The sequence below is a fragment of the Ochotona curzoniae genome, unplaced genomic scaffold (genome assembly GCF_017591425.1).
Source record: "Ochotona curzoniae isolate NIBS_2020 unplaced genomic scaffold, NIBS_Ocur_1.0 contig_2754, whole genome shotgun sequence".
Classification (NCBI taxonomy): domain Eukaryota; kingdom Metazoa; phylum Chordata; class Mammalia; order Lagomorpha; family Ochotonidae; genus Ochotona; species Ochotona curzoniae.
In genome coordinates, this window is record NW_024465582.1 from 32,313,834 (window position 1) to 32,536,502 (window position 222,669).

General features: G+C 43.1%; 2 protein-coding genes and 1 pseudogene across 3 annotated transcripts; 2 read left to right on the forward strand and 1 right to left on the reverse strand.

The window, feature by feature from the left end:
* The first annotated feature begins 18,028 nt into the window (after positions 1-18,028).
* Positions 18,029-122,548, forward strand: LOC121154675 (regulator of G protein signaling 7 binding protein). 2 transcript variants are annotated; one of them, XM_040977703.1, is made up of 6 exons: positions 18,029-18,919; positions 19,831-19,997; positions 92,211-92,341; positions 111,406-111,553; positions 113,175-113,245; positions 122,211-122,548. In XM_040977703.1, exons 1-6 carry the CDS (start codon positions 18,755-18,757, stop codon positions 122,300-122,302), a joined length of 774 nt encoding a protein of 257 aa, XP_040833637.1. In that variant the 5' UTR covers positions 18,029-18,754; the 3' UTR covers positions 122,303-122,548. The 2 variants fall into 2 exon arrangements, with proteins under 2 accessions (XP_040833637.1, XP_040833638.1); XM_040977704.1 differs by lacking the exons at positions 18,029-18,919; positions 19,831-19,997; positions 122,211-122,548 and having other exon boundaries at positions 92,278-92,341; positions 113,177-113,249.
* Positions 122,549-185,800: 63,252 nt separating this feature from the next.
* On the reverse strand, positions 185,801-186,174 carry LOC121154676 (annotated as a pseudogene).
* A 17,267-nt stretch (positions 186,175-203,441) lies between these two features.
* Positions 203,442-222,225, forward strand: SHISAL2B (shisa like 2B). The gene is made up of 3 exons (XM_040977705.1): positions 203,442-203,632; positions 211,930-212,087; positions 221,503-222,225. The coding sequence occupies exons 1-3, from the start codon at positions 203,442-203,444 to the stop codon at positions 221,634-221,636; spliced, it is 483 nt and encodes a 160-aa protein (XP_040833639.1). The 3' UTR covers positions 221,637-222,225.
* Positions 222,226-222,669: the final 444 nt, after the last annotated feature.

Consider the following 222,669-nt stretch of genomic DNA (forward strand, 5'->3'; position numbering starts at 1 on the left):
TTCCTGCTCCTGGCTTTGGCCTGTCCCAATCCCTGCTATTGTTGGCATTTGGTGTAAGTGAACCAGGGATAGGAGATGCATCTATCACTACCGTGTGTGTGTGTGCCTAAATGAGTGAATGGGCTCAGTAACTTAAAATGATGTAAAGAATTTTTTTAAAAAAGAATAAAACCAACTGCAGTGGACGTTGTGACATAGTCTGTTAAGGCATCACTTGGGATACACTTATATTGGAGTGCCATCTCCCGTCTTAGCTACTCTGCTTCCAATCCAGTTTCCTGTCAGCACACTGGAAAGGCAGCAAATGATGGTCTAGGTACTTGGCCCCTTACCATCCACATGGAAGCTCCTGTGTAGTTTCAGGCTCCTGACTTCAGCATGGCCCAACCTCAGCTGTTGCAAACATCTGGCAAGTGAGCCAGCAGGTGGAAATGAATCGATCAATCAATTCCCTAGCTCGCTCTCTCTGTTTCTGCCTCCCACTCTTCCTCCCTTCCTATCTTATCACTCCCTAACTCATTTCTCCCTATCACTCTGCCTTTCAGATAAATGAATCAAGAAAAAAGGAAAAGAAAAGAAAACCAACGAGACACAATTAACCTGCTGTTTATTATTACCATACACTAATAATTCTAAACAATATCAGTGGTGAAATAGCACTCCTCGCTCTTGCTTTGACACAGCTGTAGTTCATTTGAAGCCCACATCCTGCTCCCAAGTAATCCTCAGTTCTTCATAAAAGTGACTGAGATTCAAAATACAGACTATCTTTGTGTTACTGTGTTTATACCATATTACTGTCTTCAAGATAAGTTAATAACCAGGTGCACCACAACTGGTTTGGGCTGGCTTCAGTACCCACCTCCATTCCTTTTACATCTGTGATTCTCAGCTTTGGTGTTCAACGAGACCTACAGCCACTCACTTAGTGAATATTCACATTTCAATTATTAGAATAAAGAAAAAAATCCCTTAAGCATATACATAAGAATAGTTTATTTACAAAATCAAAACCCAGGTTGACCGCAGATTTCTGTTTTGAAGTATTAACTACAAGAGTATATTCACTTTGAGATCTGAGTTATTTCTCCCTTTTTTTTTTTTTTTGGTTTGGACTCAGTTAAGCACTCATTTGAAAGGCAGAGAGAAACATGTAGCCCCTCTATCCATAATTCACTCTGTAAATAGCTGCAAAACTGAAACTGGACCAGGTAGAAGCCACGAACCTGGAACTCCTTCAGCGTCCCCCACCTGGGAGGAGGGTCTAAGTACTTTGGCCATCTTTCACTGCCTTCCCATGCATATTAGCAGTAACTAGATAAGAAGTGGAGTAGCCAGGGCTCAGTTAACAGCTCCTAGAGAATGCTTGCATCACAGCAAGCACAGGGGAGCTTCACCTGCCTTGCCCCAGTGCCTGACCCAAGGTCTGGGTTTTTTCTGTTGTGTTACAGCATCTATAGCGTCTTTCTCAACTAATCATATGACCCATTTCCCCCCCACACCCCTGCTTTCATCCAGTCCTTCTTCTACCATCCCCTCTGCTCATCAGTGTTTGTTGAGACATACTTGTAAGCTACTTAATATTTATAAGCATAATTTGCCATAGTTCATAACTTTCAGCAAGTAAAGAGTAGAAAAACCAAAGTTCCATGTAAATAGAGACAAGGACTAAATCTAAAAACCATATCTCAGAACGATGACTTTATTCTTGTTCATTTTGGCTTTTTGTTTTCTATCTTAACTGCTAAATAAGACAAGACATAAGTGTATTTCTGAGATGGACTTATTTCACCTAACAATAATTTTTTTTCCAGTTGTGTCCATGTTGCTACAGATTTCATTCTTTTTATGGCTGAGCAGTATTCTATGGTGCATAAATAACCACATTTTCTTTATCTGCGGGTGATGGATGTCTAGTTGGGTTCCATGTCTTTGCTACTGTGAATTGAGCTGTAATAAGCATGGGAGCACAAAACAAAAACAAAAACAAAACAAAAAAACACACAAAACAAAAACAAAAAACTCTTTCATGGTGATTTCACTTTATTTGGGTAAATTCCAAGGAATGGTTGGCTGGGTCACATGATTGGTCTACTTTCAGATCTCTGAGAAATCTCCATACTGTCTTCCATAATGGTGTTACTGCATTACCTTCCCATCAATAATGTAACAGGCTTCTCTTGTCCCTACATCCAGCATATGTTTTTTGAATTTTGGATGACATTGTAACTGGGATGAGGTAAAATATCATTGTGATTTTATTTGCATCTCTCTGAAAGCTAATACTCCTGAGCATTTTTTTCATGTGTCTGTTGGTGACTTAAGTTTCAGTGCTTGAACATTCCCTGTTCATATGCTTTGCCCATTTCTTTTCTGGATTGTTTTGTTGCTGTTGAGTTTCTTGAGCTCTTCATACATCCTGGATGTTAATCCTTTGTGAATTGGATAGTTCACAAATATTTTCTCCCATTCTGTCAGTTTCCTCTTTGTTGAGTGATTTCTTTCTTTGCAGTATAGAAGCTTCTTAGTTAAATGTAATCCTATTTTTATATTTTTATCTTCTGGAGTTTTTCCAAGAAATCTTTGCATATTTCTTGCAGTTTCCCCAATGTTTTCCTTTAATAACTTAATGGTATCACTTCATAGATTTAGATCCTTGATTCATTTAGTCTTGATTTTTGTAAGGTATAATATGAAGGAAGGGGTCTTGTTTGTATTTATGTTTGCATAGATTTGATTTTTCCTAGCATTCTTTGTTGAAGAGATAATCTTGTAAGTTGTTGCTGGTAGTATATTTTTTATATTAATTCTTTCAACCCATGAACATGGAATATTCATCCATTTTTGTTTGTTTTGCTTGTTTTCTACTTCTTTCCTTATTTCTTTACAGAGATATTTGACATCCTTATTTAAATATATCCCAAAGTAGTTAAATTTTTTATAGCTATTATAAATGTGATTTACCTTATAGGTTCTTTTTCAATCATTGCATTGTTTGTAAATACAAAGGCTATTGTTTTTTTTTGGTGTATTTATTTTATAAAGTGCAATTTTATCAAACTTTCATATGAGTTCCAACAGTCTCTAGGGAGAGTCTTTTGGTTCTCTTATATAGTGAACCATGTCATCTGCAAACAGGGCTAACTTGACCTTCTTTCCAAATTGTATCCCTTTGATTTTTTTCCCCCTATTACATCTAGCTAAAAGTTTCAGGACCATATGGAATAGAAGTAGTGAGAAGTGGGCATCCATGTTTGGTTCCAGATCTTGAACTGTTCATTTCCAATTTCATTCCATTGTGGGATGAAAGCAATCCAAATTTCTTAAGTTTTGAGTCCTAGATTCATTCCGTTGAGGTCAGAAAAGACCTACAGTGGGATTTTAATTTTTTTTTTAATTTGCTGATACTTACTTTATGGTCTAATACATGATCTATCCTGTAGTAAGTTTCACGTACTGATGAACAGAATGTGTATTCTGCAATAGTGGGATGAAACATTCTGTAGGTATCTATTAGATCCATTTGATTCAGAGTGTAGATATCCTTTGTTGACTCTTTGTTAATTTTCTGCCTAATTGACTGATCCATTGATCAAAGTGGGTGCTGAAGTCCCCCATTATTATTATTCTTATGGAGTCTACATCTTTCTTTACATCAATTAACATCTGTTTTAAACAGGCACCCTTGCATTGGGTTCATATGCATCTCATATAGTTACATCTTCCTGTTGAATTGACCCCTTAATCAATGTGTAATGTGTTTCTTCATCTCTTCTAATCATTTCTGTGCTAAAATCTATTTTGTCTGTTCTTTTTTGTTTGTTTGTTTGTTTGTTGCTATTAGCATGGAATATCTTTTCCCATCCTTTCCCTTCCAGTCTGTATTTTTGTTGTTGGAGTCTGTTTCTTGCGGGCAGCAAATAAATGAGTATTGTCTTTTTTTTTTTTTTAATCATTCAGCCAATTTTTACCTTTTAATTGGAAACTCTGGGCCAATCACATTCAAGGTTACTATTGATAAATACAGCTTGACATTATCATTTTTTAAATTAAATATTCCTATTGTTTGCTTTGGCTTTCCTTTCTATTTTACTAGAAGATTTCTGCCCTCATATTCTTTCATTACAATGATTATGATTCTCGGGCCCAGCGCGGTGGCACAGTGGTTAAGGTCCTCGCCTTGCACGCCCGGGATCCCATATGGGCGCCGGTTCTAATCCCGGCGGCCCCTCTTCCCATCCAGCTCCCTGCTTGTGGCCTGGGAAAGCAGTCGAGGACGGCCCAAAGCTTTGGGACCCTGCACCCGCGCGGGAGACCCGGAAGAGGCTCCTGGCTTCGGATCGGCATAGCATCGGACCGTTGCGCTCACTTGGGGAGTGACTCATCGGACGGAAGATCTTCCTCTCTGTCTCTCCTCTCTGTATATCCACCTTTCCAATAAAAATAAAATAAAATCTTTAAAAAAAATAAAAATAAAAATAAAAACAATGATTATGATTCTCTGTTTAAACGTGTAGTACAATACTCCTAAGACTGCCAAGCAGTGGAGCCTGGCACAGTAGCCCAGCAGCTAAAATCTTCTCCTTGCACATGTTGGGATACCATATTGTGTGCCAGTTCTAATCCCAGCGTTCCCACTTCCCATCCAGCTCCCTGTTTTTGGCCCGGTAAAGCTGTTGAGCATGGCCCAAAGCCTTGGGACCCTACACCCATGTGGGAGACCCGGAAGAGCTCTTGACTCCTGGCTTCAGATCAGCTCAGCTCCGACTGTTGTGGCCACTTGGGGGAATGAACCAGCAGATGGAAGATCGAAGCCTCTGTTTCTCCTTTTTCTCTTTATATCTGCCTTTTTGATAAAAATAAATAAAATCATAAAAAAAACCCAGATTGCCACATAGTGAAAAATATTTTCCATTTCTGTTCTGAAAGGTGTTTTGTTCCCATTCATTTATAAGTGGCAGGTTTTCAGGATACAAAATTCTAGGTTGGCATTTTCTCTTGTGACTTCAACTATGTTCCTCCCCTAGCCTGTAAGGTTTCTAATGAGAAATCAGCTGATTGTCTAATTGAGAGGAGGGATCCTTAAGGGCAATCTGGAGTTTCTCTTACGCACATTTTAATTTTTTTTGTTCTTTTTTATCCTCCCTCTCTTGCTCTCTCTTTTTTACTCTTATTTTCCATCTTCCTTTTAAGTTTTGCTGTGGACCTATAACTGCTCTAAAAATAATAATCTATTGAAAAAAATTGTGTGTGTATGGTGGGAGTGAAGGGCAAGACTCAATCTCCTTTTTGGGGCTCTGAGAATTAAAATGACATAAGACTGATAGGAGAAATGGATACATATTTATTCAATATAGCTACACATAGGAAATTGCCTAATATACTGAATTACACAAGAATAAGTTCTAGAATGTGATAGAGCTATGGAGCCTGTGCTAAGGTGAGGTTAGTTAAACAGAGTTGGTTTGTTCAGATTCCCCTCCACTTCAACTTTCTGTCCTTGATGATAAGGTATTATGTCCAGGAACCAGTGGTGTGGTGCACTGAGTTAAGCCAGGGCTTATGATGCCAGCATCCCATCTTGGCATCATTTTGTGTTCTGGCTGCTGCACTTCCAGTCCAGCTCCCTGCTAAAGCTCCTGGGAGAGCAGCAGAGGATGGCTCTACTGAGGGTGCCTCTGCAGCCATGGGAGAGACCCGGATGGAGCCGTTGGCTCCTGGGTCTGGCCTAGCCTAACTCCAGATGCTGTGTCCATTAGGGAGTGAATCAGTACATGGAATATTTCTCTTTGTCCGCTCCACTGCCCTTCTATAACTTTGATTTTTAAATAAAGAAAATAAATCTTTTAGAAATTTATTTTCTTTATTGGCTTAGGGAGAGTGTTTTTCACATGTAAATATCATCTGTTTTGAGAAACAGAATGAAGTACAGAGAGATCTTTTTGTACCTGCTGTTTTTTAAAGTGACTTTAATTCAAAATTGTCAATGTGTCAGAGCAGCATATTTTGAGATAACATGTTCTCCAGTAGCAAATATGAATTTAAGTGATCATATTGAGTAATTGTTAGGATTGGTGAGCTGAAACTTGATAAACCTAATGGTAGCAGGTTATTTAGCCTGACAGAGAAATGAGACTTTGATAATTGTTAACGGTTTTAGGACTGCATGTGATCTTAAAGGTGGAATTCATTTTAAGACTTTATCATAAAGATGTAGTGTGGGATGAAAATAAAAATCTTTACAGATGCTTTGTTGGAAGCACTTAGAAATTTCTTAAGCATTTAGAAAATGCAAGGCAAAGAAAATGCATGGCAATAAAACAGGATACGCATAACGTAATGTTAAGCCTGTTGGTTTTTTAAGGTGCATCTGTCATATTCATTTGAAAGCTAGGGGCTGGGGATGGAGAAAGAAAGAAAAAGAGAAAGAGAAAGAGAAAGAGAAAGAGAAAAAGAAAGAGAAAGAGAAAGAGAATCTTTTGTGTCTGCTGGTTCAACCCCCACACTTTCACAATAGCCAGGGCAAGCCAGGCCAAAGTCAGGAGCCATAAATTACATCCAGGTCTCCCCTTTGGGTGACAGGAACTCAAATAACCAAATGCTCATCCGCTGCTCACAGGTGCCCTAGGAGAGAACTAAATCAGAAGCCATGTAGCCAGAACTGGACATCTTGAATATTATTTTTCTGAGATTCTGATCCTATACTTCAATTCCATGGAGAAATTTACTAGCTTTGTTTTAGCAGGGAGGCAATCTGGTTGGCTTCAGGTTCAATTCACTTGGTTCAATTCTCCTCTGTAGCTGGTTGTTGCAATTCCAGCTCCATTTCCAGACTGGACTGCTCCAAATCGCTCCGGCACATATGCCACCCAGATCTCTGTCTTAGGCCTGGGCTGTGGGCAATCTGTTCCATTTTCAAAAACATCGTTAGGCTCATTTGTGCAGCTCAGGGTGGAACTTAAGCATTTGATCTCTGGTTTTATGGGTTTACCTTCCTGATCATTCACCTTGGTACAGTATTCTTCAAGATAACCAGTTTGTTGGGATAGAGAGATTCCTTTTCTTTAGTCATCTAGCTAGAAAGCTGGAACTGTTGTGACCACACCTTGGAATGCACTTCCTCAAACATCTTGCATGGAGGGTTAAGGTGGCAGTGGGCAAGGGGACTGAGATAAAAAAAAAATGCAATGGGGATCTTCCCCATTCTTTGAACCCGAATTCCTCTTTTTCCAAATTTCCCTTTTTATGTCCTCCTGTTGTCACCACCATCATGCTGCTTAAGGGAGGGCGTGGGACAAAGCACCATCTGCAGCTTTAGGAGTTACTTTTCCTTTCAGGAAGTAGAATAGGAGGGCTTCCCTTGAGCATTCTGTCTGCAGGAAATGACCCATTTCTGGTATGAATCTAGGCTAGGAGTTATTGGAGGTATAGATATAGATATATAAAATTCACTGTTCAGTGGTATTTCTATTCTAATATGTATTTGTTTTCATCTACTTGAAATTTAGGCAGAGATTCCATGCAAGCAGCCTAGGCTAGACTGACACCAGGAGCCCAGAACTCCAGTTAGGTGTCCCACACGAATGGCAGGCACCCAAGCAGCTGGAGCATCCTCTGCAAGAATTCCTTCATAGCCTGTGGAGTGAGATTCCCATCATTGTACACCCCACCCACCAGAATCAAATGGACAAGGAGAGACCCAGCACCCAAGAGAGAAAGAAGTGCTCTGTTCCCCGAGAGGGAAGGCAGAAGAAGCAAGAAGCAAGTTGAGTTGGGTGCACGTGTTTTGAGATCTATGCACAGCTTTCTGTAATATACATTTCCATGAACTTCTTGAAAACCTGTCATATACCTTGAGGTTTCATCTCTTTACTGACCTGCAAATGCGGTCTATGTGATTGATGACCTGTAGGACTCCTTGTCTAAGAAGGTTCATATCACATTACCACCTAGATCTCCAAGCCAACTCCACTTCCGCCACCAAATCAGCATCCCCTCTGGATGTTGGTATTTCAGGCAAGGATTCTACCATCACCGGGTCTCTGAAGACATCTTTCATCATCGCTTCTCCCATCATTCTGATTCTTATGAGGTCTTCCTTTCCCCGACAATTCCTCCTAGCCTCTACACAGCTATTTGTTTTTAATTCCAGGCTCCATGATCGTAAGAGGAATAATCTTTCTCACTCTAATCTCTACCTTTATCCATTCTAAACACTGATACCAATTTGATCTTCTCAAAGTCTTGCTAGATTTTTACATCTAAAATAAATATAGTCCATTTCCTCTATTGTTTATGGGATGAAATCCAAAACACTTAGTCTGGCGTTTTAAGATCTGTAACAATCTGGCTCCAACCCACGCTTCCAATCTTCTTGATTATTATTTGTTTATATGGATCTGATCCAGCCAAACAGATGCACTTATCATTCCAAACATAGACAATAGGTGTTTGTACCTCCTCACGCTGGTGTCCGTGTCTTGAGTGCATTCTTCTCTCTTTCTCAAAGTTCCACACTTATTCCCTCACCTCCATCTAAAATATCATCTCTCTCAGGGGCCTTTGTAAACTGAGCAGTGTGCTGGCTCCCTCCTCCAAACCTTTGCAACACTTTGGCCCAGTCCTCATTTAAAAAAAAAAAAGATTTATTTATTATGTTATTGGAAAATCAGATTTACAGAGAGAAGAAGAGACAGAGAGGAAGATCTTCCATCTGCTGATTCACACCCCAAGTGGCTGAAAAGGCAGGTGCTGAGCCGATCTGAAGCCAGGAGCCAAGAGCTTCTTCTGGGTCTCCCACATGGGTACAGGGTCCCAAGGCTTTGGGCTGTCCTCGACTGCTTTCCCAGGCCACAAACAAGGAGCTGGAAGGGAAGTGGAACAGCTGGGATTTGAACAGGCACCCATATGGGATGTCAGCACATGCAAGGTGAGGACTTTAGCCACTTGGCTACTGTGCCGGGACCTTAGTCATCATTTGATAACAACTGAGAGCCCTTCCCTTTTACATCCATAATCAAGTAAGCCAATATATGTGCCACTGACTCACTAAGCTCCACCCCCAGATCCCCAGATACTGCTTTGAAATCAATGAGTGATGCACAGGAATTCTCTGGGTCGAAATGATTTCGGCTGATGTCTTGCTGCCAAAGGCTAAAAGCCTGGTGTGCGTACATTTGTTCACCAATAAGATCACTGAATTGCAGCCTTCTGTGTTTCCAACTGTGTCGCCATAATCCACATCACTGAATCACAGCTTCCAGGTTTTCTGTAGCTCCCCAGTTCCTTTTGGATGACCAAACCTACTAACCTACCTCTCCGTGGGCTCAGAATCCTGTTGAGTACCTGTGAGCCTGTTTCCCTGTATTCCTGTCTGCTGGGAGACTCACTTCCCACAGACTTATCTCACTGATGATTCTGCCACCCTACATACGTGGCTTACATTTCTACTTCTGTCATCGCAAATCCCTCATCTGCAGGGCTTTGTCTCTGCATTTTCAAAAATTGGTGCATAGTTAGTATGCCTTTTCATGAAACACTTACTTTGGAATAATTTCAGACTTCTGGAATATTATAAAAACTACAGAGCATTTCCATAAACATCTTGCCCCACTTCCCTTCGTATTAGTTCCTTATATGTCCATGGGCTTGTTAAAACTAAGAAATTAAATTTAGATAGTTCATCATGAACGTCTTTTGCTGAGCTAGGATCCAGTCGAGACACCACCCTGAAACTATCATCATTTCTCTTTATTCTTTGACAGCGTCTACGTCTTTCCCTGTTTTTTAAGATAACAATGTTTTCTGCAGAGCATTGGTAACATTTTTTGCAGAATGGTCTTCAATGTCATTTTCTCTGATGTTTCCTTTCCCGTTGTTTATTCATTTTACTGGAAGACAAAAATTGTACATGTTTATCATGTACAGAGTAATATATTAACAAGTATATACATTGAGGAATGGCTAAATCATGCTAAGTAGCGTGCATACATGCTTTTTGTGAGTGGAGTCCTTGAAGGTCTCTCCTGGCAATTTCAAAAATATGTATGTTATTAATAACAGTAGTCACAGTGTTATACAATAGACCTGTTAAAGGTACCCTTGTATCTAACTGAAATTTTGGATCCTTTTGTCAGTATTTTCCCAACATCCAGTTCCTGGTGATCTCAGAGTCATGCTTTCTGTACAAACCAACAAAAAACAACCCCCAAAACACTGCTAATCAAACCAGAGCTCTTTGGAAATCAGTAATAACATAAATCATGGCATTTTCTACTCTGTCTCCTTGGACAAGGTGTAGATGGCGCTTCCCTAGCAAAAGGCCTATTTTGCTGTTACCTACCTTCTCTGCTTCCCCTTCTTTTCCATGCCTCACAGTCAGGCATAGATTATGACAAATATTAGCGTATGTGCTAGCTTACGTTGATATCTATATGCTTTTAAAGACCTAGCTGTAGCAGCGCACTCTCTCTCTCTTTCTCTCTCTCTCTCATTCTCCCTCCTTCTCTATTGAAGTTCAAATAAAGCAACTAATCTTAACAAAATAAAAGTAACTAGACCTCCATGAATTACTTATATGTGATACGAAGGTAGAATAAAGCTACTTTGGTTTTAATAAGCTTAATGCTTCAGACCTTATAATAGCACTTAGTTTTAAGTATTTTGAAATACCAGAATTGGTAGTGCATATCTGTAAGAAAGGATGGAAGAACTAAATTACTGTTGCCTGAAAGAAAAAAAAAATCCTGAATTGTGATTTGACTAAGGACACTAGAGTCCCTGCAAGAGGATATCAGCCTCCCTTTACCTGTGGTTGGGTGGCAGACCCCTCTAGGTGCTGGTGGAGTCTGTATGGTCACTTTTGAAACAAGCCAGGGGAGCTGCACTTGCCAAACTGGAAATCAGACACTCTGACCTTCTGCCATCCTATCGGGACAGAGGCATCAGGTAGGTCCTTCCAACCTCTGCAGAAATGGAGAGAGGAGCAGACCTAGAGTCCATCCTATTCTTACGCTAAACCCTCTGTGACTTTGTCCCCCAAAGAGACCCTCTAACTCTCTGGTTCTTTTACGAAGGAGAACCCTACATCCTCCATGCCTTGGAGTAAGGTGACACTCTCCCTCCCAACCTAGTTCTCCCCTCTCACTTCTGTCTGGATGTGAAAGACACCATTTTGACAACCAAGTTTTAATTTTAAATCATCTGTCTTACTTTGAGTCTGGCAACAGATGCTATTTATTTTCTACACCAAGGAAGTGGGATTAAATTGCTCCAGAGAAAAATTCCAAATGCATATAAAGAAGACTTTAAGGCTTGCTAGATCCTACAAGTAGCTGTTGAGCAGACTTGAAGCATCTTTTTTCTGAACCAAACTCATATGAAAACACCACCCATATTCTGAACTGTCCTCTCTGAACTGCTGTCCTACAGTCAGGTCTTCATGTTAAAGCCATGTTGTCTTTGTTTATCCACTGATGTTTTTCCTTCTTTTTAAACCTGTCCTTTAAAATTATGCACATCCTTATCAGAACCAACCATTCTGTGACATTGTCCTGTATTCATACCAGCCCTAATGTCTCCCATGTCTTGTCCTAGTGGCTCACTTACAATTTGGAGCTTGCTCCTCCAACTCAGTATAACTACACAACTCTCCACAATTGCTTCCTCCTGCCCAAACGCATTTTTCTAAGCCCTTCTCCTCCTAGATGCCTGCAGGGAAGCCTGCAACACACCCCTTGAAAATGGCTCTGCTCTCTGCTCCTGTGACACTGTAGTCAATGGGTTGTCTTTCCATGGTTTAGCTGTTCGTTTTCCATGTACCTGCTGACTCTCTCTCAGCCTGACACATCTTTACCGTCTGGCTTTTCCACTCTCTACACTTCTTCTTTCTTGGAAACACATTCTCAAAGCTTCATGGTCACTTTTTGCTTCTGACTTTTAAAGGTGAATCTCCAGCCCTAAGTTTTTACTGAAGCTAGGATTTCCTTGATTGATTGATTGATTAATGTGTCTGAAAGACAAAGAGATCTTCTATCTGCTGGTTTACCCCCCACCTGGTCATGTCAGCAAGGCTGAAACCAGGAGCCATGAACTCCATCCAGCTTTCCCACATGATGGCAGGCGCCTAAGAATTAGGGCCATCACCTGCTTCCTTGCCAGGCATGTTAGCTGCAAGCTGCATGAAAAGTAAAGAAGCTGAGAGATTCCAACCAGCACTCCAATATGAGGTACAAACATCACACGTGGCAGCTTCACTCATTGTGCCATAGTATCAGTTCCCAGTCTGATGTTTCACTTGCCATAGGGAAAGTTTTATTTGCACTGCTTTGCAGGCTCAGAACATTCAACTCACCTTTTTCTTTTCCTTCTTTCCTCCCTCCCTCCCTCCCTCCCTCCCTTCCTTCCTTCCTTCCTTCCTTCCTTCCTTCCTTCTTCACTGCCCTGCCTATATTCCCTAGTGGCATGCCATTTGAAGCTACTCTTGAGGTCTGGGCTGCTCCAACTCACATGAGCACGGGTTTTAGAGCCATCATGAGCGAGTGGGTAGAGTGAGTGTGAGCAATACCAAGTATCAGTCCAGAGATATTCCCTCTAACAGCATCTAAATCACTGAGAGCCTTGAAGAAAAACTGCAAGAGTAAAAGGTAAAAATATAGCACTAAAATGGAAAATTCAAGCTGGAACAAATTTGAACATTTAATAATATCACACTGGCCAGTATGTGGGAAACAAGAAGTTTCACAACTAGCCAGCATGACAGTGATTTGATACAACTAATTTAAAACAACTTTTCAGACTGTCTCTGAAAAATGTAAATGCACACATTCTATGACCCAGCAATTTCACTTCTTAATTTATACCTATCAAACCTATTCACTTGTGTGCAGGAGATTTGCTTAAGAATTTCATTGCAGGCTTACTAAAATTGAAACAATGGAAATAGTATAAATGTCCCAACTGGGAAGAGGCTTAGTAAACTATGACATATCTTATACTCTAGAACATGGTACAGAAACAGAATATTAAAGTAGAAGTGCTTTGCTTGAGCCTCTTTAGAAACACAGTGTTGAGTATAAAGAAAAAATGCAAGTCGCAAAATAGCCTACAAAACTAACATATCATTTCTATTATATATATGTGTGTGTGTGTGCATTTAACAAGATCAGAATACTGGTGCAGTGGCATAGAGTGTTGCTCCCCTGTGCCAGCATCCCATACAGGTGCTGGTTCACATCTCGGTTGCTTCACTTCTGATCCAGCTCCCTGCTTATGACCTGAGAAAGCAGTGGAGGATGGCCCAGGTCTTTGGGTCCCTCCACTTAAGTGGGAGACCAGGAAGAAGCACCCGGGGCTACTGGCTTCCAATTGGCTCAGCCGTGGCCCTTTGGGGAGTGAACCCACCAATGGAAGAAGTTTCTCTGTATCCTTAATCTGTCTTCCCAATTAAAATGAGTAAATCTTTTTTTAAAAGCAGCAAAATACTCAGTGTATTTTAGGAGGTTATACATGTAAAATTATGTAGCAGAAGATCTACACATCAAAAGCGTTTCAACAGTGGAGGCAGGAAATAATTAAGGCTGGGCTGGTGGTCCAAAAAGACTGTGTCTCTATCTGCAAGGTAATTTTTATTAAGAAAAATACATATGTAATAATTGTACTGATTATTAGAGAAGGGAAGAGAGTCCATGCAAGGGAGATTAACTACTAAGAGGAACCAAAGAATAAGGCAGGGAGAAGGATAGAAATGGAACAGCTGGAAAGGAGTCAGGGCACAGATGGGTCAAAGGACAGCTCGGGAGTTGCGTCTGCAGATACAGTCTGTTCACTGCAGTGTTTCTACAATATGAGTTTCAGCATACTTGGCAGGCCCAGATGTGTCCTTAAAAGAACCAAGTTTGGTTGGAAGAGTGGCCACTGCAGATAGGGTTTGTGAGGTCAGAACAAAGCAGTGGCTGACTAGTGATGGAGTGTGGTGTGCTGCAGCTCAGGTTTAGGCCAGAGCTGTTGGGTGGCCAGCCAAAGGTCTAACCCAGTGGGCACAGGCTCTCAGTGGAATGCATAGACAAGGCAGGTCGGAGAGTTTGACTAGTGAGCACCTGCCCTGGATGGTAGGTATCAGGCAGGAAAGGCTCTCAAGAGATGGACCACATGCAAATTTGGGGGATGATTGTCTTGTTATCTTAGTGGGAGACTGCATTGTGCCTTGAATAACTCATATATTTTTTTCCTAGTCAGATCTTTATTTGATTTTAATTTGGGGAAAGGCAAAGAGAAACAGAAGCAGAAATAGACAGATTTTCCATCTGTTGTTTCACTCCCCACAGTCAAGGCTGGGCCACACTGAAGCCAGAGAGCCAATCTGGGTCTTTCATGGAGCAAGCGTGGGAACCTTATAAGACCATACATGGAATCTTGCAGGTACAGTGAAAGACTATTTGTCTTCAATAAAACACTAGTGAAAAAATAAAGTTCCCCACCTGTTATATTCCTGCTGGCTTTTTAGTACGAATAAAACATGTAGTAGGTAACTTATTCACTCAATTCTTCATGATAATTCAATCTCTTACATTTTGGTGCTAATAAGACATAAGCTGTTGATTCACTTTGGATCACCCAGCTTCTAGAATCCAACATTTTAATGTATTTCCCTTGGCCTCTGTCAAAGGCCCACCTAAATATGTTCTTTTCATTTTTTGACCTCCTCTACTTCATCCCCCAACTCTGCCTCCCAGCTTCTCCTTTCAATGAGAGGTCAGCCATGATTGAGATGTTTATCTCCGAATCCCATTGCCGTTCCACCTAGCACCAATTTGAAGAAACTTAGCAGTTTCGTATTTACTTGAAACTGATATTCTCTGTAATTCTTTTTATACAATCCCAAGTCAAAATAAATTCTGTAGAACTAGCCAAGAGAACACAAGACATGAAAACACTTGTACTGGGGGTGAAGCCAGAATGACTTGTCAAATCTATATACTTATAGGGCAACTTCCGATCAATAGAACTGTGCCAAAATCAGTTCTAGGTAACCAGAAAATCTGCCCTCGTTATTGAGATTTCCAGCTGCACTTCACCCTTGCGCTTGGCAGTCAGACAGCCCCAGGAATGTAAATTCATGCCATTTTGAATGTGGGGGAAGGTGAGGGAACTCAGCCTGCCTCCTGCTATTCTGATTACAGCATTTGTGGCTTGCAGAGATAGCTCTGGAATGGATGCTGGGTTTTCCCTCTCTCAAGAAAATGGCTTGGGTGGTGTATCAGGAAGGCCAAGGGGTACCTACAAATGGTAATTTCCACTTAACCCCTCAGCAGGTGTTCCAAACTCTCTTCTCTCCGATATGGCACTGCATTTACCCCTATGAATTTCCCTCTCCCTGCCCACATCCTGCAAGAAATACAGCATCGAAGCGAGGCAGTGCATTCCTGCAGCCTTCCCTATCTCACCCCATCCCCCTTTTAATTTGTTGAAACTCTCTCTAGGCGAAAGAAGGGAGGTAGAAGCCAGATGGTTGTAGCTGGAGTAAACCTACAACTGAGGAGCTTACAGATGATCAAATCTGGTCGGAATCATTATTTTCTTACTCGGTATGAAGATAGCAGTATTGATTAAAGATTTTCAGCGGATTAATCTTTGAAGTGCTGGTCTCCCCGTCCTATGTCCACACACAGAAAAGGCAGCCCCCTTTTCTTTGAATTCTCCAAAGCGCCACCCACAAAGGGCTAACACGGGCTTTTCTGGAAGGTTGGGCAGGGTTATGGGAGTAAGTTGGCGAACACAAAGAGCTTGCATCACAGGTATTCAACACTTCACAAATGTTATCCATCTGCTTTTAAAGTTCTTTAACCTTCTGTTGCCTTCCTCTTTAGCAGCTCGTGTTTTCACCTGCCTGGGCACCTTACTGAACATGAACAAACTTCATTCTTGTTGCTATTATTTCCTAAGTAATATGGTTTAATAAGTATTTACATTGTATTCAGTAATCTAAAGATGACTTAAAATATACAGGAGGATGTATATGTGTTATACAAAGGTACTTCAAAAGGTTTGTGGAAAAAATAGAAGTTAGAAGGTGAGTTTGGGGGCAGACACTTGAGTCAGCAATGAAGATACAGCTGATCAGGGGATTTGAGTTCAAGTCCCAGCTCTGCTTGTGATTCCAGCCTCCTGTCAGTGTGGACCCCAGGAGGTAACAGGTGATGGCTCAGATGCTTCAGTCCTTGCCACCCATATGGGAGACCCAGACTGAGTTTCTAGTTTTTGGCATTAGCTTGGCCCAGCATCAGCTATTATTAACACTTAAGGAGGCGAACCAATGAATATAAAGTCTCTCTGCCTCTCTTCCATACGGAAAATAAATTAAAATTTTAATAGTAATTAACTTTTTTAAAAAACAATGAATCTATTTGGGTTCAACATGTTGGGCACAACATTCTTTAAGCACCATTTTAAAGAAGGGACTTGAACATTCTCAGACTTTAGTATCTGAGCAGAGCCTGGAACTCATCCCTGTATCCTGAGGGAGGACTGTGCCGTGCAAAGGCAACTGAATGTCCATCTAGGTACATTCACCCATTAGGCCCACTCCCAGACAAATTCATTACTGTCTTTCCCAACACTGTTTCTCCGGCTCTCACACTGTTGGGATTTCCTGCTGTTCATCTCTGGCAGTAACTACACAGGATGAACTCCCCAAAGTGGAGCTTCGGAGACCAATCGCAAGTGTTGAATCCCCAGATCAACCAGTCCATCCATCTAATCTGACCACACATTCACAGGTCCCCATAATTGCCCTCTTGGGGTCCATGAAAGTCACCAGAATTGCTTGTATTGCTTGTAGAACTGAAGAAAATGCCTTAGCTTCTATGACCAGTTTGTGCTACGAGACACAACTCAGGAAGAGACAAATGCAAGAGAAAGGATGGGGCAGGGAACTCCCGTATCCTTTCATAGTATGCCACTCTTTAGGCACCTTGAAGTCTTTGCTAAGCCAGAATCCCCCACACTATTATCATTTGGGATTTTCTTTTAATGGAGGTTTCTTTTTGCGGGCATTATCAATGAAAGAATTGGCCATTGGCAATGAACTCAATCATTAGCTCCTCTCCCTTCGCCCCCAAGGTTCAAATTTCCAGGGGCAGGATTCTTTCATCATTCTTGCTGCATAGACTTTGTGCAAGGAACTGGAGCCAATGACCACATCTCTCTTTTAGTATACCGTAGCACCTCCATATGTTTGCCCATCTTGTGAAAGATACTAATCATTCTAGAGCTACTTTCCCCACCCCTCTTAGGGTGTCGGCCTTCCTGCAGCTCTTTCTTCCTCTAAACCTCTTCTCCAGTCTCCATGTGGTATGCCCTTTCTCCTCCCGGAACAAATCATGCAGAGGAACAAGAATTTCATTAGCACTAGAGCTGGTGGCCCCTACCTCTTCCTCCCAAAAGGCCCTTGGCAAAGGTGCTGAAGGCGGACCTCAATGGGTATTCCTCACCCCATCTCTTTTCACACAGGAACGCTCTCAGCTTCCCTGGGCCACCTTCATGGACTCGCCAAGGGGTCGCCGTCTCTGGGACAAATGAGAACAGAGTCCTCCTGACTGTCCATGGAGTTCTGTTGGCTCCTGATGGGCCACTCTCAGAGCTGGATCCCCTAGACCCTGCAATGCAACCGGTGAACTTGTTTGCCTCTGTACCTCTGACTTCACTGCCTCACTCCCAAGAAAAAAGACCCAAACAAAAACACACAAAACACACAACGCTAGAAACTCAAGCATGCCTGTGTTGTTCCCAGATGCCTTCCACTTGAAGCAAAAAAAAAAAAAAAAAAAAAAAAATCTCACTCCCTCCTGTGGCCCCCAGTCTCCGCTTTGGAGAGTGGGGTCCTGGAGCCCACACTGGTTTATGTGGAACCCATGTGGCAATGTGCTCCACTCGGATGACACTTTTGGTTTCTAATAATAGAGCAGATGAAGTAATATTGCAATTGATGTTCCTGGGGATTTGATTGGATAAGTGCATAAACTGTGGAGGGGGAAGGGGGTTGCATGGATGGATCACATTAGTATTCCCATCCTATCAATGTGCGGGGCCGCAAGCCACGTCAGCCAGACCCAGTCCCTGCGTCTGCCAGTCCCGCCACGGATTCATTCGGGATCCTCAAACCGACGAGCCGGTAGAGGCGAGGGATCGATGTAGCCGATTCGAGCCAATTGCCTGCTTCGGGAACGGCCAGCCCTCCCAGGCCTGATGACAGTGGAGGGAGGGGAAAGAGACGAAACCAGTGCCTCTGGGGGAAGACACTGAGGCAAGAGCGACACCCCTTCCCACCCGCCCCCCGCCTTGCAGCGCAGGCTTTGAACGCTTCCCCCCACCCCCCACCCCCATCTGAATGGAAACTCGGAGCCGCCGGGCGGCGCGTTCCTTCTCGCCCAGCTTCGCGATCCATGCCCAGAGGAAGGCGATGCGCGCCCGCGCCAGCGCCCAGCTCCCGGGACAGGGCCGGCGATGCTGCTGAACAGAACTTGATCGCGCCCCTTTCTTGTTGCTAGTGGAAGCGATGCTGCAAGGCACAGCCAGCGCTTCCCCGGCTCTCCTTCAGGCTGAAGGTTACCCGCCCGCACAGCCAGCCTCTACCCTGTGAACGCCGCGCCTCCGGTCCCGGCTCCGGTTTGCTTGGCGGCAGCGCGCAAGGCAACAACCGGGCCGCCCGCGCCGGGGCGCACTGCACCAGCGGCTTCGGCTTGGTGGATGTGTATGCATGAATTCTGCACTGAATGGGCGCAAAAAGCGCCCCAGCCGGTCCACCCGCTCCTCAATCTTCCAGATCAGCAAGCCCCCGCTGCAGAGCGGGGATTGGGAGCGCCGGGGCAGCGGCTCCGAGAGCGCCCAAAAAACCCAACGAACCCTGGAGGACTGCAAGATGGTGGGTGAAAATTACGCCTCTGGGTTATTATTATTTTTTAAGAGGGGGTGGGAGAGTCGTGCATGTGAATCGTTTGCTTAAGTGCCAGCCACTCCCCCGCCCCCAGCGCCTCCATGCCGATCACGTGTCCAGACACTATTTTTAAATCTGCAGTCCCTCACATTCAGGGTGACACCCGGGTGGTCAATGACCTCGAGCAGAGACGTGTCACTGCGAGGGTCTTGGGGGTCAGCGGGAGTAGGTGGTATTTCTATCCCCTCCAAGAATGGTGAATGTCAAAGACGGGGTGAACGGTCTGGCTTATCCAGGGTGGGGGAGGGCTTGGAGTGTGGGGGTGCTGCTTTGTGGGGAGACGGCGGGCTAACAAACCCAAACAGAGCGCACGAGGAGCTGCAGAGGGGATGAAGGTTCAGTGGGTCGGCCCCGTTAGGCTCCTAGATGGAGAGGGTCAGTGGCCAGACAGGAAGGAATGGGCTTCTTCCCACACTCTGCCTTTGGTCTACTCACCGTGCAACTTCAAATTCATTTGCTAGCAGGAGCAGAAGGGGGAGGGTCGTTGGCCCGCTCCCCCAGCATCACTTTCCAATGACCTGGGACTGACAGGGTTGCTCTCCAGAGAAGCTCTAGCTTTTCAGAAACGGGCAGGGGCAAGTAGAACTAGAAATAGAACTCAGCACCGAGCCAAGCTTGCCTGTGAAAAATCAACACTTGACTTGGACAATGAGACTTTTGTCTTCGCGGTCTTAAGCTTTAGCCCATCTCCGAACTTCCTTGCTGGAGAGCCTGGGAGTGCACAGGTTCAGGGGTGAATGAAGGCTGCTGGATGCTCCCCCCACCCTCCCCCCGTAAGATTCGCCAAAATAGGAAACTTGCCATGATGTGTCTGATGAGAAACTCGGCTTCTTTTGCAGCTTGTCCAAGAGTTCAACACGCAGGTGGCCCTATTTCGAGAGTTGGTCATTTCCATTGGGGATGTCTCGGTCAGCTGCCCCTCCCTGCGGGCGGAAATGTACAAGACAAGAACCAAAGGCTGCGAAATGGCCCGTCAGGCACATCAAAAACTGGCTGCCATCTCAGGGTAGGAGAGTGTTGGCATTGTTTGATAATCCTTATGTGGGATGTGCGATGCAGATTGAACTGTGCAGTGGCCGAGGCGGCAGAAAGGGGCTCTGTCAATTTGAGATTTGTAACCAATCACCCTACCATCAGGTTCCTTCTGGAGCTATTTACAAACTGGAGGACAAATAAGAATTCGAAGACTGTGGCTTTGGTTTGTAAATATGGACAATTTGGGTCCTTAAGTGATATTTCAAAAATTTAACCTTCAATATATTGGCCTACTAAAATATTGGAGCGTCAGATTTTTGATAGGGTATGTTTGGGCATAAAGGACAGTTAGTTCATGAGGCCTCAAGACGCCTTTTGCATTTGTGGCTGCACAAAAGGTTCTATGCTTTAGAGAGAAAAATCTTTGCTAAATCTCAGATTTACTGAGCTATTTATACCATAGGACAAATTCCTATGATGCCGCTTAAAATAAAATCCCTAAAATAAAATCTTGTATATAAATTACTCTCTGCACTGTGGTGATATGAAAAGGAAGTATTAACACAGATGTTTATATATTGGGGGAATATGCAAATTGAAATAAACCTTGATTGGTTTTGTTCCCAAATCTTTACTGATTTAAAGACATGTGTAGACCAAGTGCATGTTAGGTGATAATGTAATGAGTAAAATTTTTCCATCCACTGCTTGGATTCTCAAAAGTGGCAAAAACAATCAAGCAAAACAGTTAGCAATGGATTTTATTAACAGTTCCTATTTTCAAGCTAAGTACTTAGGGCGAGCAAACACGGGAATCCTTCTACAAATCCCTTAATTTTAGTACTTGGCTCAGTCTAGATTTTGCTTTTCTCAGTATAGCTGTGTGTGAGTGTAACTTTATCCAAACAAGAGTTCAAGTCAGTCAGAAGAAAGCGATGGGAACTGCCGGGTCCCTTAGGGGAAGTGTGTCTTGTCACCTGTGTGAAAGGCTCACCCTTGGCTGTCTTTAATGCCAGCAGTGCAGTGCAAATGGTGACTAGCATGATATCGAAAGGTTGGAAAGTTACACATCACTTTTCTTAATAACCAGCTTATATTTGACAACAGACGTTTTATACCATTTTGTTTTAAAATCATGTCTACTTGAGAGAGAAACAAAATTGGGAGTTTTTTTTAGCTAGTGGAAATTTTGATAGGCCTTACATTTTGTGTTTTGTTTACTCTCAGTGAATTATGGAAACTGGATATAAAAAGGTGTGGGGTTACTAACTGCTTTAGAAACTTACTGGAGTTGGGGCTGGGGGATTATGGGGGCAGAATGCAGCTGCAGCTGTAACAAATGGCAGATAAGGGGTGAAAGGCGAGGGGCAGTAGTGGTGAATGAAAGGGCAAGGAAAGAGGTCAGGCAAATAATGCACAACTGGCACCGGGAAGCTCAGAGCTAAGGAGTAGCATTTTTGTAAACCGGAGCCCTGTGTTCAAGCATATACAAAGTGACATTCAGGCTCCCTTCAGGCTTAAATTCAAGACCAGCATCTATTCAACACAGGAGGCGCTTGTGTGCAGCCTCCTTTGCCACACACATACTTCTAAAGAGATGGGAAAGAACAGATCTGAAACGCTTGGCCTGAAGTTGGGTTTGGAAGATTTCTCGTGGGTTTTCTTTACTGGGCTTTGTGGGCCTCTACTGCTTGCTTACAGGTTACCTGAAGGTTGATGTTAGTGGAAGCAGTTTGATGAGAATAAGTGGGGACATGTGGTACCCTCAGAGCCTTGCAAATATAAGGGCCACATGTAAAATGCTCTAGGATACAGTTTGACACATTTTTACCTCTTACAAAGAATGAAAAACAATACAGTGTTCTTTATGATAGCAATCTCATTGGAAGAAATTTCTTTAGTTTTTCACCATCGGGGCAGCATTAATGAGAGTGGAACCCCCCTTTGGTGGAATTCTGTTTTGGATATTGCTTGTTATGTGGGTCCTTTTTTCAGCCATGCTGTTGTGTGCTAGAAGATTCACTTTCAAGTCCAAAGCAAGGGGGAAGAAAGCAAGATTCTTGAGAAATGTAGACAGAAGGACTGCAATTTTGAGTGCCTGCTATTTGCTGTAATGATACCACTAATTCATAGGACAGTCCTCAGAGACAGGGAATAGCATCCTTGCTCTACAAATGGGAATCAGGGAGACTGAGGAGCCAGCCCAAAGACTTGCAGCTAAGCATCAGCACAGCATGGCTTTTGTCCCATATTTGCATGTTTCTGAAATCCATGCTCTTTCTTGTCGTTGTAAAAGATGTTATGTAAAAAGGAGCTGAGTACTGATACGTGCTAAAGTGTGGATAAACCTTCAAACGAGGATGCTAACTGAAAGAAGTCAGTCCCAAAACACCACTTGTCCCCAGATCCTGCTTTTATGCAATGGCCTAAAAAGATAATTGATAAAGATGGAATGATTAATAATCATCCAAGACTGGTGGTAGGAAGAGGGGCTGGCCACATAAACTTAAAGAATCTTTCTGGGTTAATATAAATATTCCAAAACTGGACTTTGGCTCTGAATGGATGTAAATACACCTTTATAAATGTTTTGTCAAAAGGTACTATCATCATCCCCAACACTTAGTCTGATATTGGCTTTATTCGTTTCTGTATATGTGTCCCTTAGTAAGGTGTATAAGCATTGGGGTTATGGGAAAACAGAACTTGGTTCTCCATGCGCTCATCAAAACACCTGCCTGACAGCTATCATCAAGTGCCAGTGCTTTGCTCTGTATAAGAATGTGAATAGGGAAAGGCCAGGGAATGATGAAGCCAGGAAATTCACTCATTTCTGAGTGGTACAGATCACCTTTTCTTGTCTACAGCAAGCGTAGGGGCCTGAAGGAGTGAGAGACACAGAGACAGAGAGAGAGAGGAGAGAAGTTAGACAAGGTAAGAAAGGAAGAGAATGGACATTGAGAAGCAATTCAGCCAGAATCTATACAACCCTTTCATCCTTGACCCTCAAGAAATATGGTGAACACATGAAAACCCAGATGTGACTCTCACTAACTATCCATCTTCAGTGATATAACCAAGACCTTTTCCCAAGTTGTGTCTAGATTCCCAGAAGTGCGAGCACTGCTTTTGCTTTCAAAAGCATCGAATATTTTCTAGACAGACCCAGCCGAGGGAATCTAAGGCCTCTGAAGGCTGGATTTGCCAGTTATTCTGCCTTCACAATTCGAATCCCTTCTGGATATTAAATCCAAATAGGACTTTAAAAGGTCACTTGGGAGAGTGGTCTGCAAATCTCTACTTTTTAGCAGCAAGTTTTTCCTTCTGTGCAAATGGGAAAAGCTGAAATTTTATGAGGCGGGTCAAAGTGGCATTGCCATGCACCACTTATGTGTCTCCGTACACACCTGTATCACTTCATGGACAGGTGACATCCTTAGCACTGTCTCCCTGAACTTCCTTCCCAAAGCAACTTCTGACATACCTCCAGAGGATCCCTAGGGCTCTGTGACACTGTGGATTCCAAGAATCTGAGATGATCTGAGGGATATCAGAGGCAACTTGGCAGAATGTAGCTAAAGTTTCTGCAGTCAGAGTTACCACCATAGATGACCTGGGTGGAGTTTAATTAATTCTGAATCTCCTTCATCCGTGAACTAGATCACTAGTTCATCTGTGAACTAGCTCTTGGGTAGTTGAGAAGAGTAAGTGAAGTAGGTATGGGAAGAAGGAAATATCCTCCTTTACAAGCATGAAGATACTTTAAGGCTGGAACCCTAGTGTCTTGCTTCCTGATCTAGCACCTGTCCCATCACACACACCACATCCCGAGAGAGGAGAGCCCAGTACACAGACAGGGACAACTCAAGCAGCTGGCACCCTGGAAGAAGCCCCAGAGCCTACTACGATGACTGCCGAACAAGGGTTAGAATTCGTTCCCTCTCTTATGAGGTGTCTGTGATGCTTGCTTTGGACTGAATCTGCCTTCTGTACAAGACTGCTACAGAGGGCCAGAGTGCAGAAAGAATGACTCCAATCTCAGATTTAGGGTGAGTGTTTGGCACAGGAGGTAGGCTGTCACTTGGAATGCCTGCAACCTAAATTGGGACGCCTGGGTTCTAGTCCCCACTCCTTTCTCAGACACAGCTTCCTGTTCATGCACACTCTGAGAAGCAACAGCTTCTACATGGGTCCCTGACACCCACGTAAGACACTTGGATCGAGTTCTGGGCTCCCAAGCTTCAACCTGGTTCAGCCTTGGCTATTGCGGGTGTGCACTAGAGAATGGAAAGTATCTTTGTTTCTTTCTCTGTAGCTTTCAAATTAAAAAATAATAATAATAATAAATTAAGTGAGGTTTAAGCATGGCAATGTGAAAAGGTAGTTTATTGTGATGGGAAAAGATATTAATTCTATCAGATTAAGCCTGGGTAAAAATCTTGACCACTTACCAAAGACTTGTGTGTGAACTCATTCTGCAGAATGCTTCATAGTGATGTGTGAATGTCTGCTAAGTGGTTAAGCACATCGGCCAGGGCCAGACTGGCAATGCTGCTATTCACAAGTAGTGTGACCTTGGAAAAAAATATTGCCTCCTGCTGTCACAGTTTCCTAATTCATCAAATAGGATTTATAAATACTAAAAAGCAAATGTTATCGTATTTTTGAGGCTCAAATGCTGAAAATACCAGCATATAGTTAAGTCTTATTTAGTGCAGGGTAACAGTATAATTACTAAGACATTTAAAATTCAGATTGTCGAAACAAAGTTTTGGTTGGGATAAGTCTTTGTTTACCTTAGTCTGTTATATTACGTTTGAGGAATTTTCTAGATGACAATTTCCCAGATGGTTATATTGACATACTTCAGCCTAGATTCTTCATAAATCATATATTTTTAAGATCTTTGGTTCTGTTTCTAATACAGACTGTGCAGCATGGAGGAAGTTTGTGAAATTCCCCAATGTCTAAGTGACAAGGTTAAATTTTGAGTCCCCTGGCTTCATCATTTTGGTTTTCTATGCAAACTCATGTGGAATCTCATAGACTGTTTATGAAACTGAGCTGTGAAAAAAAAATAAGCATCCTGTAGGGCGTTTGATGATTGCATTTTAGAAATAATTTGTTGGGGCTTACCCATACATTACACACACAAAGAAGCGTTTTTTCCTTCCTACTGGTTCTCTGTGTGGAACAAGGTCATGAGGATGCTAGAGACGTGCGTAGCACCACTGTCAGGATTGTCCTCCAGCCAGGCCTGTATCGCCCCCTTTTCTCCTTCTGCCTCACCTCTGCTCGTGTGCTTCTTCTTTCTTGGTCAGGACTGGTTTTGATTCCCATTTCCTTTTTGTGCTGCAGCTACCCCCACCCCCGCTGCCCCATCTCAGTCTTAGCTGGTTTCTTCTCCAGTCTCTTCTTTCAGTTTGCTGGATAGTGGAAGAATAGAGACTTGCAGCTCATGTAGTAATGTCCAGTCCGCACGATGGTCAAGACAAGAGCAATTCTATGGGGTAGCGTAGTATGGAAGAAGACCTCTGTGACCTGGGAGCAGCTTGCACAGCTTTCTTTGCTTCACGCAGTTAGAGAAGGCCTTGTGTGGGCAGTGACAGGTTCTGCTGTTAGTAAAAGTAACCTATGGTGGGTAGCTATGCCAAGCCACCCACTCCTTGTGCTTTATTTTCCTTTCCTATGACATGTATTTTGATTTAAAATGTTTAATTTTCACTGGTCACATAGTAGAATGCAACTAATGCTTATGAATAAAACAATACATTATCACAAATATAGGAGGGAAGAACAAATGTGACTTGGCTAGGGCTGCAAAAATAAAGTGCACATAATCTGGGGGAGGGGAGGGAGGGCATAAAAAACAAAATTTTATTGTCTCTGTTTTGGAGGTACACGTCCAAGACCAAGGTGTTGAATACTTCTAGGCTTTCTCCTCTGCCTTCTATTCACATTCACTATTTTTTATATCATTTGCATAGTTGAGAAAGATGTGTAACCATGCAGGTCTCAGACCAGGGTGGGAAGTGTTGGGGCATGGAGGAAGGTGTATGGGACACACAATTCAATTCTCCCTTCTCTTTGTTCTGTATGTGCACCGAGGCAAGAGTTGAAGAGGAGAGAGGGTTGCTCCTTGCTGTAAACTACATTGGCACCCAGAAATGGGAGATGGTCATCTGATGATGCCTTAAAGACCCCAATGTGGGGAAGCATGTTCCAAGGATGTTACTTGAGTGAATCTGATAGCTCGGAGACACTGTTGGTTTCATTGCTCCAAGGTTAAGAAAATCTTTTCAAGGTATTTTGGTTGGCAAAGTCCACCTTAGCGTCTCCACAGACCTACACACCTGCTGCAGAGTTGGCCAGGAGAGCCATCTGTCCTGCTCCACTTTCCAATCTCTGATGAGACACTCAATGCTCACTGCTGATTCAGATGCGCTGGCTACCATGTCCTGTATGTGCATCTGTATATGCTTTTCCGCTGTAGGGGAACCAGGAACTGAGGAGGCCCAGACCTGATATGTGCACTCCAAGGTTGGACCATATATCATGTAGATTTCCCTGCAGCCAGGGTTTGAGTCCAGAGGTCTAGCTGGTGTGTCCCCCAAGAATCCTCACCTGGGATGACCGCAGACTTGACTCTTGTATGCATCAGCCAGAGCAGGGTCAGGTAGGTCCATCATCTGGACTAGCCAATGCACATACAGGTGGAAGCAGCTGCCTCATCAGATCTGCCCTTCAGCCCCATCTCCAAGATAAACTGACAAATTCTGTAGCCTAATCAGGGCAACCTCCAACAACCCCCACCAGGCCCTTGCCCAGCTCTGTTTTTGCATGTGCCAGCATATGATACAGCCTAACATGGGAGAGTGACCCCATTTCCCCTACCAGGATCAGTCCCAGCCGCAGTCTTACACCTGCCAGAGGGAACTGTGGTCTAGCCAGACATGACTTGCATCCCATCCTGGCTCATGCCAGTGAATGCTGCAGTATTAAGCCTGGCTGACCCACACATATTCTGGCTCTTATGGATGCTAGCTGGTACAGTGGCCCTGCCAAGCCCAGTGCTCCCCCACGTGCAGCACACATGCCAGCTGACAAGTGTTGCAACCCTGCCAGGCCTGGTCCACTCCAAGTTCAATGCTCACACTCACCAGTGGAAGTAGGGGAGCAGGGGAGTCCCTGAAGTTCCCCATACCAGGCCCACTTCCAGCTCCAGGTCTTGTGCATGCTATTAAGTGCTGTGGCCCAGTCTGGCACGACCCATCCCATCTCAGCATTTTCCAGCTGGTGTTGTAGCCTAGCCCAGCCTGGCCAGCCCCCAGCCTCAAGTCTCATGTGAACTAACGGGTGTTACAGCCAACCTAGCTCAGCCTGCACCCTGTCTTGACTTGCAAGGGGGTGGGGGGAAAAGAGTGGTCATGGTAGGGAGAGCCTTGTGAATGGTCCATCCCGACCTGCCCCCCAGAGCTATCCCTCACATATGCCAACAGGTACAATAGCTGGCCTGGCCTGGGATGTCCCAACCCCAACTTTCACATTCACCAACAGGAGCTTCAGCCCAGTGTGGGGTATCCCAAGTTCCCTTATCAGGTTCACTCCCAGTCAAGGATCTCACATGGATTGGTGGTTATTTGGTTCAGCCTGACATGACATGCCCTAGTCATATTTCTCATTGGTGAGGTACCATAGCCCTGCCTGACAGACCTGCACCTCTTTGAGCTAATGCCAGTGGGTGCAACAGCCCAGCCCTAATTGACACACCCCCAGATGTGGTTCTCATGTTGACTGATAGGTACCATGGCCTAGTCTAGCTCATCTTACATGCACTCTGGCTCTTGTGAGATGCTGGGGCACCGCCCAGTTTGGCTCATTCACCCTGGCCAAGGGGTGCTGTAGCCGTATTCATCCAGTCTACACTCTACCACCAATTGTTGCACTCATAAGTGGAAGTTGTAGCCTAGCAGGCGAGTCCCCAAAGTTCCCTCTCCAACCTGGATCTTGCCTGCACCTGCAGGTACTTCAACCCAGCCTGGCATGTCCGTCCTCTAGTCTTGGCACTTGCCAGTGGATGCTGTAGCCTGGCCTGGCCTAGTCTGCCTAAAGTCCCAAATCTCGTTAGTGGGTGCTATAGCCCATCCAAGCCCAGTCCTGGCTCTCATCTGCCTAGCCTGGCATGGCCCACACCATGCCTTGGCTCCTTTGTGAGCCAGCCCAGTTCACCCCCAACCCTGGCTCACTTGCTCACCAGTAGGAACTTCAACCTAGTAAGGGAGTTTCCCAAATTCCCCTTCCAGGTCCACTCCCAGCCTCTGATCTCATGTGTGTAGACAGGTGCTAGGCCTCACCCAACATAACCTTGTCCCAGACTCAGCCTCTGCGTGTGCTGGTAGATGCTATAGCCTGGCTCAGCTTGCCCCTGAACCCAGTTCTCAAGTGCACCATCAGGTGCTGCAGCTCAGCTCCCCTGAGTGTCAGTTCCATGATTGTGCCTTGCTCAGTCTGTCACCACCCCCAGCTCTCCTGCAGACTAGCAAGTGCTGCAGTGGCACAGGAGTGAACCTACAAATCCCCTACAGAATCTGTCCCCAGAACCACTTCTTTTGTAAACTGCTTGGTGTCACAGCCCAGCCTCACTTGGCTCTCCCCAACCCCAACACTCACTGTCAGGTTCTGCAACCTAGACCTGACAACTCAGCAAGTGTTAGCTTTCCCATGTGCTGGCAGATGGGTGTCAAACACTTCCTTTAGTGGCCCCTTTCTCACACATCTCAAAATCCCTTTTTTCAGGTAATCTACAGAGCCCCCGTGCGAGCTCTGGACGCCATGTGATGCCTACATTCAGGGCCAGGCCCACCATAGGGCCTTCATATGTATTTTCCCAGTGTGTATGTCTGTGTGGTTTTACAAGGAGTTGAATCTTGTTGCATGATTAGTGATCCATTTTACCTTGTCTCAACTGTATTTGTGGTGACCCTGTTTCTAAAGCTGGCTTTATTCTAAGGTACTGGTGATTAGGACTTCAACATGTGATCTTGGCAGGGGTGTGTGGGATGAGAAGTCAGCTATCATGCAAATTGTAACAAATGTTCTTGGCCCAGCGCAGTAGAATGCACAGTTGGAGTTGTTCTGTTTCTAATGGAGGCGTAATTTTATCCAGGACTGTCTCTATTCTCTCTGCACGCTCACACACAGACATCCCAGGGCCCAGTGTTTCATCACCTGCAGGACTGTAGTTCATGTCAGGCACAAGGGTTTGTGAGCATGAAATCGAATGTCTTTGTGTATGAGATGTGAATGTTCACAAAGGTAGCGAATCTGCAATATAGTTAGCACTTTGCTTTAACCAATTTAGTTGCTGGTGCCTGAGCCAAAATCAGTGTGGGAACACTGGGAGATGTTGGCAAGGTGCCAGATGCTCTACACCTGGGACATTCACTGACCCTGACATGCCTGGCAGAATCGAGCAGGTGCTGATTCTGAAGCAGTGCCAATACTGTGGCTCATGTTCCAAAGGCACACTCCAGCGCCTGTGACAGATTAAAGAAGAATGATATTATTACCCACTAAATTAAATGAGATATAGAATCTGGATTAGAGTGCTCCTGTTGCCTATTGGAGTTTAGCCTTTTTCAGACGTTGGACGAATCTAATGACTTTCACCTTGTAAGAATCTTTTTAATAAGTGTTCCAATTAGAGAGAGAGAATTCAATCTAAAATGAACCTTAGGAAAATCCAATTGTCACTTTATTATTTAGACTGTGAAGAGAGCAGGGCTGGGTTTCATTCATCTTCGCACCCAAAGTGGCAAGCCTGGTGCTGACAAGTGTGTCTTATTTATCCATTTAAGTTTATTTTTAAAAAAATCTGTCTTCATGCAGAGTAAAACTGAAGAGTTAACGTAGCACGTACTTTATGACATTTCGATTGCATTTCATCAGTAGTTTTTCTATTCTATAGCTCTCGAGTCAATTTGTTGTTTTGAAATCACAGAGGGCTTGAAGACTATACCAAAGATGAATGAATCAGTTCCTGAGGCATCCAGTGCTCATTATTACAACCAATCAGGCTCCAGTGTGCATTTTAGCAGAATGAGGTAACTATGTTGAATTTAGATGGGATCAGTTATCACCACAGCATCTACTCAATGGCCTCATATTGAAGTAGTGAAACAATCCTTGGTCATTGAGCTTGTCATTCAGAACTGTTCTTTCAAATTTTACTTTTTGAGAGTTTGTTTACTTGTGGCTCATTTCAGAAAGATATCTGTATAAAACAATGACTAACTATATCTCCCATCCCTTTGTTTCCTTTGCTTTTCAAGACATGGTTAAGAACAAAAATGCAAGATTTTATGAAAAATATTTCTTGCCCATAAACAGACACACGTACACACACATACACACATACACACTACACACTCCAAAATTATTGGTAAAATAGGTTCTTGTTAGGATGAGGTATCAGAGCCTTGCAAAAGAACTGATTTGGCAAATAAAAGTTTATGACTCCATGGGAAATCATCAGGCTGATAAAAATCACCTTAACACCCACAGCTGGAGATACACAGGAAGTACCAATGGACACCAAGTTGACCGAGTTAGCCAAAGTGATGCTCCTTCTGCATTCCTTACAAAGAGTGGCTAGAAATGCCTTCCCCCTGTGTGCTACTCATTACTGACTCCTGTATGTTTGATCTTTTCCAGCATGCACTGTGCTGCTTTTTTCCCCCTTGTTTCAACAACCATCCTCTTAGCTCATGAATGTGTCCCCTCAGGCCATCAACTAGTACAGTGTTCCCTGAATGATCTCCTTGCCTTAAACCTCTCACCCTTTATTCACCAGATCCAGGCTAATCCCCGTAAAACACTTCTCTGATCTTGTCACTCTTTTTTTGCCCAAAGATTCCCTATTGCCTACAGCAATTTTCCTTCTAAGGTAAATCCCTAGATTGTTTGTAACAGAACCGCTGGGATGCCCTCAGTCGTCAAGAACCCAAACCTCTGAGCCGGAGGCCTGGAAATCTCAAGTTTTAACAAGCAGCGTCACGTCCCATTGGAGATTCTTGAACATGCTACCTGAGAGGCCTGTCTGCCCAAAGCAGTGACTCATAACATGTGCTGTGCTCAGGAATCTTCTGGGCAGCTTGAAAAATCTGCTGATGCTTGAGTTGCATCCTTAGGCTTTCTGATTTAATTGGCTCAGGATGCAGCCTGGGCATTGGGATATTTTTAAAAGCCTCCCGTGTGAGTTTCTGTATCAAAAAGGATTATTCCTGAATGCATTTAACCAAAAAGATAAAGTCCTCAAAGTGGCAATTGCTTAAAGTCACTGGGGTTTCATCTCACAGAAAAGCTCTAAAAAAGGGCTGCCCAGGACTGGTGGGGGTTCCATGAGACCACCATTCCGTTACCCGGGTTTACAGCCCCCAACCTTAATCATGCTTTATGATGCAGGCTTCCTGCAGGAGACCCTGACCATCACTGTAGATTCCAAGCAAGAAAGGGGAAAAAGGAGCCCATTGTTTGGCCATGGATTCCTATGAGGTCTGATCTCCTTAAGCAGTTCCAAAATGGTATCGCATAGCAATGCCTAACTGCACACATTTACCAAGCTGAGAAATGAATTATTTTCCCATTGTCTCTATAAATAAAATGATGACTTTATTATCAAGCAAAACAAAGGATATTAGGAAGTTACTAGTGACTGATCCCTGACGCAGTACCCAGTCTATATTTTTGGGCTTATCTTTTACCATTTGATTTTTAAACTTGCTACTTCTGCAGTTGTTGGCATGTCTAACAGGAAGACCCTGTCCCATCAGGGTAAATATCTGTATATGTAGAGACATACTTTTTAGCAATGGAAAGAAACAATTCATTCTCCTAAATGGAAGGGTCTTGCTTGTAGTCTCATTACAGTGTTCCTGATTCTGACATTGAAAGCCAGCACAAAGGGGAGGGTGCCAGGAGGTGTAAGAAGATGTCACAGCTTTTAAAGAGAACCAAAGTTGCGTTTGAAAAGCCAGGTAGAACAGCTGGAAGCAAGACACCATGCCTTTGACAGACCTTGAGAATAATTTCTGAAAGACAGGATATGACATAGGATATTGCCATAGGATAGGCAGTGGTACCCTAAAATCTGTTTCTTTAAAAATGTACCTGAGATTGAGTAAGAAGAAATTCTTAAGATTGTTTTAAATCACCTTTCGTGAATCAAACAGAATTCATCCAGGAGTTAAAAAATCTGATGAGCTTTCATGAATAAAAGGTGGAAAGGCAGCTGGACAACCCAGGGAGGCAAAGGGTTTTCTGGATATGAGGATAATGTGCAAGCTGATCTATGGTCATGATTATAATGAGCTCATTAAGGAAAATTGAACTTGAAACTCATTACCCCATATAAACAATGTTATATTTAGTAGTTAGGTCATAAATGGTATTTAACCCATATTTCCCTAAATTACAAACCTAATCAACATATAGAACAGTATTTCTTATATATTCATGAGAGAATATATTCATGTCTAAATAAAGAAGTCCTCTCTTTCTGGGAACTTTCCCTAGAGCACCTGCCCTATGATCTGATTTTCGTGGTGTGATACAACGGCCCTGACCCAAATAAAGAATGTCCTGTACTCATGGTGTGGGTTTGAATTTATGTGTGTGTATAGGGGTGGGGTGTGCACATGGCTATGTGTGTGACTGTATAAAGACCAGGAGCACAGACTGTTTATTCATAAGAAAGAAGCCAAAAAAAGAAAAAAATAAAAGAGGATGATGTTATTAAAGAATGATGGATGTGAAAAGCAGAAAGGGAATGAGGGATGTGATGTGGGTAAATATTTTCATGTGACATTCTAACTTGATATCTGATTTTGAGAAAGGACTCAGTTATGTGAAGATCTGAGAGAAAGACATTGGAGGCAGGGAGGACAGCAAATGGGAAGGTCCTGTGTGTGAACTGACCTTGGCACGTCTGAGAAGAGTCCAAAGGCAAGAGGATCAGTTTGCAGCTGTCTTGAGCTCTTCAGCTGCAGGCAACACAGGCCATGTAGCAGTGAGTTAAATCCGTAAAGGGTAGGGGCTTGCAAGTGTTAGTTTTTGATTTATGGAATTGGTGGACTCCTGTTTCCCTTAAAGTTCTAAGATTGCTATTGTAGCTCCAAAAAAAAAAAAAAAAAGGTGGGGGGAGAGCAAAGACTTGAGCCAATGAAACTTGTCCTTTTAAAATTTTTTATTTATTTATTTATTATTTGAAAGGCAACTTCATAGATGGAGAAGGAGCACCAGAGAGGGAGGGAGAGAGAGAGAGAGATCCTCCACCAGCTGGTTCATTCCCCACAAACAGCTGAAATGGTGTCAGCTGGGCCAGTCAGAAACCAAGAACCTGAAGCTTCTTCCAGGTTTCCCATGTGGGTGTAGGGGCCCAAGGTCTTGGGACATTTGCTGCTTTCCCAGGTACATTAGCAGGTATTTAGATCGGAAGTGGAGCAGGTAGGACATGGTCTGGCACCCATATGGGATACCAGTACTGAAGGCAGATACTTCACGTGTTACACCACCATGCCAGCCCCTAAACATGTCCCTTTTTATGTATTTATTTTTATTGCTAAGTCAGATATACAGAGAGGAGGAGAGACAGAGGGGAAGATCTTCCATCGGATTATTCATTCCCCAAGTGACTGCAACGGCCGGTGCTGTGCCGATCCAGATCCAGGAACCAGGAACTTCTTCCAGGTCTCCCGCCTGTCTGCAACTGCTTTCCCAGGCCACAGGCAGGGAGCTGGATGGGAAGTGGAACTGCCGGGATTAGAACCAGCACCCATATGCAATCCTGGGGCATTCAAGGCAAGGTCTTTAGCCACTAGGTCACCACTCTGGGCCCAACATGTCCCTTTTTAAGGCCTTTCTCAGGAGCCTCTCACAGTAACTTCTGTGAACATCTCATCAATCAGGGCCTTGTCCTCTGACTTTACTGGCTGTAGATTTCATCATCTGATTTAGATGCATCTCTCACCACACTAGCTGTGTAATGAGAACAAAGATTTCCTAATCTACACACTGAAGGGTTCCCAGGGCTCACAACACAATGTGTAGCAAGACTGGAAGACACAGGAAGTAGGGAGTTTGCACATCAGAAAGGCTCACTTCCTTCCTTAGTCTGTTCTTTAAATTCATGCATTAAACATTGAGCATTCATTACAGGCCAGAAAGTAATGAAAGCAACATAGGCCCCACCCTAGAGGAGGAGTTTATTGCATAAACACTTGAATAACAAGTGGCAAGCAATTCGATGCATGTTGCAGCAGGGGCATGGAGAGGACAGTGTCAGCTCTGCTGGAGCGGGTGCCGGGGGGAACCTTCATACAGAGAGCGATGCCACTTGGGCTGACCTTTGAAGAGCAAACAGCGTTGTCCTTTCACATTTGTGTGTGTAGCCCTGGACCTCCTGCTATGAGCAAACTTCAGGAGAAGTCTGTCTTGAATCAAGGGGAAACGTGAGAGTTTAGATCATGGTAGTAACGTGCCACAGCCTTGGCACTTATTCGCGAGAAAATGAGTCCATGTGGAATACCATATACTTACAATCCAGGATAGCAGTGTTTTGAAAGGCTGGCAGAATGACTGTGAAATGCATTTACCTGTCAGTATCACAGCCCAGCCTGCTCACGGAGTAGCTTATCACAGAGCTAGCTGTGTAGGTAGATGGGAGCTAGGGTGACTCTACGTATTCACCTGCTCAAGGAGAACCTCGACAATCCTCTTTCCCTTATGATTCCAAGATGGACAGCCCCCTTCCCAGAACCTGAGGCTCCCAAGCCATCTCTGGCATCTAGGTAGGGTATAATTGGAAGATTTGTAGAGCAGCCAATGTGTTTTAAATATAAAAGTCCAAGAACTGGAGGTATTTGTTTGAGATATTTGGTGAGGCAGGGGTTTAAAATATGATTTAGTCTATGGTATCGCAGTCTAGTCTCACCATGGCACCGGGCTGTTTCCCCATATAAACTCTTTTCCTGCTTGAATTGTCCCAGGATTGCTTTTCTCTCTTTCCACTGCCACAAACTATTATTTCCACATAGAGTCTCTCTCCTCTCCCTGGACACTCTACAGAATGAGAATCTCTTCAGTTAGCACACAGACGGTTTGAGGGTTTTGAAGGTTTTCTCAGCTACTAGGACAACAGATAGAAAGGAATGGGGACAAAATTATGGCCTCACGGAAGCTACCACTGGAATGAAAATCGATCTGGTGTTGCATTCTTGAGGCCTCGGCTTATTTTTCTGAACCCTGAAATTTTGGACTTTCTTCCCCTGGATTTTGTCTACTCAGACTGTTCCATCCTCCAGCACCCTCTTTCTTTCTTTCTTTTTTTTTTTAAAGATTTATTTGTTTGTTTGTTTGTTTGTTTGTTTGAGAAGGAGAGAGAGAGATCTTCCATCTACTGGGCCACTCCCCAGATAGGCACAACAGCCAGGGCTGGGCCAGGACGAAGACAGGAGTTTCCTCTGGTCTCCTATGTAGATTGAGGGTCCCGGATACTTATCTTTTACTGCTTTCTCAGGCCATTAGCTGAGAGTTAGTCAGAAGTAGAGGAGCTGGGACACAAGTTAGCACCCACGGGGGATGCTGGCATTGAAGCTAGCGACTTCATCTGCTATACCACACAACACTGGCTCCAGCACCATCTCTCTTGTTGGTTGGCATGTGTTCTAAAAAGGAACCAAACTTTGACCCAAGACTGGTCCAGTTGAATTCTAGATGTTTCAAGAACTGACATTGCCCATCCCAGGCGAAGACATTGTAGCCAAATTGGGAGAACCACACCACCACCAGATTGGCCAACCTATCTCCCTCTGGGTCTCCCGTGAACACAGATTTTAAAAGGAGAGGAGAGCGAAGCATGATCTGGCTTCCCAGAGGGATTCACTTGCCACTAGCAAGTGAGGAGCACTCAGGAGAGTAGCGGTGAAGTTCATGGAAAACCTGGGAAGAACTCACAGGAGGCCACACTGAGAGGCATTGTTTTTTAAGATGGTGAAAATTCTTGTCAATACACCCGCCCACGAGAGCTCCTGCTCTCCCAGCAAAGGGAATTTAAAACCCTAATGCTAATTGTCTCAATTGCCTCCCTCAAAGTGTTGTCCAGTTTCCAGCCACACTGACGCATGGCTAGAGCACCAGGCTCTGAGCTTTAGACTCTGTTAGGTCTTTGAAGGGTCTGCCCTGGAAGTGTCCCCTTCTGATTTAGAATTTTTATTTCATGCTTGCCATTCAGTCTGTGAGTTTAGGATCTATGTGAAGATGTGGTTTTGTTTTTCCTCTTTCTCTCTTGTATCCATTAGCAGTCAATAGATCATTCCTGCATACGCAGCTTCAGGATTGTATTTCCATTGTTGCATTACTATAATCATCGCTATGTATCATAGCATTAAAAATAAATTATACCTCATTATTGCCATGAAAATATTTCTGATGTTTGAAACTTGGGGTAGAAATAGTACTTAGTTTCTAAAATGATCCCTGATATATAGCAAACATTTAATACTTCATGAATTGCACATCTCAAACATTGTAGGGTTTTTTTTTTTTGTCATTATCTCTTTTAAAGAAAAATAAGAAAACGGGGAAGAGAAAGAAAAGAAATCCTACTCTATTTTTCCCAACCTACTGCAATAAAACTCAAGTGTGCTTTGGGTGGGGGTAGAGGGTGTGTAGTTGTGGGTGTTTTTCTTCAGAGCAAGGAATGAGGAGCTAGAAGGCGAATCAGAGTTCAGTCACCTGCAGAGTGTCATGCTGATTCTTGCTTCCAATTTGTGAACCCTTCTATAACTCTACTTGCTTTGGTATCACAAGCCTAACCTGGGTCCTGGTCAAAAGCAGGGGTCAGTGTAGAAAGATCTTCCCTCTGAGGACCACAAGAAGTCCTTCCTCCCCATGCCAGTCAAGTGAAGGGAACATGACTGGCCTCAGGGCCTTTCTGCCAATCTGATTTGGAGCTGTCCAGTTGGGTGGGTCCAACTGTGAAATACTCAGTCTGCTGAAGAGCGAGTGGATGACGTGTCTGCCACGGGTTAGTTCCTTGGAGCACTGTAGATGGCCGAGAGCACCACAACTCAAAAGCAGCCAAGAACACCAGAGTGAGGAAGTCAATTGTGGACGTTCGAGATCCTTCTCTCCGCACACAGGCAGAAGAGATAGCTGAGGCAGTCCCTGCAGGCAGCACATGGAAGTCAGGACGGAATTGGATGCTCAGCTAAGAGTAACCCCATGGGGAAGTACGGGAACTGAAGGAGACTGTGTCTTACAAACTGCATGACTCCATGAACATGTTCCCACCTCAAGTTGCATTTTCTTACGATCTGAAGCTTGAGTTCAAATGGCTGCATCTGTCTGAGCATCATGCCGTTGTCAAATAATGAGAGCTGCTCAGATTATTTTAGGCCGCGGCGTGCAGCATATAAATGCAAAATCATTCTGCAAATGTTCCTTCCATGAAATCAGACACCTCAACTGGGTTTTTTTTTTTTACATTCCTAGATTCAATCTTTGATTTTCTGAAGATGAAATATGCTGTATGCCACCAAGTCTGCCAGACTCAGACTAGCTTTCAAGTATTCCTGAAGTTGCAGACTGAGGCGACTGTTGAGGAGTTGTGATGTGGCAACGTGAAGTGCATTCGGGAAGCTATTGAGATGTAACCTTTCCAAAAACAGTGTGCTCACAGTTCACCCTGGGAAAGTCTCGCTCCGTGCTTTGCCTTATAAAGGCATTCTCCAAGTTCTGAGAGGGAAATTCTGTGGGATGTGAGGGGGAACGAGTCAGGAGAGGAGGAGAATGATTCAGCTGGAAGAGAGGAGAGAAAACAGGGGCAAGTTCTCTGGGAACTCTGTTGACTCTGGGTTTAGGCTTGCCAAGAGATCCAAGATTGGGCCCAGTGTGGTAGCCTACTGACTGATGTCCTCACCTTGCACACTCCAAGATTCCTTACAGGTGCTAGTTCGTGTCCCAGCAGCCCTGCGTCCCATCCAGCTCCCTGCTTGTGGCCTGAAAAAGCAGTCAAGGATGGCCCAAAGCCTTGGGACCCTGCACCCACGTGGGAGACCCAGAAAAAGCACCTGGCTCCTGGCTTAAGATCAGCTCGATTCCGGCCATTGCGACCACTTGGGGACAGAAAATCTTCCTCTCTGTCTCTCCTCCTCCTTGTATATCTGATTTTGCAACAAAAAATAAATAAATATTTAAAGAGAGAGATCTAAGATTGGAGTTGAAGAAATGTAGGGAGGACTAGTAAGTCACAGGGTGAGGAACTGGAGCCAGGGTGCCATTCAGGATCTCCAGCAGGGGTCCAGGTGGGTACAGGCTAAACGAATAGCAAAGAGCAGGTTGTGGTGGGTTAGCTAGCACCGCCCCTGTGCCTGAGGAAAGCCGTGGCCACCTTGCCTTCATGAATTGCTGACACCCATGTAGAACTGGCAGCCCAGTGTGCCATTTTAATGTCAGCCTTTTCCTAAGAAATTCAAGAACTTTGTATTTTTTGTGTGAAATATCGTTCATTCTGTATGGTGGCCAAGAGGAAAAAACTGCTACTAGTAGCCTTCAACCATCAGTGTCCAGCACTGTGAGTTACCACCTGCTGCTTTGCTCATGGTATGTGCAGACTATTGTATGTGAACAATTAGAGAAAGGCTTGTGTATCTTAACGTGTTGTGTTTGTGAAACTCTGATCTTTATCACGTTTTCAACCTCTGCATTGCTTTCAGCATAGCATATCGGACAGTGTAAAACATGAACATGGTAGGTGAGGGTTCCAGTAGTTGAGTTCCTTGCCAGTCAGTCATGTAGACAACCTCGATTGAGTTCTCAGCTCCTGGCCTGACTCTGCCCTGCCTTGGGCCAGAGGATGGGAGCTCACCGTGTCTCTGTCTCTCAAATAAATAATTTTAAATACAAAAATACTTATCACCTTGTGTAATAAAAAAAAAAAAAAGGAACTTATCAGGTACAGCAACCAAAGCAAACATATTCTGACTTGAATTTTTAGTTAACAAAAGCCAAACTTATTTAATTAGCAATGGAACTTGTTAAGATATTTCTGGAATTGAACCTAAAGCAGTCAATGATAGCTTTTGTAGAAGAGATCATAATTACTGAAAAAAATAATCTCTTTTGTCAAGATGACAATGATTTAAGTGATCATAATCTGACCTATTATGCTCATCCATCAGGAGACATTAATCGGATTATGAGCCATTCATCTGACAACTAGCCTGTCAGATGTGTAGCAGTCTGAGGTCCGTGTGAATGCTAAATGTTGAGCACATCTTATTTTACCTAAAAGGGGAGGGCTTCTTAACCTGATCTCTTGTTATTTATAAGATTTAGCAGGTGGCACAATTTAACTAAAAGAGAATTCTGCATGTGAGCTGCTGAAGCATCAACGCACAAACAGTTATGGCCATTTCTAGATAGCTTATTTCCAAACTCCCAGCATATTGCTCATTCTACAGTTTCTTTGTGTTTGTTTACAAAAAACAAATCGGGGACCAATGTTGTGGTACAATGGGTTTGGCCACCACCTGTGACACTGGCACCTTATGTCAGAGTACTAGTTCCTGTCCTGGCTGTGCCGTGTCTGGTGTGGGTTCCTGCTAATGCACTCGGGAAGGCACTAGGGAATAGTCCAAGTACCTGGGCTCCTGCCACCCACGTGGGAAACCCAGTTAGGGTTCCAGACCCTCGGCTTCTGCTTGGCCCAGCCCTTGGCCGTGTAAACCAGGGGATAGAAGATACCTATCTCTCATGCTCTCTCTTTTCCTTTCTCCCCCCTCTCTCTGATACTGCGTTTTTTCAAATAAGCAATTAAAAACTAAACATCAAACCTTGCCTTCCTCATACACAATTTGCTCTTGTTCTAAGACTCAGGACTTAATGCAACCCAGTGGAACATCTGGTTTTCTTTTGCCTTTTGCTTTTTCTTCCCTTCCCTTCCAGTAATCAGGCTATGAGAGACTGTGGTGGGGAAGGGGTAGGCAGTTAGTGCTAGACAGGTGTTGCCTCTCAAGGGAAAAGTGTTGGGACAAAATTTGGTTCAGTTAGGGGGATGTCAGATCAGATGACTGATGTATATATTCATGAAAATGCCAACATCTGGGAATGCTATGACAACTGAACTTTTTCTTGATGGCTCCTTCTACTTCTGTATCTATGTTTGATTCGGCATCAATATTTCAAACTTCAGTATTATATTGCTGATGCAGTTGAGATCTTCTGGGGTCTCTGAGATCAATACGGCCCTAGCTCCTAAGATGTCAGGATTCTTTAACTATTTGCATCACTGTTATTTGCTTAGTCCCTGGTAAGATGGTGCACCTGAGCCCACTACAGAGCACCTTCCAGCCCTTCTTTCCCTACCTTGCCTTGTTTTCACTTGTACCAGCTTCAGGGCTTTCTTCTTGAGGGATCTGAGGGAAAGCCGCCCTGTGGTGCTCTGAAAGCCCTCAGAATGGCAGGTGGAGCTGCAGTCCATACCCAAGTGAGAGAACAGTCTCCTCCCCAGCCTCTTCAATTCCATGCCATTCTTGGTCAACAGGAACAAACTTTTATCTGACTCTTGAAGCATTTCTGGAAGCTTCTACCTCTACTCAATATCACTTTCAGCCCACTACAAGGCTCTTCCTTCTTCCTCAGTCTATTTCCCACCCATATCTACTTCTCCCTCCATCCAGAAGGAAAAAAGATTCCCCACCCTACGCACATATATCAATGCATATCAACGCTTGCAGATACTCGGGAGGGAGGTATAGATGGGGATAGTAAAAGAGACAAAGATAAGGCAGAGTGTTTTGTCTTCATTTTGTTTTGATTTGTTTTGTTTTTTTTCCCCACTGACTTGACAAGCAGAGAGAGAGCGAGAAGGAATGAATAAATGAGTTCTTCCATCCACTGGTTCAGTACTCTGTCTCAACAGCTTGGGACCTGATCAAAGCCAGAAATCTGAAACTCCATCCAGGCCTCCCACATGGGTACAAGGGCCCAAGCCCTAGAGCTGTCTCCCAGGAAGCTTGAGAAGAAGCAAAGTCAGATAGCACCTTGGATATAGAATGCAGGCATTGCAAGTACAACCTAACCCTGCAGAGTCACAGCACCTGCCCCAGGGAGGGTGTCCCTGATTGGAAGCGTCTCTTACCCTAGCCCTGCAGTGAGTCGAGCAAACAGTTACAGCAAGTGCAGCTCCCAGTACTTTCCCCGGTGGCTCGTGAAGTCCATTCATTCTCCCCAATGCAGGGTTTGATTAGACTGACAACTTTAGAATGCGGTGGATGCTGTGTTCTTGACCTTGATTTCCTGGAGGTTAAGAGATCCTGAGCAGAAGACTTCGTCTTTTACTGAATAAACAGAACCCATGGTCTCTATCGATTGGTTAGGACATTGCAGCATGCCACATGCTTCCACAGATATGAGGTCATTTCATCCTTTCTACATTTCTGTGAGCCAGCGGGTGAGTACCTGACAATTTGAGAGTCCAGGTGACTCGCAGTCACACAGAATTAGAAGGAAAAGCCAGAGCCCTTGACTTCCAAGCCACAGCTTCACCCAACACCCCACAGGTGCTCTCTCCAGCCACCCTGCTCTTTGTCTCTAAGGAATCTGTGGCCTCACACCAAGCAGATTCTCTCTCTTGTAAATAGAACTGCATTTCTCCTCATTTTGATTCCCTCATTTAACCTTGGTTGGTGTTCTGAAGGATCCACACCATGCAGGGACAAGTGCAGCCCAGGAGCAAATCAACTGCAAGGGAGAAGGAGACTTCTGAGTTCACTGAGAGTGGTGCTTTGGGTGGACCCCTGAACTTTTTTCAGCTGGGGCTCTTGCTTGAAACCCATGGGTAGGAATTGAACGCTGAATTGCTAAATTCTGGGGCTTTGCAGCCCAATTAATTTTGCTTCCAGACACTTCTTCAAATCAGTGAAAACACAGCATGCAATCTTTTCTAACTTGCACAGAGTCTGGCCTAGAAAAGTGAGCTCCACTTTGTCTTGCCTCAGGGCACAATCTATTTCCAACTCCACTGCAACCAGCAAGGGGCACTGGTGGTTTTGGCTAAGTTCCAGCTGAGCTGACCCGTCTGAGGGACAGTTGGCACCTGAGGCTAGAGGTGCTTGGGTCAGTTTACTATGGCAGTGAGCAGCTAACGAAACCGTTTATACACCTGTTAGTACTTGACAGGCAACTCTGGGGGTGCCCAGAGAGGCTGAGGGAGCCAGGCAAGTGGGGGGCTCGGAACCCCAGAGTCCTGCCTTGCTCACCCTGAAGGGCTTTATAACTGGGAGTGCAAATGAGAAAAAAACCAAGACTCTGTTTTCCCTTAAGCTGCTTCGCCTCATTTGCCCTCCAGCCCTGTCCTGGTAGCAACTCTAAAACACATGTTCAATGCACTCTAAAACCTGAGCAGTTACAAGCATATGCTGCTTTTTTTTTTTTAACCGTCAAGCCCAAATATGGCATGAAAATCAACTAAGAAGTCACTAGAGTAATATACTCAGGTGCTGTGAGCTCAAGGAAGAGTAATGGCAGGGAGTTTGGGGAGGCGCAGTTACACAATCCCCCCCTTATCTTGCAGGAGCTGATGCTTCCAGGGTCCCAGGACACCTCTTGGTGTGATCTTGATTCCAGCAACAATGGCAGGCACAGCGGTGACTCTTAACCATGCTGCACATTACAGCGCCTGGGGAGAAGTTTTTATTATTGTTTTATTACATATTTTATGAAGAACTTAGAAGGGAGGAGTTCAAAGGCTCTTAAAACAAGATGATAAATGTTTGAGGAGGAATGGTGGCTTGCCCTGATTTGAATCTCAACACAGTGTATACATGTATCGTGGTATCACTCTAGATCCTATCAATATGGATGACTTAGAAAAAAATTATAAATAAATATCTGTGTTCCATCCTAGATGAGTTATGGCAGAGTGCTCAGGGGTGAGGCGAGGACAAGAACTTTTAAAAATAGCTGCAGGTGATTTGACAGGCTGCAGTAGGATTGAGATGCTCAAAGGTAGAGGAAAGAGACCAAGATTGAAAGTCAAACAACCCCAGCTTCTGCCAAGATTTTCAGTGGAATAGTTTTAAACAATTCCCTGACTCTGCTGAGCTGTAATCTTCATATCATTTCTAAACTTCCTTCAGATTACAGAAATTCTTGTGTAGAGTACAGCATTGCTTCTTATGGTGGAAAAAATGAGGAATGATCTGATATTGGATTCATAAATGATAACATACCCAGATGGTAGACCATGATGCAAACTTCTTAAATGATATCAAGTGAAATTGCAGATGACAAAACAGGTTGATTCTGGCCTCATTTTCTTAAACAAAATGAAAGAAGAAGCCTTAAATACAAAACTGCAATTTACATATATTTGTTTTTTCCTTTCTAGATAAGGGACTTTTCTTTCTTTTCATCACCTGGGTGTCTTGAGAGGGAAAAGTCTACCCATGCATATTAATCCTTGAATATCAGGTTTGAATATAGTTGTAAAATAAAATCTCAAAACTACCCATAGACTTTGAGCGGTTATGTGTGTGTCGGGGAGCTGCCGGCAAAGGCAAGCCATTTCACTTGTCTTCTAGGTTACCTACAAAAACGCACCAGCTTTAGACTCACTTGTCTTCCTGATTTGGAAACAGGAGATCTAGGGAGAGGATGCAGAAGGCATTTTCCCTGCAGACTTTTCTGGGCCCTGGCAGAGCTGCCCTCATTTCATTGGAGAGTATAATGAGAAAAAGCAGGAATGAGAAAGTCAGGAGACAAGGGAGAGCAGAGAACCTCTGACCTCTTGTTCTTCCTGGAGCAGCCCGGTATGTTTTGGCTGGGTGTGTTGGAAGTGACAAAGATAAAATGGAACATCAGAGAAAGAGAGATGAGGACACACTGAGATGCTTGGTTGTGCAATAGATTTCTGCTCTCTCACAAGTGATTCCATGGAGTGAAAGACCTAACAGCTGACTGACCAATGGAGGATCTCGGCAAATGGTCCCCTAACAGCCTTGGTATCCACCTCTGACAATGTGAGGACAACAAACACACCAACGACCCTAGGCTATTGTAAGAATGTTACAATGGGATGCACATAAAACACTAAGCAAACTGGGACATACATAGGAACTGTGCAATAGATGCCAGCTAGGAATATTATTACAACCTACTTCGATATTCTTTAGCTAAAAATACTGTGGCCCCGATAACACTTCCATCGTAATCCAGAAAGAGTGAATAGCATAAAAGTGTAGCCTATCGCTTTAACGATTTAGCAATGATAAAAATAGTCCTGGAGATTATATTTTGATTAGACAAATGTATTTCTTTGGCCATTTTTGTATGAGAAAAAGGATTATTTCAAGTGTTCAAAAATAATCCCTTTGAGATCTGACACTAATATTAGAAGATTTCATTTCAGAAGGAATGCCTTAGAGAAATGATCACCCCCCACCCAAAAATGGCAATTACGCTAGAAATGACTTTGAGTTTCAGGCAAGTATTTGTTTGTTCTAAAAGCCATTAGGCCTTTAGGGGAAAAATGTTTTTTTTTTTTTTAATATAACAGAGTGTATGCATATAATGTAATTAACACATCTTGTCTTCATTTTCACATTCAAGGTTTAAGAGAAACAGGACTGAATAGGAGTATGGAAAAAAGAAATGCTGAGATTCCAACAGCTTCCATGCACGATTTTACTGAAGCCAACAGGTTAACGAAGGGCATGGGAACAACACAGACCAGCAGCTGCCAACCTTGTGATTCTCAGTGAAGTCACCTGGGCAGCTTCAAAAACAAGTCTAGGGCCTGTATTTCGAAATGCTGAATTACTTGATCGTGAGGTCGAGACTCCAGAAACTTTAACTGTTCTTAAATGATTCTGGTGTGAAAAACATAAACAAAAATGAAAACAAACAAAAAAACATGTTGCCATTGACGAAACGAGGATGTTTTTAAGCAAGCATAGCCCCCCAAGAGAAGACCCCTGGATGTTCCCAGAGTATGGCCCGGGCCTTAAATACAGCTTTCTGTCTTCCCAGCTCCCCTTTTGTCCCTGCCTTCTGCCGGAAGCATTGCCATCAGTTGTCCATAAGCAATTCCATCATCCAAGACAGATAGCGGATGTCAGAGTGAATCCTTGATGTGCCAGCACCATGCTGCCTCCCAGTCTCGGCGCCTCTGCCTCAGTTTCCATAGTTGGCTTTTAAGACTACATTTTGCAAATGATTTTTATAGGAAAGGCAAATTTAGTGGCTGCAACAGCTGGGGCTGAGCCAGTCTGAAGGCAGGAGCTTCTTCCGGGTCTCCCACGTGGGTGCAGGGTCCCAAGGCCTTGAGTCATACTCTACTGCTTTCGCAGGCCACAAGCAGGGAGCTGGATGGGGAGTGGAGCAGCCAGGACACAAACAGGCACTCATTTGGAATCCCAGGCATGCAAGGTGAGGATTTAACCAATGAGCCATCATATCCCGGGCCCCACAATTGTTTTTTAATAAATTTGTTCAAGATTCGTTTATTTTTATAAGAAAGTCAGATATACAGGGACAGTGTTAGTTATTTAAAAACAGTTAAAGTTGTAGTTCTTACGTTATTATTCTATTACATTATTACGTGCAGCCTGGTTCTTTCACCAAGAGCTGAAAATACCAGACGCAGTGAGGTACTTTAGGTTTATTCTAGTGGGGAAGGGACAGGGCAGAGGTGGTGGGAGAAAGAGAGAGAGAAGAGAGTTGGAGGGAAGGCAAGAAGAATAAGAGAAAGCAGAGCCACACCAGGGGGGTCTTTTATGCCATTCAAGTGAGCCTGCAAGGCGTAGGGGCAGGGATTGGGAGGGATTGAGGGCAGGCCCCAGGGGATTGGTGCCTGAGACTGTCACAGGTGATTGCCTAGGAATGATTGGGAAGCAGGCAGGATTGGGAAAGGGGCTGGGAGACTGGAGGTGGGATTCTCAGGTGAAATGCAGGTTACATCTGATTGGTGCAAGGCTCGACTGGCACAAATTTCGTGAGCTGTGAGGAAGAGGAAACTGCACTGAGTCCAGGGTGGGATATTCAAGTAACTCCTTACAGAGAGACAGCGAGAAATATCTTCCATCTACTGGTTCACTCCCCAAGAAGTCACAATGGCTGGAACTGAGCCAATCTGAAGCCAGGAGTCAGGAGTTTCTTCCAGGTCTCCCACGCGGGTGCAGGGACCTAAGGCTTTGGACCAACCTTTACTGCTTTCCCAGGCCACAAACAAGGAACTAGAAGGGAAGTGGAGCAGCCAGCCAGGATTAGAACAGTCACCTATATGGGATTCTGGCACATGCAAAGCAAGAACATCAGCCACTAGGCTACTGCGTTAGTCCCCCCACAGTTGGCTTTTAGATGGTCCTGTGTTACATGACTTGAAAACTTCCACAAGAGCCTCTGTGGGCAGGATGTTAGTTCCGAATTAAGTGACACCCGATGTGTGTCAAGCACAGGAATTGTAGGTGGAAGCTGGAGCTCGGATAGCAACTTTGCACAATCGTCTGACAAAGGAGTTGGGGTTTGAACGCAGTATTCTTATCAGTAGGAGGGCAAGTTCAGTTTGGTCCAACAGAAGCTTAGCCTTTCAATTAATGCTGATGCCATCTCCTCTACTTAATGTTGTTTAATTTTTATTTGTTTGTTATCTGAGAGACAGAAACCTACGGGCAGATTGAGCTTTTCCTCAATCTTACTGAAACCTACTCTCTTAAATCACACAATAGCCAAGACTTGGCCAGGATGCAGCCAGAAGCTAGGAACTCAATCCTGTCCTTCCAGGGACCTGTGTACCTCAGCCAACTGATGGTCTGGGTGTGTGCACTAACGGGAAGCTGGGATTGAGAGAAGAGCCTGGACTCACACCCAGGGACTCTGATGTGGAATGCAGGTATCCTAAGTGGTATCTTTAATATATATATGTGCTGTCCTGCAGCAATGGACTTGGTGCATGGAGCCTATAATAATACGCGTGGACTCCGACTAATGGTCAATAGGCGAAGTTTATTAGTGGCATCAGACTTTATACACTGAGGGTCATTTCGGATAAAGGAGGAAGTATTGAGCTTATCTACGGAACCCATCAATTGTTTCTATACTCTTGTTTGAACTCTTCTGTGTTGTATATCCCACCGAGTGTTCTCATTCACATGCTGTCCACTCAACTGTTCTCATACAAATGATAGCCATTTAGTTATACGAATGGTACACACTCAGTTGTTCTCATACAAATGATAACCAATCAGTCACACAAATGGCATCCAAATGTTATCCTATCAATTGTAATCCTGTGCTTGCTGACATTCTAGGGTCACAATGTCCTTCTACATATATGTACAAAATGTTACTATATAAAAGACCTTTTTGGGGACCTAAAATGATAGAAATTCCTTCAAGATTTAAAAATGCATTCATCACTAAATTAATCCTATGTTGTCCTTAAACATACTAGTATGATATTCTATTCTTATGTTACAGAAGAGGAAATGGTGGTTGTAAAATAGTTATGCTCTTGTCACATAGCCAACACATGCCAGAGCTAGTGTTTGACCTCATTTCTTCCTGATTCAAAGCAAGCTAGACGTTTTAGTGTGCCATGGCCAGAAGGACACAAGCATGTGGTTCAAATTCTCTAAGTAGTTTTTAAGAAATTGCTTTGCTCTTCTTTTTTTTTATAACTGCCAGGATTGGGTGGATTCTGTTACTGATCAACAACTGAGATGTGTCCATTAGGATTTTTTTTTTTTTTTTTTTTTGCAAATAAGAGCAGTTAACTCTAGTTTCCTTGAGCAAATAGGAGGATTTGTTCGAAGGCTATGGTGAGGCCTGAAGATCACAGGTGCAAATGAACAGTGGGAGGAAAGAGCTTGGAACAGGGTCAGCTGACCAAGGGAACTTCACAGACCGCACCAGTTTATCCAAACCAATACATCTGGTGGATGCTGCTCCCCAAAGTGAATCCTAACTACCCACCTTCCCAAGTCACACATCCAGTGCCAAAGCTCTTTCAGATTATGTCCTGTTAGTGATGTGTATCGATCTGACTATCAGGGGAAGGGAGAGAGAGGCTCCCACTATTTCCACTTCCATAATGGACACTAGAAACCTTAAGGGCCACCACGAACAGACGGTATCTCAAAAGGAAGAAAGGTTCAAGGTGGACAACCCAAGACATGTCCCCTACAAAAGACAGACTTAAAAAGCTGCATCTATATTTGTGTTGTTTGTAGTATTACAAAATCACATAAGGAAGACTTCAAAGAAAAACTGTAGGTTATGGGAAAAAAAGCATATTTTATACATACTTTTAATTATACAGACTTTTAATTTAAAAAAAACTATAGCTATAAAGTTAAATCTTTGGTGATATCGGTCAATTTACACATTGGGAAGGAAAAAAACTATGCACGTAGGGATTTTGTTATTTGTTATTTTCCATCGCTCTCATTAGCTTCCTAATCCAGCTCCAGCACAGGAAGAAATCATCCAGACCTTGGTCATGTCCACCGTAGGTCAGGGCCTGGAAGTAAACTCTCGTTCATTCATTCATTCATTCACTTGTTCAGTCTACAGTTAGGATACACTCTTTTGTGTTTAAGTCAGCAAAGTTTTCGGCCCAGTGACGAGAAGACAGAATACATGGTTCCTAAAGAAAAGCATCTGTTTAGCATCTTTGTCTGTTCATGTGGTGGTGGGTTTATCTTCCCATGATTTTCAATATGTGTATTTTGCTACGCAATAGTTAAAGATAATCTAATTTTCAAAGCGCATTGGGCATTTAGGTAATTTAGAGAACACTTGATTAATAAGACTGAACTAGCAGAGATACTAATATATTTAGACAGCGTTAAGGTTTTCATCATCTGGAAATACCTCTTGCTCTAGTCTCTAGTTTCCTGTCTGCCAGATTTTTTCTCTTTTTTAAAAGATTTATTTATTTTTATTGCAAAGTCAGATATACAGAGAGAAGGAGAGGCAGAGAGGAAGATCTTCCATCTGATGATTCACTCCCCAAGTGGCCTCAATGGCTGGTGCTGTGCCAGTCTAAAGCCAGGAGCCACGAGCTTCCTCCAGGTCTCCCACATGGGTGCAGGATCCCAAGGCTTTGGGCTGTCCTCGACTGCTTTCCCAAGCCACGTAGGGAGCTGGATGGAAAGTGGAGCTGCTTTGATTATAAACAACGTCCATATGGGATCCTGGTGTGTTCAAGGCGATGACTTTAACCCCTAGGTCAGCACACCAGGCCCTAGATTTTTCCCTTTTGCTGTATGCGTACATGCAGAGCTAAACAATGAATATTGCTCACTGCTTATCAGTATGTACCATTTGCATAAAGAATCCTAGATCTTGAAAGATTTTCTTCCATAAATCTTCATGGCATGCTGTCTATTAAGAAAATCAGAATGACAGGTGCTCAGCCAAGACAGATTTCTCCTTTCCAGTGGGCTAAGTGTGGTAGTGAGAGCTGAGCTGGAGACTTGTATGGGAAGAACTGAACAGGGATTTCATGTTCTCATTGTTTAAATCTTTTTCTAAACAGTGTAAGCACCACCATAATGTTTTGTGATATCCTTTTGTCCAAGGGCTATACCTGGGTTCTCTCAGCTCAGGGTCTGAGCTTCCTGGATCCAGGAGGCTTCGTCTGCAATGCTCAGAGAGGCAGAAATGGCTTTAAAAGAGCATTTTGTCTGAGGAGGAATGTTGTAAATACATTTTCAAGTGCCAACTGTAATAGCTTTTTGTTTCTGGAAACTGAAAGGGGGGTGGGGGAATCCCTGTTTGCATTGTTAAGTATTTAGAAGGTCACTGCCATTTAAAAACAATAAGGAGAAAGGATGGTCTGGTCTACTTCGCAGAGGCAGTGAAAGCTTTGGCAATACAAGCACCTGCATACAGAATGAGGCAGTTTCTCTGAATTCCTCTCAGTCCAGAGAAACAGCGAAATCCCCCAAGTCCCACTCTGGGGGAGTTTGGTGTACCACACACAGCTTGCATGGTACGTCTGCTCTGCTACATCTGCCTAGCAAGGGGTTTGTTTCGCAGCCACTGCCAAAGCTGCCCATCCCACAGCTGAATCCCTTGTGCTGCCAGGTTGCCCCGTGGCATGTGGTTTCTGGCTCCTGTATCCTGGCTCTCTTCTCTCATGGCTTCATCTGGACACATACCCTGATGTCGGGGCTGCCACCCTTTTGCCTTCGCTTGGTTGGGCACCACTGATAACAGTGTTCTTAGCTTCCCTCCAACCTGTGCATCTTTGGCTGCCATCCCTGAAAACTACCCCTTCTAGAGATGTGCCTCCAGTGATAACCATACCAGTGGCTCGCTTGGACTGCATATTTGATCCCTTCACTTCCGTTACCCCATCACCTGCCCGCTCTTTTCCTCTTGCGGCTTCTGAAACATTCCCATGCATTTTCTTGCCTGGCTCCAGCAAGGCTTCTCAGTTTTCAAGAGATGAATCCACATTCATGGTGACTCTGAAACTCAGCCAGAATGAGTTAGACCTTTTAAACCCTTGGTGTGAAAACCACTAATACTAAGTTTTCAGATGAATGGCTCTTTGTTCCAGGTTCTATGGCCTTTGGAAAGCATAGTTCATGGACTCCAAAAACATCCTCTCAAGCAGGTTCCTAACATTGGCCAAGTCTTAGAATCACCTGGAAAGCTTTGATGGGACCTAGTGTTCAGGCTATAATGTCAACCATCACATCAGTATCTCTGAGGTGGAGACCCAAGCGCTCCAGGTGAGTCCAACAGACTACCAAAATTAAGCACCATTGGCCTAGAAAGTGGAAAGATGAGAGATTACAAGTTGTCATCCAATCCTTTTTCCAGTTTAAATGAATTTATGCACTTAGAAGAAACATGATTTGAAGAGTAATTTCACACACATTCAAAGTTTATTTCTCCTTGTGTTTAGAAGCATTCTGGTAAAACTGCTCAAAGTTTCAAGATTAACCCTGTGTTTTCCTCCCCATGTGTCTACCTGGGCTTCAAGGACTCACCCAACAAAGACTTCTTGAGCACCTGCTATGTAGCAGGCACTGGAGACACCCCAGGACATAAGTGACAGGCTTGGTCCTTATGGAACTCAGGTCTTCCAGAGAAGACATGCAGTGAATGAGAACTCATATCAATAGACAAGATCATTGCAAAGGGAGGATGTGTACAAAAGTAATAGTATGAAGGAGACCCAATATGCCACGTTGGAGGAGAGAAAATCTGCTGCAACTGATTTAGGAGTCCAGACATGAAAGGCCAAAGGAGCTAGCCTTTGCAAAGATCTGGGGCAGGGCAGGCCAGGCGGAGAAGAGCAGGTGTGAAGTTGGCAAGTTCAGACTTGACAGTCTGGAAGATGCCAAGAAGGTAAGGGAGCAAGATAAGACAAGGTCAGGAAAGACTCTGCGACCAGCCGTGTGGGTCCTGTGAGGTTACAGGGAAGAGTGGATTTGATTTAAAATGCAGGGAAATGTCACTGGAAGAGGAGATTTACGGTTTTTAAATGTGTGGGTAAAGATTGTACGGGGCAAGAGAGGAATCAGTTGCTCGGGTGACAGTGCTTATTATAGAAGTGTTGTTTTGGAGGCAAGGCCAGCAGGACTTCCAGATGGATTGAGGGTTGGAAGGGGGGGAGTGGGGGAAAGAGAAGAATCAGAAATGAGTCTTTTGTTTTTGGCCTGTTCAGCTGACTCCATCAGGGTGCCGTGTCAGGAAAGAGAGGTCTGGATGAGGCACACGTGGGAAGAGGAGAAATCCAAGAAGCAGACACGGAGCATGACATCATGACTTGGACATTCCTTTAAGGCATCCATCATTAGCCATGAAAGACAATGCCCGCCCCCCCCGAGCTCAGAGTCATACATTTAAATTTTGGAGACATTAGTCTGGAAGTGGCACTACATGCAGTTAGATGCACTCTGATAAGTTAGAACCTGGAAGATAGCCGAGGGAGGAGCACGTTAAGGCACTCTTAAATGTAGGAACAAGCGAGAGATCGTGTAAAGGATTCTGAGAAAGGGAGAGAAATAGAGAGGCACAGGGACCTGGAAATGAAGAGCAATTGTATGCCACATGCTGCTGAAATGGCTGACAAGGCAATGGCTTGTGTAAGAGACAACTTCTTGGTGACCTTGACATAAGCAGCCAGTGGGAAGTCCACACTGGGAAGATAAGGCGACTGCAGGACATGAGACAGTGGAGGCAGTCTACCAAAACACTGAGCTGCTCTCAAATGTGTCAACTTATTTCCTATCTTCCTTAGATCTTTGAAGAGACAGTTCTGTCACCATGTACACATGCTTCCCATCCAAGCACAGAGGGGGACATTGGATGCCTGCTCGCAGATAAAATGTTGTATAGTCAGTGCATCCTCTGTTTGGCTAAATTTCTACAAGATATTTTAATTAAGACATGGAGTAGGATTGGCTTTGCTTTCTCCCTTTGAGTGGAAAAATGAACCATGCCAGTCCCTCCTTCTCAGCTAACCATCACAATCAAATAGCAAAATAATGTCATCAGTGTAAAACGGCTATGTATTTTTAAAATTGGTCATTAAATGATGGGAACGGCTGTCCAGATAGCTGGAGTCTTAAACAGTCTCAAGCAAAATTGCCTCACATCGCTGTTCATTTCCATGTAAAGCCGGAATGATGGAATGATTTCATATGGCTTTTTTTTTTTTAGTTATTTTTTATTTTGACAATCCTTACATTTTTAATTGGGGTAAAAAAGGTTCAAGGCCTAAAGGGGGATATAGAGGAAGAAGCCCCACCCAGTTTCCCACCGACCCTAAGTCCCGGATGTGGGGCCTGCTCTGAGATACTCGATCAAGTGGTTCCAATAGTTCACCATTCATGGGTTGCTGCCAGTCTTGCCACTCCAAGCACGATGTGGTCGTTGAAGAGTCCATTGATTGACACAGTCCCTTCTAGAGTCTCCATTTGCCCAGTGTTTTGCTGCCGACAGATAGCTGAGGTTGTTGCTTGACTTGTTCTGTCTTTCCTTGGTTAGGACTCTGAGTCCGGTGTCTCGACTGGGGAGATCCTCAAAGAAATTTTGAGGTATTCCCGGTCCAGATTCCTGTGTGTTCTAGTAAGCATAGGGCCTGGCACAGTCCATTGCCCCGATCAGCTGGTGGTTGCAGTTGCTGGGTGGGTTCTGTCTCCACCTGTGTCCTCTTGCAGTCCGGCCTGGTTCCGCCCTGGACACACTTGGCCCTAGCACGTACCAGTAGGAGTTGCAGCCCAGTCAGGGTGGCCCACAGTAACCCCAACCAGGCCCACCCCCTACCCTGTCTTGCCAGTATGTATGGCATACTAGTCCAGTCTGTCCCAAATACCCTTCTGTTCATATACTTGCCAACAGGTGTTGCAACCTACTTCCATCCAACCATCTCATCCAACCGGCCCTAACGGATGTTGTTGGGTGTCTGTCTAGCCACCCCAGCCCCTGTCCTAGTTCCCATGCCCTCCTGTGGAAGGTGATGACCCAAGAGGGAGGAGCCCACTATTTCCCTCCCAGGTCGCTCCCATTCCAGTTGTGCCCTCTCCAGTTGGCCCTGTGGTTCAACTCGACATGTCTAACCCTTTGTACCAGCTTCCGCCAGCTGGTGCTACAACTAAGCCCCAACAACCCTCACCTACTCTGATTGTAGCTTGCACCAGTGGGAATAGTCAGCCCAGCCTGGTTTTCACCCCATCTGGTCCACATGAGGTGCGCAGGTGCTGTGTCCCTGCCTGGTCTGGTCTACCCCCTACCCAGCTCACGCGCCTCAGTGTAAGTTGCTGTTCAGCTACGGAACCACCCCTTGTTCCCCTGTCAGCTCTGCCTCCTCCTTTCCTGGTTCTCACGTGTGCTGTTTGGGTGCTGCGGCTGCATCGGGCTCAGGCTACCTCACCTTGGCATTCCATATTGTGTGTTGCTTTTGTCACGACCAGACCTGGTTCGACCCACACTCTGTTCTGGCGTTTGGATTTACCAGTGAGTGACATGAACAGATTCAGCCTGGTCTGCCCCCGACCCATGCCAAATGCATGCCAGTGGGACACTTTCTGTGACCTCTTGGCTGTTACCTTCCATGTTTCTTGCGCTGACCTGCAGGGTCTGTGTCCTGCCAGAGGAGTTGCCTGAGCTCCTCCATCAGAACCCCTCCATGTGCCAGGTTTCGCGCATATCAGTGGGCCCATGTGCCAGTTCGCCTCCTGTCCTAGCAGGAACAGTGGCCTTTGCTAACTGGCCATCATCCCGTTCTGGTTCTTGCTGTAGAGTGTTTCAGCCCAGCCATGGTCGTCCATGCCCCCATATAGCTCGTATATGGCTCAGTTGGGGTTGGGACCTAGCCTAGTCCATCCCACATCCACCCTGGTACTCCAAAGCACCAGAAGGTGTTACGGTCTGGCCTGGCCCGGTACGTCTTTTTCCAACCCACATTTGTGCCAGGGGAGACGACAACTGTATCCAGACCTGACCGCAGCCCCATCCACCTGTCACGACCTCTGCTTTAGAGACCGTGGCTCAACTCTGTGCTTAATGTGGACCAGTTGGAGCCAAAACCAAGCTGGGCATGTCCTGCGCTGCACCCTGTGTTCCAATCATGTTTGTGGACTAAGGTTTGCTTAGTCCGAACATTCAGGTCTCAGTCCCACACTTGCATTAAGGTTTCATGTCCCGGTTTCTGGGAATCACCAGAAATTAGTGTCTCACCTACGCTAACGCTGGTCTTACTTATGGGTGTCCCAAAGCAGCTATTTCATATCATCAAAACCCTAGAGCTCGCCGCTGGGCGGCCAGCAGGCAGAGCCTGGCACCACTTGGTGCACTGGCCGCCCAAGGCCGGGGTCTCTGCCCCCGTCTTGCGACGGGGGTTGTGGCTGAGACCCCAGCAGGGTTCCGTCCGGCAGAGGCGCCCCCGTCATATGGCTTTTTAAAAATCTGTTTTATGTGTTTTGGAGGTTGAAACTGAGAGGTAGAAATGCACAGAGCCCCCACCTGGCAGTCACTCCCTAAATGCCTGGGAGAATTCAGTCCAGATCTCCCAAGTGACTGGCAGGAACTGAACAACTTGATACAGCACCTGCTTCCGCCCAGAGAATGCATTAGCAATGAGCTGGCTTTGGGAGCAGACCCTCTGAAATGGGAGTGCGGGGATCCCAAGTGGCATCTGAACTACTTGTGCCACCATTATGTAGCTTTTAACTGAACTACATTTTCACTCTCCTCCCTAGCAGATAGAAAAGACACACGTCCTCCTTTACGGAGCTTAAATAGGCCTGCCATGAGGTTTTAGGTGATGGCCCCAAGAAGCAAATGAGCGTGTTTGCACATTCCTGTCAGAGGAACAACTTAGAGGTAGCTTAGATAAGGGGGAAAAATATCTGCTCTTTCGGGGAGCAGATATTTTCTGTGTTATCTATTTTGAATAGAAGCCTAAAAAACAAGAAAGAAAGAAAGAAAGAAAGAAAGAAAGAAAGAAAGAAAGAAAGAAAGAAAGAAAGAAAGAAAGAGAAAGAAAGAACGAAAAAGAAAAAAGACAAGAAAGAAGAGAAGAAATAGAAAAAGACTTCTTTTTCTAGGGTGTCCCTGTAGACAAACTTTTTGGGGTTCAGTTGTAATTTAAATAAATCACACTAGAGATATCAGTTTAAGTCTCTGTGATTAATAATTTAGCTGTCCTTATGTGTATTAGCACTTTCTGTTTCTACATTTGGCAATCATTTATCTTCTTTGCTCTTTTCTTATCATAGCATTTTTTTTAAAGATTTATTTTTATTATTTTTTCATTGGAAAGGCGGATATACAGAGAGGAGAGACAGAGAGGAAGATCTTCCGTCCGATGATTCACTCCCCAAGTGAGCGCAACGGCGGATGCTATGCCGATCCCAAGCCAGGAGCCTCTTGCGGGTCTCCCATGCGGGTGCAGGGTCCCAAAGCTTTGGGCCGTCCTCGACTGCCTTCCCGGGCCACAGGCAGGGAGCTGGAAGGGAAGTGGAGCTGCCGGGATTAGAACCGGCGCCCATATGGGATCCTGGGCGTGCAAGGTGAGGACCTTTAACCACTTGCGCCACCATGCCGGGCCCCATAGCATTTTTTTCAGTGATTCTTTTTCACTCTTAATCTACTAAATATTCCTCTGTCAAGTGTGTTCAAAGGCATCTTTCCAGTTTGTTCACAACTCCTTTCTCTGTTGGGTCATTCATGTTTTCTTTTTTATTTTACTTTTTTGCTTCAAGAAAGATTTCCTAAATAGAAACCAGGATTAATTTCATTCCTTTTTCCATTCTAGGTTTGTTTTATAGTATCCCCTTTAAATTTTTTAATTCTAATCTGATTAAAGAATCCATTTATTGATAAGTGTTACTCATTTTTTTCACTGCATTATTTTTTTAAATTATTCCATCTGTCTCTCCATCCAGACATGCCAGCATCATGGGTTTGTTATTCCTTTTGCTAATATGGATATCTCAGGGCCCTGGGGGTGATGCAGAGGTTGCCCCTGGAGATGCCCACATTCTACTTGGGAGTGCCTGGGTTTGAGTCCTGCCTCCACTTCTGACTACCCACATATTGGGGTCCCTCCCCTCCCAGGTGGAGATCCAGATGGGGTTCCTGGCTACTGGTCCCAGCCTGGCTCAGCCCTAATCATCGTAAAGCATTTGGGGAGTGAACCAGCAGACAGAAGACATCTCTCCGTTCTCTCTCTCTCTCTCTCTCTCTCACCTTGCCTTTCAAAGTAACAGTTGAGCTCTGAACAATTTTTAATGAGCGTATTGTTCTAAAAAAATCCATTTTGGTTTTAGGGCTCCCATCTTTATATCCCTCTCATTAGACAGAAAATGTTTCCATAACTGTCTCCCAATCTCTAGCCAGCCTTGCCTCATAAATTCATAAATTGTAAGTACGATAAATTTATGTACAATACGTAGTCTAGACAGAGCAGGTCTATGCTGCCAAAAAGTGTTACTTTAGACAGAAACCTCTGTTATCTCTCCAGTGGTAAACACCGTTAGCATGTTTCCAAGGCATTCGGGTTGAAGTAAATCATTTTCTCCTTGGGGTGACAGCGTCCTCATTGGTACTGTTAACTCTCCTTCCCTTACGCAAATCACTCAGTTTGTCAGTACAAAGAAATATCATGGGTTTCTTTTGTATCCGTCATATCTCCTAGGCCACCACAAATTGAATAATCTGCTATCTGTTATCCAGAATTCATCAGCACTTTGTAGAACTGCATTTTCATCACAAGAAGAAATGAATATGTAGATACGATGTTAGTAACCCCCCTGGTTCTTTTCTCTTGGACATGTACCATCTCCTGTTGGCCTCTCTGGACCCTGTGAAGTCGACATTGGGGGGCGGGGGGAGGAAGGACCTCTTTACTCTAGACCAGATATTTTCTTCCATGATAAAGTAGCCTCAATAATATACATAGGGAAGGCATATGCCAATCTAATAACTGGAACAATATTGATATTCCATGTTTACATTCAAATGCTTAGAAAATAGGACACTGTGCAGGAAAATATATGACTCAATGTAACATGTCTTAAACTCATTCAACTGCTAAAAACATTCAAAAATGTTGGAACTCAAACGTTGCCATTTTGTTCACTTTGCATATGAAGCACCCACATAACAGTGCTGAACTGTGGAAGAAAATGAACATATACCAGAGTAACACATAAAAAATAATCATCATTTTAGAGCTATAATTGGGATAATGGGAAGGAGCATTAGACAAAGCTCAGCCCTTTAAACAAGAGGAATGGTGAAGGAACCAATCTGTGGACAAATACACATGCTTGTACAGGAAAAGACTTCTGTTGGAGAAACATGACCAAGATCATCTTTGATTTGCATGTTGGTCACTGAGCCAGATGGTTCACTGTTGGAATGTTTCTGTTGGTAGTGGTATCAAAGGCAAAATCAGCTCTAGAACGATTCACTTTACATTTATCATGGTTCCTTTTGTCGCAAGTAACAGAAACTAATGTTAAGCTGGCTCAGGCGAGAAAGAGAACTACTTATAAGAATTTCATGAACGTACTGAAGCCAAACGTGTGAAGGACATGAGTCTGGGTGACTTTCAAGAATAAGTGAAGAAAGAACTTGAACTGCATAAGAACTCTTTGACAGTTGAGCTTCATCCTTCTCACTCAAGACAGTTCTGTCACCTGGAGAGAAAAGGTGATTTTAACAAGATCCCACAAAAGGAACAGACTCACTCCTATCTCTGGACTCACCAGCTGGAGCTAGGGAAGGTTTCTATGATTGACACAACTGAGGGCCTGTGTCCATCTATAAACGCTGTCCTGAGGCTAGGGGAACAGGGTTATGAAAGAAAAGGATCTATGTGCAAGAGGGAATCAGGGAGAGGACTTGCTCCTAGGGGATGCTGAGCCCAGATAAATGGGAGAGGTGGGCAGCAAAGAAGCAAACTGCCTAATTTATCCTCCATGTAAGGAACAAAAAGGACAAGGGAAGGGCAGAAGCCAAGAAGCCCTGGTCTTTCATTTGTAACTTCAAATCCTGAATCGCAGATTCTGGACCAAAATAAAATCCCTGATATCTCTATAAGCAGATTTGGAGTGTTTATAAAAACTTTTCAATAACATTCCTTTTTAAGAAATGCCAAATAGAAGATGTCTGATCTGATGATTCGCTGATCTTCTCAAAGTTAGTTTTGTACATCAGCATACTAACAATAGTTGATAGAGAGTACTGTAGAAACAGGTAGCTAATTCTTCATTTAACCAATACTAAGCCATTGTGTCAGGTTTGTGTTAGGCCCTGGGACACAAAAATGGACCAGATGCAGTCCCTACCTTTGTCAAGCTTGCCCTGCAATATGGAGAAAGACAAGCAGGTGATGATAATTCGGTATGATGCATGTCATCCTTGAGACAAATGTAAGGCGAACTGCAGTCTCACAGCAACGGTGCTAAATGCAAGTTAGAGAGTGAAGAGAGGGCAAGGAGAGCGATGCGCATATCTGAGCTGAGACCCTGAGGATGTAAGTTGACAAGGAGATAGGAATTGGGAAGAGTATGATGACAAGAGGGGAACATGTTAAGGACCCTGAGGGATGCAAGAAATAGAATGGGGTAGGGCTTAAAGTAGACAGAGGGTGAGGCTGCTTTGGAATATTCCTTGAGCAGGAGAGGTGAGCCACTGCCATGCTGCAAGCCGTACTAAGGAAGTGACTTCTGTCTGGAGAGCAATGGGGAACCAGCACAGTTTTAAGCAAAAAAAAAAAAAAAAAAAAAAAAGGTGATCAGATTCCTATTCTCAAAGCAGTCATTTCACCAAGTGTTAAGATGTCCTCATTTCCCATCAGATGACCTTGGTCCAGGACCCAACACTGGTTCCAAATGCCAGCTCTCTGCTAATGCGTGCTGTGTGAGACAGCAGAGCTGATTCAAGGAATTCAGTTCCTGCCACTTCCAAGGGAGACCAGGATTGAGTTCCTGGCTCCCAGCTCCTGACTTTGGCCCAGCCTGATTCTCAACTTCGTGGGCATTTGGGGAAGGAACAAGCAGGTGGGAACCCTTCTCTCTCTGCCCTCTTCTGAAATAAGGGGAAAGAAAAGATTTTTTCTAAATTCCCGTCTTGAGAAGGGAACAGACTTAGAAGGATCTTGGTGTGGTTTGTGTTGGCAGTGGTGTTAACCTGAAGTCCATTAGTGTGGTGAGAACAGAGAGAAGGAGAAGCAAAGGAAATTCAGATTAATTCAGAAGGTAGGAGAAAGTAAGGAGTTACATCTGAGGAGATAAAGAAGAGGATAAATCAAACTCAAAGAATCCTAGCTTGGTCATGAGAGTGAATGGGAAGGCTCTTCATTAAAACTGGAGTAGGGAGCTAATACTGGGTTAGATTGGTGGGGAGGCAGGGGATAATCCTTGCAGGAAATCAAAGGGCAGCTGCCTAATGGGCTGCCGGGTGAGTGGATCTTGATAGTAGTCAAGGGACTTGAGCTGGAAGGAAGTGCTACAATTACTAATGGAAGGAACAGGGATGGAGGGGATGAGCCAAGGAGAGTACTAGGGCAGAGCCACTGGGCAGATGATGGGGTCCAGCCTAGCAAAGGAAGCAGCAGCAGCAGCAGCTCAAGAAGCAGGAATAAAACCTAGAGAGGCTTCGCCCCACAAACCAGTTTGGGAGACTTTCCAGGAGAAAGAGCAGGTTCAGACTGTAAGATGCTCCAGACAAGGTGATTTAAAAAACAAACACACTGAAAACCACTGACTAAATTTAGTAGCAATGGTATGAAGGATCTTGGGAGAGACTGTCTCAGGGAAAGGAAGAGAGCTGGGAGACGAGAAATCGGGAGAAGAAACATAACCATCTCTGAAGAACCTTGTAGAAGGAAAGGTGGAAGTTAGGCTGATACCTGAGGGCACCGGATTAATGGATTTCTGGTTTTGTTTCGTTGTTTTTGTTTTTGAAGTGAGAACAAACTTGGATATACTTGTGTTAAATTTCATAGAATTCCAACCATCAGCAGCAGAATTCCTCTTAGGAGGCAAAGTAGACATACAGTAAAGTGAGTCAAAGCATTCATCAAAATACACAGTTCCTACCTGTGTGTGTAACTAGGAAGCCACCACCCAAATGTAGGACATTTCTAGGAATCCAGAAGCTTCCCTCATGCCTCTTCTCAGTCCACCCCATCCCCAAACAGTAAATGAGCCCGAATGTACTCTGATTTCCATCACATAGACCATTTCTCCTGTCTTGAACTCCTTGGGAATAAAATAATTGATCTGTCTGTTAGCATCTTCCATGTTCTATGAGTAGCACTAGCGTCTATTCTTACTAGCTATGATTTCATTGTAGGAATGTTCTATGTTTTATTTTCTTAGTAAATGATGTTTGAGTTGTTTTCATTTTCGGGCTCTTAGCCTCTTACGGTTTAACTTGCTATGAGTAGGATTGGGTTTATCTTCTGCTGGACGTAGGTTTTTAACTCCTTTGGATAAGTGCATAGGAATGCAATTCTGAATCATATGATGGATACACACGTAGCTTGACTAGATGCAAACAGGTGTTTTAAAGGGGTAGTAATATCCGTTTAGTCCCACTTGGGACATAGGGGAAATTTCTCAGCAAAGCTTGGTATTGTCTGTCTTTTTAGTTTTAGTTTTCTGCTGAACAGATACTAGGAAAATCAGGTTTTCCAAGATTGTACAGCAGTTTCTCAGTTGACACATAAAAATGTTAAACATTTCTACCTTATGTAAGCCAGATTTAATATTAAAAACAATTCAGGATGTCTTATGAGAAATAAATAATTGAATTATTCTTGATACTTCACTAAGTTATAACATAAAGATCAAGAAAATCCTGTCAGAAAGAATCTCACCACTCACTACCACCATCCAGCAGATTAGAGAGAAGCAAGCGGCTTTGACGATGACGGAAATGCCTCATTGATGTACTTAGTCCAGTTAACATTCTGTATAAGCACTGCCTTTAGTGTAACGGCATCCCTCCCTCCTCCTCATTTTCCTTATAATAATTTATGTATGAAATTATTCATCATGATCAAACTTATTTACTCCACTTTTTGGAAGGATGCTAATCAGTCTTTGGTGAAAAATAATGAAATTAATTGTTGACAAAAAGTGTATGTGGGGCCGGGTGTGGTGGCCTAGCAGCTAAAGTCCTCACCTCGAATGTGCTGGGATCCCATATGGGCGCTGGTTCTAATCTCAGCAGCTCCACTTCCCATCCAGCTCCCTGCTTATGGCCTGGGAAGGTAGTCGAGCACGGCCCAAGACCTTGGGACCCTTCACCCGCATGGGAGACCTGGAGGAGGTTCGTGGCTCCTGGCTTCGGATTGGCGCAGCACCAGCTGTTATGCTCACTTGGGGAGTGAATCATCGGACAGGAGATCATCCTCTCTGTCTCTCCTCCTCTCTGGATATCTGACTTTCCAATAAAAATAAATAAATCTTTGAGAATAAAAAAAAAGTTTGTGAATCATTTTATATTTTAACTCACATTCTGTTTGGTGCAGTTTGTTGGAATCCCTGAAATCTGACAAAGAAAGTTAGTTTGTGATGCACTCTGACAATGTTACCCCTCTGACAATGTATTTCATTCTTGCACTAAATACTTTGTTAGTAGTATATACACATTGCTTGCCAGCTTCCTCACCTAGCAATTTACTGAATTCTTACAAACATCATTGTAAATACATTTAGAAATCTGTTCAAATATTTCACCAAAGTAAGATTGATTGCAGATATAAACATATAGCTTCAAGTAAAACAAACATTATTTTCTGAATTGTACGGAGGTAAGCTGCACACATCACGTGCTCTAACTTCTAAATATTTTCAGAAAGAGGGACATTCTGCTTTGTAAAACAACAGCAGAGATACCAACTTCAAAAATGTGTGCTGAAATAATAAACATCAGATGTCCTATCCACACGTCTGATGTAATACTGTCAGGATACTATTCTAATGCCTTCCTTTCTGCTCCTTTCTTGTCTAGCTTGTCTAACTCAGGCATCGCATCTAATTGTCATGCCTCTTTAGCTTCCATTCATCTAGAATGTCTTTATCCTTGTTTATTCTTTTATAGCATTGACATTTCTTTAAGGCATAACCCTCCCTTTTTAAATGCAGTGTTGTTTTGCTGTTGTTTTAGAGGAGTATCCTTGGCTGCCATTGCAAAACACTGCAGTCTGGGTATTTCAGCAACGCGAACTTATGTGTTCATATGTCTGAAATTTTGGCAGCCGAAAACCAGAATGCCACAATAATCGAGTTCTAGCGAGGGTTATCTTCTGGCTTGCCCAAAGCCACTCTCTCCAGAGTTCCTCACCTGATAGGGAGAAATAACGAGAGGACATGGTCTCCTTGGTGATTCTTTTTATAGACGTGGCAATCCTCTCAGATGAAGGCCCCCATGATCATGTTTCCTTTTTTTTTTTTACTTGGTTTTTTTTATTATTATTATTATTAATTACATTGCATTATGTGACACAGTTTTATAGGTACTGCGATTCCCCCCAGCCCTTCCCAAACCCTTTCCCCCCCATGGTGGATTCCTCCACCTTGTTGCATCACCACAGTTCAAGTTCACATGAGATTCTTTCATTGCAAGCATATACCAAGCATAGAGTCCAGCATCTTATTGTCCAGATAAGTTCAACGACTTGTTGGGGAGACCATCTCTGGTCTGAAGGTAGAGCCGGCAGAGTACATGATAATGTTTTCTAACCACAGGTATTGCACAGTCTTCATCTTCAAACACAGCGACTTGGGGGGTTGGAGGGTGGTGAGAGGACATAGCTCACCACAAGCATTGTACCCCTGGCCTCCAAAACGTTCATGTGCTTCCCTCAAGCAGAATATGTTTATTCCATCCCTACATCCTCCAGACTCTTAGCTCACGCCAACATCAACTCATCTAGATACCATCAATCAGACATGGGTAAGTGTCAGAGCACAACAGATTACGAAGTAAATTCCTCTCTGTACACAGACTTGTGGTAAGTTCCATGCATCTGAACTGTAAGGATGGGACAGCTGCAGGGTAGACACACCCATTTCAAAAGGGAAATGAAGCAGAAGGGAACAGTGGCAGGTCTGAATCAAAGCCAAAGCATACCATGACAAATTGCTTTAGGTCTTACGGCTTGAGATCACTCCTCCTGGGTTTGGTGCTTGGCCTGCCAGGTTTACCAAGGTGACAGAGTCATGCCTGTGACTTTAGGGTGAGATCTCACCCCCGTGGCTCCATCCCGCAGCTCTGCTCCTGCGGCTTTAGATGGGGGTCATCTGGCCTGCTGAAACCAAAGCAATGACTATGATGTTTGTTCTCTGAATAACCTTCAGAATGAGTTTTCGTTCTCTAAGAATTGCACAGACAACCAAGTAGCTCTATCATCCCTCCAGTTAAGCCTGAGAAATGTGACAGCCAACCTCCCTTTCTTCATCCCTTCTTCTGTCCAAACTGGCAGTGTCTCAACTCACATATCCCACATGCTCTTATTAAGGTAAAATCCAGCCATGCCCTTGGAATTCTCCCCAGAATAAGTTTTACCTTTTATTACAACATCGGTAGGCTGAGAATTTTCTAGACCTGTAAATTGTGATGTATCTTTTCTTAAGGATTTCTTCTTCAGAGCCCTCTCTCCTTTTACATTTTAGCATAAGATAAAATATTGTGCTAATTTAGCATAAAATCAAGTAACTCCTTCAGCATGTGCTTAGAAATCTCCTTGGCTTAAGCATCTAATTCAATTGCTTGCAATTTTTTGTCTCCAAAAAATTAAAACAAGGATAGTTCAGACAAATTTTTTTCCCCACTTTTTGTAAGAATCATCTTTCCTTTGGCTTTTAAAACACACTCCCCTTTTCTATCTAAAACCTCACCAGAATCACCTGACCATCCTCATTTCTGTCATGTACCTCGAAGCTCTTCTGGCTGCCTTTTGCATTACCCAGCACCAAAACGACTTCCACGTGCTGGTAGCAGCAGTCCGCTTAGACCACAGATGAAGTGGAATTTCCTTACAGCCCTGAAAGCTAGACATGCAACCTCAGCATGCCAGCAGGACTTGGTTGTGGTGAGTACTCTCTCGAGTCTTGGCAGATGGCCACCTCTCAGCTGGTGAGACAGACAAGCCCTCCAGCATCTTCCAGTGTAAGAGCACTAATGCCATCATCCCTACCTCATGACCTCAGTTGACTCTCATGTAACCCTAAAGGCTCATCTCTAAGTAATATTACGTAGCAGCTTTAATCATGTACAGGCTTAACATACAAATTTGGTTACACTTACTTTACAATGTAGATCATTCCTTGCTTTCTAAAACAAGTGTCTTTTAAACGTATGAAACAATCGGAGAGCAGGGACCAGTGTTGAGTTATAGTAGGTAAAGCGACAGCCTGGGACACCAGCATCCCTTAGGCACACCAGTTAGTGTCTTGGGGTCCCTGCACCCACATGGGGTACCTGGAAGATGCTCCTGACCCAACTACAGTGTTAGAAGCATCTAGTGAATGAGGCAACAGGTGAATGATCTCACTCTTGTCTCTTCCTCTTCTCTCTAACTTTCAAATAAATTACTTTTTAAAAATAGGAGTGTAATGAAGTAATGCCTTCTCAAGTACTAATTATATTGCATTCTTTTTTATTTTACTTTAAGAAAGACAGAGAGACAGATATATAGAGAGATTATTTCTTGAATCACCTGGCTGCGACAGCCAGGACTGGACTAGGCTGAAGCAAAAAGTCAGGGACCCCACCGATCCAGTCTCCCAGATGGGTGGCGGGCTCACGGACTTGGGTCATTCTCTGCCACTTTCCTAATTGCGTCATCAACAAGGACAGGTGTCAGAGCGCCTGGGAGTGCAAGCAGCACTGCATCTGATACAGGAGGCTGGCTTTGTCATGCTGGCGCCTGCTTGGCTTCTTATTCAGCTTGCTGATAATGCATGATGGCTGGATTCCTGCCACCACACAGGGTGCTTGGTGGAGTTCCTAGTGACTAGCCTTGGTCTGAACCTTCCCCGGATGTGCTGATACTTGGGGGAATGAAGCAGCTGACAAAATACCAATGTTTCTCTCTTCCTGTTACTCTATTGTCTAGAGAAAGAAATCCTGCTGACTCAGTTCCCTGATGATGTGACCAGCAGAAGATGGTCCTAATTTGGGGACTCCTGTTATCCACATAGGAAACGCTGAAGGAGTCAGGGCTCCTGGCATTGGCCTGGCCCAGTCTGGCCATGAGAGTCATTTACGAAGTGAACCAGTTGGTAGAAGGGACCGTTGGCTCCCTGATAGTATTATTTTGCCTTTCACATAAGTAAATAAATCTTTTAAAAGTAAATTGAAAATAAAAATAGTGTATCTTTTCAAAAAGCTTTTAGGCTAACGACAAAGAATACAATGCTAGCATATAATGGACTATTTCATTAATTATTCATAGCTGTCTAACACATAATGTAAGGAAAGGTACAATATTTCAGTAAAATGCCAAAAATATATTGTGTTTTTGCTGACCTAGAAAAGATCAGAAGCAGTACGGAAAAATCCTTTTGGTCTTATTACCCAAGTGCTGATCTGAAATATTCTTTCCGAGTACTTGAGGTCTAAAAATGAGTTGTAGCACATGCTAGAGTCCTAATCTAGGCTGACTCCCATAAAGACGCTTATTCTACAAAATGCTTCTATAAAGAGTTATCTTTGTCGGTTTCTACACTGTAATGACAGAAGGGGGTACATTCTTGTACAAAGGCGATATGCATCAACAGAAAACCCAATACAGAGACTAGGTAGTAATGACTGGAGATTTAATAAAATACATTTCAATTAGCAGTTGAGTTGAGGAATTGCTGTTATGATTTCATTCTATTTTAAAGGCTTTAGAAAGCTGCCGTGTTTCGAATTTCAACCACTGTATTTTTGATGCATTTCATCTCTTTAAAAATAGATTTTCTCTTTATTTCAAAGGTAGAGAGACAAAGACAAAAAACAGAGATCTTCCATCTACTAGTTGACTCCTCCGATGCCACAAAAGTTAAGGCTGAGCTGGACTAATGCCATAAGCCCAGAGCTTCATTCAGGTCTCCCATGTGACCACAGGGACCTGATGTCTTGAACCAACACCCGCTGTCTCCCAGGGTGCGTAGGAACTCCACCCAGGTCTCTCAAGTTGGGTGTCAGGGATCCCAGAGCTTGGAACGTGAGCCACTGCCTCCAAGACACGTGAGCAGACAGCTGGATGAGAAGCACAGTAGAGTAGCCGGGACTCGGGCAGGAGCTTGGATGTGGACTGTGAACATCTCAGGCAGCAAGCTTCTGCAGTGCCTACGCATCATTTACATTTTAGATCTTAAGACGATTAAAACGCCATCTAGTTCCTGTGTAGTTTCCAGTAGAGACATTAAATTCACTGGTTGAGTGAAACAGCTTAGCTACTGACCAACTCTGACACCTGATCAACATGCTGAGGCTTTACATATGTGCCTTTATCAAACATTTTCAATTAAACGGTCTCTTCATTTATAATATATAAAATGCATTTTCCTTCTTTTTAAGGTACATCATAAGGCAAATTTCCCTGGTAGTCAATACAATATGCATTTTGAGGATCACAAAATGTTAAAAATGTGGTCTAATGTAGTCAGTCCACTAAAATTTTCACAATATAGCATTTCCCCAAATTATATTTTTAAACACACATCACTCTGAAAATTTCTTTTTACTTATTTTAAGAAGTGGTTACACTTTTCAATTCTATCACTGTTGCTTTCCATTTCGGTGATGTTTTCTAGATCGCTGTCCAAAATGTAGATAGTGTTCAGACTATACTGGTTACTTCTGGGTTCCACCTCCCCCCCTAGATTTGTTTAGGCTTCCGAACAACATGAAGCATTTTACAATCTAGGATTTTTTTTTTCCTTCTGCTTGCCTACTTTCTCAACTGATTTCTCAACAAAACGGAACTTTTCTTCACTTTGACAAAGTGTTTTAAAAGCATTAAAATGTAATGGACCCAATATACATAAAACATTTCTAATTGCTTCTGCATCTGAAGTAATTGTTTAGCCTGATTCAGCATAATCTGGAATAAGATTTTCTTCTCTCGATCCACAATTCCCAACACCCAGGTCTTCACCTAGACTGTAATTTGCTGCAATTTTAAACAGTGCTATTTTCTACTATGAATGTGGACCCTTTTATCAACACACAGGTTTTTGATTCTGTTTTAACATAAAATGGTATAGTTGTCAGTGCCCAGACTATCTGAAAATAGCCCTCTGTTATCCAAGAGAAAGTGAATGACCTAGATCTATCTTGTTTTCTTCCTTAATGATCACTTCCACGGATGAATCAATGTCAGATTGATATCCTACATTTTTTAACGTTAGTCTGTTATGATTGGAACAGGACATGGTTCTCTAAACTCATGGAGACATTTAAACCTCAAAGTCTTAAGTCATTGGTTTTTGCACAAAGGGGAAACACTTGTTCGGCAATGGTACCATCTGAGAAGTGTGAGGTCTTTCTAGATAACAGGGAGCTTACCTTCCATGGGGAGTTCTCCAAAGAAGATGGGCTATGAAAGTCAAGTGGGCTCCCTTTGCATGTCTCTGTTCCCGGCTCACCATGTAATTATTCTTCCAACCTGTTCTGCCGTCTCTAGCCTGCATCAGACCACCCAGTCTTGAACTGTGAGTCTCCAACCACAGAACTAGAATAAACCTTCTCCCATACAAGAAGCCCCTCTCGGGTATTTTAGGAATGAAAAGCTGACTGACAAACATTCTTTATTAGTGAATCCGTAGTATACTTTTTTAGATTTTTCTTTTGTTTTGTAGCTTTATACTTCATCTTTTTTTCCTCTCTCAGCTTTGTTTTAAATTTTATTTTTGGCGTTTACATAATTGATTAGGGTAAGAAGGGTTGAGAGTTAGGGGAAAGTGGGTGAGAACATTATTTCCAAATTTTCTTCTTCCTGTATCTGGGGAAAAGGAGGAGAGAAGGGGAGAATCCGCAGCCAGACTCCCAACAGCCTGAGTACCTGGGGGTGGGGGACGGCCACTCGATGTCATCCCAGGGTTCCATATGTGGAGCATATTCCCAGGGTTCTGTTCAAGTGCTTTCAATAGTTCTGAAATGCTGTTGATCTCACCAATCCAAGGATGAGGAAATCCTTCCAAGGTCCATTGGATGATATAACCCACCCTAGAGTCTCCATTCACCCAGATACTTGCTGTCAATGCTTGGCTGGGGTACTTGACCTCTTTGTTCTGCCTTCCATCCTTTGCTATGGAACCAGATGTTCTCTGCAGGCCCAAGTAGTCTGCCAGATCCTCCATGTGCATGTGGGCATGCCATCCACTGCTCCATCTAAGCCTAGTCTTCCAGTGGAGTAGTTGGCTGGCAATCTTGATTTCCTCATCTTAAAAATATTACTTTTGGGCCCAGCGCGGTGGCGCAAGTGGTTAAGGTCCTCGCCTTGCACGCCCGGGATCCCATATGGGCGCCGGTTCTATCCCGGCAGCTCCGCTTCCCTTCCAGCTCCCTGCTTGTGGCCTGGGAAAGCAGTTGAGGACAGCCCAAAGCCTTGGGACCCTGCACCCATGTGGGAGACCCAGAAGAGGCTCCTGGCTTCGGATTGGCATAGCATCGGCCGTTGCGCTCACTTGGGGAGTGAATCATCGGATGGAAGATCTTCCTCTCTGTCTCTCCTCTCTGTATATCCGCCTTTCTAATAAAAAAATAATAAAAATAAATCTTAAAAAAAATATTAGTTTCTACACCATAATGTTTGTATAAGATTGGACAACCTGTGTCTTTTGTTTCTGGAAATAGGAGTAATACTCCAAAAACATACAGGACTCATAAAGCTGTGTAAAATATACAAATCCCTCCCCCGCTTAAATGTATAAATAAGACCACTGGAAAGTAAGAGAAATCTCCAGGTAGGAAGGAAGAATATACTGATGGGTGGAACATGACGATGCAATGGCTTCCCATAGGGAGTTTTTCCGACTTCATTGCTAAGCAGTTCACAGTGGAAAACTCACATGGGAAGAGGAATTAGAACAGAGACTATGCTATAAACTCATGTGTTGTATGTCTGTACTTTGCCACTCCAGAGCCACTGTTTGCCCTCTTCATCTTCTTCTGTATCACTGGGATTTCCTGTCTTCTGGCTTTTAAGTGATCTTATTTGATGGGAAGCCTTGGAAAAGTTTTGGAAGGAAAGGGGTGAGGTCAGGATATTAGTTCTCCCATTTATTGCCCATGAGATTCCTTCGAACTGGCTGCATTCCATAACTGTAGGTCACTGTGATACCTGGGAGGCGGGGGCTGCACTCTCCAATTGCTTCTCCTCACAGATTTGTGGAACCTCCCCACCCCCTTTAGGTTCATCAACAGTGAAAGTACCAGTCAGCCTCAAGCTCTTTGGTGATGCCCTTTGCCACCCTCAGCGGTATGATCAACTTTGGTGTAAATACACATTCCTCACTTCATCCTTGTTTCCTACTTGGATTCTAACTCAAGCCAGGGCTGTTAAAGAGCTGTGCGTTTGTTAAAAGGTAATACAGGGAAAATACACCAGCAGTCCAAGGAATTAACTAAGATGTTTGATTGAATTCACCTCCGAAAAAGTCATAACTGCCCTTATAGTTTAGAGGCAAACAATTCGAGAGCTTACAGACAAGTTCCCACTGAATCTGAGACTACAAACTAAAATGGTAAACACACACAGGGGGAGACAAGTTAGCAAAGAGGAGTGCAGCCACGCAAAGCAAGCGGCAGGGTTTAACCTCCTCAAGTGTGACTGACTGCTATTGCCTGACAATGACTTAGGGTGTTTGGGGAAACTTCCAAATGCCGTGAAGAAAAGAATCCAAAGATAAGTGATTTTGGTGCAAATATATTTTGAAGTCCATGCAGCTTTTCCCATTGTACCTATTTGCCATGAGCTTTTGGGATCCTGCATATCCCTAAAGGTGAAAGAATGTGTATAAAGTGACTGCACATACTTGGAAAAGAACTCAAACTCCAGAAATTTAAAAAAAGAGAGAGAGAGAGAGAAAAGGAGGCAGCATGGTGGCAATAATAACCAAATCCTTCCCCTGCTGGCATCCCATATGCTGTTTGTCCCAGTTGTTCCACTTCCCAATCTAGCGCCATGTTTATGGCCTGGGAAAGAATCAGAGCCTTGGGACCTTTCACCCAAATGGAAGACCTAGAAGAAGTTCCTGGCTCCTGGCTTCAGACCAGCCCAGCTCCAGCCATTGTAGCCATCTGAGTGAACCAGCAGATGGACGATCTTATTCTCTTTGTCTCTCGTCTTTCTCTCCATAACTCTGCCTTTAAAATAAAAATAAATATGAAAAAAAATCAACAAGGTTTCCTGTTAATTAAAGTTTTAAAAGACATTTGGCAGAACCAGGTGCAGTAGCCTAGTGACTAAAGTCCTCATCTTGCACACACCAAGATCCCATATGGGCACTGGTCCATGTTCCCAGGGACCCACTTCCCATCCAGCTCCCTGCTTGTGGCCTGGGAAAGCAATCAAGGACAGCTCACAGCCTTGGGACCCTGCACCTGCACAGGAGACCCAAGAGAAGCTTCTGGCTCCTGACTTCAAATCAGCTGAGCTCTGGCCATTGCAGCCGCTTGGGGAGTGAATCAACAAATGGGAGACCTTTCTCTGTCTCGCCTCTGTATATCTGACTTTCCAATAAAAAACAAATAAAATCTTTTTTAAAAAAGTATTTAGGAAACAACATTCAATAAATGAGCAGCTATTCTTGCCCAATCTCTTCCTTAAGAATTAACTGAACTCTTCACATGTTTGACAAACATGTTAGCCTATTCCACCCATGGAAAAACCCAGTGCTTGCCTCTTTGCTTGATTTTTATCAGTAGTTTAGTTTATACATAATTGATATTACTGACATAAACCAAAGTTTTCTTTTTAATTTTCAAGTAGTAAAACTAAAAATGAAAACACAAAAATATTTTTTTTCAAGATTTAGTTTGTTTGTTTTTATTTGAAAGATGGAGTTACAGAGAGAAGGAAAAACAGCAGTCTCCCATCCACTGGTTCACCCCCCAGATGGTCACATTGGCCAGAGCTGAGCTGATCTGAAGCCAGGAATTGGGAGCTTCTTCATGGTCACCCACATGGTGCAGGGTCCCAAGCCCTGATCCAACCTTCGCTTCTTTCCCCGGGCCACAAGCAGGGAGCTGGGTCAGAAGTGGAGCAGCCAGGATGTGAACTAGCACCCACATGAGATGCTGCCACAACACAGGCTTAGCTCACTATGCCTTGACTCCTGTTCCAAATATAACATTATTTTAATGTTTATGAGAAAAACAGTGGAAAAATTGAGAAATTCTAAAGGATGTAAATTATGAGGAAAACGTAGGGTATTTAAAATCATTAGGAACTATTGCCAGACAAAATAAAAAAGACCCTGTCTGCTAACTTCGGTCTGGCCCAGGGCTGGCCATTACAGCCATCTGGAGAATAAATCAGCGGATGGAAGATTCCTCTTTCTGTATATCTCTCCTACTCTCCTTCTCTTTGTGACTCTGCATTTCAAATAACATAAATAATTCTTTTTTTTTTTAAAGATTTATTTTTATTATTTTTTCATTGGAAAGGCAGATATACAGAGAGGAGAGACGAGAGACAGAGAGGAAGATCTTCCGTCCGATGCTTCACTCCCCAAGTGAGCGCAACGGGCCGACACTATGCCGATCCGAAGCCAGGAGCCTCTTCCGGGTCTCCCACGCGGGTGCAGGTTCCCAAAGCTTTGGGCCGTCCTCGACTGCCCTCCCAGGCCACAGGCAGGGAGCTGGAAGGGAAGCAGGGCTGCCGGGACTAGAACCGGCGCCCACATGGGATCCCGGGCGTGAAAGGCGAGGACCTTTAACCACTTGCGCCACCGCGCCGGGCCCCATAAATAATTCTTGTAAAGAGATGGTCAAAGGGGATGGACAAAAAAAATACACAAATGCAAAACTTAAAAAAAATAAGGAAAAATTAACAAAGTCAATGAACTGTTAATTGAAAAAAACACATTATAAGAAAAAAAAATAGAATTGTACACATTGTAGATTAGCAAAATGTCAGTGAAAACATTCAGTTCCGATAATTCTATTTTAAAACTGATAATTCTACTTAAAACCAATTTCAAACTGGTACACACATACTGCCAGAGACATTGAGAATTAAATTCACATCATTAAAATGTATATCACAGTTCCTTAATCACACTGGCCCATCTCATACGCTCACTTGCCACATGATGCTAACAGCTGCCATATTACTCAACAGAGAATCTTTCCATCAGCACAGGAAGTTGCGTGTGGTAGGACTGCCCTGGATGACGGACAGGAGGGCAGAAGGAATGGGCAGTGGGGTATGTTCAACTTCCATTCTACCTTCTACTTTAAAATGCTCTGCAACTTTGAATCATCGGTGTTACATCCCACCATCTCCTCTTACGTGATCGCTATAATGCTTTTTGCATTTCTAATCTAATGTTTATCAAATAATACATCTCTTTGATATTTTCATTTTCCTGATTACTATGTTTTTCCTGTTGCAGTTCTGTGAGTTTCCTGGTGGTTATATATATATATATATATATAATTTTTTTCACATTACTGGCTGAAATTATTTTAAATGAACAATGTTTATGATTTCAGGACAAGTGAAACAGAGGGAATAATAAATGTGGAGAACCCATAGAGTTGGTCTATGATGATTTTTATTCTCAAAGATTTACTTATTTTTATTGGAAAGGCAGATATACAGAGAGGAGGAGAGACAGGGAGTAAGATCTTCTGTCTGATGGTTTACTCTCTAAGTGAGCCACAACAGCTGGAGCTGAGCCAATCCGAAGCCAGGAGCCAGGAGCTCTTCCAGGTCTTCCACATGGGTGCAGGGTCCCAAAGCTTTGGGCCATCCTCGACTGCCTTCCCAGGCCAGAAGCAGGGAGCTGGATGGGAAGCAGGGCTGCCAGGATTAGAACCGGTGCCCATATGGGATCCCGGAGCGTGCAAGGTGAGGATTTTAACCACTATGCTATCGCACCGGGCCCTATAAATGATTTTAATTGTGTAAAATAGTTTGTTAAATTCTGGGAAATTTGTTACAATAGTTAGATACATTAAAATAGTGGGATTTGGAGTCACTTATGTTTCATCTTAAATGATATTAATGTTGTTAAAATGCTATTTTCTCATTTTGAAAGTGCAAGAAAATGTAACTTTGCTTGACGTTTGGGGAAATTGCCCTGCAATTCCTTACTCTCCTTTTTCTAAGGCCTCTTTCAGCTAGACTGGGTGGTTATTTTTCTTTATTCCTGTTTTTATTTTCATTTAATGCTTTTTCTTCTTCTGGCAGAACGCTGTGCTCTTGACCTAAAAAATCTTGTGTGTGTGTGTGTGTGTGTGTGTGTGTGTGTGTGTGAGAGAGAGAGAGAGAGAGAGAGAAATAAGGATAGTGAGAGAAGACATTTCAAGATTTGTATCTTCAATTAGATAACGTGTCTAAATTGCGAAGGAGCCTGTCTTTCATATTCATAGCAGAGGAAGATAAATTTGTGCACATCCGTTGCTTAGACACTTCACTTACTCGTGTTTTGGAAATGTAGCTACCTACAGTACACCCTGGGACACTGGTTCTCAAGTAGTGCACTTGGAAAAAAAAAAAACAGTGTTCTTAAAAAATGGAACTGTACTGTTTGGAACAAACATGAACAAGTCAAACTCTACAGTAAAAACGCAGTAAACATCCATCGCTTCCCACCTAATCCTCAGGAAAAAAAGGAGCTGTGTCGTGGAAGTTGTTTGATGCAGCAGGAGCAGCAGCCAGCAAGTACAAATTTCCACTGGCAAAGTGCAGTGAGGCTTCCGGTAAAAGTCCCTCGTGTTTGTCTCCTTCTGCCTTATTGTCAGCCAGCTGTGTCTTGTTCTTACTGCTTTTCCTGCCTGGATCCAGCTCTGTCCTGTTTTCCTGCTATTGCCTACTGAGCCGTGTTTCCCACATCGGGCACGGGCGCTCTTTCAGCAGGTGCACACCGTGTCGCCAGGATTTTCACCGAGAGGAGCTTTCTTCAAATGTTTTTGCTGAGACTATCAGCCCCAGCTGGTGCTGTAGCCTGACATGTTTCCCGTGATTTTCATCAGCTCTAGGCACGTCGGCTATGTAGTATGGCTTGCTGGGCTGTCGGTAGTTCGACCACTAACAGGCCTTTGTGCATCTTGTAGATGTCTCAGTTACTTGCCCAATGACCCCTCTGTAAGTGATTTTTCTGCAGCACGAGACAGAAAACCTCTGAGTAGATTGTTTTTGCCATTGCTCTCGCCTGGATCTCTGCCACTTTCCATCATCTCCCCTTCTGCGGCTCTTTGTCAGATCACACACCCATTTGTATGGCTGAAATTTCCTTTGATTTGCATTATGATTCAGTTCATATTGACACTGTAGTGACATGAGTTCAAGGGCAAGCAATGAAACAAGGCCAAAATGAAGCAAATCTTTTCTCAACATTTTTTAAATCAGGATAAAACTGTGCCCAGTGAAACCTGGAGTGCCAACCAAATCGGATTTGCAACCTGAGTGCACACCCTCCAGGAGGCCTCCCAGACTCATCTGCCAGGCAAGGCTTGGCCTCTCCCGGGTGCGTGTCATGCAGGATGCCTTATCGCTGTGATCCCCGAGCCCCCTGTGGTCTGCCATCTGTGTAAGTTTGAGCTAAGGTGTGGGGATGAAGCTACTTACTAAGATACCTCTGCCATGAATCCTGAATGGCAGCTGTAAACATTTTTTGCTCCTTATGTTCTCTGGGAAGAAGCTGGGTTAATGGGACTAGCTCTGTGACTGGGGGCACTGAGAAGGTAGTTGGCTTTATGCATCCACCCTACGCCTGGCATACAAACAGGATTGCCTCCTTTCTTTGGGTGCTGAATGATGGGTGCCTTCCATGCTTCAATCGTTCCCTTTTTAATGTGAACATGTCTGCTGCTACCTCATATATCAGGCTCACATCTTAGGAAATATTAAAAGAAAAAGTAAAAAATATGAACAAAACACAAGGAATATTGGAGGGTGATGGGAAGGAAAAGGAATGCAACAAAGTCAAGAAGAGCGAGAAAGGAAGAGGAGGAGGAAGGCAAATCCAATTTTACCACTGCGCTACTCTCATGTAATAAGCCTGCTTCCAGAAATTAGATATAATTTTGACACTCTTATTCCATTGATGTACAGGTGCATTTATTTGCTATTTACAAAATCAAACACAGTTATGAGATTTTAAAAAGAAATAGCTTCAGGCAGGTGCCATGGCTCAACAGGCCAATCCTCTACTTTCAAGCACTGGCATCCATCTAGCCACCAGTTCCTTTCCCGGCTGCTCCACTTCCCATTCAGCTCCCTGCTTATGGTCTGGGAAGGCAGTGGAGGATGACCCAAGTCCTTGGCACCCTGAATCCATGTGGAAGACCCAGAAGAAGCTCCTGGTTCCTGTTTTCAGATTTACTCAATTCAGGCTGTTGTGGCCATTTGGGGAGTGAACCAACAGATGGAAGATCTTTCTCTCTGTCTCTTCTTCTTCCTATAAATCTGCTTTTCCATTATAAAAATAAGTCAATATTAAAAGGAAGAAATAGCTTCTAAATTGAAAATATAATGAAAGATTCTCTTTAAGTTGATTAGAAAAATGCTGGGAAAATCAGCCAATTTAGAGCAGAGGTGAGTGGGTAAAGATAAGCTGAAAATATCTGTCATGTTTCAGACTCTAGCATTAGAGATACCTGGATTCTAATCTCTGCAAATTAAACCTTTTACAACCTTTTATTAATGCTGTGCATAAGTTACATTAATACATGTAAATAACTGATACCAATAAATTCCTATTTAAACATCAATATTTAGCTTACTTGTACTCTGTCTAGCATTTTAAAGCACATGGCTTCATGTGTTCACCAGGTGTGTGTGGTAATTGGCTAATCCAATGATTCTTAGATTAGCTAGGAACTTAATAGACATCAAGGTATAGGGTTTAATGGGAAGAAATAGCAAATTTGGAAGCAATGATTCACCCAATTTTCCCTGGGCCTCGATCCTTCCCACCCTGATTAACCATGTAATCATTATTTTAAAAAATTAAGTTTAAAAAAGTTATAGTTCAGAGCAATTGAAATGGAAACGCTAAGGAAGAACTCAGCATTCTGTGTTTTTGAAAGCCCTTTAGGTAATTTTGCATGTATAATTTATCTACAAATATATTTGCATATTAGGAATGCATGTTTAATTTTTGAATGGAAAGCTGGCACTAACCTGGTGGACCTCCTGTGTTGTGCATTGCTCAAAGCTAGGCAGAAAACCTCACCGTGCGCTTATCACACAGTATAAGTACAGTATACATATGAAACTCACTTTTAAGCCATAATCATTTAGAGATTCAAAAAAGAAAAAGCAGTCAAGATATGGTTTCATTCCTAGGACAATGGTTTGCATAAAATATGTTCCCAGCTATTACACACAGTTGAAACAGACGTATCAACTCAGCTCAGTTCCTTAGTATTCTATCTGGCCATTCCCAGTGCCTTTAGTCTCATTTCTCCCCGTCTGTAACCTGAAGGCATGGAAAGCAACTACCTCAAAGACTCACCATGCAAATCACAAGGAAGGTAGATGCTTTGCTTGGTGTCTGGCACGTAGTAAATGACCAGTAAATGTTCATGATCCCGTGCTTTGTGAATGCTGACTTAAATGCCAGGAAATGATAAAAGCCATATTCCCACCATGGAGTCCTTTGCTAGCAAAACTTACCGACATTTTTTCCCTTAGCTGTGGGCTAAAGGCCTTACATAATTTATGTGATTTTAAAAGTCAAAAGTAATGCCTCTTTGGAGAGACTGATGTAAATATTTGCTGATCACTCTCTCTCCCATCCACATGTCTGCATGTCTGAGGAGCTATTCCTTTCATGAGCTAAGAGGTGCAGACCTTTCATTTTGTTTCGCATGATGGCATATGCACTGCACTTTAAAGTTAAGAACGGAAGGGAAAAATATGTTGACCTCCACAAAAAAGCCACTTAATTAAAATTTGTTGGCAGTATGAAAGACTGCAAACTTTTTATCACTATTCTGAAAATCAATTCACAGGAAACTTGACAATATGCACTCATCAAAAATTTTAAAAAGCAAATAATAATGATTTTCCATGCATTCCTAAGAACTCAGAAAAGGAAATACTTTTTTCTAATTTTTTTCTTGCTAATTATAAGAACTCAATAAGTATTCTTGGAATCATGACTTAAGTAAGAAGAAAGTCTGCCACAAAGGTATAGGGTACCTGAATGAAAAAGGCAGAATGGTTCATGTCCTATTCTGGATCATTCCCCATTCATTCATTGCAACTCTGTAGTTCCCACATGATTCCACTTAACTGCTTTCAGTTACGCTAAGATGAGCCATTGCTGTCCTGATTAGGCATCTGAAGCACTGAGACATTAAGAAACATGCCCCAATTCATGCAGCTGTCAATGATGAGATGAAGGGATTAACTCAGGACAGCCTGACCCTGGACCACTTGTGCATCATGGATAGTCTGGAAAGTGGCCTTTGTGTTACTATCCTCTGCTCCTTTTGAGAAAGCATGAAATGCTGCTACAGAGTGGAAGACTCCACTCCGACAGTCAGATTGCTGCTGCTTGTTCTCCAGGGTGGACACTCTCAAGTTACTAGCTGTGCCATTTTTCTGAACGCGGTGTGTATCACATGTGTACAGATCTGTGGTCCGGCCAACCCAGGGCCACTTCCGTAGGTAAGCAGAACTGGTCATTTTTCGTGGGTCAGCTTGGAATATTCTATTCAATTCATTTTTACTGATGTGGACAGAGAACCTTTAATGAGCCAGGCAACATGCAACCCCGCTCCCCTCGACCCTGCTCTTGGACAGATTGTAACCTTGGGAGAAAGAGGACACGGATGTTGTCCTCACTCACCACTGTTCTGAAGTGCTCCTGTTTGGGGGCTGAGGATTTTCTTTTTGAGCGTGGGTTTACTTTCCTTTCTGGCACTCCTGGGTGTTCTGAGACCATCACTTCTATCCAACAGAAAATTCTCTATGAATATCGTCCCTCCTGTTGACTCCCCCGGGGCTACTCCTTCCTGTCCCTCTCTTGTGTGGTCCTCTTCCCAGACACCAGGGAAAATGTAATTGGGAAGTTCAGTATTGATGCTCAAGTGGGATTTCAGATCTAGGACAAAGAATTCCTTGGTAACTTGGAAAGGGGAAAAAGAAAAACCCAATGACCTTTGGTTGTGTTTTCCAGGCATGAGCGTCTCATCTATGATTTTTCAACATAAATAATTTGGATGGGTTTTCTTCAATTCATCAACTGCCTTTTCTTCTTTTAGTTTTAGTTGTTTTTTTTTTGAAAGGCAGACTGACAGAGAGGGAGACAGAGATATTCTATCTAATGATTTACTCCCCAAATAAATGCAAGAGATGGGGTTAAGCCAGACTGAAGCCCAGGGACTGAAACCGCATCTGAATCTTCAGTGTGGCTCGTGCAATCCCAAGCACTTGCTTTCCCAGGCATGTGAGCAGGGAACCAGATGTGAAGTGGAACAGCCAGGATTTGGTGTAAGATGTCAGTGTCACAAGCGGTAGCCCAACCCACTGCTCCTCAGTGCCAACCCCAATAAACTGCGTTTTCCAGCTACTATTGTGTTAGGGACCCACCCCACCCTTGTGGTGAGCTCCTTCTAGCTTAGAGTCATCCCCTAATCCAATGTGATTGATGCCCTCATTAAAAAAAAAAATTAAGCAAGGGAAATATGGAGACACACACACACACACACACACACACACACACAGAGGAAAGCCTCCGTAGAGGAAAACAAAGGTTGAGCTGATGGTCAGGGAAGTCCTAGCTATCTCATACATCGATGCCTTTAATGTCTTCCAAACGTGTTTATTTTGAACCTAAAAGGAATTTTTAGAATCACAAGAACAAATTTTAGAGCTCCTCTCAGATCTCTTAAGATGATATTAACCTTGATTATAGCACCTCACAGCTTCTGTCTTTTTAATCTAAACGTTGCTATACTTCTTTTGTATGATTCTATTTGCTTTCCATTTTTCCTCACAGAACAGTCCATCAGTACACTTCACACACAGGACACACAACATTTAATGTTGTTTTGGTGTTAGCATCACTCTTATCAAGTGAGTTCACACATTCTCTTTCAAATTTTACACGGAGAATCTGGAACTGGCATTTAGCCTCGCAGTTAAAACGACAGTGCCAGCTGTGGAGTGTCTGCAGCTCACGCCTTGGCTTCAGCTCCCAGCCAGGGTAGACCACGAGAGGCAATAGTGATAGCTCAAAATATTTAGCATCCTATCATCCAAGTTGGAGTCCTGGACTGCATTCCTGGATCTGCCCCCTTCTTGGCCCAGCCCTAAACATGGTGGGCATTTGGGGAGTAAATCAGTGCATGAAAGCTGTCTCTGCCTTTGTGTGTTTGTGTATGTCTCTATATACGTATGTATCTCCCTCCAAATATGGTTTGTTCGAAATGGTTGTTTCAAAGTGAACAGCCAGATGATGTTTCATGGTGTTATCTAGTCCAAAACCTTATCCCATCCTCGCCACTTGGAATGCTCTGCTCCAGTCTACCCACAACACTGCAGTTGATTCAGGAACCACAGAGGAAGTATTCCCAAAGTCCTATTTTTAAAACTATTGAACACAAGCATCTAGTTTCAAGCTTCTTTACTAGTTTTCTTTAGTATGCTTCTGTGTTGAGGCGATAAGCATCAAGTTTTTGCTTCTTAGAACAACATTAGGAAGCTTAGTATGTGATTTTTTTTTTCAAATATGCTGTTTGTTTAATATTTGGACTGTTTATTTCAGCTCAAGAATTCTTGTGACCTAAATTATTTTCAGTTGTGACTCACAATTTATCAGGAGGTTACAGATTGTGATAAATGTTTTATACTCCCTTCTTTTACTCTAAATCTCCAATTTTATATTTTGTTTCAAAGGATGTCTTTTGGTCTGGGAAATTCTCCTTCACCAAAACTGATAGGAGCATTTTCTGTAAACCTATCTCCTACAGTGTCCTTGTTTGGTGAACTAACTTTGTATAGTGCTGTATCAGGAGGTCTTCAAAAATTATACACACACACACACAACACATGTTATGGGTAAACTATGCATGACTTCAACATTTTTGCATCAAAATTAACTTATCATTTAATTCCATTTGTCCACAATCATTTTTGAAGTACCTCCAAATGTCCTAATTCCGTGGACTCCAAGTCAGCACTTCAAAATCTAGATGCCGAAGGAGCCATACTGATGAGGTGAATCTGCAAGGAATCCAGAGGAGAATTCTCCAGAAAGCTTGGAGCTTCTGCTTCTCCGACAGAGCAATTGCTCTTCAGAACCAACTGAGCTTGCCTTTGCAGAAAGCCAGGCCTAGAACTCTGGTTTCTCATCACTGAGAGACTCAGAAACCGTCATGTGACTTCTAAAGTCGAATTCAAGAATTTGAATTCTGCAAGCCAAACAAAATAAGTGTGGGGGCATGTTTGGGCCACCTGCTGCCAGTGTGCAATCTATATCCAACTATTACAAGTAGAGAATAAACTTGGACGGGCAGCTGCATGCTCTGATCCTTTTCCATGCAAAACAGTGCAAGGGGGCTTACTCTGTGCTGAATTTCACTTGTCACAAGAACACCACCAGATCAACAATGCTGTTCTCATTTTAGCGATCAGAAAGCCATGACACAGACAGGCTAAAAACCAGAAAAATAAAACTCAAAGGTTATTGTTAGGTGAAAAAGCAGATTCCAAAGACACTCTATTTCCACATATATTTTTTATGTGTATATTGTACAAGAGCTTCAAAATTTTTGCAGAAAAGTAGAGTTAAAAGCTCAGTTTACAGAATCAAGATGGCAGAATAGGGTAAGGACACGTTTCAATGGACAGAGAAACATTTAATCAGGATGAAGCAGAGAGGACACATTCCAGGAAATAGGAGAGGACAGAATAACAGAGGGGTACCTAGAGACTGACAGACGCAGGAAAGCAGCAGACACAATGGTGTGGTGTTGCAGTGACTGATACTCCAGAGGCATTCAGCTAATGGCGATCTGAACTCCACCAGCAGTTGGAACTCCACCAGCAACCAGGTGGGAAGGGACTTTGACTGGGAGCTTGGGAGGTAAACCCAGGCAAAAACACTGTCCATCCTGCTGGTCTGTTTGATTTGACCAGGAGCAGAGACAGAGCAGCAGATCTCAGACGGACAGTGTGAGAACAGGGTGGATTTCACAGCCCAGTCAGTCCCCTAGAGCTGAACTGGGCACCATTTTGCATAAGAAGGCAAAGGCAAGGGAAAGGACAGAGCATATGCTAAGCTGGGAGTGAGCTCATTTCTGACTCAGTGAACTGCATCAACGTGGCATTCTACAGGTTCCACCCAAGACAGATCTCGGTAGACCTCAGACCTGATGGCCAGCAGATCAAGAACTGTAGCAGTGGTACATCAGGCGCCATTTTGTACACTGTGGCAAAAGCTTTAGGACTGCAGGGGCAACAGTGTAATGCGCATGTGCTGAGCTTGCGAGAACTCACTGAGTTGCGTGGATTGCACTTGTCCTGCAGGAAAATAATACCGACTGTGGCATCGTACTGGTCAAAATAGGTCCGTGTGGCACCCAGACCTAACGTCTAACAGGTTCCAACAAAATCAGCACCACCAACAACCTAGGACACCTAGTGTCTCCCTAATCTGGGACCTGCTCCAACTGGAGGTGGGAGTAAATTTGTACAGACAACGATGCAGCCTCAGCACGGTATCCCAGGACATGGAGATTGTTGAGCCATGGGCTGGGGCTGCAGAGTTCTTTGTTTAAAATCTAGCATAAGAACCCAGACCTGGAACTCGCTGGAGGGAGTGGCATAATTGGCTGCAAGCAAAGAGCTGTGTACCAACTGCAATAAGTAAAATCAAACTGTAGACCCGTGGGTGACACAGCTTAGAAACCTGCCCCAAGGAGAAGATTCTGCTAACCAGAAGTACAATGACCAAGAACAAAAGAAGAGACAAAGGCACAATGAATATTACCGAAAACTCCCCTGCAAAGGAGCAAAACCCTATGCCAACCTCAGCGTTAACTGAGGAAGACATTGAGAAAATGGGGGACACAGAATTTAGAAAACTTATTTTAAAGCTTCTGATCAACAATGAGAAGCACTTACAAGAGTTCAAAGAATTTAAGGAATATTTTACACAAGCCATAGAAGCAATAAGGCAAATCAAAGCTGATACATCAGAAATTAAAAACACAGTAGAGCAAATAAAAAGTACAGTAGAGTCTCCACAACAGAATGAGGCAAGCAGAAGAAAGAATCTCAGAATTTGGAAGATATTTCCTGTCATCAGGGGGAAGCAAACAAAAAGCTGGAAGCTTTTTCCTATATCTTGACAACAGGATGCTGGACTCTCTGCCATTGTCCAAGCCCACAAATACCGACATATGACTGTGTATGAAGAACTATACTTTAGTAATAATATAGAGGAACTAAGTGGGGGGGCGGAAATTGGGGCTGGGATAAGGGAAATAGCAGAAGCCTATGGAACTGTATCGTAAAATGATAATAATAATAAATTTTCTTTAAAAAAGCTCAGTTTCTTTGATGTAAAAATTTTTTTGAAATCCATGCATAATTTTTTCATAATATATATTCCCATGAAATTTTCTAAATTACATGTATATAATTATCTTTTTTTGTCTGGAAGGAAATATGCCAAAATGTTTCCAGTGCTTACTTTTTGGCATGAGTGTAATCTTTCTGTTTTATCCTCATAATAATGTCTGTTAACACAGAAAATCACTTTGTACTGGAGTGTGGCCTAAGGGGCTGCCAGAAAAGAAACTCAGGAAACCAATCTCTGATGGCGAAGTGGTTCTGATCACAGATTCGGTGTTGTGGCCGAGCTGTCTGCCTCCTCACTGGTTTCACCAAGGACCCATCATGTGTCGAGCAGTCGCCTGCATACTGGGGGTCGTAGATGTTTATAAGACACACTTTCTGGTTTCAAGGGGTTGATAGTCCAGTGAGGAAACTCACGGTAGAGGATGATATTTCTCCATCTATATAGATAATGGGCTCTTTTGTTTGCATACAGCATTTGCCTTTTTGTAGCAAATAGCTCTTACATCTGCCTGGAAATGCACATTTCCATGAAATGTCATTTCTTGACAGTTATGCAAAAGAAAATTATCATTGCATGCCAAATAGAAAGACACAATAACACCACAGAATCTTTATTTCATGTCATATTTAAAGAACCCCTAGGGTTGGGTAGGAGTCTGGAGCTGGAGAAGCAGGCTGCAGAATGCTAAAACAAAACAAAAAAAGCTCTAACTCTTCTCTAGTTGTCATGCAAGTGAACACCTGAGCCAGAGAATTAGCAAGCAGCAGGGAAGTGTGCACATGGAAACTGTATGTATTTGCTGTGAGCTGTTAATTGGATAAATAAATGTCACTTTGTGACTTTTCCACCCCTTTTGTTACCCCTCAGAGCATCATCTCTCGCATGTAGAAGAAAGTCATTTGTACTGGTAACCATTATGAATTCAATAATCGTTCTATAACTATATAACTTAGAAACTGTCATTAAATATTAAAGTATTGATCAATATTTTGGGCTGTTAGATTTATGTGAGATAAAGAAACAATTCTCTCTTCAGGGCCAGCATTGTGGCATTAGGAGTAAAGCCGCCTCCTTCGACAGCAGCATCCCGTATGGGTGCTGGTTTCAGTCCCAGCTGCTCCACTTCTTATCCATCTCCTGGAAGAGCAGCAGCAGATAACCCAAGTGCTTAGGTCCTTGTACCCACAAAGAAGTTCCTGGCACTTGGCTTTGGTCCAGCCCAGCCCTGGACATTACAAAAATTTGGAGAGCGAAACAGCTTTTGGAAAATTCTCTCTCCCTTTCTGTCTCTGCTTTTCAAGTGAACAGATCATCAAAGAAAACTCTTGAATTAATTGAATGTAATAAATTTGATCACTCCACTTACCTCAGGTTATTTTAAAGCTGTGTCATTGTTTCTGATACTTCTGATGAAAGTCTATAGGATTTTTTTTATTGCGTTTATTTAAGAGACAGAGAAAAGGATCTATTGGTTGCCTCCCCAAATGGCTACAAAGGCTGGGACTGGGCCTGGCCAAGGCCTAAAACCAGAAACTCCACTAGGTCTCCCAAGTCAATAGAGAAACTCAACTATTTGAGCCATCACTGTTGCCTTCCAGAGGTCTGCATTGGCAGGAAGCTGGAGTTAAGCATAGAACCCACACATTCTCATGCGAGTCATGGACAACGTAATCACCAGGTCATAGGTGACTTGAGCACCTTCCCCAGTTAACTTTGTTAACATAAATATGTGTTATTCTTAATTCATAATTAGGAACACAGCCTAAGCACACTATTTAGATAAACCAGTGACTTTATGTATAAGACCCTAACATTTCAGGGTATCGAAGCAAGAGTTAGCAGCATGCTTTAGATGCAATGAAAATTAATTAGCAAATTCTTTCCAATTTAATGCATGAAAATTGAATAATAATTGATCTTTGAGGATCATTCATATTGGGAGGAGAGGGAGACGAAAATAAACATCAGAGTCTGAAAAGTTTAACATGAGATGCAAAAGTATTCTGAAAATGACAATGTGGAGGGGCCAGTGTTGTGGCCTAGAGGGCTAAGCCTGCTGTGATGCTAAATCACCTCCTGCTCCCCGCTGGCGTGCCAAGGAATACAGCAGAAGATGGCCCACGTATTTGGGTTCCCGCTGCCTGTATGAGTCCGTGATAACACAATATCAAAAAAGACATTATGAAGACCGAGGAAATGTCACCTTTTAAATGCATGGTCTTGTCCTGGCTAATAAGCGTGTGTTGCAGGCATGAGGAAGAATTGAAAAGTCACAATGCACCCTATTAATTTCTTTGGCCTGTGAGGCCCTAAGCAATGCCCAGAAGCCCCCATGGGATGGCCACAAACCCTCCACTCCTTCCCAACTCCCTTCCGTATTGCATTAAGATAAATGAAAAATGACTCGCAATTCAATAGTAATAATTTCAGTCTTATTATAGAATCAAAAAATCAGGAAACTCACAGCCACTGATTGTTTAAAGTGTGTAAGTATAGTTTTTACTTTTGATATAAAGCAAAAATCAGTGAACTAAGGTGCTTGTCAAGGCCCCCCCCTTACTTTTCAGATCTCTCAGGTCACCAGGGATCGGCAAAGGTCGCTGCTAAAGATAATCAGATTGGAATGTGGCCCAAGAGGTCATCAGAGGCACCTGCCCTCAGAACCCTATTGCTTTACAGAAAGTACTCAAAGTAACCACCAAAAGATAGTTCTTGCACTTCAGGGTTCGTTTATTTTGCTCTTCAGAGTCAAGTTTCATTTCTGACTGAACCGAAAGGGCTCCAGGGCAGAGTCTGGTCCTGACTCCTGTTCAGCGAGGAGGAAGTCGCAGAGTCAGCCATCTGTTCCCATGTATTGGCACCACTGTGAAGTAAGAGCAATTACTGCAAGCATGTCTTCAGAGGCTCCTGTGGGAACCAGGCGTGCTTAGTGTCTCTGCGAAGAAAATCTGGGAGGCTTCCCCCTAAATCCTATGTTTCATAAAAACTCAATGGAGGAAGATTATGGGAGCAAAAATGGAGACGTTAAGAACACTCAACTGTTACATGGGTAGGGATTCGGAGAGGACCAAAGGTCTTGATTCTGTTTTCTGAGTTAGCTAGGTTTTCCTCTTCATGCCAGCTCTGTGCTTGGCATCAGGGGGTATCATTGTTTAGGAGGTGCCTGGCATCTGTTCTGTGTTCATGAACTTAGGCTTGTGATTCCCATTAAGAATATCAAATCTCCAGTAATTAACTGAGTCACACACACACAAACAGGTGTACCTGCCCTGTCCCCAACGCACCCTTCACTGGAAACACGAGGGCTGAACTGAGCTGAACCCTGGGAAAGGCGATCCCTTGGAGAAACAGTTGAAGAGCTGTCCCGGGAATCACTGTCCTGGAGTGACTGACTTCATTGCTTTCCTCCATACCTGCTTGCCCCAAAGAACAGAACAAAAAACGCCATCCCGTTTCTGTATCTCTCTTGGCTTCCCAAGTCTTTCTTTGCCTTTTGGTTCAGTAGCCAACAACAGAACTGACTTGGAAGAGACACACGTGGAGAGGAGTTCTGTGAGAGGCATTCTGGCTGGCTTCCTTCTCGGCTAGCTGACAAAGCCCACGTGTTTATTGTCATTCCTAAAACTTAAGACATGCGGACTGATCACCAACATGGTCACTCCTTTTCGCAGCCTGATGGTATGTTGTAGCAGATTACGTGCTTGGGACCTGCAAACAAATAAAGACGGCTGCAGCATAGCAGAGAGTGGGTAATGGAAGAGAGTAAGGAAGCATTAGGCCAAATAAGCCAAGTTTTCTTGTACTAAAGGGATTATCCGTAGTCATTTTGTTAGACTCTTTCGCTTTTTAAATTTTTGTGTTTTTTTTCTCATATATGATCCTGTTGTATCTGAAACCAAGTGTGGTTATGACCCCAGTATCACAGCTGAGGAAACTGGGTCTCATAGAAGTTCAAGTGTTTTCCTGCGGTGTGACAAAGCCAACATACAAATCTCACTTTGCTAATTTCAGAACTTACACTCTTTTCACTACGTCTTGCTACATAAATTGTTATGCTAGGAACACACTATCAAACATCCAACGTTTTTATTGCCTTTTAAAATACTAGTAACAGCTGCAGAGGCCACCCAAGTCCGGCAGCCTCAGCCACAGCCAGTAAATGCAGAGTGAATACATTTTGTGACCTCAGCCCCCAGTGTCCCAGTTCCTGAACCTGACCTTCTCGGCGCTAAAGTTTGCCAGTGGTTTGGTTCAATGTGTGCTATATATGGGGAGATGTAACTCCTCAGCCATGAAGAATATCAACTAGCGAGGTTTTGTCATTTATGTCTGATTATATTTCCCACTTGTGTTTTAAAAAGTATTTCACTATCAAATGGTGTCCTCTGTTGGAAAAGCTCATGATAATTGTGTCATACAGCATGTACGTTTTGTGTAAGGATTTTCTCATTCAAGATAACGCTTTTGTGCTTCATTCACGTTGTCTTGATAAAAGGAGCTCTCTTCTTTTAATTGAAGCATGATTCTATTGTAAGACTATGATAATTTCTTTTTCTCTTGACAAATACCTCGGCTGTGTCCGGTTTTTCATGAAGATATTTTGTGGTGAAAATATTCTAGGCAAATACCTAGAAATGGAATTGCTAGGTCATGGGATAAGTATATATGTTGAGTTTTATAGGCAATTTGCCAATTTTTTTTCTGAGAGAATCGTGTTATTTTAGCGCCCGCCAACAATGCATTTTTGTTGCTTCCCATCACCAACACCTGATATTATCTGTCTTTTTTTGTTGTTGATTCTGACAGGTGTTCATATTGCAGTTTGAATTACAAAGCAGGAAGAGTCACTATAGGGTCTCCTTTATCAAGAGGTGACTCAGCCAACACTTATATTCATGCCCTGTTGTGATAGCAGTCGTGGATTCTTACACTATTTGCTTAAATCATTAAACCAAGATTCTCATCCAAAAGTAGTAAATGAAGAGCACATCGTGCTTACTTTGAGTGTTTTGGGATTCAACTTGAACTCCAAATCACTGAAACTTTTTGCAATTAATTTTTAAGGTTTGTAAGGTAATACTAAAACTTCTAAAATTAATTAAAATAATTAAACTTTATGCTCAACAGAGAAAAATAATCACTACCTAACCACGGACTGCAAAAATATATATATATATTTCTTTGGCTAAATTAAATGAATATCACCTCCAGGGCAAATTCCAGCGATCTGAACTTTGACAAATAAGGGTGAATCATTGTAGACTATAAGCATAAGTAATATGTGGTAAAGTTACTCCCAGGTTAAGTTGATTTCAGCTCCTGGAGGAAGTCCAGAGTTCTAATTTTATTATAAAGGTGCAGTTTCCTTAGCTCCAATACTTTAGCTCAAAGATGTCTCAGGCACTTCAGTTGCTGTTTTCTTGGCTTTCCCACCCCCCCCCCTTCTCCATATTCTGTCTCTTGTCTATTAAAAATAATATAAATGGACTTTGTTCCTCAGGAAAGGTATTTCAGTCCCTTGCTTACAATGTCAGACATACAACCCACCTGCATACTTGTCTGTCGGTGAACTGCAAGGAGCTGGTAGCATCTACAGCTCCAAAGTGAGAGAAACAAATTGCATGAACCCTGAGGTGGCTGTCACCTGCAGGAGACACTACCGCAAGACACTGTAGCTTTTTAGTTCCTTGCTTTCTGCATATTTTAATTTCCCAAGGCACTAAAGGATAACATACTGTAAAAATGAGTTTTTAAAGCAGAAAATGAACCTGTTGCATTCATTTTTGTAAGGAGTTGTGTTTCTCGTGGCCTCTACTTAGTTTCCTCCCACAACATTGATGAAGATGCAATTGATTCCACAATTTCCAGAGTCTCAAGGTGTTCCAGAGGCATTAAGGAGATGTCACCCACAAAAATACTATAAATCGGTCATTTAATCTGTTCTCTTTTTTTTACAAGCATTTAATATATTGCATTCTTCAGTACTGTAAGATAATTAACAAAATATACCGGGGCTTAACATAGCTTAAGATATGTTCATATGGTTGTCATTTGTTTGAATTACATAAAATAGCAACTATATATGGAGTTTGCACAGTTTTGAAACCAAGCCACCAAGCACATATTTCGTAATCTTAAAATAAGAATACTCCATGGCTTGGAACGACATGGTACTGGCTAATTATCCCACTCAGAAAATGTATAATACATGTAACAGATTTGTTACGTAGTTTTAATTTGCTTGTGACCCACCAAGGCCAATATTATACATAAATAAAAATAGGCAACCTCAGTTGGAATGATGAGAAGCACAGAAAAAAACCTGCCTGCCTTAAGATATTTTCCCTCTAGCGCATCTTTGAAACAAAATGCTACCTTCAAGCTTTCAAATTAAAAAGCAAAGTTCAAGGCTCGGCACGGCACGGCAGCTAAAGTCCTCAGCTTGAACGTGCCAGGATGCCATATGGATGCCGGTTCTAATCCCAGTGGCCCTGCTTCCCTCCCAGCTCCCTGCTTGTGGTCTGGGAAAGCAGTCGAGGACAGTCTAAAGTTTTGGGACCCTGCACCCTCATGGAAACCCAGAGGAGGCTCCTGGCTCCTGACTTTGGATTGACTCAGCTCCAGCTGTTGCGCTCACTTGAGGAGTGAATCAACAGATAGAAGATCTTCCTCTCTGTCTCTCCTCTTCTCTGTATATCTGCCTTTCCAATAAAAATAAATAAACCTTTTTTTAAAAAGCAAAGTTCAATACACCATATACCTGGATTACCTTTTATTATTCATACTGCTAATTCCCATTATTATCTGTTGAGAATCTAGCAGGACCGATAGGGACTAGGACACACTTGATGTCATCTCAGGGATGCAGATGACATGAAATAATGAGAGGGAGGGTATGCGGTGCGGAGGGGAGGGGTGTATTAGCTTATGGTCACTCTGACAATAATAAGCAATAACTACGCCAAGCTACTTACAGGGAAATGTTTTTATTTGCTCAGCAAATTTGGAAACTTCACAGGTGAGACCCAGACAACTGTAAAATGGCAGAGTTCAGAGAGGAAGATGAGAACACAAGAAAAAAGCTAGGTCCCACTCAGCTCTTATGGTCACCAGTCCAAGGACAGCCATCTTGCAAGGGTGTGCCCCCAGTGACTTCAGGCCCACATCCTAAACACCACAAATGAGAGGGACTTTCTATCCTAGCAGCACTGCCAACCTGCGACCCTGGCTTCAAAGTGCTGCATAAATTGAGAAACCAAATCACTTTTTTATATATAAGGATTTATTGACTTTTATTGGAAAGAAAGATTTACAGAGAAGGAGCAACAGAAAGCAAGATTTTCCATCTGCTGGTTCAATCCCCAAATGACTGTACTGCTTTCCCATGCCATAAGCAGAGAGCTGGATGGGAAATGAAACAGCTGGTCCATGAACCACTGTCCATATGGACTCCCAGCATTTGCAAGGGGAGGATTAGCCACTTGAGCCACTGCGCAGGGCGCAGCCAAATTACATTTAAACCATGGCAGGCGCGGGTAACAACCCTGACCACCTGGGCACTGGAAGGCACCTGTGGGAGAAAGCGCTGAAGGACATCCTGGGATCTTCACTAAAGACACCTTTGCTCCCATAGTTGGCCTAAGGCTGGACCCATGAGATCCAAACGGAAAGCATTGTAGTCTTTTCAATTACAGATAAAGCCGAAATCTCGCCTGCAAATTTTTGAGGCACTTTGCTGGAAAGTCATGGGATGACTGTGCAAGCGTCTCTGATACTGAAGCGAAGAATGTTGCATCTTCCTGAGTTACATAAGCCCTATGGTTAGATAAACTCTGGCTCATCTACTAAATCAGTACAGAAAATGAAAACTAATTAGCATTGGAAAGCACTGTGTACATATATAGAATTCTTAAAACTTAACTCACCATTTTTTTTTCCTGATAATTGTCCCTGATATTTTCCACTGACCCATTTTACAATAGAATCAAGTCCAAATGCTCTATTATTTAATCAGATTCTACTGTGTGTTTAATGATTGGAGATATAAATAGAGATAACACTTTAGGACATTGGCCAGTGTTCATCTTTAGATTTCTTTCCTTTCTAGTCTCTCTGTAAACTTTTTCTCTTTCATTTGGGTTGCTGTATTTGTCACACACTATTTCAATTGCATATAAAGAGTATTATTGTATAGACAATCTTTCTGTGGATGAAAAAGCAAGAACAATCCCTCAACATTTTCTCATTTTTCACATTTAGGCATGTTTTATCAGGTATGATAGGCAGACTCAAAGACATTAGAAAGAATTTTGCAGCGCAAATTCAATGTTCATTTAACTTTAGATTGTCACACACACAATTTTATTACCTCTTTTTTTCATAAAATTTTTATGTTTTCATTAAAAAGCATTTCACCTTTCATCAATTAGTCATAGCAAACAATAAAGGAATATTCTCTAGACCAAGACAAAAAAAATCTTGATATAAATAATTTGAAAATTGTCTCTCTAATCATATTATGCTAGGATCCCAATATTAAAGGGCTATCTTACAACCGGCAATTGAATCACTCTTGGTTAGTTTCTCTAAAAATAAGTATGTTTTCATCTTTTTGCAGCCTAGGAGATTTTTATAGTTTAAATATATTTTGGAAATTTGTTTCAACGGCTACACTGAAAATGTCTGATATGTTCAATTACTTTGAGTTTTTGATTTTTAACTGCCTGCAGAAGCCTACTGCTGGAGAAAGAAAACAGTCAGAAAGACACTTATGTAAGAGCTGTCACCCTGCACAGTGGCTCGGAGGCAGGGATTCAAGGTTTGAAGAACTCTGTTGAGTTTGTTCCCCTCTTGCTGCTATGACAAAGGGGTGATACGTGAAATCTTGAGTGAACCAGTGAGCAGAATCAGAACATCCTTTTATTCTGTTTCAGCCCGGAAGACGGTGAGATCCACCCCGAGATCTGTCGACTCTACATCCAGCTCCAGTGCTGCTTGGAAATGTACACCACAGAGATGCTCAAGTCCATCTGTCTGCTGGGGTCTCTTCAGTTTCACCGGAAAGGTATGTTCCTCGGTGCCAGAACCACGGAGGAGTGCTCCCCAGGGAGCTAAAATTCAGTCCACAATCAGAACAGATTGAAGTACCCAGGAAACAGCTGATCTATGATCCAACGAGAAGTCTTTGCCTGTACCAGCTATGTGCAGAACTGGCATGGAAGCAGTTGTTAGATTTATTATTTTACCACTTGTAAAGATGGCTTTCATTACAACAGCATAAGTAACAAAACTATATATAATGATCTTACAGGGTAGTAAATGCTACCCAATAGTGCTACTATTTTCGTAAAAGAATTAAGTTACAACAAGAGTGATGATATATCATGTCCCAAAGATTTAAAAACAAGGAGAACTCAACAAGTAACAGAGAAGCATTTTAGTAATAGAAAAAAATCTTGTTTCCTGGTTTAAAGCATAAAGGGAATATATTGGCTCACATGTACCCTCCAATGATGTCTGTGCCTTCAGCTAGGTTTGATCAGATTTCAGATCCCGTATGAGTGATGCTCTGCCCAATGGGGTTTGGTTTTTCCCTCAAGCTGGCATCCCCACATTGGCAAACAAATTGCAAAAGTTCCAATCATCACATGTGCATTCCTATGCTCTATAGAGACAGCAAACTTCTCTCAACCAAACAGCCAGTCCTGGGCTTCATTCTAAGCAGGGCTTCATTCTAAGCACATATGCCTGAAAATGTATGTGATCCCTGGGGAACTGAGTGTGTTGGTGAATGGCAACAGTCGAAAGGGCCAGCACAGGTCTTCCAGTGCCAATCCTGCAGAGGGGGCAGGATTCCACTGACTGGTATGGACAGTCAAATCCCATATGTGGAGCTAGGGTTAAAGTCAACCCCATCCAAGCATCCCAAGTTAAGGATGGGAGAGGGTGGGAACTCAACAGATGCTGGAAAGGAAGCTAGAAGTTTCCGTTACTGGAAGATTCAACCTATATTTTCTTCATTAAATAACTGAACACAATTCATTGGGAACCTCCTGTACACAAATGTTTTGTACTTGGATTTAGGAGAATAGGGGAGTACAGAGAAGGTCATGTTTGAATGCAGAGATAGAAAACATTAGTGAACTCAACAATACTCATGAAAATTCTTAGGATGCTAATGCTAGAGTACAGTAAGGAAGGGGAAAAAATGAAGACGTGTCATGAATAGAAGCAACTAAAATAAAGATTTGGAAGCAAATGAGCATTGCAATCAGGGAGCTCTAAATGACATAATAAAGTAGCTGAAAAAACAAATTTTGTGTACCCATCTATGTATGTAAACACCAAGATAAAAAAAAAAAAAAAGATTGTGCCGCATTGCTCTGGAGACAGGAGAAGCTACAATGAATTTATCAATACTATTTCTTTTACATTTTTCCTTCTGAGGGATGATCTTTCAAGGGTTTCCATCTTTATCCCTTTTAGTAATTTAAGTGAGCATATTTGGAGAGATTGGCCCCTAGACATACTAATGCCTTATCGGAATACTAATACCCCCACCCTCCACACAGGTGTCACCAGTACAATGGTATTATTTGTCTTCTGTCTCTGAGACACACATTTGTGCCTACGTCCATAGAGAACACACATGTGGAGTTCTCGTTCTTTTTAAAGAGTGCAGTGAGTAGAGGGTAGTTTTGTTCTTGGGTCTGCATTGGCTACAGCTGCAGAAAGCCATCCCTTGTGGCCAATGGAATCCTCTTTATTAGCAATAGGTCCTTACCATGAAGTGGCCTTCACTCCCGCTCTGGCTGTAACTTTTCCATTTTCCCTTCTGTCCCCTTCTGCCATCCACTACTACTTTTTGTCTTTTCATAAGCGGTTTTTGGAAGCAAAGCTCTTCTCCGCTGGCTGCTTATTTGCAAGTACAAGAGGTTCCATCACCCGGACGGCTTCCTTGCTGTATCTAGTCTTGAGCACGCAAATAAAAAGCATGTCACTCCTTAACTGATTGGCTCATTTAGATTTCATTGCCTCCTGTCTTCATTGCCAGTCTCCATTCTATTTCCTCCCCTGGCTCTTTTAAAAGTAAATTACATAAACTCGCTTATTACAGTTTCAGAAACACACATATGCAGAGACAGGGAGACCGAGGTCTTCCACCTGCTGGTTCGTTTCCCATATGGTTGTGATGGCCCAGACTGGGCCAGGCCAAAGTTAGGGTGCAGGAGCTTCTTCCATGTCAGTGGTGCAGGGGCTCAAGTACTTGGAACATGCTCTGTTGCTTTCCCAGATGCTTTATTAGGGAGCTATGTTGAAAATGGGGCAGCCAGGACTTGGACTGACACTCATGTGGGCTACTGGGGCTGCAGGCAATGGCTTAACCTGCCACACCGCAATGCTGGCCCCCTATGTGTAGTTCTTAAAAGAAAATACTTGGTAGCATTGTTATTTCTGCCCCCATGTGAGATTAAGTCTCCACTTGCCTGCATGATTCGTATAAGTGTTACTTAGAAGTGTCATCTTTGGAAAATCCACTTCTATCCAAAATGCTGAACATGTATATTCTTGAAGTCTACCCAAAAATCTACTAAATCTGAAACTGGGGACATCCCAGGTAAGTTGGAATCGCTATGAGGATTGAGAACTCTTGCTTTACCCTTTGAAACAAACAAACAAAAAAATCAAATTATGTCTCATCCTCCATGGAGAGTAAAAAAATGTTCCAAGTGCTTGTCTTGCCATTGTCCTTGGCTACTATCTGCTCCCCTAATTGAGTGCTTGCAGCATCATTTTATGATTTCTTTTTTCTCCTCCGTGCTTATGGAAGACAAATGCAAAATTGGTCACTGGTCCTGGTGAGTGTGAGCTACGTACAGACTCATACTGTGCGTTTTCTCCAAGAACTCTTGACATGAGCATTGAAATAAGCAGTGTTCCTCACAATGCAGTCCTTGAACTGGCAGCCTTAGCATCGAAATCACTTGTTAGAAAAGCAAATTCTTGGTCTTCACCCCAGACCTACTAAATCAAAAGCTCTTCTAAAATGACTTCCCTTACTGTGGGGAAAAGTATTTCAAAAGCAATTCCTTGGGACATTTCTTCCCTGAATTTATTTATAAGTTTTTATTTTCCTATGATCAGCAAAACATCTTGACTTCTTTGGAAGTGTGTGCAGTGAGGAGCTTGTGTAACCAAGCATGCACATTCCCCAGCTAGCTCTCCTGTGGATGAACCCCTGTGCCCTGGCACCAGCGGAGTTAAGGCAGTAAAGAAAAGGTGACATCTGTGAGAGATTCTCAACTGATGTAGGTATGAAGAAAACAGTATTATCTGGGATTGTAATACTATCATGAGCAGTGGGTACCAAAGAAACCTCATTAAATAAGAAAAACACATGCATGAAAGAATATACATAACACATTTCCTGAAAGATTCTGGAATGCCAAAGAAATAATAAATCTTGATAAAGGGACAGTACCATCAAAAATCATTTTAACTCTCCAATTTTATCTATATTTACATACATCCTTTCTATTTCTTTATTCCTCCCATTAACTTCTTCATTGTAGCTAAGGGATTAATTATATTGTTACTATTATTATTATTTTGGACTTATTCTGGCTTGTCTGGCTTGTGTGCTCATTCCTACCTTCAGGATAGCAGAAAATGTGAGTTAGTGGTACCATGGGACACTGTTGAGTAACCTGTTGATACTCATAAACATATTCCAAGTCTATGACTGAGTTGCTAGGAGGTCCTGTTTGAAGAACAATAGAACTACCTGGCTTCCTTGACCTTGAATTGTCAGGAAAGCGTTGAGCAACAAAAAAGGTTCACAGACCATAGCGCAAGGGTAGAAAATGTTAAAGAAACTGTTGACATGTTACAGCTTGGAGTCCATACTCAGAAAAGTGGTCCTAGAAGAGTCAACAAGCCTTAGAAACCATGATACACCAGTTGTATGCTAGAGAGAGAGAGAGAGAGAGAGAGAGAGAGAGAGAAAGAGAAGTGGGGATAGGGAAAAAGACTACTGACTTGACTTTAGAAGGCGTTGAAACAAGATGTGATCAAGGGAAAATATACATAAACTCTAAATGAGCAAGGAGTGAGGACTGAAGGTAGGTGCTTGCCTATTTTAGGCAAGGTGTGGCAGAAGGAAGAATGAAACAAGAAATCTGTTGTCCCTTATATCCAGAAATGTTACACACACAAACACCTTGCACATAGTTATTTGTGAAGGTACTTTAAACTTCCACAAAAAGATGTAAATATTTTAAATCCATCTTGTTCCTGAGGCTTTTGAATATCCCATATATACATGGATTTCAAGAACTGCTTGTACCAAAGTAAACTTTTTAAAAGTACTGTCATATGTTTAGATGTCTGGCATAGCTTAGTCTCCCCTCCACCCCACCCCGCCAAATATCCACTAGAAAATAAAAGTCTGCCTACTAAGATTAAAGGTTTTTGGATAACTTATGTTACAAAGTAATGTGCAATTTACCCCGAACAGTAGTACATCAGAGTAGCCACAGGCTATAGATGAAGCTTCTCTAGATGACCTTACTAATTTCAGAAACCAAATAGTCCCCAGAATTTTAGGGGAAGGGTGATTCCCATTCAAATCTATAACACTCCAAACCTATTTCTGTTTAGCATTTCTGTTTGGTCTGTTTCTTTGAATGCTATAATAAGAACTGGTATTTTAATAACCTTTCAGTACGATGGTTTCTCTTCCTTCTTGTGTGAGCTAAAGGCTAGCCTTTCCTTTCTTCTTTAGCATTCCTTTTCCATAAAAGAAAGGAAAGAGCTTGTGATCGAGAGGCTGATTTTGACCCTAAATAAGAATCTCTGGCTAATTTTTCCTTGGTGTCAGATAATAAGACCAATTTTTTTTTTCAAAGTTATCTGCACATTTATTTTTCTGTCTGTCTACTTCCCTGGCTGTCACCATCAGTCCCAGTAGTACTGTATAGCACATTTAGTTTTACAACTGCATTAAGTAGTTCATGACATGACTCTTTGAAGATAAAGGACACCCAGGGTCACTGCAGGGAAAATAATATTGCTCATTTCTGGGGAAAATAAGTCTCACGTAATTTTAAAACTCTTGTAGTGAGCTTGAATGTTGTCATGAACATTGATGTTTTCTTCAAATGAAGTTGAAGTGTAAATCTCTTTCACTCTTAACACTTCCGTAGATCTTTGTGTTTGTCCGTTGAACCATCTTCTGAGTCCTGACTGTCCCCAAATCTGATGGCACAGTCTACTCAGAAATTCTTAATGTTCTAGCATCATGCTATTGTCAAAGAAATGAGGAAAAACATCCCTAAGATACTTCTTTTTTTCTTTTTTTCATACTCAATAGAATTAAAGCAAATTACAGTGTTGTGAGGTGAAATACACATTTAATAAAGGCTATTGGGGCTATAGCAGGTAGGGAGTGGTTATCAAAAAGTATGTTCCTACAGGAAGTCGACAGATGGCTGTAGTCTTAGTCATTTTGCAGTTTCATATTCTAACACTTTCTGTTGTAAACTGCAGAATTACTTGACAAAGTCTAATTTCTATGTTTGTAGAAAAACATAGTTACTTTCGCTTTCTGACGATTAATTAGATAGGATATCATTTTCCATTCCTGAGTCCATGCATCATGCAGACATTTAACGCTTGCTTATGCCCCCACACAAGGCGAGATGGCCAGTTTCATTCACTTTGTCAGCAGAAAGTAGAGCCAGTTTTTCTGCAGGAAGTGGATGACCCTATTGTTTTGACCATGGTTTTTTCTCTCTCATTTTTCTCTCCCCTTTTCAGTGAGTTATATGAAAGAACTTGTTCCCCTTCACACAAAACCTTACCTTATTTGTTCTCTCCCTTGCTCAGTCAGTGCTCCCTTTTGACTCTGCTTAACCTGTGACCATTCAGGACAAATTGTCCACCTGTCCTTGCAAGGCATACTCATCTCACTTCCTTCCCATAAGACAGGATTGGTTTGTCCTCTGCAATGTGTCACTGCCATCAATGCAGAGGTAACAAGAGGTAGAGGAATCATGACCCGAAAAGTAAAGGATACAAAAACGATCTAAGTAAAAAAAAAAAAAAAAATCTTCATTCGCAATCCACTGAGCGCTGAAAGCTCTAGATGCTATATTGAGAAATTAATCAACTGGTATCCAACAGAACACAGGAGGAACTCAAGACAAAGAATAGGATATGAGCTGTAAGGATTCCAGTGTGCTCTGCCCTGAGTAAATAAATATAAGGAAATGACCCACACCAATAAAAGAAACAAATAATATAAAGGCAGAAGTAGAATGCAGCTACAAGATCTTATTTTCCAAATCAATGGGACAATTAATACTAAAATAGAACAATGAGTTAGAAGAAATGAAGGAGAATAAATCTCAAAATAGACTAAGATTTAAGCTCTGATGATTGGAAACATGTATTTATTCTTTGAGAAAATATTTAATGTGTATTTGGAAGCTATAAGACACTGTCCTAGGTGCCTGGAGAGAGATTGAAGTGGAGTGAAAGAAACAAAGGATCAAACTTTCAGAAATGGATGAGACAATACAAAGTGACTGGGAGGCTCTGTTTTCTGATAAGACAACATTGAGTCTGAGTGTTGAATGACAAGAAGAAAACAGCCTCATGAACATCAGCATCTGATACAAAGGATGCAAACCCAGAGCCAGCTTGCAATGCTTGAAGATCCTAAATAAGACAAATTCCGGTCAAGTGCACTTGTTTATTTGAAAGGCAGAGTATTGTAGTAGAGGAGAAGTGACAGAGATATTTCATCCTCTGGTTAAGTCCTTGATGGCTGCCATAACCAGACCAGGGCCCAGTCAAAGCCAAGAGTCTGTAATACCATCCAGGTATCCCACATGGATGGCAGAGAAATAAACACAGAAGCCATCATCTGCATCGCTCCCAGGAATGTTAGCAGAGAGCTGGATCAGAAGCGGGGCAGCCGGGACTCGAGCCTGTGTTCCTAGGAGGGTGCTGGTGTAATAGCTGAGATGAACCGTGGGAACTTGCTCTAGCTGCGATGAAGTGTCTAGTAGAACACACAAGAGGATGACTTTAGCCAGAAGAAAATTATTAAGGAAAATAAGAAATTCCCACGAATAGAGCTGGGAGGAGAAAAAGATTTCCACTGCTTTCTTCTACTGGGAGTCTGTATGTGTAAAAATTCAAACATGTTACACAGAATTAAGGCAAAGTTCTATGTTGGGGTCTGTGGGAAGGACACTGGCCACCTGGCCTGATGTCCAGAGTCTGCTTTCCTCCAAGTAAGCCATGAAATTCTTTATGTCTACTTCATTACAAACCTTGCTTCCTAGCTCAGGCTGGCTTGCCAATTACATTAAGGAAATTTTCCACATTACCGGAGGCGTTCTGTCCTCTCCACCTGCCTACCTGATTGTAATTTCTGATTGTCTTCACCAACATTGTAGGCACTGGGTGTACCCACCACACTGGCCCCAAATTTTATCATCTAAACCTATCTGTTCCTCTCCTTCCATGTCCTGACCTTATCTGTCATCATTAGTCAAACCAGAGAAATAGGATAATAGCAGGAATAACAGCACCTACTTCCTGTGCACCTTGCACTTGCAAGGTACTTTATAAATGCTACCTCATTTAATCCTAAATTCTATTTTCCCCCATTTTACAGGTGAAGAGCCTAAGGTTTACTGAAGTATGCTACCCAAAGTTACCTGGCACATTAGTCCTCACAGTGCCCTGTGTCCTCCTGCACCAAACTGTGCCCATTAAACCACGTTGAACAAGGGCAGTAGAATACGTCAAATGGAGAACTGAAGAACAGTACCATGATTGGCTGAAATTTTGATAATGATTAGTGACCATAGTCTCAAACCATGCCTGATGACTAAAACCCATTGTGCATCTAGTTTCATAGTAAAATATGCTAAGCCAAAGTCCAGGGACTTGCTGTCACCGTTGGACAGAATGTTAACTCCATATATAATTCAATGTCCCACAAAATATTTTACACTGAGTAAAGTTTTATTTTGATTAAGAAATCTTTTTTGTTTGTTTTCAAAACTCTAGTTTTATTTATGTCTATCACATTTTTAAAAATTCATTTATTTATCATTTTTTAAAAAAATAATGATTACATGGTTGATCAGATTAGGAAGGATCAAGGTTTGGGGGAAATTGGGTGAATTCATTGCTTTTAACTTTGCTATTTCTTCTTGTTTCTGGGGTATGATGAGCAACAAAGGGAATACCACTCACGACTTTCCACACATCCCAGTACCCAGGGATGAGGAACCACCACCTCATATCAGCTCAGACTCTCAATGTGTACATTTTCCAAGGGTTCTGTCCAAGTGGTTTGGATAGTTCTGAAATGCTGCAGATTTCACTGATCCAAGGATGGTGTCACCCTCCCAATGTCCATTGGCTCCATTCACCATAATTTTTTGCTGTCATCATTTGTTTGGGGTTGTTGTCCAGTTGATTCTGTTTTTCTGCTACAGCAACAAATGTGTTGCCTTATTCTCCTTTTACAACATGGCCTTTGTCCACTGCTCCACCTTTTTCATTAAATAGGACATGTTCTTGCTGGTGAGTCCAAGTAGCTGGGCCAGGTGTCCTAAGCATCACCGAATCCCCCACCCCTGGGACTCATGAACACGACACCCACCTAGTATGTGGGCTCTGGGACCCAGGCCAGGCAACCCAAGCCCCACCAGATTCCCCACCCAGGGATTCATGAAACCAACACCCACCCTTCAGACAGGCCACAGAATCTGGGTCAGGTAACTCACACCCTACCAGTTCTCCTGTCCCCGGAGCTCGGGAACACATCCCCTACCACACTTGTGGGCCACGTGGCCTGAACCAATCTACCCAACCCCTGTCAGATCCCCTGTCCCTGGGATTCACATACCTGACCCATGCTTGGCCCAGGCTGGCATGACTGGCCTCACCTGAGCTTTTGCAGTCTTATTGTGCCACCTGACCCAGTCTAGTTTGCTTCCTGTTCCAGCTCCTGTTGGTGGGTGCTGCAGCCTTTTCCAGCCCAACCTGATTGCTGTCCCAGTCCTAATGTGAGCTGGCTGGTGTTGCAGCCTGATCTGGCTCCTCCTGCCCCCTTGCCCTGGTTCTCAGATCTGCCACTAGGTGTTATGTGCTGGCCCAAACTGGTCTGTCCCCAGACCTGACCCAAATGTATCCGGGCGAGTACTGTAACCTGGCATGGTCTGGGCTGCTCCCTGCCTTGCTTCTTGCATTCTCCTGCAGGATCTGCAACCTAATGAAGGCGTTTCCCAAGTTCCTCTATCGAGTCTCCTCCCAGTGGCAGCTCTCACGCACACCATTGGGTCATTGGCCCAGGATGACTTTGTCCACCTCCTGTCCTGATGAGAATAGTGACCTTGCTGAGCTGGCCACAACCATTCTGGTTCTTGTTGTTGGTTGTAGCCCAGCGCTACCTGGTATGTGCCCAGACACAGCTTTCACATAGTTCAGCAGGAGTCAAGACCTGGTCTGACTTTTCTACATCCAAATTGTCTCTCACAAGTTCCAGTAGGGGCTAGACTTAAGGCCAACCTGATGCTCCACAGTCCCAGTGCACACCCATGCCGGTGCAGTCTGTAGCCATGCACAGCCACACCTGCTGTCATCAATCCTACTCTCGCTCTCACCTGTAGAAAGCCCAACCCAACTGAGGTGCCCCCTTAGCTCTCCAGCAAGGCCTGATCCAATCTGAAATAAAATCAAGCACCCGTGGATTCCAAAGAGACTGTTATATTGCCAGAACACCCATTATGGAAAAGTTGGAATGATGATACAGTAAATTCAGTGTATACATTGTCCTGCTATACTTAGGCATTAGACACAGAGCAGTTAAGCCCTCATATGGGTCTCTCTTGAAGAATATTTCTTCATCTGTTCTCTTATGATTCAGAAGGACCCCGTGCTTTTGCTTTCTCCCACATGTCCTGGTGCCACCATGGATGGCTGCTTCCTTAGGACAATGATGGAGCGACAGGGAGCACAGAGGATGAAACAGGGCAATGGGGCTGAGCGATGATTTTGAATCTCATCTGAACTGGAACGTGTTTATTTCCAGTGCTTGGAGCAAGAAACAAATGGAGCTCTGTAGATGACAGTAATTTCCTCCGTGTATGTTAAGATAAAAATAACTAAAAATAACTTATAGTCCAGAAAAATCTCTAAATTCATTTTTAATATAGTCAAATAACTAATTCAATAAAATTAAAATTTCTGCTTAAATTACATGTTTTCTTAAAAACATGAAAAAGTGAAAGAGGATTACTTTTAAAAATACTTTTTTTTTTTTTTGAAGGCAGAGAAACAGAGAGAGAGATGTTTCATCACTGGTTCATTTTCCAGATGAGTTCAGAAACAGAAGCTGGAAACTTCACCCAGGTCTTCCACATAGGTGGCACATGTCAAAGTGCTTGGCCATCTTCTGCAGGGCGCTGGGTTAGATGCAGAGCAGCTGAGACTCAAACCATCATTCATATGAGATGCCCATGTCATAAACCACTGTGCCACAATGCCAGCCTCCTGAAAGTGGGTGACTAAACAATTAGTCTGCATTCTCCAAGTCCTTTTTGAAGTGCACCTATCAGTTGTGAAAATACATAAGGTTGAGAATCACAATTTGGATAGGCACCCATGCATCTGATATAAGCAATATGCACTTTTTTATTCATTTCCAGTCAATGTGAAAACACCCGAAAGCTTGCATTATGCTTGGTGTCATAGCAAATAGTGTGTCAAGAGCACAAAGAAAATTTACCTCTGCCAACAGAGCAGTGATGTGATCACTGATAGAGCCCCCTAGCTCCAAGGAGATTGGCTTCCATTGTTGGTTCTTGGAGAAGTGCACTTAAATGGGTAAGATTGACTCTCCTGGACAATAGAGACCAAATTAAGGTCCCACAAAGAGATACTATGTACGTGAATAACTCCCAAGGTTAATGACAGGTTAAAGACAGGCAGATAAACAACTGGAGTGGATGAGAAAAGAAAGGTAACAAAACACGAGCAGAAGAGGGTGGGAGAGAAGAGAGATGATAAGAAAAGAGGTCTCTAAAGTGAATGTGATGCGTGCTCGCTTCGGCAGCACATATACTAAAGTGAATGTGATGGGAACGCTTCCTCACCTGCCAGTCCCATCCTCCAGTAAGAATTCAGAGGACAGAAGACTCTTGAGACCGGGGAAGCTGTATTGCCCTCCTGAATGACCGATCATTTCTCATGAACAAAAGAATGATGGGCCTTCTTCTCATTTGCTGTGTACTTCATGGATGGTTTCTCTTAACATTTCCCCAAGCACGCCTGTTACATTACCCAAAAACAGCCTAAAAATACACGGGACTCCCCAGGGAGCTGAAGGACAAGAACTTTGTAAAGCCATACAAAAAAAAAAAAAAAAGCGGCCAAGTCTTTGGTGTCCCAGTTCTACAAAGTGACACAGCCCACTTAGCATGATTTCAAGATGGCTAGAGGCCCTTTTCCTCCCCTCCCCAATCCTGGAGCAAATATTTATTCACTGAGGCTTGAAATTGATTTTTCAGGGGGACAGGGTGTTTCATTTCATAATAAGGAGTGATTTTAAATATACTTTTGTTCTTGGACAAATCCAAAGATTAACTTGAAGACACTTTTTGGAAACATGTCGAACCCTTTCCCAAGAGCAGGACATGATATGTGCTCCACTCTGAGGACGACGGGCCAAAAAAAAGGGAAGTTAAGGATGGAGAATCCAGATTGGCCACTGTCCGTGTTTGTGGAGAGCTATTCTGCTGGTTCCTTAATGTAACACAGAAGAGTATCTATGAATGATGACCTGTTGATCTCTGTAGCCTTACATTTCACAAGCAATGATGCCACTTCACCAGACGCCAATACCCTGCCCTGCCATACTCTGGGCACCTTGAATGACTTCAAGGAACTTGCTGCACACTCTCTCCAAGCATTCTGTCTGCCTGGGACTTAGGATCCCATCTTACCCAACTGCACACTCATCATGTTCGCCTGAACCATCCTTGCACTTGCTTTTTCAAGAAAAAAGATTTATTTATTTTAATTGGAAAGTCAGATACACAAGGAAGAGGAGAGAGACATACAGGAAGATCTTCCATCTGCTGATTCACTCCCCAAGCAGCCATGACAACCAGAGCTGCGCCGATCCAAAGCCAGGAACCAGGAGCTTCTTCCAGGTCGCCCATGTGGGTGCAGGGTCCCAAGGCTTCGACTGTCCTCAGCTGCTTTCCCAGGCCACAAGCAGAGAACTAGATGGGAAGCAGAGCCGCCAGGATTAGAACCGATGCCCTATGGGATCCCTGCGCATTCAAGGAGAGGACTTCAGCCACTAGGCTACTGCGCTGTGCCCCCTTGCACTTTATTGAAGTGATTTTGAGGTGCCCCTCTGCAAGAAGCTTTTCTGGCCTTCTGAGGTTCGACTGGGCGCTGATAGTACATAAGTTCCACTGAGGGGTAACTGCCTGTTTCTTATCTGTTCCCCGCTCTAGACTTTGATCATCTGGTGCGCACTCCTAGCATTCCCACCCTGCACCCCAGGGCCTAAAGCAAAATGAAGTTTCAATTAATGAGTACTGAATGAATTGGTGAATGGCTTTCATTCTACATCTTTGTCAAAGAGAATGAGTGTAATTCGAGGAAGGGGTTATCTTCAGATGTTGGAATGAATTCATGCCTGCATTTTCCTTCCTACCGGAAATCCACTGAAACAACAGAAAAATACATCATGAAAGGAATAAATCCACGTTCGTTTTATCAATGTAGGGTAAATGCTATATGAAACCACACTACATCCCGATTGATCGAAACAGTATAAGTTCATTCTGCAGCCACGCCTCAGTCCATGCCGAAGTCAGAGTAAAGCAGGCAGTGTTGCTGTGCCTCTATTTCCCTTCCCTGCAACCATCCAGTGGGAACTGCTGGATTCTTAGAGACCAGTATGAAAGAGGCACGCATCACTCCTGCTAAGAATTCCTGGGCTATACCTGTTACATGGCCCCCAAATAGAGAGTGGGGTGCAGAAGCTAGCCTCCAATATCTTGAAAACAAGGAAGAGTGACAAGAAAAAAAAAACCTATAATTTTGAAGAGTTTAGCAAAGCTAGAAACCAATTCTGATTGAATTGGGGAAATAAAAGAACAAAGGAAAACTAGCAATTGAAAAAAAACTCAAAAAGAAATGGAAACAAAAAAGGCAGTCAGGAGAGAAAAATACTATAAAAAATTAGATCAAATCCAGAGATACTTCAAATATACAGTCAACAAAAACACATAAGAGAAAGATTTCTGGAATTGTCTGGAAATTAGTGTCTGAGACCGTGTTCAGGAAAAGCCAGGCTGCCCACCCAGAACAGCGGAGGCCAGCAGTTCTCACCCCCTGGGGGGGCACCAGTGTGCATGTCGGACTGGGCAGCAAAGCAGAGCAGAGTGTGGAGCGGCTCTGAGCCTCCCAGGCACAGCCACAGGGGGAAGAGTGAACAAAGAACCGTGGGACTTTCTCAGCCTGAATTGTTAGGTGCATCTCCCCATAGTAAGAATTTTATAGAAGATGCTTAGAATAGAAAGAACTGAGCAAAGCAGATAATACACCCTCCCCCAAAAAAGGAAGATTGTGCTTCCACACCAAATGATGAAATTTAAATTTTGAGGCTCCTATGAATTCACTGCACATCACCCATAGGGAAAAAGCTCCATCTGCAAGGTGAATGTCCGTAATGACCACCCTAGCAAAACCAGCAATGCTTAGCATCGTTAATACTGTGATAGACCAATGCATTTGCTTTCTGATGTATAAAGAAGCACACACAATTTCACTGCTCAACAATCTTGCCAAAAGTGTGTACTTTAAGTCTAGACATGTGGAAATGATCGCGCAAATCTAAATAGAAAGTCTACAGAAGAACTGGCCTGGACTCTGCAGTCCAAAATATTCTTGACACAATAAAAAATTCAAGGAAGCTCTTACAGATTAAAGGAGAGTATAAAAACATTATGAATGTATAAACATTATACACAGTGCTTAAGCGGATTCTCTAATTACAATGGTACATGAAAAAAATAAGGAGCCATCATAAGCAGCATTAGGGGTATGAATCACTGGTAAGAGAAAGCATGATTTTATCAAAAGCATATTTACTGAATGATTTTCCAGAACAAATGAAAAGTACAAAAATTAACTAAAGAAGAAAAAGAATTCTGAATAAGCCAGTAGACCTAGAAAATAGTGAAAAAGCGATGATTTATCCCTTTTGATAGTTCCAAGTCCCAGATAGAAATAATTAATGGTTTCAATTTCAGTGGATTAAAAACTATCTGGAAAAGAACAATGAAGGAGAATTTTTTCATGAAGTAGTAAAGCCATAATAACTAAAATGTCATAGAGTTGGCACCAGAAAAAACAAATGAATTTGAAATAAAGTAATGTGTCCAGAAACAGAGCCATATTTATACAGGAATTTAAGCTCTTAAGGTCACATCAGTAGAAAACTCAATAAATGGTGTGGGATCCATTGGCTTTCATTTGCACTACAACTCTAGATCTTATAAAACAATCAGTCCAGAAAGAAATTACAGATTAATTAGTGAACTGATTACGCTACACATTTGGCCTAGTAGTTGAAACACGAGTTTAAGAAGCCCACATACCATATGAGAATGCTTTGGTATGAGTTCTGGCTCCATCTTCAATTCCAGCTTCCAGCTACTGCTCACACTGGAATGCAAACAGCAAGTGATGGCCCCAGAAGTTAGATGCCTGCACTCATGTGCGAGATCTGTACCACATTCCTAATCCTAGCTGAGGCCTGACCCAGTTCTCATTGTTGCAGGCACCGGGGAATGAGCCAGCAGATGAAAACTCTCCCTCTCTCCTGCATCCATCTCTGTACCTTTTAAATAAATATTTTTTAAGATTTACTTATTTATTTCAAGAAGAGTTGCAGAGAAAGGAGAGACAGAAGGGAAAAAATCTTCCACCTGCTGATTCACTGCTCAAATGGCCTCTAGTTACTCTGACTACCCAATGACCACCAGTGGCTCTGACACCAGGCCAAAAGCAGGTGTTAGGTACTCTGCTAGGAGTGGTAGGAGACCAAGTACCTGGGCCATCTTCCACCACTTTACCAGATGCATTAACTGGATAGGAAGTGGAATAGCCACAACTCAAACTGGCGCTCATATGGGATGCTAGCATAGCCAGCTGTGGCTTAATTGGCTGTACCACCTCACTGAGCAGGTAACAGATAAATGATCGGTGTCTATCATAGACAGAGAATTCCTACAAAGCCATAAGAAAGGCAACCCTGTTATTTAAGCTGGAAATTAGTATGGAGAGGAAAAATTGAAAAAAAACACAAGTGGCTAGTTACCATATGAAAATAAACATAATGACAATAAGAGATGAAAAATGTAAAAAAAAAATGGATAAAATATTTTCTCCACTAGATTAGCTAGAATTGAATATTGATCATGTGAAGTACTAGCGAAAGTATAGGGAAATGATCTTCTGGTTTACTATTGGTAGAAGTGCAGTTTAAATAAGCAAAGCCTTTTCAGGGACCAATTTCATCTGGTCTTTGAAATATATATGTTAAATTACACAGTATGTACTTTGTCCCAGTACGCTGCCTCACAGAGTCTCCTATGCAATATTGGCCTATTATAGAAATGGGAAACAATTTGCATCTAAATTCCCTGGTGTGGAATAGTCCCCACCTATTAAAAGCATATTATAAATCAAGATGCATGAACATGGAAGGAGATGTAAGATACACTGAAGTTGCAAACCAAACTGTACCACAGCCTATGGAGCACGACTCGGTTTTTGGTAATGCTGAGGGATCTGAGTGAGAGCCCTCAGTAGATAAGGCTTGAACCTTGATCCTGAGCTTATACGATCATCAAAAACAATCCTTGGCCTACAGAATTTTCATACAAAATTGGGAGATGAGAACGGAGCTGGGGAGAGTATGCAGTGACCTAGAAAGAAAATGGGTTCCCAAGTGAGTTCATTTCTGAGAGGAGTTGCTATTCTGATGGCAACAAACATGTCATATGTTGGAAAGGAGTGCCTGGCATAAAGTCAGTGTTGTCGATGAATGGGAACAATGAACAATCCACTTACAGAGTAAGCCTGACATCATGCATGTCTTGGAACTGACCGTCTTTTTCTCTTTTCTTCCTTTCAAGACATTTTTTACCTATAGAAGCTACAACATCACAATTTTTGCAGAGAGTTTGTGAGCTAACAGAAAGCCCTAAATGGCATGTTCATCCTCCCAGGTTCATTCTGGTTCATCCATATTGGCAGTTAGATCTAGAATCACTAAAGATGAGAAAGAAGAGAATATTACCTGCACCTGTAAACTCAAGAGCTGTTGCGAGAGTGTCTTTGGAGTGATCGTTTACTTTTAAAAATAAGGGGAGGGTATCTGTGAAAACCATAGAATAAGCACAGACATTCGGTGTATCCAAGGTGTTTTCTACTGGATTCTATTTATTGCCTTTGCAAATAAAAGGTATAAGACGAAGGAAATAGAGAGAGGACTCCAAGACAGAATATCATATATACTCGAGTTGTACTTTGAATGCTTGCCAGAGTAAAATTTTCACACTCTGTAACTCTGAGTACAGGAAAGGAGATATTACGATCTCTGAGGCCATAAACCAGAGAATTTTGTGCCCAGGTGACTAATGTCAGATTCTGCCAAATCCATATCCCACTGGCCAAGGTATTTCAAGCCCATGGGAGTAGAACAGTAGCCACACACACACATTCAGGTTGTCCTATTTTGCAAAGTTTTGAACAGCAAAGTGCTGGTTTGGGGGAACCCACTTTTTCTTTCCCAGTTCTCACCCAACCTTGCTCAGACTCCTGCACGAAGGCTGTCCCTGCCCAGAGGTGAGTGGCTAAAGGACTGATGACATTTGCTGCATTCTACCAGAAGGCCAAATGCCAATGCTTTCAGGAGGTCAATGCCTTCCAACTGTGAAGCGGTAATGTATAAAATGACGCGCTGAACTCATTTCCACCCAACAGCATACCATAAAATTGGAAAAACAATTCCTCAGGCAAATTCCATCTCCCAGGATCAATATGCATAAAGTACATAGGAAAGGGTCCAGGTTTCTCATTAGCAAATGTGTGCTTGTGTTTGGGCAGACTGTGGTTTGATGAAAGGGGTGCAGTTACCACTGAACAGCTTTGCTCTTACTCCTTGTGTTGCGATCAGGTGACAAGCAACAGTGATGGAATTTTTCTAATTCCACACAGATCGGGAATCTGAGAAAATGGCTTCCTTGCACATTTTATTAATAGTCATTCTTTTCACACGTTTGTTTCCTTGTTATTTATTAATGCAAAGTCCACTGGTTGAGTCTCAGTTGTCTGCTTCTGATCCAGTTCCCTGCTAACAGTCTAAGGAAAACAGTTGAAGATGGCTCAGATTCTTGGGTTCCTGTTGCTCACATGGGAAACATGGAATAGGCGCCTGGCTCCTGGCTTTAGCCTGGCTCCACCCAGCTGTTGCAGCCTTTTGGGGAGTGAACCAGCAAGTGGAAGATCTCTCTGTCTCTCTGTCTCTCTGTCTCTCTGTCTCTCTCTCTCTCTCTCTCTCTCAGCCTTTCAAATAAATAAATCTTTAAAATAAATGAGTAAATTTTTTTCAAAAAGCATATAGACCATATATTCACCATATGTGAAAGAATATAGACCATGTTATAGAGGACCTCTCTTTTTTTCAAGATCACACAATGGCAAACAACAGCTTTACAGTTATTAGCATGTTAGAGAGTTTTGTTGTTATCCCTTTAAGATCCATGGGACAGATCCCACACCTTTGTTTCAATTCTGTTTGTACCCTGTGCTTGGTACATAGCTGATGCTCAGAAAATATTTGTCATAGAATAAACAAATGACTGGGTGAATAACCAAAGGACAGAGCCAGTTTTAAGCCCACTACTCAGACCTCCTAGCTTATTCCTGATATACTAGGATACTCCTGTGTGGATGCCTGGATTTCCAAGGCAACGTGAAAGTAATTACTGAGTATACCTTTGTCACAGGCTCTAACCTTATATTCCATCTCATTTACACCTAGGAGGGAGCCAATTTAGAGATTTGTTGTCAGAAAGGATTGATTTGTGTTTTCCATTCCAGTCATGGTAAATCCAGGTCTTGTGAGTTGGCATGTGGCCTGCTACCCGGGACACCGTCTTTCATGTGGTCCTTTATTGGTGACACGTTGTGATTGCAGATGGGGACTCTCCTCATAGAAGGAGGTACTAAAGGAGGTTAAAGCACCGAGGAAGGAGGCTCTTTGTGGTCTCTGCTATGGCTGAGAGAGCCAGCGCTGAGTATCAAAGAGAACCATTCTTCCTGCTGAGTGTCACCTGCTCCCAGCCGCTTTGTCTGCCTCAGCATCTGAGGACCAAACACAGCATCCTCTCACAGGCTGAAGCTCCCCTGCCAAGCTAACCTGACCTAATCTAAGAATGGGTTGCAAGGTGCCATCAAAGTCAGAGGTGTTGGCATATGCTTCTTTAGGAAGCCTTTATTCCTAATTGGAATATCTGGGTTCAGGTCCCAGCTCTGCTTCCAAATCTGTCTTCCTGCTAATGTGCACCCTGAGGGGCAGCTGGCAATGACTCCTGGGAGGTCTGCCACCCACCACGGAGACCTGGGCTGAGTTCCAGGCTCTTGACTGTTGCAGGCCTCAGCAGAGTAAACCAGCTGATAGAAGAAATCTTACTCTCACTCTTTCTTCCTTTCCCTCTTTCAAATAAAAATATTTTCAAGAAGGCTTTAATTTTGCCTTGATCATTAGGTTGCATTGACCTCAATCTATCTTTCCCTGTATGCTGTAAAAACTAGACACACACATACACACACACACACACACACACACACACACACACACACACAAATGATCTTGTGACTCAGAAGTTCTTAGGGTGAGTGGAGTATTTTACTCAAAGCAAACCAACCTTTGGAGAGACACCCTGGACATATATACATTGTGCATTAATGATGTCTCATTCCCTTCTCTTTCTCACTATTCTCCTCCCTCAGGAAAAGATACTGGTGGAGGAGTCAAGAGTTCGGATTGTAAAATTGAGGAGAGTGCTGAGACACCTGCCCTCGAGGACTCGTCCTTATCCCCTGTGGATAGTCAGCAGCACTCCTGGCAGGTTTCCACAGACATTGAGAACACAGAAAGGTGAGTGGGAAGTCACCCCCGCTAGACTTTCAGGTCTTCTCCACCCAGAGCCAAGCTTCTGTGTTTCAGGTTCTGAAGACATGGGGCACTCCTTGGTCGGCCACAGCAGCACAGTCTGGCAGGAACCTTGCAGAGGGTGTGTAGTCCAATCCCCTACAGCACCTACAGATGGTCTCTGTTTAGCCCTGCTAACAGACGGCATCCCCTGTGAAAAATGACAACAATGTGCTTCCTGGGAACATAGAAGGTTGGATCCACACACTGCCGTGCTGGGCTGCCTCCCCTCAAATCTCTGTCTGTTTTAAGGGAGAAGACTCCATAATCAGACAGTGGTATCTCAAGGAGGTTCTAGAGTGGCCTTTTGGGAAGCCAGTTGCTCCTGAACCTTCCATGCAGTCGACTAGGGACTTGGGACAGAATCTTTTCTCTTACTTTTTGAAAACACAGCTGATGGCCCTTCAAGGTCAGAGTGAGGCAATGTGTGGCTCAATTCTAACAGAGTTTGTTTATCAGGAGTAAGATATTCTACTCAGAGACAGGGAAGCTAATGTTCTTTTTGGGAAGAGAAAGTAATGGTAGCATAATAAATTCCTGGTCTCCATCTAGATACTATAAATGTCTTTCTGTGAGGCAGAAAGAGGAGGCCCTTGTTTACGGGTGTTCACACTGATACCTGTGCCCTTTGCTACTCATGCCCCCAGAGCTGGCATGACGCTTAAAGCCATCCAAGGAATACCAGGCAATTCCACTGCATTTCTGGGGCAGGGGTGGAAGGAGGGCTGAATCATTGACAAGATAATAAGCATTTATTTTTTTTTTTATTTTTAGAAGGGTAACACCCAATGACATTTATAGCTGTTGTGGCTCTACTTTATAATTCTAAAGTTAATTACCAAATTTCTGTGTTTATAGAAAATTGGAGTATGTGTAATTGCGTGCTATTAATAACTCTCCAATTTCTGTATAAGCTTGTAGGTCCAACAATTCAAGCAGCAAGGTTGTTTTGCACAAATGGATGGGATTATAGATGAAGACGTGATTTATCTGAATAAATTCAACAGATATGTTGAATGTCACAGTCAAGGCAGACACTATCATCAAAGCCATGTGCCTTTTCAGACATCTTGCTCCGCAGCTACACTCAAGCCTTGTGAGCTTGGGAGAAGCAAGCTGGGACAAGACAGCATCTCTGTCCAGCTTGGTTCTGGTGACAGGAGTGAGAAAGAACAGGGGAAGCGGGTTCCAGGAGCACTGGCCTAGGGCACGACTTCTGAAGTTCTTCCTGAATCTCTGCCCTCAGACATGGGTGGGTCTGAAGGCAGGCTGCCTTTCTGAATTACCGGAGGGCTCTTTAACAACCTAGATGCTTGGAGCACACCAGAAACCAACTGAACCACAGGGGATGTCCTGGCGGAATGGCTGATGGAGTAGCTCCCAGTCCTTCCAGAGTCAATCTGTCTTATATATGTATGCTTTTCTTATTCTAAAAGCAAAATAAATACAAACTGAAGCTTGTACAATGAGGCATAGTCCTTTGCCCTTCAGTTGACTCATAGCACAGACTGAGGTTTCATTTTGAAGATTTGCAGTTCATTATTTTTTGTTTTTATCCATTTTGCAGAGACATGCGAGAAATGAAAAACCTTTTAAGCAAACTCAGGGAAACTATGCCTTTACCGCTGAAAAATCAAGGTGAGTCTGTCATCTGTCACAGAGGGTTTTTAACATGATAACCTGGGACCCGATTTTGTGAACTTAAAGTGAGTATTTTACACAAGCACCAAGCATTTCTCATTCCACAAGAAGATACCGAGAAAGGAGCCTCACGGGTAAATACAGCTTTGCTCTAAACAGAGCTGAGATACAATGGCTTCAAACCAGACTGCCCTTCCACTGGTGCAGCCACACACCACAGTGGAAAGCACAGCGCTAGACACGGCAAACACAAAGAGACTGAAAACAAGCCCTTTGCCTTTCAGAAATGAGCAGTAATAATAACCTATACTAAGACCATACAGTAAGCCATCATTCCAAGTATTTTCAAGTATTCACTGGATTTACCTAATTCTTGTAACAATTTGGAGAAACAAAATGCTCTTAGTGCTTTGCAATTTACAGGGCACTGAGGCACAGAGAGGCTGATCAACTTGGCCAAAATCATACATACACAGATATGAGTGCAGGCAGCCCATCTCCAGGGCTGTCCTGGTGCGGGGTCAACACTGTGACTCAGAAACAAGAGGGGATGCTCTCAAACAGGAGAGACGGACTTCTATATGCATCTGTGAACTGTTGCATCTCCAGGATGCAGAGTCTGGCCCACAGTAGAATAACACCCAGCACAACATTTGCTAAATTTGCACCCAACTTTGCAGCTGCATGGGCCAAAGAGGTGTAGCAGGACCCATAATTAGCATGTTGATTAAGCATGTGTGGCAAGAACAGCCACGAGCAAAGCATCAACTTCAGAGAGTGGCACACAGAGGGTGGACAAGGACCCTTTAGAAGCTCCTCCCATTTCTACTGAGCCAAGCCTGGCTGGATGGGAGGACACGGTGCTACTTGCTGAGGAATGAGGAGGAGGGTGAGTTGGCAGTGGAGCTGAAACGTCTCGTGGCTCAGGGAGCAGCTTGGCAGGAGGCGGAGAGGTAGAAGTGAGAACACCCAACAATGACGTTAAGGGAGGGTGTGGCCTGGGCTGCATGGAGTAGGGGGGTCAGAAAATCAGAGGCAGGGAATACCACATTCTAGGGAACCCCTAGCACCCTCAGCAGGGCTTGCTTGTCAAGGCAAACTAGCTTGAACCACGGGTGTCATACTTGGCAGTGTTCTGAGATGAACTGCATGTTGGAATGATGAGAGCTGGCTCGAAACAAGATGTGAAGGACCATTGTTAGGAGTGTGGTGTTTAGGACCCAGGGCTAACCTTGGTTTACACATATGGAATCCACTACTGCACAGCTTTGGGCCTCAGAACAGTGTGTGCTATGCCCACTGCCAAGTTTGCAGAAAGCAGATGCTTAACAAATGCTTTATTGTCACCGTTGCTGCTGCTGTGTTATTACTATCTACTGCCTGGCTCACCCGACTTTGCTCAAGAGACACACAAGTCCCCAGCAAACAAAACAATCCCTGCAGCCGCCGATGCTGATCATGAAATTCTATCAGAAGTTCATTTAAGCTGTGGATTATTTTTTTTACAAATCATGAGGTGAACATTCAATATAGCTGTTAAGATGAGAACTGGGGTGCCTGCATTCCATATCAGGGTCCTGTTTCAAGTCCCAAATTTGCTTCCAAACCCAGCAACCTGCAAATGTGCATGCTAGGAGGCAGGAGGTGATGGCTCGTGATAATTGGGTGCCTGCTGCCCATGTGGAAGACCCAAACAGAGTCCTAATCTCCCAACGTGAGCTTGACCTGGTTCCAACCATTGTAGAAAGTAGATGGAAGAGCTGTCTGTTGCTCTCTCTACATTACCAATGAAGAGCAATTTACCAGACAAAATGTTAGCAGGATCTTACGCACAAATTTTCTTTTCACACAAATTCCCTTGCAGTCCCATGATTCCATGAGTTTTTTGAGATACTCTCATATGGAGGCACTCTTTGTGAGTGCTTGTAAGTGGCTGCAGGGCAGAATACGAACTTGGTATTTTGTGCTCACATCTGAAGCCATTCTTAGTGCCATGACAGGTTTTGCCAGTCCCCTGCCCTGATCAACGGCACCTGGCCTCTTGCTGTACTTCACTCAGTTGCCCAGCATCATGATTGCTCAAGGCCCCATAATCAAAGTCATGGCTGTGTACAACCCATATTTGCAATCAAACAATCCAAAACATTCTCCCCACGTGGAGTGACAATAAATGCAACAGTTTTTGAATGATGCATGTACGGGAAAAACAAGTTTCATTTTGTTGACGTAGGTCATTTTGTACTAGAAAGCCTACTATTCATATTTGGTAGAACTTCATAGTATCCTTGTAAACAGAAGAGAATTGATTGCAAGGACTCCTTCAGAAGGAGAAGAAGCAGTGGAATTTCAATCATCGAGACATCAAAGTGAAAAACTAGAAAATTCAGGCTTCTTCATGTGGAGGGAGAAATGGGAGCCTTTAGTACATGAACATCTCCCTGTTCTGTACATGCGTGGTTTGCACAGTCAGTGTGCACTGAGCAGGGTGGGCAGGTGAGTCTGCACTGCAGGGTCCACTGGGGGCCAAGGAACAGACACATAAGCATCACTGTGATGAAAAAAAATCAGTCGTATTTCCTTGTCTGACTGCATATACCAAGATGGACAGTCGAGGCTTACCATGACCCTGTTGGGATTTTTTTTTAGGTGATTTATTATACAGGTCTAGAAATGGTAAATATGAAACCTTTATTGCAACTCCTTTTTCTGTAGGACCTTATTGTCAAAACATGCTTTTAAGCTGGATGAAAACCATTATAGAATGCCATCTGTTTCCTTCCTGACTTCTTCTTTCCTTTCAGTAATTATTCCACTTACACATGTATGTGGAAGATGGATAAAAGGAAAAACTACCACTTCTGGTCCCCAGGTTTCCAATCTCAAATGTTGACTTGTGAAAAAAATCCCATCAATATCAGAATGGGCTCTTGTACAGACTTCACTGGAGAACTTGACTGTGAAACTTTCCTGTCTATTCCAGCATTTAGAGATTTCACCTCCCCTTCTCTCCCTTCCTGCTGCAGTCCAAACCGGACTCACTTTCAATCAATTTTCAGTGGCAGAGAGTTTTGATGGTTAGCAATGATGCCTTCATTTTACACAGAGCCTTTTTTCCCCTACTCTTCCAAGAAAGGGCATATAGCTCAGCTAACTGCTCTTTCTGCTGTTCAGGGCCCCTCCCGTCCTACATTCTGGATCACTGGCAGTGCTGTGGGGAGCTTTATTAATTATGATAGTCTTGCTGTGTCCAATGGATTACAAATGGAAGTACCTGTGGAGAGCCCGCAAGGTTCCTAACAAAGACTAAAAGGAGATGGGAGAGTGAAGGACAAGCATCTTCAACAGGCACACTGTTATGAAACAAAACAAATCCACAGAGAGAAACCGAACAGAAGAGACTGCCTCGCTTTCCCCTGAATTCTGACTTAATGAGTGCTGTGGGTTGTGCCAGTGTACTCACTTTTGGCTACAATCGAGTGTCACCCCAGGCACTAAAAGCAGCTCATTCTGGAACTGAGGGTGCTCCGGCATGGTTCCCCTTTGGTGGATAGTTCTGCTCCAGACTGAGGTGGTCTAGGAACAGTTCTCCCGGCATCACACCTCAGATCCACTCCAAGTCCAGATCCCCATCTCCAGAACCAAAATGGTCACATGCAACAGGAGAGTTCTGGAATATCTGGCTAAAGAATAAGTGGGTGCTTATGCGACTCTCTAGTCTGAAAAATAACCCTTTCAGATCCTTTCCTGAGGGCCTCTCAGACAGACACTCCTTGCTACCAGCTTCTGTCTGAAGTTATGCCACACAAATTGACGGACACCTACACCTGTTGTAATCCCCACACCCTTTAGTCTAGGAGGAAGCGGGACACAGTAATCCTTGTCTCTCCTCTAATGTCATCCACACAGCAATTTCCAAATGCATTCCTCTGATCATGTTGAACCTCTGTTCCCATCTGTGCAAGAGCTGCTCGGTGTTTACACAAGGGAAACCTGACTTCTTGTGCCAGCATCTGTTGTCCCGATTATCATCTGATATGTGATGGCTACCTGTGATCTGACAGGTTCTGTGCCAGGTGCTGGGATGTCTCTCCTCCCACTAGAACCTGCTCCTCTCAACAGGATAGAATGAGACTCACTTGGGAAATGCTTCCAATTGCCTGCGCCTCAGAGACTGGGGTGGAACCATCAGGATAGCTCTTGTGAATTCCGCAAGTGATCACACATGTGTGTATGTGGGCACGTGCTTGCACATACGCACACAACTAGAAATGAGTGCTTATCGCAATATCACATTATTATATTTGGATACATATTGCTACAAGGACATGTTCGATTCTCCCCAACCAAGACTTGAAGTGAAAATGGGGGGTTATTAGGAATTGCATTTTGGAAAGTGCCTTAGCGGAAATCTTTTAGGATGAGTTAACCAAAGAGAAAGAACAAAAGCAAGATTAGGCAAAGATTTCAGATGTAAGAAGGTACAGGAGAAGATGAAAGGGGAGGACATTTTCATGAGTGAAAACAAGATTACGGGTGGATAGTATCATCACCATAAGAGGTTTAAACTTTTATCCTGGAACCACCACAAGGATTCAGATGGGAAGCAGGTGCAGTCATTGGGGATGAGAAATATTTAACATCAAAACTAAAGCCAGGGGATTAGGGAAGAGGGAATGGCCAACCAAACGTGCTATTAAAGGAGAAGGCAGAACCCAGGATGAAGCCCCGGTCAGTCTTGCAAAAGGAAAGAAACAATGACATTAGTCACTATGTCAGCAAGAGCAGAGGAGGAGCCATGGAGGGAGATGATGGTGGGGGGTCTCAGATGTGAAGACATGTCTGAAAACAACACCAAGGGGTATTAGTGCTGGCATGAGGTGGGATCCAGGAGCTCTGGAAACATCAGAGCGTCGTCGTCTGCATAGCAGAGAAGGCCCTCACATAGTTGATAACACCCAGGGAAGAATCCTAGAACAACAAAATGGAAAGTTTGAGGCAAAGGGGCCCAATAGAAAAACCTAGAAGAGTATTGTGAAATCAATCAGGAAAGGTTGCCAGGAAGAAAGTGGTTCTTAGTACAGAACAGTTCATGTACAAACCAAAGTGTCTGTGCAAAGCAGCGACAAGGTCATCACAGGTGGTACTGGCAAAAGCTGCTTACTTGGGATTTGGGATATATAAACCTGGCTTCAGAGGGTTGGGGAATGGGTGTGGGAAGAAGAGCTGGGGCTGTAAGGGTAATACATTATGATAAAGAGAGGCTTACAGAGTGGTGGGGAGAGAAGATGAGATGCAGATTAACCTGCCAAGAGCTGTCACAGTTGTTTATGGAAAGCATGGGATCATGATAGAATTCAGAGTCACAGAGCAGCCAAAAAGACTTTGTGGGAAGAAGATGTTTAAGATACTCCTAGAGGAGGGATTACCATTTGTCTACAGAGGGAAAACTTCCGGGGTGGAGGGGGTTGCAGGAAATGTGGTGTAGATTTTTAAAATCTACATCAGGAGGAAAGAGAAAGCATGGCATATTTGGGGAATTCTTGGAAGTTCTGTTTATACCATCCACTCCTTCATAAAATCTTCATTCCGGCCAGATGGGATTGTTTACTTGGATTCAAATTAGGCTGAAGTTGATCACTTCCGTGACCTTGCTCACACTGTGCCCTCCATTCAAAATGTCTACCTCCTCCATGAAATGTCCAATTTCTCTTCATTCCATCCCTTGGGACCAAGCAAGAACACCAGAACTTTCATGAAAATTCCATAAATGTCTTGTCCTTTCTCCCCCAAGTGGGAAAACGTCTGTCCTCTTCCTAGCTCTTCCCCTCATTTGGGTCTCTTGTATGGCAGTCCTAGCAGTGCCTCGTCATTACTCCTGGGGAAAGTATGGAGGTCAAGGACAGTCTTTCTCTCATGACCCACCAGGGAGTTGCCCATAGCATTGAGAGCATTGCACCTGGCCAACATTCAGATAATTTTGGAGCTCTCAGAATGGGTCCTCAGGACAGGCAGTGTGAGCATGTTGAGGAACTTGGAAGAGATGCCAGGACATTGGATGTTCCCCATTCCTACTGTTCCCAGGGTTAGACCAGCAAGCTGTGCTGTGCCACTCACATGACACTGAGGTTCGAACTTCCTACAGATGAATTTTCAGCTCTTGCTTTTCTTTCACCTTGCTCTATGGTTTCCTTCATTCCCCACTTCCTTTCCCACTTTGAATTCTCACACTGAAAGTTGTCAAGGTCATGGTTTTTTGCTGTCATATACTTTGGAGAAAAGATACTATATCTTAATTAAGAAGCAACCCCCCGCAAAAAAAAAAATTGCAATCAAATCAAGGGTTTCCTAAATTTAAGTAAATTAGCCTAGAATATTTAGTCATGCATGGAAGAGGATCCCACTTGGCTCGTATTCTTTCAGCAGCCTTTCACTTAAGAGAAAGAATTTTGGTCAATATATTGACACAAATTTGCTTGGAGTAGAAATTGCTTCACCCCATTTCAGGCATACTTACTCATAGAGATTTCCAGCATATATTGCAGGTGTCTGTTTAATGTGATGTTTTAAGCTGCTCTGAAAGTCTGCTAAGAGATTCTGAGCTTTGGTGTCACTTCCACGCTAAGTGATGATTGGACAAGCTCCAAACTAGACAAAGGTGTCAGGAATGCACAACACAGATGTCCCAAACCAACAGTTCTCCTCAACAGGTAGCCTGCTTTTTGCCCAATGTCTGAGTGCTTTCTCATCCATTATCACAATTCTATTCACATGGGAAATTACAGTCACACACATAAAGAAGCTTCAAACAGGATGTGGAATATTAAAAGATAATGTGAATTTTCCATGACTTCTTTGAAAATCTTCTATGTATGCGTCTGCACCTACAAGTCTATTTTGATACTAATCTAGTACCATCTGTCTATAAAACCTGTAGGGTTTAAAGGATTTTTTCAGAGTGACCCCAGGCATATGATGACTCAACCCCTGTAAACATTTCCCTTGCAAGCACAACATCGTGACATTTTCACATATCAGGAAACAATACACATTAGAATTACATTTTATAGTATTTTTATTTAATGACCAGTGAAGTGCCAGTAAGTGTTTGGGGTTGCAAAAGCAATTCAGGAAGTAGATCTTTCAAATCTTAAATAGAGTCTGTCTTTATTATTTTTTAGGCAAATGTGTTTCATAGAAACATTCAATTTCAGATGAATTGGCGTTTCAGGATGTGAGTTCAGTACCCCAAAAAAACTGAGGAGCAAAATTTTTTGTCCTGCAGGGTATGCTGTATCTTTGCTGTATCTAGTTAGGTTGAGTTCATTGATCATTCAGAGGCAAAAGAAGGAAAAACCCTAAAAATGGTGAGAATGATCATTTCCCTGTATTCTAAACATATCATGATTCAGCTTTGAGAGATTCACCTAAATATCAATGTTATTTTCAATGTCCTGACAATCTGGGGACAAGTTAACTATAAAAGAAAGATATCCCATTTTTAGCTGTCAAAATGTTGCCATCCAGGTTGCAATTATTTTCCCCTCTGGACAGGATCAGAATGGCCAAGGTTGTCCTCTGTGGCAATTGTCAGAATAACCTGTGTTTGATTAATTTTTAAAATACCCATTGGGATGCCTATCTTCTCTGGCTTGGACTCTCTGCTCTACATCCCTCGAAGTATATCACCCATCGGTTAAAACTATGACAAAACTGAATCACGAAATAATGGATTCACATACTGCGCCATTCCAAGGAGGAGACTCAACCTTGGCAGGTGAAACTAACTGACAAATAAAGATGTGTTGCAAGAGCCTTTGGGGATGGGAAGGGAAAACCTAGGCTCTTGGCTGTACAATTCATTTATGTAAGGGGACTGTGAACCTGCATTCACTTGTTCTTGACAGTTTCCTAGACATCTAGGCTCAGTAGTCAAAACAAGACAAAGTGCAACTCTCATCTACAAGGTGGTTCTACTGAGGCAGGGCACATTTTTCATGAGTTCCACCTCTTCAGCTTTCTTCTGATTCTGTGCTTTTTGTTAATGTGCTATTTCTTTTCAGGATAAAGACAGGAGAGAAACCCTTTACCTCTGCCCTGGAAAAAGAGAGACTAGCCCTTTCAGAGGTTTGAGACCTAATGACCACCAATGTCAGCAGCCATTTTGTTGGCCCAACTCCTGCCTGACTCCAATTAGAAATTTTCAGTTGATTCCCCTTCTGGAACCCACCCATTGAATCATTGTGTAATCCTTTTAACCACAAGATCCTGATTTACAGACAGGAGCTTGAATTACATGTTCAGAACCAGTACATCCCAGAGGCACGTTTAGAAAAGCAGACCAGCTAACCCCAAAGCATGTGCTCTTTCTAATCGGCCTCATCTCTCTAAAAATGACAGTACTATGAAAAAAAAAAATCTTGCTGAAAATAGAATGAAAATGGCTTATTTTGGTGCAAAACATTGGAAATTTATGCATAGTTGTTTCAAAGCACACATTTTCCATGAGCTTTTTGAAAACACTCTCATATGCGTAGATTTCAAAAACTTTTGCGCCAAAAATAGACTTCGTTTTTCAATTCCATTTCCCATAATCATTTGAAAGGCTCCTCTTCTTCTAGCTGAAACATTGCCTCTAAGCAGTCTGCAGCAGTTCTAAATTTTGATTCTCAGTCTTGGGCTGTTCAGACAGACCTCTCCCAGAGAACATTTGGCCATATCTGGGGACAGTCTGTTGTGTCGGAGGGGCAAGAGTTTCTAGGATCTAATGAGAAAAGGTCAACGATATTACAAAACACGCTGCGGGTGCTCAAGCAGTGTGCTCAAAGAATCTCACCCCAAATACTAAAATAGCCCTGAAGATGAGACAATCGGATTCAAAGGATGGTGAGACGTAAAGCCATTTCCTAAAAGGCAGGTTGCTTGGCCTCTGCCTCCCTCACTTGTACTTTCTTCCCCGCCACAGATGACAGCAGCCTTCTGAATCTAACTCCCTACCCCTTGGTGAGAAGACGAAAAAGAAGGTTCTTTGGGCTCTGCTGCCTCGTGTCAAGCTAGGCGGTCCTTCCGGAAATCCACCGTCTGCAACACCCGGCAACATCACAAAACCAGAGGCACTCCACACAGCCGAACACACAGATATTGGTTTTCTGACTCTGTTTTCTATGCTTCCCTGTTCATCTTCTCCGCCTCCCCTGCGCTTTTAGAAAGCAGCTGTCATCAAGGAAAAAAAAAAAAGAACAGATTCCCCAAGCAGGCTGTTTTTAAAAGAATTTTTACAGCTGACATCATGCATGCCTGCTCTAAACAATGCCATGACCGATGCAAGAATTAGGATTTTTAAATGATCGAAAGGGTTTTTTTTTTAATGTATTATACAGAGAAAAATGATGTCACGTATATTAGCATATCCCTAGCCCTCGTTGAGCTCCTGTGAGAAACGTATCACATATGAAAGAAGTCTTTAAACATAGAAATCTATTTAAAACTGTAAAACTGTGCTCAAGATGCCAATCTGTCAGTATTGCTGGGAACAAGTTATAAGCTAACATAGAACACCTCACTTATTGCTTTTTCTGCACTCATCGATGTTTAGTCTTCCATTCTGTCAGAATCTACGAGCTTCGACATGAAAAGATCTTCACTTACAATGCAACCAAAAAAAAACACATACATTTGAAAACACAGCTTGTAAATACACAGTAATCCTAATACCGTCTTACACTGCATTTGGACAACTAATTTCCTTCAGTCCAATGGTGTCTTTTTTCAGCTTCTTGGAGAATGACGTAATCCCGTTAGGAAATGGTGTAGAAACATATACAAACCACCCTCTGATGTCAAATCGAATATGATCACATTTTGTTCTAATTGAAATCTGAAGCATGATGTCTGCACATCAGCATAGCGTTAACTCTCCTAGGGCATGCTGGAATTAGCACAGATTGTAACAATATTTAACATTTTACATTGTTAATACAACTTTTTTAGTTAAGCTTGTCTCCTTTTAGATGACTATGCAGACCTGACTTCTCCAGTGCGTACTTGGTGTCTTGTTCCACGCTTAGAATCTCGGAAGCAGGACACATTTAGCAATACTACATTTTAAAACAGAGGAAGCCACTGCTTCATGTTGCTGCTTCCTCCACTAACCTTGTAACATGGTACAAATTTTGCCCTATTTTCCCCCGCTTCTTCCTTTGGCCCATTTCCCAGACTGATTTCCCTCGGGTTGAGCGATCAAGTCTTTGCACTTCTTGTCTTGTTTTCCATTGTCTGAAAAATCTTCACCGCAGACACGAGGCACCAGTGTCTGGTACAACAGAGGACGGGTTCTATCCCTACCCGTAGTTTATCCAAGACACGTCCTCCGTCCTAGCCCTGTACCGTCTCAGTATTTATGTGCACAGGCCTTTATATACTAGTATTTTAACCTAAAAACAAACTCTAATAAAACTTTTAGCATTAGTAAAGATGAACAGAGGTACAGATAAGCTACTCAAATACTTACAATAGTAACTTGAATCCTATGAAACTGCTAATATTTGACTGTTTTGACCTATGAAAATTAGCAATTCCATACAGTTTAACCTAATAGCTGGTGTTGTGGACATTTTACCTGGAATTGTCTTTTTAGCTCTTTTCATTGAAAGTGAAAAATGATCTAACGAGTTGCTAGAGAACTCAAAAAGGCTATACAGACCTCTATTTAGATCACACCAGCTTGCTGTTAGTCTTATTCTTGCAGTCTAGAATTGTGTTCCGATGAACTGGTAATTAATGCATGCATCTAGGTATGCCTGGCTTCACAAACAGAAGCACCCTTGACAAATTATGAAAAATCATGATTTTCTAAATCAAATACTTGTAAAACAATTGCGAGAGTATATTACTGAAAGACTCCTCTTGTGAATATTCCCTTGCAGAGTAAGCAGGCACCAGTAACCATCCACTCTTCTTGGTCAGCAATGCTGAATTTTGTAAATCAAGTGTATTGAAAGCTCAGTGTCCTTTTCTAAACATGGTTCTATATCTCTAAGGTTTGGCTTTTCAAGTCCAGTCTTCTGAAATTAGTAAGCAACCCCATACAATACGCTCTTAGCTCCCGTCTCTGTTCTCTCCCTCCTTTCCACTCTATTGAACCCTTTGCTTCAGCCATACTCCCACCATTCCACGCAAAGTCATCAATTGATAAACCCTCCCTGGGTGTTCAGCTCGTTCTTCTAAATGCCTGACCTAAATCCTTTCTGCTTGGTTAATTTGTACTCACCTTCACTTTAAGCTCCGTGTGAGAATAACACTTACCTTCTGTACCACTGTCCTTTGTACAACTAAAGACTGTTAATATATTCAGGTCTCACCTCCTTGTCTGAGAAGGCTGTAGTAGCTATTCACAGAGATGGGAATTTGTCTAGTTACCCGGCCAGATTTTCCATGTCTAAGATAATATATTCATGCTCCTCATCTTTTATTCACAGTGCCTGTTTCCCAGCCTGCGATTAGTTTTTGTAGTTCCGGTAGACACACTCCAAGATTTATAGATCTCCCTTCAGTAGCAGGTAATCCAGTTAAAATTCATGCTGAAGATCCCGATACACCTGTACTGGGTCATAAACACAGTCATCATTTCCCATTAGACACGTGTGCTTGGGGAGCTTCCCCTCTCTGCTCTCACCTGCCAAAGGACTTTCTCAGGTGTGGTCCCATGAGACGACGTTTCACTGTCTTGGTTTCCTGCGGGTAATTCCCTTTGAGATTAGCAACATCGCTGAGCTGATCTTTCAGCATAAGAAGAAAACATCAATCCCATTTTTTCTTTGCATGTGTCTATGTACTTGAAACAGAAAAGGATGTAAAATTATTGTGACACTCACTCAATGAACCACCGTATCTTTAATGTCCTGTGTTGCTTTGACATGTTCTTTGCAACTGATCTAAAAAATACCACTATGTATAAAGAAAATAAAGGTCACCTGAATCTCATCACTATTATATTGATATTTTAAAGTATATATGATGGGATCAAATTTTGTGTCTTTCATATATACAGTTTTAAGAATATACTACGTTGCTTTTAAATGGCATTTCTGGTGTTTTAACTGGTCAGGGACTGGACTCATTTGCACTACTAGATAACATTTCCAACCTAAAGCATCATTTTCAAAAACTATGTTCATGAAGGTTTTGCCTGCCTCTGCAGACTAGCTATCTGGCTATGTCATTCAGGGATGCACAGAAAGCTTTAGAATCAGCACAACCTTGATGACTCCTCTGATGCATTCAAGTTTTGTAGGGAAATGCTGACTTGTCAATCCTGCCAGACCATTTTGTTCTTCCATGCTGCTATAAAAAAATAAAAAACAAATAAAAATTAAAAGCCACTTGAGATACTCGGTGTTTGGCAATACTGCCACCTATTGAAAGATGATCTTCCAAGCCAGTACAAGAGTCAAAGTCCCTGGTTTGCTTTAGACAATAATCATGTATGCTGGACTGACAATGACCTCCTCTGGAATTTCACACCCTGCCAAGTCCCCGTTTTGAAAGAAGTAGCGATACCATGCAGCCTAACTCCCCACTGCAGTCAACCACCCGTAATCAATGTTTGTTGTTTCTCTGTGTTTCTGGAATGTCACCAATTGCAAAATACTCAACTTGGAGGTAACTGTAGATAGAATGAGACGCTTCAGCAAAAATATTGGCCTCAGAATAGATCATTAGAATTGAAAACTACAACTCATAGTAGACTCATGAACATAAAATAATTCTGAACCAATGAGAAAAGCTTAGATTATTATTATTTTGTGATGACTATTTAGCCAATGGTTGAGAGAAATATTAGATTCATACTTCCTAACTTTCAGAAAAACAAATTTGTAGATGAAGTGAATATTTGAATTTAAAGCACAGAAGCTAAAAAAAACACTTTCTGAGCATAATACCAAAGGAAGAAATCACAAAGATGAACAGATTAACCAATTAAAAGATACAAAACTCCTTTAATAGTGAAAACAAAACCAAGACATAAGTTTGAGATCTCTCAAAGTTTAAACTACTACCTTTGAGAAGGAATCTGTAACTCTCTCCCCAGCCACATGTTTCCACTTGATTCTTTCCTCATTGTACTTTTTTTTTAACGGTTTGTGAGATCCCCTCTCCCCACCACTGAAACGGAAATACAAGAAGACAGCAAGAATTTGCTGCAGGCTGTTGGGACTGCAGCATCTAAACCAATCTTAGACAAAATAAGCGTCTGATAAAAAAAAACCTGTTTATTGAATGGATGAGTAATGAATGACATTTTATAAGAAACAATCTAATTTTTTAGTAGTAAATTAAGCCGGGGACACAAACTGGCAATACACAATAAGCTAAAAATTTATAGTAGGAAAGAGTTAGTTATACTAGCAATAGAAAATGCAAATTATATGCCATACTTTTTCTTACATAGTAGCAAGGTAGAATATAAAGAATTAAATACCCCAGAAATAACAAAAACACTTGAAAATGGCCATTCTCTTGTGGAGTGAACAGGACTATACAACTTTCTAGGGAGTATTTTAGCAATATATTTTTCCTGTGTGCCCAGTAATTTCATATTAGGAAAATTCCACTTTAAGAACTCAGGAGGGAAGAATGTGCTAAGTTGCATTCATTCATTATCCAAAAACTGTTATTCAGGAAAAGATGCTCATAGCAGAAGGATCTGAAAGAGTAGAAAAGGATAAATGAGCCAACATTATAGGGTTGGTTGAATATGGTGTGTCCCTCTAGTGAAATATTGTATATCTGCTAAGAATGAACATCTTATGTATGTTTTTGTTATCTCAAAAGAAAAAAGGAAGTTACAGACATATCTGTAGCATGATCCCTTTTTAATAATATATGTGTGTTTGTGTGTGTGTGCTCATTAAAAAAAAAAAAGAAGCAAAGGATATTTGCCAAAGTGATAATAGCATTTATCTCTGGGAGGTGAGATTTGGAGCAGTTGTATTTTCTTTCCGCATATCTGTACCTTCAAATTTTTCCATAATGAGCATGTTGTAATTTTCAGGGAATAAGCAACAATGTTCAGAATATATATTCAATGAAAAATACATGTTATAAAACAGTATGTATAGAATGACATGATATTTGTAAAAAAATTATATATAAATAAATCTGTATGTATATGTATATGCATAAGAAAGCTAGGACATACACTTAAAATGTTAAATAGTAGTTATTTATGGGTAATGGGATGATGGATGTTTCTGGGTTTTTTTTGTTTGTTTTTTGCTTTTCTGTGTTTTCTAATTTTTCTACAATGACTATGTATTCCTTGTGTAATAAATACTAATAATAAAAGTTTTAAAAATACAAATGAGTGGGGGGAAAAAAAGCTTTTTGACCACTTGTCTTTGTTCTGCTCCTTTCCCTCATCCCCATTTGGCTTGTTTGTTGTTACCAAAATGTGGTCAAAGAGGCTAAGGGAGACACCATGGTGCCAGAACTCCTGAAAATGGGAGACAAGTGAAAGGATGGGAAAGAGAAGGGAAGGGAAGGGAGGCAGAGGGAGAAGCTGTCGAGTGAAGTCAGTGGAAAGAAAATTAAAACTGGCTTCAGAAATGTTTTCACTAATGTCTCTAAATTTGGCACCGGCTTTTTGATAGTAGCTTTAAGAGAAGAAATGCTCACTTGCTGATTTGAATAATTTCGTTTTCTGGAAGTGACACAGACCCTAGTCTAAGTCTCAGGTGCACTAATTAAGTTCACATATAGCATTAGCAATTTTAATATCCATTCATTTTTAGCAGACGCCCCAAGTTTCAAAAAGGCATTGGCCATTAACTCCATAACCCAGGTCCTTTAGGTTCTCTTGAGTGTGGGAGTGCTGTAAAACTGAATTTTGACCAATAGGCTATGAGTGCAAATTCCAAGCAACATTATTGAAATAGAGGTAAGCATTTTATTTTTTAAAAGATTTATTTACTTTTATTGGAAAGTCAGATTTGCAGAAAAAGGAGAGACAAAGAGAAAGAGCTTCCATCTGCCAGTTCAGTCCCCATGTGGCCACAATGACTGGAACTGAGCTGATCCAAAGCCAGGAGCCAGGAGCTTCTTCTGGGTCTCTCACTTGGCCTTAGGGTTTCAAGGCATTGGGCCGTCCTTCACAGCTTTCCTAGGACACAGGCAGGGAGCTGGATGGGAAGTGGAGCAGCTGGGACACAAACTGGTGCCCATAGCACAAACAAGGCAAGGACTTTCACCACTAAACTACTGCAATGCGCCCAGGGATAAGCAATTCAATGCATCAGTGAATGTGGGAGCCAAAGCAACCAATTGGGCTCCATGGTAAACATGACATGAGGATCGTATATGCTCCTTCGCAGACCCAAATCACTCCTAAACTACCACTCATGAAAACTAAATAAATGGACTACTTCTTTCTTAAGACAGTCATAGGTGAATCTTTGCACAATTTATGTAGGACCCCATGTGAGCAGAGAAGACGCTCTGAACGCACGGGTAGGGGTCCTGGCTAAAGCCAGTGTACAGTATAAGTAAGCCATGTCTCAGAAACAAGGTAGTCCTGGAAAGGGTAGTCAATTTCCTATCCACTTGTTCTCCTCAAGGCACCATACAGTTATTCCCTGGTATCATAGGGAATTGGTCCAGGACCTGCCATGTCTCACCGACAGCAAAGTCTATGGATGCTCAAGTGCTTTATATAAAAAAAGTCACAGTGTTTAGTTGCAACCTACACACATCCCATGTGTGTGGTAATGTCCCACCACTTGCTTCCCCAGATAAGCATCAGCAGAAGCCCAGAATCAGGAGGAGAGCCAGGGTTCAAGTCTAGATCCTCCAATATGGGATATGGACATCCCAAGTGCTGATTTAACTACTGTACTTTACATCATATCTGAATTATTTGTAGTACCCAATTTAAATAATATAAATTCCACATGAAAAATCATGACTGTCCCTTTGTACTGTTTAGGGAACAATAACAAGATGTCTGTAAATGTTTGGTACAGACATAATTTCTTTTTGTTTTAGGATAATCCCTGAACCATGGACGCAGAATCCACAGATGTAGAAGGCTAATTGCACTACGTCAAAGGCACAGTGTCCATCTCTGCCATCTGGTGTGGAAAACCTGTGGCTACTGGAACAATTCACCACATATTTAGTGTCTGAAACAGCTACAGCTTACCCACTTACAAATCTGAAGATTAGAAATCACATCCATTGGTCCAGAATCAATGGGTCAGCAGGCTCTAGGGAACAATGCTTCCTTTGTTTCTTCAAGAGGCCTCCTGCATCTCTTGGTTCATGGCTCCTCTGAGATTTATGTCAGCAAATGGCATCTCCAGTTTTCTCTTCGACTGTAACTTCTGCTTGTACAATTGCTCCTCCCTTGTCACTCAGAGCCTTCTATCTCACCATTATGAGAGCATTGGCTGTTACACTGGGTTTACCTAGTTAAACCAGGATACTTTCCCAGCTCAAGAGCCTCAACATAATTAGGCCCACAAAATTCCTTTAGCCATACTAGATAACATCTATAGGTTTATCATCTGTACTTGGGAGTGCATGTGTCTTGCCAAGGCATTCGAGTTATTTCAAGCTCAGTACATTCAGTTAGCATGACATCATCAACTTAGCAGACAAGGAACTCCAGCTTTCAGGGACTGGGACATGAACAATGCTGGGAAGGTGTCATTATTCTGTCTGGCACAAACCAATGTTACTGGGCCCACTTGTAGCCTCTATCTTTAACCAGGTACACCATTCTCTACTACAGATGGCCTGGCCTTCCTTCAGAACCCTGAGGGCATGCACTGTGACTTTGTTTTGACATTATCCAAAGACTCCACAATACCCAGATAACTAAGCTGCTGTGGGCTCTGCCAAATGCTACAACCTAAATCTTCCACAGAGTGTCTCCTTGTTCTGTGACCTGCTTAGAAATTATCTTTTCCACACTACAAAGCCAGAGGGCATGCTCTATCTCTCTGGTGTAAAATGCACTGCCTGCTAAGGAGCCCGAATAGACATCAGAGTTCTTTTTTGTTGTACAAGACACAAGGAACAGCAGCTTGCTTTTGCTTTGGCGGGGTTGTGGCATCACCAATGAAGCAGGTCCCTTAGTCTTCGCAAGGTTTATTTCCTACACTAGAGAGTTCAGGTGTCTTGCCAAGACTTTCGAGGTACGTTAAGCTCAACACATTCAGTTAGCATAATGTCATCAACTGAGAGGATAAATGGAATGTACTCTAGGAAAAACAATTAGCTCCAACCGTGCTTTCATGAGACACGAGATTTTCTAAAAACAGAAGAACCTACTTCTAAAGATACATATTTATTTTCATAGAAAAGGCAGATCAGATATATGGAAAGAAAGAAAGAAAGAGAGAAAGATCTTCCATCTTTTGGTTCATTCCTCGCATGGCCACAAACACCAGAGCTGAGCCAACCTGAAGCCAGGAGCTTCTTCCAAGTCTCCCACATGGATACAGAGTCCCAAGGCTTTGGGCCATCCTCAACTGCTTTTCCAGGCCAGAAGGGAAATGGAACAGCTGGGACACCATCTGGCACTCCTATGGGATCCCAGTGCTTACAAGGTAAGGATTTAACCATTGAGCCATTGTGCCAGGCCTAAGAGCCTACTTCTAAATGAGCCACCCAAGGGCATGAAGCCATGACTACATCTACCCAATGAGTAAAACAAACAAATCACACAGTGAAAACAAAGAGTCCTGTAGAAATGAAAGATATAAGACATAGAGAAACCTGGTACCCAAAGGTCATTTGCAGACATGAAGTTAGGCTACATCCCAGTTATACAACTGCTGCCTAATACTGTACATAGGAGCATCTAGAACACTGTTTTAGTGGTTAGATGGAAGCCCATGACCATATGCACAATCTGTAACTTTGCAGATATACTCGCTAGTTGATGAAACCCAGTCTAGACTTTAGGGGGGCTCTTACCCATCTGCTTCTAGAGAACCCCTCCTGAAGCACTCACAGGTAACAGGTTTGTCGCCACTTAGAAGAAAGCTGCTCTTCTTACTGTGGAATAATAGCACCTCTAGAATCATAATCCACTAAAATATTTGGTCCCAGAGCAGATTTTAACCTACCACTTAAGACACATTCCTGACGTAGGCCTCTGACTCTAGTTTCCCCAACAACGTAGATCCTGTGAAGCAACAGTGATGTATCAAGTCATGGGGTTCCAGTGGCCCACGTGGGAGCACTGACTCTGGCATGGGGCCCAGCCTATCCCTACCATTTGGGGCAGTTGAGGAGTGAATCAGAGGAGGAGCACTGGCCTATCTCCCTTCCTATCTTTCATTTATCCTCCCTCTCCCAGTCTCTTCAATCTAAAACGGCTAACCAAAGTGAAATATGTTTGTGGCCAGCATCATGTATGACAGTGCAAGCTGCCACTTGCCAGCTTGGTTCAAATCCAGTTCCTGCCGACGTGTCTGGCATGGTGGCAGAAGATGACCCACCCATGTGGGAGACCTGGATGGAGGTCCTGGTTTCTGGCAATTTGGGAAGTGATCCAGTAGATGGGAAATCTTGATTTCATTTTCTCTCTTTCGCCTTTCCTATTAAATATATACATGAATCAATCTCAGAAAATTAATTAGAAATCTCTGGTCTAAATCCCACATGTGTATTAGAACCCCTTGAGAAAAAAAAAATAATGATGATAATGATGAAGAAAACGAAGTTTTAAGATGTCTCACACCAGACTGATTAATCCAAAAATCTCTGGGTCTGAGCATTCTTACCATTCTACATGTAGACAGGTGATGTGAACAGAATATGCAGACTTGGAGTGGAAAGATGAAGCAATTCTCTGACTTTATTTTCTCAATGAAGCAACAAGAGCTGAGCGGAGAGGGTATTGTTGGTTTGACACGAGAGAGGGTTACAAGGTAAAATAATCTGGGGAGATGGGAAAACAAACTTACCCATGAAGTCGAATAGCCAAGTGCCTGCTGCAGGTTGGTGGGGATAAATGTAACGTGAGACTACACTAGTACAGCTGTGTTTCTTCTCCAGACACACGCATCCGGGCACGTGCAAGGAGTAGGTGGAGATGTCCCCTGGTGACATCGGAAGCAGTGGCCACCATTTGACTCCTGAGTGAAGTTCCAACGTGGAGGTGGTTGTCAGCCTTTAGAAATTTCCTGCCACCCTAAAACAGAGATATTCCAGGCTGAGATGATAGCAATAGCAAACCCAGATGCAATTCTCATTGGCAGCAGGGTGGAGAGGAAAGGAGATTTTAATAATGCTTCACAGAGCTACAACTTATGTGAAGCAAAAATGGAAAAACCATATTGTATCACTTAGAGTTTTGTTTGCGTGGTTGTATACACTAATACGGGAGTACAACCAACTCAAGAAATCAAAGCTTGCCATCACCCTCCAGATTTCCCCTCCGCGACCCCTATGGCCCTTAAGGTAACCAAATTGTGTGTTCTGTGCCCTTGCATCGCTTTGTCTGCTCTTCACCTTCACAGGAGTGGATCTGCAAAGTATGCGCTGGCTTCTTGAGAGTCATTCATGCTGCCTGATCTTGTGTTAAGGTGGAGATCTGTTTCAGAAATACACCACAGTTCGTTTAACCACTGCCCAGTTGATAGATATTTTGGGTGGCTCCTAGTTTTTTGTTTGCTTGCTTACTATTATGAAATAATAGTAATAATATGAGTATTATTAAAATCTGGTATAATACAACATAGTAGAAATGATAAATTTCCACATCTCAGTCTTATGTGAACATACAAACCCTTTCTTCACAGATTGACATCTAGAATAACTCTAGATATCTCTAGATGTCTCTAGAATAACTCTGTCATAGAATAGGTAAACCCGAAACAGGGGGTTGAGCAATGCTAAGAGCGGCAATACAGTCCCTTCCAGTTAAGTCTTAGAAACACGCCTGATTCTGCTCATTAATTGTTCTTATTTCTGTTAAATTCATACTTTAAAATCTTCCAAAGCATCAAAAAGGTCTTTCTTTTCTTAAAAAAAAATGTTGATTAACTTATCATTATTTGCATCTCAATGAGAAAGCAAGAATATAAATCTCACAGGATGCTTCGTTCTTCATATGTCTGCAATAGCCAGGGCTAAGTCAGGCTGGCCAGCCGCCAAGAACTCAATCTAGTTCCCACATAGATGAGAAGCATCAGGTCCTTAATCCGTCCCCTGCTGCCTTCATGGAGAGCAGAGCCAAGACGAGAACCCAGGCTCCGGACCAGGAGGTAAGCGACCCAGGTGGTGTCGTCACTGTGATGCTGGACACCTGCCCCTCAAATCCACCTTGAAAGTTCCTATTGGACCCTCTTCGGCAGACTGTTCAGAGCCCTGAGCAGAGGAAGTGTCCATAGACCTGCATCAGAATCTCTGAGGAGTTTGGAGACAAGGAAGGGATCTGAGAATCCTCATCCTGCAGAGCAAGCTGGGAAGGGAGCAGCAGTGAGATCAGGAAGAATGAGAAAGCTGGAGTTTGTTGTAGAAAAAGGACTTCAACAATGCTTGGTAAGGCATGATAAGGCAGACATTATTCAGGAACATTGCGATAGGTTATAGGGACAACAAGAAACCGAGCTCTACTCCAGATACAACATGAGCAAGTAGAAATGGATAAGCCAGAAGCAGGTGGGGTCAGTGGAAACAAGAAGAAACATCAGGTGCACAGAAGATTCTGGCTAAACCAACCTGACATGATTCTTGCAGAAGGCAGGCCAGGGTGATCAGGTGTCACCTGGAGTAAGGTGGGAGGCAAGGAATTTGATCCGATGTGGAGGGTGATCAGATGTCAGCAAAGGGGGTTCTTGTTGGACTGGCTTAACAGGGTTCTTCAACAAAACTGAATTTTATAAGAAAGTGCAGATGGGCCTCAGAAAAAGTCTCAAAAATATGATTGGAGTATTATGGCACAATGCACTTAGCTACTGTGTGCAAAGCCTACAGCCCATGTGTAAGTTCAGTTTCCTAGGACACCTGGGAAGGAGACCGTGGCTCAGGTTCTTGGACTCCTGCCACTCACATGGGAGAGTAAGATGGGGTGCCCAGTTCCAGGCCTCAGCCTGATGCAGTCCTGGCTGATGCAAGCATTTGGGGAGTGAACCAATGGAGATCTGTCCCACCACCATTCAGATAAGCAAATATTTGTCTTTAGAAAAAGACTCACTGCCAAGTTATAAATATCAGTAAATGGCACAGGACTTGAAACAACTGAACAAAAGCCCAGCTCTGACCGTGTGCCTGCCACCTGCCCTGCTCACTCCTCCTCTCCTCCTGCCGATCACATACGCTCTCAACTCAAATTCTCTTGTTGAATTCTCATAAAAGTGCAGCTTGTATTCCTTAGGAGCCATCATGTATGGCTGAACTAGAGAATCTTTTCAACAGGCTTCCCCCATTTTATGTTCTGAAGGCTCCTAACCCTTCTCCTTATACATAGCCAGGCCGAGGGATAGTGGCCAGCAGGAGAGGGACTCTCAACCAATTCTCAGGTTTCTACCCGTAGCCCGGACTGAGCCCTGGGTGAGAAAGAAGACCACAACCCAGAGTGTCACTGGTTTGTTCCTTCTTGCACCTGCATCAGAGCTGATACCTAGATGGGATCTTCAGAAAGTTCGTGGGGAAAAATGTACCATGAGAAATGATGTACAGGTTTTTAAAAGTTATACTTGCACTGACCAAGCTTATCTTCCCGTTTTTTTCCACAAATGGTTCCAATTGCCTTCGAATTTGGAGAGCCGGTCATCTGTCCTCCCTCCTCTGTGCCAGGGGTTGCCAACGCCCTGCTTCCTGGCATGGCCCTGAAATCTGCCGCTCTTCCTGCTGCTAAATCCCCATGTTGAGCACGGGGAAGCAGACAGGAAGCCATCAGCAAGGACCACGTTCTAATGCTCTTTCCAGGTTTCACAGCTCATCATTTCAGAAGATGAGACCCATCACCAGCTTTGCTTAGGGACAAGTGCTGGCCATCGTGGACAGCATTCCTTGGGACGCATCGATTGTGTTGTTTTTAGAGAGGCTTTCCAGTTCTGCACTGGTGGCCATAATCACGGTTCCTAATATATTTTACATATGAACTGCATTGTTTTCACAAATAAAAATTTTCGAATGTATTTGGATGACACTCTAGTGAAGTGCAAAGTGTATCCTGAAGATGGCAGTATAATAACATTGTATGTTCTCTTGGCTTTTCAATTATTTCAAACCTCTAAATTAGAAAACAGGTTGACCGGAAAAATTGAATCTATTGTTTTCTGTTCTGTTTTATTGCTATAGAAACACATCTGCAAATATAGCTCACACCTGCACAGCACTTTAAAATCTGCAGAACACTCTTGCTCACAGGACTTCATTTACTCCTTATACAAACATGTATAAGGTTATTTGCATCTTCTATAATGAGGCACAAAGATGAAAACAGCAGCACCAATTTTTCAAAGAGAATTGTTTATTATATATCTCTGCCTACCACAACTCTAATATCCAGAGGTTCAAACTCTTACTTTAAAAATCATGGCTGTGATGATTCAGCAGGGATCTGGGGTTAAAAACCATACCATGTGGAGCAGAGTTTAACAAGTAAGATGACTAACTCATGCTGGATGGTCAGGGACTCCGCAGCTGGGGAAGACCACTGTCCTTAGCAAACCAGAACAAGTGGCGAGAAGCTCTCCGAGCCACCTATCCCTTAACCACCTGGCAGGTGTCCACGGGTTCTATGCAAGCTCTCCCAAGCCGTACTCATCTCTGCCTTGGCCTAATACAATTCCATCAATATCTGTCAAAGTGTCACTCAGTCTTGTGTTTTGTTTCAAGGAGGGATTTTTTTTTCCCTGCTATTTTCTATATAAGTTTAATTTCCTTTAGCTAATTCAGGACTCTACGACTCTTAACCACAGCATTTTCCCATCTAATGTGGCCTTAAACTCCCCTGCAGTTTTAATATTCTGTGCAGAGAGGGGGCAGCAAAGCGCAGGAACTCTTGAGTGCAGACACTAAGCCTCTTGATTAAGATACACTTCCCACATTGGTGTGTCTTGGTTTGTTTCCTGGCCCTGCTCCGGACACCAGCTTCCTGCCGTTGCAGATTGGGCGAGGCAGCTCAGGGAGGCCAGGGATGTGTTCCCAGACATTGCAGACCCAGTAGATGGCAACTCCCTTGTGCTCTATCTCCCTGACTCTCAGTTGAAAACCAAAAGAAACTTTCTCTACTTGGCTCTCTTCTAACGTGACATAAAGTAAAACCACACTTTTTCACATTCCAGAGACACACACACATCTTCAGCATTTAATGTACAATACATAAGCGGTTGGTGTTTGCTTTCATTCCCCCTTTAAGCCATCTTGAATGTATAAAAACCAGCACACCTTGGAGAACATAAAAAACAAAACGAGGTCTCAAAGGAGAAGGACAGTAAGCCATGTGGAAACATGAGCTTGGGAACTGCTGTCAGCCCTGAAGGCTCAGGAAAGGTGCAAGGGGGTTGGGGGTGAAGTCGGGAGTGGGGTGAGGAAGGAATGTGATGCAAATGATCTTGAAAATATTAGGCTGATAATTTAGGTTGCTTTTTTCTTCTCCCCAATATGTCAGATGCTCAAGCAGGAAGCCATTGAGTCATCAGAACCACAGAGAAGGGTGACAGGGAGCAAGAAAAACCCCCTCAGGGATAAAGGCAGGGCGGAAGGGCAGGTCCAGAGAACTGAAAGAAGCACTGGACCCTTTTGTTCCCTTTGAAATGACAGAGAAGTGGAGAGGACCAAAATAAAGAGAAAGTACTTCGGGAGCGACTCACTGTCTAGCTTCTGGTTCCTGGCTGATGGTCACAGGAGAGCGAGCAAACACACAGGGCTTAAGAAAAAGCAACAGACTTCACAGAGGAACCCAGGGATCCTTCGTGACACGGCATGGGTCCATGGTCACGGCCATGCCACTGGGCCTCTCTGGGCCTCTCGGCAACTCCAGCAGCCTAAATGGGGGACTCAATCAGTTGTGGGTCTGCCTTTTCAGGAAGTGATGGGACATCATAGGGAAAAAAAAAAATTCGTCGTGGACTCTTCAGTCGGCTGCCACACCAGACTGCTGGAGAGCACGAGCAGTTGCTTCCTGGGATTACAGAGTGGTGCCACCTGCTGAGACTGGCTCAGAGGCTGCTGGTGTGGGAAGTTCCTAGGATCCCCTAGGTGGCCCATTGGTGGCGCACACGAGGGTTCACGCTGGCTTGTGAGTCCCTCCAAGATCATTGTACAGTGGGAGCTGTGTCTGCGTGACGATGTAACCCAGGGCAAGAATCAACGGGAGATTCCAGTCAGGTCTGACGAGATATGCGTGGCATCACCAAACACTGAAGGGGCTCTGACTGTGCCTAGAGGAACTGGACCATAAAGTTTCTCACTTCACCCATGAGAGCCATGAAGGGAGAGCTGTGACAGAGGCCAAGGAGGAGCACAGGGAGGGGCAGGCACCCGCACATCAATTTTCCTTCCTCCTCCACACACTAAGACCGGAAGGCAGAGCATGACTGCAAACACTCAACATTTAATGAAAAGGCAGAGACTCAACAGAAACTGCTGAAATCAAAAGTACTGGCTTGACTTTCTCTTGGCCCACACTACACAACCGGGGAGAAGGAAGGGAAGAGACACTGACAAGAGAGAACTGGTTAATTGTTGAACAAATAAAACAGCCACCTTCTCTTTGCACTGCGGTCAATAGAATGAGTAAACATGCCACATTGCCATAGGAGTTAATAGAAGTTGTTAGCGTATTGATGATTCAGCAAATGGGCCTTTGGAAAAATTACTTAATCGGCTAATTGCTGTTCCATAAATCACTGTTTGGCAAACTGGTGCTCAGCAAATTGGGCTTCCAGCAAACTGGTCTTTTGATAAATTGCTTCTCAGTGAATTGATCTGTTTCAGTCTGCTGGTAACAAAATACAGAGAATTCCCACTCCCATAACGGTTCCTTTGACTCAGTACAGTCTTAGCAACTCGGATTTTGTACCTGTTGAAGGCTCTGTAAGATCCATCAATGCTGTTTTCACATCACCTCCTACAGCTTCACTATTTTGACATCGACGCGAAATCTAATGACCCATGCATGACCAATGACAGATCTGGGATGAGTGACTCTCCAAAGATAGTCCTGGTCTTCCTAAAATGCTGCTAACCATAAGCAGAATGCAAAAGAAAAGGGAAGAAAATGAAGTGGTGGATGGACTCTAGAGATAGCAAGTCACGGGGGAAAAAGAAAGCATGAAGCAAGCTAAACTGCTGCTGTGAAAATGCAGAATACTACAAAAACTCATTCTTGACACTCACTCTGAAGCCATCATCTCTATTGCACACGACTTGTACATTTTAACACAAGACCTAATTCCTTCTCCCAGCCAAACACTGTTGATGCACAGTATGCAATCATTTTTTTCTAAGGTTTCCAATCACATTTTCCTCAATATCTGCTTGCTTGGTTTTGTTCTTTTCCCACTGCGACTCAAGGTAGGCGAGTCAATGCCTGCCTCCCCCCACATCCCATATTGATCTCTCCAATGGCGTCAGAAGCTCAATAGGCAGCACTCGCCTGCATCCCTCTCTTTGGTTTCCAATTCTCTACTTACCCCGTGTATGCATCACTCCAAACACCACAAGCTCCTTCGATCAAGTACATTGCAGCACTTGTTCTGTGATGAGGACGTCCACCCACGCTTTCCTAAAGGCCGGCAGAACTGAATAAAATTTTCAACTGCAATTTAAACACTTTGATGTAGAAATAATTTTTTTTTTTTACTCATATGCTTAAAATAGACACCAAACCAAAGGATTTAACATAAAGAATGCTTTCAAAGGGGTTTTCAACATGACGGGGGAAATACAGTATTTAGAAATGGAACCGGATTGTTGATTTGAAAAACTTCAGAATTTTGTTCTTACAAGTTTGGCTGAACAAAGCAGACAGATTCAGAGAATATTCATATTATTGGGGATGAAATGTACTATTATATAAGATAAATTTAGGATTAAAATTAGATAATAAAAGCAGAGACTGAGTAGTTTTCTCGGCAGGGGAGAACATTACAAAATGGAAGGCAAGAAAATACAGAAATAAATTACATTCATGTCATGGGCCACGCTTGAATATGGGCTTATTTTGTAAGAATGGGTATGATATTGAGGTACCCAATATAAATAAAGCATATGCCATGGGTGCTCAACAGGTTATTAAAATTGCATATTATGAAAAACTTACACTTGAGTTTCAAAATATGTTTGTCCCCAAATAAACTTATCTTTTAATTCTATTTTTAACAAACTTTTTGAAGCACCCTCATAAACTAATAAACAAATCTAAAAAAAAAAAACTACTTTGGACAAACTGCTCCTGCACAGTTACGTCTTACATACTTTGTTGAAGCTTCTTAAGAGAATATCAAGTTTTTTCTTGTGATTGATATCCGTTACAAGAACATTCCTCGTGCTCCTTTATGATTGGGTTATCTTTAAATCATTGAATTTTCATGTGGAAATGGAGTTCAAAAACAAAAGACAAGACTAAAAAAAAAAGCATTCAAAGGGGCTTATAAGCATCCTTTTATTTATTAGGTGCTGCATTTTTTTTTGTATACTTGTGTCACTATGTTGGCAGCATACATGTAGAGGAAACTGGCTGGTCTTGTCCCATTGCATGTTAAGTTGCCCTGTCCAGTACCTACATCCTACATCACAGCCCTGGTTGGAGCCCTAGGTGCTTTGCTTCTGAGGATCCTCGCTGATGATGCCCCTGGGACAGCAGTGGGAGACGGCCTCTGCATTCACATGGGAGACCAGGGGGGAACACCTGGCTGGTCTTAGCCCCAGCTGTTGGAGCCATTTGGGAAGTGACCCAGAGAATGGAAGATTCTCTCTCTACTTATGTAACTGTCTTTCAAATAAATAAACCAATCTTTTGGGATATATAAAGACAAGCAAAGAATGTTAAACTTACAACTGTTACTATAAAGCACTATATCACTGTGAGAATATGGAAGGAAAAGGCAAGAAAGGAAAGTGAGGAGGGGTAGGGATCCTCTGCCTACAAAACTATATCATGAAAAATAACAATAAAACATTTTTTAAAATACATAAATACCAGAAGAACTACCTAAGAGGTTCAAAACAGTGCTTCTGTAGAAAGGAAAGGAAAGGGGAGATCAAATAGTATAGAAGCTGAGAGCTTTTTTTTCCCCCTCATTATAAGCATTGTAATACTAATTAATTTTTAAAATACTCATCTGTCACCGGGGGAAAAAAAAAAGGAAACTTATTATTAACAGAACTGACAGATAATGAGGTGATGGGGGATTCTGGGAGGGACCTCTTGGCCAGTGACCCTGACTGAGAGTGTCTGACAAAACACTAGCCATCGGGTCGAGCTGGATTTGTGGCTGCTATTCAGTGCAAGTCTTTTCTCTGAGGTTATTTTGTAGAAAAAAAAAAATCCTCTGAAGAAAGTTAATAGTGCCTGCAGTTGTTCAACCGAAGTGTAAGTGCAGGCGCATTTTTAGAGCTGGATATGATCATCAGCCGAAGATGGACTGATGGGAAAGCAGATGGGAGAACATACCATTGCTTCCCATTACAAGCTGGTTTTAACCACTCACACATCCTCCTGGGAGCCCTTTCAAAAAGTAAAACCTTTTACTGCATTCTGTTATGAAGCCTTCTCAAAGTGTTACAGCCAATTCCTACAAGAGCAGAGCCACATTTCAAAATGAGGAGCTTTGCATATATAAGGTGATGGGTACGTGCTGAATGAACCAATGACCTTTGGCCTGTGCCCCTGCCGCATCGTGTGTCCTGCCAAACCACTCCAGCTTCATCCACTCTGGCTGCTGGTTTGCGGTTGGTTCAGCCATGGGAGGCCCTTCCAGGAGCGATCTAAATCAATAAGTAAATATTAGTATTATTAGCATTCAATCTTTCTCTTTAGTTGCCCAACCTAGTAAGGAAAATGAGGAGAAATGTGGATAATTATATTTTCACCAAATAGATCGATTTTATTCTTCATGGAGAAATGTAAAATGTTAAAATAGAATCACTAGTAAACTCAGATAGGCTGAATAACTTTCACACTTGTTTTTTCTGCTGTGTTTAACTGAAAGAGCTCTTTAAAGGGGAGTGGCTAATCGCTTATCTTCCTGCCTTTTGCCATAACTGAGTTAGAAAAATTACCACCAGGGGTTGTCATTGTGGTGTAGCGAACGGGTAAAGTTACCACCAAGATGGGCTCTGCTTCATGTCCTGGATGCTCCACTTCTAATCCAGCTTCCTGTTACTGGTCTGGGAAAGCAGGGAAGGAGGGTCCAATGCCCGGATGAGGACAGCTGTGTCCATCTGGGGAGTGAATTGCTGACAGATTTTTCTCTTTTTCTCTCTTGGTCTGTAACTCTGCTTTTCCAATGATCAAATACATTTCTAAAGAGAGTAATTATCCTGACAAATGTATTTTGAACCTAGGATTCATTCTACCACTTGGAGGAGTCATCACAGAGTTCATAAAAAATACATGATGAAAAACTATGAATTTTGGTAGTTTTGTGCCAAAACTTACGTTGGAATTACATTTCTTCCATGAACATTTGAGGCCCATTCATACAACATCTTCTTCATATGTTTGAAGGTTGATGTGGGAAAAGACACAGCAAAGGTTTAAATTCTTCAGTGTCAATCAATATAATTTTTTTTTAGTTAAAAGGCAGAAACGTATAAAATGAAAGGAAAATAAGCTTGCTTGATCCAGTTCTCTTTTGTCTGCTCTTCTCAACTCTATCAGATGAGTGAATAGTCTATTTTACTGCTAGAAGAATGAAATGTATAGACCAGGATTTTAAAAATTAGTCACCAAGAAATATGGTTATCAGTTAACAACAAGAATTTTGGAATCAGGCCAATGGCTTGAGTTTAAAGATTTATTTTTTTTTTTTATTGGAAAGGCGGATATACAGAGAGGAGAGACAGAGAGGAAGATCTTCCATCCGATGATTCACTCCCCAAGTGAGCACAACGGCCGATGCTATGCTAATCCGAAGCCAGGAGCCTCTTCCGGGTCTCCCACGCGGGTGCAGGGTCCCAAAGCTTTGGGCTGTCCTCGACTGCTCTCCCAGGCCACAGACAGGGAGCTGGAAGGGAAGCGGGGCCGCTGGGATTAGAACCAGTGTCCATATGAGATCCCGGGCGTGCAAGGCAAGGACCTTATCCACTGCGCCACCGTGCCGGGCCCAATGGCTTGAGTTTAAAGCTTGGCTCTATCTCCTTTGGCAAATATTTAGCATCCCTGGGCTTCAGTCACATAATTTAAAATGATAATGGCAATCCTGATTTCATAGGATCATAATGAAAATTCATTTGGTTAATGTGACCAAAAGACTTGTATTTGGTAATACTATATATAAGTACTAATTATTAAATTTTTGGCACTTACTAAATCATTATGATTTCCTTGATGTGAAGAATTCCATATGGCCTGAGATTCTACCAATCAAACGTTTCTGCCTTAATATACATTTCCCTGGATGAGTTCTCATTGTACATGTCACTGTGACACACAGAAAAATGTAGTGTTGACTTAAGAACTCTTCAAAGAGGAAGTGACAGGTGTCTGTACGGAAGAGGACATCACCACAATTGGGAAATGGTTAGCAGACATTTTATAAAGATGAGTATTTGAGATGAGCATGAAAAAAATCATAGGACTTGAGCCAGAACCCTGGTGAAGTAGGTTAGGCTTCCACCTGCAATGCCAGCATCCCATGGTGGCCCCGATTCTAACCCTATCTGCTGCATTTAGAACTCGGCTCTCTGCTGCTGGCCTGGGAGGGCAGTGAAGGATGGCTGTAGTCCTTGGGCCCTGGCACCCACATAGGAGACCTGGAGGAGACTTCTGACTTAAAACTGACTTTGCCCTGACCACTGCAGCTCTCTGGGGACAGAACCAGGAGATGGAGGCTCTCTCCCTGCCTCTCCTTTTCTCTGTAACTCTGCCTTTCAAATAAAAATAAATCTTAAAAAAAAAAATCAGTAGGACTTAAGAGAAGAGCAAAGGAAAAGTACATGACTGTCCTCTTAGGGAACCATTTTTAGTACCAGATTGTGCTTGGCTTTTGTTTGTGCCAGGATATGCTTTCTAAAAGCACTTAATCTTCCCAAGGCCAATGCTAATAGGCGCTGATGTTGTCTAGTCTGGAAAAAAGCAAGCCAAGTAAAGGTTACATAACACACTACAAATTCAAATGCTTTCTGTTTCATTGTGCTGGGATTTTATTAAAGACTGGGAGGTCACAAGAGTTAGGGGTGTGTGTGTGTGTGTGTGTGTGTGTGTGTGTGTGTGTGTGTAATCCACATGGCCAGCCCTTTCTCCCTGCTCTGAATCACCATGGCCCAGTTTTCTTAGAGGAAATCAGGGCTTCTCTCCTACCTGTCCTCCGAGTCATGTCACAGCCATTTCCCTCTGCCTCTGTGAGCATCCCGAGGGGAAGGGAGGTGGGAAAGAGAGCGCCATTCCCTCTCCCCTTCTCTGCTGCCAGGACTCTTGGCTTGCTGCTCCCGTAGAAGGCCATTACTGCCCGGGGGTGGGGGAGGTGTCGGCAAGCAGCTGAGGGTAGGATGAGCATTCTGACTGCCGTGGCTTTTCATTTCCTCCATTGCCATAGGTAAACTGAAGGTTCAAGGCAGCAGGAGGGCTCTTCCGTACAACCCAAGTCGCCACTGGCGACTCGTTGTCCTTGCTCCTGTATGTCTCCTGACCGCTCCACTGGAAATCTTTTTCCTCTGTCCTGCCAGACTTCCCTCTGCTTAGTTTCTCCAACTCTTCCCATCTTGATTCATTCCAGTAGAAAAGGCTTTATTCTTACGCAGATCACTTTATCCATGTTTTTGTTCCATCACCACCTTCAAATGCACCCCATGGGTATCTCCTACTTTCGAATTGCTTTTTATTTTCCTAAACAAGAGTATTTTCCTCCTTAAGGTAATCCTACTGTCAGGAGGGAGATGGACATGTATGATGAGATGAGATTGCCCAAGAAAGGGTGCACACAGTCGCTGCTGCACAAAGGAGCTGGCAGAGCTACCGACAAAAGCGAAGCAGAAGATCATCTTTATTTCTGGAAGTTAAATGCTGGAGGACTGTCCTCCGTTGGATCCTGTAGAAACAGAGAGGAGAATGGGGATTGCTGGGCAAGTGGCACACGGCGACAATCCCCCCATGTGAAGGCTGCAGAAGAATGGAGAAAGTAGGCTGGCCCCAGACCAAGAGGTGAGATCCATCCAAGTCTAGACTTTTCCTGATCACACAGGGAGCTGTGGAAATAGAATAGCACCCAGACTCGCCCCAGCACAACGCCAAAGAGCCGTGTTCTGTTGGATGTGCGCTTCGGGCACCCACTGACTGTAGGCCACTTCTGAGAGGGGGGGAGGTCTCTTCTACAGCAGTTCCTCCAGGGAAGGGTGTGTTTGTAGCCTGTTCCCAATCAGCAGGCAAAGCTGCTGGGAGACACAGCACCAGCTGGTTGAAGACAGCAGAGGTGGGGCCATCTGCCACATCTGTCACATCTGCCACCTCCGAACACAGCTGACTGCCCCAGTCCCTGGTCTGGAGCTGACCAGATACGGGAGATGCACAAACATCTATTACTAAATTGCTGTAAACAGATGCTGCTGGTGGAAGAAAAAGGCAATAAAGAATATATCTGGAAGAAGTTTTAACTTTGGACTGGTTATTCCAGCACTCAGATAAGTTAGAAATATTGGGAGGGCTGGGGAATGTGGTGGCATAGCATCCTAATCCTCTGCCTGTGGCAACACATATGAGTGTCAGTTCCAGCCCCAGCTGCTCCATTTCTGATGCAGCTCCCTAATAATTGCCTGAGAAAGCAGCAGAAGATGACCCTGGTCCTTGGGCCCCTGTACTCAGGTGGGAGACGGGAAAGAAGCTCCTGACTACAACCAAGCCATGGCAGCCATGTGCAGAATAAACCAGCAGATAGAAAAGCTCTGTTTCTCTTTCTCTTTTTGTAAATCTGCCCTTCCAATAAAAATAATTTTTAAAAAATAGGAGTAAAAAAACATGATTTTCTCCAAATGTCATTTTATTGTAAGCACTGACATTGAGATGGTAGGGCCCAGCATGGTAGCCTAGTGGTTAAAGTCCTCACCTTGCACATGCCAGGATCCCATATGGGCTCCGGTTCTAATCCCGATTGCTCCACTTCCTATGCAGCTCCTTGCTTATGGCCTAGGAAAGCAGTCGAGGACGACCCAAAGCCTTGGGACCCTGCACCTGCATGGGAGACCCCGAGGGAGTCCTTGGCTCCTGGCTTCAGATCAGCTCAGCTCCAGCCATTATAGCCACTTGGGTAGTGAACCAGTAAATGCAAGATCTTTTTCCCTATCTCCTTCTCTCTGTATATCTGCCTTTCCAACAAAAAAATAAAATAAATCTTTAAAATAAAACAAAAGAAGATGTTAGCTTAAGCTCTTATCAACTATTTTGGTTTCATCTGATACTCTAGTTCATGGTCAGCCTTCCACCTTTGACTCAGAGTTACACATGGTAGGACGGAAGAAGCCGACAGAAGAACATGACTGCTCCGCAAGATCTCTTGCAGAAAGTTGATGGCAATGAATGTAATTTCATCTCTCTCTCTCTCTCTCTCTCTCTCTCTCTCACACACACACACACACCCTGGGCCAAAGCCAGAAGGAGCCAAGAACTCCCTCTGGGTCTCCCCTGTGAGTGATAGGGACCCAGCCACTTGAGCCATCACTGTTATTTTCCAAGGTGTGTGTCAGCAGGAAACTACAGCGGGACCAGAGGGAAGACTGGAACTACTCACCAATATGGAACACAAGCAACCCGAGCAATGCCTTAAGCATCGAACCGAATACCCGCGCCTGCAGAAGGGTTTCTAAATACCGCTCCCCACTAAAAAGAACAGAGCTATCTGGAAAACGGTCAATCCCAGGTGAACCCCAGTATCTTCTTACCTCACAAAGCAAACAGTTGTTCAAAATGGGTTGGCTTGTGTGAAAAGAGCATAAGAGCCAACACACAGGCAGGCATTTTCACTGGCCAAACATCAGACAATTCGAACCTTAAAAACAGTAAATAGGAGCTGGCATCATGGCACAGCAGGTTAAGCTGTACCAAAGCCAGCATTTCATATGGGCACTAGTTTGAATATTGGCTGCTCCACTCCTGGCTTCCTGCTAATGTCCACACTGGAAATAGTAGGTAATTACTTGAGCACTTAGTTCACTTTCTGATTCCTGGCCTTTTCCTGGCCCATTTCTTACTAGGATGGACATATTGAGAATGTGTTAGCAGGTGAAATATCTTTTCCTGTGTGTCTCTGTCTCTTTGGCTTTCAAAAAAGTTATGACAGCAATAACACCCAAAAGTCTACAGTTACCCAAGAGGAGAGAAAAGGGTCCCTGCTTTATCAAACCAGCAATTCAGTTAATAAATGAAGATGAAGTGATAGAAGTTTCCCTTTAGTTACTTAATCTTTCCATTATGATTGAGATATAAATCTCAGCAGTTTCAAAAACACTGAAAGAAAAAACAGGTATTGCGAAAGCACAGTGTCAAAATATGACATTACAGATCATTACTAATCAAACAGGGCAACACCTGGAAGTCAGCACCATAATCAAGTAATCAAACGTATCGTTATTAATAGCAAGGCAACGACACCACATGATCTTAACGCAGTACCTCACCCGGAAAGTGTTTTTTGCCCAAAATTTTAATTAAGGTTAGTCAAGCTTCTTTGACCTGACTCGAAGATGAAAGGAAACATGGAAAAGAAAAGAAACAGGTTGGATTGCAGCTTAAGGAGCATCATTTTGTACATGAATTGGCTTGGTCTCTTCACCAAATCCGGGGGAAATATAATCACAGAGGAGTTGAGAGAGAACATTGCCCCGTCCCCTGCAGGAGTGGGTGTGGCCCATTGCCGCACTGATGGCTTCAATGAGTCATTTCTCTGCAGGGATAAATTTGTCGTCTTTACATGTCAGCAGCCATTTGAGAAGTTTGAATACTGAAAAATGAGAGAGCACATGGAGGATGAGGCCCAGAGATCATTAAAAAACATGGGCCAGGTATCCCTCAGCCAGCCATTATGGAATGCAACCATAAGGCTTACCCCAGATGAGAACTAGACAACCACCACTGCGTTGATGGACAGGATTGAGATAAACAAGAAATCTCTCGTGTTTTAAAGCAGGAGATTTATGGTCTATGACACCAGAGATGCCTGGTGCAGTAGGGAGGATGCAATAAGCTCTGCTCACTGAAGCAGGTGATTTGTGAACAAACCGGACCATCTTGGGATTTTAAATATACCTTCTTTTCATCCTGCTCAGCTTCCTGGCTGTCAAAGATAACTTGAATTCCCAGTTTCTTAGTCTGTTCAGCAATGTGAAAATTATTAAATGTTAACTTGACTGTACAGAGTTTATTTCACCCTATAAGCTAACAGAGTCATAACATCCAGGGGTCAGATTTAGATAACCTTCTGGTTGGGGCAGTTGAAAGCATTATTCTGTCTCATACATGTCCCAAAGTATAGGATGTTTATTCATTTGGACCATCTGCTATGGTTTGTATCATATTAAGTTTTCTGCAACGAGACCTTGTGTGTTATTACACAAGCCATTGTTGCTAGTATAAATGGCATCTAATTCTTATTTTCTGTAATTTAAGAAATTGAGGTGCAGAGTGTCAAGAGCAAGAGGGAGAAACATAGACCTTTCACCCACTGCTTCACTTCCTGATTGGTTGCAATAGCCAGGGCTGGGCCAGGCCCAAACCGGGAATTAGGAACTCTACCCGAGTTTTCCGCGTGGGTGGAAAGGACCTGAATACTTGGTCCATCCTCCTCTGCCTTCTGAGGACGCTTAGTAAGCAGCTGCGTCAGAAGCAGAGCAGTTGTAATCCAAAGTCACAAACAGCAGCTTAATCCATCATTCCACAACACCGACACCTGTAGTGGTTCTTTTAAAGTTGTGCGTTTCTCCTATTTCTGCATATGGCTCTCTGTTGATAGTGTATATTGCCTTGGTGTGATGACACCCTGTGCAAAGAATGGAGGCTTTTACCTTTTCCCTTGCAGGGTGTTCATTAGGGTCTTCCTCAAAGATTTTGGCTTCCTCCTCCTTCCAGACACACAGTAAGATGATGCTTCCCTGTCACTGTTGGTGGGAAGGTAAACGGTTACATCTATCATGAAAGTCAGCCCGGAGAACGCTCAGGCAACTGAGAACTGACCTGCCATGAGAGCCCACCAATCCACTCCTGGGAATATACCCAAATGAAATGAAATCTGCTTTCGAGAATACGGCCTGCAACCCTATGTTTATAGCAGCACAATTCACAATAACAACAACATGGAAACAACCCACAGGCCCGTCAACAGAGAAACGGATAAAGAATTGTGGCATATCTTCTCTGTGGAATACTACTCAGCCATAAAGATGAATGTAATCTTACCATTTGAAACAAAATGGCCCCAGCTGGGAACCATCCTGCTTACTGAAACCAGCCAGTTCCAAAATGAAAAATATAATATATTCTCTCTGACATAAGACAGCCAATATACAAAGAACATATCTATGAGCCGTATAAGGGAGACTAGTATACTGGTAAGTAGAGGAATATACAGTATGAGCCGCTACTCCTGAATGAAAGTAGACTCCCAATGAAACTTGTAAATATACCTTTAAATGACAGTAGCAGGTTTTCTATCTTTGCCTATGTTTACACTGTCACGAAACACTTAGATGTCAGAAAGTTAAACTTGTAACTTATGCTAAGGACCCACACTACTGTGATAACACAGGGGCAAAATAGGAGAAGGAGAAAAGGGAGATGAGGAAGAAGAGGAAGAAGGAGAAAGAGGAGGGGGAGGGAAGAACCCCTAAGCCTACAAAACTGTATTGTGGAAAACAATACATTAAAATGTATTTGAAAATGCCTATTTTCAGACAAATGGACAAATAAATCTGTTTTCACAAAAAGATTTATTTGTTATAGTTACAGCAAAAGATTTATTTATAATGAAAGTCAGAGTTACAGAGAGAGGGCCAGAAGAAGAGAGATTTTCCATCTACTGGTTCACTCCCCAGATGGCTGTAACAGGAAGGACAGGCTGGGCCAGGAGCTTCGTCTGGGTCTGCCCTCTGAGTAGGTGGGGCCTGAGTACTTGGGCCATCCTCCACAGTTCTTCAAGGCCCTTAGCAGGGAGCTGCATGGGTAGTGAACAGCCAGGCCACAAAGTGGCACCCATGTGGGATGCCAGTGTCACAGACAGGGGCTTTACCTATTAACCCATAGTGTCGCATCTGCCCCAATTCTACCAAGTATATTTCTAAAAACTACCATTTTGGAACCAGTGTCGCGTTGTAGCAGCTGAAGCTACCACCTGCAGTGCCGGCATCCCACACAGGCACCAGTTCCTATCTCACATGCTGGGAAACCTGGAGCTTGCTCCAGATTCCTGGTTTCAGCTTGTTCGGCCATGTCTGTTGTAGAATACACTGGGTTTTCTATTGTGCCCTACATTTGGGGGAAAAAAAAAAAAAGACCAAAAATTCAAACTTTTGAAGTACTTTTCTTTTTATTGACTAAATAGTATCATGAGATGGAGGGCAGGAGGAGGGCAGAGAGGTGTGCTAACAATTAGTCAGAAGCTCAAAACCATCACCCTTCAACTTAAAGTTTTTAAAATATGTTTATCTAATTTGAGAGGCAGGAAAGGGAAGGGTTAGAGAGACAGCATCTACTGGTTCACTTCCTAAATGGTCCCGGCATGTAGGGTTAGCAGCCAGGAACATAACATGAGCCTCCCACACAGGTGGCTGAAACCCGCTTACTTGAGCCATTACACGATGCCTTCTAAAGCATGTGTTAGCAGGAAGTTTAAGTCCACTGGAGTCAGATGTCAAAACCAGGTGTCAAAACAGACACTTCAATAAACAAGGTGAGAGTTTGAGTCTACACTGCTAGGCTAAAAGCCAGCCCCATATAAACTTAAAGCTTCTCCTTTGGAAATGAGTAAAATGCAAAATCTTCCCATATACACCTCCAGGAATTGATTGTAGATCTACTTGGAAAGGTTGGCATTGCATTCATAATTAAACAAAGATTTGAATATGTGATTTTAATATAAGAGAGTTGTAGCAATCTAATTTTGCAAAGAGACATGGTATCGATCCCAAAGAACAAGCGGGGATGCATTGGAAAGTTTGTAACAGGTGATCCATCACTGTTGAAGGAGTAACACAGGAAGAATACCTTTGTTAGCCACAGGTGCCTCATCACTCAGTATCCAACCTCTATTTGTAAATATTTGGTGAGCCCATAAAAAGGAGCTCTCTTTGCGGGGTGCAGCTTTCTACCTGTATAATAGTCTTATAGTGTCCTTTGGAATCAGAGCCTAGCAAAACTTGCTAAAATATTCAGCAAAATTATCTATTTCTTGTAATTCTACTATTTGCTGTCTGTTGTAAATGGCAGACACTGGTTTCGTCGGACCTCCCGTGAGAGGCTCCAACAGATGAGACCAAAACAAATTGGTTTCACTCATGACAAATGTCACATAATTAAACCAAGATTCAAAGAAGCAATGACAAAGTCCCCTTCACCTTCATCCTTACATGGAACCTAACAACCTGATGCCAAACATGGGCTTTTTGTTCTCTCTGCCATTGGCCAGAACGAGCACTTTTTTCCTACTTTATGAGACAGAGGATGCCTCGGTTCACGAAACCAGAATAAAAGCTCATTAGATCTGTAATTACATTTGCTACAATTCTGTCTTTCAGAGCCACCATTAACTATCCTTTCACTTTCCAGTCTCTGTTGTTTTCCATGAGGGAGTTTGAATGATGTGAAACATTCAAATTACTTGGTTTTTCTTTTGGTACCCATCTTTAGCTTCACACCCATACTCATTCTTTTCTCCCTGTTGACTTGGATCTATCAGAACCTGCAACTCATTCCCAATAAAAGTAATTTATCATATGCTTATATCTTTACAGTATCCCCACACTTCATCCCCAGCTTATCATGCTGATGACATCTAAAATTTTTAATTGTTTTTTTATTATGGTTATAATTTTTATCGTTTTCTTTAGTTCTGGATTTTAAAAAGACATTAATAAGTCACTAGATTACCCATTCTTCCCCATATCTTGTGCCCTTTATTTCCTATTTTTTACTCCTTCACCACCAGAAAATTTTCTGTTTGATATATCTTCAAAGACTTGTACTTGATTGACACTTTGGCTGGTCGTAAAATTCTACTTTTGGAGTTCTTTCACGACCTCAAACATAACTTCATTGCCATTTAGCACTTCATATTGCTTTGAGAAATTTGATATGCATATCTGCTTTCTAATTATCTGTGCTTTTGTGGGTTTTGATGTATTTTTTAAAGTTTTTTTTTAATAATGTTTGAATTACATTTACTTTGTTTTATTCTTATTAAGACACTGAATAAATGCTTGCATTCACTTGTCGACTTCACGCAAGGGCAGAGGTTAGGCCAGGCTGGAGCCAGGAGCTCAGCCCAGGTCCCCCACGTGAGTGGCAGAGCCCCAACTACACTACCCATCACCTACGACCTTCCAGGTACATCAGCAGGAAGCTGGAAACTGAACTCAAACCAGGTACCCCGATGTGGAACTCCTGGAGTTGACTGCTACACCAAACGCCAAATGTCCTTGATGTCCTTAAATGTCATTAGGATATCCAGCTAGTCCCTCTTCTCCATCTGAAGTCTCTCACCATTTTCTTAGAAATTATTTCTTCTTATATTTCTTCCTCTGTCTTTGCTTTTTTGTCCTTTTGGTTCTCCTATTGGCCTTGCCCTTCTAAATGTCTTGGCATTTTCCTTTCTGTTTCTTGCCTCTGACTGGGAGAGCTCCTGCAATTTTGCCCCTCTTGTCTTGCTCTTCGGCAATCTTCAGTCTCTGCTTGTTTTAAATGTTCTTGATTTCTGATCATTAAGATCACTCAGGGCTTTGGCTGTTAGTTATTTTATCCTCTGAGCTCCTGCTCTCTTGCAATATCAGTGCTTCTCTCTGCTAACAGCCAAGGTCTATGTCACTCTAGCCCTGCTTTAGGACAGGTGAGACGAGTGGAGCATGGAGCGCCTGGATTGTCCAACCTCTGCAGCTCCCAGGTTTATCTTTCAAGTTAGAGAACAGCAACATGGTGAGTAAGCTCAGGTTCCAGCCCTCAGGGTTGGGAGGAACAATGTTGAAAGACCCCCTGTTGGCCTCTTTCCATTTCAGCTTTCACTCTCTCTGCAGGACTTTAACCATGCCCTGGCTTTTGTCTTCCATGCAGGAGTGTCAGAAGTGAAAGCACAGTTAATGATTGTTCCAAGGCAATGTACGGACGAGATGAGAAGAGAATTCATAAAACGTTTTGCCACCATTCAGCCCCAGCGCCACAAGCACAGGCTCCCTATCAGATGGAACCCTCCAACCCTGGACCCTCATTGGAGAAGGATCATTCACTGATGTTGTGTTGTGACGGTTGATTCTTTCCACCTGCATCTCCCTCTCACTTCTCAGTGCCCCGGAGTTAGCAGTGCGCAAACCAGGCCCATTGGCAACCTGGTAGAAAGCACAAGTAAACATTTTGATAGTTCTTGATCTGTAATGCCATCATAGGGACCACAAACATTTGAGAAATGTATACAATTAGAAGGTGCTATTCCACTGTTTTCTATTCTTGTCTTATAAACCAGACAACTATAACACTTACACTTTTCTAATTCAGTAGGTAAAAAACTAAATTTCGCTGGTTGGTTTGTATTCCTTTGCTCACTTACGAGGCTATTCCAGGGTAAGTATCATTCTTGTTTATTCAGTCTTCTATCATTTATTTTGGTCAATCGCTTATCCATTTATTTTGATTGGCACTGAACATTTCTTTACTGGGTATTATGACAGGTCCTGATAGGATAATAGGAGAGCTATGATACCCCAGTAAAGGCGTTCTCCTGTAAGAGCTCTTTCAAAATGATTTCTATTCTCCCTTGTTTTTATGTGTAAATATTATTTGCATGCATTAAACCTGTAAATGTTTTCCATTGTTATTTTATCTATTGTTTCTGAGTTATGATTCATAAAAATATCTTTTATAGCCTTAAAACTGTTAACTTACACTTTATTCTAACCTCTAACCCTTGGCTTTTATTGGCCAATCTCTTACTCCATCTAAAATGGATTTAGGAGATGGGGAGAGAATTTAAAAGCAAAAATTACAAACTGATTTTCAAAATAGACTTTCTCTATGGCTTTTATGCCGCTAAATGATCACTATAGTGGGTGGTATAAAGCTATGAATCCAGGCATTTGCAAGGAAGATAAATACTCTTTGTCAAAAAAAAGATTGCTCAGCTACAAGAGAATAATGAGAGAGCGGAAACTCATAAAATGTCCTTATAGAGAGATTGTTTGGGTTTTATTTTGCTGTTCTGATAGCTTGATTGTTGGGGGGAAAGAGTGCAAGGGGAAATGGAAAAGGCTAGCTTATTGTAACTCTTTATCTTATTGTAAAATCGCTGAATAATGCAAGGGCTGGCTTGAATTGCCGCAGCTGGAGCAGCCTCAACTGGACCACATAGAGTTTCAGGGATGAGCTCAACCATGGCTATTATACTTCGCAGAGTTGATTATTCTTTTATTCCCTGAATAAATTCAGTTCCTATGATTCATTGCTTCAATTTTTTTTCTCGCTTTCCTTTGAGTCAAACAACAACATGTTTATGATGTGTATATACTTTCAGTCTTAGATGGTCGTACTGGTTACGGACCACACTTGGTTTCATGCACCTTACTGAGACCTGTCAGTTCCTGCAAATGGCTTCTGGGTACTCTTTGTAAAGCCAGGAAGGGGGTGGTGGTGGAAATCACATGGCCGCTTTTTCTTAATTGTCTGGAAAAATAAGACACTCAGCTGACAGAAATGTTCCCAGCACTCTCTCGGTGTGCTTTGTCCCTGTAGAATTAATTTGCTTTATTGCGTTGACACCGTTCTTGCCTTCACCTTGGTGGAGGTATTTATCAAACTGCTTTCAGACTTCACGCCTGGGTAACTTTGCTGCTTGGGTTCTTTTGCACTGAGGCTGTCAAATAACTTGAACTAAGTCAGTTTCCTTCTTTGTGCTTCAGTGTTTCACTTGTAATAATGTATTGCTCTTATCCAAAGATTAAATTGCTCAAAATAGATTTGTCCAAAGGAAGATAATAGCTGAGCTCCATAATTGCAAAGGAAAGGTTGAAAAAGAATAACAAGAAACATAGTGTTCACCCATCTACTCTAATATGCAACAAAAGCTGCTAATTTTCAAAATCATATTTTCTGGCCTTTGCTTTATTGTAGGCCTGGTGCAATAGCGTAGTGGTTAAAGTCCTCATCTTGAACATGCTGGGATCCAATATGGGCACCGGTTCTAATCTCGGCGGCCCCACTTCCTATCCACCTCCCTGCTTGTGACCTGGGAATGCAGTCGAGGACAGCCCAACCTTGGGACCCTGCACCCGTGTGGGAGACCTGGAAGAGGCTCCTGGCTACGGATTGGCTCAGCTCCAGCCATTGTGGTCACTTGGGGAGTGAATCATCGGACAGAAGATCTTCCTCTTTGTCTCTCCTCCTCTCGGTATATCTGCCTTTCCAATAAAAATAAATAATCTTTTTTCAAAAATACACTTTTGTTGTTTCATTTTTAAGTCCACGTTGTCTAGTATATGTAAGTATTCATTAAATAAGTGAATGAATAAAATTCAGCAATTCAAATCTAAATTCACTAAAGAATATGTGACAGCCAAAAAATAACCCATTATAGCCATTATTTGGAAGAAAGTGCATTTAGTAATTAGACATACAGCCCTATTACATTTGGGGGAAAATGCAATATTGTGCTATAATTTTAAAAACCAATGCTGTAAGAAAGCAATTAAGAATAGCCCTGTGACTATATCCCATCTGCCAAGGAGACCACAGGGAATTGGAGTGCCCTCGCAGGCCTAGAACTCTGAGGTCATCCATCCCCATCGGATCTCCCACACAGGATGGAAGAAGCCCAGATCCTTCCTCATAGGATCCAAGGTCATTGGAACAACAGAGGCCCTGAGCAGTCCTCAGAAACAGAAGAACAGTAAACTTCCTTCGGGACTCAGGAGCAGAGTTTCTCTGGTCCTAACTCTTTTTTTTTTTTTTTTTCAGGTTCGACATCACTCTGTCATGTTTATTTGCTGTTATTGTTTTCTTTTTTTTCATTAATTTATTTTAATAATCTTAGTTGATTAGGGTACAAAGGGTCAAGGGCTACAGGGTGAAAGTGGGTAATATCATTGTTTCCACACTAATACAATCATTTTTTCCCTGTATCTGGTCCTAACTCTTAACTCAGTTCCAACTTTGGCTCCCCACCCTCTCTTGCAATGACCATCAGGGTCGCTCTGGAACCCCCCACCCCCCAAATTAGATCAGATAAACAGAGACCAATAAGGAAAGCTTAGAACAGACAGGAAACAGTCAGCTTGGACTCCATATACCTTACTAGGCAGGACACAAAGATTAGTTTTTCCTCACTAAGGTATTGAAGATTTCTCTGCACACTCCTCCTAAAACTGTTCCACTCCTCATTTGTTAACGTATGGCTTGCTTGAGGTATAAACCTGTTTGGACTATCCTAAATTTTGCGTAGTTCTGTAGAAATCATGCTTGAATACTTTAAGCTGCTAAATATATAAATGAAAATAGACATGAGACAGCTGAATAGTACCATATAACTATTTTAAGGTGTATAGCAGTTGATTTTGTATAAACTGTAATTGAGATGTCAATGAAGTAGTTATAGGATGTGGTTAAGAACTTGCATCTTCTAACACACTGGTCACTCAATACCATGTCAATTAAATTCATGATGTTGTAAATTGTTGAAATTGTGTAGGGGCTTTTCATTGGAGGGGATGATATATTGCCAGCCCTACTTTCAGACCAGGGATGGTTTCCCAAAGAAACTGTTGAATTGATCTGGACAATAAGAGGATGGACTCTGCATGGTCCATGCCCACGATGAAGGAATCATGACTGGTTATGATCTGTACTACTGTAACAATGTGGGGCAGAGGGGCTGGGGGAGGGGTTGGGGGAATCCCAGAGCCTACAGAACTGTGTCATAAAAGGAAATAAATGTAGTTTAAAAATAGGAAATAATGAAAAAGAATAGCCCTGTGGTGCTTTGGTCTATTTATGTTTTTCATTTTATTAGAAACAAATGATAAATGTTCTCATTGAATTGCATAAATCAGATCCATTGAAGAAAAACAGTGTATTTCACAGTTCAGGTTCTTATTGCTTCATTGCGAAATCTGACTTCTACCAGTTTTTCTTTCCCAACATTAGATTAATTTTCTAAGGTAGGCCTTATCAAATAGAATTTATTATCAAATAATTGGTTCCCAAGTTGGATTTTTATTATTATCTCCCCTTGCCTCCATCACCTTCCTGACATATACATTCAGTGTAGATAGATGATAAAGCAGGTGAAGTAGGAACGGAGGGAAAAGAAGCCAAGGGCATCCAGAAGTTATCACGAGGATATTAGACATCTATGTGGATGACGGAAGGAAGGAAGAATCTATAGAAAGTGGGGGAACATCAGAAGGCCAAGAAAGAACTTCTTTTCACCAGAGACTTCATCATCTGATGCTTGTTTTTCTCAATCGACATTTATTGAGTAGCTGCTCTGTGCTAGAACTACCCCCAGATTCCATGGCAACTACATAGTTGTCAAAGATACAGCTTCCTTCAAGGAGTTTATAGAAGAGACACCCTGAAGACATAATAATAATACTTCAAGCTGCTAAATATATAAGTGAAATTGAGACAAAGGTCACAAGGCTTCATGCACCTTTCATCCTTGAAATCACATTCCATTTTTTCTTACATATCTTTTATTTTGATGTATTTATGTATGTTTTTATTTATTTGAAAAGCAAAGAAACACAGAGAAAGATAAAGAGAATGAGTCATACAGGGAGAGCTGAATGACTCCCAAAAGCCCATCATAGCTGGGGCTGGACCAGGAAACAGCCAGGGGCTGGGAACTCAGTCCTAGGTCTTCTATGCGGATAGCAAGGACATAACTGAATCATCGCACTCGCTGCCTTCAGAAAAACACGTTAACAGGAAGTTGAAATTAGGAACAAAGCTTAGACTCAAACCCAAGCCCTCCATTATGGCATACAGAGAGTCCAACTGTGGGACCTGAACTGTTGTGCCCAACACCAGCCCCCTCATACATTCTGAACAGGTTTTTTCACCAACATTCCTTCAAAACAGCTTTCATGAAAGTCATCAATGACCAACTACTGAATCAATGGAGAGTTCTAGCATATCAGCAGCGTTGTCACAATTCATTGTTCTTTTTTGAAATACCATCCTCTCCCACCTTATGGAACAACACACTCTCTCTCCCACTCTGGCTTAATAGACGTCTTAAGCTGTGGGAGGGTGAAGTGAAGGAAGGAAGGAGGGAGGGAGGTAAAGAGGGAGGAAAAGAGGGAGAAAGCAAGCACTTTTGCATCTGTTTATTCATTATCCATATGACTGTAGCAACCACGAGCCAGGAACTCAATCCAGGTATTTCCTAAATTAAGTGGCAGGTACTCAGCTTCTTAAGCCATTGCCACTGCCAGGATGTACACTGTCAGGAATGTACATTGTCAGAAATCTGAATTTAGGAGCCAGAGGCAGATATCAAATATAGCTATTCTGTTAAAGGATACAGGTATCCAAGCCAGGCCAACTATCTGCCCCTTTCTGAAGCCTCTATCTTTTACTCCTATCTTTTACCCTTCTCTTAGATTGCTTTACATGTCAGTGTCTCAGATTTGTCACTGGTCCTCTTTTCTACTCTGATTACACCCACTCATCTCACCTAGACTTAGCGCTATACAAATTACTTTCTTGCTAATAACTAAACATCTTTAAATTAGACCTCCTTGCTGAAATTGAGGTTCATTTTCTCTCTCTCTCTCTCTCTCTCTCTCTCTCTCTCTCTCTGTCTCTCTCTCTCTCTGTCTCTGTCTCTCTCACACACACACACACACACGCACAACTGAGTTCTTGTAACATCCCTCCTTGAACATCTAAAAAATATCTCCTATCTACAATCCTACTTGAATATCTAGTAAATACCTCCTATTAAACAAGTCCACAATTTGAATTCTCTCCCACACACTCTTCTACATCCACGCCAAAACCCTGTTTCACCCACAACTTTCCACTTTCATTTGTGGCAACACTATCTTTCATTGCCTTGTGTTAAAAGCCATGGGTTTACTTGTTGTTCCTTTCTCTAACATTCCATATGCAACATGACGGAAAATTTTCGTGGCTCCACATTCCGAAAAATGTAAGATGTAACCACTTCCCACTCTTTTCAGCACCAGTCCAAGCAGCCTGCTCCAGTTGGATTTTTAACTGGTTTTTCTGCTTTGCCACTTCCTGCCCTACCCTGTACTCTACTGGAAACTGGTTGAAGTAATTCTCTTAAAATAGTCACTCTTCTGACTCTCCAAAACCCAACTCCTATCATGTAAAACCAGGACTTTCAGCCTCTCCTCTGTTTCCCTTAGTCCAACATGTCCTTGCCTGCCATTTATCAAAGGAAATCGCCAAGCGCGTGATGCAGCTGGCATTAACGTGCTAATCACCAAACTCAAGGACTCCTTTGCTTTTCCAACAGATAGGAATCTTGATGACCAGTGTTGTCCTGGAGTGATGTGGTAAGGAGAACTCCAGGTAACTACGACCTTCATGTAATTCTGCAGACCAACTGGAGCCCACCAGTCCGTCATAAATTTTCTAAAGATCATGGCATCATTGACCAATGAAAAGAAAATCAGGAACTCCACTGACCAAGCAGGAACTTGGACATGAGCTGATGACACACCTCTCAGCCTCAATTTCAAACGGTAGGAGCTTTCACCCCAAACTTCTTGCAGAGCTTGGAATTAAATAAGAGCTGCCCAGCTTCTTGCTCTGCACTTTGTAATAAATGCCTTCTTTGTTCCACCACCAGTATGTCAGTAATTTATTTTCTGTATGTAGAGTAGGCCTTGGAGGTTCAGTAACACAACATGAAATTCCTTCTAACTGCTCAAAACAGCCCCAGATGATGTAATCTGCTCCCAATGCCCTTCCCTTGCTCTCCTGTCCCAGGCACACTGCCTCCTGCTATGCCACCACACCCTGGTAGCACTTTCATCTCAGGTCCTCTGCCCTGGAAGCCCCCACTACCTAAGACATTCCTTCCCCCAGTGTCCAGCTGACCAACTTGCCCCAGTTACTTCAATTGTTAGTGCCCACTGAAATGGGATGCAAACTGACCACTTTACTCAATCCTACAATTTATGCTCCCTTTGCCCAGTTTCTTGTTTGATTTTTCTACAGTGCTTGTCGCTTCCTAACAAGCTGTACACCTGTGTTTATCCTCAGTGTATTCCTGCTGGCATCTGAGTTCTGTAAGGGAAAAGATTAGTCTTCTTGATGCACTGATATTATTTCCAGCACCTAAAGCAGGGCCTGACACATGGAGGAAACAATGAAAGGTATTGAGTAGAAATGGAATTCATTCAACAGCCACTTGAAGTATATACTTAACATCTATAGTGCTGTCAGTACCCACACCAGTGTCTTCAGGCTCAGCAAAGAATGAGGTGGATTATCATCTTAACTGTGGAGCTCACAGACCAGCCAGCAAACCACCTCAATGCAATGATTGATGCCAGAATACAAAGGAGCTTTAAAGGTTTCTTAGAACATGAGAAGAAAAGATTTTGTAGTGTATGTGCATGGGTTTTTGAAATCCATTCTTTTTTTTTTGTAACGTGCATTTCAAAAAACATTTTATTAATATAAACTATACATCTAAAAAATGCCCATAAGTGTACAGATAACTGAACTTTTTGTCCTCTCATCATTCATATCCAATATCCAAATTAAGAATGTAACACGTACTTTCCACTAACATTTTTAGGATCCCTCCAGGATATCGAAAACCTGCCTGTGGCATATGTGTCAGAAAAAAAAAAAAAGAAACTTCTTAAAAATGTTTTAAGTTCAAACGTAAATAAAATAGGAGAGAGTGGTGAGGGCAAGAAGGGAATTTTTAAATGAGGGAATAGAAAGAACAGTTCATTAATGTCTAGGAGGAGGCAGGCAGGCACCATGGATGAGATCACATTTCAAAAGTAGATTGAATTAACCATGTGGAGAGCACGAGAAGGTGAAGATAAAAGTGTGCCAGGCGAAGGGAGCAATTTAAACTCTAAATTAAAAGGCAAGAAAAGATGAAGTTTCAATGAGGGATTTTTTTTTCAAGTTCATGAAAATTTTACATATTAAAAGCTTCCATATGGATTTCAAAATTTTGGACACCAAACTCTGCGGGCTTTCTGAAGCCCCTGCAGAGGACCCAGCTTGCCTAGAGCAGTGAGAATGAAGAAAGATTGGCCAGAGGTAGCAGGCCAGGTCTGGAATTTTCTGATAAGATCAAAATTGTGCTTTAGAAAGATGTTTCATTTGCAGGATGTGGCCACTAGCGGTTGATGCGAGAATTGCGATGGTCTGTAAGGAAAGTTTGCCAATTCCCACCTTCTCCCCTGAATTCTCCAGCCACGGCCCTTGTTTCCATGAAGAGGTGAAAAACAAAAATCATGACCATTAACACTCTCAAGACACCAAAATGAACCCACCTACTCCCTTAGCTTCAATGGCATGCACTGAAAATTCTCATACCAGTAAACTTACTATAGTCTTTCAACAATGCATGAAAAGAAGCTTGGACCCCTTCGGTGTGTTCATCGAGTGTGAACCTCTCCTTGGACAGACACAGGGCAATTGGGGCATACCTCAGGAAGCTGCGTTGGCTTTGGCTTTAGAGCCAAAGGGTGACATCAATCTGGGGTTGCAAGGTGAAGGTAAGATGGTGGCCAAGAGGTCCCTGTGATCACCTCCCAGTGGAGACATCAACAGCGACCCATATGCACAGACTGCCCCACCTTCTCATCCCACCTTCTTAACCTGTAAGTTGCGCTGTGGAAAACAAAACGCAAAAAGTCATCCACTGTGCCACTTGCCCGGCTCCAAGAAGCCGGGCAGAGAGAGATGCCAGATTCAGGCCCATGGTGGTAAAACAGACTTAGCTTGAGCTCTCCTGCCCCCAGACCCTTCCCTGTGGCATGAGTGCTTTGAGCCTGCTCTAGCCAGATGGCCTCTGCCACTCCTTCCCTAACAGCAAAACTCCCACCATGAAGAGACACGAGTGAGGAAGCGTAGGACTCCATCTTGGAGTTCAGAGCCAAGCCTACTGCATGAAGTCGCAGAACCTGATAAAACACAAAACTCTCCACCTCCCAGCTGGGACTCATAGACTGACCTTCTAGATAGACCAAGCATCAGGTGGACACCTGCGTTGTGGGGGAGGGGAGAGCAGACTCAATTTTGACTTCTGTTGCTGTCAGCCTCTAGTGGACCTGGAGGCCACTGCCAAAGCTTTGAGAGGCCCCGGCGACTGTGGGACTCAAGTATAACCAGCAGAGGGACAACCGGGTTGGCCAAAGAACTGCCTTTCTTCACCTCCCCCGATCCTGAGCAGACAGCAAGGGACAAGGGAGCTGGGGCTTGAAAACTCGGCCGCCTAAAACTGGGCCAGCACTACTACCTGGCACCCGCAGATGCTTGAGGACAGTCTCAGGACTCACCAAACATCAGATGAGTCCTGCAGTCCTGCTGAGACTGGCTTGATGTGGCAGTATCACCACCAGCCTCAGGCTGACCTGTTGCGCACTCCCAGGAATACAGGGGTTCCCCGTGACTGTAAGACCCAGGTGTGGCCCTCCACCCAGAACTGCCTGGGGGAGCTGTCTATCATCTCTGCTATCAACCTGGGCAAAAAACAAGAAATCACAGTGCTGTTTTTGGAACTTAGCGTCAGGCTACTAAGCCCAAGCTTTGGGTAGATTTTGATGGTCCCTAAGCCCAGCAGGTGCCACAGACCAAGCCTCTGAACCTATTTCAATAGCTAGAGTTCTGTGATCCTAGATGACCCAGCTCATTGCCAAGTCAGCATTATCCAATGACAGGGACAGCACTGAGCAGTGTGGCCATCTCAGCGACAGATATTCTGAGCCACTTAGCAGCAAAACAGACTGGATTTGAAGATGAGAAGCAGCGCCATAGCACAGCCAGTTTACTTGTTATTAGAAATACTGTCATCCAATAATGGAATGCCTGGTAAAGTCCTGGATGCTCATGGGCCTGAAAAAGTTGCAAATGGTGATGGTTCCAGCAACACCTGGATGAAGCTCCAGGCTCCTGGAAATGACCTGGCCCAGCTTTGACTGCTTGGACATTTGAGAAGTGAGCCAGCAGATGGAAGAATTTTCTCTCTCGCTGTCTTTATCCCATTCTGCCTTTCAAATAAGCAAATCTTTATTTTTTTAAAAAAGAGAGAGAATTCCTAAAAGTAATTTCCAGGTTACTTATTACAGATTATAGATCTTTTTAAAAAATAATTTTCAGATTACTAAATTAATCCTTCAACTCACAGAAGACATTATATTCCCAAATCCTCCAGGAACTTCCAGGGAAAGTAACCTCATCTAAGAGCAAAATTACATGCCAGAAAACAACCATGTAGGAATTAAGATTTCCAAGTATTTGAATGAAGAGTTCAAATAGTCATTTTAAGAAAGCAACACAGTTCAAAAGAACACAGAGAAATGATTCAGTACTTTAACAGAGATTTGATAGAGATGGAAGTAATTAAACAAAGCCAAGCTGAAATTCATTAACTGAAAATATACTAAATGAAATAGGAACTACAATAGAAAGACTTGATAGCACAATTGATCAAATCAAAGATCAATATCAAAGATAGGAGAACAAATGGGAAAAAAAGAGAAATGAAAAAAATCTATGGAAAATATGGGTAGTGTGAAAAAAGCAAATACTGAATTATTGGGATTCAGGAGGGACTTGAGAATGCCAAAAATAATAGAAGGCACATTCACAGACATAAAAGTAAAGAAATACTCAAACCTAGAGTAAGGCGTAACTACCCAGGCACCAGTTAGATTCAATCCAAGTCTACCCCAAGATACCACTAAGCTCTCTAAGCTTAAAAATAGAGGCTTCTCAAAGCTACAATAGAAAAAGCAGCAAATAACACCTAAAAGGGTACAGATCTGCTGGACTGCAAACTTCTCAGCAGAAACCATACAGGCCAGAAGCAAGTGGGATAAAACTTTTACATAGCTGATGAAATAAAATTACTGGACATGAGTACTGTATCCAACAAAGTTATCTGTCAGATATAAGGCAAAGATAAAGACAATCAAGAAATTTATCTATACCAGACTTGTGTTACATGAATTTTTTTTAGGTTTATTTAGTTTTATTGGAAAGCTAGATTGGCAGAGAGAAGGAAAGACAGAGAGGAAGGTTTTCCATCCAATGATTCATTCCCCAAATGGCTGCAACGAACGGAGCTGAGTCCGCCCAAAGGCAGGAGCCAGGAACCAGGAGCTTCTTCTGGTTCTCCTCAGAGATGCAGGGTCCCAAGGCTTTGGGCTGTCCTTGACTGCTTTCCCAAGCCACAAGCTGGGAGCTTGATGGGAAGTGGAGCAGCCAGGACATGAACCAGTGTCCACAATAGATTCCAGCATGTGCAAGGCAAGGATTTCAGTCCCTGAACCATGGCACTGGGCCCATGTAGCATGACTCATAAAAAGAAAATCTTTAAACTGAAAGAAAAATATTCTAGCAAAAAAGAAAATATCAGAAGGAAGAAAACTCATTGGTAAGAATAACTATAACAGCAATTCGGGGTACTCTCACACTGAAAACATAATGTGTAAGTCATTTTTATTTTTACTGTGGAAATTTAAAAATATAACTGTTAAAGTGTGAAGAGACGAGCAGCATTGAAAGGCATTAAATGTAACATCACAGATTCAAAATAGCGCAGCTCACATTGTGCTATAACAGGCTAAGCTGCCACCTGCAGTACCCATATTCCACAGGGACACTGGTTTGAGTTCTGACTGCTCCACTTCTGATGCAGTTCCCTGTTAATCCTCCTGGGAAAGCAGAGAAGGATGATGCAAGCCCTTGGCATCCTGAACCCAGATGGAAGACCTGGAGGAGGCTCCTGGGTCTGAACTTTGGCCTGGCTGAATCCCAGATGTTGCAGCTATTTGGGGGGTGAACCATTGACTGGTGTATCTGTAACTCTGTCTTTCAAATAAATAAGATAATTTTTTAAAAATGTTTCCTTGATGTATTGCTTTGCCAATCAGTTGTTGGGATAAAGCCATTTAATTTTCACATTTTTATGTAGTTACCAAATGCCTCCCTTGTTCTGGATTTCTAGTTTTATTGCATTGTGATCAGAGAAGATGCTCACTGTAATTTCTCTTACAATTGTTAAGATTTGGTTGTATGACTTTCTATATGAGCCACGTACTGTTGAGAAGAATGTGTATTCTGCATCTATTGCATGAAGTGTTCTAAGGATGATCCAGGGGCAACTTCTCTCTGGCGTTTCTTGGTTGACTCTTTTTGTTTAATATTTTCATTACAAAGAAAATTCAAATGGCTAGAAGAATAAATATATCTACCCAAACTGAACATTATACAATATATACGTATAATTAACGGTCGCATAGTACCTTGTAAATATGTTCAATTTTTACATGTCTTTTCAATTTTTTAACATAATTCAAAAAAAGAAAAAAGAAAACACGCTGGGGTAGGAGTTTACAGTTTTCCAGAAATTCTAAACCTGGATTAGAATCCCCAGGAGACCAGTTCAAAAAGACTAGGGTTAGCACCACTCCAGGTGAATTAAATCAGAATCTCAGTGGGAGAGTGCAAGTACCCAAGCACCAGTCTGGCATTGGTGCCATCAGGCCCCCTGCTGACCCATCATTGAGACTTAATCCTTCTTGAAGACCTCTGAAATCCTTCCGTTGCTGCTTCCAGAGATAACTGGCCCTGCCCACTCGCACACAGCTGGCTCCACACTTGGCTTGGCTGTGTTAATCCCCTCTAAGAGGTTGGTATAATTCTGCATTTAGCACCAGTGGTAAGCTTCTGCTCTCACACAGTATTCACACGACTTTTCTTCTTCAGAATCTTATCTATTTGAAAGGTTGAGTGATGGGGTTAGTGATGAAGGGGAAAGATAAACACAGATAGGAGAGAGAAAAAGATCCACCTACCTTCCACTGGCTCCCTCCTCCAAGACCTGCAGCATTCAGGGACAGGTCAGGCAGAAGTTAACACCACAATATCCAATCCACGTAAGTGGGAGGAACTCAAACAGCAAGCTGTCACTTGCTACTTCACAGAGTGTTTATCACCAGGTGTCTGGATTGAAACTGGACCATACACTCAAACCTACACACTCTAATAGGAGTGTACCACAGACATTCATCCACATGATCTTTTTTATTTTGCATTTTCTCTTTTTTATTATTAATATCATCTTATGATACAGTTCCATAAGCCCTGGAATTTCCCCTAGTCCTTCCCAAATCCTCCCCCCCCCATGCACACACACACACTGAATTTTCCCATATCATTGCAACAGCATTGTTCCTCATACACAGTCATACGTCCATCATTGTGGGCATGGACAATGGCAGAGAGTCCAGCATCCTATTGTCAAGACACATCCAATAGTTTAACTGGGAGCCCATCCTCGAGCCAGAAGTACACATGTACAACTGCACCGTATCCTCACATCTGGACATGCCACTCGCCATTGCACAGTCACTATACATCCCCCCAATAAAAAAACCATAACAATATCAACAATAGGGAGAAAAACAGAAATTTACAATGCCATGAAGTTAACCAACATGCTACTAAATGTGATAGTCTCCATTACACAGTTACTATACATACCCTTAAGTGAAAAGCCACAAAACAAAATCAACATCAGGAAGAAAAAACAAATTAACAACACCATGGAGTTAAATAACATGCTACTGAATGACTAACGTGTCACTGAAGAGACGAAAAAGAAAATCAAGAATCTTCTTGAAGAAAATGATGCTACTGTATGATCTATGAGTCACTGAATAATTTAATGAGAAAGTTTTTGAAGGAATTAAACTAAAAACGAAACATCAAAGTCCATGAGATAGTTTCCGCTGATTTTTGTTGGTAAGATGTATCTCCTGTAGGCAACAAATAGATGAGCTTTGTGTTTTTAATCAAGTCTTTTAATCTACAATGTTTGATTGATGGGTTTAAGCCATTTAATTCGGGGTTAATATAAGTAGGTGGCAATTTGGTCCTGTCACTTAGCAGTGGTTGTTCATTGATTTTGTCTTTTGTTGTTATTTTACTGGGATGTTCTTCACATTTGCCTTTAGTTTTGTTTGGTGCTATTCCTCTTCACTGTCAAGAGAACATCTTTAAGTATCCTTTGTAGGGCAGGTTTGGAAGAGGTGGAAGAATTTTATTTTGCTTTCAAAGACAAACAAAAGCTTTGCTGGGTACCTTATCCTGGGTCAACTATTTTTTGCTTTTAAATTTGGGGCTATGTCACTCCATTTCCTTCTGTCTTGTAGAGTTTCCTGTGAGAGACCTCCTGTGAATTTAATTGCCATTCCTCTATATGTCAATTGATTTTTTTTTCTTGAGCACATTTAAGGATCTTTTTCTTATACTCGATTGAAGAGAGCTTGATTAGCATGTGTCTTGGTGAAGATCGCTTTTGGTCAACACTGTTGGGAGTTCTATGTCCCCCTCCTGGATTTTGTTTTCCAATTACTTCTCCATATTAGAGAAATTTTCTTTCATTATTTCATTAAATTCATTTTAAAAATCAGCTTCTCTTTTGGCACCTTGTGGGACTCCTATAACTCTTATATTTTGTCTTTTAATGGTGTCTCTTAATTCTTGAATACTTTTGTAACTTGACTTAGCTCTGCTTCCAACTTTTTGATTGTTTCCCCATTGTGTGATGAAATATCGTCCAATTCTGACATTCTTTCTTCTGCTCCTATTTTATTATTGAGACTTTCCACCAAACTTCTAATTTGCTCTATTGCATCCTTTATTCCAATAGTTCGATTTAAGTTTGTTTCAGTGTTGCTATTTCCTGGGTGATATATTCCTTAAATTCCTGCATGTGCTTCTCATTGATAAGAGCTATGTAAGAAGTATTTTGAATTCTGTATCCCCCATTTTCTTCATGTTTTCCTCAGTTAGCTCTGAGGTTTGCAAAGGCTTTTGCTCCTTTGCAGGAGAGTCTTCAGTAATATTCATTTTGCCTCTTTTGCTTTTGGTCATTGTACTTCTGGTTAGCAGATTCTTCTCCTCAGGGCAGGTTTCTAAGTTGTGTCATCCACAGGTCTCTGATTCAATTCTACTTATTGCAGTTGGTACACGGTTCTTTGTTTACAATCACTTGTGCCACTCCCTCCAGCGAGTTTCAGATCTGGACTCTGATGTTAAACTTCTACCATGATCTCTGTAACCCCAGCTCCTGGCTCAGCACTCTGCCTCCTGCAATCCTGCACTGTTGTTGCATTGTTGTCTGTATATCCTCCCACTTCCGGTTTACACAGTTCTCAGGATTAGGGAGACACCAGGAGTCCTTTATGGCTAGCTTGTTGGTGATGCTGATCTTGCTGGAACCTGCTGGCCATTACGTCTGAGGGCCATGTGGATCTATTTTGAGATGTAAAATGCCAAAGTTGATATTATTTTAGATGTAGGACCAGTGCAATGCATTGAGCTCAGTGAATTCACTCCCAGCCCAGTGCTTATGCAGCTTACTGTTGTCCCTACAGTCTCAAAGCCTTTGGCACACTATACAAAATGGCACCTGATGTGCCACTGCTGGAGTTCTTGATCTGCTAGCTGTTACGTATGGGGCTATGGGGCTACCAGGACCTATTTTGGGTGGAACCTGTAGGATATCACGTTGTTGCAATTTACTGAGCCAGGAATGAGTTCGCTTCCAGCTCAGTGCATGCACAGTCCTGACCCATAGCCCTTGCCTCCTTAAACAAAATGGGTTCACCTCCTGAGTTCCTGGTGAACTCCCCTCCCTACCTGGTTGCTGGTGGAGTCTGGCAGCTGGTATAGTTCCAGTTGCCACTGGCTGAAAACTGCTGGGATGTCTGGTCATTGCAATACCACACTGTTGTTTCTGCTGCTTTCCTGCATCCTCTGTCCTGTCTTATTTCCTGGAATGTGCCCTCTCTGCTCCACCCTGACTAATGTTTTCTCCATTTGTTTAAACGTGTGCTATTCCACTATCTTGATTCCCAGAGCATGATCTTTATAAGCAACCTCCATTTTCAGGTTCCTGAAGTGAAGGGTGATCTCGTTAGGGAATGCCATGAACCACAGCACAATAGCTAAAGGAAAATGGGAAACCACTCTAGGAGCGTCTTTATCAGTCCAAGAACCTGTTTGTAAAAGTTGGTTGATAACAGTGAAACATAAAGGAAATCAAAGGGACAGAGGTCAAGTTAGTCTGAACTCTTCTCTCTGCACTAAACTTTAAAAATCATACATGCAAACCAATTACATATACAAAACAAGGGAGTCGAAGCCATTGAAGGAGGAGAAATTCACAGTATATCACAACACATTGCATTCCTAACAGATGGATTCAGTGGCAGTATCTCCCTAGTCCTTGATTTATCATCTGAACAACTTCCTAATGTGAGTTTGAAGATAGCATCTTTTTTCCTTTTCTAAATAATATATTATACAGTAATTAGAATACACAGAGAGGCTGAGCTGTCAGTGCCCCAGCAATCACTCAGATGATGCAGTCTAGACTACACATACCCATAAACACACATTCAAAATACACCCAAGTAAGCCATTTGCTGTACGCAAGATCATTTCTGATATAGTGACCTTAAGTAATTTTGCAGTTTTTGGCCTTTTTTTTTTTTTTGTATACACAGGTAAGAATTTAAAAAAAAACAAATAAATAAAACTTTTTTTCAATAAGGCCACTAAAATGTGTGTCTCCTGCACTGTTCAAAATTTCTTTTTCAAATGAGGAATACAACCACCTGATATGCAGCAGTGTTCCCAAGCATATTTTGAGGTAACAGTTGTTTATCAAATCCCTTTCATGTTTCTCCCTCTGTGCCCTATCAGGAAACTGTCAGCAGCCACCCTACCGAGTTAATAATAGTTAGAACACGCATTACCTCAGCTTAAAGCTCGCCTAAAGTCATTATGTGGATTCAGTGACAGCCATCTAGATTGCAAAATAAGCCCAATTGAAACGTTTTTTCAGAGAGGATACATAATAGATGCATGTTTGCCAGGCTTTAACACAACAACTTGAAATCACTGGTAGGAAAGAAATTTCCACAGGTTAAGTATATGCCAGAAACCCTGAGAATTTTGCCAGTCATTCAGTGGCCCGTGGGGACTGAATATTCTAGGAATTCAGCATCACCTATTACCAATACCCTTGAGGATTGAGCTTCAATCAGTCTCAGAAGAATGAAGAAACAGAATACAGAAAGTGGTACACACTCCTCAGGATGTTTGTTTTGCCTCTGCAGTACCCATTCACACCATAGACTTGGCTGCAGCAGTAAAACACACACCCCTCAAAAAAATAAAAGTAACTCAGAGGCTTCTAACAACAAACCCATGTTTCTGCCTTTAGGGTCTACCAGAGGGCCATAGCACCTTTGGCTTAGCTCTGCTTCTGACTGAGGGTCTGTGTGCAGTATCCCTTGCCCTGTGTTGTACTTTCTGGAAGGCAAAGCTACAGGGAGAGAAGCAGGAACACAGGTTGCATCTCAAAGTGTCTGCTCTGAACTGGAATAGTGTCCCTTCCCCCAAGAGCCACTGGCCAAAGCAAATCACATCACTCAAGCTGGCGGGGTGAGGTCATGTATGTTCCAAGTGGACAATGATTAATGTAGGCAAGGAAAAATACATTGTAAGAAATACTATGATTCACCATTCTATGTCTCTACATAGACATAGGGAGGGGGCACATCTCAGTTTTTGTGTCATTGGAGCACACAAAGGTGCCAAGAGAATGGCTGCCATGCCGCAAGGCTGCAAGGAGCACCCAGATGTATGTCAAGGCCTGGTAGATGCCTCCCCAGCTATTTCAACGCAGCTTCGTGGACACTCAACTATCCCTGAAATCTGTTGATGCATTGTTGTTTGCCCTTGTGAGATGGTCTCTGTAACTAACGAAAGATTAGGAACTAATGTCATTAACAATGTCTTGGTGAGCGAGCCTTTAACAACTTATGTTACCTTGGCCACTCCCATGACCCTTTGATGGGAAGAGCTCAAGGATGTTTGCAGTAACATTGTAAAGTATGCTTTCAAACTAATTCAGGAGTAAAGTTAAGCCAGTGGTTGTAGTGGGAATCTATGTTTCAAGCTTTTTGTTTCTGATCTTCATGTTTTTCCCTCTGTGATATATTTTCTCCTGTAATTGATAAGTTGTAGAATGAGAAGTGTAGTCGGCGTACATTATTGACTAATATGTGCTGCCAGCTGAGGAATTCCTGGTTGCAAGGTCAGAATTGATAATGCCCCGCTTTAAGGTGAAACAATTTGCAGGCTTATCTTTGGAAATACCCATTTGAGCACAATGTAAAAAGTCTGTGCGAAAGCTTGTGAGTTCCTCTGTATAAAGAAAGGGGGCAACTTTCTTGCATTGTCCATTATGATCATGAAATTACAGTGGTCCACATTTTCTCTTTATTTTTTTTATATGCTGACTCCACACATCTTTTGTGAGCTCCAAACTCAGCTGGAGCTGGTCTCCAGCACTCGACAAGTTCTCCAAAGCTGAAGCATTTGTAGAAATATTTATCAGTGCTGTTGGAACATAAAAATTCAATTCAAAAATCATTATCACAATCATAATGTGGTGTATTATTTTACCATTAGAACCCAAGAATAACAACCAGGACTTGCTCTACCACAGCAAATCATGCCCAGTGGTCCCTGCCTCCTGGTGTTTACAGCTGGTGGAACCCTCTCTCCAAACAGGTGGATTCAGCCAACAGCAAACGTGATGGAATGTCCTTTCTAAGATCAGATAGCCACAAGACAGTTGTAGTTCTCTCTCTCTCTCTCTCTCTTTCTCTCATTACTCTGGGGAAAACAAGCTTGCTGATGTCATTTGAAGTAATTACGAAGAACTAATGCCATTTGCCAACAACCAGTAAAGCCTGCCAACTATTTTAATCTCAGTTTGGTCTTGAGACGCCCACAGTCTTGACCAACACCATGATTGCAGCCTTTGGGAACCTCTGAGTCAGAGGCACAGAGCCAAGCCTGTTGAGAGTCCTCGCCCACAGGAACTAGAAAACAGTAAATATTTTTGACAGAAGATGTTCATTTGAAGGATAATTTCTTACATAGTAATAAACAATTCATGATATTAAAATACAAATAAATTGGCTAGATCTGTTAGTGCTTTGTTTTTGTTATGAGTTAATGAGGCAAAGGTATGCTTTTATTAATGTAAAGGGAGCAGATTTTATGTATTGTTCATAGATACAATTCATGATATAATGATACCTTCCTTCCTATCCTGCTCCCTCCTCATTGCTTCTTTTCTATTCAAATTTCTTCCATAACATTTTTACATTACATTAAAGTCAAAAGCTTACTGCTCCACTGAAGAATTCAAAACTAAAAAATTAAATGTCTACTGTTCAGCAGGATATAGATAGGAGCTAGAAAGATGTCAACTCCAGTAATACACATTAATTATTTTCTAAATGTATTATTGGGACTGGCTAGTTGGCATTCAGGCTAATCTTCCATCTGCAGTGCTGGCATCCCATGTGGGTACCAGTTTGAGTCCTTGCTGCTCCATGTCCTGATTAAGCTCCCTGCTTATTGCCTGGGAAAACAATAAGCAGGAGGTTGACCCAAGTCTCTGAGACTCAGCACCCATGTGGGAAACTTGAAAGAAGCATCTGGCTGCCGGCCTTAGACCCAGCTCTGCCCATTGCAGCCATTTGGGATGGAACTGGATGAAAGATTTATCTCTCTTTCTCTCTCGCTGTAACTCTGACCTTCTAAGTAAAAATTAAAAAAAAAAAAAAAAGAAGAACACTCCATTATCATCTACTACAAATCAGAGAAAATATGATACTTGTCTTTTGGGGTCTGGCTTATTTTACTAAATGTAATGACCTCTAGTTCCATCCACTTTGGTGCAAAGAATGATGACGCTAAGGACAAGGTGACAACTGTAACAGGTAGCATTAAGAAAGCTGTCCATATTTTATCACACCTGACATTTCCTTAATATTTCATTTCTAGGTATATAAAGCTCCTTAAATTATCCTGAAAATCAGTCCGCACAGTTCCAAATCTTTAAAAGTTATTTTTCAGGCTTCTGTTGCCACCCCTTCAGCCAAGGTCTTAGTGTTCTGGGGGTGTGGGTTTTCAGGGTGATTGGGGGATGGGGTTGGTGCCAATGGGGGCATGCGGGGACATGGGGGTTGGTGCCCAGACAGACAGAACAAGCCTGGGGGTTTCATCATGTGCTTGACCCCAGGCTGAAGGTTGGGGGAGCTGTGGGTTGGCATGCGGGCACAGTGTGTTGATAACTCATGCACTCCCAGGCACAGGGATGTGGATTGATCAGGGAAGGGGAAAAATGGATGTGAGGGAGTGAGGACCACAGAAGGAGTATGTGTAAGTCAGGAATGACTTCTGAGGGACTCCCATTGATAAGGCCACTGTATTTGTAGGTAAGTAAAGGAGCCTGAGATAAGCAGTTTAGTGGGCGAAAGCCACAGGACTTTTTTGGGTCACATGAATCATCAACTCACATGTGAGACCAGAGCTGGGTTAATTAGCATGGATCGTAGCTGACCACCACTCACCAGTGCTCATTAAAACTAGGGATGGGGTCCAAAAAGGCAGAGCTAGATCACAGTACCCACCAATGACAGTCAGTACCTTAATGTCAGGCTGGGCCATAACACTAACCAGCACATGAAAGAACCAGGTCTGGGTACAGATTCTGTGGAGAATATATAGGACCACCTCTGTGGAACTGACATTTCCACTGATTTGCTAAAGAGCTGGGGTGGTGTCAGGCTGAGCTAGGCATGATCATGGACCCATCCAATAATTATGAGTATTGGGGTTGGGAACAGGCTGGCTAGCCCATGCTGTACCACCTGCAGGCATACCCAAGAAAAGTGTGGATTGGGCTAGGGGAACTCGGGAAACCCCTGGTTGGCCATAGCTCCCACTGGTAAGCATGTGACTCAGGCTTGGGTGTTGGTCATGGTGGGCAGGGTAACTCCCCCTGTCAGCAAGTGTATAGGTTGGTTCTGCAGGGAGGTAAATGGGGCAGGTTTGGGTCAACCTGAGCTCATTGGCATGTGCGGGCACCAGGTAGGAGTGTGGGTTTTCATGGGCTAGGCTATCACACCTACGGCTTTGTATGAGCCAGGGATGGGAGCAAACTGGGCAGGGCTAGCTTGCTGCACCCAGCAGCAAGAGTTGGGACTGGGGGCAGGTCAAGATAGGTCAGGCTGCAGCATCTGAGGCAAAGGCAAAGACAGGGTTGGGCTATGCCAAGCTGGGTCAGAACAACCACTGGCACACTAACGATCTGCGACTGGGAGCCTGCCTGGTTGGGGAGGAACTAAGGAGACACCCCAGCTGGGTGGTGGTTCCCACTGGTAAGCATGAGAGTCAGAATGGGGGAGGCAATCTGGGCTGGACATGACTGCAGTGTCCCTCAGGATGGGTGTAGACTGGTCTGGGGTGTGCCAGAATGGGCTAGACTCCAGCACCCACTGATGCTCATGAGAATCAGGGAGGATGTAAGGCAGGCTTGGCTAGGTCTCAGTACCCACCAAACCATACAAGAGCTGTGTCTGGGCATAGATCAGATGTGGCTAGGCTGTTGCACCCAAAAATAAGAACCAGAATGGGTGTGGACTAGTTGAGCAAGGCCACTGTTCCTGCCAGGACAGGAGGTAGGCCAAGTCAGTCTAGGCAAAGAACCTACCTGTGTTAACGAGATCTGCCACTGGGATGAGATCTGATAGAGGAGCTTGGAGCACTCCTGTGTCAGGATGCAGTCCCTGCATGTGAGCACAAGAACCAAGGCTGGGAATAGCCCAGACCAGGCCTGTACTAGCCAGCATATATGTGGGTCAGGTCTGGGGATGGGCCAGGCTGGGCTAGTTCCTTACTCCCACTGGCAGATCTGAGAACCAGGAAAGGCTGCAGTGGAGGCTACGTCTGGCCAAAACACCAGGCAGTTCACATTGGGACCAGAACTGGGAGCTGGCTGGACTGAGCTGGCTTCAGCACCTGCCAGCATATACTGGAACTGGGAAAAGATTGGGCCAGGCTACAGCATGTACCAGAGAATGTCAAGATGAGGCAGGCAATGCCAGATTGGCCCATAGCACCCACTGGCACACTTGAGACCTGGGGAAGCGGTGGTGCATGATTGGTAGGTGGGTTGTGGGAGTTCCCCTGCTAGACTACTGGTAAGTGTGAGAGCTGGGACAGGGGACTGATCAGGTCAGCAGGGCTATAACACCTGTTGGGCTGCATGTGAACAGGGTTGGGGAGAGGCAGGCTGGCCTAACTGATGGTACCCACTGGTGCATGTAGAAACCAGAGTAAGTATAGGCTAGTAGGGCTTTGCGGCATGGGCTGACAAGTGCTTAGACTAGAGGAAAATCCTGTTAAACTAGACTGTAGAACACCTGGAGAGGGCAAGATCTGTCATTGGGAGTAGACCCAGTAGGAAAACTGTTGGCACAGCTCTGACGGACTGCAACTCCCATTGTTGAGCATCAGAACCAGGACTGGGGGCAGGCCTGGCTACATAGGCAGTGGCACCCACCAGCATGAGTGTGGCTGAATAGTGGGGTCAGATTGGCTGAGCTAGGTTTCAATGCCCATTGATGTGTACAAACCTGAATAGAATGTGGGACAGATTGGACCAATCTGCTGCACATACTGGAATACACAGGAATCAGGGCTGAGGGCAGGCCTAGTGGAGGTTCCTGGGGGTCACTCTGACTAGACTGCAGTTCCTACTGGTGTATATGAGGGCCGAGTGTGTGGTTGGCAGTATTGGGCTGGTCCGCAGCATCCATTCGTCTGTGTATGAGGTGGGTCTGAGACGGAACTGACCAGGTGATTGCAACCATTAGTGTGAGTAGGCTGATGTGGGTGACAGACTGAACCCAACACATTTTGGCAATGACACACAAGAGTCAGGTCCAGGGTCACTTCAGAAGAGGTTTCTTTGCAGATCCCCCAGCTGAACCACTGGATTCAGAGCTCCAATCATTGGGAGAATCACAGAATCTGTGGTCTGACTGTGGAGTCCATGTGTCAGAATTGGGCCTCCTCAGTGTCTTAGATGGAATAGTGGATGGCATGCCCACATGCACATGGATGATATGGCAGTCCATTTGGGGCCTGCAGAGGACATCTGGTGCCATAGGAGAAACAGAAGGGCAGAAGAAATGGTCAACTACCCCAGCCACATGTGGACAGCAAGTATCTGGACAAATGGAGATTCTAAGGTGGACTATGTCAGCCAATGGACCTTGGAAGGATTTCCTCATTCTTGAAGTGGTGAGATCAACAGCATTTCAGAACCATCGAAACGACTTGAGCAGAACCCTCAGAGCAGGCTCCACATTGGGGACCCTGGTATAACATTGGGTCACTGTTCCCCATCCCCAAATACTGCAGTAGTTGGGAGGCTAGATGCAGTTTCTCCCTTTCCCCCAGACACAGGAAGAAGAAAAAGAACATTTGGAAACAAGGGCCTTACCCACTTTCCCCTAATCCTCGACCCCTTCCGCTCTAATAATCCATGTAAATATCACCAAAAGTTAAAGTATAAAAAACTTATTTTTCAGCCAGCAAACCTAAGTAAGTTGACAGTTGACTTCATTGTGCTCCTCTTAGCATTTAGACTGGATTTTCTAGGCTGTCCATCTTCCGTTACTCGGGTTCAGTCACCAGCAACACTACATGAATAACACATGTTGAGTATTCCCTTGTTCATGCCTCTATGGCTCCCCCCTCTTATCTAATCTTGCATTACAGGCTGTGTCTGACATATTTGGGCTTGATAAAAGTTCAAGTTAAGAATGCATGAATGAATAAACGAAGGGACTTCAGTTCAGAGACCGATCGTGTAAATTGATGTGACATGTTAGATAGGAGTCATTTTCTCTTTAAAGAAATATACTTCTCAGGCTCCCTGGATCGCATACACTGTAAAAATTGAACCACAAATAGAAATTTGTTTTCTGAGTAGTGCTCACCATTCCACTACGTATATGAGGCCCCAGTGTGTCCTCCTTTCTATTCCAAAGACTCCTTGCACACTGTGACGCTCATTCAATGAAACACCTGTGATCCTTTTCTACCTGGTTCTCAGTACTCTCTTTGCTTTATTTTCTGGCAATTTGTTGCTGGAATTGTCTTGGCTCAAAGTTACTTTTGTAAGTTACTGTTCTTCAGAAGAATAATATAAACTTTAAAGATAAAGCTACTATGCTCAGCCATCAAAATATCAAAAAGCAATGCAGGCTGCAATTCTTATACATGATCTGCAAGTTAAATTTGCAACAACAAACCCTTAGATAGGATAAAGCATTGCAATCATTTAGTAGCTTCTATGAAAGTGAAAAATAAAAAAAAGGAAGCTGTATTAGGTGATTTCTGAGGTATTTCATCACCTGGTCTCTTATACCAAGCTGCAAAATAAATCCTGTCAGGCCCCAAGCCTAGAATGCTTTTCCCCAAAACTGTTTTTCTTGAAGAATCCTTGCTCTGTTTCAAGGTTCGTCTTCTGCTGAACCCTGGCTTCAAATGGAATGCAGGTGTATGATTGCCTCAACTAATGACTGAGATAAGTTATTTGCATGTCAACTTAGTTAGGCCACGGTACCCAAATATTAGGTCCAGCATTATGTTAGATGCCTCTGTGAAGGTTTCTTAAAGATGAGATGAGCATATATTTCAGTAAAATCTCTGTAAAGCAGATTATCTTACCTCACATAGGAGATTAGAGAGAAGGATCTTCTGATTCACTCCTCAAATGGCCAAATGGATGGAAGCTTCTCCAGGGTCTCCCAAAGCAGGAGTGTAAGAAAGGGTCCACGCAGTTGGGTCATCCTCTGATACCTTCCCAGGTTCACAAGCAGAGAGCTCCATCAGAAGCGGAGCAACCGAGATGCCTAGCGGTGACCTTAGGTGATGTTGGTATCTGAGCAGTCTCTCCGTCTCAGCCACAGCACCTGGCTCTGAGTCTACCTTGGAAAGCATCAAAAAGCCTGGCAAAATTATTAAGTTCTACTGTTTTGTGGACTTTAAGTGATTGAAACTGAGAATAAAATTTAAAAAATAAAAATTATGGGAAAACTATTTATAGATATCAAAAAATTTTGCACCAGGGCATGGTGTACCAGGGAAAATAGTTCTTTGGCATCCTAGCATCCCATATGAGCATCAGTTTAAGTCTACCTACTCTATTTCTGATCCAACTCCCTGCTACGGGACTGGGAAAAGTAAAAGAAGACAGCCCAAATGCTTGGGCACCTGCACCCAGATTGGAGACCAGGATGAGGCCCTTGGTGCTCAGCTTTGGCTTGGCCCACGCCTGGCAACTGTCACCATTTGAGCTGTGAAACACCAGATGAAAGACCTCTAATCTGACTTCCAGATACATAAATAAACTTTATTAAAAAAAAAAAAAACAAGTTTGCACCAAAACGAACTTATTCTAAGAACTTACTTTTAAAACAAAATACTTAAAAAAATTTATTTAAGTTTCAGAGACAGACAAAATGAAAGACATCTGCCATCAGCAACTTCACTGCCCAAAGACCGGGGCTGGGCCAGATCAAGCTGGAGCTTGGAACACACCAAATCTCCCACGTTGGCGGTACAGGCCAAGGCTTTCTCACTGTCTCTCTTTCCTGGTCCTGGATGAGACACAGGTGCACCATGAAAAAGTGTTGGATTGACAGAGCTAAAACACAGTGCAACATAGCACTTATGATAAAAATACTTCAGCTCAACTACTCTACTCTAATCATCCTGCTTCTCCATATCATTCACAAATGTAGATTTCTACCATTTTAATACCCTTCTATCACTCATCTTTTTGATCCTTCTGTTTTCCTAATTAATGGTTTAAAAGATTGAAAGCATTTCTGTGATTTATCTTCTGGTTTTCTTTTTAGGAAGAAATAGAAGTCTTTGCTACACTTCATTTTGATCATATATTTATGACATGGACTTTTTTCAAATCATGTTTTGCAGCTTGAAAATTTCATTACATTGCCTTCAAGATTTCATATCTTATTACATTTTTATATGCATGATTTCTCACTACAATGTGTTTTCTATAGTTATTTAAAGCCATGGTTTATAAAATATGAGATTAAAACAAGGCAGTGTCTTTTATTACAGAATATGTGTGGCAACAACACCGTTTGTTATCCTCATCATTACATTATTCTATTTTCTTTGATTGGGGGGTCACAGGGAGAAAGAGAGAAACACAGGCAGAGACACAGAGAGAGCTCCCACCTGTTAGTTCAATCCCCAAATGCTTGCAACAGCTGGGACGAGGTCAGGGCCAAAGCTTGGAGCTAGAGCCTGAATCCAGGTGGGTGGCAGGGATCCAGTTCCTGGAGCCATCATCAATGCTTCCCTGGGTCTGCATTGGCAGTAACCCACACTCAGGAGCTGGAGCTCAGTCATTCTCACAGGAGACTCCGTCATGTTAGTTACTAGGCTGTATGCTTGCCCTGCTGTTGCTGAATTTCTCCGGGAACAATCACTATGACAGTGAATTGCATTAAGAAATGGAACGCTGTAGGCAGGTCTTTGGTGTAGCTGTTAGGATGCTAGTTAAGAACTTCACGTCCCATGGCACAGCGAGCTCTGAATCCTGATTACACATGTGTGCAAATGCACTGGAAGGCAGCAGGGAATGACTCAAATTGCTGAGTCCCTGCTGCCAAACATTGCAGCAGACTGAGTTCTAGGCTGTGTCCAACCTAGTCCCAGCTGTTGCAGACATCTGGACAGTGAACAGCAGAAGGGAACTCCCTCTGTCTCTCCCCTCCTTATCACTGCCTTTCAAATGGATAACACACATACACGCACACACACACACACACACACACACACACACACGACAGCTTGGAGAAAAAGATATGCAAGAAGCAACTTCAAGGATGAAATCTGCTCTTTGCTAAAACACTCAACTAAGACACAATCAAGAACAGTCACAGTGTCTCATTGTCTTCAGGATTCAGTCTTTTTATAGAGTTTAACTCACAGTGGAAAAAAAATAGGCTTTATAGACAGAAGGATGCAAGATGGCGATGTAGACTGCAGACATGTTTGGGGTAACAGAGAATCATTAGCCAGGGTGAAGCACAAGGAGCAGATTCCAGCAAAAGATAGAGGTCAGGCAGCCGGCAGGGGGGTGCCTGGAGATCCCTGGACACAGGAAATCAGCAGCAACAGCAGAGCGGTGTTGCAGTGGCCAGATAGGCCAACAGCCAGCACACAGCAATCCAGACTGGCGATTCGAGCTCCAGAGGCCCGCAGAGATCCAGTGACAACTAGAACACCCACAGCAGCAAGGTGGGAACACGAGTTCACCAGGAACTCAGGAGGTGCATGCAGGCAAAGAACCACCCATCCTACTGACCCAGTAATGAGCAGAGAAGGAGCAGTGAATTCCAAGGGACGGTGCAGGAACAGGTGGATTGCACAGTGCAGACTCTCAATAGTGCCAGATCGGGTACCATCTTGTGTAGTAAGGCAGAAAGTATGGATTTGAAGGGACAGCCCAGAGCTCATTTCTAGCTTAGCACACTGCACTGACCCCCAGGGAAAGCAATGCCAACTTCACATCCTGCAAGTTCCATACACTGTGGGTCTGTTTGGTTCTTGGATCTGACAACCAACACCCCAGATCTTCATCAGCGTCCCGACAGGTGCCATTTTGCACAAGGGGGCAAGGGCTGAGGGGACAGGAGGAGCCACAGAAAGCTATACATGCACTAAATAGGAGCGATCAGGTGCCATTTTCACGGGACCAGACACTGTGGGACTGGAGGGATGACAGAAAGCCGCACAAGTGCTAAACTGGGAGCAAAATCACTTCCAGCTCAGTGCACTGCACTGGTCCCCCAGAAAACAGTTGTGATGTGGCATTCTACGGGCTCCACCCCAAATTGGTCCAGCTGGCCCCCTGACTTAGCAGCCAGCAGTTGGCAATAAGATCAGTGCTGCTGATAACCCAGCTATTTAGGAGAGGAATCATAAATATCTAGGAATTAATCTAACCAAAGATGTGGAACACCCCTGCAATGAAAATTACAAAATATTTCTCAAAAAGAAATGGAGAAACAAACCGCGTTCTTGGGCCATCAGGATAAACATCATCAAAATGTCCATATTACCAAAAAATATATAGATTCAATGCAATCCCAATCAAAATCCCAACAACATGGACATGCGTAGACAACGGGATGCTGGACTGCCTGACATTGCACCAACAATGTCGGGGTACACTTAAATAAGAAACTAATAGAATTATGATTCCTTATGAAGGACTACACTATCATACTAAAACGGGGAAAATCTGTCGCGGGGGGTAGTTTGGGGGAAAATCCCAGCCTATACGAAATTGTACCACATAATTCAGAATTCAAAATAAAAATATATTTTTTAAAAAAGAAAAGCAAATGTATCAAAAAATGAAATAACAATCTTAACAACGTTCTTCTCAGAAATAAAAGATACAGAAGTTCATCTGGAAATACAAAAGAGCACAAATAGCCAAAACTATTCTGAAGAATAGAAATCAAGCTGGAGAACTCACAGTTTCAGATCTCAAGACATTCTACAGAGCAGTTGGTCATCAAAACAGTCGGGTACTGATACAGAAACAGAGATAAATGGAACAGAATAGAAACATCAGAAGGGAGTCCACACATGTATAGACAACTAATCTTTGAGAAAAAAACTGAAAACAATCCAGGGAAAAAGATTGGTTACTTCAACAAATGTTGTTGAGACAATTGAATAAGCAGCCTGGAGGGGTAAGGAGCAAGACCCACACCCGTATCATTATACAAACACCAGCTCTAAATGGATCAAGGATCTAAATCTACACCCAGCAGCCATCAGAGTATTAAAAGAAAACATAGCAAGCACTCTCCAAGATATAGGAACAGGGCAAGACTTCTTAGAAAAGACTCCAAGACCACAGACAATTTAAAGCCAAAATAAATAAATGGGACTACATCAAACTAAAGAGCTTTTGCACAGTAAAGGAAACAATTAACAAAGTGAAGAAGCAACAAACATAATGGGAGAAAATATTTGCACACTGCAGGGATAGGGAACTGCTATCCAGGATTTACAAAGAGCTTCAGAAACCCAGGAATAGTAAAAAATAAAAAAAAAAAAACTGTGAAGATATGGACAAAGGAAATGAACAAACATTTTACAAGGGAATAAATTCAAGTGGCTAACAGACATATCAATCCCCCTATCCATCAGGGAAATATAAATGAAAACGACATTGAGATTCCACCTAACTCCAGTGAGACTGGCCTACATTCAGAACTCAACTAACAACAGCTGCTGGCATGCATTTGGGGAGAAATGCCTCACTCACTGTTGGTGGGAGTGTAGACTGGTACAATCACTATGGAAATCAGTAGGAAGAGTGCTTGGAAAATTACTAATAAACCTGTCATATGGCCCATCTATCCCACTCCTAGGAATATATGCGAAGGAAATGAAAACTGCATATGAGAAGGGGATCTGTAATCCTATATTTACAGCAGCACAATCTACAATAACAAAGACATGGAAACAATCCAGATGCCCATCCAAAGAGGAGTGGTTAAAAAAATTGTGGTACATCTACTCCATGGAATTCTACTCAGTCATCAAAAAGAATGAAACTGTAATGAAATGAAATTTGCAACAAAATGGTCCCAACTAGAGACTATTATGCTCAGCGAAATAAGTCAGTCTCAAAAGACAAATCCCTTATGTTCTCTGTGATATAAGGCAGCTTTCATGCAAATTGCAAGATCAATAACGCTCTCCATACTGTATTTGCTGCAACCCATGTGTTTTTATGTTTTTGTTTTTGTTTTCATTTATTCCAAATAGTTTATTTTCTCTTATCAAATTCTTCACTGACTCATAGGTTACACATCTATGCATCATTTTACCCAAGAAGCTTTTGTGTTTCTTTTTTTTATTCCTAAGTTGGTTATTCGGTAGCGTGTTGTTTAACTCCATGGTGTTGTAAATTTTTCTTTTAGCTTCATTCCTGTTGTTGAATTTGTTTCATGGCTTCTCATTTGAGGGAAGTATAGTGACAGCATAATGGAGACTATCACACCCAGATATGAAGATACAATGCAGAATGCATCTCTACTTCCAAGTCAATGGTGGACTCCAAATGAAACTGTTGGATATATCTTGACAATAGGATGCTGGACTACCTGGCATTGTCTGTACCAGCAATGTCAGGGCAGATTCAAATAACAGGCATATGACTGCTGATGAAGGACTGTACTACTGTAACAATAGGGGGGAAATCAATTGGGGGTTGGGAATTTGGGAGGGGATAGGGAAATCCCAGACCCTATGCAATTATAGCACATACAAAAAAATAATAAAAAAAAATTTAAAATAGGCTTTGTAAGAAAGAGGTTTGGGCCTGGTACAGTAGCCTAACAGCTATAGTCTTAGCCCTGCATTAACCAGTATCCCAAATGGGCACCGGTTCTAATCCCAGCAATCCTGCTTCCCATCCGGCTCCCTGCTTGTGGCCTGGGAAGGCAGTAGAGGAAGGACAAAGGCCTTGGGACCCTGCATCCATGTGGGAGACCCAGAAGAAGCTCCTGGTTCCTGACTTTGAATCGGCACAGCTCCGGCCATTGAGGCCACTTGGGGAGTGAATCAGTGGATGAAAGATCTTTCTCTGTCTCTTCTCTTCTCTGAATATCTTGCTTTCCAATAAAATAAGTAAATCTTTTTTAAAAGAGAATAAGTAAATCTGTTTTAAAACACATGTAGATGTGTTCCTTTTATTAGAGAAAATTACGCATGGCTTTGGGAAGTCAAAGAAATTTCTGAAAACGCAGGACTGTGTCCATAACATGGCACATTTGGTTCTGGGTTTAATTTCTTTGTCCAAGAGAGTATACCTAACAATGAGTTTAGAACGAAAGAGCGTTTACATTTTCACTTGCTACTTGAATTTTTAAGTATAGTCATGAAGAGTTTTGTAATAAAAATGATCATTTTAAACAGAAAAAAAAAGGACAAAGTGCTATTCAAGACTGGAAGCATAGTCACATAAGATGATTCACCTCAGGAGTGAATTACTGTAATTATAATTGTAAATAAATTATATATAGCAATGATCGCTATACCATAAAGGAAGACTAAATACGATGATGTCACTGTATATTAAGAGGAGTATAAAAGATGGAGAAAGATAAATCATGTATAGCAGAAGTGAATCAATAAGATCTAAAACTGGTAAATCAATATGTAGGAAACATAAAAAGTACTATTTTTGTGAAATGGAGAAAAGCATCAAAATTAACAGTTAGACCAAATGCATGAGACTGCCTGCAGGAAGTGAGAGGATGTTAGCAAGGAGTGGAATGGGGAAAGGGAAAAAACGTGGTTAACAGTCTCTTTTTTTTTCAGTTTTTGTATTTTCAAGTCTTATTGTTTTAGATGATGTTTACACAGTTGATCAGGCTGGGAAGGATCCGAGGTTAGGGAGAAGTGGCTGTGAGCATTGTTTCCAAATTTTCTGTTTCTTCTTCCCACGTCTGGGGGGGAAGGGGAGATAAGGAGACAAGTATAAACAGCCTCCCAACCATCCCAAGACTCGAGGATGGGGAGCAGGCACCTGCTACAAACCCAGGTCACAACTGTGGCACGTGCTGGGAGGGTTCTGCCCAGGCGGATGCTATAGTTCCGAAATACTTTTGATCTCACTGACCTACGGGTGAGGAATCCCTTCCAAGGCCCATTGGCTGACACAGCCAACCTCAGAGTCTCCATTCGCCCAGATATTTGCCGTCATTTGGTTAACAGTCTTAATAGTCTTAATGCTGGTTGAACTATTCATGATCTATGTGTGCAGTTTAGATAAGAAATAACAACTTAAATGAAAAAAACATCCAGACGGAATACTTCAGTTGTCATTGCTCAGTTTATTTTCTAATTACAGTTACCAGGCCTGAGAGCTGTGTCAATGACCCAGTTCTCCCACTATTTTAAGGAAATAAATCCCATTCTAAAGAGCTCAGTCACAGAGAGAGGACTTGGGGTAAGTGACACATTGAAATTTCTGGGGGAAAAAAAAAATAAACTTGGAAGTTAAAAAACAAAACTAAGCAATCATTTCTACTGCAACAGGGAAATATGAATGTCATCCAAGTGGAAATTACAATCATTTTCTCAAACTTAGGGAGGCTGTGGGTGGAGTCAGAAAGTGATTGCTAATCCTCTCCAGTCTTCAGAGCCCTTTCTCTTCCTCCACCGCTAGTCCCGCCTCCCTTTCGCACTCCTTCTAAAAGCCTCCCCTCTTTCCCATTGCGTTCTCCTGCTGCAGCCTAGCCCAGCACTATCCATAACAGGATAGGTTCCTTTGTTAGGAACACCTTAACCATAAACAAGTGGTAAATGAAATGGTAAAATTGTCTCTGATTAAGCAAGATTTTTAACATAAAACATCATAGACCCAGATAGCTATGTGAGTTTCTAAAAATGTCTCTGTTTCAAATTTTTAGCTGGCACACAGTAATGGTGTGTATTTATGGGATAAAATGTGATCATTTCACATGGGTAAGCAATGTGTGATGAATCCAGGTAATAAAGCACTGTCATTTCCTTAAGTATTTAGCATGTGTGTGTGCATATGTGTGATGAGAATCTTTAAAACTCATCTCTTCTGGTTCTGTACTAGTTATGTGAGACCCAGGGGCTTTTGAGTTAGTGGTTAAGACTGCCCTTGGGGCAAGATTCCTATATTGGAGTACATGGATTGAAGTCTGGGCTCTTATTGCTTCCAGCTCCCTGCGCGTTCTCCGAGGCAGCAGGAGGTATCCCTGCCACCCATGGGAGAGACCAAGGCTGAGCTCCAGGCTCCCGGCTTTGGCTAGCCTGGCCCTACTGTCACAGGCATTTGGGGGATTGAACAAGCAGATGGGAGAGCTCTCTTTTTTTTCTTTCTTCTGACATTCCTTTTTCTTTTCTGTATTTTTTAAATCTAATAATGCTTTATTTTTCCAAAATATACAACTCACTGGACCCACTCATGCATCTTCACCAGCAACTGTCGTAGTTCCATCTTGAGTGTTTCTGGGTGTACATTGCTTGAGCTCTGTGCCTTGAAACCTGCTTGATAAGTCGTTTACTCAGAAGATCCTGCAGGGCTGCCTGGACAGGGACCCAAGGATCTTGATTCTCTCTGAGACCACAGCAGGTATGATGAGGTTGTAGTTGGGCACTTCCCTGCAGAGCCTGTCATGCGTGACCTTATAAAACAGAAGCAGGCTGCTGAGCTTGTCTCAAACTTTCTCTTTAGACCACTTCTTCTTCGTGGCCTTGACCCCCGATTTGTTCATGGGGACTTTATCCTTCTTGGCTGACTTCCCAATGTATTCTTCTTGTCGTCCTTGGGTGGCATGGTGAGGGGCAGAGATCCCTCCTCTTACCTTTCAAATAAACAGAAATTATATGTGTACCAGAACTGTTGTTAATTTGGATGAGCATATTGGGGGTATCTACTGATGAAAGATTTTATATCCCTGATTTAAAAGAAAGCAAATGACTGGGCACAACAGGCTATGGTTGAGGAAAACCCAACTTAGGCACTTTCAAGCACAAGACCCAGAGACTGAATTCACAGCTCTTCCCCTAAGCATAGTGTCACCAGATTTGGACTTAATCAGTGGGATCAGGATGCTTTCCAGGTGACAATCTCTCATCAAACTTTTAGATATTTGTTCTTGACCTTCCAAAACTGATTCTGGCATTTGATGTCTCTGGCTGATGACCCAGTCCTTGTCCTGCCTTGCAGAGAACAGAATTTTCCAACAGCTCTAAAAGTCACCACTAAATTAGTGTAATTCTTGAAAAAGTCTATGTTCATTTGCATCTGGAAATTTTTGAATGGCAGGCTACATATTTTGCTTTTGTGCTTGATATAATTAAATAACTTTCATATCAGGATAAACATGATGAAGACATTTTATTTGAATGCAGGCTTACATATTTTGAGATAAAATTTTGCCCCCATATCTTATTTCTTTGATTCTGTCTCCCACCTCTGATAACTCTAGGATTTATAGAGCCAGTAGAATTTCCTTCCTCCCTCCCCTCCCTCTCCTAGCCCTCATTTGGATACCACGTAAAATCAATCTTAACCGTCATCCTGAGAGTGTGCCTGCTTCTAGCTGCAAGTCCGCTTGTAACTGGATGAACAACCAAGCTTGGTTCCTTGCAAGCTCCATGCTCTTAGTTTCAGGGTAGATGTCTTCAGAAAAACTATGACAACTCTGGTAATCAAGGAGGTGGCTGTTGCCAAGCAACAGGGAGGCAAGCAAGGATGCCTTATGCTTGGGTCTTGGCAGTGAGCTAGGAATTAAGAAGACCTGCCAATCATCCCTTGTCCTCAGGGGACCGGTTCAGCAGGCAGGTGCAGGGTTGGTCTGAATGTGGAAATGAAGTACTAGTATCTGGCTTCTTTCCCAGATCCTGGTTTGCAGCAGCAGCTGCTGCTGCTGCTCCTTCCCGTGACGTCTTATTCTGATAGCCAGGTTCCTGTACCTCAGGAAACATCTCTTCCCTGCAATACATTCTCCTTTCTCCTCCAGACACACCTGAGTTCCTAGCACTCAGCTTCTCACTGGCTTTCATGAGAGATCAGACCTCATCCACGACACCTGCTTACAGCTGCAAGCGTAGCCCTAGCCCTTAACAGATGCCTTGACGTTGGCAGCTGTGTGTTCCAGCTATCACCAGCCCTAGCTTCATTATCACAGAGCCTCTACGTGTTGAGGCGTCCTTATCTTTCTTCTGGTTTGTAACTGGTAGTGGCCGTTTCCTGGCTCCGTTAGGAGCCCCACCCTAGTCTTTGCCTTGCCCAATAGGAAGGTTTATGTCAGGCCTGAACCTATTCCACCTTCTAAGACCAAACATCTAGATACCATCAGGCCCAAATCTCTAGCATCCTTCCTTCAACTGAAAATGTTCTTGTCCTGCCTTTCTGAGAGCAAAACAATCACTTCCTAAACTGAAATCACAGCATCTATGAAGTTCTTCTCACCAGAGGCATCAGGTCATCAACTTCTCCAATAAATAACAGCTTGGTGGTCTGTATTGTTTCCAGGGTTTCTTTGCAAGGAATTCCTAGTCTGGGGTAGAAAAGAACTGTTACCACATGTGGTCTCCAGAGTGACTGAATTCCAACTTGGCCATCATAAGCACTTCCTGAAGAATACAACATCACCAGCCAATCACAGGAAGGCTGTGAGTACCACTGACCAACCAGGAACTTGGCCACATGCTGACCACGAAATACTTCTCCCAAATTCAGTTAAAAGGTCTTCACTTTTAGCCCCTCCAGAGCCCAGGGATTAAGCCTGAGCTGACCTGCTGCTTTCCTCCACCATCCTGACGACCATGATTAGCTCTCTGCTTGTTGGGCAAGTGGATCCAGTTTTAGGAATTATAAAGTAATTCTTCCAGTTGGTTTTGTTCTTTGTCACTTCCACCTACAATCCTTCTCCCATTTGCACCCAAGCTCCATCATGCATAGCTCTTTGGTAAATTCCAAGAAATGGTTTTACCATTTATTTATTGCTGGCTTAGAGTTTGCTTTTTTGAGTGTTTGTTTTTAAACATAGAGGTCCACCAGTGCTTGTAGCATAACCTACAGTTCATGGTCCAGGTGGCATGTGAATTACCAGAGGGTTTGCTATTTGTAAATGGGTGATGTCTACCAAAAAAAAAAAAAAAAGTGGGAGTGTAGGCTAGTACAGCCACTATGGAAGTTAGCATAGAGAGTGCTAAGACAACTGAAAATTGATCTTCTGTATGACCCAGCTACCCCACTTTTGGGATTGTATCCAAATTTACAGCAGCACAATCTATAATAACAAAGACATGGAAATAACCCAGATGCCCATCAAAAGAGAAGTGCATAAAGAAAGTGTAGTACACCAACTCTGTGGAATACTACTCAGCCATTTGCAACAACACAGTACCAGCCAGAGACCATTATGCTCAGTGAAACAAGCAAATCTCAAAAGGACAAATATTGTATGTTCTCTGTTATATAAGGCAACCTTCATGCAAAATGCAAGTTAAAAAAATCCATACAGGTTAGCATGTATATACATATATTTGTCTAGAGAAAGTGTATAATGGAACCCAAGCAGGGTGTGAAGTGAAGATACACTGCAGGCTGCGTTTCTAGTTCTGAATAAAAGATGGACTGCCAATGAAACTGTTAAATATACTTTGACAATAGAAGGCTGAACTTTCTATCATTGCTTATGCCTACAATGTTATGATGATAACAATTCAAAAGAAGGCAAAAAAAATGATAAGGCAATCCTAATATACCTGGTGCCAAATATAAACACCCAGCTCCTGTGTGTCAGCAAGTAGTCACAGAGCAAAGAAAATGGGCTTCAGACAGTGAGGAATTATTGCAATTGCTCATTCATGTATTCACAAGGGGGAAAGGAAAGGCACAGAAAGAGAACTGACTGTAAATAGTGTTTATTGTGTGCTAAACAGGGTGTCACAACCCGGAGTCAGAGATTGCAGAACCACGCTGACATTTCTAGGGGGGTGTCTCCAACTAGGAACCCCCATCCTGCCAACAAAGCAATTGCTCTTCTCTTGCTAAATGTCGCAGAGCTAAGAGAACCTCTATCGGTAACCTCTGAGAATTAGCCGCGAGTTTTCCATGCACCATGAGGAGTGCACCACCACTCTATTCTGAGGGGACATGAAGAAGAGAAAGACCTGAGGCTGGCACCTTGCGTCTAAACTTCACTCATGGTTAACCCTCACGGTTGAATTGATGGATTCTAGGTAACAAAAATGTAGCCCTTTGTGGGTGACCGCATCACACATAATAACACAGTAGACTGACAAAACTGACAGAACAATGTGTCATCAGGGATGAGTACTGTAACATCCCACAAAAAATAAAGCCAAATTGTATGAACAAGCGTGGTTTCTCAAGTGGAGTATAATATTTCTAAGCTGGAGCAATTTGAGGGCACTACAAATGCAATCACTCTTACTTATCAAAATTGATAGAATTGTACTTAGACGAATTACTGTTTAAGTACAAGTCCATGTTACTCTTGACTAACATGGGAAAATAACAAAAAGGAAAAAATTGTGTGTATGAGAGTTCTCTTGATAAACAGAGCCGATACGATGCACACAGAGAAAAAGGAAGAGATCCACAACGAGAGACTGCTTCATAGGACAAAGGAGGCTGAAAAGTACCACTCCTGTCACCTGTTATAGCTGGAGGCCCCTGGAGGCCAGTGCAAGCCCAACTATGTGAGAACCAAGGGAGCCAATGATGTAGGTCCTGGTCCAAGCATTAAGGTTTAAGAGCCAGGAACATTGACATTCAAGGGAAGGAAGAGATGACTGTCTGAACTCAAGCAGCACAGCGGATTCATCCTTCCTGCACGGTGGGTTCCCAACAGCGATGCTTTAGAAGCTCTGTGCCATCCAGTCTTTGGATCTAAGAACAGTGTGATCCGCCGACCTTTCTGACTGCTTCCTTTTTTATACATGTATTTCAAATGAAGAGAGAGAGAGGGCTTACTCCCCACCAAATGCTCACACGGACAGGAATGAACAGGCCAAAGTTAGGAATATGCAACCCCAGGTCCACCACATGGGTGACAGGAACTCAAGTCTTTGAGCCATCATTGCTGTCTCCCAGGGTGCCCATTAGCAGGAATCTGGACCAAAAGCAGAGAAGCCAGGAACTCCAGTGTAGGATGCAGATGACTTAACTGCTGTCCCAAATGCCTGCCCCACACCACACCTTCGTATTCTACTCATGTCCCCAATAGATGGATATTCCTGGCCATCTGCCCATCATCCTTTAGTGAGAGCAGTCTTCCTTAACCAGTCTTTCTACTTCAAATGCTGTTCTCTTTTGGAAATATCTTCAACATATCCACACATACTATTTTGCCGGTTATCCGGGCATCACTTAACTCAGTAAAGTTGGCAAGTAGATTTAACCATTGCTGGAGTGCGTGTTTGGTGTAGCCCTTTAAATACTACCTAGGAAGCCCATAACCCGTATTGGAATGTCAAGGTTTGAGTCCCAGGTTCACTCCCACTTCCAGCTTCCTGATATTGCACATCGTGGAGGCAAAAGAGGATGGCTAGAGAGCTTGGCTCCCTGGCACCAACGTTGGAATCCCAGATTGAGTTTTCGGCTCCTAGCTTGGGTCTGTTGCATCCCTGGCTATTGAAGGCATCTGGAGAGTGAACCAGCAGTTAAGGAGATCTCTCTTTGTTCCGCCTCTTGTCCTTGAAATAGATTGAAAAAAAAGTTCTAATAAAAAAACCCACCATATTACACATCTACCATGTCAACATAAAACAACGAGATGTATTAGTGCAAATTTCCTGTCCCCTTTCTGATCTGTCCCTTCTAATGACAAACAAGAAATGAAAAATTGAGCTTTCCTTACCCCAGACTAGCTATTGAAATGTGTTTTGTTGTTGTTGTTGTTATTGTTTTGTTTGGTTTGAGTTTTTTTTTTTTTTTTTGCAAAAAACTAGGCAAAAAGAAAAGTGCTCAGCAAGGTGGAAAAACATTATTTGATGAATGGGCACTACAAGAATGCCCAGAAGTCATGGAAATGGTCCCAGAGACAGAGCTGTGTAGATCTGCCATCTTAAAACAGACCCCAGTATCGAGAGCTGTGGCACCTGTTGAGCCATGCGAGCATAGCCGGCACATCTGACACCAGCAGGCAATGTTGCTGTCTGCTGATACCTTTATTTTCACAAGACAAAATCACCTTAGGAATTAATACATGGTAATAACTGCTCTCTCAGTTATTAGTCTTAAACAGTTGATAAACACAATATAAAATTTCAAGTAAAAACTGTTATGCAAATTCAGGAAAGCTCCAGGTGGCAACCGAAGCCAAAACAGCAGGTGCAGGAGTTTGCACTCTGCTGAACTGTTTCAAGTTTGAAACACCAGGGAAAATAAAAACTCCAAGTCGCCATGCTGAACGGGAAGGCTGAAGCCGTGCAAGTCCTTTGTTTATCCACCTGCACACTCACTGTGTTGTCGCTGCTCCCTTGGGATTTACTTGTTTCGGGGCAAGATCTGTATGTAGGATCACGGGATGCAAGCCAATGTCTCCTTAACTTCTAGGAAATGACTGCTACACAAATGCACGTGACTCATGCATGGCCAGGGTGGGCGTGGGCAAAGCAGGGAGAGCTCACTGAATAAATGAGTGCCTTTCTAAATCAAGTCCATGCAGAAAAAAAATATATCTACTAAGGAACAGGTTAAAAGAAAAAGTGCTGGTTCAAATTCCACAGAATTCACAATCATCGCTTAGAATTTAGGTCCACGGGGTGGAATATTTTATGACTGACATTGTTTAAAATTGCCAGTGCCGGGTGATAATTAAAAAGCAGAGTGACTTTTACATGGACTTTATTATGAGTTCTAGTCCCCAGTGGCAGACTGTCTCCCCAGCCCCACAAGTCATTGTGGATTGCATTATCTCTCTCGGACACTTGCATGACCAGAGAGAAGAACTAATGTCCCTTCAACAACGGAGACTGAATTTGATGTGTGTTAGATTGGTGTGGGTAAAAGAGTCCACGTTTTTGTAAATTTTACTTACTTTTATGGTCATTTTGAATTAGTTTTTAATAGATTCAAGGTGGTTTTCAGAGATAACCCTAAGAATCTAATGATATTCCTTTCTTTCCCCCAACTCTTTCTTTAGCCCTTTCTCCCTCTCTTTCTTTTGCTTTTCAGATAAAATAGTTCAAACTTACATAGATTTCATAGAATTTTTTAAAGATATATATATATATTTTTATTGGAAAGGAGAGAAGGAGATACAGAAACACTCTCTCTGTCTGCTGGTTCACTCCCCAGGTGGCTACAATGGCTGGAGCTGAACTGATATGAAGCCAGGAGCCAGGGGTTTCTTTTGGTCTCCCACACGGGTGCAGGATCCCCAGACTTTGGGCCATCCTAGACTGCTTTCCCAGGTCACAAGCAGGGAGCTAGATGGGAATAAGAGCAGCCAGGATACAAACAGGCACCCGTCTGGGATCCCAGTGGATGCAAGGCAAGGATTTAACCACTATGCTATTGCTCCAGGTCCAGATTTCATATAACTTTAAGAAATGATTAATGTGTCTTTTCTTCAGCTGGAATTATGCATTAATGTCAGTTATTACCAATGCTGTTGTAAGTTAAGCATTTGGTTTTTTTTCAAATAAAAAATCCAATCTTCTTGTATTTTTTTAAAATGGTTTATTCAGTTTTTTTGATATGGAGTGTCAGACCTCTTCCATCCACTGGCTCATTCCCCACATGGCCACAGCTGGAGCCTGGAACTTCCTCTGGGTCTCCCACAATGCTAGCCAGACCTCAAGCACTCTGGGCATCAGCAGGTAGCTGTGTCAGAAGCAGAGCAGCTGGGACTCGAACTGGCACTCACTTGGAATGCCAACCCTGCCCCTGCAGGCAGCAGCTTAACCCCTTGGACCACATTACCATTCCCTCCCCAACATTCTTGGATTTTTTTTTCTTTTTTACACTGGCAAAATATGGGTAGAGATGACCAATTCCCATCCCCCCCCCAAAAAAATCCATGAAAAGGGCCCAGTGTGGTGGCCTAGTGGCTAAAGTCTTCGCCTTACATATGCCAGGATCCCATATGGGCGCCGGTTCTAACCCTGGCAGCCCCACTTCCCATCTGGCTACCCGCTTGTGGTCTGGGAAAGCAGTAGAGAATGGCCCAAACCCTTGGGACCCTGCACCCATGTGGGATACCCGGAGGAAGTTCCAGGTTCCTGGCTTCAGATCGGCACAGCACCTGTCATTGCGGCCACTTGGGGAGTGAATCATCAGATGGAAGATCTTCCTCTCTGTCATTCCTCCTCTCTGTATATCTGACTTTGCAATAAAAAATAATAATAATAATAATAAGTCTAAGGAAGAAAATCAATCATAGAACTTTGTACGTTTTTTCCAGGTGATTTTAATACCAAAAGTCTATATATTGGCATGGTTTTAAAAATTCGTTTTCCTTCGCCAGCTCTATAATCACCACAAGCGCTCCAGGCTTGCTGTGACTCAGTCTCTGCTTCTCCAAGCTACACCATTCTCAGAGTAAAATCATGCTATACAAATAGTAATTAAAAACATTTCTTCGGTTCTAACACACCCACAGCTTCAGAACTCCAGTCACTTTCCACCTTACTAATTACCTGCATTTGCTTGAGGTAAATTAAGGGGGTTAGAAGGGGGCATATAATTCATGCCAATAAATAAGCCCTTGGCACCCCTTGAGGTCCAGCTGCCCGCACGGCTGCCGCGCCACAAAGCTAATGTCATCAGGCTGCTTCTAGGGGTCATGGGGCATTTGCCCAGTTCTTGAAATTACATATTTTATCGTATTTCCATAACCTAGCTAGCACAAATGACTTAGTACATGCTTAAACATTTGTTTTCTTCTAAATAAAAATATCTATTGTTCTCATTTTTTAAAAATGGTTTATTTTTTTTATTTGAAAGGCAGAGTTACAGAAAGGGAGAGTCGGGGATCTTCCATCCGCTGGTTCATGCTCCAGGTGACCATAGCTAGCAATCCGGAGGTTTTTTTTGCAAAAGCCTCAGCTCCTAGGGCCCTGCAGATACTTGAAAATTGGAAGCAGCGTCTGAGATCATCACTGGGTTAAGAACATGGACATTTTGTTCTGGGAGGAGAGCAGCAGAAGATGCTCCCCATGGCCTGAGAGATGGCATAGCCGATGACTCAGGCCCCATGAGGTGAATGGACAACAGGACGGCTCCTCTCAGCAGGGGAAGCACTCCCCTAAGGAGTCACACTTTCAGGCCAGCGCATCCACCCCTAGAGTTCCCAGACTCACTTAATCCAACAGGGAGAGAGGCAACATCTATGAGTCAACACCGGTGGATGCTAGCTTCTCCCGCAATACATGCCAAGCAGAAACCTTGGCAGACAGCAACTGCTCTCTCCTTGAACCAAACCTAAATGCCTGGACGGGTGAGGCTCCATTTATTCTCTCTTTTATTGCTGCTATAATAGAATACTTGAAATTGGCTCAGCTTATTTTATTTGAGAAGCAGAGAGATCTCTCCTATCCTCAGATAACCCAAAGGAGCCCGAAAGAGCTATGCTGAGCCGAAACAAAGCCAGGAGCCCAGAATTCAGCCTGGGTGTCCCTTCTGGGTGGCAGGGACCCGATATTTGGAGCCATTACTTGCTACGTCCCTGAGTGCACATGAGAAGGAAGCTGGAAAGGGGAGCAGAGCTGATACTCAAATCCAGGCACTTCGATCCAGGATATGGCTGTCCCATGAGGTGTCTGGACTACTGTCACAAATAATTGCTCCCAGGCAGGTGGGAAAGAACAGAGATGCACCTGTTACAGTTGTAGATGCTGGAAAGTCCATAGTCAAAGGACTCACAGACTCAGCATCAGTACACACACAAATACAAGACACACAATTTCAGAGCATAAAAGTGAGAGTCTTCTCATAAATCATTACAGTGCTTTATGAGTAGAAAAGCAAATATTGGGACTGGCGCTGTGGCACAGTGAGTTAAGCTGCCACCTGTGGTGCTGACACCCCATACAGATGCTGCTTTCGGTCCAGACTTATTCATTTCCAATCCAGTTCCCTGTTACTATGCCTGGAGAGATAGTAGAATGTTCTAGTCATTGTGGCCAATTGTGGAGTGAACCAGTGCAAGAAAAAAAATTTCTCTCTCAATCTCTCTCTTTCTCTCTGTAACTCTGTCCTTCAAATCAAAATATCTTCAAACGAAAAGAAAGAAAAGCAAGTATGGCACACAAGTTAAGACAATACAATATCAAGATTGAAGAAATGAGAGTCAAGGGCCAGTGCAATAACTCAACTGGTCAATCCTTCACATGCAAACGCTGATAATCCCATATGCACACCGATGTGTATGCTGGCTACTCTACTTCCCATCCAGCTCCCAGCTTGTGGCTTGAAAAAGCAGTTGAGGACGGCCCAAAGCTGTGGGACTCTGCACCTGTCCTGGCTCCAGACCACATCAGCTCTGACTTTTGTTGGCATTTATGGAATAAACCAGTGAATGCAATACCTTTCTCTCTCTGATTCTCTTTGTCCCCGTAAATCTGCCTTTCAAATAAAACTACATGAATCTTAAAAAAGAAAGAAAGGTCAATAGCAGAGGTTAAATTCCTTCTCGGCCTTAAAACCTTAACCCCTGTATGCCTCAGTTTCCTTGTCTCCGAAGCGGAGACAATCACAGTCCCTACCTCCAAGGATGTATTGAAATGAGCAAGATGTGGCAGGGGAAGCGCACGTGACAGAGCCTGACATATGATGAGTGATCATCAATAGCCTTTACACTCCCTCTCTTTCTGCACGTGGGTGGGACAGCCTGGAGGGAAGGCACAGAGAGTCACTCTTGCCTGAGTCTGGGAATGAAGGAAGACTGTAAGCCTCAGGTGCCACTCAGGGCAGTAAGTGTCAGAAACTTCCTAAGCCATGCCGCTCATCTCTCTGAGTGCATCTGAGGTGTGTAGACATCTCCACATGTATTAATACTGCTTCGCAGCCTGATATCTCTTCTTCTGCTGTTGTTGTCAGCTTCCGTGTGCCAGCTACCAACATTAACCACATGGCTTGTACTCTAATGCGGGATGGATTAAAACAGCCACTGTCACCATTGCCCTTTGCAGGGAAACTGAAGCAGTAAGACTCCCACATGAAGCTCACGAACCAGGCTTTCCCGCACAGGGTCATGGTGGCCTCTGCACAGCACGTCCTGCCCAGCTCTCTGAATCACTCTGTGCAGGGAGCAGTCTGCTCTCTGATCCACACAGAGGAGCATCAAAGGAGCACAGGGCTTGTCAGGATCTTCCCCATGAAAAGCAATAGAAACTCCAACTCAAGGAAGTTCAAACAATAAAGGTCATTAATGCCTTCCATACCAGAAACTTCATGGAGATGCCTGAACCCCCGAGTCAATATTGAAAGAGAAACCATCTTCTTCCTGCTTCTCAACTCTGCCAGCTGCCATGTCCTACTCATCTGAAAGTAGATTGCTGGGCCAGCGCAGTATCTCAACTGGCTAATGTTCTACCTGCAAGCACCAGGATCCAGAATGCGTACCAGTTCATGTCCCAGCTGCTCCACTTTCCATCCAATCACCGCTAATGTGCCTGGTAAAGCAGTGAAGGATGGTCATGGAACCCTGTGCCTGCATGAGGCACCTGGAAGACGTTCCTGGCTACTGCTTCAAAACAACTTAGCTCCATCCATTGCTGCCCTTTGGGGAGGGAGCTAGCAAATGTAAGATCTTTCTCTTTATCTCTCCTCTTTGTAAAATGGCATTTCCAATAAAAATAAATGTGTGTGTGCGCATGGATTTTCGTCATGGTTCCAGAATGTCTGACTGCCTACATTCAGGCCAGTGAGTCCATCCACACCCAGCAGGAGACAGGCAGTTTGTAGCCTAGCATTTTTTCTTTAAGATTTATTTTTATTATTTTTTCATTGGAAAGGCGGATATACAGAGAGGAGAGACAGAGAGGAAGATTTTCCGTCCGATGATTCACTCCCCAAGTGAGCGCAACGGCCCATGCCATGCCGATCCGAAGCCAGGAGCCTCTTCCGGATCTCCCACATGGGTGCAGGGTCCCAAAGCTTTGTACTGTCCTCGACTGCTTTACCAGGCCACAGGCAGGGAGCTGGAAGGGAAGCAGGGCTGCCGGGATTAGAACCGGCGCCCATATGGGATCCCGGGCGTGCAAGGCAAGGACCTTAACCACTGTGCCACCGCGCCGGGCCCATAGCCTAGCATTTTAAGCAAGGGTTTGAAATCACCCTAATTTTACAAGCTTAGGTCATATTCTTAATCCCTTAAGTAAAGACTGCAGTTGGTCATTCAGCTTAGGGTTTGGATGAGAGGAAAAGATGCTGGAATTAATGGGAAAAAAATGTTCCTTCTCCAATCAAAGAATGAAGAAAGAAAAAAAGAAGGTAGGGACAATGATCGTCTCCTTTTCAGAGACAGGAAGGAAGAAGGGAGGAGGAAGGAAGGGAGAAAGGAAGGGAGAGAGGGAGGGAGGGAGAGAAATGTCAGAATTGGAGCAGCTGGGACTCGAACTATAATGCCCATGTGGCTTACAGGTGTCACAGCAGGCTGTCTTACCCTCTAAGCCACAGCACCTGGCCCTGAACCTTTTTTTCAAAGCACCTGGAAAATTTGTGTTCTACCACTTTGTGGACATTAAGTGAAAGAACTTCAAATCAAGAGCAATAAAAAGGAATGTGTATGTATTTCAAAATGTTTTTGTGCCAGCAGAATGATATAGCAGGTGGCACAGTTGCCTGCCATCCTGGCATCACATGAGTGCCAGTTTCAGTTCTCCTTTCCACTTTTGATCCAACTCCCTGCTAAGGGACTGGGAAAAGCAGAGGAATATGGCCCAAATGCTTGGGCACCTGGACCCACACTGGAGACCAGGATGAAGCTCTTGGCGCCCAGCTTTCGCTTGGCCCACGCCTGGCAACTGTCACCATTTGAGCCATGAAACACCAGATGAAAGACCTCTAACTCTGTAACTCTGACTTCCAAATAAATAAATACATCTTCAAAAACAAATTTATTTTTAAATTCCATTTCCTAAGGATTGTTTTTTTTAAGTAGTTCATTTGTCAGCGACAGACAAAATGAAAAATGTCTGCCATCAGCAACTTCACTGCCCAAAGACTGGGGCTGGGCCAAATCAAGCTGGAGCCTTGAACACACCAAATCTCCCACGTTGGCAGTACGGGCTCAGGCTTTGCAGCCACCATTCTCCACCATCTGGGCTGTGCTTTAGGAGAGGGCTGGACCAGAAGCAGAGCCACGGCTTAACACCAAGGACTCTGATTTGGGGTAAGGGCATCCTAAATGCCATCTTTCCCACTGTGAAAAACACCCAGGACTTTGTGAATTTTTGAAGCATCCTCCTGTTTCTAAACAACCTAGGAGATTTTGAAGCAATGAGTTACAAGTGCTTCCTGGTTTCTCCTTGGTGTTTGTAGTAAAAAAAAATATGAGAGGAGAGAGAGAACACGGAAGAAGGAATTGTTAAGTACAAAAAAACCAGAACTTGTCGATTCAGAAAATTCTGCCTACTGACATGGTCAAAAAGAAGAGGCGAGAATGCTGTAGAGAGACATGCTAAGGCATTGATCCCCAAAGTGTTTCAGAGGGCAGAGGTGCCACCACCCCCACAAACCTTCAAACCCTCATCTTCCTTTACCCAATAGAAAGATATTTCTTCCCACTTTTCTCTCTGCCTGCCTGACCTCTCATGCCAATTTTGGACAAACCCTGTTAGAATAAAAATTCGTAGAAAGGGACAGTGCTTGCTTGTGAAGCTTACCAATTCCTAGTCACCCAGGACATGATCCAAGCTGCTCTCAATGTGCTCTATATCTCCATTTTATAAGAAACATTTCTATGTTGATAGTTCTTTCTTTGCTATCTTGAAACAAACAAACAAAAAAATCACACTTACTATAGTATAGATCTACTTTGCCAATCACCATGTCTTGCAGCTCCCAAACTTGCACGTTCAGCCTGTGCCCCTGGCACCTCTGAATGGTATTTGAGGACAGGGCTTTAGGGAGGAATGAGCCAGAAAAGCTCATTGCAGTGGACCCCGATCCAACAGAACTGACATCTTCAGAAGAGGAGATTCGGACAAAAAGTTCAGCAAGAAGACAAAACAGAGATCCCAGATAAAATAAATCAGGTACAGGCCAAGGAGCCAGACCTGGCACAGACCCCTCCTTCACGGCCTCAAGGAGTTTCCAACCCTGCCTGCATCTTAATCTCAGATTTGCAGTCTCTGAAGCTGAGACAGATCTCAGTTCAAACCAGCTGCGTTCCTCTACTGCAGTGGCCCCAGAGAACGCACTAATACATACAACCCCTTTATTACAGAGAAGTAAGTGTGATGTTAACTCATAATAAAACATGTGTTCCCAAGAATCAGTGTTTAAATACAATTATCCTAAAGGCGATCAGGCTGGCGCCCGCACCACTCATACCTCGTGCTCTGACAGTGGGAATGCAGGCTGACACTCTGTGTGGGATTAGCAACGGAGACACAAACCTTCAGGAGCCTCACAACGGCCCATGATTTTCTGAAAGAGTGAACAACTCTTGGACAAGCTCCCAAAAAAATTTAAGAACAATCTTCCTTCAATTTACATGGTAGCTTCATTCCTGGAAAATTCACCAACAATGCTGTGTTCATTTGCGACACAGGGATAGTTTCTAAGCCAAGATCATTATAAAGTCTCTAACAGTTCTTCGATTTGTTGTGCACATCTCGGGGTGTTGGCATGTCTAGCATCCCTGGCCCACATGGCTCAACACCTTTATTTCTTTTTTAAAAAATTGATGTATTCTTTTTATTGGAAAGGCAGATATACAGAAAGGAGGAGGAGAGAGAGAGCAGAAGATCTACCATCCATTGGAGAGATCCCAAGTGGCCATAGCAACCAGAGTTGAGCCAATCCCTAGCCAGGAGTCAGGAACTTCTTCTGGGTCTCCACGCAGGTGCAATGTCCCAAGGCTTTGGACCGTCCTCAATTGCTTTCCCAGGCCACAGACAGGCAGCTGGATGGGAAATGGAGCAGTACCCCCAATCCTGGTATGTGCCAAGGTCAGGACTTAAGCAACTAAGCTACTGCACCAGGCCCTCAAGATCTTTATTTATCATGACAACTGAAAATCTCTATTTCCAAAATACTCGCTAAGGAGGAATATTAACTTTGGTGAGGAAAGAAAAAAATATATATATATGCAATTGAAGCTGTCTTTTGGTATCGGACCAGCCCCAGGCACTCCCCAGGAGCACTCCTCCTATCTGGCGACAGGGAGCTAGAAGCCCAAGAAGTCTCTTGCTGGTTTTGGCTTCAGTGCCTCCAGGTCCTCCAAGCTTGGCAGGGGCTGTGGGTATTCCTGCCTCTCTGTGTGATTTTGTGTATGAGAGAGTTGGAGAATAGCAAGCTATTGCTGGAATGGCCTTAATAGCCACCCCTGTCCCCAAGGCTCATCCTGACAAACCCTACTGCTCACGTCCCTAGGAATCCCCAGTTCTGGAACATGCACATTCATTGTCAGAGTGGTTCTTAACTAGGGCTGAGGCCGCACGGATGCACCTGTTCTCTCTGCGTCACCCGGCCTGCTTCCCAGGCCTGACCTCATGGAATTCCCCCTCAATCATTTCTATTTTCACCGAGCACCAACTTGTACCTCGCTGCCTCACGTTGCACAGGAGACCACTTCACATTTTCTGTAGGCAACCAGTACTACATCAAAGAATTTCCTGACCTTCTTAGCTCCAAGTTTCCTTTTCTTCTGTACGACAAGGGAGAGGGGTAGGAAAACTGTGTGTGCTGCTCACTTTCACTCTTCTAAGATCACTTTCCCCATTGATTAAAGAGCTTCGCCTCTTCCCTTGCAACTGTCTCTACCCCCACCTTTGCCTGAAGATGTTCCATCTGAGCCAGCGGAACCTTCCAATTGGAGTGACGTAAGCCAGAACAGGAATCTCGAAGGAGTCATGGGTGTCTCACAAAACAGATAGGAACATCATGGGCCTCAGGATGGAACTCGGCAAGAACCATAAGCCTCAACATCCCATTCACCCTTCCTCTCTGCTCCGCTGGGCTACGCGTTGCTCTGTCTTGCACTGTAGCTTCTCACAGCTTCCCGGCCACGTCTTAGCATTCTAATTCCAGCAGTCCTGGCTGACCTCACTTGGATCCGATCTAGTCATCAAGTCAAGCCTATGGCATGATTTATCCTACTTTTTAAAACACCGAAACAGAAAAGTCCATGAACCCAAGAGTGTGTCTCGCTGAACAAGGGGAAACGTGTAAGTAAGCCCTGTAGTAACCTCAGTTCTGTGTCTGGAGGGTTTCCAGCCGCAAGACAGGGAGTGCGCATGTGCAGTTGAGTAATCAGTCCGAGGTGACAAGGCAGACCTGACAGCCAGGGTGGGGCTGGAGGAAACCCCACAGGACATTACAGAGGGAGCGCTGGAGGAGGAGGGGGGAGGGCACGAGGAGGGCAGAAGGCGGGAGAGCGAGCGAGTGTTTGGGAGCTCATCGGTCCTCAGCAAAGAATTGATCAGTGCGTGCTAGCAGGCAATTACTCAAGGCCAGGAAAGGAACCATCTCAAAGAAAGAGTGGGAACAGTTCCAGAAGCTGTGTCTCATAAGGCTTGGGGTCCTCTGTAAGTCACGGGTGAGAATAGTAAGCTTTGCCCTTCACAAGGCACTGCCAGAACACTCCAAAGGCCACTGGCCTTCAAGTGGGGGAAATGGACTTGCTCAGGTCCTGCCCAACAGAGCTCAACAGGAACCCGACGCAATCCGAACTGCTTCCCGGTGACCTTGCTGCGTCCAGAGGCAAATTCAAGGGCACCGCCCAGCACACAGCGTAAAACTCAAGACCTGCGGCATCCGGTCAAGCCCACAATCAAGGGAAGGACACGGGATATTCGTAGGTATTCTGAGAAGGTGGTTATAGTATCTTATTCTTATTGCAAAGTCAGATACACAAAGAGGAGGAGAGACAAAGAAGCGGGGGCTGCTGGAATTAGAACCCAGTGCCCTTATGGGATCCCAGCGGGTTCAAGGCAAGAACTTCAGCCGCTAGGCCACCGCGCCGGGCCCGCCCCTCTCCCTTCTAAAGCGGTTATTGTTTTGTTTACGCACTGAGGGATATTGTCTCATCACTACAAGCCTTGACTGTGGCCATCGGAAAGAGAATTGGTGAATGAATCAAACCAGAACGTGAGAAACGGGGCAAGAAGCTTACACAGGCCTGCTAAACTGCCTAGAGCACTCTTTCTTTGGACTCTGCGCCTTTTCTTTGTGCCTCCCTTTCTAGAAAAGTTTTTTTTTTTCTTTCATTTTCTGCCTTTTCTTTACTCTCTGGGTTCTTTGCCTGCAACCAAGGCAGCCTGCAACCAAAAACACCAGCCGCTACTGTTTGGAGAAGTTTTGTTTCTTTCCTTTTATTTTAAAATGGGCTGATCTTAGTGTTTCGCGCGCGCGCGTACTTCTGAAAGGAGGAAAACTCTAATCTAGCGGTCTCACTGCCCACTTTCCCACTACTGGGATCAAGGGGTACCTGAAGGTTCTTAACAGCCTTTTGTTAACAACCCGGGACCCGCCTGCGCTGAGGGATGGGGGAGACGGGCCTATACAGTGAATCGCACACCTGACCTACACCTCCGCTCTGCCTCGGGCTGTCTCTGGCGTGGAGAGGGCACATCCGAGGCTTCCGGGCTGTTGACAAAGTGAGGGAAAGTGGCGGGGAGTCAACAGTGCCCGCAGAAAGCCTGCGCGGGCTGCCGGAGGGGAGGTGGAGGAGGGCGGAGAGCGTTGAATAAAAGGACCTTTCCGTAGCACGAGGCAGAGGCGAGCGCACCGCGCCGGGTGCCCCGGAGAGGGGAAGGCACGGCCGGCCCAAGGAGCCTGGGCGCTCAGCAACCAGACCCGGATCGCAGCAGGCGCTGGGGGTGCTCGGGCAGGCACGGAGCGAGTGCAGATCGGGGGGCCTGGCGTGCCCCTGCCAGCCTGCACGCACGATGAGCGAGGCCGGTCGCCTGTGCTCCGGCTACTACAGCCTCAATCACAGCTTCGTGGAGCCTTTCCAGTGTCCCCGGCGAGGCGAGGGGGCCGCGCTCCGCTACTGCTGTGGCTTCGCCGACCTCAAGTACTGCTGCAGCGAGCCGGGCAGCTACTTCCCCTACAAGCACAGCTACATGTGGAGCCTCAGGTGGGCAGGGCGGGCCAGGCGGGGCGGGCAGCCAGCCTGTGCGGCGGCTGACGGCTGGGTCCAGGTCCCGAGTCCCCGAGACCCTCCCTGGTCTGGTCCCTGGTGCAGAGCGCGCATCCTCCCAGGGTGGGTGAGGGCCTGATTGGAAACTCCTCCCGGGAGCCGGGAGCCCCGGCACGACGGGCGCTGGAGCAGCGCGGGCTCCGCGTCCAGGGCGCTCCGGGGGCCGCCAGGGCTGGCTCTGCTCGGTCCCCCGCACGCCTGGTGGGACCCGCTCGCTCTCTCATTTCGCTTCCCGGCAGTTGGCTCTGCTGGCAGACAGGGGACAAACAGGTAAGTTAAGGCGCAGGCTTTAATGTCTCCTTGGGTTTTATTTGCTCATATGCTACAGTTGAATTGAATATCAAAGAGGCTCTTTTGGGACCTGCTTTAAGATGTTTTCAAAGATCAGAGCAATGTAACACTTTTTTGTGTGTGTGTATGGATATCAAGGAATTAGCTTTGTTCTTCAAAACAGCCTAAAGGGAGTATGAGGGGCTCTGTGCGCGCCTGAGTGCGTGTGTGCGTGTGTGTGTCTGTGTGTGTGTCGCGCGCATGTTATACTTGCCATTCCTCACATGATCTGACCGAGACCCCAGACAAACAGAGCTTTGTTAGTCGTCGTGGTCGCACACTCTAGAACCCCCCACCCCTCACCCCTGTTCACACCCAAGCCGTTTGTCCACAACTGGAAAAAGAATTGGCTTTCTGTTTCTTATTATTGGAATTTTACTTACTCAAAAGGACTGCCAATTTTAAACTTGATACTAACAACTTTACATAGGGAAGAAATGGGGTCCAAGACTGAGAAAGAACTACAACCCCGAAGTGGTAGTTTCTTGCAACATAATTAGCTTAAGGTCTGGACGAGAGAGAGGAATTCTGTTGGTAGGAGATAAAGTCCCACTTCTATCAGCCATTTCTCTATCACTTGGAACACATGCAAATGAAGGCATATTATTCCTTCAGCAATAAAAGCAAAAGGAATGTACTGCAACCTTCTTTAAAAAAAAAAAAAGGCCCAAAAGGAGTGTTTCTCTCCCACTAAGTTCAATTCTGTTGTGCCGAACTGGGGCAGATGTCGGAAGAAAATGCCACCATATCCTTAATAGAGTATTTGGAGAAGAATATTTCGCTTTTGATAGAAAAAAAAAACCATGATTATCTCTCTGTGTGTGGAACCTTTGGAAGTATTAATGATGGCAGAAACATCTCAGCCAGAGATAAGAAATTCCTAAGTCAAACTCAACTGAAAAATGTACCTGGCATTTTCAGCATAGTTCCTCAGTAGTTCCAGAATGATGCCAAAGTGACAAGCAGCAGAGGACATAAAACCTTCCTAGGTACGAAGGAGTGCAGGGTGTGCTTGGGGCTTCTTTCAGCACTGACGGAAGGGATGGCGCAGCGCAGTCCTGGGAAATATGAAAAGTAAGGGAATTGCCAGTGCCAGGTGGCAGTGTTAGCCCTTAGACCCTGTTGGGTTCCCGAGCACTGGGGGCGCTGGGGGGGAGTACATTTATTAGAGTTTCATTTGCCTCCTATTCTCCGCTTTCCATTTCTAATTTAAAAGAGTCCAACTGTGAAAAACATTCCGAAGTCACTAGGCTTTACATTGAGAATCAACAGCTGCTGGAGAGATGCAGAGCCAGCAGGCACCAACGGGTCGGCTGTGTTAGTGCGATAGCAGCTTCCCTTGATGAAAAGCACCTGCCACGTGGTGCATAATTCCCCTTTTTCTATTCTGGCCCAACCCATCTTTCCTCTTCCTATGCATTTCTAAGCTCTGAAGATTTCCTTGCATTACTGTCTTAAGAAACTAGGAAGACCAGTGTCCATTTGAAAGGAATTCCGATAAACATTTGTTGATTTAAGGATTTTAGGAAACTTCTGGAGCTCTCTTTTTTACATGCAATGTTTCCATGTATCATTGAAACAGATTGTCAAGATTATAAAGAACATGCTTTTTATGAGAAAACAGAACTCGTGTGTTTTTCCTTGACATTGCATGATCTAGTTTCTGAATTTGCACACTGAAATCTTGCAATGTGTGTAAGGATGTATCCAAAAGTTTACAGAAGAAGGGAATTGAAAGGTAAGTTTATTCTGGTGCAAAAGATTTTCAAAGTCATACATAGTGTTTTTTATTTTAAGAATATGCACTCATCATTAAGATTTTTCATATGTTCAACTGAATTAGGAATTTTAAGTTGAATAAATTTTTTTAATACTGATTTTTAAAATAATCAAGGCTCATATCTCAGGAATCATTCCAGATGGCTAGCCTCCTGTCTGTCTGGGCATCCAATAATATCAAGTGGATTTGATTTCCAAGGGTTCATGTATAGTGCAATGATTCTCTGTTGTGATCCATAAAAGTCAGCTTTGGTGCAAACAAGTATAAATGAATCCTTGCTAGATGTAAGGACTTTTAAAAATTAATCTATTTTAATCGTTACTTTTTTAAAAAAGATTTTTTTTAATTGAAAAGGCAGATGTACAGAGAGGAGGAGAGACAGAGACGAAGATCTTCTGTCCAATGATTCATTCCCCAAGTGGCCGCAACAGCCGATGCTGCGCTGATCCAAAGCCAGGAGCCAGGAACTTCTTTCCAAGTCTCCCACATGGGTGCAGGGTCCCAAGGCTTTGGGCTGTCCTCAACTGCTTTCCCAGGCCACAAGCAGGGAGCTGGATGGGAAGTAGAGCTGCCGGGATTAGAACCGGTGCCCATATGGGATCCTGGCGTATTCAAGGCGAGGACCTTAACCATTACGCTATCGTGCAGGATCCTAACCATTACTTTTTAAATGATCCATACAGAGGTGAGAGGATGGAGAATGGAGACCAGTGTGGGCCTCTGATAGGGATGCAGTGGGTCAAGGAGGGGAGGAGGGATGAGAGAGAGCTGTGTAGTCACCTGGGGTGTGGAGAGGGAAAAAATCCAGGTGGTCATGAGATGCAGACTCCCACTCCTGATCAGTGAGCCTACCCAGCTTGTCCCAGTCCCGGTTCTCATGCTCTTTGGCAGATGCTGCTGCTGCTTGATGTGGACCTCCGCCTGCCCTATCGATGTGTCTGTAGGTGTGTTAGTCTGATTGGGGTGGGGACTCCAGAACTCCCACCAGAACCAACCTCAAGCCCAGCTCTCATGTGCATCAGTGGGTACCATGGCTCAATACTCCTACTAGGCCATTCCCTAGACCTAGTGCTCCTGTGTGCTAGTGGGTGCTATAGCCCAATATGGCCTGCTCCCAGCCCTGGTACTTGCATGCAGACATAAGGACTCTTTTCCCTCAGAAGACAGTGTATTAAATGAGGGAAAACCTCACGTTTAAGTATGAGAGCACTTCTCAAAATGTGTAGCATGATGAAACACAAAGTTAAGTTTATTTTAATCTCCAAAATATTGAAACACAGTTTGTTCACAATATGCCTTTTTGCAAAATCCTTCACACATAACACTACGCAGATTCTAGTCATAAAGTCATCCAGTTGCTGGAGTCCAGGTAGGTCTGAGCAGCGGAGTGGGTATCTGGGTCCCCCAGTCATGTGGCTGTGGCTGGTTGTACCCATGCTGGCCCAGGCTTCCTGCTGGGGATCCTAGCTCCCATCTACTGCTGCTTGGCAGGGGGGGAGTCCTGGGCTTGTCCAAGCCCGAGATCTGAGAATTTACTCAGTCCACAGCGACCGTGCTGGGGACAGATCTCGGACAGCTCTGGGCATGCCCAGGACCATGGCTCCACCCACCGCCACCATGTTGGGGGGTGGAGTCCAGCTAAGTGAGCTGCGGTGTAGGTGTCTGGGTGCTCCAGCCACGCAGTGGTGGCTGGAGGCACCCTGCCAGCCCAGGCTTCCTACTGGGGATACTAGCTCCCCATCCACTGCTGCTGGGGCGGGGCGGGTCCTGAGCTTGTGGGCAGCCAGAATGACAATGGAGCCAGACTTTGCCTGGTGGCTGCCTGGTGGCAAGCTCTTGGATATCAGAGGTATGGAATTACTGCGTAGGGACATCCATTGATAAGGCCGCTGTACATACAGGTAAGGAATGAATCCTGAGGAACACAGGTCATAACTCCTGCTGATGAGCACATAGTCCAAGCCTGGGTGCTGGGCAGGCTGGGCAGGGTAGCTCCATCTGTTGGCAAGTGTGTGAGTTGTTTTTGGAAGGGCACAGACCAGGCAGGGCCGAGCAAACCATAGCCCACTGGCAAGTACAGAAACCAGGCAGGAGTGCAGGTCATACCAGGCTAGGGCATCACACCTACTGGTTTGCATGAGTTCGAGATGAGAGCAGACTGAGCAGGGCCAGGTTCCAGCACCTGCCAGTGGGAGGTGGGACTGGGGGTTGGCTGGGTCAGGCACGCTGCAGCATCTGAAGGCAAAGGCCAAGACAGGGGAGGAGCTATGCCCAGCTGGGTCAGAGCAACCACTGGCACACGTGAGATCAGTGACTGGGATCAGGCCTGGTTGGGGAGCTAACAGGATGCCCTGGCTGCATTGTGGGTCCCACTGGTGAGTGCAGTGGCCTGTTAGTTTGTGTAGAAGACAACTAACCCAGCAATTGCAATCACCAGTGTGTGCATAAGCTGATTGGGGTGACAGACTGTGCTGGACCCTGTACTGGCATGCACGCACAAGAATCAGATCTGGGATAACCTCAGATGAAGATTCTTTTGGAATACCCCCCACCTGAACTGCTGGACTCAGAACTCCAACCATGAGGAAACTTGCAAGTTCCATACTCTGACCATGGAATGCATGTGTCAGAGCTGGGCCTCCTCAATGGCTTAGATGGAGCAGTGGAGAGCATAGCCAGATGCACATGGAGGATATGGCAGTGCACTGGAGCCTGCAGGGGACACCTGGTACCATAAAAGAAGACAGAGGGCAGAACTAATTAATCAACTACTCCAGCAAAGAGTTGGCAGTGAATATGTGGGCAAACAGAGACTGTAAGGTAGACTATGTCAGCTGGTTGAGTCTGGAGAGATTCCATCATGATTGCAGTGGCAAGATTGGCAATAATACAGAACTGTTGAAATATTAAAACCACTTGAGCAGAACCTTTGGAAGACGCCCTACATAGGGGGCCCTGGGATAGTTGGGAAGCTGTGTGTGGCTTCTCCCCTTATCTCTCCCCTCCCCCCAGATATAGGAAGGAAAACAGAGAATGTCAAAAAAAATTGGTCTCACCCACTATCTTAAAGCCCTTGACCCTTCCCACCCTAATCAGATATGTAAAAATATCAAAAATAAAATTTATACCATAAAAAATGTGCAGGGTTGGTTGACATCAACAGCCCGAGCACATGCATGTCTAGTGGCCCAACTTACTGTGTATTGCACAGGAAGTGATCTCTCACTCCTGGGGTGCTTTAGCTGCTCAAATCAAGGATAAATGGGGTGAGCTCAGCCCTTCACTCTCATTGCTGTCTTCCTTCTTCCTAAAGCAGGGATACTCTGAGCACCCCTGGCCAAATTCTCCCTTCCTCCCTCTTGGTACAGGTCAAACTTGCCAGGCCTCTGGTTCCTAGGAAAGAGCAGGAAGCCAGTGTGTAAACTAGAAATAAGATGAAGAAAAGACTGATTGCTTTCCAATGACGTGTGTTCCATAGGACTACATGTGGATCATTCCATAGTAGTGTGTGTTTACTTACATTTATTCACATTTTCTGCAACTAAGCATTTAAGCACTTTAATAAGTATATAAGACATTACAAGACAATCAAGAGAAATATCTGCTACTGAGCAGCTTAAAATTTGATTATGGATACAGACACACACACACACACAAACACACACGGTTGGAGAAATGTGCATGTTTGCATATCATTTTTTTAAGGTTTGTTTTTTTCCCCTCAAGGGCCTTTTTCCACTTAATAGCATTAAGTGCATATGCCTATTTAATCTATATTCCTTCTCCAGTAATTAGCCTTAGAGGTAATTGCATCAGAAAGAATTATAAATCCCAAGCCAACCACATATGTTGCATCTTATTTTTGGAGAAAGCAAGGTCTTTTTTTTTTTTTAATGCTACAAGACATTAATGTAATGCTTTTCTACAAAGCAAAAACTCAGACTGAACACAAATTGCATACACAGTTTCATAAATCTTGTTGCTGTATCTATCTCAAATCTTCTCTCTTTTTTTTAAGAATTATTTTTATTGGAAAGGCAGATATATAGAGAGGAGGAGAGACAGAGAGAAAGATCTGTCCATTGATGCACTCCCCAAGTGGAAACTAGGAGCCAGGAGCCTCTTCCAGCTCTCCCACCGGGTGCAGGGTCCCTTGGCTGCTTTCCCAGGCCACAAGCAGGGAGCTGGATGGGAAGTGGGGTTGCTGGGATATGAATCAGTGCCCATATGGGATCCTGGCATGTGCAAGGCAAGGACTTTAGCCACTAGGCTACTGTGGGAGGTCCATTTTCTCTTGTAATGCATTGTTGTGGCTTAGAGTATCAGTGAACAGTGTCTTGTGAGCAGTGAAATCAGTGGCTGAAATGCCATGTGGGATGCCCATATCCTGCACTGGAACTAGCTGCCTGCATTTGAGTCTCAGCTCCACTTTCCATCTAGCATCCTGCTAATGCATTTCCTGGGTGGACAGCACGGATCTCCGTCACTCAACAGGGAGATCTGGATGGGGTTGCGGGCATCTGGCTTCGACCTGGGCTCTCCCTGGCATTTGTGGGCATCTGGAGAGCCAACCTGTGGACAGCAAGCCTCTCTCTGTCTCTCATTCTCTCTACCTTTCAAGTAAAGTGAAAGCTGAAGTTTTAATGCTATCTTTCTTCTATATTACTAAAGAAAAAGTTCAACATTTGCTTCATTGCCTTTGCACAAGCAAATATTTCTTCTTTACTCTTGATTGGTGACTGTAGTATTTCCTTGCAAGAGATAGTAATAATATGGATGTATTGGTTTGAGATTCTTTTGAAGTATCCCTAGACACTCATGCTCAGCTGACCTTCCACGGGTAACATGAATTTATACTTATCCCTATTATTATGAACGGGTACATTCCAAAGCACTTTGAGATCCTCCAGAGAAAATATGGTACAAATAGAAACTGGCCTGGGTCAAGACTTGCTGAGTAAGACCCCAGAAACACAGATATTAAAAGCAAGATTAGATACATGAGTTTTACAGCAAGCTAAGAAGCTTCTACACAGTGAATGAAACAATTAACAAAATGAAGAGGCAACAGAATGACAGGAAATATTTGCAAAGTATAAATGTGATAAAGGATTCATATTTAGACTATATAAGGAGTTCAAGACACTTAATAAAACCAGGGATCAAGTTAAGAAATGGGCACGGATAAAAACAAACATTTTTTCAAGCATGAAATACACATGGCCACCAGAGACATGAAACCATACTCAGCAACAGTAGCCATCCTGGAAGAACAAATGGAAACCACAATGAGGTCCCACTTCACTCCAGTCAGAATGGCTAGTGTGCAAAACTTACAAACAATTCATGCTGGGGAGCTTGTGGAGGCAAACGAATGCAAACTGGTACAACCATTATGGAAAAAAGCATGGAGATTTCTCAGGAAACTAAGGAAAAATCTATCACATGACCTAGCTGTACCACCCCGGGACTATAGCCAAAGAAATAAAATCAGTATATGACAGAGACACATGCACTCCCATGTTTATAGCAGCTCAATCCACAATAGCAAAGACATGAAATCGATCTACTGTCTGTCCACTGATGAATGTTTATAAATGCACGATGGAATACTGAGTCATAGAAAAGAATCAGATCCTGATACGTGGGACAAAATGGATGCAACTGGAGATCACTATGATGGCAGAAGTGCGACGCATGCGGACAACCTAATGTATAGGAAGAGTATTAAAACCATGTGGATGGCATATCATTTTGTACTTACATTGTGTTAGTGAATCATACTGTCTAAATAGCAAAGTACACTTGAAATATAGAGAAGGAGCAAGAGTGAAGACTCGTAGAGTATTAACAGCGTGTTGTATTTTCATTTTTGTGTTGGCTATGAGTGTGACCAGATGAAAAATTTCATTTATCTAAACACTTGTGCACATTTGTTGGCATGCACACTTTGTCGATAAAATGTTTAAATGGAAAAAAAAAAAAGGAAAAGGGGACGTGTATATTTCAATCATTGATGGTTTAGGCTAAGACAGAATTTGTTTATCAATGACTGAGAACAAGAACGAACCTCGTTTAAAGCAGTTCTGGTTTACCTGACGTCCGGTTTCTCCCCCATCCTCAGTGTCGGCGCTCTGATTGGACTGGGAATTGCCGCCCTCGTTTTACTGGCCTTTGTCATCAGCGTCTGCGTCCTTTGCTATTTATTTCTGTATACGAAGCCTCGGAGGTTAGACACTGGCCTTAAACTTCAACACCTGGAGGCGCTTTCCTCTCGAGAAGGTAATCCATATTCTTTTTTTTTTTTTTTCCTGGTAAGCTATTAGCTGAACTCTGCCCAAAAGAAGAACCAGTACCTGAGCAGCAGAACATGCTTCTAACAAGAAACACTTTCCCGAAAATTCTGTTCATTACATGCCTTTGTAAATGTACACATTGAGTCAAACTTGGATGATAAAATACCTTAGGGAAACTGTGTGCAAGCAGGAGAAATGGCAGCCTGTAAAAGCTGGTCCATTAAGTTCCCTCGAATATTTGTACGTTGCAGTTATCAAAGCTTAGCCTCTTCAAATTTTGAAATTTTATTTTTAGAGAGAGGCAAAAAAGTCAAGTAGAGGAACAAAGTACCTGATAATTGATTCTCAGTGTGGCGCGTCTTCAGGTTGCTTAGTCAGTGGCCAGTTAAGAGTTTGCCTTTGTGTCTGCTGGGTGCAGAATTTGCAGGAAGCAAATAAAATAATTCATAGGCATATAAAACAAATAAAAAATAGAAGAGTCTTTGTTCTCTGCTGTTGAATAGTTTACAAAATTAAAACAGAGCAGTGCAATAATTAATATCATTATAAACTAGAAAGTATTTGTCATGTGTGGTCTATGGAACTGGGTCTAATTATTTCAACTATAAAGAGTTAGTTGTCATAATTATAAAATTTAATCAGAATTGTGAATGTGAATATGATTTTTTAGATTTTGACATATGTTTAGAATACACATTATAGAAGATTAAAGCATTTCCGAAAGTTTGTGAAAATGAAATTAAAACATAAATTTATTTTGGTGCAAAAAAAATTCAAACTTCATGCATCCCAGGGGTCTTGTAAAAGTTTACGGAAAATGTATGCTATGAAGATACTATGCATGTATTTCAAAAAATTTTGCAGCAAAATAAACATTTAGTTCATGTCTGTGAACATTCTGTATTGGTATGTATGTGCATGTAAGATACCTAGGGATATGTTTATATATAGAATGGAAATATCAAATTTTATAGAGTGTAGAATTTATGTATATAATATATAAATGTATATACGCATATATAAGTATATCTACACACATTAGGAATGACACATAATTATTGATCTTCTTCTATTTAAAGATTTATTTATTTATTGGAAAGTCAGATATACAAAGAAGAGGAGAGAAAGAGAGGAAGATCTTCCGTCCGATGATTCACTCCCCAAGTGAGTGCAACAGCTGATGCTATGCCGATCCGAAGCCAGGATCCAGGAACTTCTTCCGGGTCTCCCACGCGGGTGCAGGGTCCCAAAGCTTTGGGCTGTCATCGACTGTTTTCCCAGGCCATAAGCAGGGAGCTGGATGGGAAGTGGAGTTGCCGGGATTAGAACCGGTGCCCATATGGGATCCCGGGGTGTTCAAGGCGAGGACTTCAACTGCTAGGCCACGCTGCCGGGCCCTTCTATTTAAAAAGACACCAGTTATGATGCCCAGCTCCAGCGCTGGAGCGCTCGGCTTGCACACTCAGCTCTGACCCCTGAGTGCAGCTTCCCATCACAGCAGATCCTGAGAGCCATTGGCAATAACTTGCCCTGCCATTCACTGGGCAACCTGGCTCCATCTCCGTGACCCAGGCAGATGTTTCTGGCAGATGGGGAATGAATCACTAGGTGAGGATGCATACTAACCTCTCTCTCTCTCACTTGCTCTCACTCTCTCACACCCTCCCAAATAAATTAACAATTTTTAGGGGACGGTGCTGTTGCACATGGAGCTAAGCTGCAGCCTGCATGATTGCCGGAATCCCACATGCTCATTGAGTCCCAGCTGCTCTGCCTCTAACCTAGCCCCCCACTAATGCACATGAAAAAGCAGAAGAAGATGCGCATGTGCTTGGATTTCTACCACCCACATGAGGGACCCAGGTGGAGTTCCAGACTCCTGGTTTCAGCCTGGTGCTAATGCAGCTGGCATTCTGGAACTTGGCCAATGAATGGAAGATCTCTTTCTCTTTTCTCTCCCTCTGTAACTATGACTTTAAATTACATATACGTATATATATGTAACACACACACACACACACACATCCACACATATATATCTTTATTTAAGGTGCCATGGAGCATTCTTGCCCAATGATATATTTTAGTTGAATTCTGAAACTTACCATGCTCACAGTGCATAACCAGCTATACCACCACCATGCATTTGCACATCCATCAAGTTTCCTTCCCTACGGAGCTCACCTCTCCTGAAAATGTCCTCTGTCACAGAGTCAGGGGTCAAATCCCTTGGGGAGTTTTCCTCCTGAAGCAGTGTTTGCACATTGCTCGGCTGAATCCGCAGATCATTGGCTGAATTCAGCTGCAACGACTTGCACAGGTTTCTCCGTAGGCAAACTGTGCCTTAGTGAACTTCAAAGAACCCGAGCATAAGATCAAATTTCATCTTACTTGCTTCGATCATTTGAAGTCACGGTCCTTAAATTTTACTGTGCAGAGAATCATTTAGGGAATGTGGTAAAACACCAATGCAGTCTGCATTTTTAAGTAGGTGACTCCTCTTCCTGCTTCTGTTCTTGCTCCCTTACTCTGTTGCTTTTCCTGCTACAGCCAATGTAAGACTCTGAAAACCGGAGTCAAGTCCCTCCTCTGTTCACAAAGCCTTTGGTCATCTCCTGGTCATCTCCTGGTTATCTCCTGGTCATCTCCTGGTTCATTTTTATCTCATCTCCTTACACCAAACTGTACTGGCCCATTTTGATTCCTTGATGCCCTTGACTCTGGGATTTTGCACGTGCTGTCACCACTGTCAGGGATACTCTAGTCCAGACATCTGTGAGACTTAACAGCTTTCATTTCTTCAAATCTTTACTCAAAAGTCACCTTCCCAGGAGCTCTTTTCTGGTTACCTATCTGCTTTTTTTTTTAAAAAAGATTTTATTTCTTTTCATTGCAAAGTCAAACATATACAGAGAGGAGGAGAGACAGAGAGGAAGATCTTCCATCTGATGATTCACTCCCCAAGTGAGCACAACGGCCGGTGCTGATCTGAAGCCAGGAGCCCAGAGTATCTTCTGGGTCTCCCACATGGGTGCAGGATCCCAAGGCTTTGGGCCGTCCTCGACTGCTTTCCCAGGCCACAAGCAGGGAGCTGGATGGGAAGCAGGGCAGCCGGGATATGAATCAGCACCCATATGGGATCCCAACGCGTTCAAAGCTAGAACTTTGGCTATTAGGCTATGATGCCGGGGGTCCTACTTATCTGCTTTTTAACAACAGCCTCCCTCCGATGGTTCATACCTCCTTCCTGCTTTCTTTCTCACCCATTTACCATACCATAATTTTACTTATCTAATGTCTAAGTTTTTCTCCTTTCTCGAATATAAACTAAGCTCCAGGAAAGTAGGTTTGCCTTGTTTGTTCACAACCCGATCTCCAGTGCCTAGAACACTTAACAGGTATTCCTTGAATGAACTGAATAGAGTAGCTTTGGGTATCCATTGTCTGTAATATTTTGAGAAGCACAAATTGCTGTCACCATTAGAAGTCAGCAAACCTGTATTGAGCACTTCCTCTAAGCAATGCACTGTGCTAAATAAAAATTGGCTCTTTTTCCTGATTTAGCTCAAGGACTGCTGCAAAATCTCATTCTACGCTGGTTCTGAGAGCCTGGGCACCGGAATTACTCGGCGTGTTGATTCGTGGCTTGTGGCCTTATTGCTTTGTACCTAAGGAAGAGCGCTCATGTGCTCCTTGTAAAGTTAGATGACATTGCTCTCTTGCAATGAAATAGTCTTGCTCTGTCCCTCTCAAAAATGTCGTTTTTATCAAGTCACTGAGCTAATTTAATATAGCTTTCTGAGTGTTTGCTGTCAGGAAGGTAGGGTTTAACATGATGAGTGCCTTCCTGCTGCTTTCAGATGCAGTAATTCTCATCCCTGCAGTTGATTTTAACCCAATCAGACACTGGTACATAGCAATGCCCATCCACCTCCCCTTCCCCTCTCCCCCCCAAAGTGCCACTGGAACAGAAAGAGAAAGCAATGGAGAGTTCAGTCTGCCTGTCAAACATTGCTGTACCCTTGGAAATGCACGCTTAGTCATGGTAATTCTCCCACCTGACTATTGACACTAGTATTTAAGCTATTGAGAAAACAAGTCTGGCTTTTTGTTTTTGTTTTTGGTTTTTTTGCATCTGAGGAATGTCTGAAAGGTTAGGAATATAAGTAACTCTTTGCATAATAAATCAAGCACATAAACAGTATGTCAGAGGAAAATTAGTGGTACCAGTTATGGCTCTTTTCTATCAAAGCTATGTGTTCTTAAGAGTAAACCTGCTATTTCTCTAGACTAATTTTTATAATTGAGACAGCTTGCATCGCTGGCAATTTGAATGGCATAAATGGAAACAAGTTTTTGAGCCACACACTCAAAGCAGGCATTAGATGCTTTTCTATTTAAAAAAAAAATAGCCTAAATAGTATAATCAAAACTAGGATTATTTTGTGAAAATTTTTTTCTGAGTGTTCATTGCATTTCATTTCTTAAAATGTACCCCGTGCAAGGTTGCCCGTTTTGGACTGTGCAATGAAGCCAGGTCTGGTAGCAGCCATCAGTCTTAGCTGGTCTCTACCTCCAGGGTTCATTCTGTACAGAAGATCTTTGCCAAACAACCAATGATCTTTAAAATTGGATCCTGCAACCATTTGCTTCTTTTTTGTAACTTTTATGATCTGGGTTATAACATTTCAAAGCTGGTTAAGAGAAAACTGGGAAACATCTTCTTACAAAATAAAACATACTTTTAGGGTGCAAATTTAAGATTGTTTGCACAATGAATGTAATGTGTAGATTTTCTGCTATAGTGAAGCAATCCAGAGACATGAGTGTTAGGAAGATGTACTAAGACTTCAGAATGGCAACACAGAAGCTAGGACAACACAGGCAGAAACTACTGAAGATGGTTCTGCCCATGGCCAGGAGATAAAGAACTGCAGAATCCTCCCAGCCCCCCACCCTCCCACTGTCTTTCAGTATTTTCAGATAGCAGGCTATAGCAGAGTCTTCAGAAGAGTGTAGGATACATAGATTTATTATGAATGGCTCTGAACATAAAATGCGCAATTTTTAATTGCTATCAGGTAAGCCATGGTTAAAACAAGTAGAAAATGAAATTTGTTTTTTGATGAATTGGATTTAAACTTTGGCAAAAGCCAAACTCTAAATTAAATGCTAACCTGGGAGGAATAGGATTGAAGGAAGGTTAAGCTTTACATCAGATGGCCGTGCCCAAAAAGAAACAGGAAGTGCAGGAAGAGCAACCGACGTCAACCCGGAAAAGAAACTGGATGTCAGCTACCAAGTGCATCCCATAAGGAAAACTTCATGAGGAGCAAATCCCTTGGGAGCTAGATGGTACCCTTGATTTCTTATTTAAAATCAAATCCATGTTAAAAGCTTCTGACAGAAAAGATGCAGGTGGTTTTTGTTTTATGTTACCTGACCTTAGTGGTTAAGAAATTAGTTTTCTATTCATTAGATAAACTCTAGGAAAACTATTTCCTTCTTTCTCTTTTTAAAATTATCTCACAAAAATGCTGTCTGGTCTGACCACCCATCGCAGTTGGATTTCCATGAATCCAACTACTCTCATCCACAGGCTTAAGCATGAAAAAACATTTGGAATTTTATAAGCTGCAGGGAAACAGCCATCTCCATGCGTGATACTGGTGTTTGCATGGCAATTTTTTTTTAAGGTGAATTGCTCTGGCATAGGAAGTCAATCCAAGAAATTATCTTTGTCCTTAGGTTAGTTTGAAAGACTCAGTTGCCAAGTAACTGCGGAGTCAGGGCTGGAGAGCGACGGCCATTACAAGTCCTACGTGAAGAAAATTCTGTGATATTGGAACGGAGTTTGTTATCACTTAAACCTCAGAAGGAGGAGGCGGGTTAGACAAATTGCTGAAGTTGCCGGAGAGAAACATAAAGGAAACTCAGACTATCAGAATGGAAATACCTTGGAAGGAAGGAGCCCCCAAAACAACCAACCACTTCACTTCCTGAATTTGTTTCCCATAAAACAACCAAGCAGCAACTCTGTAACAAAGCCAACACTCAATGGACGAGTAGCCGTGTTTTAAAGAAAGGCGGCTGAAGTATAAGATATAGTTGGTAGGGCCTGGAAGAAATCTGGGACACAGTACGGGGCAGCCCATTTTGGAAGCTGGGTATTTGTGTGTGTGTGAGAAATAACTCTTGCAAGGTCAGGAGCAGCGGCCTGAGCTAGGGGAGACCAGCAGGCCCAGAGCCTCAGCATGGTCAAGGTCAGATTTGACCCTGCAGAGCCTCAAGCTGAGACAGGCTAATGACAAATACTAGTGCTAAATGCTAGGTAAGTGTTTACCACATCATGCTGTTGATAGCTTTGCTTCATCAAGTTTTTGTTAATTAAAAACTTTCTCAGAAATCAGCTTTTAAAATGAGATAGCTATCAAATACCCCATTCATCATTTAGCCATGCCACTGTTACTGGGATTTTGAGTTATTTGTGTATTTCTGAAGTTGAAACAACCATGTATGCATAAAATATTTAGATCTTTCCTATCTTGGTTTCCTTCAGACTTTTACGCTTTGATGAAATTATTGAGTAGGAATATTTCAGACTTGAAAAAGGCGTACCTGTGTATACTTCCATCACCTGACATCATTGACTAAGACAGATCATTTTATCTGTGTCTAGTTGAGAAAGGAAAAATAGCAGTTTGCCTTTTGAATTTATATTTCTCTCTGATTAGGAAGCTTGAGGGTTTTCTCATGTTTATTACACACCATTTTCCCCATCTATTTCCTCACAAGGAGGTGATAAAGTGTCACATACTGCTGTGTAAGATCTCATCCTACTGCAGCACCCGTTGGTTTGCAGAGGAAGGAGGGCAGACTCAATTGATCAACTACCCCAGTGAAGCTTGACAGCAAACTTCTGGGCAAATGGAGACTGTGAGGTGGACTATGTCAGCCAATTGACCTTGGAAGGGTTTCCTTATCCTTGGAGCATCGATTTTCAAAGCATTTCAGAACTACTGAACCCACTGGAGCAGAACCCTCAGAACATGCTCCACGTTGGGAACCCTAGGATGATGTTGGGTTCTGGGAAGGCTGGGCATGGTCTCTCCCATTGTATCCTCCCCTTCCCCAGATACAAGAAGAAAAAATGTATAAACAATAGTCTTGCCTACTTTCCTGTGATCCTCGAACCTTCCCACCCTGATCAATTATGTAAACATCATCAAAACAAAATTTTAAAATATATTTAAAATATAAAAAAGATCTCATACTATGTTTGAGTCAGTTGTGAGACATTTTTCCCAGTTGACTGTCAATCTTATCTGTTGTCATCCATGATGCTAAGATTTTAACTAAGACAAACTATCAATCACATTATTTAATCAATTTGTTCAACAAGTGTGTTGAATATTTGCTGTGTGTAAGGCATTTTTTTTTCTAGAATCATCAATTCACAAAACAGCCAAAAAAATCCCTTATTGTGTGGCACTTACATTTAGTGAAGGGAGATAGGCAATAAATGATAAGATTGATAAATATGCAAATTTTGTTAAGAAGTAAGTGCTATGAGGAAAAAATGGAGGGCAGAACGAATTGGAGTTGGGAGAACTTAGGTTGCTGTTTTGAATAGTGTTTAGGGTGGGGCCCAGTGACTAACTCAGCAGAGCGCTGATGCTGTGGTACAGGTTAAGCTTCTCCTCCGATACCTGCATCTCACTGGGGCATTGGTTTGCATCCTGGATGATCCACTTCTGATCTGGCTCCTTGCTTATGTCCTGAGAGGGCAGCAGAGAATGGCACAGGTCCTTGAGACCGTGCACCTGTGTCATGGACCCCATAGAGGCTCCTGGCTTCAGATGGGCTCAGCTCTGGCCCTTGTGGCCATTGTTTTTGTCGGGGAGGGGGTTTGGAGGGCAGCAGATGGAAGCTCTGTCTCTGCTTTCATATAAAAATAAAAAAGATTATTTTAATACACAAAGTTAGAGGGGGAAAAAAAAGCCAAGCAGAAACTTGGAAACAAGGAAATATTTTGCATGTGATCTGGGGGAAGAATACACTAGAGAGAGAAAATTGCTAGTACAAAGGGCTTGTGTCTGGAACACGCTGGAAATGTTTTGTCAAAGCAGTTGGAACAAACTGGGGAGAAAAGCAGAAAAAGGTGCAATCAAGAAGATAAATGGTGTTACGAGATCCTTTCGACTCCCTACTGCGAAGACTTGGGTGAAACGCAGAGTTCTGAGTGGAGAACACGCTTTATACTTTTCCAAAGGATCAGTCAGTGTTATGTTGGACATGGGATAGTGGCAGCAGTGAAGGCGGTTAAGAAGTGGTCTGATTCTGGATGTATTTAAGAAGCGTTATTAGCAGGATTTCTAAAGGATTGGCTGTAGGCCGCGAGAGGAAGATGCAGTCATTTCCAGGTTTGGGTTAAATTGGAGACATCAATTGGAGGTGAGAGGATGTCTGAACCGGAGATGCTCACACACACACGTGAGAGTCAAAGAGATGGTCTTAAAAGCCTGAGAAGGCAAACGACAAACCCAGTTGGGGAGTGGAGCAGCCACAGGAAGCTGAGCCCAGGGTCACTCACTCCCCAAGTGTTCTGGGAGAAGAAAAGCAACCAATGAGTTGGAGAAGCAGCAGTGGTGAGCGAGGAGTGGAAGTAGAAGCGTGGCATCCCAGAAGCCAAGGAAAGAACAGGGTGAAAGGCTGCTGGCATCATGAGATGAATCCAGGGGCTTTGCGACCCAACACCAGTGGTTTCTCCCGCTGCATTCTATGTGTTTACACTGATGCTTACCTGCAGCTGAAATCTTAGGCTGGTGAAACGAGACATCCTTTCCCAGATTATTAAACTTTTCTAATACAATTGAATAACAATTCACTTCATTGCCTCTGCTAAGCGAAGATCCATCTTCCTGTATTTTGCTCATGTTGGACGGGCATCTCAACGCAGTGATTGAATGGCCCTGTGGTACAGATGCGCGTGTGTTTTAAATGGGTATGACAGCAAAGCCTTAAGAGAATTGCATATTGTTATGATTGGCTTATATGTGGCTTATTCACTAATATGCAAATAATGGGAATAATCACATTTTCATGAAATGATCCAGAAACTGTCACCTCTTTATCTAATGTATAGTTCTCTCCCGAAAAAATGGACAAAGAAAGATAAACATGGCAACGAAATTTCACCTCGACTATCTTCTTTATTTAACCTTCAGCAGGATATGCTTAAGAAAAACAGCTTTGAAATGATTCAGGTCTCAGTCGTCCACACAAAATGCTTAGGATGTATCTTCACTATGGCTGCAAAACCGCTGAAGCACAGATTTTCGTAACTCCAATTTTATCATCATCTCGAATAATCAGCTCATTTCTGCTTTGTGCATTTGCAGGCAACCCAAGCAGAGAGATCAAAGCCGTCAACTCAAATGTAGCATCCAACTCAACCAATGAAACGTCCTACGAAGCTGATGATGTAGTTCAAGAAAAAGCCATGGATACAGCACAAATCAACATTGTTTCTTAATCAGAAAAAACCCTGTGTTCAAAAAGCTGAGGCTCATGGAGGAGATGCAGCAATAAGAATTACATTTCAAATATAGTCGGCACATTGCTTTTCAAGTATTCCTCACTCCCCAAAGTGAGACCCAACTGCGTTTTTCAGTATTTATTCAGGAAGTGAGTCTACTCTCACCTGCTAATTAGAATGTTTTTGTATTACCTCAAATTATGCCAACTCTTCAGGAGAAATTGCAGACCAGTAACATAAGTAAACCTATTTGAGTTTATCTCACACTACTAGCATTTTGCAATATTTTTGTACTGGCAGGCAATTATTTTTTAATAAGAGATGGTTTTGGATAGCTGAATTGTCTTATGATCCATGAGCACACACACAGTACACTGTACTTATAAAAGCTGGCATTCAATAACAACAAAAAAAACACATAGTCCCCATAATAAATATTTTGTATCATTTCAAATGATAATCACAGCAAAATTTCTTCACTGATAAGTTTCCTAAAGAATTTCTGTTAAGTTAGAAGGCAAAATAATTTTTTTGGTCCCATTTACTGCTCTCACATCAATACTAGTTAGTCATCTTGAAATAAAAGGTTTTTGCAAACGAAAATTGTTCCAAGATTTTTATTCTTACATGTGATTTCCATTGTAAGAACACAGGCCAGGGTTTTCAATAGAATTCATCAGCAAACAAGGAGTAATTGTGAGCCAGCTCTGCTGGACATATCCACTGTTCTGTATAGTTCCTGTGGTCAGGAATCCGGACTAACCACAGGTGCTGAACACAGCTTCCCTGGTCTAACGCAGAGGGCTTTCTTGTTGGGCAGGCAGAGCTCCTGGAAGGTAACTTTCTGAGGCAGTACGTTCCTCCAGAGAACAGCAAGGACCTTCCAGGGCAGCATTCGCAAGACTCCTCCTGATGGAGATGCTCCTTATCTGCATCTTATCTGGAACAGTAGCCACCTGCCGCATGTGTCCACTGGGACTCCAAATGTGGCTAAGGCAAATGAAAACTCAGCTTTTTCCTTAGATTCGGA

Coding starts and splice junctions, on each gene's coding strand:
- LOC121154675 (XM_040977703.1), top strand. CDS start 18,755: ATGAATTCTGCACTGAATGGGCGCAAAAAGCGCCCCAGCCGGTCCACC. Junction 19,998..92,210: donor AAACTGGCTGCCATCTCAGG/GTAGGAGAGTGT, acceptor ATTCTGTTTCAG/CCCGGAAGACGGTGAGATCC. Junction 111,554..113,174: donor GACATTGAGAACACAGAAAG/GTGAGTGGGAAG, acceptor TCCATTTTGCAG/AGACATGCGAGAAATGAAAA.
- SHISAL2B (XM_040977705.1), top strand. CDS start 203,442: ATGAGCGAGGCCGGTCGCCTGTGCTCCGGCTACTACAGCCTCAATCAC. Junction 203,633..211,929: donor AGCTACATGTGGAGCCTCAG/GTGGGCAGGGCG, acceptor CCCCATCCTCAG/TGTCGGCGCTCTGATTGGAC. Junction 212,088..221,502: donor GGCGCTTTCCTCTCGAGAAG/GTAATCCATATT, acceptor GTGCATTTGCAG/GCAACCCAAGCAGAGAGATC.